This window comes from Neolamprologus multifasciatus, chromosome 22 (assembly GCF_963576455.1).
Source record: "Neolamprologus multifasciatus chromosome 22, fNeoMul1.2, whole genome shotgun sequence".
Classification (NCBI taxonomy): domain Eukaryota; kingdom Metazoa; phylum Chordata; class Actinopteri; order Cichliformes; family Cichlidae; genus Neolamprologus; species Neolamprologus multifasciatus.
The window spans coordinates 23,972,074-24,252,600 of NC_140459.1; the positions used below are offsets into that span (position 1 = coordinate 23,972,074).

Here is a 280,527-nt window from a genome sequence, read left to right on the forward strand (position 1 = left end):
AATGTGCTTATTTGCATCCATTTTGCATCACACGTCGGCATCAGACCTATGCAGATCGGTCTGGTTATCCACCTACATTTTCTGCTGAATATATTTGTTATCATTATGTATCATCAACCAACTTTTTGCATTATTTCTCTCTTTGCTGTGCTGCTATCTTTCTGCATCACGGTTTCCCTTCCATTTCTCTGACATTGTCTCTCTGTCACTTCTCGTTTTTCCTCAAAATACCCTGGGGCAGTTTTCTTCATGCCCAACATGCAAACTAAAACCGTCAGGTGAGAGAATGTAACTTTTTCTAAGCAAAGCTCCGCCTATCTCCTTCTGGTTCCTTGTGTTTACCAGCAAGGCCACGCCTCAAAGCCAGCCCCCCTCTAAAGGTCTAGATGTAACTAAGTCAGTGAGCATTGAGGCAACAGCAGCTGACACATCACATTCATACATTTATGGTGCTCCCTGTGTCCAGGGTAAGGTGCTTTATATGTCTATATTTGCACAAATTAATGGATCGAGGAAACAGGTGTTTTGTAGCCCAATTGCTGAGTTCTGTTTTAAATTCAGACTAATACAAGAAAGGATGAGGACATAAATATAGTAGTAGGAAAGCAGTGGCCTGGCGAAATAAAAAGGGCACAAGTCTCACTCATTCGGTTCTTGTTGTATCATGTGCCAAGAGAACCACGTTATAATAAAATCAATTGGAAAAGAGAAATTAAAAAAGAATATTAACAGAAAAATGGATTAAATAGATGTTTTTAACTGCTTTCTAAAGGAGTCCACAGAGTGAGCGCAACAGAGTTAGAGTGGTAAAGTGGCAACTTGCTCAACCTGTAGAGCAAGTTGTATTCAAACCTCTGTGGCGATGCCAGAATAGAGTCTGAATTACATTGGTTCATGCGTCACACTGCAGCCATAGTGTAATCTTTGTTATGTTTATGGATGTTAATTTATCCTAGTCTCTTTAAGACATTTAACTAAGAGAAAGCTATCTGCATTGTCACATGAAGTGAAAGAGAAACATATGCAAAAAGATAGATAAGAGAGAGGGCAACATTGCATCTAAAGCAAACAGAAGAACAAGTTGTGGTCACCTCCCTTTAGACAAGATATGCTCTTCTCTCTGAGGTTTTGTTTATTCACTGAGAATCACTGCAGTCTGTGTTTGCATTTTGTATGAACAAAAATCACATGCCTTTTACATTTGTGAATAGCAATGAATAGCAACTGCACGATGGTAGTAGGCTGTGTGTTTATAAATCCTTTAAGCATCTGTAGCTCTTCTTTTAAGATGATGCCAGAAGATTTCCTTTAAGAATCATCCTGATGGCGGCCAAACATCTGAGTCTCGAGGCCCCGGCTGAGGCACACTGTGAGATTAATGCTGCTGGTTGTATTGTCCATTAGAAGGAGAGGTAAAAGGTAGGCAACTTCGGCAGTAACTGAATGTGTCTTGCCTTCAGTAGCCCATGTTGTGATTCTGAAGTCAAGTCTTTTTATGCTGTGTAATTTAATAGTCAGGAATGCTGTATAACAGAGAAAATAGCAACTGATTTGACAGCTCAATATCTCTATAGCGATGCTGAGATGTTGAGGGAAAGTGTTTCTGAATTCAAATAGTCGGGATTAGACGTGACAGAACTGAAATGGAACAGTGGACAGTGAAGCTGTTATCCAACATGTTCCCTGTCAGGCTGTGTGCATTTACCAGAATGAGATGTAAATGTAAAAGAGAAGCTTTTGTTTCTTGTTGTTGAAACCCGTTTGTAGCACAGCAGAACTTCTTTATGTCTAAATCCTAAAAATCCTAAGATCAAAAAACCTTAGTCTGTACATGGGATTTCATGTGATAACAAAGATGTTGTTTCAAAGAGTTGGCTTATAATGCCCCAGGTGTGGGTTTGGTTCTTTCCATAAACGGAAAGTTTTGATCATGACTCACTCACTCACTCACTCGTGGGATGAGACATAGATTAAAAAAGAAAAGCAAAAGAATAATGAGCAATAACCATGACATATTTTACATAACAGCTGACATATTTGCAGTCGCAATGGCTTAATTCGTGCGACTTCATATTTAACTCATCAGTAGTTAAGAATAGCTTACATGTTTGTAATTGTATGCGTTAGTTTTGGGGAACATTACTAGAAAAAAACTGCAGTGGCTTCGTAGTTGCTGTTGTAGAAATACTCCAAGAAATGCACTCATACACAGTTTGGCACACACATGACAAACATCAGCCAGTAAATGTACAGGATCATCATAATGCTGTGAGTTGACAAGATAAAAAATTAATATACTGAAATCTTTAAAGGCACACTCCATGTCGAGTTTTTTGTTTGCTATGACTTCTGAGTCATTATGTCAGCTTGAACTCACTGCTAAGCTTAATACATCTATTATATTCATCCCGAAAAATCATTGAAATATGTATCTAACTAGATCTAACCAGATAAACTGGATGGCATTGCATTGGCCTCCAGTAACACTGTGAGGAATCTTGTAGCGGTGTTTGAGAAATCTTTCAATGCGCATATTAAATAATTAAGTTGGACTGCTTTCTTCCTTTTGCACAATATTTCCAAATTTAGAAATACCCTGTCTCAGAGTGAAACTGAAAGTTCATGCTGGACTACTGCAAATCGTTATTATCAGGATGTTCAAAGAATTCCATGAAGAGTCATCAGTTGATTCAAAATGCTACAACAAGAACACTGACAGGGACTAAATGATAGCATATTTCTCTAATTTCGGCTTCTATTCATTGGCTCCCTGTTAAATCCAGAATTAAATTTAAGATCCTTCTCTTCACATACTAGGTCTTGAAAAATCAGGCCACGTCTTATCTTAAAGATCTCATACTACCATATCACCTCAATAGAATAGAGAAGTTCACTCTCAGACTGCAGGCTTACTTCTGGTTCCTTGGGTATTTAAAAGTAAAATGGGAAGTAGAGCCTTTAGCTATCAGGGCTCTTCTTCCCCTCTTCTGTGGAACCAGTTCCAAAACTCACAGACACTGCTGAAGAACGTCCCATGATGCTCTGAATTTTACTTCTTCACTCATATACTTCACTCGCCATGTGTTTATACACCTCTCTGCATTTAATCATTAGTTATTATTAATCACTGGCTCCCTTCCACATTGCGCATTTTATTTCTGGAGGGTTCGTGTGAATGATCACCTCTTCATGTTAAATACAAGTGTTTCCTCCCCAGTGTCGCCTAAGTAGTTGTTCAAATGGGTCATATGATTGTAGGGGTTTCCTCTGTATTATTGTAGGGTCTTTACCTTACTGTGTACCTGTTGTTGTTATTTAGCACTAAATAAATAGAACAGAATTGTGTGTATGAGTGTGTGTTTGTGTGTGTGTGTGTGTGTGTGTGTGTGTGTGTGTGTGTGTGTGTGTGTGTGTGTGTGTGTAGGTGTGTGTGTGTGTGTGTGTGTGTGTGTGTGTGTGTCACGCATATGGTCTCATTGTATATAAATAAACACTGCAGTCTCAGTCAGTACTTGAAGTTAATATTTTCTTTCTATCTTTATTTAGGACATTAACTTAAATTAGAGGCTTTTATTATATTTAACTCATTGGACCAGGACTTTACAAACCACTGACTGGCATCATACTGCTTCAAGTATTTTAACTACAAAGATTCTTCTAACATATTTTCTTGTTTCATTGCTCAGGTTTAGATCAGGAACTTCATTCCACCTGATCTCTTCAGGAGATCAACCATACTCCTCAAATTTCTGTCCCGTTGTCCCTCTCCAAGGCAGCAGTCATGAACTGGAATTGGCTGGAGGACCTCATCAGTGGGGTCAACAATTACTCCACAGTGTTCGGTCGAGTCTGGCTCTCAATGGTCTTCATCTTTCGGGTAATGGTGTTTGTGGTGGCGGCTCAGCGAGTGTGGGGTGACGAGAGCAAAGATTTTGAATGCAACACTAAACAGCCAGGCTGCGTCAACGTGTGCTACGACCACATCTTCCCCATCTCCCACATCCGCCTGTGGGCCCTGCAGCTCATCTTCGTCACATGCCCGTCACTGATGGTTGTTGCCCATGTCAAATATCGAGAGATGAAGGACTTAAAGTACACCACAACCCATGAGGGTAAACACATCTATGCCCGCCCTGGGAAGAAACGTGGAGGGCTGTGGTGGACATACCTGGTAAGAATGAAGGGTGCTAACGTTTAATTCCACTGTTATTGTGTATGCCAGACATAGAAGGAGATTTGCAAATATAATTTATGAGCAAAAAGCTCCACCAAACTGATGTGAAGTTGCGTGACTTTGCAGGAGTGGTCTACGATAATGCAAATTTTGGTGTCTAACAATATCAAGTATTGCAAAGACATTCAGATATTTTTCACAGTGTATGTCTGATGTATTTTTTTATTTCTAAATATATATATGTACTGAACTTAGAGGATAGAAACAAAGTACAGATCATATCACCCTAGTATCGATCTGATACTGAAAGAAATTTTAAGTGGTTCTATTCCACCTACAGTGGAATGTGGGACTATTATGTCTGTAACATGGTGTCTTTTTTCTTGTCTTTAATTTCACTTTCATTTGCTGTTTAGAAACATCTCTACCAAGTGTTCACTTTTGTTTTGACTGATTTTGGTAAATATCAGGAATTTTCATTTTATAGTTTATAGAAAGTTGAAGAATCCTCATTTACGTTCCAATTTTTTCATAGGGTCACTTAGTTTTTTATTTTTTTAAACTAATTAATCGTCATAACAAGAGCTTAGACAAACGGGATAAGTTACAGCAATTATTGAACATTTAAAATTAATTCTGTCAAACACAGTCAATAGCAATGGAGAAATCCATGAGATTTTTCCTACTTTAACACTTATTTGTCTTCTTATAGGTGAGCCTGATCTTAAAGGCAAGCTTTGATGCTGGTTTCCTGTACATCCTTTACCACATCTACGAAGGGTTCGACTTACCACGTTTGTCCAAGTGTTCCCTGGCTCCTTGCCCGAACACGGTGGACTGTTACATATCCCGCCCCACAGAGAAGAAGATCTTCACTCTCTTCATGGTGGTGTCCTCTGCTCTCTGTATCTTGATGTGTATCTGTGAGATGTTTTACTTCATCGGCAAGAAAGTCAAGAAACGATTTAAGAGGAAAATAGATGCAGACAGGCAGGCGTTCGCAGAGACTCACGAGCTGAAGCCACTGTCAACAGCTTTTCCAAGGCACAAGTCTAGATCATCTTTGAGAGTGGATCCAACAGTGTCTAACCAGAACCTAAGTAACATCAAGACAGAGGAGACACCAACTATGAAATAAGAATCATCTTGCTCGGGTTACTCTGAAAAACTAATTGAATAACTCTAGGTGCTACTGGAAGCAAATGCATCCTTCCGACGGCTTGCAGAACTGTTACTCAACGGCAAAGAAATACCCAGTGATTTGTAAATAAAACTTTGTTAAACAATATTCTGCATGGAAATCAACACCAAAATTGCAGATGAAAAGGAAGCTATTTTTGAGTAATGATGCTTTATATGTGTATGATGTGTGTGTCTGTATTCACGTTTTTATGTAACCTGCGCATCACTGGCCAATAGTAAATTGTGATAAGCTGTTAGATAAGGTCCTTCTAATGGATTCAACTTTAAAAGGTTGAAGGTCCTAAACTCATGTAGATACCGAACAGATGGTGAACAACTTTACCTGAAAATACAGATTGACAAAGCAGAGCACCTTCCTGAACACAGTGATTGGTTTTTTTAAAGCATTTTACAATTATCAAATGGTTACTGCCTGTCAGTTAGGAAAAGTACATGCTGTAAGTAAACCCTTTATTCACCATAGCATTACACACTGAGTCACTCACAAGTACTTTACAGTAGAGATACCCATATGATCCCGCCATACTTGTTCTGGCATCATCCGTTTTTTCACGCTACCGTCCAATCAGAAGCAGAGGACACGGGTGCGGTTTTGATAGATAGGACAATGCACCAATGGTGAGCGGAAATCGGACGTCGCCGTATCAGCCCTTACGAACGCTGTCAAAAACTAACGGCTTTCAACTATGGACAAGTATTGAATTCCCGCATTTTATATTTTGTTTTTGTCTTCATAATGACATACTAATCTTGTTTATTGAGTTTGTTATTTCCTTTATTGGCTAATATGACAGAACTAACAGCACCACAACTAGTTTCGGTTATTCATTTGTCTGCTGTGGTTAGCTAAGTGTTACACTGTAAAATGTTGCTATTCTTTAGCAACATTTCGGTTGGAAATAGCAAGTTAGTCAGTGTTTATTATTTTAATGTGGTCTTGCGGCTCAGGAATCAGAAGTGGGACCAAGTCATTGTTTACGGAGTGTGGTTTGAATAAATGAATCAATGAATTGAATTAATGGTGCACACTTTCTATATAATATGTATGTTAAATTTTATATTTGGGGTGAAATATCAATTCTTTTCAAGTAAACCGGTTCAAGTCCAATTCAAGTCCCAGGTCATTGGTGTAAAAGTCCAAGTCAAGTCACAGTCTTAGAACATTTTTTCAAGTCAAGTCTAAAGTCATAAAATTAATGACTCGAGTCTGACTCGAGTCCAAGTCATGTGACTCGAGTCCACACCTCTGTCAGGAATACGTAAATAGTATAGTTCACCTCGTTTGAAGTGATAACAGTCATAGTGAGTTTCATCTGAAAGTAGAGGCAACTCATCACTGTTGCTAAAACACACAATTACGACCTAAGTAAATTTTAACCTTAATTACCTACCATATAAAAGAAGTTGAGCTGTTTTATGTCAACAAACGAGGCAACACATTGTGTTGATCAACACATTGGAATACAATCTGGCTTATTTTGCTTGAATTGTGGCATTGTGAAGCTGCTGTACGTCCAGTTTTTACTTAATTCGTGAATCTTTTTTCTTGTATTAATTGATTACATCATCAAAAGGCTGGAATAAGCCCTTAAACAGCCGGGTGAGGCAGAGAGTGGGGGGGATCCCACATGATTGTGAACTCTTTCTTTTGGGGAGACCAAAGGTGAAAAAACAGCTGTGTATTGTCTTTTGTCCTGTGGAAGGTATTTAAACCTAGGACTGTGCCGGGTTTGGGAGAGACTCTGCTGGTCATTTGCCCTGTGATGGCTGTTCTCACTAAGCTTGGTTTTGTCCTGTTCTTTATTAAAGGATGGTGGCTACCGCTCGCCATTTAGGATTTATTAAATGAAAACTTCCACAAGAGCTGGCAAAATCTTAATTTGCATACTAGAATTAAGATTAATTAAGATTAATTAACAAATTTCACACAATTTGTGTCTGGGCCAACACCTAAAGACCACACTCTAGACCTTGTCTTGGGTTATGGACTTAATGTATCAAAGACTGAAACTTGTGTTTTATCTATTTTAGACCATTTAGGAATTGCATTTGATATTTTAATTCCTAGATCTCCAGCAAAACTGGGAAATTTGGGCACATTACCCCATTACTGAAATCTCTTCACTGGTTGCCTTGTGAAGTTCGAGCAGGTTATAAGGTCCTGTTGCTCATCTGCAAGGCTTTAAATGGTTTGGCACCTTTGTATCTCTCTGACCTTTGGCACCTCTGTTCCATCCCAAGCTCTCTGATCTCAGGATACTGGCCTTCTAAAAGTTCCTAAAGCCAGAAAATAGACTATTGGGGAGCATGCTTTTTCTTTTCGTGCCCCATTTTGTGGAACAACCTCGCTCAAGATATTAGGTAGGCAGTATGCTCTGTGAAGGTTTTTAAAGTCAAATTAAAGACCCACTTGTTTACTCTATCTTATGTGTCTTAATTCTATGCCTATCAGTTTTTAAATGTTATCAGTTTTTAAGTTGTATTGTTTTTTCTGCATTACTTTTATTTATGTATTTGTCTTTTTATCTTCAAACAACTGTTCAGCACTTTGTTTGAAAGTGCTTTATAAATAAAGTTGTTATTACTATTACTATTATTAAGAGCCCAGTTGAGGGACTTTTGGGGGAGGAATGTTGTTCCTCTTCCAATGTTTTATTTCATGCATTCCCTAATGGGGCTTTGGCACTCATTTAGTAGCTTTGTCATTTTGAAAATATGCTTTCACATTCTCAGCCAATTACTCATAATCTTTCAGTGCAGGGACATTAAGACTTTTCCATGCATCTATTGCTAGATGTGTGCAGACTATCCAAGGTGTGAGGATGTAAACTAACATTTCAGGATATACATATAAATGGTGCTTTCCAGCAGTGTTCATCCAGTGATTTGCTCATTTGGCTCAACTGTCCCGTTTCTACAAGACTTTTTGCACTTTCTTGTGAGGAGTTAGGAAACAGGTTTCTCTTTAGCCTAAAATGTGTTCTGCCATGTGTTCAGGAAGAAAAACATTAGTGATATATTCATCTACTGTCTCAGTGAGATACATTTTCATTCTTGATACTCTTCTGGGTGTTCACCTGAATAATAACCTGGACTGAAGCCACAACACTGATGCTCTTTACAGGAAGGGTCAGAGCAGACTCTACCTGCTGAGGCGGCTGAGGTCATTTGGAGTACAGGGAGCGCTTTTAAAGATCTTCTATGACTCTGTGGTGGCATCTGTCATTTTTTACAGTGTTGTATGTTGGAGCAGCGGTTTATCGGCAGCTGAGGAGAAGAGGTTGGATAAACTCATCAGGAAGGCCAGCTCTGTTCTGGGATGCACCCTGGACCCAGTGCAGGTGGTGGGAGACAGAAGGACTCTGGCCAAAATAACATCTCTGATGGACAGACTCTCCCACCCCATGCATGTAAATGTTGCTGAACTGCAGAGCTCCTTCAGTGACAGACTGCTGCATCCTAGATGCATGAAGGAGCGTTTCCGCAGGTCCTTCCTTCCTGCAGCTGTCAGACTGTACAATCAGAACTGCTCCCAACAAACATAGATGTTTACATCTGCGCTGTAACTGCAATAATTTAATCAACCGATTCGCACTACAACCTGGTTTGCCTCTTATCTGTAGTTATTTTTATTTAATTTAATAACTGTACAGTACTCTGTTTATAGTAACCATTGTCCTTAATGTAAATATGTAAGAAAAATTGTGTATGTTTCTGTTCTGTGTCCTGTGTACTGTTTGTTTGTATATGTGTCTTTCTGGCTGCTGTTACAACCAAATTTCCCCTTGTGGGACAATTAAAGGATTATTATATTCTATTCTAAAACACTTGTGAGCCTGCATTTTTAGCAAAGCCTCTCTGAAATTGATGTCCACCCTGCTAAAATTTAAACTCCCTCTCCTAAACATTGAGAGTTTAGAAAACAGTTCTTTATGCATCTCTAATCAGACAAAACTGTTTTTAAGAGGTTTTTTTCATAGTGTTTAAATGAGCATAAAATGTCCTCTTTAGTTTTTACCAGGACGTCAGCAAGACAGAAAATGACTCTTTATGCTTTCCTTCTTCTTCTTTTTATACAGTAATAGCTCGTCATAGTTTCCTTGGTGACAAGTAACATGGTAACCTTGTATATTAGAATGAGTACTTGGTATTATGAGTAGTTGTGCATGGGCAGCATTAACATGCTCGTGTGCCATTAAAGGAGAAAACTGTCTTCAAATGTAAGGGAATTAGCTAAAATGGCACGTTTCAGACAGTGGAGGAAGTGAGGGGATGCACAATTGACTAGTGTAAGAGAGAAAGGATCAAGGAAAGCTACTTTATTAGAGTCCACAAATACAGAATATAGAACTACAAATAAGCACACCAGACCCGCACTGAAATTGGATGCCTGAAACTATCTAAATTTAAGTATTTACAGTTAAAGCTTATTTTGTAAAACAAAATTCATTTAGGCCAAAAATGTATTAGTCAGATGTCTTATGTAAAGAAATGGTGCATTTCCTCATACTGCATGGGTAGTTTATTTAATCCAAATCCAGGACCAGTTTTCCTAAAGGGTTTGTAAACGACAACCCACCGAGCACCCACCAAGAGTCCCAAGTGTCCAAGTTCAACGTTTTGCAGGGAGCATTTCTTTCTGAATTTTCAGAATTGCCTGTCATCACAGTGCAGAGTTAAACAGGCAAACTCTGATTGGCTGAGCACCCGCAACGTTGAACTGGGCGGCTCAGCAGCAAACCCAGCAGGGAAGAACTGCAAGTGACCACAGAGCTTTAATTGCAGTTTGACCAAAATGTGCACTTGTATTTTAAATGTTAAAATCTATAAGTCAGTACAATTACATCCCATAATAGCTTGTTTTTATGCGGTAATATCACTACTGACAACCACTTCTGTGGCTTCTTAAGTGCCGGCTGTAGATGATGTGGTTGCTAGGTTTTAACCCTTTAAAACTGGTTGGAGCGGGCACGCTCTGTTTTGCGTAACTATTTTTAAATCCTGGTAGCACTGCAACCACGTAAGCTAGCGCGAAAATTTTTTTTTGCATATGAAACCGGAGGAGTTGTATTTACATCTTATGCCATCAGCTTGTCCTAGGTCACGGTTTCCTTCAACATATAGCTTTGCAAAAACTGCATAAAAAGCGCTTGCAGGAACACAAACATAATATTCCAGAAACATGCTTTGCCGATCCGAACACGTAACACTTCCTATGTTGGAATAGATGTCAGAGCAAACTTTGACATGTCCGCCATTGCCTGCCCGAAACCGGAAGTGACGTCATTTTCGCGGAAATGTAGTTTTTTTTACCATCAGGGCCTCATGAACCTATACTGGTGTTTTTAAAAGTTATCTTTGACTTTATGACTTTCTGTGTCGTTTCTGGGATGCTTAGAACTCATATTGCACTGCTGGAAATAGTTTATTTTGATGCATATGCTGCTTTTTTGCAAATTTGCAGCATAATATTTATTTTCGTTTTTCCTGCAGTATATAAAAATTGGTGTATTTCAAAAATAAAACTATGAAGACACTTAAAATAAATTTCCTGTGGTGGGAAACTATTTTGTACAACTTTTTTGTATTTACAGTTTTGAGGGATAAGCCTCTTAAATTTCTCTAACTAGAAATATATGTTAAAAAAACCAAAACGATTTTAAATTTTTTTGTAGTTTATTGCACTTTTTTGCAATTTATGTAATTACTATGTACTTAATGCATACATATTATTAAAATCTGGGTTATAATGGTTGTATTGATGTATATCAACTTGAAATGCTCCCAAAAATGGCACTACAGCATGAAAAAATATAATATAAGCTCTGGTGGACTTGGTTCTATGGTAGGTCTTAAAGGGTTAATAAGAGAGATAAGAGTTGCGAACAGCTCATATGAATTTCAAAGCTGTTTTAACAGTCCAACACTGGTCTCTCAATCTCCCGTTGGAGAGCCGTGAGCTTCTCCATGATGTTATCAAACTTGCGCTCTGTGATGTTGTCATTCTTGTGCTCAAAGAGCCGATTCTGAGAACTTGGCTCTCTGAGTGCAAATGGAGATCTTATTCTGAGTATTCACGGCAGCCGTAAGCCTCTCCAAGATCTTATCCGTGCTGCACTCAATGAGCCCATTTTGAGGAACTCACGCCTCTTCCCATCATTTCCACCGGGCAGCCTTGTGGGGGTTTGAACAGCCCGTTCCGCTTTCTTAATTCTTCGATAAGTCAGGGCCAAGCCAGCTCCGATCAGCAAGAACCCTGTTACCATGGTTCTGAATAGGTAGATATCTTCAGCATTCAGGCTGAATGAAGCCCAAACGTCTCGTTGAGAAAGGGGTGTCAATTGCATTTAGGGACCAGTTGATCAAATCCATAATTCCTCTTTTAGGTTTTAGAGAACAGACTGTGAGAGAGTGTTCCAGGGAAAAGTAATACAAAAAACACAAGACTAGACAAGGTCATAAGAGGCTAAGCAGGGAAGCTAAGGGAGAGGAGGAGAGGAGAAAAGTGCGACCGCCTTCGTCAAGAGCAAGAGCAGCATGAGGGTGGGAATGGATGTCTGTATCTGTGTGTGCCTGTATGTCTGTATCTATATGTCAGGTTGGGTATCAGACGTCACCTCTCTAGGGACATCTCAGGTCCTCCAAAGTATGGAGGCCTATCTCCCCCCACCACTTCCCCTGCCAGTGGTAGACGCCCTCAGACATTGGTGCGTTGGTGGTTCCTTGGTGTCCGGGGTTGGGCATCCAGGTACACACCGGCTCACTCCTTGATGGCTGCTCGTCGGGGCCTGGAGCCTGGGGCTCGCTCGGGCCACTTCGGGGGTGCCCTCAGCCTCTCGGCCTGGGACTTGGTCACTCTGGCACAGCTGGCTGCTGGCGGAGCTCACGGGCACGTCACTGCAACCCCCCCTGGCTTCTGCGCCGCGGCTGCTGAGTGACCGCTCATCTCGGGCTCTCCTCAGCTCTTTCTGGGATAGTGGCGCGGCTGCCCCTGTGTTGGTCTTCCTTGGTCTCTTGTGTTCTGAGGGCCTCTGAATGTCTGGAGTTTTGATCTGCTCCATACCTGCTTCATGCCCTAGAGGACGGGGCTGTGGCTGGATCAAGGACGCATCTAAAACCTGCAGGACATCGGCCCTCGAGGCCTGGAGTTCGACACCTGTCGAACTCCAGGTCATGTAATGATCTGTGCAGATCATTACATGAAGGAACCTTTTAAAACAAGCACGTTCATGCTCACAGGTGTACACACGGGTGCTCACGCATACAAACTACACCCTTTTTGGCTCCTACCTTTTTCTTTCTCAACAGGTGATCCAGGTGATTGATATATGTATTTTTTGTCTGCTTATTTTGTTGGTTTTTGTTTTTTGCCCTTTATCCCCGTCCCTCTTCTCTGCTGTTTTTCTTTCCCTCTTTCTTTCTCCCCTTTCTTTTCCCCAGTCTTTTCCCAAAATAAACAATAAAAGGTGAATCAAATGGACCATTACGGCAAGGCTGGGATGGTCCATTTGGTAAAGTAAATCCGTTGGGTATCTTTCTTTGCCTTTAGACAATAATTCTGATGGCAAAAGAGCCAAACGGGACAGGCAAAACAAAAAAAACCAAAACAAAAAAAGAGAGTGTAACTGTGTAAACTTCAAATATCTGCTTGATATATCAAGACATCACATATTTGCAAAAGTGCTCTGATGTTTTCGGAGACGTCTGTTACCCACCAGCTCGATAGCTGACCGGGTGGTCAAGTCTCACTAGAGCGGGCGAGAACACCAAACTCCCGGCACATTGTTTTCAGACCCCGTGGTCTTTTGCTACACAGTTTAAATATGATATATAAGTCACTTAGATAACTTAAGAATGTTATTGTTTGGCTTTTTCAGTGTTTTATTTGTTCCTGAATAAATCCTCAGTTTAGCTGACATTAAAGTTATAGTTTTCACACAGCAGAATAAGCGTCAAACAGAAAACTAATTAAACAGAAGTGTGAAATGGTTGAGAATTTACTCCAATGTCCTGTTATATTTTTGATAGACGGTTGCGTTTATTACATTCCACCAAGACAATCTGCAAATTTCATTAAAAGTTTAATAAACTATTATCTTGCCTTTATTTTTAGTTAGCACATACCTTAAACCTTTCAAGCTGTAAGCTATTGATAGTTATATAAGAGCAGATGTATGCTGGTGCAATAAGCTGTCCGTTTTACGTCCTTTACTTTACTTTACTTTATTGATTTATATAGCACTTTTCACAGGATAAAAACCACAAAGTGCTTCACAATAATATAAAACAGATAAACATAAAAACAGCACAATCAAACATACAGCACAAACCTAGTTAAAAGCTAGTCTAAATAAATAAGACTTATTTAAAAAGACTAATTTAAAAGAATAAATAGAATCCAGGCAATGCAAAGATGGAGGGAAAGAATTCCACAACCTGGGGGCAAACGCTCTAAAAGAGCTATTACCTCTGATTTTAATATGTGTTTGGGGGATTACCTACAGCCTTTGATTAGACGACCCCAGGCTGCAAGAGGGAATATGAGGTTCTAAATGATCAGAAATATAAAGACAATCTTTATATACATTCAATGGGGCATGATCTGAAAATAATCGGTGACTAGTCGAATATCAGAATAATCGTTTCTGGCAGCCCTATCTGACTTTGTGCTGCTATCTGGTTTCGCTTCCATTTCTCTGAAATTGTCTCTCTGTCATTTCCCTGGAGCAGAGGGGTTTTTTCCATGACTAACACGCATACTATCTACATCATTCAGGTGAGCGATGCTCCACCTAGCTTTCTCTTGCTCTTCATGTTTACCAGCAAGGCCACACCTTAAAGCCAGGCCCCCTAAAAGATCAGGTGAGACAGAATCAGTGAGCATCGAGTCAAGAGCAGCTGATACATCACATTCACTCAGCACTCATGTAATGATGCTCCCTGCACCCAGGGTAAGTTGCTTTATACTTGTCTATCTTTGCACAAATTAATTAATCAAGGAAACAGGTGTGATGTAGACGAATTGCTGAGTTCTGTTTTAAGTTCAGACTAATACAGGAAAGGAAGAGGACTGGAAAGATGGGGGCTGGCAACAAAAAAAAGGGCACGGATGTCACTCAGTCTGTTCCTGTTGTATCATGTGCAAAGGGAAGAGCTCAGCCCTGATGCGTGCAAAAGAATAAGATTTGTAAAGAGAGATAACTGGAAGCAGTGCAAAAAAACTACACTAGGATTACTTGTGCTTTATTCATCCGAATGATTCATGCTATCTTGAAAAATGGAAGAAAGTCATGCTGAAAGTGAGTTTTTTAAAGGCAAGATTTGTGAATTTCAGGAAAACTAAAAAAGAGCTGTGGTGGAATGAAAAGGGGAAAAGAAAAGACAAAAGCCACACAATGTAGCCTCCACCTCACCTTGTTAGCTAGGAGCTTTGACTCATGCAGACAATATATTATTGATGTACTGAAACGTAATTTAAGCATGTTTATTTATATAGCTCCTTTATCAGAGACATAAAAGGGCTGTATGACAATTAAAACACAATTAATATCAGTAGAACACCACGTTAAAATAAAATCAATTGAAAAAGAGAAATTAAAAAAGAATATTAACAGAAAAATGGATTAAATAGATGTTTTTAACTGCTTTCTAAAGGAGTCCACAGAGTGAGCTCAACAGAGTTAGAGTGGTAAAGTGGCAACTTGCTCAACCTGTAGAGCAAGTTGTATTCAAACGTCTGTGGCAGTGCCAGAATAGAGTCTGAATTATATTGGTTCAACTGCAGCCATAGTGTAATCTTTGTTATGTTTATGGATGTTAGTTTATCCTAGTCTCTTTAAGACATTTAGTTACGACAGGGGCAAACTGAGAAAGCTGTCTGCATTGTCACAATGAAGTGACAACGCTGTGTGTTTATAAATCCTTTATGCATCTGTAGCTCTTCTTTTAAGATGATGCCAGAAGATTTCCTTTAAGAATCATCCTGATGGCGGCCGAACATCTGAGTCTCGAGGCCCCGGCTGAGGCACACTGTGAGATTAATGTTGCTGGTTGTATTGTCCATTAGAAGGAGAGGTAAAAGGTAGGCAACTTCGGCAGTAACTGAATGTGTCTTGCCTTCAGTAGCCCATGTTGTGATTCTGAAGGAATTCATTGAGTCAAGTATTTTTATGCTGTGTGATTTAATAGTCAGGAATGCTGGATAAGAGAGAAAATAGCAACTGATTTGACAGCTCAATATGTCTATAGCCATGCTGAGGGAAAGTGTTTCTGAACTCAAATAGTCGGGATTAGACGTGACAGAACTGAAATGGAAAAGTGGACAGCAAAGCTGTTATCCAACATGTTCCCTGTCAGGCTGTGTGCATTTACCAGAATGAGATGTAAATGTGAAAGAGAAGCTTTTGTTTCTTGTTGAAACCTGTTTGTAGCACAGCAGAACTTCTTTGTGTCTTGTATTAAAATGTTTCAAAACTTTCAAAAATCCTAAACTGTGTATGTTTCCCAGAACACATACAATTTTAAAGTTTGGACAGTTAAATGTACATGTTAATATTTTAACCAAAATTATGGGATAACAAAGATGTCCTTTCAAACAGCTCACTCATAATGTTGCAGGTGTGGGTTTGGTTCTTTCCGCAAAGAGGAGCTTTGATGGTGACTCGCTCACTCATGGCAGGTGGATTAAAAAGCAAAAGAAAAAGCAAAAGAAAAAGAAAAAGAAAAAGAAAAAGAAAAAGAAAAAGAAAAAGAAAAACAAGGAATAACAAAATCGCATTTGTGGTCACAACAGCTTGATTCCTCAAAATTCATATTTTGGCTTATCAGTCGTTCAAAACAGTTTTCTTGTTTGTGATTGTATACGTTACTTTTGGGAAACAATACCAGAGAAAAATTGCAGTGGCTTCATAGTTACTGTTGTTGAATTACTCAGACAAACACATTCATACACAGTGGTGCACCCACTGAAAGCATCACAAAAAGGACCTGAGGATTAAATTCAGCTTGAACTCAGAGACTACTAACCTTAATATGTCTATTGTATCAGCCCTAAAAACCTTTGAAATACATATCCAACTGGATACTTACTCTGGATGGCATTACCTTGATTTCCAGTAACACTGTGAGAAATCTTGGAGACGTTTTTGATAAGTTCTTCAGTGCACATGTTAATTAATTATGTAGGACTGGTTTCTTGCTTTTGAGCAATATCTCTAAATTTGGAAACATCCTTTCTCAGAGTGGAACTGAAAGTTCATGCATTTATTACTTCTAGGCTGGACTACTGTAATTCATTATTATCAGGATGTTTGAAAAACTCCATGAAAAGTCTTCAGTTGATTCAAAATGCAACAAGAATACTGACAGTGACTGAAAAGACTAGCATATTTCTCCCATATTGGCTTCTGTTCATTTGCTCATTGATAAATTCAAAAATAAATTTAAAATCTTTCTCTTAACGCACAAGGTCTCGAATAATCAGGCTACATCTTATCTTAAAGATCCCATAATACCACATCACCTCAATAGATCACTTTGTCTCAGACTGAAGGGTTACTTCTGGTTCCCAGAGTATTTAAAAGTAGAATGGGAATTAGAGCCTTTAGCTTTCAGGCCCCTCTTCTATGGAACCAGGACCAAAACTCAGGAGACAGACACTGCTGGAGGAAATGATGCACTGACTGTTTTTTTCCTCACTCACCTGCTTCACTCTCCATATGTTTATGTGGTGTAATCTGTGTATAACCTGTTTTATTGTGAAAGGGGTTGGGAAACAGGAAGTGGATAATAAAGGTCGGAGTTTGAGTGCTCTACAAGGTGTCGCTTGAATCCTTGCCTAAAACCACGACAGTTTATACACCTCTTTACATTTAATCATTGGGTATTATTAATCTCTAGCTTCCACAGCTGGTGTTTATCATGTCTTCCTCCTAGCACGCCCAACCAGTCATGGCAGATGGCTGCCCTTTCTAAGCCTGGTTCTGCTGAAGGTTTCTGCCTGTTAAAAGCAAGTTTTTCCTTCCCACTATCACCAAACCAGTCTCTCAAACAGGTCATACGATTGTTGGGGGTTTTCTCTGTCTTATTGTAGAGAATTGACCTTGCTGTTCAATTATTGTTGTGATTTGGCAGTAAATAAATAAAACAGATTGTAATTGAATATCATAGAATGATATATTCTGGCTATTTGGAGCTTGAAAAAATTTGAGTATTTGAAGAAGCCTTTAAATGACTCCTAGCAAGTGTGTGTGTTTGTGTGTGTGCTACAAATCCCTGACTGACACTGTTTCAATGTTTAAACCACAAAGATTCTTCTAACCTACTTTCTTGTTTGACTGGTCAGGTTTGGATCAAGAACTTCATTCCACCTGATCTCTTGAGGAGATCAATCATACCCCTCAGATTTCACTTCCCCTTCTAGGGCATCTGTCATGAACTGGAACTGGCTGCAGGCCCTTATCAGTGGGGTCAGCAATTACTCCACAGTGTTCGGTCGGGTCTGGCTCTCAGTGGTCTTCATCTTCCGGGTGATGGTGTTTGTGGTGGCGGCTCAGCGGGTGTGGGCTGACGAAAGGAAAGACTTTGAATGCAACACTAGACAGCCAGGCTGCACCAACGTGTGCTATGACCACTTCTTCCCCATCTCCCACATCAGTCTGTGGGCCCTGCAGCTCATCTTTGTCACATGCCCATCACTGATGGTTGTTGCCCATGTCAAATATCGACAGATGAAGGACTTAAAGTACACCACAACCAATGAGGGTAAACACATGTATGCCCGCCCTGGGAAGAAACGTGGAGGGCTGTGGTGGACATACCTGGTAAGAATGAAGGGTGCTAACGTTTAATTCCAGTTATGTTGTGTATGCCACTCATGGAAGGAGATTAGCAATTATAATGTATGAACAACAAGCTTCACCAAACTGAGGTGAAGTTGTATGTATTTGCAAGAGTGGTGGTATTTTGGTATCTGTCCAATATCAAGTATTGCAGATGCAGATACCAAGATACTAATACTACCTACCTAAACTAGACTTTAGAAAAATAGATGTAAGAGTCAGCACAAAAATGATCTAAACATTTCTACATATATACATATGTTGAACTTAGAGGACAGAAAAAAAGTACAGATCATATCATCCTAGTATCAATCTGATACTGAGACTAGCCTTAATTATCTATATTTGGAGAGATCTGTATCTCTATTTGCAGTCATTCGATTCTTTCATTCTTTAAACAGCCATATATACCAAAGGTTCAGTTTGTTTTGACTGATTTTGGTATATTTTGGTATTTGGTAATATCACGAACCTTCCTTTTCTAGATAATCAGGATGAAGAGTCCTCACTTAGGTTACAAATTTTACATGGGGTCACTTATCTTCTTTTTTTTTGTAACTGGCTAAACATCATAATAAGAGCTTGAACAAGTGGCTGATATAAGTTACAGTAATTACTGAACCTTTAAAATCAATCCTGCCAAACACAGCCATTATCAACTGAGAAATGACTTGGACTTTACTTTAACGCTCATTTGTTTTCTCATAGGTTAGCCTGATTTTAAAGGCAAGCTTTGACGCTGCTTTCCTCTACATCCTTTATTACATCTACGAAGGGTTCGACTTACCCCGTTTGTTAAAGTGTTCAATGGATCCTTGCCCGAACTTAGTGGACTGTTATGTATCACGCCCCACAGAGAAGAAAATCTTCACTCTCTTCATGGTGGTGTCCTCTTTTGTCTGCATCTTGATGTGTATCTGTGAGATGTTTTACTTCATCTGCAAGAAAGTCAAGAAACAAATCATTGAGAAAATAGATGAAGAGACTCGTGAGTTGAAGTCATCGTCAACACCTCATTCAAAGCACAAGTCTAGATCATCTTTGAGAGTGGATCCAACAGTGTCTAACCAGAACCTGAATAACATCAAGACTGAGGAGACACCAACTATGAAATAAGAACCATGTTGCTCGGGCTACTCTGAAAAACTAATTGAATAACTCTAGGTGCCACTGGAAGCAAATGAATCCTTCCGACTGCTTGCAGAACTGTTGCTCATGGAAAAGAAAAGAAGTACCCAGTGATTTGTAAATATTACCATGTTAAATGAAATTCAGCATGGAAATCGACAGCAAAATTGTGGGTCAAAGAGGAAGCTATTTTTTGTGCATGTATGTTCTGTGTGTGTATGAGTGTGTGTCTGTATTCATGCTTTTATGTAGCCAATAGTAAATTGTGACTGGCCAAGCACAGCACGTTCTTGAACACAGTAAGTGGAGATGAAGAGATTTGAAGAAAATCTCTTTTATTCTTGCACAAGAACCATTGTCAACCATAATGAAGTAAGACTACAGCTATTATAGTTTGTTTTAAATGATGAGGGGGTGGGGTTGTTGCAATATATAAAGTTGTTTCACTGTTAAATGTTTGTGTATGTGTCTTTTTTCATGCATTTCACAATTACCACGTCAGTTTGGAAGACTACATGCTGTAAGTGAACCTTATATTCACTTTAGGATTACACGCTGAGTCACTCACAAATTACTTCACAATCGGCTTCACACAAAGCTTTACTTTACAATAGAGATAGACATATGACCCCGCCTCACTTGTTCTGGCGTCATCCGAGTTTCCACACTACCGTCCAATCAGAAGCAGAGGACACGGGTGCGGTTTTGATAGATAGGACAATGCACCAATGGTGAGCGGAAACCGGACGTCGCCGTATCTGCCCTTACGGATGCTTCGTTGTAGGAAGTAAAGGCTGTCAAATATGAGTTTCCACTACGGACAGGTATTGAATTCCCGTATTTTATATTTTGTTTTTGTCTTCATAATAACATACTAATGTTGTTTATTGAGTTTATCTCTTTTATTGACCAATGTGACGTAACTAACAGCACCGCAAGTAGTTTCGGTTATTCATTTGTCTGCTGTGGTTAGCTAAGTGTTACACGGTAAACTGTTGCTATTCTTTAGCAACATTTCGGTAGGAAATAGCGGGTTACTCTGTTTATCTTTTAAATGTGGTCATGTGGTTCAGCAAAACGTAACTACTCTAGTTTTTCTCGTTTGAATTGATAGCAGTCATGGTGGGTTTCATCTGAAAGTAGAGGTAACTCATCGTTCTTGCTCAAACACATAATTATGGTGTAAGTAAATTTTAACCTTAATTACCTACCATATAAAAGAAGTTGAGCTGTTTTATGTCAGTAAACGAATCATTGATCAGCACAGTGGGATACAATCTAGTTTATTTTGCTTGAATTATGGCATCGTCCAGTTTTTTACTTAATTCGTGAATCTTTTTTCTTGTATTAATTGATTACATCATCGAAAGGCTAGAATAAGACTTTGTTTCACATGTTTAGTTATCTTTGCCTGAAAAGTATTTAAAACCACTAATACACTACCAAAATGCATCTGTATTTTTTGTTGTTTTGTTTTTGTCCTTTCACATAAAATTACCCACCTCTGTGTCTGTGTGGTAACTTCACATGAGCAGTCTCATGATTATAAACCAATTCCATGTTTTTCCGGGCAAAATCTTAATTTACATGCTGATTGTAGCTTTCAAATTAGTATGGAACATTTAACTTAATTAAACAAATACAATATTTTTCTCATATTGTGAAACGCTCATTGGTGCCAAATAAACTGCTGTCTGTGGCATGGCCATGGGAACTCTAGGGGTGTAGGCTCTATGGGTTCTGAATCCAGATCAAACCTTGATACTAAACCCACTTAAACATTGCTACAGACAACACAATCCTGCTTATGCCTTAAGGTATTACCAGTTAGTTGCATCCACCCTTAGAGGGGCAATGTACACTGCAAAAACTGCTGAATGAGAGGTACGAGAAAGAGTCCCCCAAATCAGTCTAGTTGATCATCCACTGGATGCTCCCAGGAACGACCAAAATCTGTGAAGGCCGCAGCGGACAATCTACAGGACTCCAGAGATCCTGTTTCCAATCCTCACTATGTCAGAGCTGTTTTGCAGGCAGGGGGGGGGGGGGGGCTATACAATATTGAGCAGCTGATTTTAGTATTGTGGCTAATGATTACATATTTTCCTCTGAAATGTTAAACAAGTGGAGTACAAAGTAGCAGGATCCAAGGCAACAGAAAATACATGACCTTAAAACTAAACTTAAGTACAGAATTTGAGAATATAGTCGAATAGCCATACCTGAAGTATCTTGTGTCTCTGTTGTCCTCAGACTCTGTTACTGCAGAAGCAGTAAGCCTGTTTATTATATGGTTTAGTGACCCTTGCTTTTTTGTCCCTCTGCAGGGCTATCCAGTTGGAGTCAACCCGCCACAGGGTGCGCCATACGGTGCAGGCAGAGGTTCCTATGGGCCTCCCCCATCAGCTCCTTACGGAGGTCCTGGAGGTCAACCAGGAGGCCCCTATGGTGGTTATGGAGTTCCAGGTCATGGAGGGCAATATGGGCCAGGGCCAGGTGGTGCCCCTGGTGGGCCTTATGGGGGTTATGGTGGACAACCGTATGGGAGACCTAATGCAAACTATGGTCCTGCAGGTAATTATGAGATGAGAGCATATCTTTGTAAGCATCTGTGGTAGCTCTGCCTGTAGGATTTAAGCAGGCATACACTGAACACAAGGAGACTGCAGATAGACTCTGATTCTGCTTCCACATTGCTTCCCCCCTCATCCCACCCTCTCCGCTGGGATGATGGATAGAAAATGACTTGCGTTCCCAGACAGTCTTGTAGAGACAGGGTTCAGTTTGTGCCCCTCAGCAGGATTACACGGCTGGAGTGATGACTCCGGTAATACTGAGTGAGGGCTAAACAGAGTAAGAGACAGATGGGCAAAGAGTGTGTTTGTGTGTGTGCGTGTGTGTGATTACAGTTTCCAGTAGTGGCTAAGCCTAAGTCAGAACCTGATAGCCTATGTTACGATCAGTCCCCACAGGGACAAAATCCATCAAGGGTCTGCCCTCAAGTGTCACCTGTCCCTCTCTCCCCATTTATTTTTCTGACAATCAGTCCCCCCTCTACTGCTTCCTTCTACTCACACCATATTTTTCTAACACCTCCTTTTTCCAGATAATGGCCTCTTCTCGAGACGGCTTTTTGTCAACCTTTGACCCTATCTGCACCTTCATTTTCACAGCCGCTACTTATGAAACCTGAACCTGTATAACTAAGGTTGGACATGTAGCCTTTAGAAGAATACAAACTGCCTTACTAACTGCAGGAAGAATATTTGGATCCCTTCTTTGTTTTTTCCATATTGTAAAACAAATATGTATTTGAAGGGGCCCTGTCTAACTGTCAGATGAAATGCAATTCCTGTTCTGTTGCTCACATTTGCATGCAGCTTGTGGAAGCAGAACATCAGGCAAAATGGCAATGAAACTTACATGAGCTGTGTACGAGACTGTGTTGCAGTATCATACATTCTGCATTCACAGATGTACAACAGCTGAAATACCAGGGTACATACTCAGTATCAGTTTAATTGACTCATTATAGTTGACTCTGGTTATCAATGCCAGATATATTTATTTATTTATAAATTAACTAATTTATACCTACTCATCTATCGGCCCCTATTATTGGTAATGACTACATTTATATAAAATATTATGTTAAAATAAATAAAAATTCTCAACACAAAGCCTGTTTAAACTGAAGTGTTTTTGTTTGCTGCTTTTTAAAAGAATGAACAAGGTCATCTAAAATCAGTTGTGGTAGTACACTGCTCCACAGCCGTAGTGTCACAGACTGAAAGGCTCTGTCCTTCCTATTCTGTTACTGTTCCTTCCTATTAATCAGCCAAAAAAAAATCACCCTCACCTAGCTGAACATGGACGCTTTAAAAAAGCTAAAGCTATCCAAACTTTAGAGCCAACCACAAGCTAGCAGCCTCGGTATGAGCAAAAGATCGAATCAGTTATAAAGAAAATTATGGAGATGAGTGAAAAAGAGAAAAGGATTGATGTCCTGTTATCTAGTTAATTTATAAACATACTGGAAAGTGATCCAAGTAACTGAACTTTATTTTGTTAAATAAATCTGTAGCACCAGTTTTTTTTGTTGTTGTTATTGTTTTTTGGGGGTGTTTTTTTTTTAGTAAAGAAAATGTATTAGGTAAAGGTACCTCATTTTTAGTTAATGATTTGCACCTCTTTCCAGTACCAGAGCACTTCATTTTCAACTGTTTAAGTCAGAGAAGATCTTGTAACGTACTGCAGTGTAGTTATTTATTTTATTATGAAAATAATATTTTGCAAAAGTTGAAAGAAAAAGTTGTTTTATTGATTGCATAGGCTTTTAATTAAACTTCTGTGAAAAAAATCCAAATCAAATTGCCAAATATTGGTATTAGCAGGTTACTCTTTAAAACAACAACAACTGGAATCAGCCAAGAAAATTCAATTTGGTGAATCTCTTGTTCTTTGGTGAAAATACATGAATTACAGTTTCATACAATTAACAATTGACAGCTCAATACATTAGTTTTCTACTTCAGAAAGTACGTCCACTACGTGAGTGTTAATAAGGACACTACTGTTAGTTAATATTAACCAGATAACCGTTCAAGTTTCAGTACAGACTTGATCCCAAAAACCAAGTGACCAGCAAACCAAATTTCTGTTTGGCCCGGCGGACTCCAGTGGGCTCCCCTTCTAAGCTAACAAAAGCTTTTGTTGCTCGCTGTTGATACTGGCAGTGGAAGATGGATATTTATTTAAGGCACTCAGGAGTGAGCATGTGTGTCACATAGTTGCAGATGTGTACAGAGAATTTACTGAATAGTTCACATAGAAATCAGTCCACAGGCTATTAGAGCAAACAGAGAGTCACAAAAGGCCTCATATTTTAAAAATGTCACACTACTATCCATTCAGACATTGGCGATAAAAAGCATCCGCTAGAGAAACAAATGTTGCATACTACATGTTTAATAAGTATAAATAATATCAAGCATAACTGTCATCACTAAGAGGTGTTATAGTTGGTATGCTCTCTTACCCACACAGCAAATAACATTTCAAAACTCAAAGTGCATATAGAATGTAATTAGCTGTAGGAGTTGTTTGGTGTGTCACTTGCATATGAAGTAGTTTTTTTCTAACTAGTCATTTTATACACTGCTCTTTTCTAAATTGGTGCTTCTAAACACCAAAAGACTGAGCCGAGCATAGATGTATTATTTTTTATGATCAATTTTCTTCTTGACAGACTCAGCACAGTTTCAACTGTCAGACAGCCGAAGCGCGTTTCTTCATCTCCTGGTAAATAAATGATTATTTGGCATTGGAGTGCGGTAGTCACTTCATTTCCAAGAATATTTCTTCTTCTTTCTTCTTTTCCTTTTTTTCCCCACACTTGTTCGCTACTCCTGAAAATCCTGAGAGGTTTAGTGAAATAATAACTGGTAGAAAATATGAGGAGGGGAAATAATAAAGAGAATAAATCATACTAGGTGGTTGAGACGGATTGACAAAAAAGAGATGAACGGCAGTGGAAACGGCTTGGAAAACAAATTTGAAGCCATGGGAATCTTTAAAATCAGTCAGAATGCATTTCTTTCCTTCTCTGTCTCATTAGCGCACTTATTTTTTTGTCTTTGTGTAGGTAACATCCCTCCTGGTGTTAACCCAGAGGCGTACCAGTGGTTCCAGAGTGTTGACACTGATCGCAGTGGCTTCATCAACCTAAAGGAGCTCAAGCAGGCACTTGTCAACTCTAACTGGTCTTCCTTTAATGACGAGACTTGCCTCATGATGATCAGTAAGTCATCCAGCAGCAGCTAAATAAAATGCTCAACAGGCCATGAGGTAGCGCTGTGTTGATGAATTGGTTGTGAATGCTCTTATAGTGTTGCTGAAGGCAGAATGACACACAATTTAACAATGTAAAATACTCTCAGTGACCTGAATGGCTACAGCAGACGGAGGCAAAAGTTTATTTAGACAAACAAATGCATAGAGAAGTAGTGGGAAAAAGGAAGTAGGCTGGATTTATATAGGAGTACTCTACTCCCCACTCACTATACTTAGATTGTTGCCCTCTGGGACCCAGACCCAGATAAGTGGTAGAAAATAAATGGATGGATGGAAGTACCTCCCTAAATCTATCAAGCTTGTAAACAGAAATGTCTTGAGTTTCTAAAACAGGGAGAAATTTATGCCGCCAGGAGTCAGCCTAAATAATGACTGAGTCATGTTTGTCGCTGTTCCCATTGTTGTTGCACAACTATCCCTACATTCCAGTTGTGCTTACCAGGCGGTGACTAATGTTTTCTATTACCATAATGAGAAGCGAGTGACTGCTTTGAAGTAGCACAAGGAGAAGATCCATGATGATGAAGGATGAGTTTAGTGGTTCTGCTTTACAAAAAAATAAAAAAGCCTCTTTGTCTTGCTTGGCTGAGCCTGTGTGTTTGTATTTCCTGTTAGACATGTTTGACAAGACGCGGTCTGGTCGAATGGACCTGTTTGGCTTCTCAGCACTGTGGGACTTTATGCAGCGATGGAGAGCAATGTTTCAGCAGTATGACAGAGATCGCTCAGGATGTATCAGTGGCATGGAGCTACAACAAGGTATCAGTGTTTGCACATTTGACAACATGTTGAGAAAAGTCTGTGACTTAAATCATTTCATCCAATCATATAAATGCAAATATGCACATATGTCACTTTCTCTTCTCAGCCCTCGCTCAGATGGGTTACAACCTCAGCCCCCAGTTTTCAGAGACGCTAGTCCAGCGCTTCAACGTGCGAGGTGCCCGACCCGGCATACAGCTGGACCGCTTCATCCACGTGTGCACGCAGCTTCAGAGCATGACTCAAGTGTTTCGGGAGAGAGACACGAGCATGACGGGCAACATCCGCCTCAGCTATGAGGACTTTCTGTCCGGTGCTGTCACCAGGCTCATGTGAGCCCCGTTCCACCGACTGCCCCTCTGCATAGCCTCACTCCATGTTCAGGTCACAGTCACTCCCTTTTTCGCCATAAGTGCCCCCACATGCAGCTATGTATACATCATGCCAGTCCATGTTGTTGCGTGGCATATTGCTGTAAATAGACAAAGCTCAGCAACATATACCTGAATAAAGTCCACTGGCTCTTTTAAATGGAGCTAAAGGTTTCACAGGTTAGCTTATAGGATGGCGCTTCATCATATTTATACTGTTAAAATGTTGGATGTTCATATTAAAAATGGCCAAAGCTAAAAAAACAAAAATAATAAAATAGGGTAACATATATGCAAGGAGACTCTGAGCCAAAGCCTCTGGCTTCAAAATGCTCTAATAACTTCATTTCAATCATTTCTTTAACATTTACCTGTGTGATGTCAATCAAAGTGAACACCCCTAACTAATATGGTCATGTCATGCACACAGAATGGTCACTGTAGCGTTTGACCTGATAAATACACGCTGGGCGATTATTTTGACAGCACAACGTTTTATTCAGAGACGTGGGTTTATTCGCAGCCACTCCCGCTCTCTGCAGCTGTCACGTCCGCTCCCCTCCGACTGTCACTGTCAACATAAGAAGACACACAATCAATGTCGGAACCCAGCACACCTGTCAACCCCGCCCCTGCGCCGCCCCGGGAGCTCACTGTGTCACCCCTCCTCTGCAGCTGGCCAGAGACCACACCCACGCCACAGTCACACACTCTGCCAATCAGAAGGAAGGTAGGAGTGAAGGGAGGTGAAGCAGCTTGTTTCAGCCAGCGTATGAAGCAAGTTTCATTATAAAATATATAAAGATTGGGTTACTTTGGAGTGACTGTGCATGAATCACACTTTAAAACAGAATCCAAATTGTACTGGGAAGTCAGCAGGATGCCAAAACAGTTTACCTTGGTTGCCTTGGTGACATGTGAAAAGTATTTACTTGTACTTTTCCCTGTGAATTTGCACACAAGCAGCATTAATGTGTTCTTGTGCCATAAAACTGTTCAAATGCCTTTTAAATTTATGCACATCAAGGGTATTTCCAGAAGGTACTCACTTTCAGTAAATGTACATGATATTGCATATTACTTCAATATAAGGTCTGTTAGGAAATCTGTATAAGAACTTCTACTGAAAAGTAAAATAGTTTGAATCTGTCACTATTTTTAACTGCTCGCAGTAAGATAAGATGGATAAAATTGTGCCTCACTGCATCCTTTGGTTTCTTCTTGTTTTTTTACTTCAGTACATTTATCTTTGATATATGAATAATACACTCCACTGAGGTATATATGCTCATTAAACATGTCATGATGGTTTGTAATGCCAAAAGCAAATAAACTTTCATATGTATGAATGAGTTCACCACCAGTTCTGAATGCATATTGCATGCATATTAATAGAATAATTAAGCACAGAGTGAATTCATTAATATTACAGTGAAATGCAGTCAATCAAGTACAGGTTGAGAGTTTATAATATTTCTGTTAGTGAGCCCTGAATGTTTTGAGGTTGGATTTTCTTTAAAAGCACTTCTGATTAGCTGAAATTCAAAACTGACTCAGAGTGTCTGTCTTTCCTTTCCACATTTGGCACTTCTATTTACTTACCATCTGTTCCTCTGACAGCCTGTGCCACGAGTCCCCCAGCTTCATCCCAAATCAGAGGCAATCTATCAAATTCTCTTGTGCATCTTTTTTGGTCATATTCTACACCCATCTCCTGCTTAGCAGTCTCCCTGCATCTTAATCCAGGGCTAAATGTAGCTGTCACTGATCCCTTAGGGCACTTTGTGTCATATGTGTCACATCCCTGCCACCGCCCCCTGCATTTGTTGACATATATTTAGCATCTGGACTGTTTTCAAAACACTGAGTTCGGCGGATTTGAAACCGTGGCCAAAAATGCACCGTGCTTGAGGAGCTGTGCCACACGCTTTTTCAGGCTTCCCTGATTCAGCAGTGATTTAACCAAAGTCTTGTCTGTCAATTTTTGGGTAATGAGAAAAATTTCCCACCGCTGACCATGCCTGACATCTGTAATTAACTTGGGGAGAGCAGGTCTACAGGGCTTCAGTCAGCCACTCTGTCAGTCTCGCTTTGTGATTTGGATTGATAAGGTGGTTGTATTTTTACATTGAAATTTTGGCTAGTGCAACTCTAAATCTCATTTGCTAATAAACAGGAACTGATGAAATAATCCTGTCACTGCCAAGTTTGCTATTAAAGCAGAACTGGCACTAGTGATGTTGTTTTCCTTCAGGCGATGAGCACATTTCACTTTATTTGACAGGACTGATCAAATTCCAATTCTGGCAACTACAAGATGGACAGCACAGAGGGAGGAACTGCTTAAGAGAATAATTTTGAAGCATGAAGCGTAATCACCCACACAGTTCTAAGCAGCATTGCAAGTAATGATAACAAATTTTGATTTAGCTTTATAATCCCCTCTCTTTGCCTCTGCACAAACAGCCATGGAGTCAGAGATGGTCATTCCTTTATGACAGGCTGCATTCCAACTGCTATGGATCAGCTTTGTGCCCAGCATTGGTAAAGCTGGCCCAGGAGCTGAAATATCAGTATCATCAATCATATACCCTTTTACTACCCAGAAACAACAGTAGCATAGAGGAATATTTTTGCCTCGTGTAGCCAAGTCTGAACTGTATGGTTTCCTACTCTGTGACTAAAATGTATTATTTTCTCTGCATTCCTCACAGGCAGCCAAAAAAACCCTAAACTTTAAATTGCGGTTTTATGCAACGCACTAAGCTTTTGAAAGTGCTTTTAAACTAAAAGAAAACTATCTTGTCACTTGATGGTTTTGTCATACAAGAGGGGGTAGCTCACGCCTTGTCAGTGTGTAGCACAATGCTGGTGACAGATCTGTCAGCCTTTTGTGAGGATTTCTTGAGAGTATCTGTGGGGAAAAATACCACCGAATTTTTAAACACAGAAAGAGGTGGCTGCTTTTTGTTTTTTGTTTTTTTTAACTAGTGCTAAGAACTGGACAAAAGTCTCGTGTATTTTAGGCTAGGTATGTTGATTAGATTATGAATTAATGGTGGTTTTTCATTGTTTGCTTGTTTTTTTCTATTTTTATTTATTTGTTATATTATTATGTACTTTATGGGATGTCAGCAGTAAATGGTACTGATCATTCATAATGCACTTTCTCTACTCGGTACAAATGTCAAAGTAGTGTAGCGTATTATCTTTACCGCTAAGAGGCGCTAAAACACCGCGAGATATTGTTACGTCTACGCGAAGTTCGCCAGCCAATGACGATAAACCAGGAAGGATGCAGACTTTGACACGGAAATTGCGTCACTACAGTACCAACGTGCTAGCGGTAAAGGTGAGTACTTACGACATTTGGGGCTTTTTTCCCCTAAATATTTGAGTGTTTGTAGGCAGGCACAGAAGCTCGGTGAATGTATGTTGTGCTCTGAATTATCATTCCTCGAGCTGTCTTTTTGAAGTAAACAGAAAGCACACTAGCCGGTAGCAGCTCTCAGTTTTCTTACATGACTTTCACACAGGTTTGGTAACACTACGTTAGCGTTAATTCTTTTCATTGTTATCGTTTTAGACTTATACGCTGTGCTAGATTTGGTCGAATCAAGTTCACAGTCATTCATATCGTATAGCGTGTAATGACTGGACTTATAATTTATAATGGCGTACTCCGTAGCGGATTTTATCATATAACTTTAAAGAGTCATGCAAGCTGGGAAACGCAATATGTTTGAATGTAAACTGGTGAATTGTTGAGAATACCTCTTGAGTTCGGCTCTCATGAAACACCCAAACGAGTAAAAATTACGGGGATATTTCAACTTGTATTGAAGGTTAATCAGGCAGTCGAAGGCTGTTACTGCTACTTGTGTTGCTGGTCGGGCTTAAGAGAAAGAGGGCATTGGAAGGACACGGACTTACTCATTATACTGTCTGGTGTTTGACGACGTCCTCATGTGCACATTGGCCTCAGTTATTTCGCACATTAAGAAAGTATTTCAGAAATGGGTAGACACATTAAGTCCAAAATAATTTCTCTTCAGTAAGCTAGCACATAGCAGTCTGTGAGTGAGTCATTGATTTATCTAAGCAAAAAAACAGGGTTTTTATGCTGATCTGGGTTTGTTGGTAATTAGTAGTTAGATAAATCCTATAAGTTACAAGATTTCTCCACTAATCATAATTGAATTAAAGCCACAAGGGGTCAGCAACTTAAACAAAAAGGGCAGCAATTTTGAAGTAGTAAAATCAGACCTAATAAGCTATAAATGTTCACGGCAAGTTACTAAAAGTGATCTATTATGTTTCTGTGCTATGAGCACAGATGCTCCATCCACATGCTGCTCAAATCAATCTAGGTATTGGCTTGTTTCTGACACTGAATGAAGTGAAGAGCTACACTAATAACACATATAGTGAATAAAAGTTACTTTGAGCTCAGAATTATGCAAACTTGTTCTAGTACACAGCAGGAAAATGCAGAGTTGGTCGTGAGCAAATTAAGCGATAGACAACCATGGGGCGATCGTGGCTCAAGAGTTGGGAGTTCGCCTTGTAATCGGAAGGTTGCCGGTTCGAGCCCCGGCTTGGACAGTCTCGGTCGTTGTGTCCTTGGGCAAGACACTTCACCCGTTGCCTACTGGTGGTGGTCAGAGGGCCCGGTGGCGCCAGTGTCCGGCAGCCTCGCCTCTGTCAGTGCGCCCCAGGGTGGCTGTGGCTACAATGTAGCTTGCCATCACCAGTGTGTGAATGTGTGTGTGAATGGGTGGATGACTGGATATGTAAAGCGCTTTGGGGTCCTTAGGGACTAGTAAAGCGCTATATAAATACAGGCCATTTACCATTTACCATAACCAATAACATACCTTTTTTCTCCTCCTCTCTTGAAGCACCTGGGATCCCAGAGCTGCATGCAGTCATGTGGCCTGTAGTGTGGACAGCGTTGCGGACCTATGCTCCTTATGTCACCTTCCCTGTGGCTTTTGTGGTTGGAGCAGTGGGCTATCACCTGGAATGGTTCATCAGGGGCACCCCCAAATCCAGAGAGGAAGAGAAAGGCATCCAGGAACTGAGGGAAGAAAGAAAGCTGCAGGAGCAAGTGGGCATGGACAGCACAAAGGTGCTGAGCCTCAAAGAGAAACTGGAGTTCACACCTAAAGCGGCTCTGAACAGGAACCGACCTGAAAAGAGCTAATCCCCTGTTTCTGTGATAGACTTGCGTTTGACCTTTTTTTTTCCACTGGAGGACTGTGCACTGAGAGCAGAAGAGAGGGCGATCATTGAATCATACATTCTTCCTTATTCAGCTCAGCTCCACTCTCATGGAAACCCGCAGCAAAAACTTGCCTGGGTGAACACTGGGAAACTTTTAGTAGCTGGAATATAATTATTTCTTCTCCATAATCAAACAAAGGTGTATGTATTAGACTGTACCAAATTCTCCAATCATCTACTTGATGGTGCATGTGCATGCTTTTTATCAATAACTTAAACCATCCACTGCCATTAGAACACCTTATTGTAGAACCTTTGAGTGTTCGGTCTTTAATCTGACAAAGTTTTATGTGATTTGGAACCGACTTGGATGGATTACATACATCTGGTTGTGCCAGTATGGTAAATGTATATAATTGCGACTTTGTTATTAAGTCACTCAAATGTCATTTGTCATTTCACGACCAATTTTCATGTTACAGACCTGTCTGGGTTTTGGGGTTTTTTTACTCCTTTTGATCTTTTCTGTTTATAGAGACAGGAAGTCTGGCTGTCATAAAAGAAGAGAAGAACGACAGGACTTTGCTGGAACCTTTGATGATATGTGACAGAACATAAGCCAGCATTGTGGGCGGTCTCCCAGGATGTTTAACCTGCTTAGTTGTATTGTCTGTAACCATGTGCTCAATACTTTCATTTTAGAAAGTCTGGATTTGCACACTTTAAAAAAATACAGTAATAATACGTGTCTTGCTGAAAAAAATGTGATAAATAAAGAAGTTTGTGTGATTCAGGTGTTTTCTTGAGTGATGTTTCAGTTAATTTTTACAGCTTCTATTTGGTAATTATCAAAAAGGATCTTTCATGAAGTTAATTCTTACTTTAATTAAAAAAAAGAAAAGAAAACACTTGAACTCTGTCTGTGTCAGCGCTGTTTCACGTTCAGTTCTGAGCAACTGTGTCGAATCTCTTTTTGTGAAACAATGCTTCTGCCAGTGGCGGAAAGTAACTTAAAAGTCAAAGGAAGGAAGTAATGACTCCACTCATTTAGCTTCAAGGGGGAAATTATTATGCTGGGAAACCATTAACTGATTCACCTTTGGAATTTAGCCCTATTTGGCCATCTTAAATCGATTAAAGGAAAGAGCGATCCACTTGAAGCAAGACTTTTTATTCTCTGGTTTAAAAACGTAAACTTTAACAAGTATAATGTTTCTAATACTGTAAATATATAAACAGCTTTTGGCAAATCTCTAGAGATAATTGCATGTAAAAATGTCAACTTCCCATTCATTAATTTTCTTCCACTTACCTGAATAAAGGTTGTGAAGGACATGGAGCCTATCCTGACTGTCACACGCTGAGAGGCTGGGTACACCCTGGAAAAATCACCACTTTCTCACATTTAATTGAACGCCAGTATTTGCTTTGCCATCTGAAGTTTTATGTATTTTGTAGCTTCATTTCTCTTTTTGCTCACAAATGTTTATTTTTGAGTCTTTTTGATTTCTCTAAGTGTGAAATTTGTGTGCAGCACACAAAAAATCACATCAGTAATCCAAAAGAACCCACAAATTGTTCCCTGGTTCCCTGTTGAGATGCTACCCAACACACCCAGCTCATTTAAATGCTTTCAGCCAGTCCTATGTGAGCTAATCATTGTTTCACTCTCCAGTCAAGCTCTTTATTTCAAAATAAGAGCACATCATTTTTCAAAAACCACATAAACAGCCAGACCTGTATTTGTGCTCCACCAGATGGGATTAATAGGGTCCTTAAAGCCTTATAACAGCCGTCTGTGATAAAGCTGCCATTAATAGTGTGCCAGCTAATAATGCAGCAGTAACTGAGGAGGTGTACACATAGGTTTTACTTGCAGGTTTAGATCATGATGGCAGTTTAGTGGCATGCTGTTATCTCTGACGTGTATCTTTGTAATGGCTACTGATATTTATGTGTAAACACTCCTCATGAGATATGCATCACTAAAAAAACACAAGGCAAAAATGGCCTTTAAAGAGCATTTTATTTCACACGCATGATGACTGTAAACATGTGACCAGGCGCTTGACCTCCCCTTTGTTGACTTGTTTACTCAGGTCCCTCAGCCATGAAACAGAGGAGCTTTCCTACTGGACGATAACCTTTTCAGTGCGCCAAGATAAGTTCTGCTATGTTGCCCTGCCAGTTAGTTAAATGGGAAAGATTATGGAGTCCTGATTTACATTGGCACCAGAGTGGTAGATACTGCTGTATCAGCAGCCATCTTTGAGCCCTGTACTCCCCTCTTAAGTTTGCCATCAGTGGAATGACCTGCTCCACTCCAGTGACACCGGTTGTGCGTGTTTAGAGTCGCAATTACTTCAAGCTGGTGGAAGTTTCCATTTGAAGCTAATGAAGATAGAGAGGTGGAGGTGAGGCTTGCAACTAAATGCATCAGAGTTAACAGAGAATTGTGTGTGTGTGTGTGTGTGTGTGTGTGTGTGTGTGTGTGTGTGTGTGTGTGTGTGTGTGTGTGTGTGTGTGTGTGTGTGTGTATCCTCATGGGAACAATCAGAGGACAGATCGGCCTGCTAACAATGCCCCGGCTCCTCAGAACTCGATAATACTGTGGGAACCAAGTGCTCGAGGCTCCTGGGAAAGGAGGAGGTTGTGGGGAGGTGTTCCATTGTTCTTGCTGGAAGATGGGGATAATGGGTGTGGGTGATGCTGGCTGGGCTTTTTTTTTAAAGGAGGTCCAAACCAACATCCTGAGTGGACAGGCTGGAGACATGCTCCCTCTGCTGCAGGAACAATAGAGCTGTCTGTCTGCTGGAAGGGCACTGCATCCCCCTATTAAACAACCACCACACAGACACACACACACATTTGTGCAGAGAATACAAATCCAGCAGCACAGGTAGCTGTGTACCTAATGCCGTGTATACATTCACAAAAGGCTGACCACAAACATACCAAGGGTCTTGTATTTGTGAAATCAGTGGAGCATCTTGGCTCACCTAAAAACACTGCTTTCATTTTAGTGCAACGTGTTCAGGTAAATTAATCTCATCTCCCTTCATGGTATTTATTTATTTTTTTGACATTTTGAGCACAGCAGGACAAACTTATCACACTGATTTATTATCATCTTAAAAACCTGTTATGAAAATCACATTGGGGAACACAAACAAACATTAATGTGCTCCAATTATTTTTCCTCACGCATCTGACAGACAGTAGTCAGTGCCAAGGCTTTTGCTGCGCAGTATCCACCTTGTATGTATTTGCATTGGAGATCATTTATCTGAATTTCAGGAGCAGAACCACACTTCATACACTACCTTCTGTTTCTCTTCCATTAACTACTAGAAATGCTGTCAAACCTAAAGGAGGCTGTTCCCCCAGCGAGCGAAATCTCTTTGATAAACAGAACAATGTGCAGATTTTAATGTGACACAATTAGAGAAGGAGTTTTTCTGTCATGATCAGTAGTGTTTATGGTCCCAGATATGATAATCACATTTTGAATGTTTGCATTCAGAATAATGAAAAGAAGTAACTGCTCACTTTTTGAAACTGTGGGTATGGTAAAGAAAAAACAAAACAAAACCTCAGTGGAAAACGTGAGGTCAAGGAAAAGTGTGAAGGAGAATGTTTAAGGAAAGAGAAGAGTGGTACACAGCGAGCGCACTTACACTGAACTCCTTAATAATGTTGCAGCTGAGGGCAGTGTACTTCCTCTGGTCTAGGAGGTGACTCATATTTCTATATTCAAAGGAAAATTCCCTGCATCCATCACTTATCTGAGACTGGCACCAGGTAAAAATTAATTCACAAAATTAATTCAAAATGATCTTAAAGGTTGGTTATTCAGTAATGGACATTACTAAAGCAAACTTAATTCAAGTGAACTTTAAACTCATTAACACCGGTTAATATAGCTCATAAGAAGTAATGCTGTTGTAAATTTCAAAACAAACCGTTGTTGATTATTGAAATGAAACATTGATCAGTGCAGATTTAAACACTGATGTGTAGCACAGCATAGCACGGCATACACATATACACAGCTCTCTGTAAGATGTTTGTGAGGTATTGGCTCTCTTAATTGACTCCAGCCACACACACAGCAGGCGCTTTGCCCACTTTCCTCATCCCACATAAACCCTTTGATGGGGCAGCAGTGGCATAAGGTCAGCAAACACAGGGGAGTCCATTTAAAACAATGTAACAATGCCCACAGCGGCTCCATTGTCAGGGTGAACAATCTTCAGCAACAAGTCCCCGGGGAGAAACAACACTGGAACGGGAAACAGATACAGGACCACTTCCTGTCGACAGTTTAAATTTAGGCACTGCTCAAAGTGTTTCTGTTGCATATTGTTGAGTAGCACAAATGCCCAAATTAAAGACGTGGTGCATGAACCGTGTGCATTGTTATGGATACTGAGCGATTCGTGTGTCCGTATTGTTTGCACAGATTTCAAGAGAAACAAAGGGGGTTGGCACATGTAAGCTTTGCCTTTTCCACATTTAGATGAACCCCAGTATTACTACTAAAATACTGCAGGAAACATTATTTCTAAACACATCCAGTTAAAGAAACATTGCACAGTTTTGGTGACCTCACCTAGCCTGTAGCTGCTGTTTTAAGGCCCGCTGTCTGAAAGCGTTTTGTGAGGTGAGGTAACGCCGGCCTTCTTAAGAGCGTGTTCGTGCATCTGAGTGCCTCGTTTGCCTTGTTCGGGGTCCTTTCCTTATAAACATGCAAGGCTTTCAGCAGTACAGCTGGCAGGAAGTATGACACTGGATCAGGCTGTTTTGGTCTAGCCTGGCACTCATTGCAGGTGAATCCTTTAAAGTCCCTCCAAAGGTTGGTGCTGGGCATGAGTGGTGGGCGGCACAACGGCTGACCTTTTATAATACCTGCAAGAGCTCGGCGGATATTTAAAGACCCTTCAAACTCCTTTATACTCCAAATGCTTCAGCATAGCTCTTTGCCCACGAGTATCCACGTACTGTATGCTCATTCACCAATCTAAAAGACTGTCTTTCTTTATGTGATTAGCACCAGCACTGTGTGTGGCTTCACCAGCAGACTGAGGAAACGCATCAGCAGAGAATTCAACAATGTCAGGAAACACAGTAAGAATGGCATCTGATCCCAGGAGCTGCCTTTCTAACTACAAGTATAAGCCTCTCTCACTGATACAGCTCTTCCCATCTTATGGACTCCCTTCATTTTAGTTTCATAGAGCAAGTATATTTAAACAAATGCAAATTCTATCAGATTATCTGGAAAGTGACTGGTTCCTCAGATCATTGGAAATAATCTAGACATGAATAATCTGTAATCAGTGTGTTTTATAAATGTTCAATTGCCCCATTAGAGAAACATGCGCTCGGATCACTTTCATTGTCGTCTAGGGAACTGAATTTCTCTGAAAAAAAAAAATGGCTGAAGCAAAATAACCTACACTGTCTGTTGTTTTCATCCTCCTAGGTTTACATTTGCCTCGCAACAGGAGGTGAGAGTTGAGTCTGCAGATAGAGTAGAGCAGGACATCGAGTCTCTCCACCTTGATGGGCTATTGAGGAAGACGGACGCAAAAGCTACTTCAGCTATTCGGTGTCTGGCTCCAGCAGGCGAGCGGAGGGCCGATACGGGTCGCCTTGCGCAATCTGTTCCTTGGCCTTTTGGCTTTTTTGTGGAAACACAGACACAAACAATTACACGGACACATACGCGCGAATGCAGACTGAGATTTAAAAAGAAACAGAATAAAAAAGGGCTGCACGGGAATGCCAGATGCTAGCCAAATTCTCGTCAACAGGCATTAAAGTGGGCAGCTTCAGCAGGCTGTTTGGATTGTTTTCTCAACAGTATCTGCCAATATATCCTTGACATGCTCCTGCAATAAAAACACATTCCACTTTAAGCACACAGAAACAGGCTTCCTACACAGCAAATTCAAAAGTGTTAAATGTTTTGGTGTTAGTAGTCTTAGAGTTAATTTTACTCTAAGTAGAGTCACATTCTTTTAATGTAACTCTGAGGTGTAAAATGATAGTAGTTAAAATCGAGTGTTAAAAATGAGTGTTTCTATTTCAAATCTGGAGGTGTTACAATGGAAACATTAACTCTTGACCTCTTAACTCTGAACTCCTACAGGGGCTATGACACCAATAGAGTAAATTCACAGACTCCGCCCCCAGCACGGCTCCAATCGAAGCTGAAGTGAAGCCGTTTCAGAACATTTTGCTCTACATATTTGAGTTGTTTGCCATGCTTGGTAAGTCATGTTTTCAAAGATTGTTTCAATTATTGTTATTAGCTTTTACTTCTGTGGCTCTTTGGAGTTGAGACAAAGCTGTGTGAAAGGCATTAGCCATGTTGCTCGCTGATAGCATAATATTCTGTTTTAGCTAGCTGAAAGGTATTGTTTGCGGGCAAATACCACAGCCTTGAAAAAAAGCTTGCATGTGAATTTTCAGTCAAATTTCTTGGTCAAATACACTTAAAACAATGTCTAGAATGTGAAATGTTGGTATAATGGTGCTAATTGAAGCCTGAAAACGATCTCCCATAAAAAACGAGCAAACAGCAGTAGCAGATGTCCCGACTGAGTTCTACGTTAGCACTTAGATTCCTCCAGTTTTGTGCACACGGTTTAGGTAAAAATGAAAAAGGTTGAGGTTTTACATTTAGTTCAGTATTACCTGTTGTCTGTGTCCTTGTCTTTTGGGAAAATACTTTACACAAGTAATGGCTCAAAAAGGATTCCTTTTTTTTTTTACTGTGCTGCAATTGATTTGTGCCATTAATTAGTGTCAACTAATTTTTATTCAATCTCCACATAGGATATGCTTGTGAAGATGGAATATGGGGGAGAGCAGAAGTGCGTTGAAGTTCCACAAAGTGATGAATGAAGGACATGCATATTGTATTGAAGAAATAAGTGATGAGAATGCTGTTATTTGCATTTACCAGCTCACCTATGTCAGACCTTTTGATAAACGAAATTCTAATGAAAGTGAGAACATGTACACTGTTACATCTTTCAGAAAATGTTTTGAAATTGTGGTGCACAGTTCAGAATAAATGTTTTTCAAAAACCATTGCGTCTTTTTAGTAAATGTTTATTTCCAAAAGAAATTTCTAGAAGTTCAGAACAGTAAAATTCCCGCTTTTTAGAATTAATTAGAAGATAACTCTTACGTAGTTAAACTAAAATACTCTTTGAGAGTTAATATATAAACTCTTAACACCAAGTGTTAAATTATCAACTCCAGAGAGATTTGGTGTTTAACACTAAATCAGAGTTAACATACCAACTCTCCAAAAAGAGTTAAATTAACACTCTCTGGTGTGGACCCATATAGACACTTTAAAAGTGTTGAAATCAAATCTGACAGTGTTAATTTGGACATGCTGGATTTGCTGTGTATTATTATTACACACTATAACATTTCTTCTTTTTTTTTGACAAACTGCTGTAAACTGAAAATAAATGTCAGATTCTTCAGCTGCTTGTTGCAGAGTTGACCTCTCAAACACACACGCGCACACACACACACACGCACACACACACACACACACAGTTCAGACAGCTTGTGGCTTAAGAGCCTGCCTCACTTGAATTTCCCAACGACCACCTTTCCTGCCATAGATAACTGCTTATCATCATATCGACAGTCCAGTAAATTGCTGGAAATGAATGCTGTATTGCTGCAGAGCTACAAATCTAAAAAAGACATATGAGTACATTCTTTCAGAGGCTGGGCGAGCACCTTTTGTCGAAGGTGCCGAGTTCTGTATTTTATCAATTGCTTTCCTCAAAAAGAAAAAGAAAAAAAAAGCAGCGTTGGCCATCAGTGCAGTGCACTCCAGGGGAAATTAAATAGAGCCTGAATAGAGTGCGATTCTTCCTCGTATGAACTTTTACTGGCATTTTGAGTGATGGCCTTGTTGCCTGTGCAGCCACAGTTACACATTTGAAAACAGCCATTAAGTCAAAAGTGTTTTCCCTCCATTTTTCCCCCGTTTTCTCCCCTCAGTTGGTTGTGCTCATAATAGCGTGTAAAACCCATCCTCTCCTCCACACCTCTCTCTTTCTATTATTTATTCTATTATCTTCCTCTTGAATGATTAATTTCCTGTAGCGGGGACAGTATTTGGATAGCAGCAAGTGAGCAGTCGCTTAAGAGAGATTTTCCCCCGTAGAAATCTCATCCCTGTGTTTGGGAAAGAAAGGGAATAAAACCATGATGAACACAAAGCAGCCTGAAAGGTTCTGAAAGTATATCTGTGAGGCAGTTATTGATTTTTTTCACATGTTCATTATACTTTAAACTTTATTTCTTCAAAAAAATAATAAATATTATCACTTTGCAATATCTCAAAAATAAACATTAAATACAGTTTTCACAGAACAACTCGTTTCCTTTCTTTGAATTTGTACATTCCTGTACCGCTTTCAGCCCCGGTCGTGGTGCAAGATCTACCTCTAACCGACTAAAGGTTTAGTTTTCATTCATTCAAATGGATGCCTGTCTTTGTGTTGTGCTTTCCTCTGTTTTCTTCGTAGATATAATGGTGCGGTTATTGGCGATAATAAGTCCCATAGTTTGGTTTCCCCTTTCCCTCTGCTCCTGCTCTCCAAGCCCGCATCCTCAACTTGAGCGGCAAAAACTCGTTGGGAAATTATATTGTGTGTGTGCATGCATGCATGCGTGCCTGCATCCACTCAGTCATTATCCTCCCGGGACCTGAGCGTGATCCAGAGACCAGTACATTCCACAGGGTGGACAGAGCCTTTCGGAGAGAACTGGCTTCAAAAAGAAGTTACAGTGCAAATCTCCAGGGAGTATATTTAAATTTAGCTCTCCAGTAAACTCTCACACAACACCCTCTCCAAAGCCCACTGTCACATTCAGCACTAAAAACCCATTAAATGTAACGTTAAGGCATCTTATGACTTTAATCTTCTCTCACTGTGGAGTCTCATTTTCTTTGCCTTGGGGAGTGCTCTTTAAATGTTTCATTTTGAATAGGTCCATTTATCTGATAAATCTCTGTTTGAATGTCTGTCAGCCTCTGAGGCATTACGTTCACAGTACAGTAGCTGTTCTTCTGTATCTTACTGTGCACTCCTGATAGTCAAGTGTGCAGGAAATATTTATAAAAAAAAATCTGAAGCCCAAAAAACACTTCCATAGAAACATCAGTCTGACTGACTGCATCATACATAATGCTTTTGTTTTGAGTGTCCCTTATGAGCACCCTTAGTAGTTTTTCCCGTGTGGTGTGCATGTTTCTTATAATGGACTCTAGGGGAATGTGTCTTTCTCATAGCACCCATACAGTTCACATAACTGGGAAGCGCGTCGCTCCCAGCATCTCCAGTTCCCCAATTCACCTCTATGGGCATGTCCCCGTAGCTTTCACAGGGGTTTGGACAGCGTGCAGCCTCACTCTGCACGGCGAGCTCAATATGGCTCCCTGCTTTATAAGCCTGTGATGCTGCCGTTTGGAGTTCTGGAGTCTTTTGTCGCACCGGTTCCCGCTCTGGCCGAGGTAGGTAGTCCTGTTTCTGGGCCGAGCGTTTCTCCAGGCGGTAGGCGATGGCAAGCTGGAGCAGATGGAGGAGCTCGATGAGGTTTAGTAACAGGGAGATGGCAGCAATCACCTGAGTATAGATGGTGAAAATAGTCTTTTCTGTGGGTCGAGACACAAAGCAGTCCACCGTGTGGGGACAAGGGTACTTTTTACACTCAAACTTTGGTGCAATGAAGAAGCCATCGTAAAGGAACCAAAGCCCAACAATAAAGCCGACCTCTAAGAGGACTTTCAATAAGATGCTGAATGCGTATGCTCCCAGCAGCCTGCCTTTCAGTTTGGGCACCTCGGGAGACTTCTCTAGCCTTCTGCCTTTCATGCCACTCTTTTCTTTCTCTGTCGCTTCATTTTTTGTGATATCGCCTCTTTCTGTGTGAACTTGCCCATTTTTTCTTCCACCAGCACCTCCTTCTTCAGCCTGCTTCTCATCATCTTTTCTCCTGTCCTTCCCAGCCCTTATAGCCACATATCCAAAGTAAAAGATGGTCGGCGTGGAGACAAAGATGACCTGGAGGACAAAGTAGCGGAAGTGGGATATAGGGAAGGCTTTATCGTAGCAAACAGCAGTGCAGCCAGGCTGGATGGTATTGCAAACAAAGTCTGCTTGCTCGTCATCCCAGGCAGACTCAGCAGCAGTTCCCAGTACCAGCATGCGAAACAGAAAGAGTACGGTAAGCCAGACCCGGCCAATAGCTGTTGAATACTCCTGGCCCTCCTCCAGCAGGTGCTCCAGGAAGGACCAGTCAGCTCTGGACATCCTCTGCTCCTAACATGGAGACAACAGGTCATTAAAGTTACCCACAAAAGGTGCATAGGTTTTGGTAGGATTTTGTAGCATATATAAGTAATAACCTATCATAATCTACACCTTTTTCCCCTCAAACTCTAATCTCAAGTGAAAGCTGTTCAGTCAGGTAGCGTGGACCCATTAAACTTGTCTACAGGTCTAGTTTTTAATATGGGTCATATGGCCTCGTTTTCTTGACTGCTCAATCGCTAAACAGGCTGAACCATTGTTACACTTAATCACCTACCTGGCACATTGTTATTACCATTACAAAATTGTTAGTGCTTTTCAAAACTCATAGCCAGAGCATAAACCTTTAATCACACCTATAAGCAGCAAATGAGCTAAGTTTCTCCAACCCTTTCAGCATAATGGTGTCTCTATTTGCTGAGGAACGTGTATCTGGCTGCAGCCCCCCTATTAGTTCTTCCATGAGCTCACACTCTTGTTAAGGTGGGGCCCCAACTCCTCATCATGGAGACGTGAAAAAGTGAGCCCCCCACTAAAATGAACTAAAACAAAAACATATGCTGCCAAAGTTAGCTTTTAGAATGAATGGGAAGGGGTGTACACTTTGTCTGTTCGCAGCAAACCGGGGTGAACAAGTCCAAATGAGGCAACGTTTACATAAAGCAGGCACAAAGAATATATTCTATTCTGGGCTGGATGAATCAGTTCATTTATGCACACTTTAATTATACAGTTTAATTGATTTTATTTAAAAAAAATAATAAAATGTCAGTAATGGAAATGGAAGCCGTGGAAATCGTTAACGATAAATGACACAGTCGGTGGCTTGTTGGGAAACTCAGCGCGCGCACACACACACACACACAACTGAATAAACATCCTGTGTGAGCGAGTTCAGGCTCTGCTGTGACACTTGTCTATTTGTTTATTCTATTAATATTTGTCTGTTATTTTCTCCCCCGTGAGAAGGAAAAACGTCTCCGACAGGGAAACTAAAAACTCTTCTGACAGCACGAGGAGTTTCAATGAACTGTCAGGGATACTGGCCCCAGCTGAACAGGCACTGAAATCACTAACTTGACTGATCCTCTTTCGGGGGTATTGTCTCGAGGATGGCTGTTATCTCTACAAAACATACCACAGAATATCAGCACACTAGTGGGAGGTCACTCTAGGAGATGGGAAAAGCATAGCATTGATTTGATAAAGCAGACCATTCATATTAAGTATCAAAGCAACAATACAAAAGAAAAAATAATCAACAAGTCAAATTAAGGTGAAGCAGGTCTCCCTTTTAAAGTAGTTTTAAAGCCGCCCGGCTTATTACTGTCCGACTTTAACAAGAAGGAAAAGAATAAGAAGCAGACTCGTTGTAAGATCTAACAAAGTTTAAGAACAACTTTAACAGGCCAGACATCAAAACCTCATCCAAGGCTAAAAGAATAAATTCTCCACTGAAAATAGATTTAATTCTAGGACTAGCCTATCATCCATCTCTGAAAAGAGGGTCTTAAGGTTTCAGCCCAAGTGTAAATCGCTTTAAAAATATTACTAAGTTAATATTAATTACAAAAAAAGGAATCCAATAAATAAAAATGTGTCAAACAACGTAAAGTATACTTCAGTCACTGACAACTAATCAGAACTGTATAGAGTGTATATGCCCGCCTTTTTTTTTTCTTTCTTGTTTTCTCACGGAAAACCTTCTCACCTTTCTCTCTCTAGAAGCCGGGTTTGTCTCCTTACAGCCTCACAGGTCCCAGCAAACAGCGCGTCTGTAATGTCACCTCCGCTCTATCCAGTGGTGGACTACACTGCTGCTCCGGTCGGGTTGTGTTTTGCCTTCTTTAAAAAGAATCGATGTAATCGGAAAAAGTGGGGAGAACTTTCCCATGCTTGCTCAAACCGGCCCTCCCTCAGGAACTTGGTCCAGGAAATGGGATGGATGAACTCACAGCGGTTCTGGTTAACTGCGCTCTGGTCTTAGCTTTGTTTAAAGACCGCAGATTTGCATTAATTGCATGGGAATGTCGCCTGCCGTCGGCAATTTAAAGGTTAGAGGGGCAAGAGTTTGGGGAAAAAAAGTAATAGTATGGCCTTTGTAGAGAAGGGAGTGACAAAAAATATTTTAATGCGTTGCTGTGGAGTGAGACGATTCGTACAAATGAACATAAATAAACGTATTTTGTAAGTCGATCACTTTGTGCACATTATTGGGGCAGACTGAGTTATAATTGTTTTTTCTAGCGTATAAAAACGAATAACCTTCAATTAATAAGCATTTTAAATACCAGTGAAGTTTATCTATAAGATTCCGCTCCTAAGAGTGCAGGATAAAACATCTATATCTGTCCATATCTGTGCAGCCTTATGAACCTTATATTCTCGCCTACAATGATTGTTGATAGTAGACTCCTGTAATTTTCCATCATGCCACATAATGGCGCCAGTCCCCTTATTTCCAAGAAGCGTGTCTCTTCAATAAAGCCCCGTAATTGGCTGTAATGTGAATATTGTTTAACTTACGTAAATCGGTTTTTGACTGAATTCCATCTTTATTTATAACTTCCTGGTTTTTCAATCGGTGTAACGCTGAAAACTGTACGTGGATTTAATTTGTTTTAATTCCTAAGGGCTTGTATTGTGTTATCATCATTCTATATTTTAATTTTTAAAAATAATTTACTTTGTATTGTGTTTATTTAGTGGGTATAGTTGTGTGTGTACACGTGACTTATTAAGGTACCATCTAATCTAAAATAAGTCGCATTGCTGTACTGCTTTGCTGCACAGCACACGAGGACAAACTCTTTTGCTTGTTGTGCTTCTTGGAAGTCTGCAGTCAGACCATGTATGTTTTTACTTCTTTTTTTTCATTCAAGGCCCAGACAATAGGTTAGTTGAGCACAGGCTTTGTTTGCAGATGTTTGGCTATAGTCAATGTATATGATATAAATCACATATTCTGTCCCTATTTAAGATAGGAATAATACAAAACCTTGAGGTCATAGACTGAATTAAGAAAAAAAACTTTCTTTTTTTAGACTACAAATACAGACTGCAAAAGAAGATGCTGAACGTTTAATTGAATATGTTAAACCACTTCTCTGAGAATTAAACCCTTTTCAAGTCACCAAGAATTTAAAATAGTGATTCCTTTTAAGTGAAATTTTTACTCACAATTACACAAAAAACAGCCTTGTTAGTAACAACGCTGTACAACACCAGATTGCGTGTCACAACATAGTCTGTCCCATTTGAGCCACTTATCACCAGTGCACTTATAACCGTCTGATGGCACACTCGGGCCAATTAAAGCTTTTCCTGAATAGTCATGTCCTCTCAACCGCTCCAAATCATCACTGTGCTATTATAAAGTGTCAGTATGTAGATTTTGAGAAGAATTAGGAGGCCGGGTTCATCTCACCGGCTGCTGCACAAAGCGGACCAGGATAGAAAGCCCAGTAAATTGACAGTGAATCATTCTGACAGATCAGCGTCTTGCTCTTTTCTTTGGTCATTACATCTGCAGATGAATGGCGAGGAGAGAAGTGAGGACACCCGACAGAGAGTAATAGAACTGTTTCCATTCAGGAGATGCACTATGTCTTCCTGTGTTCGGTGTGTTCTTCCCTACCGGTACAGTTATCAATGAAACTAATTGCCTGCCTCAACTTCAATCAATTCCTCACTGCTGGATACATTTTATCATTCGCTATTGTATTTTATGAGTGATTCGGTCCTGAGTGTGCATCGGCTAGCTCAATAATGCAGATATGAATATAGAGTGGGAGAAGTAATTCAAAGAGCATCCCATTATGAGTTTTGGTGGGGGAGGAGAGAGAAGGATTTTGAGGTTCTCTTTGTTGGCTTGCATCTGGTAAAACTACAAGGCTTAAACGATACAGACAGGTGTATTCCCGCAGGTTAAAATGAAGCAACAATGCCCTCATCCATTCACGTGACAGCTTCAGTCCCCTTAGAAAAAAAAGAAAGTAGTGACAGCAAACAAATCATGGCTATGTTTGTGTGCTTTTCTTCTTTAACATTAATAAATAAAGGACGGGGTGCTAAATCACCCTCACCTTGCTTTGCTAAATGATTAACTGCAAACACTGCCTGCAGTAAAACAAGCCACAACACCTCATATCTGATTGCTCTTTACCTTCTGACACAGTTTGCTGAGGTAAAAAACATTTTTTTTCAAAAACTAAAGACATGCTGATCTTTCCAGCGTTTTCATCTACACTGAAAAAGTCCTAGCAGTTATGTTGTGACATTACCGTGCAGATAATCCTTTTCTCTAATGGATATGAGACTTTGGTGGTCCCCGACTGTTTCTGCAATCAGCGGCAGGTCAGAATTTTCACTTATCCAGTAAAATATCTCGAAAGCAACCCTGAAACTTGCTGACATGCCAATTTTTAAGTTCACAGATAAAATATATCTGACATTTTGTCTGGTTCCATCATTATGTCAAAATTTCCATTTCTCCAATATACCCACCCCCACCCAACCCTGACTCCCCGGTATGTGTGGTGAGATTTGGCAATACTATGAGTTCTGGACTGCAGTTTCTCGATTGGCTGCTTGAGGCTGGTGAGTGAATGAATTGATCTCTACGAGTAATGAGATGCATTTAACAGATTTGTAGCCTGGTGCAAAAACCTTTGTGCAAAAACCTTTGTGCATAGTTTCTCCCTTTTGAAATAACTTTGTAATTTTGGATTCTTTGGGTTTTGTTAAGGTTTGACAAGGCTTTCGATACAGGCAGAGGTAACTGACAACCATCTGGTGAATCTCACAAAGTGTTTGCTCTGCAGGTGCCTTTTAAATAAATTATATGACAAATAGCATGACCTGCTGTGTGGTATGGCCTGTCTAAGGTTTTGCTCTGGTATTTGTGAATGAAATTCTAATATTTTGTTGGTCTTCCTTTTGCACCAGTAAACAGGTTGCTGTATCTATGCATTGCACCCATAAGGCTTATGGGCCAGTTTGCTGACCACCCGCTTGTCTAAATTTGGTCACATCTGGCTCCACAACTCCAAACTGTATATAGGCCACGTCTATATACAGTTTATAGTTAGTCCTAACTAGTAGATGAAAAACTGCTAAAAACTCTAAACTAACACAATGAGCATTTTAATTTATGTTATTGTAGCTGTGATGGTTTTTTTCATGCCAGTATTATCTCATTACATTCTCACGAAGATGCTAGGACAGCTGCTGAAAGCTTAGTCTTGTTCATTATGTTGTTTTCTCAGCACTATTTTTGCTCATGTGCCCACCTGCTTTCATCTTTTTTCAACACTGATTAATACATTTATGTTGGCCTTCATTTGCGGTGATTTACACTCTTGGATTTCTTGTATTTGTCTTAACACTTTAAAGCCTGAACTGTGAAAAAATTGCTAAAATAATTCTCCTTTAAAAAATTGGAGTGTTTATTGAACCATCTTACAATTAAAAAAAAGAAATTAAATAACAATTTGCGTAATTTTTGCTACATTAGGTATTTTTGTGCAATTTAATGTTTATTGTATACAAAGCAAACACTCAGAGATTGCACCTTCCCCCTGAAGGGCAAGGGCAATTCAAAAGATATTGATGTTTTATGGTGTTTTTATTAAATGATAATAATAATGGATTGCATTTATATAGCGCTTTTCAAGACCCTCAAAGTGCTTTACGATTCCACAATTCATTCACTCTCACATTCACACACTGGTGGAGGCAAGCTACAGTTGTAGCCACAGCTGCCCTGGGGCAGACTGAAAGAAGTGAGGCTGCCATATTGCACCATCGGCCCCTCTGGCCATCACCAGTAGGCGGTAGGTGAAGTGTCTTGCCCAAGAACACAACGACCGAGACTGTCCAAGCCGGGGGTCGAACCGGCAACCTTCCGATTACAAGATGAACTGACAACTCTTGAGCCACGATCGCCCCTAAAATGTGCTGTCAGCATTGTTAATGTGGAAATCTGGTGTAGTATAATCATTTTTATTTGTAAATTTGATGCTATATAATTTTGTACAAACAAAGAAAGTGCTTATGTCCCCCACTGACTAATACATTGCTTTAAAGTTAGGAAATACACCAATAGAAATTAAAGCTTTTTCCTGATTCATGTGACCCTGACCCTTGCCCTATGACCTTGAAGTATTACCTACTGAAATGGTGTATTTTATTATCTTTAAACATAGCTCTCTACATGACCTTTCATATATTGTTTGATACAGTTTCTCAAAAATTTTCTTCATGGTCAGTTTTGACCTTAGGCACTAACAGGGAAGTTGATGGTGCCAGCACTTAGCCTGCTCATGACTGCCAAGGCATGCTATAAAGTTGTGATGTTTGAAGATGATCTATAGAAAATTGTGGGTAATATTCGTTTTTAACTGATTTTCACATGTGCATGAGCTTGACCCAATTAGTCGCCAAAATGAAATTAGCTCAAGCTGTTACTGATATCTGTTATCACACAAAACTTTAACATGATATCTTGAAACCTGTGGATGCTAGGCTGCTAACAAACAGACACACACACACACAAATGGAACATACTCCCTCCTTTCATATAAGGGGACATATAAGGGGGTTAGGGTTAAAAATAACACTGATGTATCAAATATGACATGTATGATGTTACAATGTTACGATCAAAAACGGATGCAGCTGCATTTCCCTAACATCACTGTGTCGCAGCCGTCACACTCAGATAGAAATGCAAAGACCTTTTGCCATGTTTTATTGTGCAAAAATTAAGTTTCAAGTCTTAATGTGAAAATCTTATTTCTTCCACTGGATGTGTGTTTCCAGGGGATAGCACAAGATTGACTCTATCAGTTGTGTTAACAGTAAATTTCCCACACAGCAGGCACTGTGTGTCTATCACTGCTGTCTGGTTAGTAAAGATGTCAACACTACATGAGCTATGGATTCTGGGTTGCACAGCTTTGCGTGTTTTTTTGATGAAATATGCATGACACAGGCAGAGCTGTAGTTCTTCTGAAGCGATAAAGATATACATAGATACACCGGCTGCGGGGAGAAGGGTTGTGACAGGGATTTCAACAATACCATTGTGATAGCTGAAACTAAATACAGCTATATCCTGTATCTGGTTCTTTACGATTTATATTGTTTGATTATATCTTAAGAATTCAGAGTTCTCCTCTTTACTCTTACTCCCTCGTATGTCTCCCATGGGTCCCTGATGAAGTCAGGCTGCGTACCCATAGTGGTGTCTAGATCTCAGTGTGGTCCTCTTACAGTACACTGTGTCTCCCAGTCTTGTTACACCTATGGACAGACACTATTGATTGGAGCCAGCTTGGAGCATTGCCATGAAAGTGCACATTGGCAGCTGCTGACATCTTTATTAGAAAAGCCGGACAAGGAGGATCAGCAAGTTTCCCCTTATCAAAAGCCCGAAGGGCATGAACCAGCTACAGCGCACATCACATTTGTTTGGGGATCAATTGACTGGCCAGACTTTTGTAGGGGATCAATTAGTTCTGTCCACTGGGCATAATACACTCTGGCGACAAATAAATCAAAGTCATCATAGAAGGCAAGCCCTCTTACGAGTGATTATCTGATGCTTGGCATGAATTCAAAAACTGTTCTCACTGACTTAAATGTACACTATAGTAGTTTTACACATGCACTGCAGACCTGAACTTTTCTAGGTAGTATCTGATGGATGCATGTAAAACTGTAAGTATCTGACTAGGTCTAAATGGACATTAAACAGTATTTATATTGCCAGCTTGTCTCGCAGATGTCCACATCGACACAGCTTCAGCTGGTCAGCATCCTCACCTATACCAAATATTACCAAGTATTACCAGCAGTAGAACTAACTCCTGCCCACTACATTATATCTTAAAAGACTACAGCTGACTGTGTCCTGACCTGACTCTCCCATTTTCTGGATTTAATGAGGGAAAACAGCTTATGTAACTTGTGAGCTGGGGTCTCTCAGTAAAATTATAATAGAAGACTGAAGCTGCATTAACACTGTAAGCAATTCTCTCATCGCACGTTGCCTTAAAACCGGTGGTTGGTCATTTGCGAGATTATATGCTCCGGTTACTTAGGTAACGCTCTAATGTATTTTCTGTCAGGTCATATTGTCAATCAACTGTATCCTGCACTCTTATTGGTACTCCCTTCAATCGCTTGCCTCAAAGCTGACAGAAGGGTTTGTTTTCACCCATTTTACTTGAAGTCCCCAAATGTCATTGACTTTGTGTGGTCTCTGGTCTCCACATATATGGAAAATTAATCCATACTGGGCACACCTTAAGTCTGGTAGTTCATCATCATTGCAGATAAAATATATACAATATGGCTCAGCCAGTAATCATGCTTTTATAGATGAGGTACTGTACTCGAGTTTTATTCATATTGTTTCCTCATAACTTTAGCTAATGTTAGATTAGCTGTTAACTTACCAGAGTTTAGTTTATTTAGACTATCTACATAACAGCTGTAGCTAATGTTAGGTGTCAAATTCAGTAGTAGATGAGTACCATTATTCATGATTAAAACAACCATACATTCTTCTTCTTTTTCTTATCTAGTTCAGGATTGGAGTCATCGGGCAACAGGCTGGGTAACAGAGGGCAGGGCTAACACAGACAGACAACCATTCACAAAGACTTTCACACCTTTGGACAATTTAGAATCCCCAATAGACCTAACCCCACTAACTGCATGTCTTAACTCCGCCAAGTACCGTCTTAAGCCCAACTGCAAAAGGAGGAAGGTGGTCATCCTGCTGTAGCAACCAGAACCGGGAGACCAGGGAAAACCGGCATGAATCCAATGGACAGCTCTGAATTAAATTCTTCGTTTAATGTTACCGCATCCGGGGCAGCCGATGCACCAGTATTGGGGAGCCAGGATGCTGGTGAGAAGTGGGCTACTGGCTGAAGAAACACACCGAAAGTAGAAATACAAATTGCAAAAACTGGTCACCACGTCAGCCAAAAAGAAATAATTGCCAAAGAACTCCTGAGCAGCAAAATCGACATTCCAGCTTTATCCGAACTATGACTCACAGGATCGGGAAAGATGGTCGTCGAACCACGCTCACCGACAACCAGAGGGCACTCTACTATTCGGGTGGAGAAAAACGAAAGGCAGGAGTCGGCTTCATGGTTGCCCGTCGTGCAACCAAGAGTGTCGTCGCATTCCAGCCGATCTCCGATCGCCTTGCAGTGCTCACCATCAGCGGTACCATCAAAACACACCTCGACACCATCTATGCACCAACTGAGACAAGTCCAGACCCAGCCAAGGACGATTTCTATAACCAACTACAACACATGTTGGATTCAGTCTCGCAGACCGAATTGATCATACTGGCTGGAGACTTCAACGCCCACACAGGCACCGATCGGACTGGATGGGAAAGCACGATGAGCCGTTTTGGACATGGTGTAATGAATGACAATGGTTTGCGCCTTTTGTCCTTCACCAACACCTACAACTTCATCATCAGAAACACCACATTTCAACATCCAAAGAAACATCAACTCACATGGCAAAATCCAATGGGCGACGACTCGGCGATGTTGGACTACATCTTGATCAACTCCCGTTTCCAATCATCACTTAAAGATGTTCGTTCGATGCACAGCCCAGATTGTGTATCAGACCACTATCTTGTGCATGCAGTGATAAAACTTCGACTACAAAGAGCCAAACGCAAATAGCGCCATCTGCAAAGCTCGACTGGAAATGCCTGTTAGATCCCGCTCGCAAGGCGGAATTTCAAAAAGCATTATCCAACCGTTTTGCAACACTGGTGCCATCTCAAGGCGTCAACGTTGAAGAGCAACAAGTTTCGGACGCTATCATGGAAAGCGCCAAAGAACTGTGCCCTCCCACACACCGCTGAACACAGCCGTGGATATCCGATGAATGCCTTGATATGATAGATGAACGAAAATGTGTGAAGCTGGTCGACTGACACCGAATGAAGGAAGAACGTGAGGCTTACTGGAACCAAGTAGCGGCTGACTTGGAAGAAGCAGCCTCAAAGCACGAGTACCACACAATTTATCGAACGCTCCGACACCTGAGTGGAAAAACCAAATCAACAAACGACAACATCCGAAAGGCCAATGGCACCTTCGTATGATCACCGACTGAGCGGCTACAGCGTTGGAAGGAGTTCTTCGAGACACTGTACAATCACGCCCCGCCACAAGGACCACCAGCAGAACCGCCACCCATCGAGGCACCAGAGACTCCGATGTCCGATGATGAACTGACCCTGGCAGAGGTGAAGACGGCCATCCAGACTTTGAAGACTGGTAAAGCACCTGGTGTGGATGCAATCAGTGCGGAATCGATTAAGGCTGGCGGTGATGTTCTTATCCAATGAGTGCACCTTCTTCTGCAAAAGATCTGGCGCACGGAGACGATTCTGAGAACATGGAAGAAAGCCATCATTATCCCAATCTTCAAAAAAGGCGACAACCGAGAATGCCAAAACTATCGTGGCATCGGTCTGCTCTCGATTGTTGGAAAAGTCTTTATGAAAGTAATTCAATTACACCTGCAGAAACATCATGAACAAACGAGCCACAAGGAGCAAGCCGGCTTCAGACCTCACCGTGGGTGCTGTGACCAGATATTCAGCATTCGCCAGGTGATGGAGGAGCAAATTCGATATGGGAAATGGATGGTCATCATCTTTATTGACTTTCAATCCACATTGGACTGCATCGATTGGCCAGCACTTTGGATGGCGCTGGAGACCGAGCACATCCCACCAAAAGTCATTAAGCTCCTGCAGGAAAATTACAACGGATCATGGAGCCAAATACGCATCCGTAATGAGCTGTCAACTAAATTCACTAAATTCACCATCTGGGGTCTGCCAGGGAGAAGTCGCCTCACCGCTGCTCTTCAACATCGTAGTCAACACCATCATGAGAAAAGTCTTCAGGGGCAGACGTGGAGTCCAGTTTGATGAAAATACCACTGTGACAGATCTTATGTTTGCAAATGACAGCAGTGTGTTGGCCGAGGATGACGCCTAAGCCACGGACGTGCCGCCAAGTCATATGGCTTGAAGATAAACACTGACAAGATGAAGGTGTTGATAACAGATGGGTTGCCTGCCAACTTCTACCTCTACGGTATCCAAATAGAGCAAGTCCAGCAGTTCAAATACTTGGGCTCACTGATCGAGCAAAGGAAGGTCGCGTCCACGGCAGAGAGCCACAGTCGAATAGGTCAAGCAACTGCAGCATTCACTTCTCTAAAGTGGTGCTTGTGGAAGTGAACCAATATTTCCATCTCGACCAAAATCCATCTTTTCCGGATGCTGATCCTCCCGATACTACTTTATCGGATCCGAAACGTGGACTGTGCTCAAAGCGGACCTCAACAAACTCGAAGTTTTCCAGATGCACTGCCTTCGACAGATATTACAAGTATCACTTCGAGATCGCCTTCGAAACGAGGACATCCGACGGAGGTGCGACAACCAACTGCCAATCGAGGAGAAAATTAAAAAACGCAGATTGCGATGGTTTGGTCATGTGTGTCGAATGGATGCGAGCAGACTACCACATCAACTCCTCTGGTGTAAACAACCCACCCAGTGGATAATCCACTGAACGGCACAGAAGAGAACATGGCTAAAACAGGTCAAAGATGACATCAGGGGCAGAATAAATCTCGGCGAGGCCAGGACAATCGCCAACGATCGCCATGCATGGCAACGAGTTGTGAAGGAAATTCGACAACCATTGGCACCCACAGCAGCATATGGGCTTAGGAGTCGATCCAGACCCAACGCCAGCTAGGGAGAGAGAAGAGCTGAATGTCTTTGGACTGTGAGAGGAAGCCAGAGTACCCAGAGAGAACCCATGCAGACACGGGGAGAACATGTGAACTCCACACAGAAAGGCTGGATGGTGGATTTGAACCCAAGACCTTCTTGCTTTGAGGGAACTGCACTAACCATTGCACCCCTGACATAAAAGCACTAAAGACAACTTTTATGTTCAATTTTACCTTTAAATATTGACATTTAATTTTGCCTTCAAGCTTGGCTACTAGGGAAAGAATAATCACATATTTTTCCATCTTGGTCCCAGTTTTCCAACAAATGCGTAAAACCTCCTCTTGTTTTCTCCTACAATGGAAAATGCTTGATGCCTGCTGTTCTCTGTGATGCATAGACGTACACTTGAATGTTGCTGGGATATATGGGAATGGTTGTACAAAGCTAATTTTAACTTAATCTTTTGATCTTTAGAGAAGAAAGATTAGTATCTGCTTTTGCCGCTGACTTCCATTTCTTTTTTGCAGATGGCAGAAATGAAGAATACCTGCATTGTCTACTCTCAGGCCCTTGGAAATACTTAAAGAGGGGCTTGGGGTTTTTCAAATAACAATCCAGCTGATGTTTCTGTTGCAGAAAATCACATTTCCAATTTCTTCTGTAATCATGCAATCCAGGGTTTCAATCACAAGAACTTCTTAAAGCAGCTGGTTTGCAAGAGAAAAATAAAGAATTATTTTACAACGCCAACATGGAACCAGTTTGTTGCGAGCCAAGGTCAAGGTCTTCTGTCATCGGGCTTTAGCATAGTTCAGACAAGTGCTAATGAAGACACAAACAGATCTGCTGGGGGGCTGTGAAGCAGGTGGCGCAAGGCTGTGCTCTAAACGATTTTGCCCTGATGATGAATGCCCCGCCACATACATGAGTGGAAGAGGTGCATGTCGTGCCATGTTGAAAATGTAGATATTACTCCTTGACCCAATGAACCAATAAATATTCATTAGGCTGTCTTCCATTGAGACAGCAAGGCTACTGACTTCACTGGTATTGCTGTGCAGGAAAAACGGAAGTGCCATGACTGAGAATGCAACCGGCAAGAGAAGAAGCAGAGGTCGCAAATATGTAAACACATTGAAGGGTGGATTTCTATACATTTTACATGAGTGTTAAGGCATGCTTGTAGCAGAGCTTGGAGGCAAGTGCTGCGTGTTGAGTATTTGAGAATTTTTGCGACAGCTAGGCCCTTCTGTTGAAGCTGATATGTGTGGGAGCATATGTATGTATATTTAGAGAGTAATCAAAGGCAGATGTGAGGACATGTTTGGAGATTTAACATGAAGGTTTAACACCAAGCAGAATAACCATCTCTGATCTTTACCCATCCTGACGCTTTCATCCTGACAGCCAGCACATTTTCTGTTAAAAGCGCTCACATGCACATGCAGACAGTCTCACACAGTGGCCTGTATCAGCGTCACTGACCATGGTGCTGAAACCAAAAGGCTTTCGGATGGAGCCGAGCTGCTCCACAAATGTCACTGCTATGGAGAACAAAAAGGGGGGTGTTACACGTCACCCACACTTGTTACAAGTGCAGTTCTTCTGAAACAGTGTTTCCCCTGCTTGCTCCAAACGCTTAATTGTTGCTGAAAGTGCAGCAGCAGTAAAGTGCAATGTGGATATAGAACGCGTTGCTGATGCCTGTAGGTGAAAAGCAGCAGCAAGCTATGCAGTGAAACAGTTGACCTCAGTTCTTACTGTGTGCATCATAAATATTCATCAGGTAATAAAGAGAGAAAACTTTCTTATTCAAAAGAATGATGATGAGTAAAGAAGTTTGTCAGCATAAAACGGTAGTGAGTGTGCTGCCGGAAATGTAATAGTAATGTGTAATGTGTCTAAACTGTATTAAATGATGGCTGTAGAAGGGGGGGGGGACACAACTCACTGCTGTTAATGAACCCTGCAGGCGAGTTCTGATGAGCTTCTGCTCTCTCTTCATGTATGCAGGAGGAAGACTCTCTCCGACTTCTCTTTCCTAAACACACTGACAGGCCCGCGTGCACAGCCATTTCCAGCAGCTTAGCTAATATAACAGCACTTTACATGGACGAGATTTAACATGACATATTTCATCCCGTCACGTCACGTGTCCGATGAGGGCCCGATCCAGTGAAAACAATACGAGAAAGATACATTTAGGTCATTAAGTTTTCAGTCGTGCAATAAAACACTCGTGCAATCATGAAATGGCCCCGAGGCCTTTTTGAAAGTGAGTCTTTATTTCCACTGTTTTGCTCTCTCTCTCTCTCTTTCTCTCTCTCTCTCTCTGGCTCTGACCCATTTACAGTAGCTGCCGTCTAAGTTAAGTGCTCGGCGTGATGGCGTATCCAGAGTGGGTTTTTACACGCTGCTGGAAACGTCACAGGTGTGATCTTGGCCACAGATTGAAATAAAGAGTTTTCTTAAGCAATATTTCTTACACAGACTGTGTGAGCATGGGATTTTAACATTTTAACGTCGGCCCTTTTTGACATAACACTGTGTCTATTCGAAGAAATACAGCACTGTAAAGCCCCGCTATGCTTTTCGAATGACACCAAATTCAACGAAAGAAGTTGCCTGGAAAAAAGACGCGTATATGTTGTCTGAGTATATATATATATATATATATATATATATATATATATATATATATATATATGAGGAAAGAGGAAAGAGATCGGGGTGAACGGTTTGGGAGATTGATCAATCTGCAGTATTTTAGCCTAGTAGGATAGGCCGACAGTGGCTTTATTTGGCCCCTCCTAGAGCAGAGGAGAGGGGCCGCCAAGGCACCCTTGGACCAATCGGTTGCCGGTAACATTTCAGAGGGGAGAGAGAGGGACAGTGAGAGAAAGTGAGTGAGTGAGTGAGTGCGAGAGAGAGAGAGAAAGAGAGAGAGAGAGAGAGAGAGAGAGAGCTCTCGTCCTCCCTGCTGATTCTCCATCCTCTCTCTCTCCTCCACACAGCGATCGGCGAGCTGTGGAATAGGCGTGCATTTGTGTTACTCAAACGCAGAAAACATTCAGTGAAAACGTCCACAGAGAGCCCGCTTTAAGGTAAGGAGACTCCTGAAGCTGTTAGATGGGTTTTTTTAAAAGGACCTCAGATGGAGCAGGCGGTCCATTTTTATGTACTTTGAACGCTCACTATTAGTACACGCAGTGCAAGTAGGCTTTCATGTGGTTCTTGTGGTTGGACTGTACGATAGGGATAGCGGCTAAATGTTGGTTCCTACTGGCGCAGTCTTCCCTCAAACATCGGCCACTGGCCTGTTTGCTGTCAGCGGGGCGCCCAGCTGTGTCAACTTGACAGGAAAAATGAGAAGTTGCGCCATTTACGATCGCAGGACGAACCCCCACCCCCACCCCACTCTCTCTCTATCTCAAGCACACACACGCGCGCGCACCAGTACACAAAAGCATTTAATTGTCTTTGGCTGGAAATGCAAAAACACATATGGAAAACACTCGGAGATGTTGGCTATCACCGAGTTTCATCCGTGCGTAAACGTTCGCTGACCGTGAAAGCGCGCCTCGTTTCTACATCGTGTGTGTGTGTGTGTGTGTGTCCCGGAGAGGAATTCGCGCTTGGTGCAGAAGTGTTGCCTTTACAAAGCAGAGCATAGATGCACAACGGACTAATTAATCAAACGGGAGTCGCGTACAACGAATGTGGCTCTTGGGACAGCGAGGAGATGATTCCTCAGGACCACCCCGGTCCAGGAATCCCTCTGAGGGGAGGTGGGGGTCTGATGGCGAGGTGGGGTCGCTTAGGATGCTGTGCTGCACATTTATTATTCTACCTAAGTGCATTTGAATGATTAAAAGAGGAGATCTTTTACAGCGAAGGCTGGTCGCTGTGATACACATTTGGCTCTGATTTGAAAAATGGTGTTTCTAACATATAGTTTTCACATAAATAGTTCCAGTTACCGCCCCTTTTACCGCTGCAATACAGTCTCTCACTTTTGGGTTTGCTTCGCTAAATAGTGTAGTTAGTTGGGCTGGATAACTGTCAAAAGATCAGTTAGATGAGGCACAGACTGTGGGTTGCTTGTTACTCCTTCTTGAGGCATGTGATTTGAATTTAGATGCCCATATAAGCAAGCGCTTTATAAAAGAAGTCCATATGAAGCTGTTTATTTATTTTTTTCTTCTAGTTACTGGGTTCAGGCCTTTGGTGTTTCTGTATGACTGTGTGCTGGTCCTTTGCTGTATGCTGGGTTTATGGGGACTCAGTGTACATTGTAAATGTCTCTGCATCCAAAAAAGATCAATCCAGAATCTGATTACATGAAAGCAAATTTCTTTGGCTAACAAAGTGAAGCATTGACTCACTGACCCGACACTATGGATTTAATGTCAGTGTGATCAATTATTTAAGCTACAGCAGGGTATCAGACTCCCAGCCTTTTTTTTTTTTTTGATATGGCATACCATTTCATCCAGTTTTACAACAAAAGGTGCTGGTTTCCAGTGGCGGGTAAACCCTTGAGTCTATTGCACTTCTCTGCCTGGGATCTTTAAGATGTGAAAATGGTGTGTTAAAGCTTGTTGAGGTTTACAGCAAACTGTGTTCTCTGTAAATGACAAAAGACCCAGAGGTCATTTTGACAGTGCAGTGGGTAATTGCACAGAAAACAAACTTGATTCCTTTGCAGTGCAAGTGAAGGATATGTTTCTAGTTTGTTGCGAAATTAGTCACATAATAAAGCAGAAAGAAATTGCAGTATTCATTTCACATTACCACACTTGTAAAACTCTGAACAGCAAACAAAACAAAGGCACATTTTTAGAAGCTGATTTTGGAACAATCCCAATTCTGCTCTGCCTAATCACAGTGTCTCCTTCATTCAGCAGAATAGACAGCCATTAAGAAAGCGAGATGCAATTAAAAAGACGGTTACCGTGACTTGTTCAGCCTCAAAATTAATTTTCTTTTCTCAACATATACACACGCACACACTTACACAACCCACACACAAAAGACTGGTGGGATAAGTGTTTCTTGCTGTTAGAAGGGTTGAATTTAACACAATTCATTTTGGGGCATCAGCACACATTGCACAAAAATCCTATTCTTTTTTTTTTCACCGGCACAGAAGAGGCTCCATCTTGATGGACGCGCGAGGATTAACTGTTCATCGTGGCGTCTGTTTGAGGTTCTTGTGTACTCTTTTCTCAGGGGGAACAAGTGATCTCGGTAAAGTGGGAATAGCAACACAGCCACCGAGAGGGATCAGCTCGTTAGCTCGCTGATAGCTTCAGAAACAAACTATTTCTGGCACAAAGTTGTGCAGCGTGACGGGATGTTATGGTTTACCAGTGTCAAACACCTTCCCAGAGCATGCTCAGCACTGACTAGTATGTGCTCCTTTAACCCTTAATAACAAGCTAAGGCTTTGTTGTAACTTTGATGAGCTAGCATGATATAGTGACTGTGCTAACTAGTGCAGTGGGTGATATATTACAAAGTGGTGTTACATACTTTTGCAATTGAAGCGGCCAGTTATTAAGTTAATATTTCAAATACATCCATCCATTCGCTTCCACTTATCCTTTTCAGGGTCGAGGGGGGTGCTATCCCAGTTGTCATAGGGCAAGAGGCAGGGTACGCCCTGGACAGGTCGCCAATCTGTCGCAGGGCTAACACACAGGGACAGACAACCACTCACATTCACACCTATGGGCAATTTAGATTTTTCAATTAACCTATCCCCACATGTCTTTGGACTGTGGGAGGAAGCCGGAGCACTCGGGGAGAACCCACACAAACACGGGGAGAACATGCAAACTCCACACAGAAAGACCCTGGCCTGATGGTGGAATTGAACTGAGAACCTTCTTGCTGTGAGGCAACAGTGCTAACCACTGTGGTGCTCTAATTTCAAATACATGTCAGTTAAAATGTCACATTACCTGTTCCTTTAGTTGTGTTAAGAACAAAAAAAACCCAGCTGCATTTACTGCAGTTTTATCATATATATGTAAGTTAGCTCGTGAGTTCATGAAGAGGATAGCCCCTCACACTGTAGAAGTAATGCATTATCTTGTGCCTGCTTTCTATCAGCTGTTTTGCTGACTTCACATGTTGAAGAAACACATTACAAGCTAAGCTCAGCATTAACATTACTGGTGAGGCCCTGCTGAAGAGAAGAGTGTTGCTGGTGCTACAGCTCCAACACCTCAACAATTAGCTTTTATCAGTGATGTTAATGCAAGGGAGATTAACCAAAATGTTTGCTGTTTATGTGGTGGACGAGGGTGCTACCAATATCAACTTGCCATGCAAAGAGATAAAGTCAGTTCACTCAAAGGTTAATGTACAGTAGGCTACACAACCTCTGGACAATGTAACCAGCAAGCTAATTGCAAAGAAGTTTTCTTTTTTTGTTTGTTTTGATAATGTGAAAGTAGGCTATGGGGTTTTCCAATAGCAAATGCTTTAATGTAACAAGTTCCTTTTTATTGTTAGTAATCATGTAATGCAACAGGATACTTTTATAAGTTACATTAACCAACGCTAGTGCTGTGCAGTATGTTGGAAGAACCATTCCAGCATTTTAAATATGTTTTTATTTTTTTGCTATTGTTATCAGAATTTATAATGGCTGATAAATGAAAATGAAAAAAAGAAGACCCAGGAAAGACACCCTTCAACAAAGCTTTTAGTATTTATGTCCACTAGAGGGCACTCTGCAACTTCACAGCCGTTCAGAATGCAACAAAAGTCTCAACCAGCTAACGACAGAGTGGAAACAAGTAAATAAATAAATAAGCATAATAAATATTTATGGTTATTTGGCAGATGTTTTGTGTGTCTGACAAACTTCAATATCAAATTTTAAAATCACCAAATATCAGTATTGGTCTTAAAAATCCTGTATCCATCAGGCTTATGTTACTAGGTGTTACATTCAAGAACAGTAAAGACAGATGGAGGATGAAAGAGAGAGCTATGTCTACTGTTTGGAAATTTTTTTTTTTTTTTTAAGTAACTCATTTTTGCTTTCTTCCAGCTTGCACTGTGTTGGACCATGATTACAGGCAGGGCTCAGGAAGCCCCTAATGGACTCAAATAATTTGGACCACAAAGTTTGAAAGAATAGGCTCAAACAGTGTTTGTTTCAAGCTCCACTTCACAGCTCCACTGTGGAAATATTAATGCTAACGAACCATATGTCAGCTTTGTTTAAAAAACAGCTTTAACAAGAAGGTGATTTACATCAAAACCATGACAGGCAGTCTGGTGAGAACTGACTATAGGCGTTTGCCTTGTCAACACAGCCTAAATCTATATCCTTGCAAATTATATATATTATGTGTAGTAGCTGATCTCAAAAGGAATGGCAGCATTACATGTACGTTACGTGTACATACATGTCCGTTGTGACATAACGTGTACGTTATGTGTATGCTGTTGTTTCTAAATTAATTTGGCTTAAAAGGCTTTTAGTGCAGTGGCAATTGGATTGTGTTATTATGCATATCTGTAAATAATTGTTCATCAGTCAGTGATGCTAGCAATGCCTGTAATTTATTACTTTGTCTTACACAATGATTAGTTCACTTGCAAAGAAGAGGAAGAAGAAGTATATGTTTATGTATATGTGTGTCTACATACGAGTTAATATAAAGCAAGTGTGTATTTTTAGACCTATTATGATTACTGTCATAGCAACCAAGTCAACATTTTGGAATCAACAATAAGCACAAAATACAGATGAGGATGTGGATATTGTGGATATAGAGGAGGATGCACCTACACCATCAACTCCTGCACTAATTTGACATTTTAACTTGACTGTTGTGCAAGATGAAATACTGGAAATGTTAATTCATCTCGAGAGGAGTTTGAACATGCGTTGAAAATGTCACGACAGTCCATCCAGCAGCTGTCAAGGTGTTCCACCCAAAGCTACTAATATTAATCAACTAGAGACTGTGACTATGGAGTGGAGCTGACAGGCTTTTCTAGTTTTACTGGCTACTTAAAGTGCTGAGATTATAACACACATTTAACCATAGCATTAACCGCCTTTCATTCTATGCACTAAAAGTACTTTATTACATCAATGACCAATTTAGAATCATCTCACCTATCATCCATGTCTTTTCACTGTATATCTGAACCCAATTTTGCACCAATCCATTCAGAATATTACTATAATGATCCTAGCATATGTATGTATACATGTCTGTATGTACTCTCTCCTTAGCAGGTGAGCCGATTCTCATCATCGCCTCTGCAAACACCAAAACGTTTATTTCACATGTCACGTTCAGTGTACATCACTTATTTCTAACTTTACTGAATGAAAAATCGCTGCAAGCTAAAATCACTAATACAAAGAGAAGTCAGTGGTCCTTCATATTCATTAGGGTGCCTTTTTGGAAATGGTCACGGTCAAAGCAATTCATCCATTTGTTGTCCAATGGTGGTCCTACAACAAAAGCCAATTGATCACCAAGCCCAAGGATTTTTCACTGCACGGATTATGAATGCTCAACATTTCATTGCAAGCTATCTAATATTAATTGACACTTTATTCTGGACCAAAGATTTGAATGACTGTTCCTAAAGCTGTGTGGCTAACGGTTCAGTGAGATGTTTTTGGAAAATGGCCACCACTTCTAAACAAAAGGGAATCTGGGAAATAAATGAATACGTTTTTCTAATATCCCCTATAATATGTTTAAATAATTTCAGAATTTAATGGGATAACTTAATTTGTACTTGATACAAGGTTATCGCCTGTTAAATATGCTTAACATTAGTGAGTAATGTAATGGTTTGTGGACCTAGCATAAAATATTAATCAATTGTGCATATAATATTTCCTTGGCAGTAATAGCTGCTTAGAAATCAGACCTCCCCAGCTCCCCGTTTCCACAATATCAACTGGGACAAAAATATCACCGTTATCCACTCTACAGTATATCAAAGCTCAGAGCTTCAGTAGAGAAGCTATAGTGGTCTGCGTCACCATGACTGAGCGCAGAGTGTTTTCAAATTGTTTGAGATGCCTTAAAAAGATGAACCCTGCAATGAAAACTCAAATTATATTATTTGAATGAAAAGATGGGTCTTGATATAGTGCATTCATTTAGAAGATACTTTAATGGATGCTGTCATCATAACATTTTTACCTCTCCGCTTCTCTTAGTTTGCATTTACTGGTCATCTCTTTTCCAGTAAGCCTTACAGCCTTTGCTGAAGCCATTTTTGCATATTGCATATCAATATAAAGAATTCATCTCTAAAGTTGGAATTTTTTTACTGGGCTTCCATGGACACAATGGGCAGATTGGCAGGTGTAGTATAAGCACATCAGGTGGGATTATCTGTGTTTTACCTCCTCAGTAATTTTTACAACTACAGCACTAGTTATTTTGAACTTATCAAACCCCTAATGTTAACTGGTACTAAGTAATAACTGTGACATGGGGGGGTAAAGTGTTTACAGTTAGATCAGAAGTGAAGGGTAGTGACAAGAAGCACTGATGTGGGTCTTAAAGAATGTGGATACAAGATGCTGTCTTTCTCTAGTGTAAGACAGTATCATTTTGTGAAGAGGCTGCCGTCACTGATACATGGTCAAATTTGAACCACTGGCTAATACCCCCGTGGTAATTAACAGAATAACATTTACCTTTGAATTAATCAAAGGATGTAGTATTTGTCATTTAAAATGTCGCCCATCCCGCAGCTGCTTCTCACTCACAAAACCAAACAGAAGGAATACGTGAGATTACTGTCGCTGTGAAGTGCAGGCAGGCAGAGGTGAGGCAATTAGATGTTGAAGATATTACTGATGCTAAAATAATCATGTACACTCATGGCTTCTCTCAAACACCGTGGAAAACAGATTGGATAAAACGCCGTCGCACTGGATGAAAAATCTGTCATCCTCGTAGAAAAACATTAGTCATGAATAGAGCCTATGTTTTGACAAAGGCAACTGGACTGCTTAGGTTATACTGGGTGAATAATATGTCAGTTATGTCAGACTGAACTGAGTAACCCTCTTCTTAGTGGTGCTGTGATCTTCTTGGTTCCACTTTGGTTAGAAGAGAAAAGCTGAAAAAGGATATTTAAGATATTAATTTAGTTGACAAAGTGCAAATTGAAAAGGAAATCCACCAATGGTGCTCTTATTTTGTAACCTGGGTGCTTGGCAAGCTTTCTCATAGACTCTCTATGAAACAACAATGCCAAGTTCTTTAGGCTTGAAGATTTCATACATTTAAAAGGGGGGGAAAGCAGGTAAAGCCTAACAAAAATAGGCTTTAGATTCTGAGAAGTAAATTGCTCATTAAAAAAAAGTACTATTTTGACTGATAAAATCAATACCACATAGCTGGTGAAGAAATGAACAATATTGAGCTTTCCTGAAAATCTAAATGGACTTTATCTGGATAGATTATTATGTTTCTTCAGTGGAGAGCTGGGTCCTGTCAATCAGACATTAGAAGAATATCTGAAGAGGATCAAATCCTAAACTCAACAAGCAAGAAGAATGACTCACAGAAGTGTTGCAATATCTCATTGGTTAGTGCAAAAAATGAAAAGCCAGCTGTAATGCTGTAGAAATTATTTATGTTATTTTCCCTTTGAAATACACTTTTATATTTTCTGTTGCTTCTGTTTTTTTGTTGCTCTTCAACGCGGTATTCCCCTAGGAGATTATGCTGTGGTCGCAGATTTGTATTGTTTAAACATTGTTTCAGAAAAAATATATGCCTCCTGCCTTGTCTTTGTGAACCAGACAGTTGTATTGTAAGTATGTTGATCTTTTGTATTGTTGATGAGTTGAGTGGTTGTGAAGAGCAAAAACCTGGGATAGGCTTTACTCACTCCAGCTGATATCCTGTTTTAAAAGGCAGTTAAGAAAATGACTGACTGGCTGGATCCTCTTACTTTTAACTTACTTACTCTTTAGCAAAATAGCTAACCTTTCCGATTCATCGGCCTCATTAATATATCAGTAAAGCTGTAATGCGGATGGACCAAAGACTTGTCAACCCCAAGATTAGCAGTCAGAGCCACCCTTTTATCTGTACTTCCCGTTTTAAAACACCAAGATGTCTGCGGCTTCAAGAAGAGGCTTCACTAACCAATGAATGACATCACTATGACTATATTTATATTTCATTCCGTCTATGGGAAAACAACTCATAGTTTGAGAGTTAAATGTTACCACATTAGTCAGTGTAGCTAGCTAAGTCCATGTTTAAAAAGTGTTAGCTATCTTTGTAAGAAAAGATATAGCTATATAAGGCGATCGTGGCTCAAGAGTTGGCAGTTCGTCTTGTAATTGGAAGGTTGCTGGTTCGAACCCTGGCTCGGACAGTCTAAGTCGTTGTGTCCTTGGGCAAGACACTTCACCTACCCTACCACCTACTGGTGATGGCCAGGGGGGCCGATGGCGCGATATGGCAGCCTCGCTTCTGTCAGTCTGCCCCAGGGCAGCTGTGGCTACAACTGTTGCTTGCCTCCACGAGTGTATGAATGTGAGAGTGAATGAATAGTGGAATTGTAAAGCGCTTTGAGGGTCTCGAAAAGCGCTATATAAATGCATTATTATTATCCATTATTATCACTATAAAAGCTAGCTATCACTTGCTTATTTAAACAACTTAGAGCAATGAACCATAGAAAGTAAAGAGTCCAGAAGAAGATGAACTAGCTGCAGTCTGAAGAGCTTTGAGCGTTAAAAGTAATCAGGGTAGCTAGCTACGTGTACATGTTTTCAGAAGCTTGAAGACTGGCAAGATGCAGACTGTGGTTTTGCATCTTACATCTCAGACTAACCAAATTTGCACCTTCACCAAGTTAATTTGCCCCCTTGATAACAGCTTCTTGATATAATTTCCTAAATAACAAAAATTACGTAACAATATACATTTTATGATGGTTACAAGCTGCTCACGCATAGCACATTATGAGAGATAAAACACGAAAAGCACAGAGGCCTGAGAATAATTGCTCTAAGCCCCAGGCAGTTGATTGAGTTGGAAATGACAATGGGAGCACAAAAGCACAAACACACCATATAAAGAGCATAATAATGAAATATAGCCCGCCTAATTTAAATGTTGCTAAGCTTTATTACCTCTAAAACTAAAGCATGGCCTTAATAGAAACATTGCCTTTTAGTGATACTTGTGTAATCTACATACATAAGTGATTAAGAAATACAATTAATGCTAGTTTGGTCAATATACTGTAATATTCTTAAACTCATCGCACTGAGGTTAAAACAGTTCCAGCTGTGTTTAATTCCACTTTGACATTTTCTAAATGTGTTATAGTCATTTCAATGCAAATCTATACTCCTGTGTCAAAGGGGCTTTCTCCTCCTGTTATTGGCAGGCTCTCAGTGTTGGTGATGAATCAAACTGTGATAAAATAACAAAGCAGGTTACTGTTAATCTAGATTTTGTTGGGGAAGAGGCATGGAGGCTATTTCATATCCTTCAGTCTTTCCTTTCAATAGTAACTCAACCCCCACACTGTGCCTACTGTTACTGGAGTGTTAGCACCTTGTTTTGACACATTTCTCCCCAGATGATGAGCATTTAATCACACCCGCTGTTTGTTATTACGGGTCTACGGGGTCAAGCCAAACTCAGCGTTTTATCGTACAGTACGTACTTGCAGCAGATCTAGAGACCGCTCATTATGATGTAACGCAGAGAAACATACCAACCCCTCCACTCAAACCCTGCGTTTGAATCGTGTCGGGGATGGGACCGAGTAAAAGACCTCGCAGGCGAGCGGCAAGGTTAAAGAGGCGAGGGTAATTGCTGTAACCTATCTGGGTGGAAAAATGTTTGCTCGTGTTCACAGTGTACTCTTGACTGATGCATTTGGGCATGAAATTGTTCCCCTTTCCACCCTAGCAAGCCCCAAGCCCAAGTCCATTGCCCATTCGTAGCCAGGCCAGTTGGCCTTTCTGCGTCTGTGTATCTTTGCACGCCAGGGTTTTCTGTTTGTCTTCAGTTGCCTGTTTACTTGAGTGTTTACTTGAGTGTTTGTTGATCAGTGTGTTTGTGGGGGGTGGGTGTGTGGAGTGGAGGGTGGGTGGGTGAATACTGGGTGTCAGCTGGCCCTCTCCGTTCCTTGCAGACTGACAGAATAAGCGAGCAGTGCAGTGATTATGGGCTGCTCTGAGAACTGTAGCAGAATGATCACTGAGCATTTCACGCTAAAATCAAAGAGTATGGGAGAAGCTGATTTGAGGACTGTGGTTCAAGTGCATCTGGAGAGGCAAGATATTAGAATATGTTCACTCATATATGAATAGAGAGATGTGTGCTTCCGCGTATGTTTTCTCTCGTGACCTCTTTTATGTAATTGAATTTCATGACAGATGGCCACGATTTACAGCCCTTAATTATACGCTAAACATGAGTGTTATACAGGTTATAGTTAAAAACACAAACAAACATCTATGTGTCATGGCTTTTGGTTATGTTTGTGAAAATACCTACCTTGTGTTTTTTTCCCCTCTCTTCAATGTGTTGCTTGTCTGTGAGATCTTCTCATTTCTCTGTTTTGTGCCACCTTGTCTTCTACCTCCTCTGTCCTCCTGTTCATAACCCTGGAAATCAGTCTCAGTGCACCGTACTGTCCCAATTCCTCCAATTGATCTCACTAAGAGAGGAGGTTTTCCAGAGCAGCTATGAACAGGAATTCCCAAGTGTATAAAAGCAAAACACCAGTGGAATATACAAACCATAATAAGGGCAGGATGACAAGTGGAAAGGCAGCTGGTCTGGATGACATAGCTGTGGAGCTTTCGAGATGGGTAAGAAAGAGGGAGGTGGGCTTTTTAACCAGACTGTTTAACATAATCTTGGAGAGCGAGAGAATGCCTGAGAAATGGAGAAAAAGTGTGCTGGCACAGATTTTCAAGAATAAGGGTGATGCTCAGAAGGATACAGTTGAGTAATTGTTAAGCTATGGGAAGGAGTTGCTGAAGCTAGGTTAAGAAGAAAGGTGATGATCAGTGAGCAGCAGTATGGCTTCATGCTGTGAAAGAGCAAAACAGATCAATGTTTGTTTTGAGTGATTTGATGGAGCGGTGTAGAGAAGGTCAAAAAGAGCTGCACTGTGTCTTTGTGGATGCAGAAAAAGCATATGATGGGGAGCCAGGAGAGGAACTGTGATTCTGCATAAGGAAGTAAGGACTGTCAGAGAAGTATGTGAGGGTGGTGCTGGACATTTATGAGGACAGTGAGATAGTGATGAGAGTGGTAGGCGTGATAGATGGGTTCAAGGTGGGGTTGGGATTACATCAGGGATCGACTGTGAGCCCCTTCTTTTTTGCAGTGGCGATGGTGAGGTTGACGGATTAGGTTAGGCAGAAGTCTCTGTGGACTACGATGTTTGCAGATAAGATTATGACCAGCTGAGAGAGTAGAGAGCAGGTGGAAGAGAGCTCGGTGAGGTGGAGGTATGCTATGGAGAGAAGAGGAATGAAAGTTAGTAGGCACAAGACATAGTACGTGTGTGTGAATGAGAGCAGCCAGGTGGAAAGTTAAAGCTTCAAGGAGTAGAGGTAGTAAAGTTGGATGACTTTAAATACCTGGGGTGAAGCATCCAAAGCAACGGACAGAGCACAAGAAAGGGGAAGAAGAGAGTGCAGGCAGGGTGGGTGAAGACAAGTGGTAATTTGTGTCAGAAGGGTACCAGCAAGAGTGAAAGGGAAGATTCACAAGACGGTAGTCAGACCTGCTATCATATAAGGTTTGGGGGATGGTGTTGTTAAAAAAGGGGCCGGAGGGAGAGCTGGAGGTGGCAGAGCTAAGGATGTTAAGATTTTCATTGGAGGGACAGGATTAAAAATGAGAACATCAGAGGGATGGCTCATGTTGAGTGGTTCGGAGACAAAGTAGAGAAACAAGGCTGAGATGGCTTGGACATGTGCAGGGGAGGGATAGTGGATATATTGGACAAAGGATATTGAATATGGAGCTGTCAGGCGGGAGGAAAAGAGGAAGACCACAGAGAAGATTGATGGATGTAGAAAATTAGGTCATGCAGAGGGTTGGTGTGACAGAGGAGGGTACTTAACGTGAGATGGAGGAAGATAATCCGCTGTGGTGACCACTAAAGGGAGAAGCTGAAGGAAGAAGAAGCGAGAAATAGGAACCCACAAATGACAATTCCCTTTCTGCCGTTCACAGTTTGTATAATAATAGTGAAGGTAATTAAAAGTAAAGATATAAGTTGTCATTAACTCATTTGGAAGAGATTGTAAAATGCAGCAGTGGGCTATAATAAAAGAATGAACAGATGATGCATTTATGCCAAATGTCTTTTTTTTTTTTAAACTTGGCACTGCATTTAAATAACACGTCTAAATCGAGGGTGTGTGCTTTTATTAAACGCTCACTCCCTCGACTCCTCTCACATCCACCTTCCCTGATATCTCATATTGATTCCTCGCCTTGCCTCCTTTCCTTGCAATCTTATTCCCTTCCACCAGAGATGTGAGCTAAGGAGGTGAGGAGAGACACGAGGGGAGAAGAGACGAGGCGTTTAACAGCACAAGACATCGTCATTTCAGAGCCTCATTTTATAGCAGTATCAATAAAATATGACGTTTGGCACAGCTGCACCATTTGTCAATCGTTTTGTTAAGCTCTACTGTGTTTTATGATCTCAGATGTCAGTTAAGCTTATCAGTGATCATAACAGCTTTTTTATTTTGAGCTACTTTTAATTAAATTCACTGCTTTTCACAATCTGACAACGTGTCATGCCTTTTTTTGTAATCACACACACTCACAAACCTTGAAGGACAGAAAATAACCAACTTTTTATGAACACTCTGTAGAGTCTTTTTTAAGGGTAAAAATACCTCTGGAAATGAGACAAATGTCCTTGTTCTCACACTACAGGGACAAAAGTACCGGGCCGCCAACGCATCACATGTACAGGAGCATAGAAACCCATCATGGGAAGCTCCTGGTGCACAGCTTTCTGTGCTGATGTTAATGTGAGAGGAGGTCTGGAACTTTGCAGTTACTGAGTGCACTATGCACATCAGCACTCAGTGGCCTCGCTCAGTAACTTCACATGGCCTTAACACCTTCACTTTGCAATAATACCACTTACAGCTGATCATGGAATATTCAGGTGGGAAGAAATTTCACAAATTGACGTAGCAGTGGCATCCACACACTGTACCACCCTCAAATTCACTGAGCGCCTCAGACCAACCTATTCAATGAGACTAAGAACACCTGATTTCAAAGATTAACAGGTGCGACCCATTATTTTTTGTGCATGCAGTACACCTCCTCTGTCCTTGCTCACTCATTACAATACATTTCAGGAAGTGAAACATCCTTCAAGATGGTATTTTGAAACTGAATTTCAGGCCACAACCACGATTCCCCTTTGGTTTTCTCCTCTCGGGTTACATCTCAGATGGGATGGTCTAAGATGCAACGGCAGATAACTGATAAACGAGAACCAATAAAGTTGTCCTTGGTTGCCCTACCTGCATTATTCTGAGAATATATGTTTAAAGTGCTGAACAACAAAAGAAACATAACGAAAATATATCCGACATGCCCCCATTTGTTTTCACGGCAACTCCCCCCCCCCCCTCCCCCCCGTTATTATACAGTAATTGTCAAGGGGAGAAAAGAAACATTCTGTACGGTGCTTCCCGTGACAGTCGTGTGCCAGAGAAATAACAGAGACAGTTGGCACCAAGTTGTGAAAAACAAACTCTTTTTCTGCATGATTGCATTGATGGGGAGCATTGTTCCCATCAAAGTGCTACAAAATGGCTCTCATCCATCAGTACAGAAATTACACATCTTTATTGAGTTTGTGCCATTGATTAGCACAAAAAAACAGTTGTTATTAAAATAAGAACACGCATATCAATCCCACGAGGATATCCCAATATCTTCTTTCTGTATTAAACTGATAGATCAATGCACCATTAGCTGCACACTGCACAATTCTGCCCGACGTCTATGTGAGGTGCGCGTTTGTGGCTGAGACCAGCATCCGCAACAGTTCATGGGAAGACACACAGAAAAGCAGCAGCCCTATCGCGATATTGTACAAAAGAAGTACTGATTAAATGTGTAATCATAGACAGAAGCATTTGGGAATGGCCCTCATAAAGTGGGCATTAAAGTGAAAGTGTAGAATGTCCGTTGCTCTCTTTAATGCCACCGAGTAACATATGATACCAGGATGTTGTGCACCAGAAAGCTCGTGTACTAACATTGGGAGCTTACTTTACTGCAGGTAAACACACTTTATTAATCAGTTCCTTTCAATTTGCTGTTTTATCCCCTCTATTGGGAAAGCTCAAAAGCAAGGAAATTGGAACTGATGTCATAAAAAATAAAAGAATAAGACAGAACACTCACTCCGGAGCATGTAGCTTGGTTCATGGAAAATCCTTGAAACAAGTTGATTGATTGGATGTGAAATTATCTCTCCCCAGTGGCAAGGAAATGGAAATGACACTAGAAGACTTGACGCTAGATTAAATGACTTGTTCCACTGGATGTTTTCTGTGGTGCAGGCCTGGATTTGCCCTTAAGATGATCCCACGATGGAGAAGGGGATGGTGGGCGGAGAGATAGGTTGATAGCCTAATGGAGTGGATGAGCAATGGCGCAGATGACGCAGGATGAAGGGGTAGCAGTCATTTGATGAATAGGTGAGAGAGGAAGGGGTGCGGGGTGAAATGATAGAGAGGAGTAGTCTTTAAATGCTACATCATGGTGGATATTCATTTCATATAGCCCCTGTTCTCTTTCCAAGGTTCACATTTATTATTTGTCTTGTGCCCCCCCCCCCCCCCCACACCCCACCACCAGTTTATTCATCCCTTTCTTCGTCTCCCCTCTTCTTCTTTTTTCTGCTTTCAGCATCACCCTCCACATTTCCTGTCTTCTTTGGACTTTTAATTTTCACTTTCCGATTTCATGCCCCATCCTTCCTTCCTCATTCCTTCTCCTTCTCTCCTCTCACAACCCCATTTCTTCTACTCCTACCCGTCTCATCTTCTGCCTATTTCCCTAATGCCTTCTTAATATCGTTTCTTACCCTGCCTTCATTTTCTCGACTTTGTCTCCTATTTTTATTTCATACATTTGTCTAATCTCCCCGGTTACCAGCTGCCATGCTTAATTTCTCCTCCTCTCCTTGTGACCTCTATCTCTACCTCTTGCCGGCCCATCACCCCACCCTCACAACAATGTTTGCACCACCCCATTACTTTCCCTCCTGTTTGTTTTCCTACCTCTTTTACATGGAGCTGTCCCTTGCCTCCTCTCCACAGCCCTCGCTGTGTCTTGTAAGCGGGACAGGTGGCAGTGCAAGTACATGCTTTCAGTGGGACATGCCTGTGCTCAGATTTAAATAGATAATGGCAGAGCCTTAGTGCTTGTTGGGCCCTCTGAATAATGCAGGAGATCCTGAAGGCATTGTTGCCAGGCATCGCTCATGGTGACATGCATAGGCCAGCCCACAGGCTTGCAATATTGATACCGCGAGAGAGGAAGGGACTCGGTGGCAGTTATTTTATTTTTTTCCTCCTATAAGTCAGCTTTGCACCAAGGTTCACTCAGATACTTAAGCTGAAAGGAGTGTACTCACAAGAAAAAAACAGCAAATGGTCAATAATGTCACATCCTGGTCACAAGGACCTCTGGCAGCAGTGGAAAATATGATTTCTGGAGCAAAGGAGAAAGCAGCATGTTGCTGTTAAGAGAGCCACAAAGCCAAGAAAAGCGAGAAGCTGAGATTGTGTGACGGTTTCACAAAACAATAGATAACAGTTCATTTTCCTGTTTGTGCCATTTTGCTTTTTATAAGCAGGCATTTTTATTTTGAACCCAGATAACTTGAATAGTGAGTGGCTGCTAACCTTATAAAGTAAACTGTAACCCAGTTTTTAAACATTTTGTATTTCTTTTGAGATTTCTGATTCAAGTTACTCCAACTGGCCATTTTGATGAACCTGCTCTTAACAGCAGAAGCTCAACGTAAAAGATTAATTTCACAGTAAATCTCATTAATATTGTGTGATTACAGTTGTGGAAGCAACTTTGAATAATTACTTTAATACATCTGATGCCTTAATTTGTTCAATATTGACAACTATCAAACTCTTTTTCTTTGAATTCCTGAGCACAGTGCAGTTTTAAGGATATAACACTGATATTAAAACAGGTTTTCTCTATTAATCACAGGAGATGAGTCTTTCATTTTGGCAGGTTTTTACTCTGTAGCATGCACGGGGTGGACGTGCGCACTACTTACCTACCTATTAAATGACGGTGTCATTTGATCTCATGTCATGCTCTTATAAAACATAATTAGAGGGATGGCTGTTGAGCTGTGTCTCTTTCTCACAAGCCAGCACACTGATGGCTGGGAGTGTTATTCGTTCCGTCATGATCGTTAATTTTCTGGACTGTGACGCAGCTCATCTCATCTGAGCTTGGCTGGTCTATCAGAGCATTCACAGATGATTTGCAACGCCTCTTGTCAGTCAAGGAAATGAAAGGAACTCGACTTTAAAGGAAACAGAGGCTTTCCACTGTTAAAGGGTAGAGTTATGATCTCATTAGCTGCCAGTTTTGAACAAAATGGGACTTTTGGGGAGTTTTTTTGGCTGTTCAAGGTTTTAAGGTGGAGGGGAAAAAACAGGCAGGAACTGACAAGGTGAGGCAAATAATGAAGAGAGAAACAAGTGCAGCTGTCAAAAAAAAAAGGAGGAAAAAATATGTCCCATTGTCTCTTGGTATCCTTGCTGCCAGCAATGCACTGGTGCTTGAGGAAAGAAGGGGAAAAGAAGAGTGAGAGTGTTTGTGATCCTATCTTGTTATTTTCTCTCTGGCTTGTTATTCGCTACTTTTTGCTATAAAGCCTTCTCCTGGAGGCGCTTCTTACTTTTCAAGAATTACAGGGCTGGTCCCCCGGGAGTTGGGTGTGGGGGGCATTTTAGGGAGCTATTTGTTTGCGGCTGCCTCCGACTGTCTGTGAGAGAGAAAACGAGGAGGAAGGGGAGGTGCGAGGGAAAGGGAGATGGAAATGGAGGACTAGTCAGTGTTTGATCAGTGGGGTGCTGAGTCACACTGGGATGTGACCGAGAGATTAGGTGTTTTGTGGCGGGGGAGAGAAAACACAAAGAAAGACAAAGAGACTCTAAATGAGAGTTTTGAGAAGTAAAGTCTCAGTGGATGCCTTCTGCCTTCAAGGTGTCTTTCACCCTTGCAGACACGTACGCTCCAAATATTGAATCTTTTTGCTGTTCCCATCTCCTCTGTCTCTCCTCTCTCCGTGGGGGGCTCTGTCTTTGAGTCTGTGTGTAATCTGTGAGGTAGATGAAGAAAAAAAAGTCCAGTGATATATTTTGCCATCCATCAGAGGTGTGATACAGTTATTGCAACAGTGTCGGCTGTCAGCGGTGTTCTCGGCGGGAGCTGGCAAATGAGAGCCTTAAAAGCTTCACTTTTACACCTCTGACAAAGATGAGCCTCCTTTAGGATGATGCTGGGTAGGTATTGTAATGGGATTCATTACTATGTTGCAAGTACTTGCTGTGCATGTGACTAGAAATACATCACGTTTATGTTCCTCGTCTTGAAGTTGCCCCAAGTGGTTTTGTCATATAGTGGTATCAGAGTAAGTTAAGAAAGTAAAGGAGTCTGCCTAGGAATGTGCTAACTGTAAAATTCTAGACCTAAACCCATGTTTTAAAATCTTTGGCCAATGGCTGGTTTCTGGTTTCAGAAATAAACAAATTTTTTAACATTTTGCCCGTACAGCATTAATGAGACACAAAGGGCAAATTATAAGACACCAGCATTGGTGAAATGCATTTTACTTGCTCATTGCAATAGTCCAAAAAAGTAATTTCTTTATATTTGGCTAGCAAAATGGGAGAAATGGTGCAGCAATTTTGAAAAAATAAAATAAATCAGGCACAAGGAGTGGATTGATAATGACTGGGGAAAGCAACCAATGTCCAGAGAAAGAGAACTATTGACCAAGAGCACTTTAAAGATGACAGAAAATCTTGGGAGGAAATGAGGAAGTGATATGGGGTGGCTCAAAACTTTTGCACAGTACTGATGTAAGTCAGCAAAACCAATACTTACCAAATGCAGCTCCCGAAAAAAATGTAACATGAATTTTAGGAGAAGTATTATCACCTAAACAACAGGGTAATTTTGACATTTTACGCCACATGTTACCAAACACAGTCTCACGCTTTACTCTAAGCCATAGGCAAACATGGCCTTAGCTTACACTACATCACAACAGTCAATTAATTGCACTTAATTCACTTACCCACCATTATTCGATTTAGTTTCCAACTGTGAGAATCTATTTACGTTTCAATTAGAATTTAAAGGACAATTTGACAGTTGAATGGAGACAGTTTTTTTACAAACCCAGACAAAATTGCAGTTTTTTTTTTACTTATAACTTACCAAAAGTAAAAACTTCATGTCATTACCCTAACCACACTTGTGATTTCCACTAGAGGCCAGTTGGGTTTACATAGATCTCTTCTAGCTGAGGGACAGAGAGAGAAGCCAGAACCAACAGGAAAGCAAGAAGGCAGTCACACAGCCCTGACCTGTCTGCATAAAAGGGATCAAAAGGTCCAATGACCCGACATGATGCTGGAGGATCCCTGACCTCTGTCTTGAATGTGAAGGGCACAGCTAATGAGGCAACACACTGCTTATAAATTCAGTGAGACTGGATTAGAATTTATCACAGAAATTATTTTATTACTGGATGATTTAAGCATCAGCAGTGGCAATAGCATCACTTTTTACCAGCAATAAGCATCCACATTGTGGTTATTCAATATAGAACACACTAGTGCACACACACACACATACACACTCTTGCCAGTATGACAGGCAGTTGGAATGGCTGGATCACCGTAGGGTTGCGGGACTGAGCCCATTATGGAGACTGAGCATCAGCCAGAGTTCTGGAACCTACTATACCCACTAATGGAATACATTTCCCCATCCCTGTGAGTGTGTGTCTGCACGTTTTAGTGTCTATGTTGAGCTACAGGAGAGCAAAACATTCAGAGTATGTTTGTTTATATGAATGTGCAGTAAATTAACCCGGTACTTTTAACAGCATGAATACGCATCGTCTCCTCTTCCTGTCAGGCTGCTTGCCTCAAGCTCATCCGGTGGTTGCTTATCTAACTCACCGATTTACTCTTTTTACTGTCTTTCAGTGTTCAGTGTAGGAATGTTCACTCGACCTTCGGTGTTTCGCATATATAGACTTCACTTGGCCGTGGTGGTTTTATGTCTAAGAGAAATGCAGATATATTAATGCAGTTAATGCAGCAGCTCTTTTAATGAAAGTTCGCTGTAGGCGTTATATAAAAAATAAATGTAGCCACTGTGATTTTACCTATTGGTCTGTTACATACATTCTGTTAGGAAAACTCAAGCTGGATGATGTTATTAAACCAGACATGATAAGATAGAGATGGACAAGAGGTGGACAGTCTGACTCTGATAGAAATTTATGAAATGACCTTTAAATTGTATTCCGTAAGATTTCAGGATAGTGACTGAACCTTAAGACTTATGAAGAAAGTGTTCACTGGGGTCACAGACACAGGAGCTGAATGGCCCTTATCTTACAGACTGGAAGTCAACTGGAAGTCTTTTCGTAACTTGAGGAGTCACGCCCTTGCCAAAAGTATTCAGACATTCATCAGAAATTCATTGAATCAGGTGTTCCAATCACTGCCATGCCCACAGGTGTATAAAATCAATCACCCAGGATCACCTTCATGGAGATGTGCTCTCTGAGGCTCTTACCCTTCTCTGTCTCGCAATCCGATGAAGGAGTTTGGGTTTGGCGGGTGCACGAACAGTATTGTGCCAAATGTAAAGTTTGGGGATTATGGTGTGGGGTTGTTTTGCAGGAGTTGGGCTTAGTTCCAGTGAAAGAAACACTTAATGCTTCAGCATACCAAGACATTTTGGACAATTTCATGCTGTTTCAACTTTGTGGAAACAGTTTGGGGATATCCCCTTGCTGTTCCAACACGACTGCACACCAGTGCACAAAGCAAGGACCATAAAGACATGGATGCGTGAATTTGGTATGGAAAATTTACAGGCCAGTCCAAAGTGAGGTCACCAATGCTGAAGAGCAGAACAAGAACTACCTTGTATAGCTTGACATTTTATGGATTATGTAATCAATCACTAGTGTTTGAATAAGTGGATTATGCAAGAAAGTCCATCCTGTGGTGATAAGAAGTTCTTTTGATCCAATTTTCAGAGTATCTGGTTGCTGGAACACTGATTGTGCTTTGGGTGACACGCTGGGAACACTTCATTATTTCATATCTGTAGACAGATATGATTTATGCACAGGAAACATCAATGAAAACCTTTAATCATTAAGTTCAGTTTCAAAAAGCAATTAAAAGACCAGTCTTCGAATTGTCAGGTGTACAGAGGTTGAATGGTGTTTACTGTGCTCTGTGTTGGATTTAGTTTTGAGCGAAAGCAACCGAGGAATTAATAGAAAGATTGGACTGAGGTTTGCTTTGTAAGTGTGTGTATCTGTGTGCACATCTAAATTCACTGTGCTGCAACCTGGGCATCTAAGTGTGACCGTGGTATTTGACAGCTTTTGTGGAACAGTGTTCATGTTTGTGGGTGTGGGTGTATATCAGGAAGTGTTTAGATCCTTTGAGCTAAAATTTGTTTGGTTTTATTCCTCTCATACACTCAGTTACCTATAACCCTCTCAGGCTCAAATTAAGTTTTTGTTGCTAATGCACAAAAGAATACCTGCAGTGGTACTTCTGAGTAAAAAAACCTCATAAAATATGTATGTGGGGTAATCAGGTTGTTAGCTTTTACTTGTTGCAAATCTGCAACGCCTGCCTTGAGAGGGTAAACAAGAAATCGGAAACACAAATTACCTTGTTTTGTAAGGTTAATAAAAAGGAAAAAAATATATATCAGATTGATTGCAGCCTTTACGCTTTCAGATTTGGGGATTTTCTGCCATCTCTCCAAATCCTCGAAAGCGCTGTCAGATTGGATGGGGACCACCCGTGGACAGCCATTCTGGTCTCTCCAGGGATACTCAATTGGATTCAAGTCATGACTCTGGCGGGGCCTTTTAAGGAGACTGACAGAGTTTTCCCTAAGCTACTCTCACGTTGTCTTGCTTTGAATGTGTTCTTGGCAGGGATGCACAGATAAAATTCTCGACTGATATCTTTACCAGTGTTTAAAATAATACTTAGACTATTAGTCAGTATAACTTTTTGTTTGCATCTTTTTGCATCTCTAGTGCTAAGGTTGATTGTCCCTTTGTAAGGCAAACCTTTAACCCAGCTTTACGTTACACTTGAACCATGACTTCTTTCCTTAGTGTTTAAATGATTGCTAAGTTTAGCTAAGTGGCTAGCTCCAGGAAGAGTCCTGCTTGTTCCAATCTCTCACAAAGCTAGAACTGTGCTGTTGGGAACATTTAATGCAGGAGATTTTTAGCCTCCTCCAGATCTGTGCCTTATCTCTAAACTCTGCGGGCAGTTCTTTCGACCTCATGGGTTGGCCAAAAACACTGCCATGCAAAATCATATTGATTGGACACATAACTCAATCTGAAATCTAATCAAGGTGTAAAATCATCTAAAACATGGGTGGGCATTTTCCCAAGGGCCTACATGAAGAACTGGGACTGTTGTGGAGGTCAAGAAACTGGGGAGGCCAGTCCAAAACTGATGGGAGTCGCATTGTTTGTTTTTTATCCAGGTATGCTGTTACTGCATTGACAGTGTGTTTGGGATCATTGTCATGCTGAAAAATTAAGCTTTTGCTGATCAGATAATTTTCAAATAGTATTGCATAGAGGATTAAAATCTTATGCTACTTTTCTGCTTTCATAATTCCATCAATTTTGAAAAGATCACTGACCGACATGCATTCCAAGCCATGACAGAGCCTCCACCGTGTTTTACAAACGGCTGTAGACACTTACTATTGTAACTGTCTTCTGACCTCCCTCATACATTTTGATGATGATCTGAATCAAAAATCTGGAGTCATCATTTTGTCAGATCTGTTTACACTGATTTTCAGTTCTTGTGCAATTTGGCGTACCTCAGGCTTTTCTATTCAATTCAATTCAATTCAATTTTATTTATATAGCGCCAAATCACAACAAATGTCGCCTCAAGGCGCTTCATAGATACAGAGAAAAGCCCAACAATCATATGACCCCCTATGAGCAAGCACTTTGGCGACAGTGGGAAGGAAAAACTCCCTTTTAACAGGAAGAAACCTCCGGCAGAACCAGGCTCAGGGAGGGGCGGCCATCTGCTGCGACCGGTTGGGTTGAGAGAAGGAAGACAGGATAAAGACATGCTGTGGAAGAGAGACAGAGATTAATAACAGATACGATTCAATACAGAGAGGTCTGTTAATACATAGTGAGTGAGATAGGTGACTGGAAAGGAAAAACTCAATGCATCATGGGAATCCCCCGGCAGCCTACATCTATTGCAGCATAACTAAGGGAGGATTCAGGGTCACCTGGTCCAGCCCTAACTATATGCTTTAGCAAAAAGGAAGGTTTTAAGCCTAATCTTAAAAGTAGAGATAGTGTCTGTCTCCTGAATCCAAACTGGAAGCTGGTTCCACAGAAGAGGGGCCTGAAAACTGAAGGCTCTCCCTCCCATTCTACTTTTAAATACTCTAGGAACAACAAGTAGGCCTGCAGAGCGAGAGCGAAGTGCTCTAATAGGGTAATATGGTACTACAAGGTCATTAAGATAAGATGGGGCCTGATTATTTAAGACCTTGTATGTGAGGAGCAGGATTTTGAATTCAATTCTGGATTTAACAGGAAGCCAATGAAGGGAAGCCAAAACAGGAGAAATATGCTCTCTCTTTCTAGTCCCTGTCAGTACTCTTGCTGCAGCATTTTGGATTAACTGAAGGCTTTTCAGTGAGTTTTTTGGATATCCTGATAATAATGAATTGCAGTAGTCTAGCCTGGAAGTAATAAATGCATGAACTAGTTTTTCAGCGTCACTCTGAGACAGGATATTTCTAATTTTAGAGATGTTGCGCAAATGGAAGAACGCAGTCTTACATATTTGTTTAATATGTGCGTTGAAGGACATATCCTGGTCAAAAATGACTCCAAGGTTCCTCACAGTGTTACTGGAGGCCAAGGTAATGCCATCCAGAGTAGGAATCTGGTTAGATACCATATTTCTAAGCTTTTCAGCGCCGAGTACAATGACCTCAGTTTTATCTGAGTTAAGAAGCAGAAAGTTAGTGGCCATCCAAGTCTTTATGTCTTTAAGACATTCCTGCAGTTTAACTAATTGGTGTGTGTTATCTGGCTTCATGGACAGATAGAGCTGGGTGTCATCTGCATAGCAGTGAAAATGTATGCTATGTCTTCTAATGATGCTGCCTAGGGGAAGCATGTATAATGTAAACAGAATTGGTCCTAGCACCGAACCCTGTGGAACTCCATAATTAACCTCAGTGTGTGAAGAGGACTCTCCATTTACATGCACAAATTGGAGTCTATTAGATAGATATGATACAAACCACTGCAGTGCAATACCTGTAATACCTACAGCATGTTCTAATCGCTCTAATAGAATATTATGGTCAACAGTATCGAATGCTGCACTAAGGTCAAGAAGGACAAGCACAGAGATGAGTCCACTGTCAGAGGCCATAAGAAGATCATTTGTAACCTTCAATAAAGCTGTTTCTGTGCTGTGATGAACTCTGAAACCTGACTGAAACTCTTCAAATAAACCATTCCTCTGCAGATGATCTGTTAGCTGTTTGACAACTACTCTTTCAAGGATTTTTGATATGAAAGGAAGGTTGGAGATTGGCCTATAATTAGCTAAGACTGCTGGGTCTAGAGATGGCTTTTTGAGTAAAGGTTTAACTGCAGCCACCTTGAAGGCCTGTGGTACATAGCCGATTATTAGAGATAGGTTGATCATATATAAGATCGAAGAATTAATCAATGGCAGGACTTCTTTGAGCAGTTTTGTAGGAATGGGGTCTAAAAGACACGTTGATGGTTTGGAGGAAGTAATTATTGAAGTTAACTCAGAAAGATCGATTGGAAAAAAAAGAGTCTAACTTAACATCAATGGAACTAAGAGTAGCTGTAGATAATATTAGATCTGTGGAATGATTATTGGTAATTTTTTCTCTAATGATAAAAATTTTATTTGTGAAGAAGTTCATGAAGTCATCACTAGTTAACGTTAAAGGGATGGTTGGCTCAACAGAGCTCTGACTTTTTGTCAGCCTGGCTACAGTGCTGAAGAGAAACCTGGGGTTGTTCTTATTTTCTTCAATCAGTGATGAGTAGTAAGCTGTTCTGGCTTTGCGGAGGGCTTTCTTATAAAGCAACAAACTATTTCTCCAGGCTAAATGATGATCCTCTAAATTTGTGACACGCCATTTCCTCTCCAGATTACGAGTCATCTGCTTTAGGGTACGTGTTTGAGAATTATACCACGGGGTCAGGTACTTCTGATTAGAGACCTTAGTTTTCACTGGAGCTACAGTATCCAGAGTCGTACGTAGTGAGGAGGTGAAATTATTAACAAGATAATCGACCTCTGTTGGGGTAGCGTTCAGATAGCTGCTCTGCTCTATGTTGGTACAGGGCATTGACGATGATAACAGTGGCTGGATTATATTCTTAAACTTAGTTACAGCGCTTTCAGAAAGACATCTACTTTGATAAAGTCCACTCTCCACTGCTGCGTAATCAATTATTGTAAATGTAAATGTTATCAAGAAATGATCAGACAGGAGAGGGTTTTCAGGAAACACTGTTAAATGTTCAGTTTCTATGCCATATGTTAAAACAAGATCTAGAGTGTGATTAAAGTGGTGGGTGGGTTCTTTTACATTTTGAGAGAAACCAATTGAGTCTAACAACAGATTAAATGCCATGTTGAGGCTGTCATTTTTAGCATCTACATGGATGTTAAAATCACCCACAATAATTATTTTATCTGAGCTCAGAACTAAATTAGATATAAAGTCTGAGAAATCAGACAGAAACTCTGTGTAAGGCCCAGGTGGACGATAGATGAAAACAAGTAAGACTGGTTTCTGAGTTTCACAATGTTGGACAATGTTAAGCATCAGGCTTTCAAATGAATTAAAAGTCTGTCTTGGTCTTTCATTAATTAATAGACTGGTGTGAAAAATTGCTGCCACACCGCCCCCTCGACCTGTGCTTCGAGATTTCTGGTAGTTAGAATGACTCGGGGGTGTTGATTCATTTAAACTAACATAATCATCCTGCTGCAACCAGGTTTCTGTAAGGCAGAGTAAATCAATTTGTTGATCAATTATTAAGTCATGTACTAACAGAGACTTGGAGGAGAGAGACCTAATATTTAATAATCCACATTTCACTGTTTTACTCTTTGGTTCAGATGTGGATACTGTATTGTTCTTTCTTTGTGATTGTTTAAGTTGTTTGTTGCTGGTTTTTAGTTTGTTTTTTGTCTTTTTGGAAGCAGACACAGTCTCTATGGAGATGGGTTTTTGGGGGGGGTAGCAGGAGGAGAGAAGCTGCAGAGAGGCGTGTAAGACTGCAACTCTGCTTCCTGGTCCCAACTCTGGATAGTCATGTTTTGAGGGGTTTAATAAATTTGTCGATATTTCTAGAAATGAGAGCTGCTCCATCCAAAGTGGGATGGATGCCATCTCTCCTAACAAGACCAGGTTTCCTCCAGAAGGTTTGCCAATTATCTATGAAGCCCACATCGTTTCTGGGACACCACTCAGACAGCCAGCAATTTAAGGAGAACATGCGGCTAAACATGTCACTCCTGGTCTGATTGGGGAGGGGACCAGAGAAAACTACAGAGTCCGACATTGTTTTGGCAAAGTTACACACCGATTCAATATTGATTTTAGTGACCTCCGATTGGCGTAACCGGGTGTCATTACTGCCGACGTGAATTATGATTTATTGAATTTACGTTTACCCTTAGCCAGCAGTTTTAAATTTCCTTCAATGTCGCCTGCTCTGGCCCCTGGAAGACAATTGACTATGGTTGCCGGTGTCTCTAGCTTCACATGTCTGAGAACAGAATCACCAATTACCAGAGTTTGACCCCCGGCGGGTGTGTCACCGAGTGGGGAAAAACGGTTAGACACATGAACGGGTTGGTGGTGTACCTGGGGCTTCTGTTTAGGACTACGCTTCCTCCTCACCGTTACCCAGCCTTTCCCCAGCTGCTTGGGGTCTGCCGGGGAACAGCTAGCGGGGCCTACGCTATCTTCGGCTGCACCAGCTACAGGGGCCTGGCTAGCTAAGGGTGAGAGCAGGGTGCAAAGCCGAGTCTCCAATTCAGTAATCCTGGCCTCCAGAGCTGCAAATATGCTACATTTGTTACAGATATCATTACTGCTAAAGGAGGCCGAGGAGTAACTAAACATCTGACACAATGAGCAAGAAAGTGCAGAAGGGACAGGTGAAGTAGCCATGGTGCTAACGGGTCGGCTACGAGCTAAGCTAGCGAAACAGTACAGAGACAGTGAGTGAATACTATAAATTAGGTAGTGAGTACACAGAAAGTGTGCTTCGGATGAAGCACGTGAAGATTATACTGTGAAAAAAGAATGTATTTAAAAGTTGTTAATTAAACTGCTAAGCAAATAAGCTACTCAGAAACACCACTGTGTTTGAGCAGGAACAGGAAGCGATACTATACCACAGAGCGAGCGAGTGAACACCAAGTGGTGTTTTCTCCCTGTTTCCCTTTTTTAAGGATGGCTTCCTGACAGCCACTCGTCCTCTGAAACCATATCTGATGAGGCTTTAGCAAACATAAGCATCTTTCATGTCCTATGTCAGTTTTTCCCCTCCTATTTCTTAAAGACATGACTTTTCGATACTGTTTATCTGCTGGAGATGGATTTTTTTGTTTTTATTGTTTTTTATCAGGCCTGCATCTTCTTCTTTTTACTCATTTTTGATTGATTCGACGAAAGCAACCAAGTGTCTAAAGATACGATTAAAAATGACTTTTTGGAGAATTTTCTTTATTATGTATGGACTCAGCACTGGATCATCCCTTGAGTTACGCACCTTTTCTGTACTTTCTATTGTTAAGCGACTTAACAAACAGAAAAACACACAGAAATATTGCTCATGATCAGTTTAGAAGAAAGTCATATGAAAGTCTGGCTCCTTCGAATCAAAATACAAAGAAATGAGGGGTCACTCAAGACTTTTCTACAGTCTTACACTAATGAGATATTTTTGATGTTAGTTTTCAAATATACTTAAAAGATCAAAGATATTAATATCTTACATAAACAAAATAATTAAAAAATGACTATATTACAATTGAAAATGCTTAACTCTCTGACGTCTAAGTTATCACTGGTGACAACCATATTCTGTGCAATTAGAATATGCAAAAAACTAAATTCAAACAAACAAATAAAACAAAACATATTTTCCTTTCTCCACAATGTATTGATTAGGATTACTAATAATAGAGACCTCTTACAGTTATTATTGGTTACATAGGTTATTTTAAGCCTTTGTATATGAACATTAATAAATTGTTCATTTTTAAAATGTAGGTGCAAGCTGTTGTTCTAGTGTTATAAATAAACTCGGATACTTTAAAAATGCACTTTTCAGGTTTTCATCGTATCGTAACATCTATCTCACCATTTCTCTTAATCATACCAAGCGAGGAGTTTTTTGTGCCAGCCCAAGTCTGTGTTTCCTTGAAAATAAATCCCTCTGCTCATATCTATAGGTAGCTATCCTTCCAAGTAATGTGATTTCCCTTGTCACTCATTCTTGACATTTTCGTGACTCCTCTTCTCTCTAGCCCTTCAGCTCCTCTTCCGTTTTCTCATTTTCAGCCTCTGGTGTCAGGGTCAGTCTTTCAGTCCATCCGTCTTGGAGGGTCTGGAGGTAGATGGACAAGGTGACGGTCAATGTTAAACCAATGGGAGTTTAAAAGACTGTGAGGAGAGAAATGTATAGGACCACCAGTGATTGAAAGCTTTGAAGGGATGGGGGACAGGGTCAGCAGAAACAGGGCTGGATGAAGGAAGATAGGGAAAAGAGAAAATTTAACTTTAATTTGAGATAGTACGCTGTAGATCTCCAGCGTTGTACATGATGGGATCACGGCTCCGACCTCGCTGATCCCCACATATGACAACACTGAGCTTAATGCGGCACAGAGTGGTGATTCGAAAACCTTCCCTGTCTAGAGGAGGGCAGACGCAGGAGGGTGATGGAATAGAGAAGTAGCTTTTGAAATGCTATATGAACAGTAGTAACAGCGGCAATAACAACACTCTTTTCACATTTTACCTTCTCCTAACAGGAAGATCGTGGGTCTAGGTGAAATGTCTGACATGGATCTAGCCTACAAAAAATACACTATATTGCCTAAAGTATTCACACACCCATCCAAATCATTGGATTCAGATGTTCCAAATACTTCACAGGTGTATAAATTCCACTGCAGCCACTGCAGCCACTGCAGCCACTGCTGCCACTGCTGCCACTGCAGTCACTGCTGCCACTGCTGTCACTGCTGCCACTGCTGCCACTGCAGCCACTGCTGCCACTGCTGCCACTGCAGTCACTGCTACCACTGCTGTCACTGCTGCCATTGCTGCCACTGCTGCCACTGGACTCTAGGGCAGTGGCGTGTCCTCTGGAGTGACATTTGGGGCTGGCCACTTCCTGTTCCAACATGACTGCACACCAGGGCACAAAGCAAGGTCCATAAAGACATGGATGAGCAAGTTTGTTGTGGAAGAACCTGACTGGCCTGCACAGAGTCCTGACATCAACCTGACAGAACACCTTCGAATTAGAGCAGCGACTGCGAGCCGGGCCTTGTCGTCCAACATAAGTGTCTGACCTCACAAATGTGTTTCTGGAAGAATGGTAAAAAATTCCCATAAACACACTGCTAAACCTTGTGGAACGCCAACCCAGAACTGTTATAGCTGCAAAGGGTGGGCCAACGTCATATAAAATCTATGGATTAAGATAGCAATGCCACCTTAAGTTCATATACGTGTGCAGGCGAGGGAATACTTTTTGCAGTATAGTGTAGTTGCTAGTGTGGTAGTCCACAGTGGGTCCACTTTTTGCATTGGTCCACTGCATATTTATACTAAGCTTTGCCAGAGTGGGATTTATAAAATCGTATGCAAATTAAATATAACAGCTGCACAAATGTCACTCTGCTTTTATAAATGTGAAATGAACTGACAAAATCACTATACACATAAGTTAAGAGCTCTGCTGCAGAGTAGTAGTGTCCATAGATATTTTAATCGGTGCTTTTTGCATGCTAAACAGATCTGTTTGGTAAAATCTAGCACACTTGATTTGCGTGTTGATTCTAGTCTAGAACCCTACAGTGCACAGCTGGTTTTCCTCCCAATTTTGTGCTGTTTCTTTGAGAGTGGCAAGAATTCTGTAGAGTTTGACTGTCAGACATAATCATTTAGTTGTTATGACGAAAGTTAGATACCACAGGGTTGATTTATTCCCATCCCCTGATCTGTTACTTTTTGAGGTTCAGGTCATTTGTCCTTGTTTCCACTCTGCCCTTCTCCCTCGCACTCTGTATCTTTATTGCTCTCATTCCATATTCAGTGCAGCCATTCAGGTCAGTTCTAATTACTGGGTTCCAATTGGAACTGGCTTTTCAATTTTTGACGCTGCAGTGGTGGAAATTCCAAGGTGCCAGTTCCAGCTTTCCCTCCAGTCTGCTGCTCAGCGCCCTCCTAGTATGACTTAATATGCCTGATACATTCACCTCACTGCGCCAACGCTTTGCAATGCAGTGTGACTGTGTGAGTGGGAGCGAGAGAAAGAACGATGACGCTATTACTATAAGTCACTACAAGGCCAAATAGCATGTGTAGTGGGTGTTTACACAGCAAGCATTTGAATACTTTTGTGTGTGTGTGTGTGTGTGTGTGTGTTTTGATACGTGTACAGGTGAGAGAGCGAGAGAGAGAGCTAGAGAGAGAGAGGTAGAGAAAGTGCATGTATACGAAGAGAGAGAGAAAGAGGAAGAGGAAGAGGCATCTCTGGAAAGGATGGGAGTGGCACAGAGAGCCCGGTCTACTCTCTTCTGTCTTTCTTTGGGTCCGCAGTGCAGGAGAAGAGAAGATTAAAGTGAAGACGCAGCTTTTGAAGTTGGGCACTGTAGAAGAAGCAGCTACAGACAAGCATAGACACACATGCTCACACAGAAACACACACTCAGAGCTCTCCTTCCTTAAAGTGAGGGAATATCAATGCTACTCAGACTGCCTTTGATTTAAACTTGACGTTATGTGATCTCGCATGACGTTTTAACATTCTCTCGACTAAACACCACCACCAACAACAACAACCGGGGCCAAAATTAAATCCCATCAGCTATTTAAATGAGAACAAGGTGATAAAGAAGGAATCTCATTAAGTCCTGACTGTTGCTGTTGTGGCCTGAGTCCACTTAGATACGCCAGGAGTGCCTAAAGCCCGCTCACTATCAAAGACAGGGGCTGGAAATTACAGCTGTAAATGTTTGCAGTGATGGCAAATAACAGGATTAATCTGCCATTTTCAACACACAGACACCGGCACACACACTCACTGTGTCCAGAGAAACAGGCCTGAATATGAGCCTAAAGCAGAAATGTCAAGAGGTAATTGTAGGAGTAATACTGAGACTGGTGAAATGTCAGACTAACCTTCCTATTAGTGTGCAGGGTCCGACCTACACCCTAATGCCATTCATTAGAGGCATATGGATGCTACCTAAACCATTGGTAAACAATGATCATTGACCACTTCGTGCTAATGACTGTGTGCCTGCTTTAGCAAGCATTACACATCTCAGTGTGCCTCGCAAACAGACGGATGTTTGTTCAGCAATGCCTATGCACATTTCTGTGTCTGTGTTTTTTTTTGCTGCATCAACTTTCAGCTTTTAAATCCACATTTATGGACATCGACATGTGCTAAGCAGTCATGAAGAGTGATTACGCTTATACAGTCACTGAGATCGCAGTCAAGTGCCTGGAGTGACAAATTCCTAATAATATTACTGATAATAAAGAAGAGCTGCCTTTACAAAGTGATGTCTGTGTGCATGCATATGTATGTGTGTGTGTGTGTGTGTGTGTGTGTGTGTGTGTGTGTCTGTGTGTGTGTGTGTGTGTGTGTGTGTGTCGTAAAGGGAGGAACTTGGGAAACACACGTCTCATAAAGTCAATATATTGGATTTTAATGTACTTGTCAAGTCAAATGGTTTCCCATTTGAAATTCTCCTGAGGCTGCAAGCGCACTCTATAGCTACTTTTTACATGACCCCAAATTCCCTTTGGTTGCAGGGGGGAAAAGTACCGATAGCCTCTCTTCTCTGATGACTTCATCCTTTTGCGTCATCCACTTCTTTTTTTCTTCTCCTACTTAATCAGGGAACCTAAATTTATTAAATCTGCCAACATTATTCACACATCGGTTTAATCTGCTAAGTGCTCTAATGCTATTTCATTGTTTCAATTCTTATTTCTATGTCCAATAGTTTAGGGACTACAGAGCCACTTAAAAAGTTGAGCTGGATATACCAACTTTATAAGAATTTGCACCACTCCCATTTCTAAAGTAACTTCTTGCAGTAAACTCTAGCATGGCAATGAAAGTATTCTCCCCATATACTATCAATGTGAAATGTCTGTGAAAGAGTTTAGAAGATTCAGATTCAAAGATTCAGAAGAGTCACTTTTTGTTACCTCTTTTAAAAATGTTTAACCTGTATGGCCCATTTCTAACACTTTGCAGCTGCTTCTTAAAGTTTTATTTGAATTGATGTCATCCCAGTGTGAAGTCAGTGAACCGAGACACACTGAAGTACATGCGACACGCATGATGCTAACGCAAAGCTAAAATCTAGAAAAATCTTCAGTCTGATTGTTAAACAAATTAAAGTCAAGTGAGTGGTTGCTCATTTAAGTCCAGTTTCCAGCTTTCCTTAATAAAAGAGTGCTCTGTGGCCTGGTAGGTAATGTAAGCTCTTTGTAGCTAACTGAGTAAAAGCTAATGTTAGCTTAGCCTATTCAACCTATTCAAAGAAAGAATTAAACAGATCGGTTTGTCAAAATATTATCTCTTCATACTGAAAAACCTCAAGAAAAAGACACTCTTTTGGGTTTAAACATTGGGAAATTTTATATTGTTTAGGTTTTATGGATTTGGGGTTGTTTTTTAGCTAGCTATAACTATTCATTGAAAAACTATTTGTAAGTATATGAAAGACAGAGTTATTCCAACTACAGGAAGTAAAAGAAAATAAGTTGTTTAGTTGACCTGTCAAGCTATTTTCAAAATGAAGGTAGGTCAAATTATTCACACTGGTCACACACAGCAAATGCAAGCATATGACATGCAATCCATTTCTTCATGTTTAAATACTCTAAAATAAAAACCCATAAGCACACGCTTCCATCAGCAATGCTCCAAAGCTTGCTGTCTGTCGCTCTGGGGGGACTTCTGCTTCATACACTGTACACCAAGAGAAAGGCTGCTTGAATTATTGAAGGCCAAAGAAACAGGATGAAGATGGAGAGTGAACAGGGAACTTGTGCGTGAAGGAATGAAACACAAAGGGGATGAGTAGAAATAGACGGAGATAGGAAGTGAGAGGTAGAAGGGGGAAAGCATGAAGACTGATTGGGAAGGAGCAGACAGAACAAAGAAAAGCATGAGAGTGTGGAGATGCCTGAAGAAGCAGAGAAGAGACAGAGGCAGGAGAGTGGTGGAGGTAAGTAGAATGTGTAGTTTTCCCTGTGGCTTGTTTGCCTGCTGATGTAAAGAGGAAATGGCTAGATCAGCGGGCGCTTTTACCTAGTTTAACTAGTTGCGGAAGCATGCGTGCCACACACATAGTATATGGAAGCACATGCCCTTGAGGACAGAAGGAGATGAAGGAAGAGAAAAACAGACACTGTGCACTAATGACCTCTTCATGCTCAAGTTACACTGCTCAATAGAGCTGCAGAGGCTGTTGGGCTTTTTACGCTTTATTGCTCACATCAGTGTTTATGTGTGCAAACTTTGGAGTACATGTGTGCGTATAGTCTGTGCGAGTAGAGGGTATGTGTGTGTGTGGTGTATGTGGCACTCTGTGTGCTATAAACTGGCAAATCTAGTGGGGCTCTGACTTCCCTTGGTGCTGGCTTTGTAGCACCCAGCTGAACATGGCTGCGGATCAATGTTGTGAACAATACACACACACTTGCACTCACACATACACACTTGAGCTTGTTTACGGTTTAAACAGCAGGTGGCACAGATAGCAGCCACTTAATCTGTAACCATTTGGACAAATTAACACGACACTATCTGTCGATCCATCTATCTCTCGGTCTTAATTTTTTGTACAATACTTTTTATACTTTTAATACTTTTTCATACTAAAATAGTCTAGTTTGACAAATATGCAAAGTTATCTTTTTAAATTATGATGTTTTATTAAAGGGGAAAAAAAAGTCATCCAAACCTATTTGACCCTGGTGAAAAAGTAATTGCCCTCTAAGCCTGATGACTGGTTGTGCAAACCTTAGCAGCAGGAACCGCAATCAACCATTTGCAGTAACTGGCAATGAGTCTTTTTAATTTGATGTCTTTTCTTTGCAGAATTGTTTTGATTTGGCCCCACTGGAGTTTTTTTAAGCACAAACAGCCTGTTTTTAGCCAATCAGAGGTGGACTTGCTGGTGTGTTTTGAATCATTGTCCTGCTTCATAATCAAAAGTTTGCTTGAGCATGGCATGAACTGATGGTCAGATCTGTTATTGCAAGTCAAGCTTTGTGTTCTTTTTGGTCAGCAGTGGTTTGAAACTCTCCCATGGATACCATTTTTGCCCAGTCTCTTTCTTATTGTTGAATCATCAACACTGACCTTAACTGAGGCAAGTGAATGGTTTGCTGCAGTCCCAAATAACATTGTAATTGTTTCCAGGCTGATAGATGTCTATTTTGCTTTTTGGGATCTTTTAGCCTACTTCACTTTCTCATACAGGTTTAATTTAAGTGATTTCTTGATTTGACAGGCCTGGCAGTAATCAGGTCAAGGTGTGGTGAACAAAACTGTATTCAGCCTCTAATAAAGTCGGATTAATCAACGCTTTTTCGAAGTTTACAAGAAGGGGTAATTACTTTTTTGCAGAGGGCCAGGCTAGCAGGCACGTGCAGAGGGGGGGGGGGGCTAGAGGGGCTTGAGCACCCGCCCCTTTCCTGATGGGTGCCCAAAGTGCCCTTTTGTTGAGGCAACTTTTTAAAAACATTTTTTTCTTTTTTTATGTGTGTGTGCGTGCGGAGTCCTGTCTGTGCCCCTCAACAATAATATTTAACTATTAATCACAGTTTTGCTAAATAAAAGGATCTGCATTGCATCAGTCACATGATCACATTTAACCAATGATCGCCCTTGACGGCAGAACGCGCTGGTTACGAGCCGGGAACGAGCTCACAAAGAGCACGCGCATTTTTTGCGGTCCGGAGCTGTAGGAGAAACACAAATTAACTCAGAGACACAGACTGATGCGACAAAACCAGTAAGCAGGTGTACAGCGTACACTGTAGTGTATAGCACACAGGAGTATTAGCTTATTACAGACACGTTGGTAAGTTGAAACAAACGAGCGTGCTGTGTGTGCAACAGCGTGACATTATCTGTCCTTTTATTAACTGCACAAGTAGTGCTGGTCATAGCTGCTGGCTACCTGGCTGTCATGGGTCTGTAGCACTGTCACCGTTTTAGGGAACATATTTAGTTTTAAAGTATTTAGAACATATTTAGTTTTAAAGTAAGTTTCCGGGCTTTTCCTGCCTTTCTGGAGGGATTATATTTCACTAAAAAACGATCTAATATGCATGTCCACATAATTATGCATTATTATAATTATAATATATTAAAAAACACGCGCTGTATTTTAAAGAACATACATTAAGAAGCAGATTATATTAGATTTATATTTTAAATAAGACAAAATTTGGATTTCACAGCAGTAAAATGATTGTATCTCTACAGTTGTGTAATGTAATACACAACTGTATTACAGTTGTGTACACAATACACATACATGTAATAATAAAATGTAATAAGCTTTGCTCCTGCACAGAGTGGATAGTGAAACAAATGGAATCATCATAATGACATTATTTCATATTTATTACTTCCCCCTCCTCATCGCTTTATTATTGTAGCTCTAGTAATAAATAATAATGTAAGGATTCTGGAGCACGGTGGCACGGTGGTTAGCACTGTTGCCGCACAGCAAAAAGGTGCTGAGTTCAATTCCAACATCAGGCCGGGGTCTTTCTGTGTGGAGTTTGCATGTTATTTTGTGTGGGTTCCCTCCGGGTACTCCGGCTTCCTCCCACCGTCCAAAGACATGCAGCTTGTGGGGATAGGTTAATTGGATAATCCAAATTGCCACTAGGTGTGAATGTGCGAGTGAATGTGAGTGCGAATGGTTGTCTGTCTCTGTTCGTTGGCCCTGCGACAGACTGGCGACCTGTCCAGGGGGTACCCCGCCTCTCGCCCTATGACAGCTGGGATAGGCTCCAGCGCCCCCCGCGACCCTGAAAAGGAGAAGCGGAAGCGAATGGATGGATGGATGGATGGATTCTGGATCAGCACCATGATGCCCATAGTATATCCAGTATTCTGAAGAAGGTCTAAAATGTCACTGTGTGTGCGTGCATGTGTGTGTTTTATTTATATGGATTTTTTTTAATTATTACTCATGATATAACAATGTCCAGACATGGCTGGTAAGGACATGAGGAGGAAACAGTAGAGCTGTGTGAGGCTACTAAAGGCAGGGCTATAACATTTTTCTGTCATCATTTTATTATAGATTAAGTGCAAGAGTTGTTAGGTGTGGATAATAAGATTATAGTTTATTGCAATAGCAAGTTGTGCCTTGTTCTCACATAGACAGCAAGTGGAGAGTGATATATGAAATGATGGGATGGATGGAAGAAGAGAAGCAAAGAGTGATTCACAGACAGAGCCTAATTTATTTCTAACAGTTTTTTGTTGCCTTATGGTTCCAAGCGCTGTCACCAATCTTTGCATTTTGTTATTATCTCATGATACTTGTTTAATCAGCTACCATCTCTCCTATGGACTTTTTACTGTCTACAGTCTCAGATCAACACAGCCCTGCCCTTCCCATATTAGATTCTTGATGAATGTGTGTTGTTGTTATTCAGCCTGGTTCAATGTGCCCCTTTTTAACTTTGAGCACCCGCCCCATTAAACCTCTCTGCACGGCCCTGCAGGCTAGGTTTGGATAAATGAAATTATCATAAACAGCATTGCGTTGGCTTGTTTACTTACATTATCTTCATTTGATGTTAAAAAAAACTTGATGATTTGAAACATTTAAGTGTGACAAACATGCAAAAAATAGTAAGAAAAGGGGGCAAGGAATGCGGGAAAAGACCTTTTTACGGCACTGTAGCTGAACTGCAGTTTTTGAACCATCTTTTTTTTTTTTTTGAGGCTAGGCAGTACCATAAGGTGTGCCACATCAAGTGCTGTTTCAAGGTCTGTACCAATGCAGGTTTACTAACTATACTCTGTGAATGAATAGCACCTGTTTTGTGGCTGATATGGTTTAAACTCCATGCACTTATTATTGTAAAGTACCACATGGATATTTCTGGACTTGCTCAGTAATAGTTAAAATGGAATGGCTTTTAAGAAACTTTACACATATTTCATGATCTATTAATTATGTTAATTATTGTTTATAACAGACATACGACAGGGTAGCAAACACATTAGAGGGTTACCTAGGCAACCGGCGCTGGAATGTCTGAAAGCGACCAACCGTCAGCTTCAAAGTATCATACATGAGTGAAGCGCTCCCTGTGTGGAGGCAGCTTTAGTAGCTACTGTTACCTGTGTTGACATCTACCCATAAATTAATCTGTTTAGATTAAATTTAAGCTTTAATCTAAACAGATGAGAACAAAAACACTTGTTATCATAGTAGAAATTTGCTATGGTTTGAGCATTTCAACATGGGAATCACAGGGTCTTGCTCCCTTTTTTGAGACAAGCTGAAGTGGCCGTTTGAGGAACAGCAGGTTTGACTATTGGCTTGATTTTTTGGCCCCATGGGTTGCCACTTGACTAAAAGACATGACAGTACCAATGCCACTGTTTGATTGACAAGTGCCAAAACACCACAACAACCGCTGCTACTTAAAAAAAAAGGAAAAGAAACTGCATTGTTGGATATACCACTAGAAGGGAGTACTTGATTATCTGGCTATTATTTACTGCTCAGTTCCTGAGCACACTGTAATCACCCTCACCTTACTGATTAAAGTTGAAGTGTGGGAAAGTTTTCTGGCAGGTAATTTCTCTATGACTGACAACGTTGCCCTCTCATTGTGAAGGCTGTCAGCGGGCAACACATTTACTGCCGGCCAGCTGCAATGATGCACACACACAGAAAACACTGCCTGGGCTGCCTTTCAATCCATGCTGTGGCACCACTGGCCAACACAGCAGAATTACTTTCAAAGCAGGGTGTGTGTGTGTATGCGCACACATTGATAGATGTAAAGTGTTTACTGGCAAGGCATTCTCCTCCCACATCTGCAGATCACTCATCCTCTGGGAGGCCTCCCCTGCTTTCATCAGGCCACATGGAAAAGTGGGAAATAATTAAGGGGGGGGGGGGGGGGGGACATTGTGAAGTGGAAAAGTATAGATGAGGTAGGAAGTACAGTGGCACATGAAAGAGGAGGAGAGTGAGGAGATGGTGAACGATCGAGCTTTAGCGAAAGTCAGGAAAGCGAGCGAGGCATGTGGCGGTGAGGGCTCTACCGGTCACCATAGCAACCCTTTAAAGGCCGATCCCCAATGCAATTAGAGAGGCTTTGAGGCAGCAAGTCTGAAAATAATAATAAAAATAATGGCAAGAAAGAACAGGCAGATTTAAGGAAAACAACCCAGCTGCATGAATGAAAACCAGCTATTATGTGTCCGAGTGCGTCAGTAATTGCGCGAGCTAAATGCGGGGAAGGTGTCCATTCTTCTTCGCTAGTTGTGGGAATTTAATAATGAGGATGGAAATGGCAAGGCATGTGTATGGGTTTGATCGCGCAGGCATCTTTGATGGAGAGAAAGGACACAACTCTATGGGCTATTTTTTTCCCCCCAATAGCCCAGGCCACAAACTCCAAAATCAAAAGTAAACTTACACATGTTGGCAACACCTTGATGAGAGAAGACAGAAGAAAGAGGGAGAGAGAGGCAGCTGAGGTTTAATTCACAGCAGGCACAGGCTTAGGCTCAGGCCACCAAGGTGATATTATCAATGAAATTAAATCTTCAGAACTTGGAAGTATTATTGCTGGCAATCCTCTCCAGACCTGTCAAAGCCCATTAAACACAAAAGAGCACAACATATCCGGGGCACAATGTGTTTTTTTTTTCTTTTGTGAACACAAGCTCATTTATCATCCTTGCATAAGAGCATTGTTGTTCATAAACCGTGCATATGCAGCTTTTCCTATGCATAAAATTTATCGACTTATATTTGTTTTTGAAAACCGGTGTGCCTCTCCTGATCTGGCAAATTCCCAGATGTGAATTGGTTTGCATGTAGACAAGCTGTTTCCTACGTTTCAGCTAGAAAACCCCTACCGCTGCTGTTCACCATCCTGTTAACTGGAAGTCTGCATTTGTCTTTTTAGACTTAAAACAGTGCAGTCACTTTCTCTCAGAGCAAAGCGTATCAATGATGTTATTTTATCTTGTTTCTCCGGTCCGGTATCGCTTAGCTGATGTGCTAAGCGATATTGATATCCAGCATATCAACCAGTGGCACGTAGGGTAAAACATCTTGATTAAAAGTGAACAATTTTGCTTAGTAATTTAAAGTATATATGAAAAAAGTAATGTAAAAGCAGTTTATGTCTGAATTACAGAATATTGTCAGTTTAACAGATTGGTGGTTATTGCTTATTTCAGTACTTAATGATTTCAGTTCTTTGGCAGTTATTACAGCTTTGAGTCTTCTTTGGATAAGTCTCTACAGGTTTTTTAAAACCAAGATTAGGGCACTTTATCCCATTCTTTCTGGCACATCCTTTTAAGCTCCACTGCATGGAAAGCGCCAGCTTCAGGTCTCTCCACAGATGATGTATGAGGATTAAGCGCAACCTTTGGCTGAGTCACTCAAGGACTCACCTCCTGCATTGTAGAGGCTGTATGCTTAATAGGTGAAAAGTCAGCTGATATCTTCAAGGTATTTGGCTGCATTTATCTGATCCCCGTCTCTGCTGCTGAGAAGCACCCCCATAACACAATGCAGCCGCCACCACCAAACTTCACCACAGGGATAGAATTAGTCAGGTGATGAGCAGTGCTTGGTGTTCCCTAGATATGGTGCTTGGAGTTCTTCCCAGAGAGTTATGGATTTGTTTAATTAACAAGAGCATCTGTTTCTTTCTGCTGACGACTTTTAAATGCCATTAGGCGAACCCTATGCATACTCTGCTTTTTAATCAAGAGTCTTTTCCGTGCTTTAGAATGCAGGACGATCGATGAAATGCTGCTGGGATGGTCAGCCAGGTGACCAGAACCTGAAGCTCTTTTAGAATGACTGTCATGTTCTTGGTCACCTTTGTCCAAGCTTCAGTTTAGCCACTCAGCCAGCTTTATTGTGGTTTTGAACTGTTTACATTTCACATTTATAGAAACCTCTGTATGCCTGGAGATACTCAACTTTATAGAAACGGTTCATACCCTTGACCTTATCTGTGGCCATCACAACAGTAGATGGTGCATGTAACGGCCACCTAGTGGTCTCCTAGTAAAGACTTAAAAGCTATCTTAGACTTGTGAAATATTTGTATAGGCAGGTTTCTTGTCTTTCATGTCTTTCAGTTCAGATTGCCAAAAATAGACAAGTTTTGAACATAATTCAAGAGTGATGCCGGGACTAAATGTGAATGAAAATGGATTTTTGTCATGATCGGATACTGAGTGCATTTTTTAGGGGTAAAATGACAATTTCATCCTTTTAAGGTGAACCTTACATCAGCATAAAGAGCGAAGTGCTATCCCCTAATGTGTGATTCAGCTCCTCTGTTAAAGCAGTCTTTTCAGAGTAGTTCTGCCATCTGTTAGATGCAGTCAGATGACTCAAGTCTACCCTTATCTGTCTCTGCACATGTACAACATGACATGAACCAGAACAACAACAACAACAAAAAAAAACCCCACAACCACACCTTTTAGATGGATGAACCTTTCTGACGTAAAACTGGCTTTGTAGGCAATAATGGTAAAAATGTCTCAATATAAAAGGCACTGGAAATGTTCTGGATGAGACGCAGGATCTGCTGCCTGTGCGTGCGGTGACTCAACAGCAACTTTTTTCGTATTGGAAATACGAAGAGAAGCAGTGAAAGGATTTTTCATTGCCCATCCATGACAAATTGTGTTGGGGTCCTACTGAGTGTTTATATTGTAGCATTTGCATTTCTCTGCCCGTTCCTACAACCCCCAAAGAGAATCGATTTCTTGCGCTCGCTGCCCTTTCACGTCTGTCATTTTCACATTCTCTCCTATTCCATACTTATTTCTCCTGGTTTCTCCCATTTTGTGCTCTTTCTTCTCTTTGTACTTTCTTAAAGCCAGGATCTTTATAATTCTTCCCTCTCTTTATTTATTTATTTATTTATTTATTTATTTATTTATTTATTTTTGTCTTTCATTTCCTTCACTCTTTCCCCCACCCTTTGCTCCCCGTGGCTCTCTTGTCATGCCCGCTCGTTTTATTGCTTCTTGCAGTATCTCGAAGCCCATAGCAAGGCTTTTCTTCCCGGTTCCTTCCTGCACGATTTGGTGCCGGTTTCATCTTTGGCCACCTTTTTCTCCAACCTCTTTCCCTGTCTCGTGTGTTTACACCCTCCATCTGCCTGATGACTCGATCGTCTCCTTTCAGTCTCCGTGTTTGTCTTTCTCCACATCTTTTTTTTTTAAAATTTCTTATTTCCTACCACTTCTCTCTGTTTGCACCTCCACCGCCAAGTGTTATCCCTTCCTCCTCTTCTCCGTCTGTCTCTGTGTACTGGGTCCTGTCCTCAGCCCACAGCTTAGTTTACAAATGGATTTTCTCTCCAAAGAAACACATAACCATCTCCAGACGTCTTTATTTAACCAGCAACAGCAAATTTATAGCTGTCATTTTTGCAGATTATTACTGGCGGGGTGACACCACATTGCAAACATATAGTATATGCGCGTGTTTTACTGCATTTTATTGCATTACCATGTTTCTCATCAGCAGTCATTCATATCCTAAGTAATCAATGTGGTTCAGGGACATTTGTACCATTTTTTTTATACACAAGAGCATCACTGCAGTGACCCCTCTCTTAATCTTCCTCTAAATCCTCTGCCCAGATCCAAATATTTATGTGAAAGAGAACCCGGTTGAGCCTCTTTGTTATTAATGATACATTAGCTTTCATGTAGCATAAAATGAAAGTTTATTGTTCAGTGTGGGCTCGCACCTGACCCCCACCCCCATGCAATATTGGATAGGTTAGCTCAAGTGGTTAAGACTTTTCAAAACTGCCCTTTTGCGATGAATTATTTAGCATTTTCACAGTGGAAGAGTTCAGTAAAGGTTCAGGTCTGTCACACCTCGCCCGTATTTCTACTAAAAAAAAAAGAAAGTTGTATCACTGCCGTGAACTTTAATCACAACACAATTTGACCTGACATTTCTCACAAGCAACACAGGAAGGTACATTAAAAACCTTTTTCAAAGTAATGAAATTAGAGAGGCGACCTATTTTCTTTCTTTCTCTCTTTCTTTCTTTCTTTCTTTCTTTCTTTCCATACACAGTGTAAATTTCCATGATTGTAAAGCAGTGGTGCATAGATGAACCAACCCACTGACAAGCAATGAAGTAATTCAATGATTGATATAGAAATCAGATGCTCAGCAACATCTTGAACAACTAAAGAGTCTTTCCAGAATATCTGAATGAATTTTCAAAGATTTGGCCACCAAAAAATGTTCCAGCTTGCTTTTCTCTTCAGTGTGAGTGGCTCATTACACATCTGTTTAATGCTTTTCACGTGTGAAGAATATTCTGGTACCAATTTGTGGTTTGTTGCCAATTGTGAAGAGAAGATGGGCATGCTGTGGAGATAATTGAAATATCAAGACTTTGGCATGCTCTTGTGTATAATTATATGTGGAAAAAGTGGTTATTTGAGTTACTCTTGCCTTCCTATCAGCTGGCTATTGTACTCTACTCTCTGACATCAACAATGCACAGCTGCTCACTGGATATTTTCTGTCTTTCTGTACAGTAGTAACCCTAGAGGTGGCCGTGTGGGAAAATCCCAGAAGATCAACAGTTTCTGAAACACTTCTGGGACCAGCAACCAAGCCATGTTCAAACTCACTTAAAACGCCTTTCTTCCTCATTCTGATGATCGGTTTGAACATAAGGAATTCTTCTTGACCATTTTTGCATTCCCGAATAAATTATTAATGTAAAAATATTAATGAGCAGTTGAACCTGTTGTACCTAATGAAGTGGCTGGAGAGTGAATATCTGCATGTCTCTGATACACAATTGTAAGAGCTGCCCTGTAGGCTGTGACTGTCCCCTGCATTCTTCTGCTGTTGTGTCATCATAAGAAGCAGGTCACAAAGGCCACAAAGATTTTGAGGTTTGTGACACTTTCCACCCCGATACAGCTTCTCAATAGGATTCGAGAATGAGGCATACAGTGAATGAAACTCCATCAGCATTCTTGGAGTAGCCCCAAACCATTTAGCGATGACAATACTATAGTGGAAGCTGACATTTCCCAGACAATGATAAAACTCAGAAAACCTGTGTCAGTCACAGGGATAAGATTTTTGTAAAGGTTGTCCAGGGTTTAGATTTCCACCATGCTACCCTAGCATATTATGGTCAAATCTTCTGACTTGTGCCAGTTTGACATATATAAATATGAAATATTCCCTAGAGTGTCGGTAGGAAGTGCATCAACAAAAAGCACATAAGATATACAATATAACGTTTGGGCTGTTCTACAACTACTGCAAATATATAGACTGTAGTAAAAGGAAAATATATTGCACTACCAATATATAGTTGATAATGTGTGTAGTGATAAGCGTCCAAAAACACTTTACTTTCAAATCCTCACAAAGATCTTCCTTCACTCTGTCACATTTCCTCTCAAATGGTGCTTTGTAGGCTCGCTGCATTATCACCTTGTGACTTTTCAGCACTCACTCCAAACTGCAGTAAATCAATCTTAATTTTATAGTACTGTTTGTGATGATCATGTTGCAGATATCTTGTTACTGCTGGAGCCTACAGAATTCTCTTCTGCCACCACCGTTGTTGCGTATCCCTAAACAAAAATAACACAAAGACAATAAAGAGTTGCAGCTGAATGATTACGTACATACCCGTTTTACCTGTGTGGATGATTGATAATGCTGAAATGGCTTTGTCTTTGACTGTACCTGGAGACCACACTCTGCCAACATCAGGTCATGTTTGATTATATGGTCCACAAGTACAGAAATTGCCAATATATTTGTGTGTGTGTGTGTGTGTGTGTGTGTGTGTGTAGGTGTGTGTGTGTGTGTGTGCAAATAAAGCTTGTGCAGATTGTGCAGATCGCCTTGCAGCCTCTAAATGAATAATCGGGTAACACATGCTGATAAATGATCAGGGTTCACAGCTTGTGAACTGTGGCGGTGAAAAATTAGCATCATTCAGCTAGCTTACATAGCATTAGCTAGGGGATCATATGGTAGCTCAGATATTTCCAGACATAGAGGTGGAGACTTACAAACTGGTGCTTTGCTCTACGGTACTTAATACCAGCTATGAAATTCCAGGTCTCTATGCCCCTGCATGTGCTAGCTATACATCCCAGGAGTCTTTGTCACAGTCTTCCACCCTTCACTGTGGTTCAACACTACACAGAGGGAAAAGACGTGAGCTTTTGGTGCTTTAGAAGTTAATCATTTATCCATTTGAATTCTCAAGGACGCAGATCACAACAACTGCAAAGTATGGCTCCTTGGAAGCAAAATACAGTTAAATGACGGGTGGCTGAAGATTTTTGCACCGCAATATATTTTGAAGAGTAAAATTACGTGTAACTCCTGTATTCAGTCTCACTTGCTGCAAAAATATTGTTTAAATTAAACTGGAACGTTTCAGTCCTTACATTTAACATTTTTGCCAAATGTGTTGAGAGACTTTCAAGTAGTTAGTCAGCAGAGAGTAATCGAACCTATTTGATCACAGAGTTGTTTAAACTCCATACATCATTTTTTTCTAAAATATTTGAAAATTGTGACAAAACTGTCATTTTAGACCAGAGCAAAGCAACTGAGAAAAACTGTGAATGTTAAAGGGTTTAAGGTTAGGATTAAATGGATGTTTGAAAAGTAGTGGTAAGGTCAAAGGTTACAGTGATGAAACCATGACTTTGTGTTTTTGTGTGCTTCTGCAGTTTATTTAGATTTCTCTCAAGGTTAACAGCGCCAATAATCTCTCACCTTCTTACCTCAACATTTTGCATGGCAGTGATTTAATGAGCTTCGCCGACAAAGTTCTATTTAAAGAATGTTGTTGTGGGTTATTTTAATGCATTTCCCCAAACGTGTCTTCCAAAATGCATGAGTTTGTTTTCCACTTGATATACTTGATATATTTGATTGTTGCTCCATCTCTAGTATGCGCACAGTGCAATGCATATTAATACAGAAAACCAAATGTATAATTCAAAAGGAATATTTTCAAAGCTCTGAGACCTGGAGCCATAAACTTGCACCATGGATTTTTGATGTCGGGGTTGGGTTATCCATTCTGAGTGTACAGTATCTGTGAAAGTGCAATGTATACAAAACGTAGAGGGCTGAATTCTTACGTGGTGCAGCATCCACAAGTCCATGCAATCTGCATATCATTATGATTATTACTAAACAACACCTGCGCGGCTCGTGATTATTACATACTGCGTACATCAGAGGATGGATGACACGCAGGAGATTTACAGCTGAGGAAGCAGAAACCGCACAGAACGTGAGGAAGATGGATGGGGAAGTGTACTGACGGGACCAGGGTGGAACAGAGAGGGGTGGGGTGGAGTGGGGATAAAGATGTTACAATATTTTTGAAGGTGTGGGTGGGATACAGTTTGACAGAACATATAGCAAAGGCTAAACACACACATGTGGCCCAGGCAGGTGCTGTGGTCACAGCCGTAGCCTGAGTGAGAGAAAGAGGCAGTGTGAAAAATTGATGTGCCCTACTTACAGCAGCTGAGCAGAGACAGGAGCAGGAGGCAGGGGAGGCTGAAATGATGTTAGATTTTAGCAATTAAACCGTGTTTGGGTTGTGTTTTTTTTTCCCTTTTTTCTTTTTTTGTGCATTACATCATGCCAATTTGTTCTGGGCGTGGGTGTGCGCCTGTAACTCGTTTAACTAACTCGTAACTCGTGTAACTCGCCACACTGCATGTTCTGCTAACATGCAGTGTGGCTTTGTTCTTCTGTTTTTGTGTTCTTGTTTTTCTTTGTTTTGTCTTTTTTAAAACATGAACATGAGTGTTATTGGTTTTCAAGCTGAATGCTACTCCCCTATTAATTTAACATCCTCAGCTTCAATCTGGCAGAAATACAGAGACTTTCCTCCTTTTGCACACACCGTCCGCTCTGGAGGCCTGGGCCGCGCAGCTCTCATTAGCCCATCTCACGCTCTTCGGCACTGTTTGACCAAGTGAAGCCCTTTATCTGCTGTCCTCCTATTTAAACGAGGTGGGGAGAGTATCTGGTCCCTAAAGGAGTCAGCAGAATGGAAACCGCTGCACGTTAATCAACACACCCGAGCTCCACACAGGAACAACTAAGAAGCTGTGCTGCTTTAGCCCGTTTACTCCAAGGAATAACTTAATGACCGAAAAGGATTTATGAGGGTTTACGCTGCTGGCCACATAGAGTGTTGAGTATTTGAATTTATGCTGCTCTCAGCAGCCTGCTTAATGCACTGTAGTGACCATGACTCACCTGAGGGCTGAGATAACTATTAAAGACAGCTAGCTCACAGCACTAAACTCGGATCTTTTTACTTGTTAGACGGGAATAAACTGCTGGTGCAATTTCAGGTGCTTCAGGCAGACTGCAACACTGGATTTCGCTCGCAGAATACCTGTAAATCAGGCTTTCTTGTTTACATCTCCCAACTTTTATGTTTTTCTTGTCATCCACCACCATTCATGAGTGACAGCATTTGTATTGGATTGACAGGACATCCTGCATCTGTTACCGGTGTCCTAATCTCATAGAGACGGCAGCATTTTATTTTATTTTATTCTTTCTAAAAGTATATACATAACATCGCTGTGGAAGTGCTGTAGCACAGAGAGAGACACACAGACTCAACAATGCATTAAGTCTCAGGTGACAAAGTGGCTCAACCAAAACCTGCCGTCATAGAGAGTGACACATAATGAAAACACAGCGTTGATATAATGGGTAAGCATAGCTGTTTTGATGGAACTATTGTGTGAAATGACACAATACTTCTGCTAAGAGAACATGTTTTGATTATATTATTATTTTTTATGTATTCTTCCCTCCGACAGGCTCACCCATCCAAACAAACAGAATATTAATGATGAAAGTGAATCAAATCTAGAACATCCTACCTATGCCTCCTGCTCCCATCCTCCCGCTGTTCAAGATAGCAAAGGCCACATTTAAAGATTAGCCAGTTTAGCTAGCTTACCAGAGAATGCATGATACAGCTAACATCACTCAGACATCTGGTTTGGATTAACAAGGTCCCCATAAGTATGGAGGTCTTCATCATAAGTGCGGGGTAACGTAGAGCAGGAGACTGACAGATGGAAAATGCAGCATCAGCATTGATGTAGTTTCTGTACTTTTCTGTTGGGGTGACGAGAAAGCAGAGCCTGAAAGTGAAGCATTTGATTTACTGGTCAATGTACATCCCTACCTTTATCTATGGCCACAAGCTCTGTGTAGTGACCAGAACAAGGAGATCACGGATGCAAGCAGTGAAAATGAGCTTCCTCGAAGGGTGTCTGAGCTCTCCGTTTGAGATACAGTGACATCCTTTGTCATTTTGGATGGATTGAGAATAGAGCCACTACTCATCCTTATCGAAAAATGCCAGTTGAGGGGGTTTGGGAATCTGACTGAGATGCCTCGTGATTCTATCTTATGATGGAATATTTTACTTGTCGTTCAGTGGCACACCATGATGGTAAAAGATGGTTCAAGCCTGCTCCTGCTGAAATATGCACAGGCAAAATGCTGAATCCCTACTGGGATTGTGGCCAAAGATTTTGACAGTGGCTGCATGGCTAAAATTAAATGGCACTTATTTGCCAATAAAGGTATTTGAAACTAAGAAATACTTGTTATTGGTCTTCACTGTATCATAAAAACATGTAAAAAAAATCATCTAAATAAAATCTAAATCTGCAAAGTTTATGAAACAAAACATGTGCGAGAGAAAACCAAATGTCTGGTTGAGCAGTTTAAACATAGTCATATGAAAGTCCATCATTTGCAGCAACCTTACAGTTAATTTTATTTGAAGATAGGATTTAAGAGTGATGTAAGTCAATTTAAACGTGTTGTGTTGAGTTAAGCTGTGATGAACATAACACAGATTTCACTTCTTGACCAACAGCTGACTTTAACCTACGAGCAAAGTGAGTCCAAAATAGACAATACTATTGGCTACTGATATGATATAGGAATTTTTCCTTGGGAGGGCATTTTTCCAGCTGGATGGTGAGTTAGCACTCAGTTCAGCAATTGTAATGGTTCAGTAACCATGTCTCCAAATTCCTAGTGCCACCTTTTCTGTGGTGATAAACAGAATGCCTTCTGTTGCTACAGGACCTTTATTCTCTGCCATATGGGAAAAGTTTGTATTGTATATTTTATTATAAGACATTTTAGGCTCATTATGTGAAATTACTACCCAACAAATAAACAGTATTTTCAAAGTGACATTTCTTAGCTCCACGTATATAATTCCAGCACCTGTCGTCCCTTCCTAAAGTCTTTATCAGGATATTATGTTTGTCCATCTGCCTCTCCTTTAAAGCGTCCGTTGAACAGGCCTCGTTTCTCTGAGGATGCAAGACGTGCAGGGTAATTGAAAGGGGGCAAGTCAAGCAGATGGAGATGTGTGTATGTCTGTGTGTGTCTATGTGTGTGTGGTGAAGGGAGCAGTGTCTGGCAGGAGTTAAATGGCTGGATATGTTAACTCCCCAATGAAAGCCAAAAGGAACGCTTGCCAGATCCCACTCTCTCCTGCACACGCACTCACAAGCATGCGCACACCTTGTCACGTGCCTTTCATAATTCCCTTTCCATTTTGCCTGCCATTCATCTGCGTTGAATGCTGGAGGACTGGTGTGTAATTGTTTCGTTCCCCATTTATTCTCCTATCCCACTGGAGTTTCTTGTATGTTCTCTGCATACTACCTGTGATTCTCATTCTCTGTGGCATTCTCCTCTCTCTTTCCTATCTATTTAGTTAGGTATGAGACTATTCCTCATGACTTCAGGGCTTTGCTTATGTTCATGGTTCAGACAGGCACTCGCCACAGTGCTTGCAAGCACAGATTGTCACATTTTAACATCACAGTCAGCATGAATTAAAAATTAATATTCTTTTCATACAAAGAATTTTCTGTGTTCATGAGAGCTTCCAAAAAACATTCAGATTTCTATCGGTTGAGATTTATAGATTTATGCATCAGATTTATAAGCGGTTTAATTGCCTAAATGTAACCAAACAGCAAATGAAAAGCTCAACAGTAAAAATGAACTCGTCCATGTAGGACTGTGAAATGACTTACCATCCTTTGAGTCTTTGGAATAACATCATCTCATGTAGAGACACGAATCAACATGGTGATACAAAAAATAATAAAAACAGTTATGTCTGTGTAAACAAAACAGCAGAAGAGTATATTTGTTTCTACGAACATGAAGACCAGCAGAGGGGTTTATTATGAAGGATATGAGTTTCACAACGGTGCCTTTTTCTATTAAGCTGGGTTTTCTGCTTCAGGCTCTGTGTATGCTCACATAATGTCACTTTGACTCTCCTTCTGCACAAAACGATCCCTATGAGCGTCACCTACTCCAATCAGAGATGACGATAAAATAATGATTTAAAAAATGATTTTAATGATAATAATGTTATTATTAAAAAATATTTAACAGTGAAATGCAACACTGTTGCAAGTCAATGCTGTAGAAAATTGTCAGTATTGATAATTAGTACACAAAGTGGTAAAATAAACATTTTAATTTTAATTTAATTGTGAGTGCGCTTTCAGTGCAGTAAAAGTTACTGTCCCCAATAAATGGCCAATGGACGACTAGTACTTTTGTGGTGCGTTTCTATTCAGTTTGAGCACTCAAAGCCTCATTCACCCATTGATGCACTCATTCATACAAGTCAATGGCTAATCACTTTTAACCTATAACATTCACACACTAACACTCCAGTGGATGCATCCTGGATTTAAGGTATCTTGCCCAAGGATAGGTGCCACAGAGTGATTATTTAATTACTTAATTACCTGAACCATCATCTCAGTGACAATTTGTTTTTTTGCACAGTAAATTTAACCTCAGAATCTTATTCTAGAGAATGAAATAAGTCTGATCAAATTCAATCAAATAAAATAGCTGTGACAAGAAGAACAAAGGGCAACCTTAGTGTAGTGAGCAGGCTGTTAAACTACTGAGCAGTTTAATGTGTTCTTACTGTGCCCCCATTTAAGCACTGTTAACAGTAAGAATTAAGCTTAAGGGAGTCTTTTTTCGAAATCAGAACTTTAATATCTCCAGCAAAAATCTACCAAACTGTGAATTTTGTGTGCTGGTGCATTTCCACTCTCCATCTCTCTTCATCTTTTTGCTCTTTCAATTTTTCCATTGGCATTCTCAGTTAGTGGCAGCTACCGGGCCGAGAGGGAGATGGAAAGATGTTGAGAGAGAGGAAGAAGCGAGAGGGAGAGTCTTGATGTTTTGTTGCTCTTGTGTTCTAAAGGAAGGTTCCTCCTTTATCAACAGGCTGCTGTGCTCACTCATCTGGATTTTTCCTCGACTGTTTACTGCTGGGTGTCAGGGCCCACACAGTTGATGGCGCACACGCACACTTTCATATACGCACATCTTTCTTTTGTGCTTCAGCACGTGCACAAACCGACACTTTTACTCGACAAAAAAGCGCTGTCACCCAAAACAAATATTGACAAATATACCCAGTGGATTTGTGCATTTTTAACAGCTGATTGATTCCACAAAGCATCTCTTTTTTTGGAAAACTAGAGGCCAGTTTTGTTGCCTCAGCATTAATCGAAAATCTAGCTTGAGAACAATTCCAAGGAAACCACTTCATCTCCAATTCTTTGTGAGCTGCTGTCCTCTCCTTGACTGTTCATTTAAGGATTTAAAGGAGCTTCTTCAAGACTCACAGAAAATAATCCAGCATTTCTATAATCCTGCGTGAATGTGCGCACTCGAGCGGCCATTTTCACACGTGCACACACGCGTGCTCACATCACTGTAGCTGCAGACACGCTCACAGACACACACCTGCTGCAGATGCTCGGTGTGTTTCTGATAACCTACCGGAATGGTTTGCCAGTGCTTGTCAATCATTCGCCGTCTTTACTTCGATCTTTGTGTCTCCCCCGTTTGGCAGGATTTGTCACATGTGAACCGAATCTTTGATGGTTTCCGTATTTCTGAAATACTCCTGGATCTTCTGGCCTTTTCATCCCCCTTCTGCTGTTTTCATCTGAGATGAAAATGAATAGACCTGTCAATCAGCCTTAGCTAGCCACCTGGAAGTCATAGGATTTTGTTTGAAATACTTTGTACACCTGTACTTTGTAGTGCAAAATAATGATTACCATCATGAGTGTGTGCCCCCTGAAGGACGGACGGCATGTAAGAGCTAAAAATATATCCTTACATGATAATGGGGTGTCTGTGGCTCAAGAAGTCGAGGAGGGCATCTACAAATCAGAACGTTGGCAGCCTGATCTGGATATTCCAGTCTGCGTGGCATTCTAGGCCTCTCTACTTGTTGATCGGATGTTGGGTGCTTGTTTGAACACATGTTGAATGAAAAATATTGTATAGAGCACTTTGAGAGCTTGGGCAGAATAAAAAATACTAATGGCAGCCAGTGCCTCCTAATAAGGCACCCATGGTATAAATTTGAAAATCCTTTGAAAATAAGTTATCGCATGACCTTGACCTTGAGGTCGAGATCTCTGAGATATAAATTCATCAGAGATTTTTACCAGATGCAGCTATGATATTAATTTGAAAATCCTACTTAGCCTTATTCTAAAGTTATCATTTCGACAAACTTTGGTGTCAACGCCCACCCTTACAACTCAGAGGTGAAAGTACTTTGTAAGAATGTATCCTTTTACTAATGAATACTGTCTTAATAGTCTTACCCAGGTGTAAATTAGCATTAGCTACTTACTTTAAATACATCTAATTCTGTCATTAAGATTATTTCCTTCTGCTGAAATTTGTACAGTCTGTGGTGAGGCAGTTCTGTTCTGGGACCTCCCCATCCTTCCTCACGCATAGATGAAAAGCACACGCCTGGAGGTTTGTTACAAAGCAGCTTGTAGAAGCTTCCATAATGTGCCCTATATCAGCTGAGCCATCGTGGTTTGCCTTCACTCACTCTGCAATCAAATTTTTCAGGCAAATTAAAACCCTGGGACAGTTTCATGAGTGCAACATGTCTACTTATTCTCTTTAGAACAACAAATTTAGTGCATTACTTCAAAAAGCGCATTTGTGGCGTCAGACCCCAACACACGCACACACACACCGTGGTTATGGTGACACACACTTCTTTTATTATAACTGTGGTTTTGGCTTAAACGCACGGGACACAGACACTCCCGCTAAGTAGTCGCTCCGCTCGCTTCCTCGACTGTCACTGAAACATAAGAAAAGTCACAATCAGTCATTCGTCCCAAACACCTGTGCCACCCCTCCTCTGCAGTGGACCAGAGACCACACCCGCGCCACAGCATTACTTTAAATGCATGTACCATTATCCAATTAAAAAGAGAAAAATATAAAAGATTTGTAGCCAAAATGTCCCAAAATCTTTTCCTCTTATTTGATTGTATTTTTCCTAACCGATTTCACTGGCAACTTGGATTCATTCTCCTTACTTAGCTGAAGATGACTTTGCTTTTCTTTCCTCCAACTTGATTGTGAGTGAGGATGAGCCATTTGGAGTCACAACAACTGCTTTTATTTTCTCTCTGTAGATTGGCTGAGCTTCATGGATGGGGCTTGGTGCGCGGATAGCAAAAAGCTCAATATGTTTTAAAGTGACTCCAGAGAACACTGAAGAAAAAACAGGGGCTATGAAAAACCCTCTTTTAAGTCTCTCTTTTGCCACACTGCACAGGAATTAAGGGAGGGAAAGAAAAGTGTGCTGTCTTTTGCTGTCTCATACCTTTTAAGGAGTCTGCAGCTGTAGAGTCAAACAGGACTCCATCTACTGCCTGACAGAAATGCCAGGATGTTAAATCCTGTGTGCGTGACAAACGCTGAAAAATACCCTAGGTCCTCTTAAAAGCAGGTAGTTTGAGTGTCAGAGTTTGGAAGCTTAATTGGCCAATGTGTCAGTAGTGGAACAAGGCGCGAGAGAGGTGCGGACATCTGCAGAGCTCAAGTGCATCACCCTCCAAGGCCTCTCTGATTTACAAGGTGTTAAAGCTAAATGTGCGCTCCATTCTGATAGTCCCTGTGGTCAATTCTGCATCAAAACCCAAGTGTGAAAGGTGCGTGCTGTCCTCGTGTTCTTTTAATGTGTGCCCTGAGTCCTAACCCCTGTACTTTTGGGGTGGGGGGGTGGGGGGTTGGGGGAAGGTCAATTTCTAACTTCAGGATGTTACTGACCAATTAGAAATATGATTATCTGTAAATGTGATGTGGAGTTGGGCAGAACAGTGCTGTGGTGGTTTGCAGTGGTGAAACGCAGTAAGAAGGGCCTGGGTTGGAATCCAGATTTGAATGTAAGGTTGAATGGTTGTCTGTCCTTCTGTGTTAGCCCTGCTGTAGATGCATAAGTAGAAGAGAATGGCTGGATGGATTATTTGGAGTTGCAGCTAGGACTATACACAATTTTTGTAGTTTTGTCTCTGTGGATTTTTTAACCTTTTTGCAATAGCTGTTTAGGAATTACAGCCATTTTCATACACAGTTCCCCATTTTCAGAGGCTCAACATTAATTGGGCAAACTAAAATAATTTTAAATATAAGGATTAGTTTTAACACTTGGATGAAAATCCTTGGCAGTAAATGACTGCCTGGAGTCTAGAGCCCATGGACATCATCAAATACTGTTTCCTCCCTGCTAAGCCTCTAGCTGCTCCTTGTTTGTGTTTCTCTCTTTGCATTTCTGTCTTCAGTAACTGAAAAGCATAATCTGTTTGGTTGCCTTTTGAAACTCTTGGGTTGATTTTGCAGTATGCTTTGGATTATTATGCATTTCACATGTAAAGCACCGTTCGATCGGTTTTGCAGCATTTAGCTGAATATTAGCAGAGTATAGTGTCGTGCATTTCAGAATTAATTTCTGCTGCTTCTGTCAGTAGTCACTTCATCAGGAAACACTACTGATGATAAATATTAAGCACTGCGAGGATCAGACCTTTGGTCTTTAGTGTCACCTGATGCTTGTGGCTGTGGAAGGGTATATCGTGAGCCATGTGCGGAGGAGCGCAAGTGCAGCAAGAGGTCAGCTATGCCATTAATCTTCCACTTGCTTTGCTAAGAGCTTTGGCCATCTCCTTCCATAATTGCATTGAGTATTAGTTACATTGATTCAGGTATCTTGGGTTGGTTGCATTCAAGGGTATGGCACGCTAACATGCAACTTCAGTAAATATCTATACAGCTCAAAACATGCCTGTCAAGTCTTCACATATTGTTGACAGTTATTTTTTAAAATCTTTGAAACCATTTTTAAACTACTTTAACATCTGCTAACTTGGCCAGGTCTTTCTTGTAAAAGAGACTGTGATCTCAGTGGGATTTCCTGGTAAAATAAAGGTAACAGTAATTGCACCTTCTAGTTGTGCACATTGTGAAGCTGGATGGCAACAGTGGAAATGTCCAAACTATATTATTATAAGCCTTTTGTGTGGATGTGCTGATGTTTATTTTGTGTGTGAGCATTTTTGCACAGGCACAAAAGGGTATGAGAGTTCCCTGAAGGAAAGACCTCATTCCAAGGCCGTGGCTGTCGATATTACAGCTACAAATCAGACCTCCCACACCGCTGAGAGCAGCAAATAGTACACACTCCCATGCACAGGCACACTCTCGCAGACTCCATCGAGTACGAGAAAGTTTTATTACCAATCTCTGCCGATACAGCTCCCATGCTACAGTTTAGACTGTGCGAGAGTAGTTTCAGGTCTTTCGCCTTGTACATCTAGTTTGTGCATTATACGCTTATGCATGCATGTGTGTTGATGGCTATGTTTTTGTTTATCCGGCTCAATGTGTGTGGACATTTCTGGGCACATGTGTGTTTTACATGCACTGGTTTGGCCTGTTTGCTCAGTTGGGAAAACAGATTGTGCTCTATCTGGACAGAGATGTGCGATGTAGCAACGGTGGAAATTGCTTATCATTTGACATATTTTGTCTCTGTTGCCATTTGCAGAGCATTTACAGAGGATCGCAAAAACCCATGATGCATTTCTAATGCTTTGTGTGACCTTTTGCTTCAGATTCGAGTGGTTTGACATGCTCATTTCAGTATTACATCACGGATTATCGAGCATATGTGCAAAAACAGTCACATATTCTGTTAAATGTTTAGCGTGGTGTTTGAATTAAAAGAAAACTTCTGAAAAGATTTTCCCTGTTTGTTTACATTATGCTTAAAGGAAATTCAAGCAATGAGCTGTGACTAGTTGGTTAAGACTAATCTTAGTGACATCCCCATCCCACCAGTAGATCACACTGAATTAGCAAAATATCCTCTGACAAGCCTATGTGGCATAGAAGCTAACCATCTGTAATCATTATCCATCTCATGAAGATTTGCCATATCTATGCTTATAGATAGAATAAATAGAGAAATTAGGAAGTAAAAAAAGGGGGGTCATGGGTGGCTGAGGGAGAAAGACCACAGAGACATTTCCAACCTGTTAATGCCAGTAGATGGAGGAGGTGTGAGACAAACTCATATCACAGTTGTGTCCCTCACATGCACTTTCCTCAAAGTTGTGAAGTTGTGAGCTTGGACTCCCAACCTAACCTCAGACATGAGCTTTTCAATGTGAAAACACAAGCAGATGCAAACAAAAAAACTCCTGAATATGTTAATTATTATAGAGAAATAATATCAAAATATTTCATAATAACCTGAATCTTTTTTCTTTTAATAAAGTAATGCTCTAGAAAAATAGAAGTGTTACTTCTTATTTCTAGTAATGCAGTGTTAAACCCAATCCAGATCTAGTTTAGATCTTGGCTTTAGTTACTTGTATGTGTTGTTTATGTGCTAACATAGGTGTGCTACGTGATTTGGTACATGCCACTGATTAATTTATCTGAAGTGTCACTGAACACATCTTTAACAAATAAAGATATTTAGTATTGATGGGTATAATGAAGCTTATGCATCAGTTCAATAAGGAAAATCTGCAGTCACTCATCTGTCTGCTTCCCAGGTGCTGGCAGCTAATCTAAGCTTTACATCACTTCCACTTTCCCACACTGTCAAGCTGACTGTGACATCACAGGTGTAGTCCAATCAGCTTTCTGCTGGTCTTCTTCGGGCAAATCAGACTTCACTCTGCGTACTTTAAATCTTCCTGTGCATTTGTCATTCTTCCTTGCAGTCGCCTTCCTGCAACCCACCTCCTCCCCATCACTGCATCTCATCACTAAGGCTCCATTTAAGCCTCCATCTTAATCTCCACCTCCAGTGTCTAGACTCCAGGGGGTCCTGCCCTAATCCCTATTACCACTCAGATTCTGTTCTGATGTGCTGGGCCATCAGGGTCTAACCGCCAAATACCTCAAATTGAATTCTGTACATCAATAAATAATGTTGTCAGTCTAACCAAACCTGATCTTTAATCATTCACAAACTATCACAAACCTTTCATAATTTAACACTGTTTCAGTTTTTTCAAATTATATTAGTGGCCGCTGTCTTGTTGCAACATTCAGAAAAAACAGAACTCTCAAAACTAAACCACGACTCATCTTCGAGCAAGACATGAAACATTACTCTGAACAAGGCTTTGTTCACAACCTGTTCCACTTTGATTGGGAAAGAATTGATCGCATAGCTGATATGAGATCAGAGGTGCACAAATCCCTCATACCTTTAGATACTAGAAATTCAGCAGGCTCTGATTATTTGGAGTCTCTCTTTTTAAAACTAGCAGATGATAGTACTGCTTCTCCAGTTACTTATCTTTTTAATCTTTCCCTCGATACCAATGAAATTACAACCATATGGAAATGTGTTTTTCCTCATCCTCTGTTAAAAGGCCCCCCTCCAAATTATCTACTCTTCTTAACATCATAGAAACCCTTGTTATTGAACAACCGAAAGAGCTCCCTGTTTGTATAGACGATTTTAATTGACTTTTTGTCAGGTTTCAGGAAAAAATACAGGACAACTACTTTTATCGATTCAGTAGACATCAAACAAAACTGTATAGCCATTCTTTTTACTCTAGCCAAGGAATTTGACATAGTGGATCATCAATTTTTAAAGCAAAGGCTTGTTAATGCAGCAGGATGGTCCAAAAAACAGAAAAGGAGTCCCTCAGGGATTATTTCTAGGACCACTATAAAGTACTTTGTTTTTACATAAAACAATCTCGATCATAATACCATCACAGCAAACTTTCATTTTTATGCTTATTTTATGGTGACATACTGCTCTGTACCTACACATAACTCGGTTCTCTATCAGCTATAATCAACTTTCAATACCATACAATGCCTTTGTAACTGAAGACTTGTTTTGAATACCGACAAAACTAAACCACTGGGGCTCTCAAAGGCATAAACAAAATCTGCTTAGGAACTAATATTTATTTATTTTACACCTCACATCTAGCAAGTCATGAGAAAACTTCAATTGAGACTTTGTTTTTACTTTAGAATCAAGCCTTGTTTCTACCTTAATGTCTGTGCTGAATGATGATTATTTATCAACTCTTTTATATACCAGATTCTGGCTATGATGGAACACTGAGATTTATTACGAACCTTTAATCCCAAAAGGTTGATTCTGTTCATCAGGACGTAGCGTTTTCAGTCTGAGAAACACTTCGTCACTCATCCAAGTGACTTCTTCAGTCTCAGTCTCTCTTTATAAGATTGAGCTGACTGCAGGTTTCCCCAGACTGAAGAAGTCACTTGGATGAGTGACAAAACGTTTATTCCACTGAAAACGCTACATCCAGATGAACAGAATCAACCTTTTGGGATTTACATACCTGGATTATTAAGCATGCATCAAGACACGAACCTTAAAGCTCTTACCCACCACTGTACATGGCTTGCTCGAGTCTGTCATTGCATAGACATAACAATTAATATATTCTTATCTATAAAACTGCTCTTGATCTGCTGCTATCTGGGGAAAATGGTTCAGCAGTGATATCTCGAGGGTAGCCGAGGCAGCTTCTGACTGCCTGTCTACCTGCTGGGAGTGTTTGTTGCCTCATAGAGGCAACATTTGGTGCATCAGCCTTTCACTGAGTAACTCCGAGTAAGTCCAACTGACTACAGCTACATTGATTTTCTTCGTTTGTTAAATAGATTAATGACATTTACCTAGTAACAGCAAAGCATATCTGGATGTTTCAATCTAGTGAAAATTAGGCTCTTTTAAAGGTTATATACTATATCTGAAATTCTCACTGTTTTCATGTTTTACTCTTGGGTGTTAAATCATGTATCTGACTATTAGTTTGCATACTTCAAACATACACTTAAAAAAATTCAGCCAAAAACTACCTCGGCTCTGTCAGTGCGCCCCAGGGTGGCTGTGGCTACAATGTAGCTTGCCATCACCAGTGTGTGAATGTGTGTGTGAATGGGTGGATGACTGGATGTGTAAAGCGTTTTGGGGTCCTTAGGGACTAGTAAAGCACTATACAAATACTGGCCATTTACCATTTACCATATAATGATACTGTGACAATTAACTCCCACATTATGTATCAGCATCATCATCTTGATCTTGAGGGTTTGCCATCTTTTTTTTCTGAAAAATTTAGCGTTAAATGTACAATGAGCAATGGCATCCGATCTGAAATAATTCTATTTAATGTATTTCACATTTGTCTAACATACAATACAATGGGGAGTGTGAGTAACTTCCTGTTGATGCTGGTGAATATTATAAAAAAGGATTTCATCTGTACAGAGTACGGAGTAGATGTTTTGAATTGCTTTGCCTCATTGTTCACTGTTTATTTTTTCTGGTAGAGGTAATTCTAACACAGAAACCAAGCATGCTGCTTTTGTTCGGCATCTCTATTTTAAAACATATGTTTGAATTGAATGTTTTGTACTGCAACCTTGGTGTAGTTGAAACGCGCATATTTCCTTTCCATTGTCAGAGTATTGCAGTTTGTTTGCTGACAGAAGCCTGTGATACTGTTCCTACAGCAGCATGCAATATTTTTTGATGAATATATTATTGCTGTTTATGTGTGTGAGTGAGAGTGAGTCACCCACACAGTAATATCCAAGCCTTAGATCTCTGAATTAATAAATTTACATTAAAAAAAAATCAAAACAAAGTTCTCCAGGAATCAAAAGAAGACATACCCCGAATCGTCACATAGGGAGAAGTCTGCGTCCAGGCAGCTGCTCTGTCAGGCTCCTGCTCCACAATAAAGTGATCCATGGGGAGAGAGCTGGACTTTGGTGGAGCAGCAGTCTTTTTCGAATTGATTTGGCTAAGTGGCCATTTATTGTAATTAGCTAATGAATAGACTGGTTAAATGGGACAGACGCAGGGTTGTTTGACTTAATCCAGTTTGGAAAAGAGTTTACTGGAGAGCAGTTCCCCTGTTGCAATGAATCAAACAATGTGCTTCATTGGTTTTCTGTTATAGAGATACATAGTGCTCACTTTGTCTTAAAATCTGCATTCATAAATCTGGATTTGCAACAGCCTGGAAGCTACAGCTGTTTGCCCAAAGCAGCCAAAGGGTTTGATTATAAGAGATTTTTTTCCCATTAACATGCCTATACTGGGGGAAACTAGCATTTACTGTAAAAAAAAAGAAAGAAGAAGGCTAAGCAAACGTGAACAGATTTCATTATCTATTTACATTCATTACATTATCTGGAATTACCCATCATAACTGCAGAGTACAAGCACTCTTTAAATGATTGTATCTCAGTTACTGTTTGTTCTTGAGAAAAAGTTCAAGTGGTTTCGGAGAAGAATAGACGAGCTTTATGGGGATATCACAGTAGCACAACGCATTCATATTCAACACATTCGCATGGCGCTGCCCTCCGAACGCACAGAGAAAAATCAGCTCTGCCTAGATTTGACCATATGCGTGTCTCTTTACTTTAACTCCTCTACCATTTTGGGCTAGACAGAAAATTAAAATGGTTTCTGAAGGATGAGAATTGTTTTACAGCCAAAGTTACAAAATAAGTCTAAGTAGCAGGTATGATGCTCGGGTGATAAAGGGTTAATGGAAAATGCAAAAGGCATGACAGTCTTCACAGACCCAAATGTTACAATGGCCAATGACATATTTACAGCCTGACACAAAAATGGCTTATTTGGGCTCTATGTCAACACATTTTATATTGTTGGCCATGTAGACTCCACTTTGATCCTAGGTGGACCAATACACTTCAAATTCAGTTTAATTTAGCAGTAAATCACAACTATCAACTCTAGAGCCAAACAGTGTAAGAACTGCAGCATTAATACTGGCGATATCTTAATGTAATATATAAAAAAGATGGATAAAACAGGAACGTTGTGTCATTTTTTTTTGAACAGTTATCTGCAGTTGACCTCTCAGACATGTTTAGTTGGTTTTGGAGCATTTTCAGTGGAGTGGCATGTGAAATGGCTAGCTGTGAAGTACAGCCCATCCAAGAAGTTGGTGCTCCAGTTTTGGTGAGTGAAATTCTGAATTTTTTATTAGCTTGTTACTGAGCACTAATTAGCAGGTGTCTGTATCTGTGGGCTGTAGCAGTAAATAAGATTATAAATTATAATCTTATATTTGACTCAAAAAATAATAAATGGCAGCTGTGAAAATAGCTACAAGCCACTGGGTGACATCAAAGTGGCTACATCTATCTTATAGATGCATTTTAAGATAGCAGCTCTAAGCTGTCAGGTTTAACACCAAACACCTTGACTGGGGGTTGAGGCTGTTGGTCTGGAAATATAACAGGAAGCTGTCATGTAGCAGAGGCTGCTTGAGAAAGGTTTAAAAACACAGCAGGTGTAAAACCCAGACAGACCTCTGTTACTGTTAGCATGAACATTTAGCTAGCTTTTCTCTTTAGGCTGACAGAAGGTATGTGACATCAGAAGCTGGCAACATCTTGTGTGATTTCTTTCAGAAACTGATATTCAGATAACTGAGATCATTTAACGCAAGCCAGACTTTTGAGTTCACCGCTACTTGCTACTGTAAGCAAACGGCCAAGAAAACACAGGTTTGGCAGGGTTTGGGATGAATGATAACGGGACAACATTTATCCTGTGAAAAATCTCCTTCATTAGCACCAGCAAAGCTTCAAAGCTATTTATTAAATTGAAACGTAACACTCAGCTAACATATTTTAATTAGAGGAAATGTTAATATGGCTTAATTTTTCTGATGACAATGCTTGAATTTCCATTTGTATTCGTGGTTAAGACAAAGCACAATTAGGCATTAGTGTAGCAAAGGGCTTCATGAAAGGGAAAGGGAAAAGAAAGGTGAAAATACCGAAGAGAGAGAGAGAGACGGAGAAGCAAAAGCCGAGTGGAGATGCAGACTTAGCAGAGCAGATGGTTTCAGCGTTTTTTGCCCGGGGCGCTCCAAACTCCCAGAAATGACTACAAGGAAAAAGAGAGAGACAGGGAGCGATGATGAGCAGGGACACTAACTACACATCTGCCCTTCCCTTCCTCCAGTGCTTCAGAAGGGCAGAGGGAGTAGACAGAATACTGGAGGAGATTTGACAAGCATCAACAACACTGTGCCGCAGTGTTCACGGCAATCACAGTGGACACATGGCATCCATCATCCCACGATACGTTTAACTAACGCTCTTTGCAGAAAGACGTGATCTGCAACTATCGGCCGCGCTTATGTGTGTTTTGTAGGTGAGGCTGAGTGCTTACAGGAGCATTTTAAATAGGAAATGCAGCAGAGCTTCAGCTTGAGGACCCGTTTGACAGCCAGTAAACTCGATGTCACTTCACCTAAGAAATACAGTGTGGACAAACACAGACACACCTATGCACTGGCTGGCTAAGTGAACGGTGAATGATAGATGAGAGTGGGGCTTTGCGGTGTTGCCATCTGTTCAGACACGAGATAGAAAGAGTTGAGAGCTTGCAGTTCGTTGAGCTTTAAGCCCATCGCAGCATCCAGCTCATCTACTGTATACGCTCCACTGATACCTGGTGTGTGTGTCAGTGTGTGTCTGTGTGTGTGGACCGGAGCCTACTGTAGAGAAGACTCATTGCGTCTTGCTCTGTAGTACTCTTGCTTGATATGGTAATCATTTACAGTATGGTAATATCTGGCAGCATTAGTCCATCATCTCTATGCAGAAGTTGATCTAAAGTCAATTCACTCTGTTTCTTTCTCATTGAAAATCGCTCACCGTCGTACTGCCGCACAATCAATTTTCTCTGACTCTCCCCGGCCTCCTCGTCTACATGTGCATCCTAACTCCCTCTCCGTCTCCATTACACGCCTGCCATTCTCTCTCTTTACACACCAATGGACCCTTTTAGATGCAATTGCTCGTCTCATTTCTACATTTTTACCTCTGAGTTCAGCGCAGGTGAGAGGGAATGGTGGGATTTCGGTCAGGTGTCTCTGTCTGAAAGGGACAGAATTAAAGAAGGGGGAGGGGTTGCTTATAAGAGTGAAAAGTGCGATGAAAGTGCTTTGTGAAAAGCGAAGAGTACGATTTTTTTATTTGGCCCTGAATTGTCCGACGTGTCTGGATCCCCTCGCAGAGATGACTCACGCAATATGACATGATGACACAGTGTGAACAGCCACAGTAAGACCAGCCAGTGAACAATATGACACACAGGCGCAGATGCATAGAAAAACAGCCTCGCGAAGTCAAACACAGCAAAAAGCAACGCTATTTTGAGTGCTCCATTCACTGCTGCAGTGTTTGTGGGTGTGATGCAATCACTCCGTTCGTCACTCCCTCCCCCAACGCTGATGAATGGAAGGTTATCGGAGGCATGTAATACCCGAAAGCCAGCAGACAGCTTTGCCCTTTACAGCAGAGTATCGTAGCTAATTAGAGACTATGAGTATGTCACTGGACTTCAGTGCGTGTCTGTGGCCATCCAGCCATGGCTGCATGAGCCTCTTAAACACAGGAGTGCTTTCGTTCCACTCACCCTTTCAGTGGGACCTTTGAGGTTTTACTGTGAGGCCAGGCTGCCACACAGGGCCTGAGAAATCACAGCTTTATGTTTTGAAAGACGATATTTATTTTTGTGTGTGTGTATTTTCTAATCCTGCTATACCACTCTAACTGACACAAAGACATTTTTGCCCATTTACTTCAGAGTTTGTATCAGCTGCATAGCTGTAAAGCTCAATCAAACTGCTTTTCAAGGAATCACTACTGCAAGGAATTGGCAGATACTTGAATAGTTTTCTCAACGACCAACTAACTGTTCAGCTTCTTATACTGTTGCAACCACCTGTCAAGCTTTCCCTTTGCAAATGGCTTGTAGCCAGTGTGAGTGTGAGATATCAGTCACACGTTGACAGCTGAAAATCTGTAGTCATCTTTGACACATTGAGACCTTAATCTTTAGCGGATGAGTCAGATTGCTAGTTAAACTTGCAGCTGTAACTAGCATATTTTATTGCATCATCTAGTTAAAAACTGGCATGAGTTAGTTTTCATAAGCTGACTAATATTTTTAAAAGAAGAATATTATAATATATAGTATTCCTGCTCCTTTATTTACATGGGGTCACTATAGCAGGTTACTCCGTATGTTACGTTTACCAGAATTTTACACTAGATGCCCTTCCTGACACGACCCCAAAGGGATATGTGTCTCCTCCAATGATCATTCTGGGACTGGTTCATGTTTTTGCAGCTGTTGGATGTGTAAAACGCTGCATTATGGATTACTATACTACAGAGAGAGCGAGGTACACAGGGAGACAGTACGACAACCTGGACACAAAAGGAAAAGACCAAATAATTAAGTAAGCAAAAGAAACAGAAAACTAGATAATTAAACTAGGAAGCACAGAGGGAAATAACACTAAACATCAAAGAACTAGGCATAGAAGAACAAAAGTATAATCACATATTAATCCAGATATAAATAAAGACGCAATATAATATATTCCAAAAAAACCCCAAACACTGGTAGCAGACCCAAGTCCCTAAATAATACAGAGAAACCCCAACAATCAGACAACCTCCCTGCGTAAGCGATTTGGTGACAGTGGGAAGGAAAACCTCCCTTTTAACAGGAAGAAACCTCTGGCAGAACCAGGCTTAGTGAGGGGCAGCTACCAGTTGGGGGTCGTGGCAGATGCACGTTTAGTGAACTGGTGATTCGTAATTGACTGCGGGTGTGAAAGCAAAATAGACAAAACAACTAAAGGTCAAGTGCTTTATATGAGTGTGTATGAAACAGAGAGGTGTTGCTTTGAGTGATCAGTGAAACTATGAAAGCGGTATTTATCAGTGTCACCCCACCTATATAGTTTAGCGGGTTACAGTTCAGGCAGGCCACAAAGTCAAGTTTAGTTACAACCCTGGTAGGTTAGTTGAATGCCCACCCACATCAAATGGTGGGTTAAAAGTACACTTCTGTCCCTCCAATCTCATAAAAGGCACACACAATTTCAGCTTGCCGTACATCCCTGCAACCCACCCTCATCACAACACCAACATTTCATTTCGAGGCAGACTTAATCAGTTGTCTCGTTAATTTCTTTTGACTTTAAGTTCATCGACTGAAATATATGTTCAATTTTTCAAGCTGCAGGCTTTATCAACCATAAAACAGTCTCAGGTGGTGCCGGCTAGGCTGTAAAATCCACCAAATCCAGACATGCTACATTAAGCAAACGACTACAGCATGTGCTACTCATGAACACAACCTTTAACCTGAACAAATTAATGCTGCTAATGATGCATAAGCCTTTTAGTATTTGCTCTTTTTTAAAAAAAAATTTAAATATATTTTTTGCTCTTGGAGTCAGAATGTGCGCACTTCTCTGTAATTCCATTTACATCACCTAACTTATATATTAATCGCTTGAAATCCCCACTGTGTATTACAGGAGGCTGCATATTCGTTACCAAGCCTAATTCAAGGTTGAACAGATGAAAGTACACATGCACAGCACTTTAAACTTGAAAGTGCACCAATACAAAAGCCTGTAACACATTCAAAGTGTTGGAATGTACTTTGTGCTGCGCCCAATTTCACTGGAAGTGCATTCTCTATTTCAGCTTCACCTTTATTGAGTGATATGAGAGCTTTTCCAGCTTTGAGAGTCTCTAGACTCAAAACAAAAGAATCTCTTGCGGCTATATCATTGCATGCTGTTGTGCAGAGGTTCCAGCCAAACGTCTTTTTGTCTTTTGACTGTGCTTCAATATGCTCTAAACACAGGAAACTTTTTGGAGAGATGAAGGCACTAGACTAAACACTAAATGATATAAGCAGTTCAGAGTTGAATCATTTTGAGGTGAACTTCTTAAAGACTGGGCTTAATTGATCCCATTATGCCAGGATTGTATCTAGGCATACAGACATAACTTGAAGCGACAGCCAGGGGCACCTCAAGTCGAGAACCATCTCATTGGATTCCGGTTCATAGTGTCTGATAGCATTCGCAGTTTCCAGCAAATGCTTCCTGGCTAAATGGTAACAATTCCCCTGGAAACAGTGTGATACCACACCCCCAAGTGAGGACTTTGGATGGCATTGTCTCGTTACTTCTCGAGGTAAACAGACCGAGACTGCGGGATATGCTTACCGAAAGTGAGGCAGGTTCTCATCCCGTCGTCCTCCTGCTCTTTAAAGGCTACTGCTGGGAAATTTTGTGTGAAGCCATTTCATCAGGAGCAACTTTGTCTCAGCTTGAAACTTGCACTTGTGAAGTACAGTACAGGAAATCGCTGATGCCAAGCTAGGGAAAAAAATCAAGATAAAAAGGCTGCAGACAAGGATAAGGGAGGGGAGACGGAGTTCACAATCTGGTGAGTCCACAGCGAGCTCTGATCTCTGGCATCAGCTTTTATGGGTATAGATTTAAGAGATGGGACTAGATTAGATGAATGGCGCTCACGCTTGCTGCACTTTAATTCTTCTAGTTCTTCTAGTTCTAATCTTCTAGTTTATTTCAAAAGTCATTTCATGAACCTGTTCTCTGTCTGCAAAATCATATATGCTCAGGCTGACTGCATGCCATAAGCATATTTAACGGATTGTATTTTTTAAGGGTCAAGTATGCACACTCTGTTGGCACTCTGCCCATAACCTCAGGCCAGCAGAGAAGAGAAAATCGGCTGAAAGAAGCAGAAAGTGAAGAGAAGGTTAGCCCAAAGTGTGCAAGACAGAAATGTGGAGAAGTTTCATTTCTTTTTCTTTTTCTTTCTTTTTTTTTTAAACTACTGCCTGGGAAAATGTGTAAGGCGGTACATGCTGTTTTTCTAATCCTCTGCTAACAGCTCACTCTTTCCTCTTCAATAGCTGGTAATAATTTTTTCCTCCTTCATTTAACCTCCATCTTCTGATAAGTGATGAACATCAGAGGCGCGCTGAGTTTAGGCAGTTTCTCTCGCTCTCTTTAGCTCTCCAGCTCTCCTCTCATGTTTTCCCCAAAAAATGAAAAAAAGAAATCAAAAATAACTGAGCTGCAGGCTTTGCTGTTGTGAAGGACAGCAGGGAGATGTAACTCTATTCTAAGTTACGCTCCTGCTGCTAGCGCACTGCATAGCAAATTATGCTTTGTGCAGCTTGTGGAGCTCGCCTCCGATTCAATGAATTAATAAAACTACAAGAACAAAAGGATGCTCTCTTTGCAGCAGGCCTGAAATCATGAGCTCATACTTTATAATCAGTGCTGCTGCTTCAGTGCGTGCATTCTGTATCTGTTTTGGCTGCATTCATGACTGTGCATATGGATATATTCTTGTGTCAAGGGTTCCCACCCATATCCTCGTGCAAAATATATGTCACTTAGTGTTGTGAGTAGACTAGAAGCGAGTGTGTGGGGACGGGTATTTGTGCAAGGCGGCGTCTTGTGTGAAACTCTTTTATAGTAAATGATTGGGGGGGAAACACGGTCATTTTGAAAGTGAACAGCTCTGTAGGAGTTTGACCAGCGCATAAGAAATGCATGAATTTAAAAGAAGCAGCGACATGCTCCCATGCACACTGCGGGGTCTGGATGGAGATCAGGTCTGACAGCTTTCTCTGGCCAAACATACATATTGCATTTGTTTATGTTTTTTGGGGGTGAAATTCAAATTCGTATCCCAAACAGATTTTAAGCGGAACTAAAAACAGACTTTCATGAGCAGTGACTCAAAAACGTAACTGCACAGATACACACAAATACACAAGTGGTGACATGTCAGGCCAACATGAATCGCTGTGAAAATATTGGCCTTCGGCATGTTTATACAGACTGTCAAGTATGAAAAATTGATTAGCAAAATGCCACGTGCTATCATATTGGAAATCTGAGGCGTTTCAGCGTGTGATTAAAGATGAAATGAGTCCGAGGCGCGGGCGACACACGCGTGGAGAGGGAATGAGAAATGCTTTTTTGTGTATGTGTGGCGCGGCGTCTTTGCGTGTGAATGCTTCCCAGTGTGTCAGCACTTTGTTCCCGTGGAGCTGCTGACAGTGTGTGGATGTTCTTGCTCTGTTTAATGAGCAGATCTCGGGATTAACACAGGAAGATAACGAGAAACAGCATTGCGGGGAGAGAGTGAGAGTGCCAAAACAGTTGTTCGATTTTCCAGCGCCCTGCTAGTTTGGCTGCGCGTCACAGTGGCTTGTGTTTCCGTGGTCCAGAAGTCAAGGTGAGCTTATAGATTCGAGTCCAACTCGCTCCCTATACGTGTCGCCCATTTCAGCTGCTTATGGGAAAATCAAACCAACAGAAAAACCACAATTACTACTCATGGTCCACAAACACATACAGAGAAAGCAACAGCAACACTTCTATGTTACTAAGTAACAGGGTAGGAGCCAGCATTGCCGGACGGAGAATGTGCCCTCAGTCAGCTTCTCCATGATAACAGTAGATTATTATAGCTACAGGAAATGAATCAATATGAAATCATCCCCCTTATGGATACAGCCAGTTGTGTTTTCTTATCGAGTTGTCAGGCATCATGAAGGTAACAGGAACTTTTTCCACTAATCTATTCTCCAAAAACTGAGAGGGTTCTAATGCCACGTCCTCATAGCATGAAAACATGAATCCTGTAGCAACTGGGTTTTTTTTTTGTGTGTGTTTTTTAACAAAACACCTCAATTCTTTTTCTTTTTTTTTACCTGCTCCTTGCAGAGCTTTCCCTCGGGTCTTAATGCATTGAGATGGATTCCTTTAGATCACAGCCACGTAGTACAGCGGGAGCCTCACAGAACAAATTCTACTCTAATCCCTGTATTGCTTAGGGGCTACAAGCCAAGCAGTAAGGATGGCATAGCACATTTCCATGGTCCACAGATGAATCTCAGTGGGAGAGAAAAATTAGTTATCTCTCTTTTTACTTTGCTTCTTTTATCTCGGATCTGCCTCTGTGTGAAGCCGTGGTAACTTTCTGTTTTTGCCTTTTTGTGTCATCTAAACTTTACCGCTCGTATGAGTGGACGCAGAGGCATTTAGCTAATGCGCACAGACACTGGCATTTCTTCCTTTCATTATCGCTTGGGTGGCATTTTTCACATCCATCTACTTTTTGCAGTTTCACAACCCCTGTTGTGCATGTTCAAGCATGGGTATAATGTGCAGGCCGGCAAAGTTCAGAAAGAGCCAGGTCATTAAAGGTTCTCTTATTGGCTTTTTTTTTCTAAATCATCAATACACAAACAAATTGCAAAAAAATAAATAAACAAGAATGTCACCAAATCTTTCATTTTGCCTCTACCAGCCTGTGAAACTACACTGTATGTGGTTGCTGGATTGTGGGCTAATGTTACAAACTACCCAGTGGCAACTGGTGACTCAAAAACATGATGATGATGAGAGGAAAACAAACATATTGCTCATGTTATTTCAATAAGGAGAGTTTATGTGAACGAAATCAGTATGATTTATTGAAAAACAGACTTTAGGAATAAGCTTTTAAAAAACAGACTCCGGTGAAGCTACATAGCAGAGGCCAACAATGGAAGTGGGACAGGACCCCTGGAGATTTGGTTGAGGATCTCTAACTGGCCAGGATAAGATGGAAATGTGTTAAGGGGCGGGTCACACACATGCAAAAGTCAGAATGACAGAAGAGCACAGAGATTTAAAGCGTAACAGACGCTGATTTGCTCGCAGAAGAAGGAGATTTTGAGAGTGAGTTTGACAGCGTGGGAAAGCAGAAGCGATGTAAAGAATAGACTAGTAGCCCAAAAACCCGGGAATGAAGGCAGATGAGTGAACACAGATCTTCCTTATTAAACTTGCACAAAGGCTTTATTTAGCTACTTATTATTACATTCTATCATTACAAGCCTCATAGCATTCACATCGTAGTCAGCTTTGGTAATTTGGATAAACTGGCCTTTTAAATAACCCAGAGGGAGAGATATAAACACATATATTTCACTTCTATGAAGCTGGACATTCAACAAGAGTAACAATACCACGAATTATGAATTATCAGGCTGCCTGTTGGCATGTTTTCTTCATTACAATGACACCATAGCTACAGCAAATACTGACTTTGTATTTATTGGAGAGAAAGGGAAAAGCCAAACCAAACAATCAGTAGTTTTGCCTTTAATAAACAGATTAGATTGTTCAAATAAAAAGAACTCGAACAGCTGTCTAACTCAGTCTGAAATCTGCTGCTGGGCAACAGATGATTTAGCTGTAAAACTGTTACTGTGTGACAGCTCAGGTGTCTGAGGTGCTCCTGACTGATCCTGTCGGTGTCATAACTAACTGATCGTTATGAATAATAAATGAAATTGCTACTCTTGTACCACAGGTAAAGCTCATATAATCTGGATTTATTAAAAATGAAGTGTCATGAAGTGTTATGAGTTCTTTGTCATGAAAGAGCGTTAGATTCACTTTACATGCTTAAAGATTATCTTCATAACGGCTGTTAACGGCTGTCCTGATGAATCTGGTATTCTGAAAGCATTTCAGAATTAAAGGCTGTCTGTCTTTTTTGGATGTATAAATATAGAAAAACCCACTCAGTAAACTGTCCGCTCAAATAGAGACATCCTCCATGCTGGTAGCAGCACATTGTCCACACCAGGATACGATGCTAGGTGAGTAAAGCCATGGGTTTAGTCATGACAACTGATGCAGTGAGGACCAAAGCTGTGCCAGTAGGGCAGAGCCCTCCACCTGTTCCAAGTCCATTAGTTTAACTGTTAAACAGGCTGTCAGAAATCCTACATCAGGCTAACTGTTGCATTGGCCAGTCGCTAGATACTGCTTGGTTAAAAACATGAGACTTTAACTACAAAGAACTGTTTATGTGTCTTTGAAAGAGCACATTAAATTGACATTTGTAGCTATGAAAGTGCACTAAATTGATATAGAGGTACATAACTACCATGATGTCACCCGTTTGTGTGACAGATTTATTTTATAAGTTGTACAGAGATTTGGTAATTATTTTCTCTTGTTTCAAAAAGTAGACGAAGACCAAGATACCAGACCAGATAGGGTTAGCTGGCTAGCCTTAGCTTTCCTGCTAGTAGCATATGCTATCTATACTGTTTATAGTACATGCTATTTATAATCATATTGATTTGACCAAACAATAAATGATGTAACCTTACAAAGCAAATGAGTAAAGGTCTAAATAATGGTTGCCTTCATTAGTACTAGCTGACAGGGATACAAGGCAGGGTTGATTTAGCCTGATGTGACTTAGCTCAGCATATTTCAAAGGGTTGGTAGCTTTGGTCACTTTTTAGCCTTGTTGTCATTACAGAAATGCTTCGATATCACAGCATACATGGCACAAAGTAAAAACAAGTTGTTGTTAATAACAACAATTTTCTGGATGTTATTCAACAAATCATTAACAAAAGTCGCCATTCCATCTATTTCGATACTCCTGAGATGGATGGAAATGGATGTGGAAGAAACGGGTAAAGAAAATCTTGAAGAGAAAGCGAAATCTCTTCGTGCGTGTGCTCTGGTCACCCGTGTTGTCATCATCACAGGAAATAAAGTAATCACCTCCCTCTAATGATGCGGTTGCTCATCGCTGGGGGGGCAACCATGGCCCCATGGTGGTCTGATGTTGACAATCACCACACGCGCCTGCAGCAGACATACATCAAGATGCTCATGAGCATGACAGCCAATTAATGAGAGAGATGGGATGGAAGGATGAAGGGGAGAAAAGAACGAGAGTAAGATTCAAATCTGCAACATTCCTCATTGTCAGAACTCTTCGCGCCACTTTGCTCCCATCCGCTAATTAGTGTTTGGTTGTCCCTCACTTTCTCTCTCTCTCTCTCTCTCTGTGTCTCTCTCTCTCTCTGTCTCTCTGCGGGGTTTAGGTCTTTTTGACATTTACCTTGTGATTCTGCTGTTTCCAGCCTTTTTCTTGCTAACCGGTATAATCTGAATATACATGATATATAAATTCATGTATGGTTTCTAATTGGGATTTGTTGTGGTTCTGTGTTACATCAGAGGAAAAACACACTTATCCAGAAACAAGCACAATATGTTGTGTTTATTTTCAATATATACATATGTTTAAAAAATAAAACACAATCCTTGTTTCCATGACTTTATGCTTGCTGCAATTAATGTCCACACAAGTTATGTGTGGACGTGGGCGTATATATGTATGAAGCAAATAGGTGCAGCAGTTACCTAGAGACTGACGAAGCTGCTGTGACAGTGCTGGCCTTTAGCTGAGCACCATGTGATGGAGTATTTTACATCCTCCCCGATACGCCGTATCCATCTCCAAAAGCAATGCATTAACCCAATATGACACCAGGATGTGCGTACCTGGATTCCCCCTTTTTTTCTAATTCCACCTCTGCTTAAAGGTCACCGGATCACTTGTTTTTGCAAAGAAAACTCAGACACACAGTTATGGGCATCCTCCAAATGGCTGTCCCTGAGCAGGAGAGGCACGCGTGCAGCCAGTTTTGATGCTCGTTATACTGTAATTAGACACACAAACCTGTGCGCACAGTGCAAACAGAAATATGCAAATTGCAGCTGTGGCAGCCAGTGCATGACGAGTGTTACGCCCAGCGGTTCCGCTGAAGACAACAACAGGTTGATGACGATTTAAAGATAATCACTTCCTCTCTTCTTTATTTATCTTCCTGTTTTCTACTCTCTTATTTATTGCTCGTTTTAATGAAAAAGATTGAAATATCCAAAAAGGGCGAAAGAGGGAGGAATATGCCCTTACTCTGTTTTAATGCCCTTCCTCTCCATCTTACTCCCGTCTCCCTCGCCTGTAATGGGGCTGTTTGATGATACACTTTTTTTTCTTTTCTTTTTTTTTGGGTGGCGTGTCCTTTTACATGAACAAAATCCATCCATAAGTGCCGTGTGCCTCATCTTTGAACAGCTGCATTTTAAACTCAATTAGCGCCCGGCAGACCCAAACACAAACACACACAGGCACGCACGAGCACAGCAACACCTAATTCGCTCTTGCCACAAATTAGAGTGCAATACACACATGCATGCACACGCACCTGAGTGGTGAGGCTAATTTGCCCGAGCGGACCTGTGTGAAAGGAATAATGAGGCTTTGATGACTTCACTTGAAGAGCCTCGCTCCTCGCTGACATCATCCATGACCCTGGTGTGACCCCTCAGACTTTGCTCTGATTCATTCCCCACCTCACATCACTGCCACCCCCAGAGGAAATAGTCTCTCTCCTGATTGGCTGAAGTTTAGCTGTGCCAGATAGAGTGAAAGGTGGAAAACTACCAAAAGTTCTCAAAGGCTGTGAATTGGATATGATAGAGAAGAGGAAACACTTTTTTTTTTTGTAGCTGCTATTTGGATCCATTGAGAAGAAATCTTAAGCCACTGATGTTTTTCTTTTTTTTTTTATGTGAAATAAAAAATCCAAAGTGCACTCGAAAATTGGCTTGCTCACTGAAAAGTGAGCAGAAGAAGAAAAAAAAGGAAATCTAAATAGAGGAAAGAAGGCTGAAATAAATCAAACGTGATTCTGTGCACATGTCCTTTTTATCCAAGTGTTACAAATGCAGCCAACATCAACATCCCGCTTGTTCTCATGCAACAAGAAACCATTAGCGAAACATGAAAAAGGTTTTTGAAAAAACAAAAAATTCTGAAGAGAGCATCTCTTATGCTGAGAATCGCAGCGGGAGTCGGGCTGCAAAATCTTTCCATGTGAACATTTGAATGGGAGCGCTGGTTTTACCCTTGAGTCAAAGTGACTTCTGAGAGGCGAAAAAGGGCCGCAAGCAAATGAAATCAGTAAAAGCGCCATCATCGAACAAATTTCATCTTTTTAGCCTCGACTGTTGCTTATTGGTGTGAAAACGAGAGCAGTTTAACTTGCAATCGGACAGCGATCAGTAAAATCAATGATTTTAAGCCCCTGAGATTGTTTGAGTGTATAAAGCAAATAATTGAACTGTAAATGGTTAAAGCAGCTGACGCGTGGGTTTCAGCTGTGAGCCAAAAGTCACAAATTTGTCAGTAATTTCTCATCGCAGGGTGCAATTTAATCCTGCTTTGTCAGATGGAGCTGCATGCACAGTGACCTGTGGAGTTGATGCCTTGATGCACTGGAAATAACAGGTTGATGGGATGGCTAATTCAATCTTTACTCACTGGTGACGTTTGGGCATTACAAACTACGTGTTTAGGTTTATGAAAACTGTGTAGTTTTCATAAACTAAAACTCACCTTTCACAACAGTAACCCCGCTCGTTGACATATGTCAAGTTGGGAGGGCTAGATCCCCGTCTCTATTGCCATAACCTTTAACGTAAAGGGCACACACACCAAAGTACACCTTCTCCGTAATAGAGTCACGGCAGCTGCTCTGAGGAAACCGTGCTACTCGACACCCCGGAGACGAGAACTGAATTTGTTGAAGGCTCAGTCGATGAATGCAGTTAGGATTTCCTTTAAAGCTGAAGAGAAAACTGAAGAGAGAGTTCATATTTGTGCACTGTAAAGAGCTTTATGAACTTGACTCACCTCTTTTTTTGTGTCATCCTACTTTTCATTCATTTTCATTTCTAGCTCATTTTTATTTACTTGCGTTAGTTTTTTCTTTTTTTGCCTGTCATCAGTCATCATTTTTATTCTTGCTGTTTTTCCTGTTTCAGGTCATTTCCTCATGTATGATCTTGTTTTAGCCTGTCCTCTTTGGATTTTCAATTTGTTTAGCCTTTCGGTCTGGCCCTTGCTCATTTTGTCTCCCTCACTAACTCCCTTGAAGCGTTTGACCTAAAATTTATTTATTTATTTATTTATTTATTTTAAATTTTTTTGGAGCGGGGGGGGGGGGGGTCAACTATCTTTAAAAACCCTGTGACTGTACCTGTGCAAATACTGAGATTTTCTCTCAGCACGATGCGGTGACGCCCTCTTGCTGTAACCTGTGTATCATATTACCAGTACTCTGTCTGAGGCTAATGGACATGCTATGCTATGTCTTCAGACTTTTTGTTTCGAGGCAAGTAAATAAATTGACACATGCACAATGGAGCAAAACGGCATCATGCATCATTCATTTCTGTAATCAGCACGCTGTCAGTATATTTGTCTAATGATCCATGACGCATTAGCAAGCTTGGAATTGGGTCTCGGGTGAAGGGAAAATGACAAAAAAAAGCATTTACGAATCACACGTGTTTGTGCACATTTTAAAAGAGTTGCAGCAATCAAACGTACACAAACTCTTTTCCCGGTCTGACTGACAATAATGAATATGATTCGGATTGTTTGGGTGCTCTGGGGCATCATTGCCACCGATATACTCTCTAGCAGCGTTGAAATGAATTAATCATAACTTTAGCCATTCCCCAAACTGCTCACTTATGACTGGCAACAACAACAACAACAAAACGGAGGCAATATGGGGCCACTGTACTCAAACGCAAATCTGTTTTCTGGTTGTTTTATTTATTTATTTATTTATTTCAAAGATAGTTGTCTCGGTTTGCTCTGCTGTTACTCGTCTTCCTCTCCTCATGTCCTGTGAGAAATGAACAGTTTTACAGCGATAAATGAAGCGGCCAAGCTTTGGCGAGGAAAGAGGGAGAGAGGAAAGAGAGGTTTAAGATGTGCAAGTGGAAGGTAGTGAGAGGCTAAGAGGAAAGAATGGGAGAGGGTGAAAGATTGATTAAGGAAGTGTGAAGGAAGAAGAAACACTCACTGTATCCACCTGCTGCCAAGGAATCGCCTAATGAGAACTGAGGGATCCTTAAGAGCGAATGGAGAGCGAAGGAGGCACAAAGAGAGAGAGAGCGGTACAAAGGGTATGAAAAATGGTGAGCTGTCAGGTGAGTACTGGAGGGAGAACCGAGCTTTAAGCGTTTTGCCCTGACCACAGAGAATAGGTTTGTGTGAGTGCACCCATAAAGATACAAGACTGTGAAGCATTGCACAGCTGCATCTGCAGCTGCACCACAAGCATATTCAAAAATATTTGCAGTCCATGCGATCCTTAACAGACATACAAAGATGTAACAGTGGTGCACGGTTCACTTGCTTGAAACACTCTAGAGCAAGAAAAACAGACTTTTACCCCATCTTTTACTTCTGCTTCAGCATTTCATTTCCCACGTCTCCTTGCCCTCACCCCTCCTTTTACATTGTTTTCGGCCTTCCCTCGCCATTCTTTTCTCTTCTGCTCACCGACCTCTGATTCATACATACTTTCTTAAAAGCATCACTGATGCCTCTCTCTAATGTGCAGCATGTCCCCGGGCATGCCTTGAGCTGGCACATTCATTTGATTTGTGTATGGTCAGAATATAGTCTCAAATCCATTAAGACAAGAGATGAGGGTACTTTTTAGGATCCAGGTGTTAGTGCGTGCGCCTGCATATTAGAGGAAAATGCAGAAAGATTGCAGTCATGTTGATAAAGTAAGGTATTACACACAAACTGTGTGAAGGCTTTGTTATATATAGAAACATTTGAGCTGCTCTGATTTTTACAGTATCCATCAGCTCTGTATAGAGTTCACTTTTTATTCCAATATGTGCCTTTCTAGTGTCACAGTCACCTAAGAAATACGTTCTAACACTAACAAGGGCTTAACACATTCTCAGATGTTCCATGAACCCTCTGAGGTCAAAGTCATTATCAGCCATGACCTTAACCTTATCCTAATACATTCTAACTCACATCATTTGAAAACTATTCACAATTTCCCGAAAATATAATTGGCCTTTCTCCGAACATTAAGTTCATCACCAGTGACTCCTTAGACATCACTTATCAGTAATCACTCCCAATATGATGCAGACTCTCTGTCAAACTTTGCCCACTAAATATGCCAGAATGTATGCATTATCTATTTTGGTCAATGCTAAGCAGGTACTCAGCTTATAAAGGGGACTTATGTCTGTAATGTCATTGTACTAGGCTTATGTGTATTTTGAAGTGCTTCCATAAAGGGAAGAATGACCTTTTGGGTTAAATGGGACAGAAAAAATAAATCACCTAGCCATAGTGTGTAAGACTGAATGGTTTTCTGTCTCTCTGTCCAGGGTGTACTTTGGCTCTCGCTAGTATAGGCTCCAGCACTGTTACGCTGGAGCCTTTATAAGTGGTTAAGAGGATGGATGGATGATAGTCATAGAAGGTGATGAAAATAGATAGTACTTGCAGCTTGTGTGCATAATAACCCTTTTGTGGATGTTACATTTTCTGCACCCATGAGTATGCAAGTATCCAGTCCATGTGAGGGGAACTTCATTGTTACTGGATGATCACAGGGCATGTGTGTGACATCCTGTTTGTTCAAACTTGGTGGATTTGTCCTTGAGACACACACCAAATGTGTACTTTAAGTGGACTCGGAAATAGTATAAACTATTCTTATTTCTTGTATTTTCTACTGCACTGTGTCTAGCTCTCGGTCATCTCACTCACAGCCTGATAGAACAACTTTTAAACTGTGCATTAATGTATACCTGATTTCTGTTTGTGCAATCTCCATTTTGTGGTTATCACAAAACTTCACGGCGCTGTGGGATAAAGATGATGAATGGCATATACCATATGTAGAAAATAGATAGAACTGTTCAACTTTTTTCCTTCTTTTAAGCCAACAGAAATCCTCTATAGGGTATGTTTTCAGCACTGAAGCCAGTGTTCTGTTAATAGGATCTAATTGGAAATGGCTGGTGTTAAGGAAGTTGCTTGGGTTGTCTGAACTTAATCCTGTGGAAATCCCTAAGAAGTTATTAAAAATCTATGTGCAGTGTCCTAAATGTAGGACACTGATTCGCAAATGGAACTAAGCTTCTAGACTCTTTGGGTTTAGCAGTTGCCCCAAAGTTGAAAATACAGTAATGCAATGGTTTTGACAAAGGCTCCTATGTTAGGGGAAAAAATAGCTTAAATATTTTATAACAGCATATTTGTGTCCATCAGAGCCATCAAGCAGCTGTGACATTGCACTAAAGGGAAGTTTTTCCCTAATGTCATAATATTAGCTTTGCCCGTACTACTCTTTAGAAGGTGAAGATGCTGATTTCATTCTATAGTCAGACATGGGCCACGAGCCTCGGTCCTTAAACATCATATCAAACATGAAGCCACTGGCTGTGTATTGAAGACCTGTTTTCTTAGCTGAAACATTAAACTCACCTGGTTTGCCAACCATTCAATTGAGCCAGTGTGAATTTTTTTTATCTAGCAGGTAGCACTACAAAATCTTGGGCTCGAAATTAGACAAATGAAGAACAAGTGGTGAAAACAGTATAAAAAATAGTTATATACCTCTCTCGTTACTGCAAGAAAGGGAAACTTGTCCAGCTTAGTGTCCTTAACCACGTGTGTGGTGGTTAATTCACTCAGCTTACAAAACGCTGTTAAACTTAAACAAATGGAAAGCCTTATATCACCTATATAATGCTTTTACGCTCTTTACCTGCACCGTCTATAGAAGGTGGTTTATTAGAGCCATTAAAGCAAAGCAGGGCTGCTGTAGATTGTTCTGCAGCTGCTGCTGTCTCTGCAGTCTCTCGTTGCAGTGGCCAGACCAGACCTGTCCTCTGCTGACCCACTATGAACTGGCCGTGCTGCTCAGCCCTGTGGGAAATCCTTGGTGCATGTCTGGCCCTAATTAATGCCCCTGCTGCAGTCTCTTATTAGATGGAGAGATGGAGAGAGCAAGTGAGAGGGAGAAAGAGAAAGGGAGAGAGAGAGGGAGACAATTAAGTATTGATTATATTTGCATAAATAGCTCCAGTTGTTTAAAGCCCGGTATGACCCCACGTGTTAGCACAGCACTCTCTGGGCACGCATTGGGAGCAAAAATAAAGAGATGTAGAGTGAGGGTAAAAAAGAGTTGACCGGAGTCGAGAGAATGCATGGATCTCCTGCAATGCGACACAGCCAAGGCGCTTTAATCGAAGCATCCCAAAGGCTATGCCACTACGTGTTAACTTCGCAATTTGAACCAATTATTGGCCCATTAGCGAGTCCACTGTATTAGGCTGGCAGAAGATAATAATGTTTTTCTGTTGAGTTGGTCATCAATATAATAGCTCGGATAAAACACCTGAGGAGGTGCGCTAGTCACTTTAGTGGTACTCTCTATATCAGCGGTGGCACCTAATAAATGTGGCCTTTGTAATTGAGGGGAAACAGAGTGGAGTGCATGGAGAAAAGAAGAGAAAATAATTGCTGTTCTCCTCGCCCACGTTGCCCTTCTATCTCCCTGCTGCTCGCATCATGCACCCCCCCCCACTCGCGACCCTCAGCGAGGTCACTCCTGGTGACTAATTATTTAGGTGGAAGGACTACAAAAAGTTGTTGTGCAAGTACAAGTGCAGAGTCTGAGAGTGCAAACAGTGCGAGTGTGGATGCGGGTGAGTATATTATATGCCTCTTAAAAGCATGTATGAGGATGTTGACATCTATTATTAAATAGGCTGAAGCCCACTGTGCAGTTTTAGGGGTTATGTAGAGAACAGTTGTTACCAAAGAGAGCATGCTCCAAATGGCTCGTCCAGTTTATGCAGACAGATAAAAGGAAATTGCAAAGTTCACATTAATGTTAGGATTTTTATGCGTTTAGCTTTTTTTTTGTAACTCATGACAATAATAAGTTTTTTGTTTGGTTGGTTTTTTTGTTGTTTTTTGAATTTTCAATCAATCACTGTAATTTCATGCAACTATCCAGATGTTTTAAAACATTAACTGGAAAGTGTAATAAATCAGAATATATCTGAGAAAGTAACAACTCAACATCTTATAAGCATAATAGTGGCAGATGTTGTTTAGCTCCCAACATGTCTGTAACAGTGCCATATGCCATTTTGGCATATGGTTCAATGTGAAATAAAGGAGAAGGTGTAACCTTTGGGTTCCTACAAACACTAAGCTTAATGTCCAGGAATAATCCAGAATGGGCATGATATGATTGTGTGTATGTATTAGGCAGCAAAAACAGTAGCTAAGTACAGTGATCAGCTACAACCATGATGCCACCTGTCTAAATGCATTGCGTGGTTTGTCTTGTTCTGTGAGGCAGCAGCCATTGGGGAGTGCCATGTGTACTGAAAATTAAGCCTTTGGTTGTATATCCACATATATCCCAGGACATTAGTGCTCCTAGCAGAGCGCCGCGTTGTAATGAAATAATCAATGGTATTCACATCACCATCCACTGCCTATAAAGTTCAGGGCCCTGTTGAGTCAGTTACTCAGAACCAGATGCTCGTTTCTGTCGTATCTCCAATCTGTTACATACTTTTATCATTGTTTTTAAAAACACTGAAATATCTTTATATGCTGTTATGTTAATAAAGATCATGTCAGCAGGCTTGTCTCTTGCTGTGTGTAATTTTAATTTGATGTTTGTGCACTTGTGGGACACTATTATAACCTAGTACTATGAATAATTACTGCAGTTTGCGCATCACTCAGTGTTAGATACAAGCATGATCCGACAAAAAACAATTTCTAGTGTAGAATTCCTTTCAAAGCAAATGAATGAATTTGCATTGAATATGTCTGGCAATGTTTTCTTTTGCTGTGAGAGAGCTGACTTGAAGTTTCTCATTTGCGCTCTCCAGTGTATTTATGAATCAAGCAGTTTGTGTTACTGGAAAACGAGAACACAAAGCAGTGTGTGTGTGTGTGTGTGTGTGTTTCTTTCAGCACTGCTAGGAGTTTTACCTGCTACGTGTGCCATGGACGTGCTTGCGTGCGAGAGAGCATATCAGTCTGCGTGTTTGTGCATGAGTTTAACTTCATATTTTGCGTATGACAGTGCCAGCAGGGCTGATCAGTGTCCATGCTGAGGGCTTTGTCACAGCTGACCTATATTAGATGAAAGCAGCTGGATCAGTGGCCTACAGGGACAGCAAAAGAGTTGTGTTCTAATTATCTCTGCAGCTAGCTAGCGACACATCACACCCGCGCACACACCCATGTACAAACACACACACACACACACACACACACACACTTTTTGCAACAAAATCAATGGAGGCTCGTGAGAGCATCTGCCATGCTCTGCTTGACGAGTGACAGCAGCACATCCTCCATGTAGGATTGGCAAAAGTACACTGCCTCCTGTCACACAATGCATGTTAAAACCATTTTGTGATGACTTGGGTCTCTGAATGCAACACTGCATGACACTGCCATTCCACTGAGTAAAATATCATTACCAGGTGATCACAGCGAAAATCATTTCATACTGTTGCCGTGTCCTTTAGGGATTGTTAAAACACATCCAGTGCCTTGTTGATGATTTATCTTATGGATTTAACTGTGTAAATGTTGTGTGCATATTAGCTGCTGTTGCCATGGAGCACCAAAGTAACACATGCCGAGGGTGTGCATTAGCTATAATGAGGCACAGAATAACAGGAAGGGGGGAAGAAAGTCCCAGAGAGGTATTGCTAACAGCTAGCAGTACTCACTGTACTCATGCTAATGCTAATGAATGGGTAATAAAGCATGCCCAACCCTGTGGCATCCTGTAATACCACCACAGTTAGCTTGCTAGCATTTTATGTCACACAGACAAAGCATCCTATTTTCCTGTTCGGCGTGTTATCACACACACAGCTACACACACATGTTCTCCCATCAGGTGACACGGTGTTACTTTGTGTAAGCCTCGGTGTGTTTCTTTTCTGAAGTTCAATGATTTCACAGTTTCTGCTGTTTTTAGGAGGTAATTGGATGCAGCACACACTCAATTAAGCTGTTAGCCTCTGAGTCATCCCCTCCTCTTTCTTTCTCTCGTTATTGTCCGTATCTCTTTTCCATCCCTTTATTTCCATGGCTAATTTCACTCTCTCTGCTGTTATCTCGTTCTCCTCTTGTCATATCCTCCTATCATCCAACCATTCGTGGCTCCGGGGCCTGGCATTCCTAACAGGGGAGCTGAAGTGTTAGTTAGGCAGTCAGGGGAGGCTTCTTGTTTTGGGACCGGCAGGCACATCTTCCACCACATTGCAGGCACTGCCAGGGACTCATTTACAGGTCGGAGCTTATGGGGAGGGGGTGCTTTTCCCATAACGGAGAGAAGGATGTACTGTAGAGAAATGGAACTAAATGCTTCCATCCACATGTGATAAGTCTGGCGCAAATCTGCACGTGAGATTTTTATTTGAGCTTCCCTGATGTTGTTTTTGTCTCTCCCCCTGTCTGCAGAGTGACTGGGACCGAGTTATTTTTCCATCCTTTTCTGCCTATACGCATGGAGCACCATTTCCTGATGAGACTGTGGTAAGTAGAAGGCACAATCACACATGAATGTAACTCCTGCAGCTACACGTCACCTGTACCCACATACGAATTCCACTTCTGTCTTCTGCGTCCTTGAAATCCATCCCTCGGGGATTAACCCACGTCAGTGAAACAGCTCAGAGAAAGTGGGATTTTGAAGCATGCCGCTCACTCTCCTGCATGGCCTGCCTTGTGTTTGATCTCACATTTGAAGCAATATTGACTAAGTCGCGTTTCTGGAGATGTTTGCTGTTGTCGACTGTCATGGCTGAACACTACATACAACAGTTTAAGCTGTCACTACCCTGCGTGGGTTGGTTGAGAAACATCGACATGACAAAGTTGCCATACTGTTGGCCTTGCATTTTGGAAAGAGGCTAATGGCGAGAGGAAAATAGAAACAGTAGATGGAAAGATGTCAAGACAAGTACAGACTGGCACAGTAATAAAGTAAAAAATAGCTGGCATGACTGACCGATCGTGCTGGCCCGAGGATGTACTACTATTCTTAGCTTCAATCTCCTCCTTTTTCTCCATCTCCCCTCACTTTCTCCTCCCTCCTTTCTCTTGATTCGCTCTTGTGACGTCAGCACTCTACAGGATATCTGGTGTCTGGAGGTACCCTGGATCTATCTACTCATTCTCTGTAATTGGCTAAAACCATTCAACGGACTTCCATCTATCTACCTCCCAAACATTTGTCATTTTATTTATTTATCCTCTCTGTTCGCTTGTTTAGCCTTCGTCGCCTCAGCTAATACAGTTACACTCCTCTCTTTTTGTCCATTGTTGGATTTACCATGTTAATGAAATGGTGAAAAGCTTTCACCTAATTACAGCTACAGAGAGGGCCACTTAGAGGCCCACAGTGCCCTGTGTTTGTGCATTTTATCTGATGTAATACAAGGCCAGGATGTGATGGGATGTTCTATATAAGTAAAATTACAGATGCATCACATTGTTGCTGTCAGAACCGGAAACTCTCTGCAACATGCCTAAAATGGCCTATTTCTGTCGCCAAATAGCATTATCATTATTATCATTCCTGTCATTGTCATCAGGGTAAATATATATTCTGACAGATGTTGTGTGCTCTGCATGAAATAACACACATTAAAAAATAATACACAGGTTGGACACCAAAAGTAGTCTTCTCTGCTATGTCTAAGAATACAGATAGACTTCTATGGTCACTGAATGATCATTGTCATGGCATAGCCTCTTACCATAGGGTCTATTCAGGTAATTCAGGAAGTCCTAAGATGGTTAAGATGGTTAGTCAATCAATCATAATCAAGAACACCCATTATAATGATGACTCTCTTTTAATTCTTAGTCTCTGCACAGGCGTTTTTACTTACGTGGTTTAGATTTTAGGAAAGTTGACTCTACCTAAAAATTGATTTAGTCACCTTGACGTCCCCCTTTGGTTTGCTTTCAAATTTTAAAGTGCATTTGATGTCTTGGTTTTCAAAACAACCGTGATGGATCTTCTTATTAAGATCCCAAGGACTTTGATTGATACACTAGTGACTTGTCAAATATATCCACACCTCAGATCATACCCTGTTTATCATCTATCTAGGTGTTTACTTTGTCAGTTACAGTGGGTTCATCATGTAGATTATGTGTGCGCCTGAATTAGTCAACACATGGAGTGGAAATGCTTTATTGCTATACTGTATTGCTACATGGTTTGGCAACCTTTCTGTTAAGCTCAGATCCCAAGTTCAAAATTAAAAGGGCTGGAGAGATAGTTGACGTGCTCCTTTCATTTTCCCATCCAGAGTCAGTGATACAGCAGGGTCTGAAAGTTACTGAGGACAAAAATCTCATCTTTAATAAGTATCAGTTGACGCCGTCAGGAAAAAGCTTTAGGGCACCAAACTGTAAGTTAAATAGGTATAAATTTTATATTGCCAATATCGGCTAATTATTCAATTGTAATTAGGGTAAAAATGTAAATAAGTGTTTGTATGTGTGTTTTATGTTTCCCTCTGTTGTCCAGTTTAAATTTCTCAGAAGTGACCCAATAAAGGCTAATCTAATCTAATCTAATCTAATCTAATCTAATGTAATCTAATCTAATCTAATCTAATCTAATCTAATCTAATCTAATCTAATCTAATCTAATCTATTTCAGTCTAAAAGAGACCAAATAAAGGAACTTTAGGAGTCACCCCCCCTGCTGGTCGTTCAAAGGAATGCAGGTTTGCAGCCCTCGGCACTGACTACACTTTTCAGTATGAGAGGATACTTCCACCTTATAAATTTCTTAAAGTTCTATAAAGTTCCTTTCTGTGGCTTTACTAACACATCCATAACTGTCCTTGGAGTTTTCTTTCAACTTCTGTTGGATTCTCATTCAGGTGCCAACTGACAAAGTGGGGCTGGAATACATTAATAAAGCACAGCATCTGTGCTTTTCCTGCTGGTATAAGTCAAAATATCTACTGCAGAAAAAAGTCAAATTCACACAGTCAAAGTTAAATCGGAGACCATAAAGTACATTTAATAACACCAATTCCATGAATAGATAAGAGCACATTCGCAAAGTAGCATTTGAACGCACTGACAGAGTTTGTGGCCATGTGTAAAATGAATTTTGTGGTGTGAATGAAAAACTTTTTCAAAGTTCTCTTTTTGCGCCAGGGCACTTTTTAGTGGCTGCCTGATGGGAGTAGCTGTAAGGAGTGGTGAAGGAGGTCTACAGGGCCCTTAGTAATGGAAGCTGTGAGGGTCTGAGAGTTGGGTTTAAGTGGTGCTGGTGATTTTGGTTGCATGCTTGATTATTCCTGTGAGCTTTTCTTGATTTTCACTGTGATGAAGTTGCAGCAGGATGCTGTTTCTTGTGCTGTACCCTAGGGACTAGGCTGGCATTCAAGAACAGCTGGAAAAGCTGTTCCACCCCTACAGTTTATATAAAAGATGGATGTAGCCACTGTGATGTCAGCGATTGGTTAGTGAAGTCCCATTATGAGTCCTCGACCTGAGTGTTTTTGGCTTCCACATGTTGGTTTTGGGAAATGGGGAGTGACGAGTAAAGGCTCGACTTGGCTTTGGCAGAAATAAAAAATGCATGCTCATTGGCTACTAACTTGGGGTTGACAATTCATTAACCTTCAGTAGTGGTCAGAAATGGGAGGTTTGGGCATTCCTCTGTGTCAGCTGATGCAAACTCAAAACTTCTTGCATCTTTACTTCTTGTCTTTTAAATTTATGTGCATTTCAGCAGCAGTAATTCTATCAGAGTCACGTCGGGCTTTCCTCCCTTAGTAATGATATGTTTTTGTAATTTGAATGCTATAACTAAGGACTTCCTCTTGACTTTTCACATTAAAAGTCTTGCTGCCTTCCATTTATGGGCATATTTAATGGGCGAAAGTGTTGAGTTTTGCTGGTTATGCCTTGACATCAATTAGAATACAGCTTGTGACTACGTGTTTCACTGACTAGTCCACATGAAGCTTTTAACTGATGACTTGTGAGGAGTATTTTGCAGAGATGAGTCACTTTCCTCCATTTTTCTCCCCCACTCACGTCTCACTTCTTAATGGTTATAGGTGTGTGTGGCTACACAGGCTTTACTGCGTGCGTGTGCCTGTGCGGCTCGTGGATCTGTGCCCAGTCTTCCCGCTGTGAGCATATGGTTTCTGGGAGAGTAACTTCAAACAGCAGCTTTTTGTAGCACTGAAGGACAGCATCTCATTAGGACGTGTGCAGTTTGGTGTGTGTAGCTGCAGACAGAAGCGAGCCTGCATTAGAGCAGGTTATCAATTTAGTTTTTTGATTATCTGCAGTGGAGCTTATCGGAAGGAGATAAGAGAATTAAGGCGAAAATCATTTTCCCTGAGCACTCCTTCATCCTAACATTGTTCCCAGCAACAACATGCGAGAATAAAATCGTCCCATTTTATGTTCTACTTTCTATATTTCTCTCACAGGTGCATTTCTTCCTTTTATGTTCAGATAGGACTCTTTCTGCAGTTTTTGGATTATAAAAGTTTTTTATTATCGCTCTTCTTTATCCAACGTGCACAAGAAAGGGACATTCATCAAAGGCAAAATTTTCCGTTCAATGTTATTCAAGGAAAATAAAATATACAGAACAAAAATAGAGTCTAGTGCAGAGCAATACTGCAAATCTTGGTATCAATCTGATGCCAGGTAAATATTGCAGATACCCATACCAGAGTTTTTAACCTATAAAGGCAGTTTATGTACGAGAGAGCTGCGTGTTATGATTTATGAGCCAAATCATCATTAATTTGCAAATCTTGAACACATGCTAAATCATACCCTTCAGCTTTTCTTTTATTTTGAAACTGGGTGTTTTTGGAGACTGTAATGTAAATGTGCCTGTCTCTAAACATGCTGGGTCATCTTTTCTCATTTAAATGTACTAAAGACTATAAATAAAAGAGACACATTTAATTTCCAAAACAATTATTAATCTAACACAGGTCAGTGGGATACATATTAAACTTTAAGAATAAAAATAAAGCATCGATCAAAAGAATACCAATTCCAGCTTTGGTTTTGATATTATTGATATTTGGATCCAGGTCGAGATAAAAGACAACCAGAACCAGTGGCTGTATTCAGTCCAGAAATCAATGAAAATTATAAACTGAACTATTATTTTCCATGTCTCGATCTATCCATCTTTTTTTGCCTCCTGGTCTCATTCCCACCCTCATCACTCTCTTTATCTCCCGTCGGATGATTTATGGATATCTTTCATCAATGCTAAAAGCAGCGCTCATCTGTTCTGAACTACTGAAGACCTGTATCATAAGACGAAAGAAAAAACGGAGAGACTAGAGTTAAGGGCTTGCAGCCTATGTAATGCGTTTGTCTGCGTGCAAGTGTGTCACAGAAGAAGAAAAAGAGCGATGGAGTCGAGAGACGAGAGGCAAAGGGAGGCAGAGACTGTCTCAGCCGTCACATGATTTAATCAAAGCCATCCATCACATCAGGATAATTAGACAGCAGCATGGATCGCACGGCCAGAGCCCATCAGTTAGAACGCACGTACACACAAACGCGTTCACACCCATCTGTACTTCTATCCAGAAAACAAGAGAGGAGGGACCCGGCACAGTCAGCACTGGATCCATTCAGGACTGTCACAGCAAAAACATGTTGGCACAAAATTTAGACATAATAACTCAGCGACAGACAATGGGGTACGGTTTGAGCGAGTCGTCCTAAGTTGGTGTTCGTCAGTGGGGCTTTCAGTTCTTGATGGCTAATTAATTGCGCAGAATAAATGCTGGCAGTCAGAGAACTCAGCATAAAGCCAGATAATGACCAGAGTTTGCGGCCTGACTGCAGAAACAGTCAACAAAAAAAGTCAGAAAGTGTCATTTATGCCTTAAGACCTGTCTTGCAATGAGAGGAAAAAAACTGAACAAAACTCTGCTTACTCCTAATCTAGCTTTCCATTGTGTTTTAGATTTTATGATCAAATCTGTACACAAAAAAGGTTTAAAGCCGTACTAGTGGGAATTATATGATAACGTGTAATGCAAAGGGACTTGTATTAACTTGTTTTAACAAACCCTCACATATTAATCTCCTGAATCTGTTTCGGACCTATTGCCCTTAACATTATATGCCGTAGTCAAGCCTCTGCACTTTAATCACATAATTTCGAGCAGCAGTGGGTAGCTGTTTTCACTAAATGGGTCTAAAAAAATGAATCTACATTACAAAATATCAGGCAGACTAAACACAGAGGAGCCTTTGGCCTCTTAGAGATGTTTTTTTTTTTTCAGATGGCAGTGAAGACTAAAAGGAAAATACGAACTGGGCCCCAAACAATGCTGAATTGCCCACATCAGCTTCATAAATCACATGGCCTCTAGCCAAAAAAATGCCTCGTGGCTTAAATAATTTCCTCTTTGCTGTGCTTTGATATTTCCTTTTGTTAGTGACTTTTGGTTTGGTTTGATCCATGAAATACATTTCCTGAGCCTTGAAAATAGCCTTTGTGTTGCAAGGCAACATCTGCTGCTTAAATAGTGCTGGCCTCAAGGGTGTTTAAATTGTACCAAGTATAAGTATTGTAGTTGAGAGAGAAAGATTAGTGCTGCTGTTGTTAACTATAACAGCTATTACTATCACTTCAAAAGACTTTTCTTTCATCCTCCAAACATTGCAGTTGAGCTTAAGGTGGATTTGGACTTTGGACTTTTTATTCAAACTTAAAAGAACAAAGCAGAACATGTTTGTCGTAGTATGGTCACACCAAAAAAAAAAAAAAAACATACTTCAAAACTCTCTAGCTAAGCCTCGGTGGTCTTTACTTCCCGTTAAATGCTGCCACATTGATTTTGAACTGTGGACTTACCAAATGTGAATGTACACCTTACAGCCAGTTCACCTTTTTCATGTGACTTAACATCAGTATGGGAAAGGCAAAATGAGGCCTCACACAGTTATTTTTAGCAGTTTTGTTAAGCTGAAGGTCAGACAGTAGTCATATCGGATGGACTTGCGACTGTCCAATCAGGTTTTCGCAACTGCTAGCAAAAGGTAGAGGAAAGCACTGCTTGAAAATAAACTCAAATAAAAAAAATGGATCACCATTAAATGTGCTTATTAGCGCTTACCGTTGCTCTGGTGATGAATCCTTAATCTCCTAATGGCAGCGTTACTGACCCAGTCAAATCAAAACGCTTTCATTCTGGATTTTTGATACAGTTCATCACCATATGGAGCTCTGGCAGAAACATTAAGGCTTTCTGTATGTCTACTGCAAAATCCAAGAACTTGCAGTAGAAATGTATTAAGGGAAGCAGAGTGACCCTAGCTTCTAGGTTGGCAAGCCTCGGTGTACTCTGTAATTTGCCACTGTTAATTTTGAAGCTTGATGTGCCTTCAGTGTAACGCCCCCCCAAAAACCCTAAAGTAAATGAAATCCTGATGGGTTGTTAGTCCTGTGATGGACTGGCGACCTGTACAGAGTGTACCCAGCCTTTCAACCTATGACAGCTGGGATAGGCTCCAGCTCCATCATGATCCTAATTGGATAAGCAGAAGAAAATGGATGGATGGATCTTGATGGCCAATTAAATCTGTTGTTTGATACAATCAGTGGAAATTTGCATGAAGTTTTGAGTGTCTGTGTAACATCTATACATTTATCTATATGGTAATCTGTAGATACAGTCAATGCTATTGGAATCAACTTTCTAGTAATGCCCAAATGTGCATCAGACCAACAGATAAGACTTGGTGCTAATATGATTTCCCACTCACGTCCTTTGTTGCTGATGTGTTGCACCTTCACATCGCCTTTATTAAGCCTTGCTTCCTCCCTGTTTTCTGTCATGCCCTGATATTAAAATAATGTATAAGCGTTCCAATGAAAACTGTTGGAAGTGCTTTCTGTCTTTATGCAGATTGTTTAATGATGCTCTTACTAAAGTGCTTTTTTTACATTTGTTAATTGTTGATTTTAATAAATCAAACACAATAGGAGCACCGATGCCTTAATTCTCCTGTCGAAAGGAAAAAACATAATGATTTTGCCAATTACATGCAAGTCATGTGATAGGTATTGCAACTAGAGATTAGCACTAATCCCTTCAAGATGTATTTTTATTGTCTTAGCTCATAATCAACCAACAATGTGGCTTTAACGCTCTGAGTGATCCTGTTTTAATGGTAATTTTAGGTTTGCATTGATTTGTTGTGGGGGAGTGCAGTGGATTTATGGGCTCTCACAGGAATTTAAAAACAATATAGACTAATTAATGTGTGCTTACTCTAATAAATGCATGCCAGCGCCTGTAGAGTGGTGGCTTATCCTGCATGATGGCAGTAGGCTCTGCTCTTGCTGCGTGCACCGAGAGGTCGTGCCCTTTTTCTTTTTTCTCTCACATATTCTCATTGATCTCGCGACCAAGTTGCAAGAGTGCAGCACTCGGATTAGAGTTTTTCCTCTTGTTCTTTCTACCTCACCCCCCACCAAGCTGCGACAACCCTCATTTTCTCTCTCCCTTGTCTCTTCTCGAGCAAAAAGGCTGCGAAAAAATGAAAAGTATCACATCTTCATTTGCCATTATCACCCTATCTCTTCTTTGGATGCAGCCTTTCACGCTGCATTTCATTTTCGCTTGTGACCGAGTTGTCGGTGCTGGTAATAAGATGGTTTGAGCAGAAAACAGATTATAATTGTCACAGAAACCAGCTCGTAGCAACAAATAGATGCAAGGGGAACAATTGGGGGGTTCTAGCTTTTTCACACAGCTTGTCACATCTGTGTGTCCTCACATGCGCCTTGTGCAAGAGGGACATGAAGACAGGTCCAGCTTGTAGACGCTCACAGTGACCTGTCCTGTGAGTCACTGGTGAAGCAGCATACGCTTGCAATACACAGAGACACATGCAGAGCGTGAATGCTTCGTTGTGTGAGCATCAAGAGACTAAAGTGGGTGTTTTTATTTATCTATCTAAAAGAAGCTGAGGTCTGTTTCATTTCTGATTTTGGTTTTTATCCTCACACGCATAAAACTCACTTGATCACCGGTTTACTCGAGTAAAAGAGTGGGTGGATTCTTGGATATCATTGGCATCGCAGCAGTGAGCAAGTGACTGGATCAACTTATGAGCAACACACACCTCGGCTTTTGAGGGCTTTCTTTAAGCTGAACATAACAGTGTTTAATTTGGGTGTAACTCCTTGTTGCAACCTAGGTTTTAATATTTTTGTGTTTGCCACCACCACAAATGAAAGGCGGAGATGTGATATTGCAGCTGCACAGAAGAAACGTCCCAGAAGTTTCCAGGCAGAAAAAAATAAAGCTGAACAGCAAACTTATCATCTCTTTATCTCTTTTTTATCCGACTCAAATAAGGAGCTAACACGACTCTAAAATAGCTCTCACAAATCTCTGACGAATGTCTGTCTCCTTGGACCATGTTTGCGTTTGAAATTTGAAACGTATGTTAAAATAACATACGTGCTCTGTATCTGGAACAATACAGAGAGTGTGAATGATTGGCCGAGGTTAAAAATGGCACATTGCAGTTATGGTTACCATGGTGAAAGCAGCTTATAGCAGACAAGACCTGTCAAGAGAATGCAGAGAGAGCCCTGTGGTCATAGCCTTGAAAATGTCCAATGTACACTGCGCACGTAATCAGCGTGGCCGGAGTGCACGCAGAAAACTGACATAGATGAAACACACTGAGTTTGACGCACACACACATACACACTGAATGGTGGGTTTCAGCATTGGGCAGCATGTTGTATGTCACATTAACCCTCTCAAGGCAGGCGTCGCCGATTTGCAACAGTTAAAAACGAACAACCTGATTACCCCACATACATGTTTTATGAGTTTTTTTTACTCAGAAGTACCACTGCAGGACTTGGTTGTGCATTAGCAACAAAAAGTTTAATTTGAGCCTGAGAGGGTTAAACAGTTATGCAAATTTCAAAAGACAAGACCTGCGTTCAGGGATACTGTGTTAGCCAAAATTAAGTATCATACAGCCAGTCAGGTCCAGCCCACTGGATGGCTTTGAGTAGTGTGAAAATTGCTGAGAAGAGGAGCATGATTTTTGGACTTTTCACTGAAGTGTAAAGAATGGATCACATCATGAGAGTGGTTATCTGAGCTGTTAATTTCATCCGAGACAGAGGTCTGAATCACTGTCGCCCTTGCAGCCTTCTTACCCAAATCACATCTGAAGTAAGGTGGTCAAGCAAAGGGGACCGTATCCATGTGCGTTTATGATTTCTTTGTTTGCAGTCTCACTGAATATTGGAAAACTAAGACATATTGCTTAAATTGCACTTATTTTACTTGACATCGAATGAGCTGGTCATTATATAAGAATGTACTTTCAGTATGTGTCGTTTTACTTGTCTGGCCAACATGAGGTAATAATTCGATGTATAAAGCCCATTAACTATGCTGTAAACTATGAAAACAACAACCCACAGTCATGAAAAACTAAGTACACCACCGCACTCAGTATCTTATAGAACCACATTTAGCAACAATAACTTCATTTTCTGTCTGACTGTATCAGTCTCTTATATTGTTTGGCAGTCTTCGGTACAATGTTGTTTTAGTTCACTGAGGTTTCTGGGCATTCGTTCATACACGGCTCCTGTAAAGTTCATTTAGTTAAATTTTTCAATTCAGCTTTATTTATATAGCACCAAATCACAGAAAGAGTTCATTCAAGGCACTCCTTTCAATGAGGTTGTGAAATATTTTGTAGTTTTGCTGTCATGCTTGGGATCATTGTCCTGTTGCATGACCCAATTCTGGCCAAGATTCAGCTGTCCAACAGCTTCACATTTGACTCTAGATTCACAGTTGTCTTTAATGTTTTCCACTTGTGAATAATCTTTCTCACTGCAGAGATAACACTTATCTGGGATAACACTTCCCAGATTGATGGCCAGCAACTATTGCTTCTCTGATAATATTGCTGATGTTTTTCCTACATAGCAATTAGTTAGCACACACATGTTTACATGATCAAACGTACCTGCTCAGGTTCAAATTGAGCATCAGAATTAAGAGGAAAGGTGATTTTAAAGACTTTGAATGTGACATGGTTTTTGGTTGCTAATGTGCTGGTTGGAATATTTAAAAAAAAATCTGATCTGGTGGGATTTTTCCTCATAACCATCGCTAGATTTTACAGAAAATAGTCCAAAAAAGAGAAAATTAACAGGGAGAAGCAGTTCTCTGGTTGAAAATGCCTTGTTGATGCCAGAGGTCAGAGTTAGAAAAGTAAATAACCATCAATACAACCAAGGTATGCAGATGGGCATTTCTGAACCCACAACCCATCCAACTGCAAAGCTGATGGGCCACTCCTGTCAGTTAAAAACAAGAATCTGAAACCACAGTTCACAAAGGTTCCCCAAAATTGGACAATAGAAGATTGAAGAAACGTTGCCTTGTCTGATGAGTCTCGATTTCCTCTGCAGCATTCGGACGGTAGGGTCAGACTTTGCCATTAAAAAAATAAAAGCATGGATCCATCCTGCCTTGTATCTACAGTTGAGCTTGTTGTTGGTGTAATGGTGTGACGGACATTTTATTACCACAACCTACCTAAGGGCTGTTTGCCAACTGTGTATTTAGAAAAAGATTCTTTCTGTCTTCTGATGCCTTCTTCCAGCAGGATAAAAACGCCACTGTGAGTTCACTGTATTCGAATGACTTCCAGTGTTACCAGATCTCAACCTAATCGAGCACCTTTGTGCAGCATCATGAATGTTGCGCTGACAAAGCTGCAGAAAATGCATGATGCTGTCATGTCAGTATGGACCAAACTCTTTGAAGAATTTTGAATCTATTCCACGAAGAACTAAGACAGTTGTGAGGGCAAAATGCAGCGCCTCTCAGGCCTAGCAAGGTGAAACTAATAAAGTATCGATTGGGTGTATATAAGGTCTGTATAACTCTCTGTATATATACTGAATTGTATTTTATACAGGCATTTAGTAGCTTCTAAGAGGTGAAACTGTATAACTCAGTCTTCAATTCCTTTCAATGAAGAAAGAAATGAAGAGAATATCAAAAAAAAGGGTTAGCATTTCTGTAAAGTCAGGACACGTGACAGAGCACAGAGGGTAGGGTATGATACGCGAAATCCACGACTGAGCCACCTGCCAACCTGGCACTTGACTTTCACTTATTTTACATCCCATCCCTTTCCACCACTGCCACATTTGTCCTCCCATATCCTCTTCTCTCTATCCTCATTTTTTTGTGTGCTCTTTGTTCCCTTGACTATGCTTTGACACTCCAAAGCTCTGCTCCCCTCATTAACTCTCTTTCATGAGGATGCAGATGACAATAATTGGTTTGAAAACAGGAGACAATGGGATACAAGGATTATCCCCGGCTCACACCCACCACCTCTAGCACCCCACGAGGACAGTGCAGCTCTGCATCCTCCCTTCGACTTTCTGTCCATGTCTCTGTCCTGCAGCTCTTTCCTTTTGCACGTCTTTTGTTTCATCACTGTCCTAACTCCTTCCCCCTCGTCTCTGCTTAACCCTTTTCAAACGTTTTTTCTTCACTTTCGGGATCTTTCCCACATCCTAATGTTGCCCTCTGAGCAAAACAAATATATTATGTATAGGTAAGTCTGCGACACCTGAGTATTTGGATGTATGCTTGTATGTGAAGAAGTTCCTGCTTGTATTCCTCTGCGTCTGAATAGGGGCAGGAGGGGGTGGAAGAAAAGGAGGGAATGAAAGGTCAAACAAATCATACTGCTGTTATTACTACCGTCCTCACCACCTCCATTACGTCCACTGCCCACAGCCACGGATAACGACGAAGGGATGGGGCTCCTGAACCACAAAGACGGCAGGGTTAGCTATTCTCAGTGACTGACATTTTGGTATTACTTGTCTTCATCTTATCTTGAAGATGAGTATAATTCCTGCGCTGTTAGGACTGTATTTCAGTTTAATCATATTATTCTGTCTGATTTTTCTCTTCAGGACTGTTTCCAAACCCTGAGACTGAGGTCAGTTTATTTGGGATTGACAGACAGAATTTATTGGCTTTGTTAGGAGAATGAAATACCTTTGCACACCAGCCTGTCCACCCCGAAAAGTTCCATCAGAGTCCCCTTGGTGGTGGAGGAAAGAGGGCAAATGCTGCATATCTGACTTTGGACACCATAGTGTAAAGAAGGTGGTGATGGAAAGGTGAACAACATGATTAAAAGAGAATTAAGAAGGTTTGGGAGTGGGAATAGATGGGTTATTACTATTATTAATATTAAGACCATCACCACCTGCAGCACTCCCACTACAAAGTACCAGCAGCAGTGGTAGCTCAAATAAATAGCTGCATTAAAACAGATAATGAGTTGAGGAGTTATAATATTATAGTAAAATAATTACGCACCAGCAGTAATAAATATGAATAATAAATATGAGCGACATAAAGCCTGAATTAAATTAACATGGACTGGACTTGATTAATTTGAGAAGAAGCCTCCCTTTATTTTTCAAACTCCTTCTCCCCTCTTCCCTCTCTGTGTTTTCTCAGGGAAATAAATCATGCGTTCCTGCCAGAATTAGAAGTGACAATCACACAGCCATGCACACCAGCAAACAGAAAGAGAGTTCTGTGAAATGATAATGGCATCTGATTAAACACTGTGACTAATGCGATGTCATCTTTCCAAGGAAGCCATGAACCTGTGACAAAGTGTTGGAGGGTGTGTGTGGATGGGCGGGGTGCGGAGGGTGGGGGTAAGGCAAAGAAAGTGAGAACGAGGGTGGTTGGGTTAAGAATACAATGGCTGAGGAAAGTAAAATATAAGAAAAAAGTAAGTAAAGGCCCACCGTCATCCTCGACTCATGCAAAGTGGCAGAGAAATGTCAAGAGTGGTCGTCCCGCTCCTTCTCGACGCCCTCCATCTCTGTCTTTTCCCCTGTCGTTCCGTCCCTGCGTCTCCTTCTCCCCATCTGTTCTCTCCTCATTTCTGCATCCTAAAGTCACTCTCACCGTAGCCGTGGTTTATCCCTCGCTCCATTTCTCCTTCCTGTATTCTCTCCATCCTTCCCTTCCGGTGAGGGCTCTCGGGTTTCAGCTGTAACTGCTTTAGTGCACGGGATAATGGTCTGTAATTCACTTCCAGCTCCTCTTTGCTGGTCAGAGGCCCACTCATGTACAAGCAGAGAGAGGTAATCAGTAATCTGTGTGTGTGTGTGTTTATGTGTGTGAGAGAGTGTGCTTCTGATTGTGTATATGAGGAGAGGGTCCTGTAGCGTTTGTATTACCTTTTCAGCCACACTGCTGTGAGTATGTGTGTGCTTCTTCTCCTCGATTGCATTGCATTCATACATGCACATTTATACATTTTCTGGATGAATGAAGCTGTGTGGGGATATGTTACGTAACCCCATGTAAAAATTAAATGCCCCTAGTGTGTAAATAATGAATGCACACACACACACACAAACACGCGCATGTGCGTTCTCACAGTTACGAAGAAGTAACTAGGAAGCAACAGCCCCTCTGCCCCCCACATAACCCACTGTGGCACCACAGAGCGAGACTGCCCTGGACTATGAATAATAGAGGGATCCCATATGTAAAACTAGATCACCAACTGTGGGCCCAAGGAAGTTGGGTAGGCTCAGGGGTGCCCTAGGGCCTTTAGGGCCAGGGTTTAAGGCTAAGCAGGACCAGGCACAGTGTCCACTGTGTGTTGCCTGCCTCGGGGTGACACACAAAGTGGGGACTGAAACAGCCTGGATGAACATGGCAGTAGCATCTACAACTACACTTTTATCTTTGCTTTAACTGCACTCTCATGATTGCTTTTATACACTGGGACTACATGCGGGTTATATTGGGTGCATGTGCCTTGTATTTTGTTGCACACTTTCTGGAACTGAAAATAATTCAGTGAAGATTTTCCAACTTATTTTTATAGCTGCTATCAATAATATATTTGTATTAATGTGAAATATGACACTTGCAGAAATGAAGTTTTATGTAGTTTTTATGTCCCTTGCAGCTTTATGAGACTGCTAGATGGTTGAGAGAGACTGTGACATCCCAACCACAAATTATGTATAGCCATACTTGCCAACCTTGAGACCTCAGTATTAGGGAGACATTCAAAAGGCCTGTTGGGGGGGGGGGGGGGGGGGGGGGGTGTCGTCATGTACATATACACAGAAAAAAACTTGAATTCTACAGTGTTTATTTATCAGACAAAATAAGTTAAATTAGATAGCTGTCAAATCAAATTCTTTTTCCAATCATTTTGGAACTTGCATGCATATTTCCTTCTCTTACTGGTTGTTGCCATTTCTCTTCTGCTTCCTCTTCCTTTGTTCTGATTCCCACGCTTGACTCCGAGGTGTCACCGTTATTATTGTCCCGCCGGAAATGGCAGCCCAGTTAAGGATGGTTTAACAATTTTGTTGTCCAGGTGGAAATTGGGAGAAATTCGGGAGAATGGTGGCTCCGGGAGATTTTCGGGAGGGGCACTGAAATCCGGGATTCTTCCAGAAAAATCGGGAGGGTTGGCATGTATGTGTATAGCCCGAGTCACACAGGCCTAGAGACCGATCAGCAACACCCTGGCTAGCCGGTTACTGTGCGTTCATTGACTGGTTGGTGAATAGTCGCAGGAAGTTGCTCGTGGTTGCAAAGCAAAATTGGTTGCAAATAGGGATACAGTGCTGCACAGAAGAACTCCTTGGGATTGCATTGCATGCTAGCAAACTGATTTAACAGACGGACAGAAGCACAACAATTCATATGAATATTAACATTATTTGGGTAGGTTTGTATACTAATATGTTATGCTCATGGTTGTGCTTTAGCTACCTTTAAGTGGCCAAAACAAAAGACAAAAAACGGTAATAATACCATATGTAATCTTTTTTTTTATTTAAAACTTTTTCTACATAGTCTTGCTCTGTGGAGGTGCCAAGTAAAAGAAAAATGTCTAAAGGGACAAATTTGTGCTACCATCGCTATTTTTATGCTGCACTCATTAAAATCAAACCGGCATATGGTCAAAACAGGCTGTCTGATAGCAAAAGTCCAGTGTCACTCAGTTTCTTCTAAATGATTTCCACCGTACTGAAAAGGGTGCTGTCAGCCTGACAAAATTTAAATTCAGCTCATTTTTTTAAATGACTCTCACTCATGACGGAAAAGGGCAAAAGTTCAACAATGAAGCCATGAAATGTTTCCATTCTAATTAACAGAAGCACCTTTAAGGTATACAGGACTGATTTACCAAATGTAGGCAAAATATGGCCTACATAAAATAATCCCGACTTTTCACATTTATGAATCTGAATTCATTGATATTTATCTATAAGCAGCAACAGAAACACCAGAAACTGTGTCAGAGGACAGAGCCATGACCATTCATACAGTGTGTTGATAGCTTCCACCTAACTGGTGCATTTAGTTGCTCCAGTGCCTTTTTTTTATTAAAGCCTCCTTAGATTTGTTTTCTTTCCCACAGTTAGTAAACTTATCAGGTTTTGACATGGGTGTGTTGTCGCTGTCATGGCGCTGGTCCTTCCCTCCGTTGGCAGCAAGGTGTAGAGCTGCTTTGTTTGCCGAGATGTGCTCAGCAATTCAATTTCACAGCTCCGTCTCAGAGGAGAGCCGAAGAGCATAAGAGGAGAAGGGACAGTAATTGAAAGGCAGCAGAGCTCATCCTATGTCCCCTTCTTTGACATTTTCTTTCCTTTTTTGCGTAATTTTCTCTCATATGTATGCGCTTGCCATTGTTGGTCTGTTTTGGACAATTGACATCAAAATGAACTATCATGAGCTGACTTGGTGTTCTCTCTTCCTTTGTCCGCGCTTTTATAGGCTACAGAAAGCTGGCCTTGATTTGTCCTAAGAATGTGTTTTGATCTCTGCCTCGCTTTGAATCAAAGCCCTTTACTTTAATCAATAATTAAATTACCTGCTCGACAGCAGAAATAATAATTTTGGCCACATAAAAGAGTTGAATTTGAATGAAAAGGTACATTGTTACATTTTAATCTAGTGTTTTCTCCCGCTTCAGGTTAGATTTTTGAAAAAAGTTTTCTTGAAACTTTAAAAGCGCAGAGATTGGAGTCTCCAGTATTTCAATAGCAATATTTTTTATTACTAATTTAATTGCTAATCTAAATTGTCCTACCATTTATGTGACTTTGTAAATATGCTCCAAAACCTCATTTTGAGTAGGAATTGCATGAAAATAATCCAAAAAAAAAAAACAGATCCACTATGACAGACTTTGTACTGAGTTTCTTGGATGTCTGGTCATGGGCCCTTTCTTCCCTCGTTGTGACTCTCGGCTGCAAACAACGGGGTCTTTTACTCCAATGTAACTAGGTCTGAATGAATGTTTTGGCTGCGTTTTTGGCCAGAGAGGGAGAAACAGAGTCACGCTGCATAATTCACAGGGGGATGGGAGATTATGCGCCATCTGTGTCCATATCCCGGTGGCCCTGTCACAATTGATCCACAACCCTTGACCTTTTCGGAATATTTTCCACTCACCCTGTCATGCGCGCCATGTTGGTGTGTGTGTTTGTGTTTTTGGCGTGTTTAGAGCGTGAGTCAGCCTGCTGCTCGATAACCTTTCCGCTGGATCGCAAAGTGCAGGTCAGATGCGCACCAAGAGTTTTTCTCTCTTTATTTTGTTGTCGCTGCAATCAAAGGTCAAGGAGTTGTTTTTTCCGTAAAGTACGATCAGGGAACAGACTGACGTTTTTTTGGAAATATTCATCTTTTGCCAAGTTATAGTGAATGAAGACTGTGAGGATACCTGCAGGGCTGCAGGGCTGTCATCGTTTTCAATTTAGGCTGATTCATGAGCGCGGTGGTATTAGCTGCTCTCTACCCAGAAATCACCGTGAAATCATTTCTATGGTACTTGTTTTGCTTTTGTTTGAAACAGGTGTTGCAGACTACATGGTCCCTGTGTAAAGTTTGTTGTGTGAAGCTTAGCTTTTGGCTAAAACAGTGCCTCTCCTTTGCAGCGTGTTAGTAAACCTCATATCCATCGCAGTTTTATTTCAGGTCACAAAGTCATCAGCTGGTCTCTATGCCAGTCTACATTAGCTGTTTTATCAGATGATACCTTCCTAAGCATACAAATAGCAGATCTCATATAGCCTATCCATAGCTGGTGCTGAACTGCAGGCGTCCTCCTTACAGTCCAACTCTTCCTTTCATGTGTGTGTCTGACAGAAAAGACCAAACAGTCTAATTTTGTCTGTTGAAGCTACTGTGACAGAGAAGTGATTCTCTTATGTAACAAATGTGTCCCTTTATGACTGTTTAGATCAAATGATGACTCCAGAACGAAGTCTGTGGCATTAAAATATATATATTATTGTAAATAAATATAAAAGTACATCCACCTCTCTTCTTTGTCTTAACCAGTTCAGAGTTGTATCAAGGCCAAAGCCTTTCTCAAGTGTTTTAGGGTACGAGGCAGAACCGCACCCCCGTGCTGTGATAAAATATTCTGTTTTTGTATATGTAATTCGTCCAATGACCAGAATAAGATACTAACCCCTTTTCAATACAATATTCTTGTAAGTAATGTAAGTTGGGACCCAGCTTGATGATGACATACGCCAGTGTTGCAGTCTGAAACCCTTAAACATAACTTGAGGACTGTGAACTGAAATCCCTTAGCTTAAAGATTCACTGAAAATCCCTTCACTCCTTTGTAGATATAAAGAATTTTTTTTGTTGTGAATACCGGCAGCTATGGTGCACTCAGGGCACTGCAGTGGAGAATTAATAAACTGTAAAGTTATATGATACCTAATACTTTCCATCTGCATTTTGATCTTGATCTTCTTTGTTGAAGTGGTCCTAGCCTTAACACGGCAAAGCGGGAATGCCTTTGAAGGAGCAAATCGGCTATGTGATGAGCTTGAACTAAATGACTATCTTACTGTAATTCTTGCCAGGGGTGGGCTGCTCGAATACAAAGTATAACATGAAAGGGCCTAGAGTCTCGGCTCTCCCATAGAACACATCAAAGAGCAGACAGCCGAATGACATCAAGCTTCCCTCTGATCCTCAAGGAATCAAGAATGGGAACGAGTGGTTTACGGTGTTCCGTAAATCCAAACGCCGTCCTCGAGTGTCCCCACCCGAGCAGTTCTCTTGAATTTTCTCCAACGCTCACTCTCTCCTCTCCCTCATTCTTAGCTTCTGTGCTTGATTCACAACTCCTTTTCCCCCCACTCCTGTCACAGCTGGCTGAGAAGCTGAGGCCGTTAAGGGTTAGTATTGATTTGATGAACGAAATCGTTCCGCTTTCATGGCACCCTTGAAACTTAGTGAGGTCACACTCCAGATGCCTGCACACATACACAAGTACAGTGGGAGGAAGAGAAAAAAAAACTCTTGTGGCCAGCCAGACTGTTAGGTAAGGCTCTGTGTGTGTGTGTGTGTGTGTGTGTGTGTGTGAATTTGTGGGATGTCTAGGTAGCGCTAATATGTTGTAGATTCTTGTCTGATTGCGATTAATTAGATGATGAGAAGTGTGCGCTGACAAGCTGCTTATTCTGATTAGCGAGATCAGCTTCCTGTGAGATGCAGAACTAACGAGGCTCGTGAACTTCGACACCAAGCTTTCTTAGCGCATTTGCACCTTGTCTGCACTCCTCCTCCCACAGATTTACTTCAACCCTTTCGCTGCAGAACACTGTGGCTCTTTGCTATTCTACGTGCACGTCTGATGCTGTAAAACTAGTGTCCGGGCTATTTTGGAGGATCTTTTCCCTTGACGGGCATCACCACCTCTTGTTATCCCAACGTTGCAACTGTGCAGATTTGCATGGTAGATAAGGTAGAGACTTGCCAAACAGGCTTCATCTTGAAAACAGCTGGTATGCTCTACAACCCCAATAAATCCTGAAAGTAAAGCGCTATACAAATGCAGGCCATTTACCATTTAAATCCTGAAAGCAGCTAAACTGTCCCATAGACCTAAGGAGAACTATTGAGAACTAACTGACAGCAGTTCATTGGACCGCGAGAGTTGAGGCTCGGATCGGAAATTCATGGTTTTCAGGGTTTTTATCGTTTTTAGTGTTATTTTTTTATCATTTTTATCATTAATTCAGTTTCCCTGGGTCTATTCCTGTTTTTTATGAATAAATCTTCTTTTTTTGGGGGGGGACCGGTGCTGGTTTTATTTTGGTGTATTTATCCATGACACCTTAAAGGCTGGTCCGTGAAAATATTTTCGGACATAAACTGGTCCGTGGTGCAAAAAAGGTTGGGGACCACTGTTCTACATTACAGATTGGACCCATCACAGCTGATATGATTATCGATTAGTGCGGTTACACAGTTACAGATTTTTTTTTAATTTTAACTGAAATTTCACAACTTTACTGTGAGCCAAAGTTTCTCACCACTCCACCACCGTCTTGCCCTAGCATATGGGACTATTGAGTTTTGATTGCCCAGAAACACAGTTTATATGTAGATGGAGAAGTGATGTGTAGACAGATGTTGTGTCTTAATATTGCTGTACCTGGAGTCAGTGTGCAAACAAATTGTCGCTTAAATGTCACATTAAAAAAAATCATTTCCTCATCATCAGTTTGGAAGTGAAATGTAAAGGCTTTTTCCCAAGTGAAAATAAGCTGAATTTCTTCGTGAATATATCTGCAGCAGATGGGTAAACTCCTTTGCAAATGTGTAAATTTGAGTTAAGGTGGATTTACCCATGACTACCTCGCTGAATATAGCTTTTCCCTCTGTGTAGAAGGCTTTCTCAGCTATAGCTGTGTAGCTCATCTGTTTTCCACAGATGGCTTGTCAGTCACGCAGTCTCCAACTCACAAGAGAGACAAAATTCCTCAAAGTTTTACTAACCATATCCCTCTAAGTCATCACAAAGCATTGTTTCTCCCTGATTAAAGATATTCTCTGAGGGCTTATGGCCGTCTATTCCATTGTCTCCATTGATGAGTGATGGACAGATCAGTCTTGCTCTCTCAGGGACACATGCAAACACACCAAAACACATTAATGTGCAGGTCTGTAAGGCCGTCCGGGATTAAAAGAGTGGAAAGCCACTTTGCTACATCTAACACAGTAAGCAAAACAGTACGTATGTGCATTCACTCCCACATAGAATTCAATTTCACTGTTGGAAACACACAAATCACGGGCACATCATCTTCCACTACTGCAAGTCAGACAGCTAATCAAGTGGTTGTTTCCATGAGTTCTTCCCTCATTAGCATTCATTAGTGTTTTCCTCTTCACTACTTCCATGATCCTGATTATCTGTGGATCTGCAGTTGGCTCTATAAGAACAGAGGCTTCCTCAAAAAGCAGGACAGATGCAACAGACCTCGTTAATCAAGAGCGCACGCAGCCAGATTTCATTATTAAACCTAGCCTACTTTTAGAGATAATTAGTTATCAATTAATGTTTGATTCTAGATGAGGTATCCTCTGAAATAAAATCTGTGACCCCCATGACCTTGCAATCTGACTTCATTCCAGTCGAGAGACTCTCGGGCACATTTAAAGGCGAGCTGCGAGTACAGTTTTATCACACTCGATTTTTTTGGAAGACTGAGGGGGTTATCGCCTCTTGAGGCCTGTGATGTGAACTTCGACATGCAGTTTAAAAGTTTAAAAGTCACCACATGTAGGGGTTTAACAAAAGATTGAGTTGCCCTATAGAGGCTTAAGATCAAGTCCTATTGTCAGCTGTATAATGCATAAAAGTACACCCCAACACCACCAGCACCGAAAAAAAACCACACACTCTGCTTTATGTGTGTTTGTGCAACTTTCCAAACTCTTATTATTATTATTAGAAGACACTTAAATTCTTTAATGCATTCACTAACTTAACTTATAACTGAAAGCTAAGCATAAAGTACTGTGTTTTAACCCTAGAGAACCCATGTGGTCAAATTTGGCCACTGTTAATTGCTGCTGCTCAAAATGTACAAAGAAAAAAAAATGGTCAAATTTATCTTCTAAATCCCAAAGTGCCACTTCTGACCCCTGCATAGAGACATCTAGTGGATGCATATTGAACTGACATGAGCCAGAGTGGTAGTTAGAAGATGGCTGACCACATGCTGTTTTGTTGAGCTGGAAACTTTCCCCCCAAAAAATCGTCTTTGTAGCAAATCAAATGTTGGTAAAATTGTGTTTTATTTGTTAATCTACTTTGTAATAAGTTGCAGAATGCCTAGAAAAATGTTTTATGTTCTTTTTGTAAAAAATAGCCACTCTGAGCTAGTTAAAAAAAACGATGGGTCAAAAATTATGGAACGCCAGGACTGCCATAATGAATTAATTAAATACACCATTAAATAATTAATTAAATGTGTCAATAATTAATTAAAATTGGAATTAATTAATTAAATAAATAGTTATGACACATGTAATTAATTAATTATTGACACATTTAATTAATTATTTATGTATTTCACATTTTAATTAATTATTGACACATTTAATTAATTAATTATTGACACATTTAATTAATTATTTATGTATTTCACATTTTAATTGATTATTGACACATTTAATTAATTATTTAATGATATATTTATTTATTTCATTTTGGCAGTCCTGGCGCCTGGCTCTCATCTTGAATTAATTTTATCTGTCAACCTCACCCATCAAACGCAGGGGGCGGGGTTAACGCTGCCCATGCAGCTTCTCTAACATTTGATTGGTTGCCTGCAAAGTAAGTCAAAACAGGTCGATCCTAGATAATCGATTGCTTGTGTAGACTTGGGGCAGCCAGGTATCCCAGAATGCATTTCAAATCACAGGCAGCAATGTTGGTGGTGTAGTTTTAAAATACCCCGTTTTTCTGTCACCAACTACACTTTTAACAGTGTTTTAGCTGCGAATGTCGCGCTGTAATCTTCACGTGTCTGGTCAGGTTGTCAACATAGAACATGTTTGCAAAAGTGCTCAGATGTTTTCAGAGATTTCAGTAGCTCTGCTAACAGTCAGCATGCAGAGTGTACCGAGGGGGTTACGTTAACCGGTTTGTTTACATATTCCACTCTCCGTGTTCCACGTGTTGCATTCGCAGATTCTCATTTCGTCTCTTTCCACCTGGTCTTGTGTCTCTGTGCTTCTGTAACATAAAGAACGAGCTGACATTTTTCTCACGAAACCAGCGATCAGCTCAACAGACCCTCAGTTTACCTGCATGCATCCTCCTCCTCACCTGTCAGCTGTTTAACACCTGCTGCTAATTCAAGAAACACGCCCACGTTACCTGGTGATAGTCACAGTTTAACTGGGCAGCCGGTGCTCGATATTACGCAACGTCAGCACATTTTTCTGCACAAGATAAGTAAATATAGTTTTTCCCGAGCGCAGAGCTGCTGGAGCTTGTTTCCCAACAGAGCACTTTATTGGCGAACCCACTTCATCAGCGGCTGACGTCCAATCACCGGCACACAGCTTTGAAACCTCACCTGAGTTTTAGCTCTCAGTGGTTAAACGCTGGACTTAATTCACTCAGGTTTTGTCTGTCGGGTCACGTTTACTTCGCTGTTTTATTTACAACTGAACAAATCGGTTTGGCTGAGGTTAAAGTTACGTTACATAACTGCACAGTTTTACAGACGTTTAATGGTTCACTGGCACATGTGTTAGACTGAACTATTCGCTTTTCTTTATCTGGTATGTTTTGGATTTAACAGTAAATTTTGAGATTAAACTGACTTTTAAAATGTTTTTATACAAAGAGGAAAGAGAAGGCGCATTTCCACCGAGAGGAGCAGAGTTTCCAACTACATGTTCATAATGCAGACTGCAACCTGGACAGAAATATTATATCATCTGTTTTTTAATAGGTTTTCTAAGCACCAGCGATCTGTTAGAATTTTTATAGTTTACTTAACTTAAAATAAATGAGGTTAACATATAATTTGTGTGATTTTTTTCTCTCTCTCTCTCTTTTTATTCTTTTTTTTTTTTTTTTTTTTTTTTTTGCTTTTTCGGTCATGTTATGTTTAACTGCCAAAGGTTTGTTACAAACTATGAAACACATCGTGCAGCTGGATCGACGGAGGTCAGACAACAATTTTACATGTATGATCTTAAAACAGGACACAGCCATTATCCGTCCTGGCCTCATATCAAATGTGAACGCAGACTGAGTCTATGTTTGACGTTTGCTTTATATCTAATCTTCCTCTCAAACATTTAAACAGCAGCGAGTCTGCAGCTGAGGGAACACAAACTCAAATTGTCGGAACAGGTTTGCTCGTTTCTTGCGTTCATTTGGTAATTTATTAAATGTATAACTGTTATTCTAATCTGCTGCTGAGTCTCTTACGCTGATGAAAATGCAGAAAACACAGATCACGAACACCTGTTCAACCAATCGCTTTCATTCCACTTTGACAAACTGACGGTTCATCTCTGTTACAGTGTTGCGTTAGACTGCTATATTTTTGTGTTCTTTATGCTGTAGATTTTCACGTCTCTGGAATAGTTGGCAGTATTAAGGATGCTTTTCTGTAAAATCATATTGATATGACCCGTGAATTATTCGTAGATGACAGTTAGATTAGTCAGCTGGGAAACTCTGTGTTACCTCAGAGAGCTGAAGATATCGTGGATATGCTGATCTTGCTACGTGGTGTACAGGGCCGTTTACCCTCATGATTAATATTCACAATAAAAATATTAGCCGAACATCATGAAGTCTGTATGTGTGTCATAGTGTCGAACAACCTTTGTACAGTTAAAGCCAGCAGTTACTACATGACAGAAACACCAACGTTATCTCTTTTATGCGTTTATACACAGGTCACGCTGATTACTGAACAAAAACCCAAAGATCAGCTGTTAATTGAATTTATTTGCTCTCTCTCCTCCTTAAACATGTTTTTAATGTTAGTTATAATTCAGAATTGGCGAGTGAAACACGTAGGACACATACGAACATCAGGAAATAAAACCCTGATAAATATAACCTCAGTAAAAGAAGTCCGTGTCAGTGGGGATTATTACAGGTGTACCGGGGCCTGCGCTTTGTTGGCGGTAATAACAGCTCGATTGCTTGCGAGGCGAGCGGGTCTATCCCCCGCTTTGCCGTGAGACTGGGCAGACATCTCCGAAATCATCGAAGCACTTTTGCAAAGAGGCTGTATCTTGAGAAACCGACCAGACACATGAAGATTAAACCGCTACATTCTCGGCTAAAAAAATATTAAAACTGTATTTGGTGACACACACAAACAGGGTTTTTCAAAGTTCAGTTCTGTTAGTTTCCACATGCTGGTTGTTGTGTGCTAAAAACAATGGCCACCAGGCCAAAGCAATGGTTTTGAGTCGATCAGCGTTAACCCCGCCCCCTGAGTTTGATGGGTGAGGTTGACAGATAAAATTATTTCATGATGAGAGCCAGGCGCCAGGACTGCCAAAATGAAATAAATAAATATATCATTAAATAATGAATTAAATGTGTCAATAAATAATGAATTAAATGTGTCAATAATTAATTAAAATGTGAAATACATAAATAATTAATTAAATGTGTCAATAATTAATTAATTACATGTGTCATAACTATTTATTTAATTAATTATTTCCCATTTTAATTAATTATTGACACATTTAATTAATTATTTAATGGTGTATTTAATTAATTCATTATGGCAGTCCTGGCGTTCCATAAAAAATGACCCTCCGGGTGTATGGGTTAAAAATTGTCGGGTCAAAAATGACCCTTTGGTTCTTTGAGTGACATTGTAGATGGAGAATGGTTACAGTCCTGTATTTGACAAAAGCCTAGAAATAAATTAATTTGTATAATACATTTTACTAAGTTACCTAAGTAGTACAGGGTCAGAGACTAATAAAGTAAATATATCTTTTCAGGGAGTATGGCTGCTCCCTTTTCAGGGCAGGGAAAGCACCAGAGAAAGTTCACTGCACAACAAGTATTGGATCAACTCGAAGCTGATGATAGTGACTTTGGCCCTGAGCTGGACAGCGACAGCATTTCTGATGAATTGTATCAACCGCACGAAAGTGATGGTGGTGAATCCTCTGCTGAAGACAGTGACTCATCCAATCACTCATCCAGTGATGAAGATGTGCCATTTGCTGAGACTGCTAGCGTACAGATGGAGCCAAATTGTGCCGCAAAAACGTATAAATGGCAAAAGAAAGGCTTTGAGTTGCCTGATGTGAACTTTCTTGGTGAACAAGTTGAGTCGTACCAGGATGGCACAACAGACACGCCACTGGTTTACTTTCGGCGCTGTGTTTCCCTTGATATGTTGGAAAATGTTGTTGAGCACACCAATCAATACAGTATTCAAAAGCATGGGAAATGTGTTGACACTTCAGTAAAAGAGATAGAACAAGTTCTTGGACTGTATCTCAGGATGGGATTAGTTCAAATGTCTAGAGTATGTCAGTACTGGGAAAACGAAGTTCGTTATGGGCCTGTGGCAGACATAATGAGTCGCAACCGATTCAGCCAGCTACTCTCTGTCATTCACTTTGTAGACAGTGAAGAAGTAAAAAAGGATCGACTGTGGAAACAGGCCCATTGGCCTGTCAAGAAGGAACATTGCCATCATTGAACTGTGTGCAAGGACCTCAAAACTGATATGCAGTGACTGTGAAAACTGTGACTCGTGTTCTTTTGTTTCAAACTGAATCCAGTTCTGACATGCAACAAATAAAGAAAAAAAAACCTTGTTAAATGTAGCTGTGTGGTTGATTTATTTACCTAACTTTAAAATAGTTTACATTGACAGTGTTTGTTATTGTGATTTTTTAAAATGATATGCCTAAAGCCCAATGGGTCGAATTTGACCTAAATCAGGGAATAAAGGGTTAATATTGAAAAGGTGGATATTGTGGTGTTCAGTGAACTTATATAAGTCATTTAATGCGTAGTTCATAATTTTCCAAAGACGACAATGGTTCTTGGGTTCTCCAGGGTTAAATTCTTTTTTTTAAAATTCATTTTAAGTTTAATTTATTTGTAAAGTGCCAGTTCACAGTAAGTTATCCGTCCTTGTATTGTAACATAAAGTCCTTACGAATTTAGAGAGAGAATCCCAATCTCCGATCAAGCCATCCTCTATGAGCAGCACTTGGTGACAGTGGGAAGGAAGAACTCTCTTTTAACAGGAAGATAAGTGAATGATGTGAAAAACCATAGAGGAGTGTACAGAGAGACCAACAAGTGCCAAAAATAATAACAATAGCTGTGATTGTCATCATCGGATTGTTACGCCCCTCTGCAGCCCCTAACCTCTTTGCAGTGCCAGAGTGCTGTGCAGAGTGTTCAGCTATTGCTAACTGATCACACCTAGTGAGGTTTGGATAAAGGCATACCTGAGGCAGGCTTTCATGAAGGACTCACTAGTCTTTGTCTTAGAGGTACCAGCTATTTTAGCCAACTTGTTATGTAATTTAAAATAAAACCTCTTCTCTTTGAAATTCTGGTATTAGTCTCCATATTTATGTTGCTTTTGAGTCAGATCGTAACAGGATCATCTGATGTTTTTTGAACTTTATTTAATCCTGTGAGGGAAACACTGTTCGACAACGTTAGTCCAGACTGACTTCCAGCAGCTGTTTTTAAAGATATGTGTGATTCCCAGAAGATGAAGAAGTTTAATACATTTGGATCAGCTGTGTGTTTACTATAAGTTGATGAGTGTTTATCTGACAAAGCTCTAAAATCTGAAGTCCTGACCTCTTCTAAGCATCTTCTGGTTATAATAGTGATTTCCTAAACGTCCTGCAGTTTATGCTCATCATCTGTCCTACATCAGCATAGTTTTTTATTACAAAATACCTCTAATAACAGTAACAAGTTTGTTTCAATGTGCCACTTTCAGCTGAAATTCTATATCCATTGATTTGTGTATTTATGAACATTACTCAAAGGAATGCAGATACACTTCTACAGAGACTTTTTATTTTATTATTATTATTATTATTATTATTATTATTGTTATTATTATTATTGTTGTTGTTGTTGTTGTTGTTGTTGTTGTTGTTATCATCATCATGTATCTGTCAAAGAATTAGACCTCAGGTGTAGACCTCAAAATAGTTAAGCTATTATTTTATTATTACGTTATAATCATTATCAGATATCTGCAAACTAATTGGGTGGTTAAGCTGGACTTACATAATAACACAATTCTGGAATTATTATTGTTTCAGGCGTGATACTTATTGCTGGTGTTATATGTCAAAGTATGAGAAACAGTGGAGCAACAGGCATTTGTAAAAGTGTGGTTTGTGTGTTTTTAGCTTATGTAATTCTATCCGGTCTAAAAGAAATTACCAACCTTTTTAAGGTTACATAAACATTGACAGGAATCTTAGCATGCATAATTTAAGGGTAAGGTATTCCATGGAGGCCATAAATATATTTTTATATAACTACATGACTGCAGAAGAACATCTCAGACTCTCGCATCTTTTTTAGAAGCCCACCCAAAAACAAAATGAGCTTTCTTGCATTATTCATTCCAGATAAGCCGGCACAAACTCTACTGGTCTGTTTGATCTTTTCTTTGACAATTTTATTAGATCTGCAGACTCATTTTCATTTTATCTCACTAACATTTTATTGAACTGGCAGTTTTGATTGCTATAAAAAAAACAAAAAAAATCAAAGGCACAGTGAGCCACAAACAGCAGGGAGATCCTCTCATTCCTTTCACCCCTGCACTGAGATCATCCCATTCTACTCTACTGAACTGATTGCAAATCTTCTATTTATAACACCTGTAAATTTAGACTTTTTTCTTTTGATTGCTTATGAGAGTTTTATAGATTATTTCAGTGCTACAGCAGGTGGAAAAGTTTCCACAATCAGGCGTTTCTTAAGGACATCTCAGCAGTTACATTTGTATTGGTTACAACAATGGCGTGATAAACGAAGGCTTGTATCAGCTCTGATTAATGAAGTCTTCATTATCTCCTGTTTTCCCTCTTCTCTTCGTTCTCGCTCTCGCCTGCTCTCATTGTTTTTCCCGGTTAGATTGCGCTGATTTCCTGCTTCATAATGAGAATGCGAACAATAGCAGGACTTTTTATTTTTTGTCTCTTCACTTCTCCTCCTTTGCAGTACTTCTCCCTTTGTCTGTGTCGTCAATAAATGACTTCTGAATGTCACTCTCTGTCTTTTTAAATCTCTCTGAATGTGAGCATTTTCATTGATTTTTAACCATGAATGGTGACTGTATGAATGAGGAACCATTTCTATTTATACTCCTGGTGACTTTTCACTGTGTGTTGTTTGGGGAGGATGGCTATAAACTGAAACAGCAGTTTATGAAATTCAAAAGCTGACATGACTAAATGTCAGATTTTTCAAGCGCTGGGTAACAATCTATCTTTTTCTTTGTATTCTTACATGGCAATGTGTGTATCCCATTAGATGGTATCTATTAAAGAACTGAAATTACCCTCAGTTAATTTGATTTCGATAATATTCGGATAATAGAAATGCGCGCCTCTGTGAGAATTATACATTCATATGCACACAGCTGCAACCTCTGGATGTTAGATGGACTGGATTTCAAGGATTTTTTTCTTCCCCCTTCATGTGCTTCCTATCTCTCGCTCTCTCTTTTCTTTCTCTGATGCACACTTGACACAAAAGAGTACCGTAATAACAAGAAGCAGCCACGTTTCAACAGGAACAAATTCATCTCTAAGTGAAACAGATTACGATTGTCTGGCAACGCTGCATGTAAGCAGTGGTGGAATTACATAGATCACTCATCTCTACCAGAAGCAAAAGTCTCTAATGCTGGAATATATTGGCACCTTTGTAAATGAGACCATTCTCAGGACCGCTGTAATGTCCTAGAGGTGTTTTTATACCTGTGGATACCATTGTAGCTATTTTTCTCCACGCCTGATGCAGGCTAATAAATGCTCACATGTGTTGCATGTAAAAAGCAATCAGCCTTTGCTCTAATTGGCTGGTAGTTGCAAGCCTTTCAGATTTTTGAATGCCAACCCTTAAGACCTTTCAACACTTCTAATTACGTGTTTTACATAATTGAAACCAAGTCGTGCCAGTGCATGTTTCTGCAAACTAGATGTCCAATGGCCATAGCTATGTTAGGTCTTTCTGCCTTATTTCTTTTACCTTTTTTGTAGCCTGCACTACCTTCACAGCTCTTTGCTGGTTTGGGGGATTTCATCCACCTTTTCAGTTCAATTTTCAGTTTAGTTTTATTTATAAAAAAAACAAATTATAATGACAATCTCCTTAAGGTGGTTTATGTTGTAAGGTAAAAACCCCATAAAAATGCAGAGAAAACCCCAACAGTCAAATGACCTCCTATAAGCAAGCGCTTGGCAACAGTGGGAAAGAAAACTCCCACTCCGGCAGAACCAGGCTCAGAGAGTCTGTGAAGGTTCTCAGTCATCCAGGTCATCGTAGTCAAAGGAGCTTGCAAAGAAAAGCGTCTGGACTTCTTTAAGTTACTTGAAGACGTTTCACCTCTCATCCGAGAGGCTTCTTCAGTTCTAAGGTCAAATGGTGGAGAGTCCCAGATATAACCCTAGTGGGAGTGTCCCCCCACAGAGGGACAAAAGGACCCCCTGATGATCCTCTAATCGCCTGAGCCAAGGTGTGGAACTGGGTGTGGGTCCCAATCAGCCAGAGTTTCGGGTGATTTCATTGTGAAACCTGGCCCCACCTTATCATGCGAATTCCTGAGGTCAGATGGCCCAGGGTGTGAGTGGGCCTTAAGGCGTCTGGGAAGGGATCTCAAAACTGGATTATAGATGGCAGAGAGTTGGTGTCGTAAACCACCGCCTCTGTTCAAAGATGGTCGCTCACAGTGGACATAGATGGCTTCTTTCACTCCTCTTTCAAACCATCTGTCCTCTCTGTCCAAAATGTGAACATTGGCATCCTCGAAAGAGTGTCCTTTATCCTTAAGATGCAGATGGACAGCTGAATCTTGTCCTGTGGAGGTCGCTCTTCTGTGTTGTGCCATGCGCTTGTGAAGTGGCTGTTTGGTCTCTCCAATGTAGAGGTCTGGGCATTCCTCGCTGCACTGTGTATGCCGTACAGTGCAGCGAGGAATGCCCAGACCTCTACATTGGAGAGACCAAACAGCCACTTCACAAGCGCATGGCACAACACAGAAGAGCGACCTCCACAGGACAAGATTCAGCTGTCCATCTGCATCTTAAGGATAAAGGACACTCTTTCGAGGATGCCAATGTTCACATTTTGGACAGAGAGGACAGATGGTTTGAAAGAGGAGTGAAAGAAGCCATCTATGTCCACTGTGAGCGACCATCTTTGAACAGAGGCGGTGGTTTACGACACCAACTCTCTGCCATCTATAATCCAGTTTTGAGATCCCTTCCCAGACGCCTTAAGGCCCACTCACACCCTGGGCCATCTGACCTCAGGAATTCGCATGATAAGGTGGGGCCAGGTTTCACAATGAAATCACCCGAAACTCTGGCTGATTGGGACCCACACCCAGTTCCACACCTTGGCTCAGGCGATTAGAGGATCATCAGGGGGTCCTTTTGTCCCTCTGTGGGGGGACACTCCCACTAGGGTTATATCTGGGACTCTCCACCATTTGACCTTAGAACTGAAGAAGCCTCTCGGATGAGAGGTGAAACGTCTTCAAGTAACTTAAAGAAGTCCAGACGCTTTTCTTTGCAAGCTCCTTTGACCAGGCTCAGAGAGGTGTGGTTATCTGCAAGCACCAGTTGGGGGTTAGGGGAGGGAGACAAGACAAAAGACATACTGTGGCTATGTGGAGTCGTGTATAAACACATTAAAAAATGTTGAATGAAGATGAAACACTCAGCGGGAAGCTCCCAGCACCATAGGCCTATAGCAGGGCAACTCAAGGAGGATTGGGGGTTACCTGATCCAGCCCAAACTATAAGCCATATCAAAAAGAAAAGTTTTAAGCATAATCTTAAAAGTAGAGAGGGTGTCTGTCTCTCACGTTTGGGAGCTGGTTCCACAGAAGAGGGGTCTGAAAGCTGAAGGCTCTGCCTCCCATTCTACTTTTAAATACCCACAGTCTTAGAACAAAGTGCTCTATTGGGAGGATGATCTTGTCTTTAGGATACAATGGTGTCTGATTTTTCAAGACGTATGTAAGGATGGGTATTGTTTAGGTTTTATCCGATACCAGTACCAAACCGGTACTTTTGAAACGGTGCCGGTGCTTAAACGGTGCTCGAACCGGTGCTTAAAGAATGGAGAACACACACTTTGTCCAAAAACCTCTCATGTTTAGCTGTTTTTTGTAAAAAGATAACAATGTTAGCCTTTTCTGCAGCTATAGGGCATATATGGTATCACTCTTGGCTGGAAGCAGTGCTTAAACAATGGAAAAAACACAAACTTTGTCAAAAAACCTCTCATGTTTAACTGTTTTCCACTTTTTCTTTGGTCATTTTAGCCTTTTTGGCCAGGGTGAAGGGAGTATCTGCCATCAAACAAGAAGACAGCCGCATGTAACTACGACAGTGCTTGCTAGTTTACCTTACATGCATTAATTTAATAACGTGGTTAGCCTACTCAACGTAAATTAAACATGAACAACACTAAGCTACTCACCCAGAGAAGAACGGTGGCTGCTGCCATCATCATCCGTCATCATTTCTGCTACACTGGCAGGGCTAGGGGCCAGGACTCTACTCTTCGGGTTCTTGGGGGATGTTGCTAACTCCGGGTCCGACAACAGGCACCACACCCGCAGTAGATTTGCTCGGTGTGAGGTCTCGCAGCAAGCTATCAAATCTGGATACCGGTACCCATCCCTACTTGTATGTGAGGAGAAGTTTTTAAATTCAATTCTGGATTTAACAGAGAGCCAGTGAAGAGAAGCTAATATGGGAGAAACATGCTCTCTGTTTATACTCCCTTTCAGCACACTATTAATGGTAACAGTGATACTTTATTGCTAATGAGTAAATGACAGCATGCTCACTCGTGAATTAAGAAGCTCGACACAGTTAACCAAGACTATAAACATCAAATATCCACACTAAATTTTACATGCTTGATTTGCAAAGGCTCACAGACTTGTCCATCTGTAAGATGTTGTTAAGAGTCTCACGGATGAATTGTAACTGATCCGACAAAATATTAACGAGACCCAGCTTTGTTGCTTCCAGCTGTTTGAGTTTATTAAGTTACTGCAGCTTCACGGGGTCCAGGGGTGCATCCCCAAAGTGGGATAGTTCATTTACCCTTATGGAACAGCATCATTAATCTCATTAGGTAATTCAGTTAGTGACTAGTTATAACTGGCACGTAAAGAGGAATAGTAAATCCTATTCTGCTTTTTTTTTTACGACAAAGGCATTTTGTATTTTGTATATTTTGTAAATATAACTCCATCCATCCATCTTCTTCCGCTTTATCAGGGGGCCGGGGCGCGGGGGCAACAGCCTAAGCAGAGAAGCACAGACCTCCCTCTCCCCAGCCTCACTTCACCCAGGAGGCGCCCAGGAGGCATCCTTGTCAGATGCCCGAACCACCTCAGCTGGCTCCTTTCGATGTGGAGGAGCAGCGGCTCTACTCTGAGCCCCTCCTGGATGGATGAACTTCTCATCTCTAAGGCCAGCCACCTTTTGGAGGAAGCTCATTTCCGTCGCTTGTATCCGTGATCTCGTTCTTTTGGTCACTACCCACAGCTCGTGGCCATAGGTGAGGGTAGGGACGTAGATCGACCGGTAAATTGAGAGCTTCGCTTTTACACTCAGCTCCCTCTTCACCACGATGGATTAGTGCGGCCGCAGCACCAATCCATCTGTCGATCTCCGGCTCCCTTCTCCCATCACTCACGAACAAGACCCCGAGATACTTGAACTCCTCCACTTGGGGCAGGAACTCATCCCTGACCCAGAGTGGGCACTCCACCCTTTTCCGGCTGAGAACCATGGCCTTAGATTTGCTGATCCTCGTTTCTGCTGCTTCACACTCAGCTGTGAACCATTCCAGTGCGAGCTGGAGGCCATCACCCGATGAAGCCAACAGAACCACATCAGCTGCGAAAAGCAGAGATGAGATTCTGAGGCCACCAAAGTGAAAGCCCTCTGCCACTTGGCTGTGCCTAGAAATCCTGTCCATAAAAATTGTGAACAGAATCGGTGACAAAGGGCAGCCCTGGTGGAGCCCACTGGGAACGAGTCCGACTTATTCCCGGCAATGCGAACCAAGCTCTTGCAACGGTTGTATAGGGATCGAATGGCCTGTAGCAATGGGCCAGACACCCCGTACTCCCGCAGCACCTCCCACAGGACACCCCGAGGGACATGGTCGAATGCCTTCTCCAAGTCCACAAAACACATGTAGACTGGTTGGGCAAACTCCCATGCACCCTCAAGTATCCTTGAGAGGATAAAGAGCTGGTCCAGTGTTCCGCGACCAGGACGAAAACCGCATTGTTCCTCCTGTATCTGAGGTTTGACTAGCAGACGAACTCTCCTTTCCAGCACCCTGGCATAGATGCTGCTTCCTCCTCGGAAGACGTGTCAGTGGGATTAAGGAGGTCCTCGAAGTATTCCTTCCACCGCCCGACAATTTTCTCAGTCGAAGTCAGCAGCGCTTCGCCAGCACTATCAACAGTGCAGGTAGAGCACCGCTTTCCCCTCCTGAGATGCCTGATGGTTTGCCAGAATCTCTTCGAGGCAGTCCGAAAGTCATTTTCAATGGCTTCTCCAAACTCCTCCCACACCCAAATTTTTGTTTCAGCCCCTCTCTTTACCCGAGTGTCCAGAACACATGGTTGCAGGTCTGGTGATACGATTACAAAATCGATCATCAACTTGCGGCCTAGAGCGTCCTGGTGCCACGTGCACTTATGGACACTCTTATGTTCGAACAAGGTGTTCGTTATAGCCAAACTGTAATTTGCACCTGAGTCCGCTCAGGTTCAGATCAGGGAGGCCGTTCCCCCCAATCACGCCCCTCCAGGTCTCGCTGTCGTTACCCATATGAGCATTGAAGTCTCCCAGTAGGACAACAGAGTCTCCAGGTTGAGCACCTTCCAGCACCCCACCCAGGAATTGCCACTCGGCGCATAAGCGCAGATGACAGTCAGGACCCGTTCCCCGACCCTAAGGCGCAGGGAACAAACCCTCTCATCCACCGGGAAGAACCCCAACGTACCGGCAGCAAGCCGAGGGGATATTAGAATACCCACCCCAGCCCGCTGCCTCTCACCAGGGGCAACTCCAGATTGAGACAGAGTCCAGCCCCTCTCCAGGAGACTGGTTCCAGAGCCCAAGCCATGCTTAGTGGTGAGCCCGACTATATCTAGCCAGTACCTCTCAACCTCACGCATTAACTCAGGCTCCTTCCCCACCAGAGAGGTGACATTCCATGTCCCAATTGCCAGTCTTGGTAGCCGGGGATCAGTCCGCCAGGGCCTCCGCTCCTGGCCGCCGCCCGGAACACAATGCACCCAACCCCTAGGAGGATGGGCCCATGTCCCCCCGGTAACCCTATCCCGGGCATGGTAAACTGTTCCCTCAATGTTGTTCTCATAGGGGTCTTCTGAATCGCTCTTTGTCTGGTCCCTGAACCAGGACCAATTTGCCATGGGAGGCCCTACCAAGGGGCATAAGGTAGCGATTCACAGAGAGGTAAATATAACTCTCTATAAGTTTTTAAAATAAAAAAAAAAATAATAAAAATGACTAATTTAAATGTGATATTTAAATGTATATATAGGGACTGACTCAACACTATTAGTTACACTTTGCTAGTACAGGGTAGGACCTCCTTTTGCCTTCAGAACTGCTTTAGTTCTTTTTGGCAGAGATTCAATAAGGTGCTGGAAATTTTCCTCCGAGATTTTGGTCCACATTGACATGATAGTGTCAAAGAAATGCTACAGATTTGAGGGATACATATCTATAATATGTATCTCAAATTCCACCACATCCCAAAAGTTGGACTGTGCCAGCCAGTTGAGTACAGCAAACTCAGTGACATATTTGTGAAACCAGTTTGAGATGATCTGAGTTTTGTGATGTGAAGCACTATTCTGCTAAAAGCAACCAGCAGAAGATCGGTACACTGTGATCATATAAGTGGACAGACATGCTTGGCAAAAATACTCAGGTAGGCGTTTAAGTGATGTTCATTTGGTACTAAGGAGACCTAGGTGTGCCGAGAAAATATCCACCACACTATTACAACACCATCAGCAGCCTGAACCATCGATAAAGGATATGTGTATCCATGCTTTCATGTTGGTTATGGCAAATTCTGACTCCACCATCTGCCCACCACAACACTTTCATGGGACCACACAACTTTTTTCCAATCTTCTGTTGTCCAATTTTGTTGAACCCGTGTGAATAAAGCTTCAGTTTCGTGTTCTTAGCTCACAGGAGTGGCACCCTGTGAGCTCTTCTGCTTCTGTATCCCATCTGCCTCAAGGAACCTGCTGCTTACTGGATATTTTCTCCTTTTTAGACCATTCTCTGTAAACCCGAGAGATCGACCCAGTTTATGAAATGCTCACGGCAGACCTGAAATGCTCAGTTTGAACTTTACCAGGTTGTCTTGACCAATCCTGACCAATCATAAATAAACTGATAAACTATTATCCCCTTTCTTTTCTGGACTATTTAATGGGTCTTCTCATTGGTTTATTGCTCATGTCTAATCAAAGTGCTGAAAGAAGGGTTAGAAATGTTTGTATTACTGAGCATGCATGAAGACCAAAGAGCTCATTTAAAATTGGTCTTAATCCTGAGGAAAAGTTCTTTTTTTTGGTTTTGGTTTTGATTTTTTGTTTTTTGTTTTTTGTTTTTTGTTTTTTGTTTTTTCTTATTCTCTCTTTAGTCTAACTAGAAAGGCAAAGTAAGATATCCAGTCCTCTCTCCTAGTTGAAGCACCAGTGGTGTACACGTTGGTGTACATTTTTTAATTGTCAGCTTTCTTTGGAAAACCTACTAATCTACTCACTACGGCATGATTGGAACTGCTCACATTGTATTTATATCCCACTTCTGAGTCATATCTGGGATGAGGATCATACAATGTTTATAATATGGTCCACAACCTCATATTTGTATGCCAAATGTCAATGCAGTTAAAAGCTAAATACCCCACATCCTTAAGCTAACAGCTCTGCTCTCGTCTCACATCAAGCATTTATTGTGTCAAGATATGAACTCAAAGCAGAGAAGTTCAGCCTACTGCAGCACTTGTTTGGGTATTTTCTTTCAGTATTAGGATAAATGGCTAGATGTAAAACATGAGTGGGGCTTTTCAGTCACAAAAACCACTATAGTGTACACCCTGCAGAGCTCCACGTTCAGTCTTCCCTTTGTGTCGTAACCGTGTGTGTGTGTTGGTGGTAGTGGCTTGATGGGGTACAACTAAAGCCATTAGTAGAAGGTAGCAGACATGTACACACTATCTCTGCCTCAAAACACAATACTTTCACTGCCTACTATTTCTCACCTATTGCACAGCTGCGTCCCTATCGGCAGGAGTGACAGAACAACTCTCAACACAACACGGTTTTTATCTTTCTGTGTGTATCTGTACATTGTGTGCTGTGTGTGTGCGTGTGTGTGTTTTTTCCCACCTGTGTACGTGCACGTGTAAAAATCCATCTGACTACTGACACACGCAGCATGTGGCACAGCGGACACAGCCTGCCTTTTGACTAAATGATGTATACACATCCAATTTAGTGACCTCTAAACTATATCTTTTGCACCTTAATGACATTAAGTGTTAATAAGCATCCTCCGTATTTTCAATATTGGAACTCTTCAGACCGTGCACTACACTTTGAGCACTGATATTAGTTGGCTGTAATAAGGTAAGGGAGACTGGTGTGAAGGGAATGTGTGATGGGGATAATAAAGAATAAGAAAAAATGGAAGAGGGGAAGTAAAGGAGTGAAACAAATGAAAGGGAAGGAAAGCAGTGGAGTCAGCTCTGCCTCTGTATTAGCTTTACCCTCAAAGCTGCTGGTTGAATGGATGGAATTTATTGAGCCCTCAAAAGAAAATTACTATGTTACAGCAGCAGCAGCATAAAGAATAGAAATAGCATAATGCGCAAAATAAAAAATCTATTAATAGTAAAAGTACCATAGGCCAATAGGAAGGTCTTATGATGTGAAATTTTATATACAGAAAAAGTGATAAATAAATAAAATAATAAAAATTAAGTTGAAGAAAAATAGAAAGATAAGACTGAGATTATTTTAGCATACAGTATTTTAAATGCCATTAATAAATAATATTTGCACTATAAATAAATCAAGAAACAGCAAGAAAGTGTGATACAGAAATGTGTTATGTCCTGACAGGTGTGTTCATCTGTTACAAAAAGGAGGATTGTCACAGAGTTTTACAGAGAACGATATGAACGATTTCCTGTAGGGTTCTATATGGCAGCAGGGTTGGATAAGTCTGAGGGAGAATGAGCTCTGCTGTGCCTGCAGTGTAGAACGGAGCGGGTACGATGGATGGTCCATGATGGAGAGTAGTTATTTCAGTGACTCAAACACCTCCACTCCCCCCAACCGACAGCAGCAAAGTAAATGGGATTTGCTACTACAGACTGGCAGAAGATGTCCAGTATCTTGCTGAAACGAGTAACGGATCTGAGTCTCCTCAGAAAGTAGATTCTGCTGATATCCTTCTTGTACACAGCATCATTGTTGGTCCTCCAGTGTAGTCTGTCATTCAGGAGAGCACCCAAGTACCTGTGGCTGTCCAGTTTTTCAGTCTCTGGACTTAGTAGGTTTAAAATCAACCGCTCTCTCTTTGGTTTTGCTGACATTCAGGACTAGGTGTATCTGCTCCACAAAGCTCTTCACCAGCACCAAAGCACTGCAGTGCCATCAGAGAACTTCTGCAGATAGCATGATTTACTGTTTTACTTAAAATATGAGGTGCGTGAGTAAACAGGATCATCCCCTGTGGTGCCCCAAATTGAGGCCTCTCTGGCACATAGTCAGTAATCCAGGAGACAGAGGAAGTGGTGATGCACTGAGCAGCTTCTCAGTCTGCAGAAGTGGTTGGATGGCATTAAAGGCACTGGAGAAAGAAAACATGCTTCTCACAATGCCACCTTTACTGTTCAGGTGATAGTGAGCACATTGCACAATCCACCCCAGCATGAGGCAGGTAAGCAAACTGAAGAGGGTCGAGAACATATTTCATCTGCTAGCTAAACAACTAGTCTTTCTAGCACCTACATGATATGTAATATCTGAAGTTGTTAAGGCCAGAAGGGTCTTTTTTTTGATACAGGCACTCTCCTCGTCCTGCACTTTCCTGCAGCAGACTAAGGCCGAAGAGATGCTGGGTAGCACAGAACTTCAGGACCCTTGGACTTATGCAGTCAGAGCCAGGAGCTTTGCTTTGGTGTAGTCGCTCCACCTGTCTCCTCAACTGACTGGCTGTCACAGTCATATGTACAGCCAGAGGAATCTGAGAACAGATAGGGTTGGGGGTTGGGGGCACAGGGGATGACTGGTGGAATGTGGCGTGGTCAGGTGGCTGAGGAGGTGGTAAGATTCGTGCTGCGTGGAGAGGAGTGTTCAGTATTGAATCCATTGAAGAATGGCTTTAGCAGGAGGGCAACCCTGTCCAGGTTTCCCTGCTGCTGATGGTATCTTGAGTTGAGGTCAATGGTTGAGGCAACTGGTTCAGCTGGAGTTTGGTCTCCAGCTCCCACCAATCTTTACACTTAGACGGTCTTCTTTTCATTCATCTGGGTAATCCATGGCTTGTTATCAGGAAAATAGTTCACAGTCCTGGTTGGGATGGTGACATGTTTGCAAAACTGTATATAGTTTATATATTCTGTGATGTAGTCTATATAGTATGTTGATGTTGTCCTCAGTCTACAGTGTTGAAGCAGGCCTTGCAGTTTTCCTGACGCTACAGCTGGAAGTGTTTGAACCGCAGGGACAGGGATAGGTATTAACAGGACCAGGATGTGGTCTTATCTACCTAGTAGAATCAGAGCAGTGGTTCTGTATCTTTCTCTGGTGTTTGGACAGAAGGTCCAGAGATTTACTGGCCCATGTTTTACAGTATACATCCTGCCTAAAAGTTGGCAGAGTGGAGTCCAGATTAACACGATTACAATCACCAGGGATGGTGATTAAAGGCTCTGTGTGTGTTTATGCAGTAGGTCAGCAATAGTTGTGTATATGATGTCCCATGATGTAAACAAATCAAGATGGTGAAGTAGGATTACCATCATAACTAAAGCGTAAATTATGGTCCCACAAATCTGTCTGCAACAGCAAAGTTCACCAAGAACAGGACAAGTGCAAAAAATTAACCACAACAGAGCAGGAAAAGTGCACAGAGTAGCTGCAGTGGACACCTATAATAGAGAAACCTCTCAGTTTCTCTATTGTATGTTACAACTTTGCTCTTCTCTGTGGCTGACTGATAGACCAACAACAGCACCAGCAAGAATAGTCCACAGATCAGTTATATCACATGTTTGTGATACTGCCTCTATCTGACAACAAACACTCTGTAGGTAGACAGGCCGTCCGTGACTGTCCTTCGCACTGCACTGGCTCAAGCATAAAATATGAATAATATGAATGTATACTCACAGCTAAAAGTCTGGAGAGCAGACGTTCCTTCACTGCAACTAATGTGGCAGTCCTAGATCAAAGCACCAGCCTAAGCTGGCACACACATGCAGACATGCATGCATTATGCAAATACATGTAGACATTTTGCATGTATACTTTATTTGCATTTCAAACGTGCTCAAATTTGTACTTCAAATCAGTAAACACACACATATTTGATTCCTGATGACAGATTTACACTTGGAAAATGAAGTAAGGCTCATCACCACTACTCTTCAAAGCATACTCTGCTCCACTGTTTCATGGTATACCGACAATTGTGTGATATTTATGCAAATTTATTCTACATGTAGTAGTCTAGTTCACCAAGTAACCTAGCAACACTAGAGTCAGCTGGTTAGAAGGCTGTTTGAATGTATGGATGTATGTGTGTGTTTGTGTGTGTTCATCGCTCTTCTTGACCATCTTGGACATTGCTGCACTGAACATGCATGTGCAGCACATGGAGGATTTTAAAGTGTCTGGGAATCAAAACTACATTACTGTTAAAGTTGTAAATTGCCAGCAGAGTGACTATGTGATGATTATTTGTGAGTTACTACCTCTGATTTTGTCTTTACTCCTGTATGTCTTGCTGTGATTTTTTGCATCTCGGTGCTCACCTGTAGGGATGGGTACTGGTATCCGGTGCCATTATGGCATAAACGGACATAAACGGTAGTAACCAGACCGAAAAGCAGCGCACATTTCGGTGCTTTATTTCTGTGCTTTTCTTCCTGAGACGTCATACACTTTGGATTCTAGCCGATCATTTTACCTTTCCGAGGATAGTAGGCGAGCCCAGGTACGTACGTTCTTTTAGAGCAGAGCTACAGAATAAAACGTCTGGCTGTACTTCACAGCAAAAGATGCAAACTCAGCAGCCTGCAACAAGTGCTTTAAGGTGATACTGTGCAAAGGAGGTAACACCTCGAATCTGATGATACACCTGGCGGCGCATAGCGTTTTTTTAAAAGCCGAGAAATGCACAGTATTTCATAGCTTGCTTCGAGACCTCACACCGTGCACATCTACTGCGGGAGTGGTGCCTGTTATCGGACCCGGAGTTAGCAACATCCCCCAAGAACCCGAAGAGGAGAGTCCTGGCCCCTAGCCCTGCCAGTGTAGCAGAAATGATGACGGATGATGATGGTAGCAGCAGCCGTTCTTCTCTGGGCGAGTAGCTTAATGTTGTTTGTGTGTAATTTACGTTGAGTAGACTAACCACGTTATTACATTAATGCAGTAAGGTGAACCAGCAAACACCGTCGTAGTTACATGCGGCTGTCTTCTTGTTTGATGGCAGGTACTCCCTTCACCCTGGCCAAAAAGGCTAAAATGACCAAAGAAAAAGTGGGAAACAAAATTTTCCCACTTTTTCACACCAAAATTGGTGTTTTTTCCATTGATTAAGCACTGCTTCCAGCCAAGAGTGATAGCATATATCCCCTATAGCTGCAGAAAAGGCTAACATTGTTATCTTTTTACAAAAAAACAGCTAAACATGAGAGGTTTTTGGACAAAGTGTGTGTTCTCCATTCTTTAAGCACCGGTTTGAGCACCGGTTCAAGCACCGTTTAAGCACCGGCACTGTTTCAAAAGTACCGGTTTGGTACTGGTATCGGATAAAACCTAAACGATACCCATCCCTACTCACCTGTCAGTCAAATAAGCCCAGAACATCATAAGCAGTTGGATTTTTATGTGTATTTTTCATATAATAACTTACATTTCTTTTTTTCTATCTCAGAAAATGTAGAACAAAGTGAGTGCAAGTTGCATGTAGAAGAATTTCTGGAGCATTTTGATCAGATCACGCAATCATCCAGAGCAGATGTTATTTTTCTCATTAGTCAGGGAAAAGTAGATATTCAAAATTTGCATAAGAAGGACTTCTATGTGTCAGAAAACTGTGTTTATGTCTGTGCGTGTGAGATAAGAAGAGTGAGGAATGAAAGAGTTAATCTTTGTCAAAAAGCTGGGAAGAGCAAATTGTTCCTGCCAGTTTATAATGGCAGTTCAGAATTAAAGTTAATTCTTTACGTTGTTTCATAAGATGCTACAAAAGAGAAACATGGTGCTCCACAAATCCCAAATTTAGGGGGAAAAAACAACGAAAATGAGTCAAACTTAAAATCTATTTTGGAGAAAAATCAACAAACTTTTAAGAGTTTTTTTTTTATTTTTTTTATCAGATTTGACTGTTATAATTGTATGATTGTTCATTGTATCCCAATAAACAATTAAGTTTAAGTTAGTTCTGGTATTATTATAAAAAGTGCCCAAATATGTATTCTGAGGCAGTTCACAATGACTTGTGAAGCTAGCTTCTTGAAGGACTTTTTGCTACGAATGAAGTTAAATAACACACTCAAGTTAAAAAAACAAAACCGAAGATGTCTTTAAAAGGTTTAAAAAACAATTCAAAGGCTTTTGTTCTTTATGACGCTGTGAAAACATAAAAGCTGCCATTGGTGTGTGACTTAATTCTTTTCTAAGCTTCGGTCTGTGCATCTACCTTTGATTTTCTGTCAAGAGAGTGTGTAAAACAACACAAGCGGCTCAAGGTACTCATGGGGGAAAAGAAAGAGAAGCAATCCATAGAGAGAGTGGCAGAAACAAAAAGTGAGGTGGAGGTAAAAAGAAAGAAAGATATTTGTAAAGTGACGAGGTAACAGCTGAGAAAAGGAGATTAAAGACACAGAGGAGAAATAAGGAGGAAACAAAAAGGGGGGGGGGGGGGGTAATAAGTAGGTGGGGGTGAAATATGAAATCCAATGTGGGAGCCCCTCATGTGGTCTCATACCACACCCATCTTTCAACTTAAAAAAAATATTGATTTCAGGTACTCCCTCTTAATACCTTAAGGAAGAAGGGAGGGACACCTAAGCCTTGATTATACTCTGTTGTGGACAGATGGAGACACAATGGCCGACTAGACATTCCTGTTATCTTCTTTGAAGACCACCTGAAGTCCGTTGCCTGGGGCTCATGCTCAGTTCTTGCACTATGAATATAATATAAAAATCTGGCAAGCACATGGATGTCGGCACATTTTCTGTCTGATGACGAAATTTATATCACTCTGACCCAGGCAGGCTCGCGGACATGGAAAGTATAATCAAGGCCTTAGCCTCTAGCTACATCGCGTGCATGTCGGTATCGAAGGACTCACCATCAGAGGGTTACCCCTGATGTCTGACGGCGGATTGTTTGAACGAGCCTGTTACATTGTTCTTTCATCACCTGTGATCCCTGTTTATCCCCATCTAATACACCCATTCATGTCCTCACATGTTATCTGAGGCAGAGAGGGAAAATGAAGGCCAATTACAAGTGAGCAGCACTCTGCTAAGTGGTGTTGGTATTTTCCTTCTCATTAAGTCACAGTCAGAAGCTCTCTCAGGCTGTTTTCAGTAGCATAAACATACAGCTCAATGCTAAATGTGTGGGTTTTTTTTATCACGCTCACTGAATCAGACTAATAGATGTTAGACGAGATGGTCAGAGGAGAGGAGTTCATTTTGACATTATCAATTTGACGTTTTTATATTTAAGGTTGAAAGGGTGGCGAGAAGAAAATGAAGAACAAGTTAGCTGGTGTTCAAATTCTCCAAAAGTCTTGACAGTCACAGAAAATTCAGGAAGTCCAATTGCATTAGGTTTGTAAAATAATTTGTACGTAAACAGGCAACGGATTGTCTTAAAGATGCATTAAATCATGAAGGATGTCCTCTCACACATACAGTTTTCATGAAGATTAAAGTGTTCATTAAAGAAAAAAAAAATTACCATCAGGTAAATAAAAAACTAACTGTGTATTTATGAGAAGCACAGATGGAATTAGTGTGAAGTTATTTGTGTGCCCATCAGTCTTTCAGCACACCAGGAGCTCTGACACTATGGGCCACTTTGGGTTACAGACTTCTGTCAACAGTCAACACTGGTTGGATGCAAGTGCTTATCAAAAGCATTGTATTGAGTTCTACATATTCTTCTTGTCTGCTCTAGATTCCATTGGTATTAATGTTAAAGTTTAAAAACATTTCTAAGCGTAGAAGATGCATTACAGCTAATAGTGGGATTTTCGTTACAGTGGATTTCAAGAGGCTGTTAAAGTAAGTGGGAAGTTCATTGCCTTATAATAGACAATTAAGGGCTAAGTGGGGCTAATTAGCATAGCATTGCAATCAAAAATAGCACAGATAGGAATGGAAGTTTTCCAGGTGATGCACTAACAATGTGCAAATGTAAGTACACAGACAGGCAGTTAAATTTGCAAAAGACCAGCACGATCTGACCAAGAGCAAATTAGAGTGTCTAACTATGTAGATGGAATGAGGATATGAGTAACACACTGATAGAGAAATAGTACAGTGTAAGTGTCTCTTTCATGCATGTGTGTCTCTCAGGAAATCTTCAGATCGTGAAGAGGAAGGGGAAGCAGAATCGATATGTTCTCATGGGGGTCTGCGATATAAGTCGATATAAATGATCTGTCAGGTACTGAGACACTGAATTCCGAGGTCTCAGCTGGAGAGCAAGATACATGCAAGAAAAGGGCTGCTGAACTACATAAAAACTCCAGAGTATAAACTTAAAATCTGTGTCTAACTGCTGAACTGTCAGTTGAGGAAAAGAACACTGTTCACCGTCAGATCTGCACTGCACTGCTCTGCACAGTCTAAATTTTGTCTGCATTCTTTGTGATGCAGTGGGTGTTTATTAATATTAATAAGAAAAATCCAAACTGAACCAGCTTGCTCGCATGTTATGATACAGTGTTCCCCATTTTTCTTAGGTTAAGAACCAATTTGAACATGATATGAATCTCCTGTTCCTCCAAATCCAAAAGGTGGTTTTTAAGATTAAGATCTGGTGATTGTTGAGGTCACCAGATCTGGGGACCTCAAGCCACAGCACTCCTCTGGATTGTAAAAGCTTAATCAATCTTAATCACCAGTTTAAGATGATTTCATGTTTTTGATACCAAAAGCTATCCTGCTGGAAGCAGACATCAGAGGATGGATATGTTGTGGTCAGAAAGGGATGAATACGGTCAATAACAATGCTCTGGTGGTACTGAGGCGCCTAAAGCATGCCAAGAAAATCTCCCCCACACCATCACACCGCCACTCTCAGCCTGTACTATTAATATAAGGCAGGATGGAGCTATGCTTTCATTTTGGTTCAATCAAATGCTGCAGCAGAACTTGAGACTCATTAGACCAGGCTACATTTTTCTAAACTTCTATTTTCTAGTTTCGGTGAGCCTACACAAAGCCTGTTTCCTGCTGTTAGCTTACAGAGGTGCAACCTGGTGTGGTCTTCTGCTGCTGTAGCCCATATGCTTCAAGGCTCAATGTCCTGCACATTTACAGATGCTCTCCTGTATAATTTGGTTGTAATGAGTAGTTATGTGAGCCGCTATTGCCTTGGATATATTGATGAGGATACTTTCAACCTTCAATGAGAAGACCATTAAATATATAATAACTATTCAGCATGCTGTTCTTATATTTATTTGTAACTTGCTTAGTCATGGACAGAGTATCTCCTTGTACCAAACTGTTTTCGCGCCGTAAATTGACCAAAGTGGACAGATTCATGCATGCAAAATAGCTCAATCCTAATATGGGTAACTGGAGTGTGCAAAGGGCAATGAAAACTACCCATTGTGTCAGAACACTTGATGTTTTCATAGCACCATGTTGCATCCATGGAAAATTCAGATGATTGCATATCTCTTAGAATTGTCTTTGACTTCCAGAGATGTATATCTGTGATAATATATTCTAGACTTCCACCACAGACACATCCCCCAGGTAGCTTTAAAAGAAAAATCATGCTAACCCTGCACCTCCTTTAAACTAATGGTGTTGGTTTTGTTGAACGTTTTCTGCCAACCTATTCTGAGAGACCGGAGTAGAAGAATAAAAGGAGAACACAGGTTTGTGCAAGGGAATATGGGAAAGACGAGAGATGGGAAAACAGGGCAAGAGGAGGAGGAGACGGAGAGAGCGCAATAGAGGAATTGCCCCCTGGGCACTCTTCAATTTTGCCCTTATGATGGGAGCATATTTCCCCTGTGTTGTGGCCATCATCTCTCTGTCTTACACACACACATCCACTGTCATATTCCCTCTGCCTCTTATTCTAGCATTACCCTTCTGTTCTTCTTGCTATATTTCTTCTCCCTTCTCACTCTTTATTGTCCCTCATAGGCATTTCCAGCACCACTCAATTGTCCGCTGCCACCAACAACTATTTCAGCATTTAGAGTGTGTATGTGGGCACACATTCATGGGAATGTGCAACCTACCTTTCAGCACCGCCATGTTTATATATTAGCTTCTGCCACTTCCCACTGAAAAGTCTACAGCGCCTTGCAAACTTGCAAATACAGCCATTATATACACATTTTTTTCCTCATTTTTCTTAATGCTTCACACCCTTTTTACCCACCTGTGCCCTCCAGTCTGTATGCACAGAGATAATGAACTACAGTAGCTCAGCCTGGCTCTGTAGTTGTGTTTTTTATGGGTCCTCTTCTCCAGGTCATCCTTGAAATCTTCAATCTTTCCCATCATCCCTGATTCCTTCTGGATCATGATGGGTGAGCTACAGCAGTTACTCGGCTGCCAGAGAACAGTGTGTGTGTGTGTGTGAGTGAGTGTGTGGTGTGGTTGTGTGCATATCGGAGAAAGACAGTGGAAAAATGAAAATAGATCATTCATGGCTAAAAGCTGAGAAGAGCAAATCAGTCCTTCTGCCAGTTTCCCAGCATGCATGTCTCTGGCTTGAAAAAAAGGAAGTGCATGCCAACACATAGCTGAGCCAATCCTCTATTATTTCCTATTCCCATAGTCATACATTTCACTATTGTCTGTCCCACTTGCCATTATGGGCTTGCAGAGTGCCTGTGGTTAATAGTATCTTTGAAGTACCAGCACATATGGGCAGACACCAAACTAGCAAAAACTTTCCTATTGTTTGACTACAATTCTATAAGCATTCTATGCAAGTTCACCTCGTTTTCTTAAATGGGTCGACGTATCTGCCTCGGACCACGTCCTAGCTGGGTTCATTGTATCTGCATTCAAACAAAGCCAGTATTCAGGCACACAATACCCACTGCCTCGCAGCGTTAGCCCATTTTAGTGAAAGCCAAGGCTGTGCCTGCCTTGTCCAAATGATTGTCTGCTATTGTCCCCCATTAAGCTACTGTCTGTAGAAAAACATATGGGGAGAAATATATAAAACTGTTAATTCATGATATACGCAGATGAGACTAAATGACATTAAAATTTACATGTTTTTGCGTTATAACCAGTGTTGGGCAAGTTACTTTGAAAAAGTAATTAATTATAGTTACTAGTTACTTCTTCAAAAAGTAACTGAGATAGTAACTGAGTTACAAGATTCTAAAAGTAATTAATTACTTGAAAAGTAACTATTGCATTACTTAAAAAAAAAAAAAGTGTTTAACCCTCTGGGGTCCAGGGTATAATTGGCCATTTTTAACTACTTTTGATGTTTCCTCTACATTTCACCTTTAAAAACGATTTACTTTGCCTTGTTTGGTATCATTTTTTCAGCACCTCACGTGTCTGAATTTACAGATGTTTTCATTTTGACATGCTGTATTAACACAATTGATCTAAATCTTCAATTTTAAAATCATATGCACGAGTTTTGCAAACAAAGTTCTTTGCAGCCATTTACCTTTTACCCTTTGTTATAACCATTTCAAACTATTTACATAACAATCAGCTGTTCTGCGTTAAATAACATCCCGCACAAATTATTTGTGTCACTCCAAACATTTCTGTCCACTATAAAGGAGAATATCACAGCCTGATACCTGCAGGTCTGACAGCAGCAGGTGCACTCCTGTTCTCTACCTGGAGACAGCAGTCACCTCATTGTTCTGACACACAACACAAAACTATCCACAACACTACACACTAACTACACAAGAAAACACATTAACTACACACTCCAAACATGCTAAACGTCACAAATCTCTCACATCTCAAAACTCTCTCTCTCTCTCTCTCTCTCTCACCGCCACTTCTAAAACTTCCCCCTCTTCCTAAACAACCAAATGTCATGTTGCCAACCTGCAAAAAGTAGCATCCTGCACAATGGTAAACATGGCCCTGTCCCATTTTTTTTTAAATGCGTTGATGCCATTAAATTCAAAACTACTTTTTTTTTCCCAAGCTTAACTATTTCATTTCTGAATAATATATTGGTTCATGGGATTTGCAGTTCATTGCATTTTGTCTTTATTTACATTTTACACAGCAGCCCAACTTTTTGGGGGGATTTGTGATTGTACGTTGCTCAAGTTAAGTGTTTTCCTCTTGTTCTCTCCCCCAGTTCCTCTGTTCCTCTGTACTTTGTGCATCCTGATTTCATCTTTTTTCTTCTGTTTCCTCATGTGACACAGCCGTATTTTGCCATGGTAACTCACATACAGACTCACAAAGTGGAAACAATTCCAGCCACGCTGTAGATGCTGATGACTGATTAGAAGTGGGCACATATAATGCAGATATATTTTTTCCTGCCTACAACTGGTTTGCCATCTCAGTCTAAGGAAAGCCTTTTCTTTGTCTCCCTACTAATCTTGATGAAAATCTCTTATGATGTTTTTGAGCTACCTTGCCTTCAGACAGGCAATCAAAAATCATAGTAAAAAGAAAAAAAACATTTATCAATTAGACTTTTCCAGGTGTTAAATTTTACATTTCACTGATTTGAAACACCCTTTGACCTACTAGCTACAGACACAGTGGAGAGCGGGCAGACTCAGCTGTTAGCAAAGTGGGTCAGAGCAGCTGGCATGAGCGCATGAATATTTAAAATGAAACAGCTCCAGACTAAAGCCTCTGTAACAATCACTTCGATGCCAAGCAGTGTTAAACAATAGCAGCGTGTTGTACGGCTCCAACTGAGCAGTTACTGAATATTTCTGCCTACGCTGAAAGGAGGGGGAAGGTTACCAAACAGTAATAGAATTACTGAAGGAAAACACAAACTAGAAACCATCGCACCAGCTGCCCTGCCATCCGGTTCTACGATCCAATCCATCAGAGACTTAAAAAAACAAAAACAAAAAACAGCTATAGGTCAAATTTAAAGTTACAAGTGCGAGACAAAAAGTTGGGAAAGGGTGCAAAGGTCCCAGTGCCTGTCTCCATTTTCAAGTTCAACCTTTGTTTTCATCTGAAGTAGTCCCCTAAAAAGTTTTGGCGATCCTGCCCCAGTGACAAAAACAGTCCACAAACAGACAGAACTGCCGTCAAAAAAAAACCTTATTTGCAGCCCTGGGTTGAGTCACAACTGTATTGGCTTTGTTATTGTTTGCAATTCTGTGGTGTTGCTTTCAGTCCATCAGGAGTGAACCTGAGCTGATCATGTTCACTTTTACTTTTACTCAAAGACAGAAGATTTCATGTCAGACTGGAAACTATTCACTTGCTGTCAGAGATATAAAAACAAGAAACGTGGCATATTTCAACTCTGACAGAATAGTAGCTATAGCATTGGCATTGTGGGCAATGTAGATGCAATTAGAGCCTTTTACAGTTTGTTTCAGCTTGGCGTTTTCCCTCTGCTAATCAATATACTGTGTTTGCAAGGCGTGCTTCTGTGAAGCAGATCAATCACAGCTGTTTAGCTCTGCGTGCTCGCAACATGTAGTTACATTTCAGGTAAAGTGCACTCCAGGCTACACTGTAAGTTACAGCTATACTGTGGCTTAAACGTTGTGTCATCAAAACATACACGCATGCAAAAAAAGAAAATAAAAGCTATCATGATGTCTCAGCTGGTAAAGACGAACGGGGGGAAAGGGAAAGTGCATAGAATCACTTTAAATAGTGTTGAAAACACTCAGAAGACATGCACAGAAGAGAACACTGATGGATGGCAGAGGCCATGAGATGAAGAATGGAAACAAACTTTGTAATTAACTCAACATATAGTGGTGACATGCAGAGGGCCAGACATACTGACAAGTTAAAAAAAATGAAGAAGAAAAAACAAGGTGCTGGGGAGGGAGAGACATGACTGGAGGATGGATAGAAGTAGGTCAGAAAGAGAGACTGAGAAGAGAGAGAGAAGAAGTGAAAGGGAAATGAAGAGAAAGTGACAAGTTCAGATGTGTCTTTCATACCTTACTATCTTAGCGGTCTGTGTGTGCATATGTTTCCTTTTGGTGTGTGTGTGTGCACAGCCACATGTTCAGCGTGTGTGTGTGTCATTGTGATTGACAGCTCCCAGCCAGCAGCTTGCTCCAAAGCCAAAGACTTCATAATAAACAGAACATGGTTTAATTTACTCCTCCAGGCAGAGTGGTGGTGCTCACTTTGCAGTCTGCTAGTACAACACACTGCATAAAATATCTTTCTCAATCAGTTATTTGATATTGAATTCAGATTCAACGTTGAATCGCTGTTAAAACATGAAATATCAACATTTATTTTTATATGTAAAACAGAATACACAAGAGATCCTCGGTGTTATGTGACCTGTATACTTACGACAGAAGAAATTGATGTTTTTGTTCAAGCTCCAACAGCACTACCAATGCGTTTGTGTCTAAATGCTATGTTAGCCTCCATTTTATCACATAGTAGATAATGATGGCGATACCGTCTAGGGCTGGGCGATATGACCCAAAATTCATATCTCGATATTTTTTAGCGGGATGGCGATATAAGATATATATCTCGATATTTTCTTAAAGCCATAACGAAAGAACAAAAAGAGAGTTCTTAGTCAAAGCTGTGTCCCAGATGTCACACGGGCACTTTTATTAACATACAACATAGATGTACACGAAAAAAACTACTCAAAAATAAATTATGAGCATTTATTAAATAATAATGCTCCATAAATAAAAGAAAACAATGTTGTTTTGTGTATAACAAAGAGCTCACAATTGTGCAGTCAAAATGTAAACTAAAAGATGCTGAGCATAATAGCATAGACAGATTTCACAGCTGCTCTGTTCCCAAGTTCGTGACTGACAGCCTGGAGTTTGAAATCCGCTTCATAACCGTGTCTCTTAACAGGTGCCATTTATGGTCCTTATACACACACAATACGGTAATATTACATTGAAGCACAGTACGTATCACTCCGCGAGGCTCCTCGGTAGCCGTAATGCTCCGGCAATCCATCAAGCCGGTGCAGCTCCGTAGCTTAACTTAGCGTAACTAAAACATTTTTTGACAGATTGCTGAGCGCTGTGTTCCACATAAAATCGGTTCGCGGTCATCAAGTACAACCAGAATTCATACATAAGGCGCGCTGTCAACTTTTGAGAAAATGAAAGGATTTCAGGCCGTGCATGGCGTTAGCGTGGTTAGCGTGGTTAGCTCGTTAGCGTGGTTAGCTCATTAACACGTTGACGCCGTCCATGCGTTGCGCCCCCTGCGCAAGAGAGGCAAACTTGTGGCTCCACAACTATAATTATAACGTAACATAGACTATATCGATATAAAAGATATTGTCACATCTTATATCTCGTATAAAAATATATCGATATTTTTAAAAAAACTCGATATATCGCCCAGCCCTACTACCGTCATTATCAAGGTTTTCACGATGAGATCGTTGATTGGTCTTTAGGCCTGTGTGACAGCTTAGCAATCGATTTCACAGCAGCTCTCAGCAATCACTCACAGTGGGTTAGGGAGACCAATGGTTGCTAACGAGACTCCAAGCCTGTTTTACTGGGGCCTTACTAATACCCAATGCTAGCTGGTATATTATCCGAACATTGCTTCAATTGTTAATGTTCATTTAAACTTTTTGGTTTTCGGACCAGACCAAGAAGCTTAAGGTTAGTCTGCTTTCTGCATTTCAAACAAAAGGAGTATTGGCCAGTAGAGGTGCCCAATTATGTCCAAGTTTCAATCATCTAGCTGTTGACTTGAGGTGAGGTTGAAGAATTTGAAGAAGGAAGTCCTCTTTCTTCATTGTTCTTTTGTGCAATGTACAGGTACCACTGGCAGCTAAACAGCCCCAGCCCATGATCCTACTGCCACCATGCTTGACTGTTGGTACAGTGTTCTTAGGTCTGAAAGCCTCCAAACATGCAAACAATCAGGGTAAACAGCTCCTGGGTTGTTCTTGAACATCCTAACCAATTTCCTCTCATTTGAGGGTGACAGTTTAGGTCTTCTTCCAGTCCTTGGCAGACTGGGGATATATCTGAATAACTTGTACCTACATAGAATTGCTTGTAATGATAATCCTGGAATCTGCAGTTGTTTAGAAATCACTCCAAGAGACCTTACAAGCTTATGTGAGTCTATCATTCTCCTTCTTAAATGTTCACTGAGCTCCTTATTGTTCAACCAAGATGGATACTATCTTGACTGTATAGTAGTATTAGTAGTTCTCCTTCTCGATTAATCTTTTTAACTGTGGTTATATAATGTTGAATAATCCAAACTATATCGGTTTGGACTGAAATGTTTGTGTTAATAATGGGATCCAAAACACCACTTTTTTTTATTACTAGTATAGGTGAAAGACTAGAAATTAACATAACCAGAGTGTATTTTGTCAGCTCCATTACCTTGAGGTTAAATCTTGTGCTTCATCATTACTACTGTGTTGTTATAGGGCAGTCCCATCTTCTAATTCATGTTTATGGAGACACAAGATCTACCCACTATCAGAATTTTCAAGTATTTTTAAGGGGTCACCATTTGCCACCTGATTTTTAAAAAACATCAAAACACTCCTGCTGGAAGCAACACAAACACACAACCATGGAATGAGGGATAGAATGACAAAAGGAAGACGATAATAATTCATAATGTCACAGCTTCTGACTTTACTGTCATTATTAGCTTCTGGGCTTTTGTTGTTTTCACTGCAACATGCAGAGTATTGCACAGTAATGGCAGCATTGTTACATTTCCCCGTAGGAATTGTGCACTGCTTATACCTTGTAAAAAAGGAAAATGCTTACAGGTTTTATTTTTTGGCAGTGAAATGATCATAAAGCCACAGAGTTAATGAGAGGTGGCTCGGTCCGCCCAGGTGGCACAACTGTCTAAAATCTGTCCATGGTTGGACGCTGACTTGGAGAGGCCCGTCGTCACGGCCACACCAATGACACGGCTAGATGTGGGTGAGCTTTCTGGGTGGCAGCTCTCATTCAGCCAATCAAGGCAAACAGGCCACGCTCTATTTAATGATTATCCCAGCATCTGTCCCCTATCTCTCATCTCAGCGTGAAAGCCAGCAAACACAAGTGCAAATACACTCGCAGGAGCTCAGTGAATCCCATCCAGCCGAGCAGCTCGATATTGGCTCGCATCGAGTAATTCAATCTCAATTTAATCAAATTTAGAAATGATGGCAAAAGCTCGTGTGCATTATGAACAGGCTGTGTGCCCGTGATTCATTATATAGTTAGTGGAGAAGTGGTTAATAGAGGATGTGATTACACCAGCAGCAATTAATGCCAGTCCAATGAAATACATGATTACCACATTTGGAATGTAATCTCAGTTGTTATCCATGTCATGAGGAGAAAGGAAACCCAGAGATAGCCCTCATCCTGTTTACATTCTGTTTACTTTTACTTAGGTTTTACTGCTGCTTGAGAAGGTACACTAGTTTCAGGTCCTGCATTAGCTTTGTGGAGAGGATCCCATCATCCCACTACACTTTCATCCTCTCGAGGCAACAGTAGGGTTGGTTTTCACCTAGTCCCATGGATATCATGTTGCTGTTCATTTGGTAATCATCTGCCGAAATCCCTCTGCAGTATGCTTGGATGCCTGCAGCCACTCTCTAGCTCCTTTGCATTTGGATGCAGGTAATCAATATACAACCTGCTTTCCTCGGCTTTAAATCACAGGAATGCTCAAAGACTCCCTGCAGGCCTGGATGGAGAAAACGACAGACAACACGGAGCGCTGGGCAGATGAATAAAACGATAAATGTCAAAGAGGGGCAAAAGCTGTTAGATAGAGGGAGAAGAACAACTGAAGATACACGCTGAGAAAGAAAGAAAGGCTAATATTCGTGATTTATCCGCCCTGCAGTCTTAGAGATGAATAAGAAGAGGAAAGCTGTCTCCGGCCGCTTATTGCAGCCGCGGGATGAATGTTCGCGTTTGCTCTGTTTTGTCTTTGGTTAGGTAAAAAATGAAGTGTAACATCAATAAAAATGTTAATCAGAAAAAAAACAATGTATTGTTTTCACTTTCAATTTTTTTCACGCATTAAAAAGAAGAAAAGAAGAAAGAAAATAATCCTGACATCAATCATCAAAATCTACTTCCTACCACAAATGTCCCATCGCTACACCTCCCATATGTGAGCCTCTAATCTTACCTTATACCTGTACTCAAAGTTTTATAAAAAAAAAATCCCTTTGAGGTCTTAGTCCTCTCTCACAGGTATGAGAGGCCTAATTAGACAAAAAAATAACTCTCATCCAAACAGTCTACAACATTGCAATCGTTGTTCCTTTGCTACACTTAAATAAAATGTCTTCACATTATTTCTTGTTTTTCTCACCAGGTGAGTGAGGTGCAGCCCTGTCACGCCCACAGCGCCCCCTTTCGGCCCGGACGGCACACCATGCCCCGGCGCCTATGAAAGGGTACCATGTCAGCCGGAGCATGTCTCAGCATTCCTCGGGTGGTGGTGGAGGAGGTCCCTGCCACTGCACGCCTGATGACTGCGACGGTCCAGGCAGAGACTACTACCACGGTCACAGCGATGGCCACTTTTACCCTGGGGGAGGTCCGGTTGAGGCCCTGGCGCTGGAGAGGCACCACTCCCGCTCACACTCCCATAGTCACTCTGGAGGAGGCACCTTTCCCCGCTCCCACCCCAACCAGCACCCACCTCTCCAGTCATTTGACTCTTGTGAAGAGTGCCTATCCTCAGGCCACGGGGGGAAGATGCACCGCATGCCCTCAAACATGATGGACCAGTTCGAGAAGCAGGTGCCCTTCCATCATGATGGCTTCCACACACTGCAATACCAGCGCACTGCCAGTGGGGGTGCTGAGCAACGCAGTGAGAGCCCTTCGCGCATACGCCACTTGGTCAATTCGGTGCAGCGCCTCTTTGCCAAGTCCCATTCCCTGGAGGCGCCATCCAAACGGGAGTACAACGGCACGAGGGGAGGTGGGGACTACCGGAGCGAGAGAGGTGGGGGCCACAGGAGTGGAGGGGAGGAGGGCCACTACTCAGGCCACCAGTCTCGCTCCACCAGGAGGAACAAGTCTCGAGAACGTAGCAAGAGTGGAGACTCGCGGCATGAGTCAGGCAGACGCCATCGCAGCCGGACAGCGGGCTGGTGGAGCTCTGATGACAACCTCGACAGTGACAGCAGCTACTTGGTAGGTGGGGGTAGACCGGGGTATCCCAGAGGACATGAGAGCCTGGATGCTGCCATTCAGGAGCTCACCATGAAGAAGCCCAAGGAACGAGGCGGCGGACCGGGGTCTGGGGAGTGCATGGCCTGCACAACAATGGCTCTGGTGGGGAGTGAGGGAGGAGGAGGACAGCACGGGCATCACGGTCACTCCCTGAAGAGGAGCACCTGGTCAGCCATGACAGTGAGTCAGGCTAGAGAGGTGTATCCTTCTACCAGAGGAGGAGCCTATGACAAAGCCCTGGTGCCCATTGAGAGCAAGCTCAAGGAGAGGACCTTCCACTATCTCCAGGTGTGTCTGTCCCTACATATCAGCAAATGTGTAATCAAATATATAAGTGGTTTGGTGTTAAGCAAAAAAAACAAAACTTCTTTTTAAGGAATGAAAATATTGTCTTGAACTTTTGTTTTTCTGTTTCCACTGTCTCAGACCCTTGAAGATTAGGCTAATTAGTCCGCTGCCATAACGACAACTATCATTGTGTACGGGACTTTATAAAAACGTGTCGACCATCTCACATCTTCTGCCTCTGCTCTCAGTCTGTGTTGCATCTCCATGTGTATATTTGACAGCCAGTACAGACACACAGACGCAGGGCATCTAGACAAGATGAAGCCTGCTCTTCAGTTATAACACAAAATCTGTCAATGCAGTGCCTTCTCACAGGCTTGTGGGGAAGTACGGGCTTGTATAGCTGTTCTTTAGAACACAAGTGCTGTGAAACAATCAGAAAAAAACACATGTAGCACACACACATGTCAGTACTGGAAACACTTTGATTTAAGTGAGGTTGTTGCTTACCACTTACTCGCTGTGAATTCATCAAAACTGCATAAACTACCTCCAGCTTTTTTCACATCGTGTAAATTGTCTCAATTGGACGTCATACAGACAGCTGGCAGGTTAAAGATGATTTAGTGATCTGACAGCCTTGGACATTTACATTTTCCATGGATGGATTATCACGTCCACGAGATCAAGGCAACAATTTGCCACAGGCAAAGAATATACAGTACAAGTACACCCTGTATTCCTTTTGTTTTGTTTTTTTAATTACTGCTTTTATGTTATGTTCTGGACACCCCAATAGATATGATTTAAGGTATGAAACACATGATTTAATGTAAATAAATGGAAAACATGTTGCCATGATTGGCATCTCCCCCTGGCATTCTTTGGAGTATTTGATGTCTTTAAAGTTAAAACTCAGTCTGCCAGAAGGTTCCAAGGTTCAGTGGTGATAAGTGACAAACAATTTCGTTTTCTCTGCATTTCTCTGGCGAACATCAAATAGCCTTAACTATAGGAAATTGTTAAATATAATACACACGTTTCTTCCACAAACAATGTCAGAGAGTGAAGCCAACTTCCAGATTTCCCTGGTCTAATAGTGTTAGCACTGCTACACCACAACCAAGATCTTCCCCAGGAGGCAGGACTGTAGGCTCTGTCGGATGCTGACAGTTTATACTTGCCGACGTGCTAAGTTGACATTTCTCCTATAGGCAATCTGTCTTCTGTCTTTCTCCTTATTGACCACCAGACTGAAATTTGACCTATAGGCTATCCAGTTATAGCTTGTGCTTTAATGTGCTAATTGACTAAACGTTTAAAAAAAAATAGGAAAAAGTGCAGACACTACCTCACCACCGTGTGAGGAAGGTGCAGAGCTGAAAAAATATAACATAGAAATCTATTAGTGAGTGCACAGTGTATGTGTGAAAATAGTAACCAGCAATCTCTCTGGTACCCCTTAAAGTAAGATGTCTTTGTCATCTTTGTCTTTGTCATCTTTGTCTTTGTCAAAGACGACAAAGACAGACTGCTTTGTAGAGCTTTTCTGATTGCTCAAGTGGCCAATCAGAAAAGTTTAGGTCTACAAGCCCGTCCTTAAGTTTCTAAAGTTTTACCCACTGAGCGATGACTGCTGGGGAAGTAAAATACCCATTGATTTTAATTTAGGCTTTGTCCCTCCAAAGGTTAATTGTTTCAAGGAAAGAAAAGCAACCATTGTCCCTACAATTTTGGTTTAGACCCTGGTTTTTCCAGTTGAATACACAAGTAAAGGTATTCAGTTACTCAAAATTTCATCTTCCTGCTATAGAAACAAACCTTTAATAGCAACACAGACAATTTTTGTTTCAAAAGCTCAAGAAAGCAAATTAGAAGAAGAAAATACAAACAAAGATGGGTAAGATCCTTGTGGTAAAGTCTCTGGATTAATCGGGAAATTAACAAGAATTTTTCAAAAGCATAAAAAAACCCTTTTTCTTAAATAAAAGTTTCAAAAAAATCAAGTGAAAAGTATAGATTTTTCTTGGTTAAATGTCTGCCTGAGAGGCCAGATGGATTCTCCTGGCATTTTGCTGTGAGTCAGAAAACAATAATCATCTTCACCCACCGTGTTATTTACCTGTCCCTTACAAGAGTCGCTTACCTGCCTCCTGTCAACACGCTGTAGCTTGAATCTGCCGCATGCAATTTTCAGAGAACCCGTTCACTCATTTTATCTCCTAAAACGGCAGAAAAGGTTAATTAAAGACTGTTATTGGCTGTTACAGTGGCATCTCAGAGAGCACACGCACGCACACAGACACACAAAAACAAGCACGAGCTCAGAAACCTCCAGCTGTGTTGAGGTAGAGCTGCCATGCAGGCTGTGTTTCTACGGAAACAGCAGGTAGCCACAGGAGTCCCTGGTGTTTTTCCAACTCTCATCCTTTAGACACAGCTGAGGTCTGCTGATAGAGGAGACAGAGAGAGCAGGGTCGTCTGTGTGCTCGTGCTTTTCTGAGGACAAACCCCACACAATTTACCCCGTGCTTTAGGCTACCATCACATTCTCACCTTAGGACACGAAATGAACTTCCCCTGCTGCAGCTTTAATCGTATCTCCAGGTGTCACCGGTGGTTTGGGGAGGCGCGCAGAGACAGTATGTTGAGTGAATTTTGTGCCCGGCTTAGATGTGCCAGGACAGGCCAGATTGATCCACGGCTTCAGAGCAGACAGCTCACTGGAGCTGCAGATATAAAGCTGTTCAGGTCTGTTTCACCCGGATGAAATGTCAGGACTAACAGCCGCACAGGTGCAACAACTCCAAATTGAAACTGCCTGAGAAAGCAAGAGCAGATATCATACACCCAACAGCTGCCTTTAAACTCTATTACTTGTGTATTAAAGGTGGCACTTGTAATAAGAGACTGGCAAATAATTTATATTGTAAGGTAAAGACTCTGCAATATTAGTAAGAGAATAACAACCATCAGATGATCCCCTGTGAATGAGCACTTAGCCATGAAGAGGAGGAAGAACTGCTTTTTAACAGGAAGAGACCACCCACAGCTAAGGGAGGACCAGCCATCTGCGTCCTCTCCCTGTGGGAGTGAGGGGAAAGAAGAGAGTAGACACAAAGTTATTGAAAATTCAGATACAAGTGTTTCAGGATCAACCAATATAGTACCAACATTAAGTTTATCAAAATCGGAGAGTTTCAGGCCTAATCTTAAAAGTACCCAAAGTGGAAGCTGAATCAACAACAGAGGGGTCTGAGTCACTATATGCACAGAAGTGCTCTACTGAAGAAAGACATGCAGAGTGTTGGCATGAAGAAAGAGAGTGAAAGGGACAGGCCGAGATGGTGGGAGATGATCTGCTGTGGCGACATAAAAGAGAAGCCGAAAAAAGAAATCCCATTTCCACAGGTCTGGAAAACCAAGCACCCTGCCTTTACAAACATTTGTGAAAGAATCATTCATTCTAAAGTGCTAATTGAATTTGATTGTGGTGCTTCAACAGGATGCCAGCACTGTAATAAACCATTTTGTGAAATATTTTCCGTCCTAGGTATTCCACAATCAACTGTAATTAGTATATTTGTAGGTGGAAATGTTTAGGAACCACAGCAATTCAACCAAGTGAGTCAGACCAGAGCGCGGTCGACACAAAGTGTATAAAGTTTGCCAACGTTCTCCTGACTCACTAACTGCAGAGCTCCAGACTTCCTCTTACATGAACATCAGCACAAAAACAGTGTGTCGGGTGTTTCACAGCATGGGCTTCCATGGCTGAGCAGCTCCTATGGTGTGATATTTAGGTGGCACTGTACTTCTATCCATATAGTATAGCTGATAGCTCAGCTGCACATTTCTACCCCTAAGCCATAAAAGGCTGATGGGGATTGTCGTCACCCTGCCGTGCAGGCAAGTGGCGTGGACACCCAATTTTGTGAATGCGATAACTCAAGAATGAGCTGTCGTAGGATTATGAAATTCATATTATAGGTGCAACTACTAAAAATCTCTGACAAGTTTGATTCTCAATGACCTGATTTCTGAAAATCCCCCACGAGGCTGAGGAGTAGTACTATTTCATATTTTGGAAACTCTAGCAACCACAAGTAAGCTTGAACTGTGACAGCAAAGTCCTCAGTTGGGGTAATATTGTAATATGAGGTGTTTAAGATACGATGGGTGCTGATCTTTCAGAACTTTGGATGTGAAGAGAAGGATTTTAAATTCAGTTCTGCATTTAATTGCATTGAAATTGAGCAGCTACAATGTGAGAAACATGATCTTTCTTTCTTTTTTTTAATTCAATTTCTATTATACGTGAATAACAAGTTGGACTAGAAAGAAAGATCATTATAATGATTTTTCTTTCTAGTCCAACTTATTCTTTTGGTCACTACCTGTAGCTGTAGGTGAGGGTCAGGACCTAGGTCAGTCAATAAATCGACAGCCTCGCTTTCATCCTCCTCTCTCCTCCACACTAGATTAAACTTCGAATTTCTCCGTGTTATGACTGAATATAAATTGGATCTGCATCTGCTGGATTTATGCAAACAGTCAAAAGTGAAGAGCTAAATGTAGGTTGGTTCACATTAAGAAAAAAGCTCTACAAAGCGCTGACTAAGTAGTTTTTGTAGCACCTGGAAACATAAAACATATGGTCAGTTTTAAATCAGTTCAAGTATGCTACAGCAGTCCCTCTCTCGTTGCAGGGTCAGTCTACCTGCTGTATGTTATTTCCATGTGTAAAAAAATGCAAACATGTACATACAAGCTAATACTTACACAGGTTTCCTGCAAAGAGTCAGGACCGACTAGCAATAAATGTAAGTGAATCTTCGCAAGTCTACGGTCAGAGGCAAAGGGATGGCGTCAACACCAATCACGATGTGTGGCATCAGAACCTGATGCTCTCCGTTCCCTGAGCCTCTCACCTTCCCCTCAGCCTGTGTGTGATAGATATGAAATGATTAAAAAAGAAAAGAGGGCCGAGGGGAAAAAAAGCTGAATATGGAGTAAAAGGAATGAAAAGAAGAGCAAAGGGACAAAGAGTGTTAGAAAAGACGAATGCAGAGGGACCTAGAGACGGTAAAGCAAGCTCAGGGATAGAAAAGAGATAAAAGAGGTGATGGTAGCCAAGGGGCAAAGCAAGAAGAGGAGAGAAAGGGGCGTTTGAGGAAATGAGAGAGATAGTGGACGGCCACGGGGATCACGAGATTAGGCTGAATCATCTTTTAAGTGATGACCTTAAAAACACACACTCAGCTGGATGCCAGACCCCGGGGCCTTGGCTATGTGTGTGTCTGGGTGCAGGTGTTGGTCACATGCTCGTATATGAAGCTGCACCTGACAGCATTTACAAAAAAATGAAAACTAAAATGAAAGGCTGAGAGGTCCTTCAGCCAAAACAGCTGCTGTTAGTGTGTGGATGGTGGAAAACTCTCCTCATACTGGGAAAGAAGTGGTACGAGTGAACACACACATATATGAACACACATATCAAAGTGAGTGGTCCTCCACAATAGTAGCATGTTACGTGCAAGGTTAACAGCTATACTCAGGAGCTATGATGCTAATCAAAGCTGCGCTTGTCAACATAAGGGGTCACTCGTGGTGAGAAATACCCCTCATCACCTAATTCTGCATTTCTCATCAGCTGTACTGAGATTTTTCAGATCAGTTCTGGGTTTTGACTGTTACCGAACACTGGTCCTACGCTGTCTTCAGCACTGCAATCAGGAGTCCTGTAATTATATTTTTTATGTGTAAGGCAACATCAAGTTAGTCTTTAGACTTTCCTAACAAAGTAAATACATAATAGTCTATACATATAACGAGTTATTTATTAATTGGTATATTGAAGTATAACACTTGGACCGTAAATATAAACTTTACTACATTGTGCTGTCTTATATGGTCATGAAAATTTCTCCGAAGTGTTGAGCCGTTGTTGTTAGTTTCCTCCTTCAACCTGTGCACAGCTCCTGACGTGGCGCTGAAGGCTAAACAAAGATCAGCCCATTGTCACCAAAGCTCTCTCTGTACTAGATATTTGGATATCCAAATGTCTTATTATCTGGTTATTTATTTACTTTAATTTTATTTTATTTATATAGTGCCAAATCAAAACAGCAGTTGCTTCAAGAGGCTTTATATTGTAAGGTAAAGACACTACAGTAATACGGAGAAAACAATCAGATGACGCACTGTGATCAAGCACTTGGCGACAGTGGGAAGAAAAAACTTGCTTATAACAGCCTGGCAGTACCAGGCTTAGGCAGAAGCAGCCATTAGTGGCATTAGTGGGTGAGAGGAGGGAGATGGGACAAAAGACGTACTGTGGAATAATGAATAATTTAATGTAGAGTGGTGTCTAAGCATATAGTGCCATTATTAGCCTCCTGTAGTTCTTTGTTTTAGGTTGTTGATCCAAAGACTGGCCAAATGCTACTTTAGCATTTAGCATGTGCCTCATTTCAGCACAACACACATTTAGAAACTAGCTGAGAAAATACCAGTCAAGATATCGTTCATGCTTTGTGTAATTTGAGACCAATAAAGCAGCTCCAGACTGAATCTCAATGCTAATCAGTTAGCTGAGGTTGTTTGATTAGAATTTTTTTAATGTGTTGTTTTATGTTGTCTTATTTCTTCATAGTAAACAAAAGGTCCTTTTGCGAAGCGTTAAAGTAAAAAAAACTCTACTATGTGATGTGTTTCATGCTTGACTTCATTTCCCAACTTTGGAGTAGTTCCACATGATACCCACTCACTGAAGGGTTGCCTGTAATTGCTGAATTTGCAAAACTTCACTGACACTCTGTGATCTCTTCCTGGGTGTGCTAACGCCTTCGTGTATTTTACATTAGGGCCACTGTGAGAACATGTCAGCCTAATTCTTAGGGTTAATTTCATTGATTCTCTATATTTCTCTTTGTGTTGTCTTTAGTTTCTTGTCTTGACTGCACTGCTGTGTGTGTTGTTTTCCCATCAGAATCATTTGCTCGTCTGTTAAATTGCGTCTTCTGTTTCGTGTTTTTGCCACCACGTTCATGTCTTTCTCCCACTCCGTGTCGCCACTCCTGTCTGCTGCCCTCTCTCTCTTGTCTACCTGTTTTTCTCTGTTTTTATTTATTTGCTCTCCGTCTGTCGGCTTTTGGGCTTACGTTGTTTTTCCTTCTCTGCGTCAGTGTTTTTCCAGCTGTCAGACTTTCTCTCTCTCTGTAAGTCCCTTCATCCTATTCTCTCTTTCTCTTGCATCATTACTCGTGTATGCATACATGTGCATGTGAGCGTGTGTGCACGAGTGCTTTTCGGTTGTGTTTGCCCTCCAACCCAACGCTGTGTGCACGTGGGCCAGAACTGTGCTGCTAAATAAACCTTTTACCATTCGAGGTGTGAAATATTTTTCGATTAAGAAATATATTTCTGTTTTGAGAAGACTTCGGATCTTGACAGCAGATATTGAGAAGAAACTGCAAACAGTGCGGTGAAAAACATCTTCAATATCTCGGTGTTGATTAATTCACATCATGACTAATTCCTTTTCCCTTAACAGTGGGTGTACAGTGGGGCAAAAAAGTATTTAGTCAGCCACCGATTGTGCAAGTTCCCCCACTTAAAATGATGACAGAGGTCAGTAATTTGCACCAGAGGTACACTTCAACTGTGAGAGACAGAATGTGGAAAAAAAATCCATGAATTCACATGGTAGGATTTGTAAAGAATTTATTCGTAAATCAGGGTGGAAAATAAGTATTTGGTCACCTCAAACAAGGAAAATCCCTGGCTCTCACAGACCTGTAACGTCTTCTGTAAGAAGCTTTTCTGTCCCCCACTCGTTACCTGTATGAATGGCACCTGTTTGACCTCATCATCTGTATAAAAGACACCTGTCCACAGCCTCAACCAGTCAGACTCCAAACTCCGCCATGGCCAAGACCAAAGAGCTTTCGAAGGACACCAGGAAAAGAATTGTAGACCTGCACCAGACTGGGAAGAGTGAATCTACAATAGGCAAGCAGCTTGGTGTGAAAAAATCAACTGTGGGAGCAATCATCAGAAAATGGAAGACATACAAGACCACTGATAATCTCACTCGATCTGGGGCTCCACGCAAGATCTCATCCCGTGGGGTCAAAATGATCATGAGAACGGTGAGCAAAGATCCCAGAACCACACGGGGGGACCTGGTGAATGACCTGCAGAGAGCTGGGACCAAAGTAACAAAGGTCACCATCAGTAACACACTACAACGGCAGGGAATCAAATCCCGCAGTGCCAGACGTGTTCCGCTGCTGAAGCCAGTGCATGTCCAGGCCCGTCTGAAGTTTGCCAGAGAGCACATGGATGATACAGCAGAGGATTGGGAAAATGTCATGTGGTCAGATGAAACCAAAGTAGAACTTTTTGGTATAAACTCAACTCGTCGTGTTTGGAGGAAGAAGAATACTGAGTTGCATCCCAAGAACACCATACCTACTGTGAAGCATGGGGGTGGAAACATCATGCTATGGGGCTGTTTTTCTGCCAAGGGGACAGGACGACTGATCCGTGTTAAGGACAGAATGAATGGGGCCAAGTATCGTGAGATTTTGAGCCAAAACCTCCTTCCATCAGTGAGAACTTTGAAGATGAAACGAGGCTGGGTCTTCCAACATGACAATGATCCAAAACACACCGCCCGGGCAACAAAGGAGTGGCTCCGTAAGAAGCATTTGAAAGTCCTGGAGTGGCCTAGCCAGTCTCCAGACCTCAACCCCATAGAAAATCTGTGGCGGGAGTTGAAAGTCCGTGTTGCTCGGCGACAGCCCCAAAACATCACTGCTCTTGAGAAGATCTGCATGGAGGAATGGGCCAAAATACCAGCTACTGTGTGTGCAAACCTGGTAAAGACCTATAGTAAACGTTTGACCTCTGTTATTGCCAACAAAGGTTATGTTACAAAGTATTGAGTTGTATTTTTGTTATTGACCAAATACTTATTTTCCACCCTGATTTACAAATACATTCTTTACAAATCCTACCATGTGAATTCATGGATTTTTTTTTCACATTCTGTCTCTCACAGTTGAAGTGTACCTCTGGTGCAAATTACTGACCTCTGTCATCATTTTAAGTGGGGGAACTTGCACAATCGGTGGCTGACTAAATACTTTTTTGCCCCACTGTAGAAGAGGAATGCATACTTACGTTTAACGCATTTAACTGTTTAACCTACTAAAACCATGTTGGTCCCACATGGTTGTTACATTTTTACTCGCTACCTGTTGCAATTTCAGATCAGTACAAGTTGGTCAGTTATGGTGACCATGTGAATGTTTGGGTGGATGTGGATGTGCCTCAGGTCCCTTCAGAAGACTGGGGAGGTGGTTATAGCGGTGGCGGAGCAGCTGATAGCGGAGGGGAGATCCCTTGCCGTCGCATGCGGAGTGGCAGCTACATCAAAGCCATGGGCGACGATGACAGCGCCGACTCGGACACGAGTCCCAAAGCCTCGCCCAAGTCCACGCTGATTGCCCAGAGGGAAGCCTTCAGACGATCTATCAGCATGGATCAAAGGTCAGATGGCACAAATTCAGCTTTTATATTCATGCTGAAATACTTGTATTTACCCTTGACTCAACTCTCTGCTTTCAAAAACCGTAAAAAAAAAAAAAAAAACAAGTTTATTTGGTTTAGTTTGGTTGTCTTTTTTTTTAAGCAGTGCAAAAGCAGCATAGCATATCAAATAGGAATTGCACAGATGTCACAGAAGTAAACAATAAAATACAGAAACAGACAGCACTGGGATGACAAAGGGGAAAAAAACAACAACGTGGAACAAAATGCAGAAAAACAAAATAGCAAGTTAGTCCTAGTTTGGATGGTTGCTGTTTATGCGAACATTTCCCCACAGGAGGATTTCTGCATTATGTTACTTTACAGCTTTTTTTGGTTTGCCTTTAGAATTCATTCCTTTTCCATAACTTTATAAGAGGTTGCATCTTAAATACACAACACTGTTTGATTGTGCCTTTAAGGCTCACTCTTTAAATGCGGACAACATTATTTTCCACAGTGTGGGTGAAAATACAAAACCATTAGATAATTTCTTCTCATGGCTTCATAATATCTTTTAGACAGTCTAAGTCTCCCTCCTTAGAAAAACCCTGCTTTCCAAAATCTTTATTTTCAGTTTCTAACATGATAAAAATCTGATGTTTACAAACACATTTTGGGATAACTATTAATTTCAGACTTTAAAAAGATCCTTTCAGACTCAGAAAATTCATGTCTGTTTAGTTCAAGTAAATAAAGGAGGGTACGGCGAGGGAAGATTGATCCCTGTTCAATTTGTAAGTTTGTTCACGTACAAATAAACCAACAGTCTTTAATTTTATGGTGGTTTCATTTTAATGGAGAGAGACAGAATATCAGCCAAAAATCCAGAAAAAAAACACGTTACATAAACTTTATGAACTGAAATGCATGTTACTGAGTCAAATAAATATTTGAAGTCTGTGCGTATGCTTGTGTCGAATAGATTACGATTAATCAATCATTACCGATATGCCTGTTCTCAGCTTGTTATATGTCTAAAACAAACCTCTCCACAGAATCAATTTCTTAAATTCCAACTTCCCCACCACCATGGGGAAGACCAAGGAGCTGTCAAAGCACGTCAGAGACAAGATTTTAGACCTGCTACGGGACCATCCTCAATAAGCATGTCAGGATAGTGACAACTGCTGGTGCCATTATTTGGAAATGGAAGAAATATAAAATGACCATCAATCAGATTCTGTCTGAAGCTCCATGTAAGAGCTTGCCTCATGGGGTGAGGATGATCATGAGAAAGGTTGTGGATCAGAACAAAACCACACAGGTGGAGCATGTTAATGGCGTGAAGGCAGCTGAGACCACAGTCACAAGGTGCCCCTGCTCGAGAGGGCAAAGGAACAGGCCCGTCTTAAATTTGTAAGTGAACATGGCTCAGAGAAGACTTGGGAGAGAGTGCTGTGGTCAGCTGAAACCGAAATCAAACTCTTTGGCATCATCATCATTTGGCATCAGCTCATTGAGGGGGCAGTAGATTTTTTTTTTACTTTATTTGGCCTTTATTTATACAGGTAGTCCTATTGAGACTCAATGTATGGGGCCATGTACCATAAAATCTTGGACAAAAACCTCCTTTCTTCAGCCAGAACACTGACGATAGGTCATGGATGGGTCTTCAAGCATGACAATGACCCAAAACAAAGGAGTGGCTAAAGAAGAAGCACATTAATGCCATGGAGTGGTCTCGCGACTCTTCAGACCTCAGTCGTATAGAAAATCTGCAGAGCTTTGATTTGGAGTTTCTTTAAAGACGAGTGAACCAAAATCCTGAGCTGTGTGCAAACCTGGTGACCAACTACAACATCTCACTGCTGTGCTGGCCAACAAGAGTTTCTCCACCAAGTACTAAGTCATGTTTTGATTGGTGATCAAATACTTTTTGGTTGATGTTCTGTCTCTCTTCATTCAAACGAATCAACCATAAAAATGAGAGACTGTTCATTTCTTTGTAAGTGAGCAGACTTACAAATTTAACGGGTGATCAAATCATTGTTTCCGCCCGTGTAAATACTCTGGAAATTATAGATAGAAACTCAGTGACCCAGCAATGCCCTAATAGCAAGCACTTAACAAGTGGGTGAATCAAAGAACACAGAGGACAATAAACATCAGCTAGGACGAGGCACACTGTGTTCTGTACACATGATTTCACACTCTGTGTGAAACAGAGTGAGTAACCCTTTTAAGATATATATAAAGACGCATTTCAGTAACATTCAAGCACCATTTATTTAGACAAATGAAGATTTTAGACCATAAACTGAATTATTAAACTAAATTATTGCAGAGCTTGGTGGTAAACATCAGTAAAAAGATAACACCAGCGGATTTCAGTTTATAGGGAAAGAAACCGAAAAAGGACGTTAATGTTCTTGCATTATGCAGTAAATACTTTCACACAGGCAGCCTTGGGAACCTTTTCACATTTAACTGTAGCTCTGCTTGAACATCATAATAGCTGCTGCAATGTTTGGATTTTATTTTTCATATAAAATGAACAAAAATGATGGTTCCCTAATTGGCGTGGAAATGCACCTTCACAGCACGGAAAATGACTCCAGCTGGCTCAGTTATGACACATGATGCAGTGAATTGTTATTTGATGGCTCGCCAAATGGTGAGCTGTTTGTGTTGCAAACATATTTTTTGATAAAATAGCAACGCGAATGGCGGACGTGTTTACAGCCACAACAACGCATCAATACTAACATTTATGCTTGTGTTTATTCCAGGCACTCGTGTAAACAGTGTACAGATTCTTACCCTAACACCAGAACCACACCCAAGACCCACACCCGCTCCCGTAGCTACACCCGCTCTTTGACCAGCACACAGGTAACAAACAGCAGGGTGAGGCTTTGAAGTGTGTAAACCGCTCCTAGAATTGCCTGTTTTTCTACATAAATATGACCTAAGAGATCTGTTTTGAGACCTTCCTGTCCTTCCGGGTGCAAACATGAAATACGTAAGCCAGCGAGGCTGCAGTACAGAACAAAGCAGGCACAGATGACAATGGATTTGACGTTGATTACATCAGATACGGCATGAAAGGCATAGATGGGATGAAGGTGAATTGCAAGGCATCTTCAGATGTCTTCAACCGTGGGATGGCTGAAGGTGCATATTTTATGAGATGTTAATGTTCCGAATGGCATCAGTGGAGGCATTAGCTGATGTGGGCTGGCATTGTGGATGTCGCCTGAGCTGCACCGAGCTAACGATAAGCTCGATTTGATCTGGTCATTCGTTTATTGAGGAAAACGATCCAATAGTGCATGTTTGTGAGGGCGTAAAGAGCATAATTTGAAGCTGAAATTAGATGAGGGATTTTCAGTCAATGATATGAAAATGGGATCAATCATGAATGGGACAAAGGTGATTTCTGAGGAGCTTTGCACATTAATGAATCCAGTCCACAGTCTGACAGATTATGTATATAAACACCAATTCAAGACCACCGTTACCCTCCAAAGGAGAGGTCAACCTACAAGGTTAACTCGACTGTAAAGTATGTCACAGAAAAAATCGGACTTACATCAGGAAATTTATCATGAATGAAATTTCCTCAATGACTAGAATCTAAATTAAATTTCTTTACGACTTGTGTTAAGCTGCAATAACTTTATAGGTTATATTTGTGTAGAAAATGACAAAAATGGGTTCACAAGCTTTCAACAGACAGTTTCTTTGGGGATATAAATTGTGCATATGACATCTGTAAGACAAGTATTGATGTAGGAACTCTCATCCCCTGCACCTTCCCGCTCACCCTCCAGCTTGGAGAGACGTTAAACCGTCAGTTCGAAGCCGTGTGTGGGACCATGTTCGGGGAGGTGGAGTCTCAAGCTGTCGAAGCCCTGGATCTTCCAGGAGTGTTCCGCACTCGCAGCCACAGCTACGTTCGCGCCATCCAGGCCGGATGTTCCCAGGATGACGACTGTCTCTCCGTCTTCTCCATGTCTGGCCCCCAGGGAAGCATCAAGGGCGGGGCCGGTGAGTGTGCGGTTTGAGTCCACCAGTATGTAAAAGTCTGGGGTGTCTCTGTGGAGCGTTTGGATGCGCGGCTGCCTTTTATGTGGCGGCAGCGCGGCAGGAGACACAGTGGGAGATGAAACTTTATGACAGGCTGTGTGCATTTACGTCGACAAAAGCAAATTCACGCACACACCAGCACACACACTCGTTGCACAGCTGCATCCATTTTTAATATACAGCCTTTTCTTTTCTTCGCTACTCTTTCAACCTCTAATGAGCTCTGTTTTTTACCCCTCTCCTCTGTGTTTGTGCCTACATATGCATGCTATAGGCTCGGCTGTGTGTGTGTGTGTGTGTGTGTGTGTGTGTGTGTGTGTGTGTGTGTGTGTGTGTGTGTGTGTGTGTGTGTGTGTATTACATTTGTGCATGCTCTTTGTTCTCTGCCATCTCTGCCTTGCCTTTGTATCTCATCTCTCTCCAATCACCCTCCCCTGTCTGATTGCAGGTTTCGCAGGCTCAGAAATAGGTACAGGAACCCATGTGATTATGATGATAGCTCAGTGTCTCCAGCTGCCTTTTTGTCTCTGTCTTTTGGTTTCACTCTTGATGATGTTTGCTTTGACAAGTCTTCCCAATAATGCTTAAGCCTAATATTCGGCTGTTTTTATTTGCCACAAAATTCATCCAGTGTTTCCTAAAGCCTCTGTGAAGTGTTATCCACTTTCAGCACAGACCCCTCCCTGGTACACCAAGTCACACAACAACACTGATTATGCACACAGGGTGGGGTGCAGCTTTGGAGTGAGCATCTCTGCACTCTGAAAATAAACTCTGTTCAAATATATATTTAAAGAAACTGTGAGTGAGACAGATCGTGCATGTCTTTCTTAAATATTGCTCTCAGGGAAATGCTCTGTCTTCTTAAGAGTTAAATTAGCTGCGGGGAAGAGGTTTTTGCTTCACTATCATGTCTGTCTTTTCCACTGCCACTCACTGAAATTTATGCTAAAAGCTGTTTTTTAATGAAAAGAAGTTGCACTTTTGTGTCTTTCCTCTTCCATCTTACACTGGCTGTAATTCTTAATGGCTTTATCGTTGTTCTCTCCTCCTTTCCATGTTTGTTTGCCTCTTTATGTCAACCGCTTTCCTATTTTTTTCACTCCTTAACTTTCCTGTCACATTCTCCTTCCAGTCTGTCCCTTTTGTAAGTATCCACCTCCCCCGCTCCCTGTTGATATATTACCCATTTTGCTTTTAACAGCCCACTGTGCCTTTGTCTTCCTTTTCCCCTGCTCTTCTGACACTTCAGTCTTTCCTTATCGTAAAGGTGCTCCTCCTCCACTCCCACCCCGCATGTCAAAGTCTTCACTTTCGGTGCGAGCCCAGAGCAGCACAGAGTCCACCCAGGATGCCTACTTCCAGAGCAGCGGGCAGTTGGTCTCAAGCTCCGGTCCCGGACGCCCCAAGCAGCACAGCAACTCCGTGGACCTGGGTAACTCTGACGGGCCATCTGGCCGCACCTCCAGAGGAGGCTACTACACCGGCAGCGGACCCGGGCGTTCCCGACAGCACAGCAACTCCGCAGAGAGCCTGGACGGGGTTCGGGGCTCAAGAGAGCTGGTGCCCTATGGAGGGGGTCCTGGAGTCGGGGTGAGAGCCAAACACAGCAGCTCAGCTGACAGCCTTCTGGAGGGACCGCCAAGGCCAGCAAGAGAGAGGGATGGCAGAGTGGGAGGCAGTCTCGGGAAATCAGCCTCTCTGCCTCAGAACAGCATCATGCTGAGTAAAGCTGGAGGGCAGGACGAAGGGCGTGCTGTCAGAAAGTGGAGGCCATCCATAGCTGTGCAGGTGAGAGGAAAACAAAAAAATATGCCTTTACTGTCTTCTGCCAGTTTTTTATTTTCATTTATTTAGATTAGGCTCTCTAAAAGATGATAGAAAATAATGAAAACTGCAAGTCTTCAAACTGCTTGTTTTGGTTAAACTGTATCCTTTGTCCACAAATCCAAACTTGATTTGCAGTGATACGAACTTCAGAAAGCACCAAATCCTCACGTGTACCGAGCCCGAACAGGCAGATGCTTGGAATCTCTGATGAAGGCGCAGTAGTTTGCACAGTTAAAGGCTGTGAACTAATCACTGCACTCCAGCCCCCTCAGTTCTTCCCGAGGATGTTTGGTTTTTTGGCTTGGTGAATAACTTTACAGGCAAGCTTTACAGATGCTAATTTTCAACTCAGCTAAGCCAAGAGAAAAATGGTTTCAGCACCAATCGAAATACAGTCCATTTACACAAAGAACATGCATAATCCCTCAGCGTTAGTAGCTGCAAACCATTTTCTGCTCCATGTGAAGACTTTGTCGAGTTTTCTTGCGATCTAGGTGCAAAGCTTAGCTATTCAAAAGGCTATAGATCCATAATTAGCATACAAGCTTGGGAGTGGCATCAATATTCTGCTATAGAGCTACACTTTTATTAAATAGGGACATTCATCTCTGACATGTCTTCAGAGATGGTTAGTTATTTTTCCCCTCTAAATGAATGAACAGAGCCTCAACACTAGTTGTCATACAGTAGTCACATGGACATAAAAATGGCCTGAATAGAATCACCAGTCAAACCTAATTAAACTCAAAAGTTTAAACACTTTTACCAAAGTCAAATAGCTTAAGTACTATTTCTACTACACAGTAGTATCCCATTATTATGATGTCATTACTAGCTCAATCCAGGATTGTAACACGATCGGTGTGTCTGGTCATCCTGTCAGAGCTCTCAATAAATGCCGTTACAAACTCTCATGCGTGGAATTGTGTCCTCCTGAGAACCAGCCTATCTACCCTACTAAGTTGTGATGTACTAAATAAAGGACATCCTGGACTTTCCATTGATATCTCATGTGTTTGGTTTGCCTCTTTTAGCACCAAAGAGGAAGGAAATCACAAATAAAGTTCAATGGGAAGATTCTTTTTCTTGGTTCTTAGGAGGATATGAATGCAGATGAAACGGTTTTGAACCTCTGCTGTTCACATGCATCCACGCAACACAATGACTGCATTATATATTCCCTATATGTTTAGCAGGGCAGGGTGAGGTTTCCGATTTCATTCTCTCCACTCTGACTGTGGTGCTCGTGTCTTCCTCTGCTGCAGGTGGATAGCTCAGAGACCCTTTCAGATTCCGACACGGAGGGCAAAGCTCTGACCGAGGTCCACTCTGTAGGGGTCCAAGTGGAAGACGACAAAAGGTACCAGGAAAGTAAAAATCAAAGCGGCAGAAAAACTACTCATCTTTAAAATCCAGTCTAAACACGAGCTGTTTATTTTGCCTGACATTTAAGCTGCTTTCATTATAAAAAGAAACAAACTTGCAAAATAAGACGTGTTTGTTTATCTCGTTAATTTATCTTTGCTCCAAAATATGTAGCTTCATCAAGAACTTTTGGTCTTTGCACAGTAATTAATGTGAATAATTTTCATTTACAATTTGAAAAAAAAGCCTTCGTCTCCTGAGCGCCCAACAGAGCAGCCACCTATGGTTGATTTCTAGGCTAGATCCTATTATTTCATTTAACATTTCATCAGAGATCACAGCTTGAACTCGGCAACACTTTCTTCCAAGAATGTCTTGTTTTTCAGCCATTAGTGAGTGTAACCATGACTACTGCAAATCATACACTCTACATGACTTTCGCACGTGACTCAACCCATCTCCTAATTATATCCAGCTTTGCCTGCAGGTCAGATTTGCACGCATGCATGCAAACACTCATGGCATCGCATACTTCCAAACCCCCGAGCGGTTTGTGATCATGCATCCCTTAACAACGTCCCCCCCCCCTCCCCCCACGCCCGTCACACTTGCTTGTCGAGCGCGACAGCGTGACATCTCAGAAAACAGCGGACTGATAACGGAAATCTGAGTCACCCCTCATCAGACAGGAAAGTAGGGTGAGGAGGAGGAGGTGGGGTATAAACTTGTAATAGAGTTAACGATCATCGCCCAGTCCACCGACGTGACATTTTGCCCACACTGGTGCGTCATATGCCAGAGGATTTAGCAGGTCTTATCATAACCAAGTGAGTAGTAGTGAGTGCAGTGACATGGCAGCCTTACTCAAAGAAGAACGTGCAGTTAATAGAAGCCAAAAAAAATAACACTATAAGAAAGCATTTGCATATAGTTCTCTGTGTGACTCGATTTCTCTGGGACTGCATTGACTCCCTGTCCTACAGGAGAGCTCGTTTCAAGCGCTCCAACAGCGTTACGGCGAGCGTGCAGGCCGACCTGGACCCCGAGGGCTTCCCGGGATTGAGCATCGCTGTGCCGATGCAGGACAAAAGCCTCCAGTTTGGCTGCTCCTTCCAAAGGCACTCGTCTGAGCCCGAGTCCGCCAGCCAGTATACAGAGTGCCATCGCACCGTCCACACACAGGGACAGTGGGCCTACAAAGAGGTAGGAGTGAGCAATTCTCCTGTAGGATCACAGGCAGCTGTTGAAGTTTTACAGAAACAATCAAATACGTAACATTTTGGCTTCATTGATCTCTGAAGGAAAACTTTTGCCACTTTCACTTTAATGCTCCTCTGGGCTTCATTTAGACATAGTAAATGACAAAGTCCTTATATGTGCATGATTATTTTGATAGCGGCAACACTGACAGCAGGTTGTGGGGACACCCAACATGTTTGCATGTCCTTGGGTTAATGGATAGAAATTCATGGTGTATTCGGTGTTTAATTAACTTGCAATCTTACAATTAAAAGACATTTTCTTCCTTATACAACATCTGAAAATCAACATTTTTTCTGAATATTTTGCAATCTGAACTACTCATTTGCTGGGAGACCTGACAGATCAGCCTTGGGGCTGAGAGTAATATAGACGGAAACAGCTGAAGACACCTGGAGGCAGGTTTTCTCTAGTCTTGTTAGATTTTATCCTGTCAAGGCTGAAATGTAATTTGCTCAAATACTGTATTTAGGTACAGCACTGAGGTATCAGTACTGCACTTTCATCATTTTTCCCCCTGTATAACACTTTATAGTTCCACTCATTTCTGAGGAAAGAGTGACAGTTTTAATTACTATGATTTATACACACAAAACATTAACATTAGTATATTAACATTAGCTGTCAGGTAACTTTCTTGGTTATTAGCTTGGCTAAGGTTGCTGGAAGAGTACCCTGGGTCTTCTAGATTGCACTTGTCAGCTTCCCTGCCTTTAGGAGCACATATCTTTTTCTCACTGGTACTGTCTGTAAAGTAAAAGCTTTAAATAGCAATGGGAGTGGAGCTGGCCGTGAGTGTGTCCTTGTGTATTTGCATGGCAGAAGGATTTGCTTAAAAACTAATTATTCAGTAGTGCTATTCATGATTAAATATAAAAATCTCATTGGGTATATTTAAACTGGATCAAATTTTGAGTCCACACTGCACATTTGTGGCATTAATACTAGTATAAATAGTGGCTGAGGTTCAGCAGTGGTTCGAAAACAGGCTTTTTTGTTCTTATGTTATCCCAGGACTTTATCCAGACTGGCTACACCACTGAGGCCTGTCAAGCTGACACACGGCCCCACCAGCAACCGCACCTGCCTCCACGTTCCCACTCTCCTCTCCCCATTACCTCTGAGCGAGCTTGGGCGGGGACACCGTCCCTAGAGGGTCCCCGGAGCCTGCCTGACTCGGGCCGAGCCTCTCCCTGCATGAGAGATGGAGAGTTCTTCTTACGCCTCCTGCAGACAGAGGTGGAGAGGATGGAGGGCTGGTGCCAGAACATGGAGAGAGAAGCAGAGGAGAACGAACTTCCGGAGGAGAGTGAGTGCGAGAGGACGACTCCAGATGAAGATTAACAATGAATAATTCTTGGGTTTCTCAAACTATGTGTGTGCTCTTTCCCATCTAGTTCTTGAACTGATTCGAAACGCAGTTGGCAGTGCCCAGATGCTCATGTCTCAGAAAGTCCAGCAGTTCTTCCGCCTCTGCCAACAGAGTGTGGTGAGTATGTGTGATTGCATGCAAAATCATGACATTACATATGGCGCATGATTTTTGCTGTGATTCGCTAAAGGGCTAGATTTGCTCAGCTGCAAACACTTCACCGGTGAAATTAGTCTGTAAATCCCCATGTAATGCTTTGCCATCCGTAACTTGTTAAGTCCTGTCTCCCCCCGCACACCCAGGACCCATCAGCCTACCCTCAGCCCACGTCTCAGGACCTGGCTGCCTTCTGGGACCTGCTCCAGCTCAATATAGAGGACGTCAGGGTCAAGTTTCAGGATCTCCAGAGGCTCAAGGACTCTGGTTGGAGGCTCCCGCCTGAAAAGAAGGTGAGAGACCCGGGGGTCCAAACCACCCTGGTTTCCCTTCAGCACTCCCCCAGAGCTAAGATGGCAGTGTGCAGGCGAGTAGCGCAGATGGTTGTGCCCTCCAAGCCTTTGCAGGCTGTGAAAATACAGAACAGCAAGAGGAACTGAGCTGAGCTGAGCTGCCCACAAGACTGTGAAATCCAAAATGTGCTAGAAGTCTTTTGCATTTAATGCAGCGTATTACATTATTTTCTATATAGGTTTGGCTACTCACTGACCAACATTATTCAGTCAACAACAAACTAACAATTGTTTCTCTTTTCTTCTTTTTCTTTGTGCATTACCTCTGTTTACCTTCTCCCATTTCATTGCCTTTTACTTCACCCAACGCCAACGCATGCTGAGATGTTTTTTTGCTGATTTTATGTGCTTTGTCGTTATGTTTCGGTCCGTGATTCTTCCTCACTTGAATTTTTGCCCTTTATGTTGGATTTTCTTACCTTTTTGTTGGGTTTTCATCCTCCCTCAATCTCCCTCTTGTTTTTGCATGGGATTCCTTCTACACAACCACACAAAACCATATTTTTCCCCCCTCTCGGTTAATCCACTGCCTGTTCACCTGATCACCACGACTGGGCTAGGAGGACAAGAAGCTTCCTCCACCCTTACCAAAGAAGCCAGCAGGTGGGGTGAGTGGCAGCCTCCGGGCTGATAGCGTTGGGGATGGGGTTGCTGGAGGTGGAGGAGGAGGTGGGTCAGGGGGCCTGGTGGTGCCTCGCGTCGGTGGGCACACCCTGCCCATCAGGGAGAAGTCAATGGACCTCGGGGACCGTCAGAGGACAGAAGCGAGGAGGCGGCTGCTGCAGACCCGGCGCACTGCCTCCTTCAGGCAGAACTCGGCAACAGAGAGCGCCGACAGTATCGAGATCTACATCCCCGAAGCCCAGACTCGACTCTGAACACCGAGCTGAGGTGTTTCCCTCCCACCTTCTCACCCACCCTCACCCCCTGCAAAGCTGGCCCGCGCACCAATCTCAGTCTGTCTCCGAGCCCAGTTTTGGATCCGCACGCTGTTAATGCGCTACTCCCCTCTAGCATTTCCATCCAAATCAGTTATCATACTCATTAAACAAGCAATGACAGCCATCGTAGTGTCTTGAAATTTGGATATTTTACAGACACAGAGGCCTAAACCTGGAATGGTAGCTAGCTAGCAGACATTTTTAAGTCTTTTTTTTTTGTTTTTGTTTTTGATTAATATTATGGCTGAAGACAAACAGCAGTCCACTTTTATAACCAACCGAGGTTCACGCAGTAGTAGCATGCCTGTGCGTGTTTACCGAGCACATCTTCATCACTGAAAAATCAAGGGCTTAACAGATACAAGAACTCATACAGAATCTCCCTGTATGGATGCCGTGTGCAGTAAAACCTCATCCTTCTTTGTGAGATTTCTTAATCACATACAAGATGTGTCCATTCGCTTGACTGATGCTACTGGTGTGGATGAACAAACATGGATGAATTCAGCATCGCTTCTAATGCCCTTAAAGTCAGATGGCTGACAAACCCCAAAGAACATCCCTCCCAGTCGTTGTCAGCCAACTACAGCTTGCACCTTTCACCCAGGTGCCATCTGTCCCCGGCGGCACTCAGTCAGAGAGTATGAAATCACTTTAAGTTTCTCTCTTTCATTCCTCAAATCCCGTGTTTTTGTTTGACTACCCTCAGCATTCAGCAGTGAGGCTGTTTGAACGGGCAAGTGCTATTTGTACATAGAGTGCACAGTCATGTTTGCCAGAAGGAGCTTTTGCAGTGTAGCATCACAGCCTTGATGGCTAGAGAGCACTGCAGACATAAAATAAATAAAAAACTAGGGGAGAGAAGCCGTTTGCTTCTTATGTAGTCCTTCTGAAGTTTCAAGCGTTCAGGGGTGGGGTTTCTGTGAGCTTTTAGGGGAGAATATATTTTCCAAGGCTTTTCAGGACTCTGCTGAGAAAGCCCCCTTTTTCACTGTGAGACTATAGCACCACCAAGTGGTTAAATGAGGACCCAAACTAATAACAATGGTCTGTAGGAAGTTCACGCCACTTCAGTCAGGAATTAACAGACACCCCAATGAAACCGCCATGACAGAAGATGAGGGGTTTTTGGGTGGGGTGGGGCTCTTTTTGTTGTTGTTTTTTGTGCTTTTTTGCACTTAATCAGTGCTTTCCCTGGTGCGCAGTGCATTTTCTCTTCTCTTAGAAATTGTTTGAGTGGATTTCCCCCTACTGCTTAATTAAGAGGGCAGCGGATCGCAAAATAAAAGAACCGTCAAAGTCTTCAGCAGAATCTGCTTGCCTAACTCAAAGTGCCGTCCTCTCAATCTCACAGAGCCCTGATTACAAAGAAGGGATGATTTCTCTGAAGGGAAGTAAACAAAAAGGAGTGGTATTCAGTGAACAGCAGTGCCCTACGAAACCTCCCCCAAAGAGACATCAAACACAGGAAACCGCCGAGCTGCCAGACAGAGTCTGGCAACTGTGGTGAAATTAGCTAATACTTGATTGAGTGGACGTGTGCGTGCTTTGTTTCTCGTTATTGACTTCCTGAAATTCTCTTCTCTGTGGTCTCCGCTCTGAAAAGTGTAGCACGATTTGAAGAGTTTTTGAAGGGGGCCTCATTTGCAAATCTACTTCATAACAGATATTTCTGATACAAGTGTTTTGTATGGATGTTGCACAGAAAAATGGCATGTGTGTGTGTGAATGCACTGGAATTAATGCTTACAAAGGGCTGCGAGTCACAAGGGACATGTGACGAAGCCCAGCGAATACTAAAAAGTCCAAATCTGCCATTTTGACGATAGAAAAAAAAAAAACCCACACACACTTAAATTTGAAAAATCTTTTAGCATGACCTGTTTTTTCTTTTTTTCTAATATTTGGATGGAATGTGTTGGAAAAATGGGATATTTTATTGGGAGATGTATATTTTATAATATAATCCACATTTCTAGATTAGTAGAGATTATTGAGTACAGTATATGTACGAATTTAAAAAAAAAAAAGCATATATCAAATGTGAAATTCTACAGTATTATTATGATAGATTATAGCATTGTGTGATACTACAGTTGTGTGGCATATCCAGACTCAGTACATGTGAAAAAGAATCTCAAATGAATATTATTATCTTCAGTGTGTGAGTCAGGTTCACAGGGTATAACTGGCAAGAGTGTTAATTGCCAAGTGTGAGCCTCCTTAGGCCTACTGTATATCTTCTTCTGTGGTTCTAATGACATATACTGCTGTATCCCCTTCCTGTATTTCCTCTTTAGAGCCAACTACATGTGCCTAACCAGCTATATGTGGAGGTTTCCTTTGAACACAGTTTACAGTATATAAAGAAATGTAAATAGAAAAGTATAAAATATACAGAGAATATTGTTAAAGAAACTCTTTTTACTGTACTGACACGCCATCTTTGATCTCCCCCACTTTCACTTGCAATACCCACACAAGACTGGCAAATTCTATTGATGTTAATACTGCATGCTTTATTACAGCTTCCTTTAGCAGAATCTAATGGGGTTTGTTTTTTTTTTGACCGATAAAAGGAAAGCACTTTTTGTAGCCTTTTTTTGTGATTTCAAACAAAAACAAATTGGTAGGATTTTACACTGTCTTTGTACAACGATAACATCCTCGGAGGACACTGATGTCGATGTCCTTGAAAACCGCAATCGATGTTTCGGTTCGACTCCGAGGCGATGCGCTTAACAGCCTCCATGTGAAACGGCCGATTTTATGTTTAATTCGTTTGAAGGCGTGCGGTTCAGAGAGCGGCCTTTTTATCCCCGTGATCCTCTGTCCCTGAAACTTGACAACATTTCAGCTGCGTTTTTGACCCAGCCCTCATGAAACAAAGCACAAAGACCTGCTTTATTACTGTAACTCCACTGTGAAGGACTCTTGACTCCACCCTCGCAATCCTCAAAGCTACATTCAGAGGGATGGCAAGGTCTTTCCATTATGAGTTGGCCTCGAGGGGCTCCAGGAATCTTTAAAGGCTTTGTTGGATATTTATCCACAGTAGCAACAACTACTCCTACTACTTTGTCTTCAGTTCTCGCTGACATTCTCCTCCATTGTTTATCATAATTTGAGGTGTTAGCCAGCCACCTTGCCTTGTGATAACAGGTCCACTGAAAACACACTTCTGGTGGTTGTGATTTCCACGGTTTGCGTTCTTTACTGTATCTATTTGTTGTTCGATATCTGCACAGTACACTGGAGTTGTACAAACATGACCTGACCACTCACCGACACAACAGACAGACTGCTATATGAACCTTTTCACCTCTTTCTGTAAGTGCAAAAACCCCACGTGGACAGCCAGATGGATAAGCCAACTCTCAGTACCTCAGTTTCTAGCAGCAGTGTCTCCAATCCCCAACCCAGGCCTCTGTCCTCAGGGGATTCTCAACCAACAGACCCTGAACATACAGCGTCAGACCAGCCCTGCAGGATGTTGTTAATATTCTCTGAAAGTGTGGAAATCACACGTCTTTTGAGCCCAGATTCTCTTTCAGCCATTCACCGAGACTTGAAAGCGCAGCGCGGTAACGTGCAGGTGCTGGCGATGGAGGCGATCGTAGCCTATGTGCTACGTGTGTGCATTTGCTGTGTGCTGTGCATCTGCAACAGACTGAAGCTGGAGGGGTGTAGTAGCAGCAGATTTGAGTTTTAATTTTACATTTCTGTGAGACAGAGCTGCTCTGGAGGAAAAAGCTAAGTCACTGAATTAACCCTCATTACGAGAAGCAGAGGGGGCAATTTTCTAAAAACATTTCGTTTGTGTCATTATTCTCAGCAATATTTAAAGGTGATCAAATGTGTGGAAAAAAAGACATTTTCAGACAATTATCCGCATTTGAATACTTTTAACCAACAGCAATAGGAAATATTTGCTTAGCATTAGCAGTGCTAGGATACAGGCGAGCGAATTGGAAACCATTGGAAAATAAGATCAGTGTGGAGAGATATGGAGGCTGTAACATTATTCAAACTCATACATCAAACTTAGCTTATTTAAAGAGGTGGGGGTTAATATATGTTTCCATGTTTTGGTCCTATATAAACTGTTACAGTGGTAAAAAACTATACAAAACAAAAACTGAAATAAGCACTGGTTTCTGATGGTTTTTCTGTTCTTGGCTCCGTAGGATATAGAAGACATCAGGTATCCCTAATATGGCCATCTCAGGTGCACAGCTCATGGCTGTGAGCACAGAAGCCCCACCCACCTTCAGTTCAACCCTTCTGTTTGCGAGAAAAGGCCAGTCAGAGGAAAGTTGGTTTATAGGAATTTGAAGCTGAAACAAATGAGCAGACAGGTTGTATCAAGACCCAATATATCATCAAAAGATCAAAGCTATACTAGTAGAACTAAAATATACACATTTATTACATACAGAATTGTTTTTCAAATGTATATGTGGATTCAGCCTACTGAGACTGCTAGCAGTTACATATAAGTGTAACCGGTGTGATTCTGCGTTGTGTCTGATAAAAAAGGTAAAAGAAAGAAAGACCTCCAAGTAAATAATTTGCCTACTCCAGCTCCTCTCCCACAGGGGAATTGTAGAAAAGGGCGGCATTTATTTTTACATTATACATAAAGTATGCATTTACACGTAACATATTTGACATAAGATAAAACAAAAACAACAACATGAAATCCGACATACCTGATAAAAAAGGTAAAAGAAAGAAAGACCTCCAAGTAAATAATTTGCCCACTCCAGCTCCTACGACCAAGTACAAACAGTGGGGAAGAGGGTTAGCTCAACCCACCACAACTTCCAAGCTAGCAAGGAGTATATATTCATGGTAGCATTTATGGCGCCTAAAACACATTTATGATACACACATACTACACACTTATAACATCTAACAAAAACAGGCTTATTAATGACAATAATTGAACTAAAATCGCAATCAGAAACATCCAGGTGGCTAAATATGCATTATATGTGTGTTTTAAAGTGTTGGAAAGACATGACACCCACCTCTCCCACAGGGGAATTGTAGAAAAGGGGAGAGGCCAAAGGGGTACACTGTATTTATAGGGTTGCACCAAAGAAGAAGAAGAAAAGAATGAGGAGGGGCTCTAACTGATAATGAACATAACTACAGGCTTGGAGGTCCTAAAAGTCAGGTATAAAAGGAACGGTTTGGGGGTTTAGAACACATTTTGTGTAATTATAACAATGTGATTTATGACCCTGTTACATAAGCATGTTGGATTGCATCAATTCTTCTCACGTACTCGTGTTTAGCTGGAAATTTAAGTTCAGACTAAGGAATTAGCAGAGGTGATTACAGTCTTAATACACTGAGCAACTATTCCTGAAAAGCTGAGTCCATATCTAATATAAAAAAATGTTTGCATTATCAAAAGGTCCTAAATGTTAAGCACGCTTCCTTAAATGTTCTATGTTGCTTCCTTTCTGCCTCCAGAGCAGCTCAGCGCCAAGCAGATGTTTAACTGAAACTCCAATGTGCCTTTAGCACTGAGGTGTACTTCTGTATGTGTGCGTATTAGCACTGTAATGTCGCTTTACAGTAGACACGGTTAGCCATGCAGATCAGAGAAAACTGAGCAATTACTGTGTAATTAACAAAAATGATACCCTGCCACCGTCGTGTTTACAACAATGTAAATACCTGTTACCAACAGACGTTGCTCTTCTCAATATTACACATATTGTTATTACGTCATGATTATTAGTATGATTGCTGTCATTAAAATGGTTAATAATTGCCATCCCTTCCATTATTACAAACAGTGTTGTCAGTCACAGCCATGGGGTAAACATTGTTCTATATTCAAGGATGAGTCTTGTGTACAATAACAAAACAAAAACTAGAAGAAAAAGTTTAATATCTAACGAGAAAGTAAATAAATCGCTGCTACTAAGGAGATGGAGTAGAGGAAGAGGAAACTGACAATAACTCTGGGAAGATATTTTTCTATGGGATCACGGATGGACACTCCCGTGCGGGGTGAGATCACCGAGAGAAAAGTAAGCACTGAACAGGTGGGGCGAATAGAAGACCCAGACCTAAGACCTTCTTTCTCCGTGTGCTTTTACTCCACTCTGAACTCTTAGCGCTGCCACAACAGAGACGAAACACAGACTTCAAACTGATAAGACGCTCCACTCTCTGTGTTCTACTCTATAATGTAGCAAAAAAACACAATAGCCCCCTCTTCTCCTTCTCTTTCATGTCTCACCACGATTTCTAAATCAGACGGGTTTGACACATTAAGCTTTTCTGTCTTTAAGCTCAGCTTTATTGTCGTGCTTACTTGTTTTATACACGTTCGATTCAGTGCCAAGACAGTATATTGTACAGTTAAATCATTAAATGCTTTTGTTTTGCTTTATTTGGGGGTTTTTGGGTTTTTTTCATCCTATAAAGAAAAAGAATTGACTGGAGCATATAGCAATAGAGATGCCATAAAATATGGACTTTCACATTGCCACCAGTGAGTACACAACGTGCATGAACACAGCGATCCGAACACGTGCTGGACGGCGGTGGAGGACGATGCCCGGTGTACATCCTGATTCTGTTTGTTGTGTTGTGCTTCTCATTTTGTACATACAAATTGATTTTCTGGATTTCATAATGACTCATGGGTCTGGATGTGTCGAAAGGAGCACGCCTGACAGCGCTGAAAGCCCAGAGAGATGGCACACTGTGACGTGGTTTACCCCAACACAGAATGTAACACTGTCAACGTTGTCGAAACATTTTCTAATGGCTAATATTATTACTATTAATATGATTATTATAAAGCTATTTTAGCGAGGTAAATGAGTGGGTGCTGCGTCTTCTTTGTGTGTGTTGATTTTTCTGATTAATGACCAAATAAGTAGGTGAGAATATATAAAGTGCATGTCACCCTAATCATATTTCATCGGCCCCCGGCCTCACCTGCTTCAAGCCAGCAATGAAAGACAGGAAACAGTCTTCTGACTTAAATGGATCTGCTAGGATTACAGGATAAGATTGATGCAACTCATCCAAAAAATCGAAATGTGAAAATGACATTGTGCCTTACGGGCAATTATGACATGGTCTTGGCCTTCGCAGTTGCCATGCAACCAGGGGCGGATTGAGAGAAATTTTCTTAGGGTGGCAAAGAAATCAAATGGGGTGGCAAAATCAAAGCCTTTTGTTTTTCAAACACATATGCAGGTGGTTACATATGGTTAAAATAATTCAAATGCAGTAAGTATACACGTTTTTCATATAAATATAGTCTATACCTTAATTATTGTCTGTAGCCCACATAATTACACACTTTAGTTACATAAAACATGTGAGTTTTGATCTCATGTACTGTATAGCCTGTATAATAAATAAATATGTAGCCCAATAACTATAAAACCCAGAAAGCTACACAACATGGGGCGGTTCATTTACAAACACAAGTCTAACTTAAGTTTCACGCTGTTTTTTGTTAGAAATCAATCACATTGTTACATGCTTAAATTACAATTACACAAAATGTCAGAAATCTGTACTGTCATGAACAAAAATTTAAACCTAATTTTTCACGATTTGTTGGATTAACCCACTGAGGTCTGAAATACAACTGCCCATTTTTTATTCCTTTTGAGTTTACGTTTGTATTTCACCCTCAAATTGTTTCATTTTATTTTTTTCCCCCTTGCCTTGTCTGGTACCATTCTTTTCAGCTCAACTGAATTTAGTTGTTTTTTTCACTGACATACTGCATTAGTGTTACTGATCTGAAATCACACAAAGAACTTTTATTTTTTTACTGTAAAAAAAAAGACAGATATGTTGAGTAAATTTTTATAACTTGAAATGCAAATATAAAATGTACATTTTGTAAACATATAATTAGTTGTGTAAAGCGCTTTGAGTGCTCAGATGAGTAGAAAAGCGCTATATAAGAACCAGTCCATTTACCATTTACCATTTACCATATACAACTATTTATCTAAAAATGCAGCCAATACACCTGCCGTTTTTTCATTTTATGCACCATTTAAAAATATTACTAAAACTAAAATGAGAGAACAATCAGGTTTCGCAATAAGATGTCCCACAAATGATGTGTGCCAGTTAAAAAAAGACAGGAGAACAGCACAGGGATAAACCTGCAGGCCTGACAACAGGAGGTGTATCACTCCGCTGGTTTTCTACTTAGTGTTAACGTTGCAAATGTGCCTCAGTGACATTAATTAGTGCCCTCACTGACACACAACAAAACGACTACACAACAGAACAACTACACAAGACAACACAACACACTTATACACGCCACACTAAACGTCACAAATCTCCCACATCTAAAAACTCTCTCGCTCTCTCTCACTCGCTCGCTCTGTCTCGCTGCGTGGCTGCAGCCTGTTGCTATGTCAGCGTGGACCACAGAGGGTTAATAACACTCACCATCCTCCACTCACCATTTCCAGACTGTAACATCTAGCCACCCATGTTGTTGTTCAAAATGTGCTCTGGCACAATCATAACCATCGCTTGCTACTGAAAACAAGAAAAAAGCCGGTCCTGCTATGGGCTGAACCATTTGTTAATGGTGGAGGGGGGAAACACTATGCAATATATTCAGTTTTAGCATTTATATTCACTGTTGACTGTAACTACGCTCAAACTGTTAATGCTATCTTATTTTAATAAACAAAACTGTCATATGGAAAACTGGGGTGGCAAGGGATCATTTTAGGGTGGCACTTGCCACCCCATGCCACCCTTTTAGATCCGCCACTGCATGCAACCAGTGGAGACTCCAAGTCACAGGCTGGTTTTGACATAAATAGTCTTTGACTCTTGGGTTAATCTGAAAGTCAAATGTCAGGGAGAGATCTGAATTTTTTTGCTGAATAAATTTGTGCAGTTTGTGACTATTGTAAGCAGGGAACCAACCAACAAAACATGGGTGGGGGTGTCTAACTTCTCAAACTGTGTGTCTTATATGGGAAAACTCCCAAAGAACTTTAGCAACAAGTTTTAAAATAATCTGACATGAATACAAATGTGATAACAGGAAGATTAACCTCCTAGGATCTGGCGTCCACATATGTGGACATCACATTTTGGGTTATTTAGACCAAAATACTCAATTTTGCTCTACAAGGGCCTGATATCAACTTAGGAGGACATTATACTGCTACTGTTCTATCGAAATTTTAAACGAATATCCTCATATGTGGCTCTCGTTTTCTTAGAAACAAAAATTAGGTAAAAAATAAAATAAAATCTGGTCATTCTTTGTTTTTACATTCATTGGGTCCCAATATGCCCAAATATCAAAGAGAAATCAAAAATGCATGCCATGGAAGAGTTCGGGTCTTAGGAGGATTAATTGCCACTAATATATTTATATTTATATAAATGTATGTATGTATATTTATGTATGTAAACGACAAACGAAGCCGAGTAGCTCTTGGATCTGATGCCCATCTTCGAAGCAACCACTGCAAGAGGAAGTTTACAAGTTCATTACCAGTGTTGGTCAAGTTACTTGAAAATAGTAATTAATTATTAGTTAGAAGTAATTACTGATTAATTATCCAAGAAAGTAATCTAGTTACTTTACTGATTACTTATTTTCAGAAGTAATTAGTTACTTTATTACTTAGTTACATGATAGACAACCTGAATATGTAATAAACAATAGACCTTTCCGCCCAATTCTATTTTTTCTGCATATTTGCAACTGCAACTTTATTCATCAAGCAAAAATTAAATTATATGCAACATTCTCTGACTTGAAGAAATTTGTTTAGCATTTAAACCTATTATCTGTACATTCCAGCATATAAAATAAAATGTTTTGTTTTTACATTCACTCTTTCAAATAGATGCAAGTAAAACACATCAAAAAATAAATAAAATCAAAGATTCAGCGGCACTAAGTCCTATCGTTCTCAGCAGGAGTGGGGCCGGTGTAGGTTTGCCCGGTGCCACAGCAGTCATGTCAGTGGGAGGGATCCAGGGGTTTCTCTATGAATTTCACATTGCTGTGGTGGCTTGCTAGATGCTTGTTCAGATTTGAAGTTTAATTTTTTGCTGTAGAAAGAAGTGTACAGCGGACACTAATGTTTTTGTCACTTTTTATGGAATAAAACTCAAAGTAATGTCAGTACATCCACGCTCTATACGCTGCATGGTCGTACTCTTTCTCCCGCACTCCATATTATCCTTGTTGATCTGCATACGTCTGTTGCTGCCACGGGTGTCGCACGCTCTTACATCATTGTCATGAGACACTCTCACAAACAAAATCACGGTTTAGTAACGCAGTTACGCAGCGTGCTTATGGGAAAGTAACAGTAATCTAATTACTTTTTCGCAATATTAATCCCTTACTTCACTCATTCCTTGAAAAACTAATCTGATTACAGTAACACATTACTGCCCATCTCTGTTCATTACACACGGTCGCAATAGTCTCGGCAGTGATGTGATTTCCCTTTGTGGGACTAAGGTGAAGTGGAAATGGAATACATTTTCTGAGCTTTTTAGTAGTTTTAGATGTTTTAAAAAATATATATTTTTCATGATGAATATTTCAGATTAAACTCAAGGGTAAATCACTTTATAGATTCACATCTTTTTGCAGCATTGATGTATTAACCTCGACAGCACACAGCTAAAATGCAAAGTAGAGGTCAATGATAAGGATTCTCCAAACCTATTTTCCATTTTTCTCACGTCCGTCACCGCCTGGAAGGATTTACAATAGAAATTCTAAGTAGACCAGATAAACCTATTAAGAAAGCCTAAAGGAGAGGACAAAAACAATTTAACGCTGTCATTCTCTGTCAAATGCTCAGTCCCTGCGGTCATTCACTTCTCAGTTAAGTGCAAAGTCAGACTGACACATTCAGGGGACATTTTTGTCAATTCAGACAGCCTAGGAATTAAAAGCAGTCAGTGGTTACTTATATAGGAATAAGGACCTCCTGTGGCACTTCAGGGGTTAGAACATCAATGCAGTCATCCATTAGTACAGATGCTATAACAGTATCATGCGCCGCAGGTTTGTTACTGTCAACTGAGGCACTGATGTATTAAAAAGATTGAAGGAGGATAAAAGTACCATTTATGCTTTAGCAAATGCTAAAATACCTGCTTGCTGACTGACTGGATTGGAAGCTTAATAATAACAGAACAATTAGAAGATGAATCAAGTTATATTTTATTCCACCAATTTCAAAAGGAGGCAAGTAGAAAAAAATAAGCGCTTTGTATATAATCTGCTCATTTTCAAAACAAACCGCAGGCATAATGAATCATTTCTGAAACGGCACTTAGCCGAGAAACTGCCAGAAAAGCTCCCCAAGCTCAACAGCAGAATCCCGTTTTCATTCATAAACACACTCTCATGACAAAACAAACACAACTGAGACAGTGACAGTAAATCTTTAAGCCTTCAGAGCGTCAAAGCAAAATGATACAAACTCATTACACGGGTATTTTCCCTTCAAGACAGACTGTGAGTTTCCCCATTAATCTAAAATCATTAAAACCTGAGTTGAGTCACTTGAAATAATTCAACATTTTGGGCGTTCGTAGCGTACTGCAGCAGTCCCCAACCTTTTTTGCGCCATGGACCGGTTTATGCCCAACAATATTTTCACGGACCGGCCTTTAAGGTGTCGCAGATAAATACAACAAAATAAAACTAGTGCAGGTACCGAAAAAAAGAAGATTTATTCATAACACCCGTGAAAAGACCCAGGAAAACCAAATTAACGATAAAAACGATAACAAAATAACGCTGAAAACCGATAAAAACCCTGAAAACCATACATTTCACACCTGAGCCTCTACTCTCGCGGCCCGGTACCAAACGACTCACAGACCGGTACCGGTCGGGGACCGCTGGCTTACTGCACTAAGTCCAGTTCAAGCGTCCATGCCTGAGCAGGAGTGTAAGGCAGCTCTGGCAAAAGGACAACAAGGCCACCACCGGGGTTGACTGGGGCCCAAGATAAAGGTGTGGGATTCCCCACCAAGAACACCTGGGCAAGAGATAAAAACAGATCAATAAAAAGTTGTTCATGTTTTTCAACTCTGAGTACAACATGGACAGCATTGTTTCTTTACCTGTGTGATGGCTGAAGCTTTGGGTGCCAGCAGTTTCACTGTGCTCATCGGGGGTTTGGCTGTTAGGATGGCATAGACTGTCAACCCCTTAGATGTATACCTAGAACAGTGAAGACCGTTACAGAGTTTTTTTTTCTGCATACAAAAATACCAGCACCAAACAAAGGAAAAATCACCAGGACTGGTGGACCAAGAAAGGTAACATAGACTCATTGCCTAACTAGATCAATACAGGCGATCATAGCAAGCTTTATTATGCACTTTACTCTGAAAATTCTCAGCTTTCCCACATCGAAACAAACACCATGCTATTTAACATACGTGTTGCCAAGTACAACAGTACACATCCTGTCTGTATCTCCCCGTAACCTGCATTAGAGCCGATTAGCTCTCCCACTGCACTAAAAGTCTCATACAGTTGACAGACTGTCGATAGACTCATCTTGAGAGCCAAGAAAATACAGTGAAAAAGAATACATCTCCCTTTTTTCTTACCAAACTGGTACAGTGGTGTTTTCTGACTGCACCCTCCAGGGTTTGGAAGAGTAAATGGCCTTCCCGTTGACCTCCAGCCAGTCTCCAAGACCTCTTAGCCTCTCCTCAAACAAAGGGGGGATCATCCCGTCAGGTGTGGGACCCACATTCAGAAGGTAGTTACCCCCAAAAGCCACAGTGCGGACCAGATCCTGCAACAAAGCAACAGCAGACACAAGAGGAAACAGGCAATAAAACAGTGTTACAGTCCAGATGAGCAAAAGATTACCGATCCATTATGGCCTAACCATCAGAAATAAACAGAACAAAAGGACAACACACTTGGCTTGGATTAATTGATTAAATACAGTCATTATGATTACAAAAGTATTTCCTGAAGGCTGCATGCACAAGCAAAGGTTAAAGGTATTCTATAATAGCCATATACAAATAAAAGCAACCTCAACTTTAAATGTAGAAGCTAATATCTGTGCTACTATCACCTCGATAAGCGCAGCCAATGGCAAAAGTTCGTTCATCTTCATGTTTCGACGGTAACCCCAGGAAAGAGTATCCACAGATGTGCATTTCTCCCACTTGTGTGTGGGCAGCTGGCCCGGCGTGTACTTGTCCTCGCAGTTGTAGTAGCCGCCATGTTTACAGGCACAGCCAGCTCCCCATCGGTCATTAGTCACAACGGTATCCTAAGAAAAGGACAGACAGGCAATCATGAGGACTACTTTTGCTACCTGCAGTTCAATACACCACAGCTAAAATCCAGGAAGCACAGGGGATGTCTGGTTTGCAGCATCTGAACTTTCAAAATAAAAGTGAGTGCATCATCTATGACTACCTTGTCATAAAGACACTCACTTTAACCGGGCTCTCGTTGTAGAGCCAGGCCAAGAATTCGGTAGAGTTCCAGTAGGTGTCAGGTGCTTCCCAGTCTCCGTCAGACCAGATGACTTCAGGTCGATACCTCCAAGGCAACAGGAGAGCAAAGGTTTAAATATACTGCTGGCATACATGTATAAAGTGCGATCAGCTGACACAATATTTTAAGCACCACAGACCTTACAACCATGTTATAAAGCTCTGGAAGTAGTTTCTGCAGCACAAACTCCTGCGTTTTGAAGCCATTCTTCTTGTCAATGAGATAGAGAGGGTGGAACCACTCATACAAGGAATTGTAGAGTCCATAGTGCAGTGACCTAAGAGGAGAAATTACAGACATTTATTTAAAAAAGGCAATACGTGCAATTTAAATGACATCACTTGGGAACACATCTGATCTAACCAACTATTACAACTGATACACATGGCCGCAACATTATTAATGATTGATCTTAACCCAACAATCACCTGGTGGTAAAGAAGTTTACGACAAGCAAGTTCCACAAATATGAAGCTTTAAAGCTTTTCTGCACAGTTAATGACACTCGACTGACACGTGAAGAGCTCTGTACAGGCTGATCGATATGAAAATACAGCTCTGTAGGAGGAAGGCAGTGGGTTAAAACTGACTCGCCTTCTCTGCATATCAGTGTCAGCCCATCTGTCAACAATAACCACCTTTTTTTAGCATCGTAACTTAAGTTTTTCACCTGTTGCGCACTGCCTCTGCCAGGTCTCCCACCAGGTCCCTGTGAGGACCAGTATCAACAGAATTCCAGTTCCATGAGTTTGGAGACTCCCAGTTAGTAAACCCTTCGTGGTGTTTGGCAGTCAGGACCACATACCTGCATTGAGGAGGGTGTGCAAGTAACACAGGGTACATGTACTGTGCAATAATAATAATAATAATAATAATAATAATGTAATAATGTGTGTACTGAGAGAAGGTGAGGGTCAAAAAGACGATACAATATTACAGAGAAACACTCACTTTGCACCAGAAGCTTTGAAAATATCCGCCCACTCATCCGGATTGAAGAACTGCGCGTGAAACTGACGAGCAAACTCTGGGTAGGTGAAGCCTGGTGGGTAGTTCTGGGACATGTAGTTCACATATTTCTGGTCCGGGGGCTGCTGGCCCTGCCAGTGCCACCAGAACCACTCGCTGCCAAAGCCGGGCACAGAAAACACGCCCCAGTGGATGAAAATTCCCAGTTTGGCTTCGTCGTACCATGAGGGCAACGGCCTGGCGTCCAGGCTCGTCCAGTCCGGGGTGTAGCGAGCCGCAGTTTGAGAAACAAGAGCAACGACAACAACAAACACGGTTAGCATGATGACAGACAGGTGAGCTTCCCCGCAAACTGCAGCTGCTCGAATGAGGATGTTGAAGGAGCGTCACATTTACAGTTCCCCTGACTGTGTGTCCAGAAACGGAACAACACAAAGTATCACTGCACAAAGTCCAAATGTCCCACAGGCAGCTCGGTAATAAAACGACGTTTTAGGTCCTTTCCGCGAAACTGTGCCAGTTTTATTTCCGTCATATGACCCGGAGTCACTATCACGTGGTTGAGTTTTTCTTTTTCTTTTTTTGTTACAACTTTATTGAAACAGATGGCCAGAACAAAAAGACACCTGCACATGTAAAAATAAAGAAATACGTAATTATTATACTTTGTCTGCTTTATAATCAGATTACTGTTATTTTACTTGGGTATTTGTGCAGTATTTTTTCTTGGTAATATTAAATCTTTTTTTTTTAAATTAAAGAAATCTAAGAATATCTTGATTTATTCTTAATCAGGAAATTACAGAAAGGCAATTCTTTTATTTTTGTGTTATTTTTTTCAGTAATTTTGATTTAATGTAATGTGTGTATATGTATTCATGTATTAATTTATTTAATGTTTTCATAAAAATAACGTTCTGGGCGAAGAGTTTTCAGTGGTCACTCCTCCAAGTGACTTCGGTCTCTGTCTACAGCAACAATAATGGCTCATAACCATCATTAATTATCTTCAAATTGTTTTTGACCAGTGTGTACTGAAACCAGCAAAGTGAATCAGTCGTGATCCATCATTATTCCTGTGTTCTCGATATGAGTGGTGCTGTATTGATGGCTCTAGTTTGCAAAACACACACACACACACACACACAAACAACAAACAAACAAACAAACAAAAACAGGTCACGATCAAGATACCATTATAACCTGTATTTTATAGACAGAACACCTGACAGATGTTAAGGTAAGGGACAAATAAAAGTATCCAACATCTGGAGGCAGATTTCTTTTAATGGTTTTGAAGATGACTGGATTATCTGAGGAAGCTGTTCTCTGCACATCTGATTACAAAGAAATAAAAATCCTGATCTGGCCCCAAAACAAAGTGTGTCGTTTTGCAAGTCATAAAAACTCAATAATAAACTCGAGGAAACATATTTCTAAGGCATATTTTCTTTAACTTTCTTTAATTAATAACGAACTGCTCTATAGTGGACAGTTTTCTTTTGGAATACTGGGATGTCGAATGGGAATATTCCAGTTCTTTACTACTACATTCATGTCTCCAAGTCATTCTCGTTACTACGCACAAGCTCCGTCGTGGAGGACTCGATCTTTGGCTCCTGTTGCACCTCACACTTTATGTCCGTCGAGGGGTCCGTGTGTTCTTGGCCGGATGTGTACTCGGCTAAAGCTTCCAGCCCTGCCGCGATGAGGACGTCCTCTCCCTGCGTCTTGCGGCTGTAACCCAGCCTCTTCAGGGTCCGCCGGGCAGTTGCGAGTGAGATGGGCTTCTCCACCCCGCTGCTGTTGTACATGGCATGGATCTCCTCAATCGTAGCCTCGCTGTTGGCTTCCACCAGCCTTTCCAGTCTCTTCTCTCCGTTGTCATCCACGAGCCGCTTCCTTCCACACGGTCCCCGCTGACTGAAGGTTTTCTGCCTCTGGCACCATTCCCTGTAAACTCGAGACACCGCAGTCTTTGAAAAACCCAACAGGTTCACTGTTTGCGAGATGCTGAGCCCGCCGTCTCGGGCTCCCACTATCATACCCCGCTGAAACTCACTTAAATCCCGAGACTTGCCCATCATGGTGCACAAACGGTGAGAAGCGCTGCAGATAGAAATACTCATTCTACTTCGGTGGTTTTCGGTACATTAGGCTGGAATGAAGGCTTATTGTCGCCCTCCTGAGTTGCATTGGTGATTTTTCGATTTTTGCTCTTAAAATATGCATAAAGTCCCCTGAAAAATCAGCTGTGCAGCCATACTACGACCAGGCCCACCACTAAAACTAACTCATGTGTTCATACACACACACTTAAAAACTAAACTAAAATCAGCAGAACTTTAAAAGCTCATCATACTCGTCCTGAATTAATGAGAGACAGTGATCACAAATTAATCCACTAATTCACAAGATGATTTTGTGACAAATCATCTCTCCCATTCAACATTATTATCTTCATCAGAAAGGTGGTTTATACTAGCTGTGACCTAAAGGATTCTGCAAATCGTCATCATTTTATGTCTTTATGCATCACCCAGCAACTTTTGCTGTGTGAGAGTTATCTTTAAAAGTTATGTATTATTTCAGTTGCAACTCTGTATTTTTGTAGTTGTTTTGAGAACAAACTACACGTGGATACGTAAAAACAGATGGTAAATGGTAAATATTTGTATAGCGCTTTACTTAGTCCCTATGGACCCCAAAGTGCTTTACACTACATTCAGTCAGTGTGTGAATGGGTAAAAGTAATAAATAAAATCGTCATCCATACTTTTATTTTCCCTTCCAGTTTTTCCTAAATGAAGCCACGTAAAACACCCTGAAAACTTTCACATGCTTACTGGGTCTAATTCCCTGTTTACAGCCTGCCCTCCTATACTGTCACAGGTCATAACTACTGTCCCATTTCCAGCTTTCCATTTATCTCTGAGATTCTGGAGCATGCCTTGCAGCATCACAGGTCCAGGCTTACTTAATTAATAAAAACTTTAAGAGCCATTCAGACACAGCAAGAAAATAGCTTTTGGGTCACCAGGGACCTCGTCCTTGCATCACATGCATATCCTTGACCTCAGTTCTGCTTTCGATTCCATCTGTCATCTTCTGTTATTACGACTGGCCAGCACTGGAATCAAGGACACAGCACTAAAACGATTTACATCATACATGGCTGACAGAAAGCAATTTGTTCAAGGCTAGACTCCCCACTAAATATCGGACCTTTACAGATGGAGTCCAACAGGGATCAATGCTAGAACCCGCACTGTTTATAATTTAGCTTTTTCCTCTTAGATATATCCTCTGTCTTTCTGGTTAATCTGCTCCAAATAATTTAGAATTCAGCAGCACCAGGTCCATAAGTCTAGAAAACTATCACATGCCTGTAAAAACAATTCACTCATTTTACCCTGAATAATACAGACCTGTGTATTCTGGTTATTACAACCTTAATACTGCTATACAATTACATGCAAGGTGGTGGCTAAGGAAATGGTGACACAAACTAAAGAGACTGCAGTCTGAGAAGAATTTCTATGTTTCCTTAAGGAAGCCTCTACGTGCTTTTAACATTTATTGTCCAATATGTGGATCAAACGACTTTGTGCGAATCCACAAAATTCACATAGCTATCTACACCCCAAAGGGAACTTTCAGTCAGTGACCTGAGGAAGAGAGTGGGGTCCCAACAGATCCAGTTTGCTTTGTAATAAACTGCTCATCCAGGTCCCATCACAGGAATTATCCATATTTTACAGAGTAATGGCTAATTAGACTTTAGCCATTATATAATGTATTTTGTGCATTAAATACGTAACCAAATAGTCTGTAGAAAGAAAAAAAAAACAGTTGTTTACAGACAGCATGCTGGCACAGATTTGAGCTGACTAACCACTAGAGTGCACCACAGACTAGTTTTGCACTTGTTGCATATCTTTGTCAACTAGGTCAATTTATATCACAATATTAACAAGTGACTCCTGGACTGTGAAAAAAAACTACATGTAATCATAAATGAGATGAAGAGGCATCTGGGAAATGTCCAGTGTTACACCACATGTATTGCACTGATACCTCGAGTGGCCCCTTTATACCCAAAAAACTTTCAGTATGCAAATATGCTTTTTTCTTCCTTTTGGACAAAGCAAAATGTTTTAGTAAACACTGTCTGTCCTCTGCAAGCTCAGGAATCCCACGCTGACAGTCGTGTTTTTCTTATGTACAAAATACACAAAAAATCATTTTCCTTTTTTTCAGCTGTGCAATTATAGAAACTTCAGGAAAGAAAAGACTACAGTGATGATTTAAAGCAATCATTCCTAAAGTTAAGAGTGCTGCGGTCTAACTTAGAAAACAGAAGATCCCATGGGACCCACCTAATCTTAAATCTTCACTCTAATCAACATACAAGAGAAAGTGATGCATTTCCTTGAGAATTTTATTCCAAAAAGATAAATAACACAGGGGATTGGCTATAAATCTCTAATGCAACACAGTCATATGCAAACTTCAATACAAGAGCTGTAAATTTAGGTCAAAGTAATGAATAATATCACAAACTAACCACCTCCTACACCTCCTGTTTGAATTCATTTTTATATAAATAAATACATTTAGATAAAGATGTAACTGTACACACTTGTGTGTAATCACCCTGATGGGAACTGCAGCTGTAACACAAACAGATTTGTGACAGCATCTTGCATAACGGTGACGAAACTGTTCACAAACATGCAAACATACGCCAAAATACAACCCTAAGAGTGGATGACTCCAGATGGCAGGTTGGGGGAAAAAGTGTTTAATGTTAAACTCCAGGTTGATTAACTTTTGTTTTCAGTTCCAGGGACAGTAATCAGAGTTAGCTCGATCAGCTGTGTGTAAGGACGGATTGAAGAGGTGCTGTGGTTGAGTTCTGTAAATTGTTATGAATGAAAAACAAACAAACAAGAAAGACCACTTAAAATATTTTTATTATAGCAAACTTCCCTGATATGCTACTTCAGGGTGCTCACGTTACAGCTGCAGTGAACGAACTGGGTTGTGGATAACCTCAGTCCAAGTTTGATCTAAGTTAAGTAAGTTCAAATGCAATAAAGCACACAGCTCCTTCTGATTTAGTCCTTTGAAAGCTTTAAATAAACAGCACCACTTTAAATCATATTTGGCATTTGCAGAGACTTTTCCCATAAGCCACTGCTTATATTCATTTTTACAGTTGATTGAAATGGTGTTTGCTCTAGTAATGACAGTGCAAACCCTGACAGCGATCGCCTTATTTCAAATGTGAAAATGTCCATGGTTCAGGAGAGTTAACGTGCTTGGTTGAGACTGCAATAACAATGATTGATTAGAGCGATTGTTATAGTCTTCAAATTGTTTGTTGACCAGTGGGTACTTAAACAAGCAGAGTGAGTCATTTGTGATCCTTCCCTCATCCTGTACTCTCAGTATGAGTTGTTACCGACAGCCAGGTAGTTTAGACTTTAACAGCATGAATCAAAACTCCTTTGTTCCTCTGTGGAGACTTTTAAAGGTTAGCCTAAAATGAGCTGAGGCTACACGGCACCCTGAGCGATGCCTGCTGTTAATAAATGTGTCTGTACCTGCTGGTGCTGTGTTTATGGGTCTAGTTTTCTACAGTCCAGGTCAAATTTCACCATGAGGAAAATAAAACATCTATCTTTAATATACTGGTTATTTTGGCGTTTTGAATTTTAAAATTTTTATTATAACATCCACGTTTCTGTTCCGTATAGACAGAATATTTGTCTATATCTGTTTGAAAGTGACTAAATTGGCTGAGGAAGATGTTGTTGGCACATGATTACAATGAAATAAAACTCCTGATCTGGCGCGAAAAACAAAGGTGGATATTTTGTAAGACATCGGAATAAACTGGGGGAGGGGGCTTTTAAAGAACAGCTCTACAGTGGGCAACTCTGGAAATATCGCGACATCAGAATGGTTTAATCCAGTTCTTTACTACTACATTCATGTCTCCAAGTCATTCTCGTTACTGCGCACAAGCTCCGTCGTGGAGGACTCGATCTTTGGCTCCTGTTGCACCTCACATTTTATGTCCGTCGAGGGGTCCGTGTGTTCTTGGCCGGATGTGTACTCGGCTAAAGCTTCCAGCCCTGCCGCGATGAGGACGTCCTCTCCCTGCGTCTTGCGGCTGTAACCCAGCCTCTTCAGGGTCCGCTGGGCAGTCCTCAGTGAGATGGGTTTCTCCACCCCACTGCTGTTGTACAAGGCATGGATCTCCTCAATCGTAGCCTGATTGTTAGCCTCCACGATCCTTTCCAGTCTCTTCTCTCCGTTCTCGTCGACGAGCCGCTTCCTCCCGCTCGCTCCGCGGTCGCTGGAGGTTTTCTGCTTCTGACTCCATTCCCTGTGAACGCGGGACACCGCGGTCCTTGAACAGCCCAGCAGGTTCGCTGTCTGTGAGATGCTACGCCCGGCGTTTCGGGCTCCCACTATCATACCCCGCTCAAACTCACTTAAATCGCGCGACTTGCCCATGAATCCCCTCTTCTTCACACTACCCAGGGGTAAATATGTGAAACCATGGATATTTCCGATGCCAAAAACCAAAACATCCTTCTTCTTTTGTCGTATATCCAGCAAACTAGATGCATTACAGTTGCATTGCTGCCCCCAGAGGAAATTTGAAGAATTGCAACGAAAAAACCCCTGAATCAAATGAAAGACTTGTTACCAGGCCTTTGCCAAACTTCATGGCATGCTAAAGAGGTAATCAAACCATTTGATTCAGCTGTGTTGGAGTAGGAATGCATCTAAAAGCTGCAGGACAGTAGCTCTCGAGGACTGGGATCGGGCACCCCGTTGTACAGGTTGGGTACTCAGAGGGACTGGGGAGCCAGATTTAAACGCAAGCGTGATAAAGCAAAGAAATACAAAATGAGCAACATTTGAGAACCGTTTTTATTTTTAGGCGTTTTCCATTGTGGAGGACAAACGGTTTCAAACTTGTCTGGGCTATAAACCTCGTGTGTCCTTCCTAGTAGGGCTGGGTATCGTCACTGATTTCTAGAATCGATTCAATTCCGATTCACAAGGTCCCGAATCGATTTGATCCACGATTCGATTTAATTCGATTCGATTCAATTCGATTTGAATCTGGGAAATTTTGACAGTCAGAAATATTATAATTCAGATCAGTACATTTACATATTTTTGTATCTATAAAAAGGAAGCTGACACTTTCCAGACTTTATCAAAGGTGTGAGCATCACAGCAGAGGCCTTTGTGTCAAAGTAGCTGAAGATAAAACACAGAAAAACATGAAGGTGATTTTCCTGTTCTGGGATTTTATAAAAATATTCTGCAGTACATCAAAAACGAAAGAAAACCATTAATCAACACATGAATGTTACCTCTGAAGTTACAGCGGTTTTATTAGAGAGCCTTTTGCATTTTGCATAATTTTAAAAAGTTGAAATTTGTTCAATATTGGACGGCAGAAATTAGGTTTTCTTTTCGGAAGTATGTAAAACGGAAAAAAAAACGTCGGCCGACAGCGCTGTAAACAACGGTAGACTTGTGCGTAACAAGCAAGCAAATAATAAAGAAAACAGACAGACAGGGAGAGAGGGAGAGAGAGAGAGAGAGCTGTGCATGAAGTGTGATTTTATCCTGGTGGAAGCAAAACAGCAAAAGTCAGAGGGAATTCATGACGATGTTTATGTGAAGCGTAGTTTGGATCTTCTTTTGCTGCTGGTTCAGTCAATATTGTTTGGAGAGAGATAAAACTAACAGCTTTATGATCAGCGCAAAAAGGGCGTAAACACACAGCGCGGACCCGCGGATCAGAATCAGAATCTGTCGGCTTTCAGCCCCACCGTCAGCTGAGAAAGGCGACATCTCACTGATTCTGATCCGCGCTGTGTGTTTACGTCTTTGTGCAAAATCCGTGTACCTGCTCTCATTTACTGTCTTAGCTGTTTGGTGGTTGTTGAAATTTTGTGATCTTTCACCTGAGATTCTGGCATTTTGGGCAAAATAAATTTATATTAAAAAATCGATTCAGGATTTTAATGAATCGATTTTACGTTATCCAAGCCAGAATCGATTTTAATCGATAAATCGATTATAAAAACCCACCCCTACTTCCTAGTACTAGCAAATGCATAAAAATACTGAAAAAGACTGCATTTACGGTTCAGTATTGAATATTACATAAAATAAACTATATACAAACTGTCTTTGAATGGCAGAGATGCAGAAATGTGTGCATGTAGCACAGAGGCTCATGGCTTATTGTCTCAATGTCTAAATAAGTCTCACAGGCCTGAATGTATGCTTGAAGCCATTTATAATTCCTAAGTTGTTTGTCTTAAGTTGTCACCACAATGAAGCACAAGCAGAAATGTTGGATTTTTAGCTGATTTTTACAGGTGTTCCTACTGATAAAAACCTCCCTTATTGTCATTCATACTACACAAAGTAACTAAGCAATAAACAATTAACCCGTTGAACCCTAATGATCTTTGTGTCGGGGGCGAGAGGGAGAACATCTGATTTAATGGGATGTACCACCAGATCTGTTATTTAAATGCAGACGTGTTATGACATGAATCCCAACTAAAAAGCTCACAAAAAAATTCATCAACCAACAAACAGCTACAACAGCAAGCGATCAAAGAGCAGGTAAAAAGATTCCACAAAAAGATGTCTGCCTTATTCGCTTGCTTATTAAGCACCAGTCTACCATTGTGTGCAGTGTTGTCAGCTGCTGTTTTTTAATTAATTTTTTTTCCAAAATTACCTCTGACAAGAATGTCTCATTTGTGCAATTCAATGCTGAAGACTTTTAAGCTTTCACAAATTATTCCAAATTTCAAACCGCTTAGCCGTGTCTCTAATAAAACCTCTGTAACGTTGTGAAAATAGGACAAGTTTCTCTTTTTCACTTTCTACTATGGTAATTTCTGGAGGGGGGAGGGGGGTTACAGTTAAGCGGGGGGGAAAACTGGAGATTTCTGTAAAAGTGGAAGGGAAGTGGAGGTCAGCCAATGAGAAATCAGAAGACCAAGCGGTCTTCATCATGTCCACCATGGTGGATTCACAATCACAGAGCACAGAGAGCATGATAAGTTTCTTTCAAAGTTTTGTTTAGTACATTAGATTACATATGACATATGATTAATAAGGAAATCAACACAGACTGGGACTCATCATTCCCCAATTGGGACAGCAGCAAAAACCAGTGTGAACGACCATTTTAGCTAACGGTACTGATGCTAGCTAACTAGCAACCCAGCTTAAATAGCGGTAGAGTTGTCCCCTCCCTGTCTGGCACTGAGGGCTAGGAATGGAGTTCTCAAAATTATGGTTTCTTTGCTTCTGTGTTTTAAGTAGGTTTCGTTCTTTTCAAGTATCTTCTGACTAATACAATTTGGCATGTGGGGAATTGAGTCTACTTGCCAAATAGCATTATTGAATTCTGTTCATCAATAAATCATGTTTAGTCCCTTCTAAAGACCTCTCTGTAATAAAATATGCACCCTCTGTGCTCCCAGTTTCTGTTAAGTATATTATTAATAAATATATTATTAATAAATATATATTTCTCTTTAATCTGGGGAGTTGTACATTTTTTATGTTTTTGCAAATTAAGTTTTGCCTCTTTTCCTCGTTTCAGGAAAAGAGGCAACGATGAAAACCACAGTTTACTGTGTACTTATATTTCTACTTTGCTTATCATGTGTGTTCCCATGACTTGCCAACTTTTTGTCTATCTTCCATGTTGAGTCCTTTTGTCTCGTGTTTTCTATATTTAGTTTTTCTTCCTCTCTCTATTTTCCCCTTTTAAGTCTGTTTCCACTCCACCCATACCTTGTTGAGTATTTATTATCCTCCACCCTCTGTTCGTTGTCACTCCCTCCGTCACTGCTGTGTACTCAGCTGCTCCGTTTTAACAGAAGTTACTGTTAGTTTTCTGTGCTGTATGTCCCCTCGCTCTGTGCTTCCTGGGAGTTATTTTTACCCAGTCAGATTTTCAGTGGATTATTTAAAACTTGTCTCATCAGTCAGCACTAAAATTCCCAGCTAAACCTGTTTTGGTGATATGATTTTGGCAGTATTACACAGGAGTTAAAATGAATGGAATTGTAGTATTTTTAGATCTAATATCAAATACATGGGAGGGGGCCTACAATGGATCCCCTTTTATCTTTATTTTAATGTCAATTTAATTCAATGAGTGTGGAAAAACAGGGATAGTGCTGAAATTTAGCTTCTTCTTTTTAAGCCTGCTCACCTGTTTACAGAATGTACCACAATTTTAAAAAGCACCCGCCCAGGCAGAGGCAGTCCTCCTGCGTTATGGGAGTTGGGATAGTCGCCAGCACGGTTGGATCAATATAATGACGTTTAAAGGTATGATTACAATTATTTTTGAAATATCTGGAACTTCTCTTGCTTTGTTTTTCAATTGGTGAAACCGGGCAGCGAAAGGTTTGCCTATTAAAATACAAAAGCATATCTTTACAAATTCTTGGTACATTATTCACATGTAATTGGATTTCTAATTGTTATTTATTTAACCCTGTACAACAAAACAGTGCCCTTGGCAATGGAAAGTTTTCTTGCATAGTTTATAGGAGTAGTAAATTTGTATACCTCAGCCTTTTATGGCTTCTCAACTAAAAACCAACATAAATAAATATAATGTTTGTAAATGAAACACCCTATTTGTGTAGCTATCTAAATTTTATACTTATGGGGCTACATGCTTATTTATTACATTCCTTTACACTACATAAAATCAAAATTAAAATGTTTTATGAAACTGAAATGTTTAATTATGTTGGCCAAATAAAATAAGAAAGTTACAGACTATGTTTATATGAAATGCTTATACTTACTGCTTTTTATATATTTTAACCATATATAATGATTATTACAGAATGCAACACCTGCATATGTGTAAGAGAGAGAAAAAGGTTTTCATTTTGCCACCCCGTTTAATTTCCATGCCACCCTGAGAAAAGTTCTCTAGATCCGCCCCTGGATCCACCTGAGGGCGACCTGTGTTGAACGTGACGTACCAAGAACCATAGAAGAAGAATGATTACTAGCGGATATCCGCTGCTCTTCCCCATACACCTGTGTTAGTGTGAAGGAGGGGTGTTTGATGGGCAAGTCGCGGGATTTCAGTGAGTTTGAGCGGGGTATGATAGTGGGAGTCCGAAACGCCGGGTGCAGCCTGTCGCAGACAGCGAACCTGCTGGGCTGTTCAAGGACCGCGGTGTCCCGAGTTCACAGGGAATGGTGTCATAAACAGAAAACCTCCAGCGACCGAGGAGCTAGCGGGAGGAAGCGGCTCGTCGATGAGAACGGAGAGAAGAGGCTGGCAAGCATGTTGGAGGCTAACAGGGAGGCTACGGTCGAGGAGATCCATGCCATGTACAACAGCAGCGGGGTGGAGAAGCCCATCTCACTGAGGACTGCCCGGCGGACCCTGAAGAGGCTGGGTTACAGCCGCAGCAATAGGACCACCGCGGCGGGGATGGAGGCTTTACTCGAAAAGACATCAGGGCCAGAACAGCTGGACACCTCGGGGTTACAGTCCGAGACGCAAAATGACTCAGAGCAAAAGATCGAGTCCTCCACGACAGAGCTTGCGCGCAGTAACGAGAATAACCCGGAGACATGAATGTAGTTGGAAAGAACTGGATTATTCCAATTTGGCATCCCGGTATTCCCAAACATAGTTGTCTGTAGTAGAGGACACAAGCGTTTACATTTTTCTTTTCTTATTATTGTTATTCCAAATGGAGGCAGGTTTTCATTGAATGTAATCAGCTGTGCAGAGAATATCTTCCTAACTGAACTGAGTTGCCTTTAGTGTGGAAGGAGAGCTGCTGCTGTAATGCTTGCAGGGAAATTGTTCAACAGCCAGCTGAATAAGCACAACATAAACATTACAGTAAACATCGCACATTAAGCAGTGCAGTTTCAGGTGAATTCCTAGGAGTTTTGAAGCAGTGTTGTCCCTTTGTTTTGCGAAATAAAGCTTTGATTTTTTTTTTCCCCTCCCAAAAAGTTAAAAAGCACAGTTACGGCTTGTTAGAGCTGATAGTATTGTAATCCGGAGACAAAGTCAGGCAAATTTCAGAGTTGTTGAACTTGTTTCAAGACACCGAATCCAAAAGTGGCCCATCATATGCTGCTCCTGGACTTGTATGCCAGTGCTGCAAGGGTCTCTCTTTAACTTCTACCTCCCTGTCGAGTTTGCTCAGCATACGTGAAGCGAGTTTATATGAGCCTTGGTCTGACTCTGCATGTATTCACATCTGCCAGGAGGGGGCAGTAAAAGATCTGTATTTGCACTGCACACGATGAAGTTTCGAAGCCTTAAATGTTTACCGTGAGCGCTGAAGGTTTGTCTTCATGTGCATTAAACTCGTGGATGATGCTGTTCAAGTTACATTTGCAACAGTTTGATCACTTACTGTGAATAAAGCACAGGCTGTTTTGGATTTTTCTTAACGTTTAGTAAGACTGCTGTGTTCTTGCCCAACATGCACCTTCACTGTCTTTGCTAGATATTATTTTGACATGCCAAAATGTGATTCTGCAAGTGTGTTTTGACCGTTTTAAATCTCTCAGGAGTAGCTGATGTTGGGACTGCCTACTGCTACTTTAAAGAGCTTGCAATGCAAAGGCAGGGAGTGCTTAATATCCATTTAAGTTCTGTTTTGACCTCGGCCTTTTATCACATATGATCTCAATAATGTAATCAGCCCCTGCTGAATTTGTGTATTTAGAAGTGCATGTCAGGTTACAGCGTATGTCTCCAGTTACGATGTAGATTTCCCATAGAAGTATAAATCAGGCCTTACTATGCCAGGCTCATTAATCTGGTCAAAGGTTAAAAATCAAATGATTATTACAGCGACACAGCAAACTGTCTTGCAATGGTATAGATGCTGTATCCAGAAGCGCCTTTTGTCAGTTTTATTTGCACCAAAGCAGGTGAACTGATTTATGTTTAACTATCTTTGTGTTATTACTGTCGCAGTCAAATGTTTCCTAATTCCTATGGGTATTTTTTTTTTCACCTTTATTCGAGAGTGGAGCATTGAAGACAGGGAAGTGCCAGCACCTCAGTTATTGGAATATTTTTTTATCTTGATTGAAAAAAATATAAGAATAGTTTATTTGGAATTACAAAAAGTTAATCTAATTTCTGCTCTGTAAAAACACAATATGAGACAGGCATCAACTGGTATGGGAAAGTTAGGGACAAATAAAATAATACATCTAAACACATTTTTTAACAGTACTGCGCAAAAATCTAAAGGTACTTCTTTTTTATTTATATTCTACTTCCAAGGAGACAGACTTTCTTAAAATTTTCTTAGGTGGATTTGAAGAAAAAGTTTATCGGGTTTTCTGAGCCTTTTTTCAAGGTTTTTCCTTTGGAAATTGGCTGCTATATTTAACTTTTTTTGGCTCAAATCATCGTCAGTACATCTGGAAGATATCAGGAGAGAGGTACAAAGGTAAGCACTTACAGCCATCTAACACAGAGCGGAGGCTCTGCCATGATTTGGGCAGCAGCAGTGGTGTTGGGGATCTTTTCAAAATTGCTGGACCATCCGATTTTGAGCCACTATATATATATATACCATCTGGAAAGCATTTTCTCTGTAATAATGATCCCAAATGCACTGCTAACATGGTAAGAGCTGTCTGGATGGAAAAAAAAAACACTATTAGTCACGGACTGGCCTCCCCAGATCTCGGACATCAACATTATTGAAGCAGTGCGGGATCATCTTGACAGAGAACAGAACAAAATGCAGCCAAGAGCCAAAGAAGAGCTTTAAATCTCCCTCAAGAAGCCTAGAGAACTATTTCTGAAAACTACTTAAAGAAATAACAGGAAACCTTTCCTAATAGGGTTCAGGCTGCGTTGAAGAATAAAGGTAACAAATATTGACTTTCAAGCTTGTTAAAAATGTACAAACTCTGTTTTCACCTTACATTTCCATGCATGTGTGCACATTTCATTAAACTAATGCACTTATAGAGATGTTGTAAAAAATGGGAAATAAGATGAAAGAAAAATTAAAGATCATAAAGAATTACTCTACAATTGGCAAGTTATAAATACAGGGGTGCGATATTGGAATAATCCAGTTTTTAATTACTACATTCATGTTTCCAGGTTAATCTTGTTACTGGATGCAAGGTCCATCATGGAAGGCTCAGTGTTTGGCTTGGAGTCGTTTAGCTTCTGTTATTGTAAGTCACTTTTAGTGTCCAGCTGTTCTAGGTCTGCCGCCATGAGGATATCTTCCCCATTCCCCTTGCACCTGCGGATCCTACCTCACCGGACACCCTGCATTCTTCTTCTGAACGACACGTGTCGCCACTGAGAGCGAAAAAGAACCCGCCAGTAAAGAATTTGCTTCAAACCTATTTTCAGAATTTTCTCCAGAAAGTCAGATTTTTGTCAAGCCGTCGCAGCACCCCCTTCTGTATAACCTGGGAATCTCTTGAGTTCCTCAGCTGATTACATCACCGAAATGGCAGTAAAGTCCAACCTGGCCGCGGCACGCGAGCAAACTGTTGTCATGTCACTTGTTGCTGGCTCCGCCCTCTGTGAGGGGGTCATCGACTGGCAGTAGGCACGTGTAACCCAGCCTCTTTAGGGTCCGTCGGGCAGTTCGGAGTGAGATGGGCTTCTCCACCCCGCTGCTGTTGTACAGTGCATGGATCTCCTCAATCGTAACTTGGTTGTTAGCCTCCACCACACTCTCAATCCACTTCTCTCCGTTCTCGTCGACGAGCCGCTTCCTCCCGGTTGTAGCGCGGTCACTCGAGGTTTTCTTCTTCTCGCACCATTCATTGTAAACTCGAGACACCGCAGTCCTTGAACAGCCCAGCAGGTTCGCTGTCTGTGAGATACTGCAACCGGCTCTTCGGGCTCCTACTATCATACCCCGCTCAAACTCAGTTAAGTCCCGCGACTTGCCCATGTATCTCCACTTCGTCACACTTCTACGCGATACCTGCGGGAAACGTTGCGGATATATCGTTCTTCTTCTGTGGTGTTCGATACCTCGGTCTCAACGACGTGTCGCCCTCTTCAGCGGCCTTGTTGATTTTTTTTATGTAATTATACATAACATCCTGAAAAAAACTAAATTAAAACAAAAATTATGAACATAAGATACACTGCAGAGCAATAGCAACAAACTCGGTGCATTGAGTGCTACAGTTTCAAATTAAAAGATGGGAAACGAAAGACTTATAAAAAGTTGTGTCATTCTCCAGTGAACCTTCATCATGTAACATTACATGAGGGAGCCCTACTTTTGTCTTTATAGAAAACGACTTGAGTGCTTAGGTCCTATGGTTGGCCATAAAGTGTCTTGCTGTGCATATAATGTTTAGACATTCAAACCCTGTTGATAACTTCATTTACACCATTACTGAGCCCTGGATCTTAAACAGTGCGGCTTGTTAGTCTTATTATGACAAATAGCGTTCTCCCTCAAGTTTCACTGAGTGGTCATTTGAAGGCGGTATTTAAATAGTAGGCATAAAGTCACACATGACTGTGTATATTTGGTTAAGTAAAAGTGGATTTCATGATTATGATGACGATATTATGAATTAAACCTATAAACTTAACTGTTTTGTAATTTGAAAAGGTTGCTTAAATGACAGACACTCCATTATTTTTATCAGTATACCTATCACAGGATTAAACATTAGCTACTAGGCTACTGTGAGGACCCATGTCCACAATCATCCAGGTCCAAGAGCCTGGTAAGTGCCAGTTTGTAAAGTCTTCATGGTTTTTACATATTAAACCTGTATGGCATACCATAGTGTACAAGCATGTATGGAAGATGGCCAGGATTGGTTCTCAGTTTATCTTGAATAATATAAATATGTATTCAAGTAGTCAGAACCTAAGCAAGACTACAGTATACAACTGCATCCATATGAACTGAGTAACTACTAGTGTGCCACAGACTGATTTTAATTTGCAGAGTTGTACTGGAAGTCTGAGCTGTATCATGTGAACATTAACAGAGACAGCACACAACCCTGTGAAGCTTCTGTACTGCACATCATCAAACCAGACAAAATCCTGCCCAGTCTGTGATACTGTGGCCTATCCAGTAATAATGCATGAGATATTAGTTATGCTTTAGTGTCATTTCCTGTAGCTTTTCTCATTAACCTACGTGTGTTAAATGCACTTGAGAAATAAAATATAAAATATAGTGATCCTCACCTGCAGGTTCTATCCAGATCCAAGTAAGCTCACTGCAGAATGTTCTCTCTCTCTGTTACACACACACACCTGTTTGCACTCCTCTGGATCACTAAATAAATGACTATTCTGCAAAGGACAAATGCAGCTGCTTATTTAATGCAGAAACGTGAGAAAACAGTTGCTGGCACAGATTTGTACTGAATAACCACTAGAGCGCGCCGCAGGCTAGTTTTGTATATGATCCAAAACTACATCAAGTTTACTTATACTTCAATAATAAAGAAGAAGTGACTCTGGGACTATTGAAAGAAAAAGATTAAAACAAACAATGACAAAGCAATGACACAATGTCCACAGTGTGAGAACACATTTATTGCAGTGATAACTCCAGTGGCCCCTCTACATCAACAAGACTGTTTTTATACACAAAGTGTAATTTTCTGGACAAAGCAAAACATTTGAGAAGACGCTTTGTCTGTCCTCTGTATATTCAGAAATCCAGCTGGACGGGTGCACTCTTCTTACATACAAGACACACAGTCAGATAGACAGACACACAAACAAACACATTTGGTTTTATCAGTTGTGCAAATATAGGAAAGGAAAGACTACAGTAATAATTAAAAGAAAGAAAAACACATACACACGCATACACAATCACTGAACCTAGTTCCAGTCAAGCAAGTCACTGGAGTAAAATATCTGCAAAACTCAAAGATTTAAAATACAAATTAGTTAATAAATAAATCATCTTACAGTAAATAATACTAACTAGAGATCACCCTGATGGGAATCGCACCAGCCATGACACATAGCCTCTGACTAAAGATCTGTGACGCCATCTTGCACAAATGTGATGAAATCTGACAAACATACAGCCAAACTACAACCCCAACGTGTCCAGGACTACATTTTGGCATGACACGCTAGCTCAGACAGCAAGTTCAGAGAAAGACTTTCTTCCTGGGTATAACTGACTGAATTCACAACGCGTGAACTACATCACTGCAGACAGCCAGCTGTCTTTCAAGCATCTGTTTCTCCACTAAGTCTTCCACTCTGCCGACCTCCACCTCGTCCACCTCATCTATAAAGCTGGACCAATCCGTACTGCCGTCTACTCGTTCCACAGGCTCTGACTGGCTAGAAGGGTGAACAGGGGCTGTTTCATCATGAGTGGTGGTCACACAGTTGCAGCTATCACAGATGCCGAAGCGTCTGAGTCCGGGTGAAACGCTAGAACCAGTGAAGTTTCGTCTGCAGCTCTTACATGACACCGGCCAGTAGTGTCTGTGGACCTGTGGATGATCAAGACATGGACGATGTGAATTCATCTGTTTGGACAGTACCAACTTTTCCATCAGTGTAGATGAGAACAACAGCACAATATATATTTTTTAAATCCCAGCAGTGGATAGTGCTAAACCTCAGACTACTAGCAGATGCACTTATGGTGCCAATTTGAAACTCTACTCCACTATGACGCTTCATTCTCAAGTTATCACATTCACAAACGTGAGTGTCCACTCCAGCCACCTGCCTGCCCGGCAGGGTAACATCAGCTTTTTATGGCTGAGGGGTAAAAAATAAAAAAAATAAAAAAAAAATACTGCACTAATGAAACTTACGTCACACAATGGTGAACAGTGAATGCAATTTCACAGTTTTCACTGAATTTCTTTAAGTCACTTAATGAAATTTACTTCAAAACGTCATACTTGCACCTAATATTAAAACAATGTTTAGCATCAAATGTCCTTAAAGTACCTAAAGAAAAAAATACTCATTATGAATCTGATACATGAACATAATCTTATACAGTATCACTTTAATGTCGCAGTTGGAAACTATTTTTAATATTCATGTGACTTTAAAATATTACACTGCACAATGTATTAGTGTGGAATGATGTTTTAAAGTAGAAAAGCTTTAAAATGAGTACTATGGAGCACAATGTAAAATATTTTCATCCATAATAGAGTGCATTGTAAGTTGGAAGCAGCATGACACAGATACTTTAATGAAGTCTTAGCATACAGAAGCTGTATTCTAGTATTGTATCAGGTCTCTGTCATTGAGACTCCTGTAGTAATTACTGACACATGACCAGTGTTGCTGTAATTGTTCAGAGCAAGGGCCCACAGGAATGCAACAAAAACTGAGATGTGTCTCTTCTTAGATAATATAAATGTTGTTCACTTAAACAACTTGTTGTTCCTATTAACCTGTTCATGCTAATAGTTTGGGTTATTCGAAAATTTATGAACTAAAGTTGCATAAGGTTAACTCAGAATGAAGTCGACCTGCTTGCAGTGCATGAAATTCTTACACTAAGGGCGTGGCTGCGTAGGTGCTCCTGTCGTGTGAACCTCTTGCCACACATGGGGCAGGGGAATGGCCTCTCTCCTGTGTGGCAACGGATGTGCCTCTTCATGATCCCCTTCTGCTTGGCAGTGTATGGGCAGAAGGGGCACTTGTGGAGTTTCACTGGCACTACTAAGCCATCACCTGAAGGAGGAAAAACACAGCAACAATTCAAACCTACCCCTATCTATTCCGGTTGACAATTTACTAACATTGCTATATAGCTTTTTAATCGATTAAATGTCCTTGTATTTATTCTGCTAATTACCTGTGTCCTCCCCAAGCCAATCAGACTGGATCTCCATAATTGATGATCCTACAAATCCCAGACCTTCGTCCATTCTGCTTCCTCCAGTGCTGCTACCCAGCCCTTGGGTGAAGCGCTGCCCTACTCTGTCCCCCAAAGAGTTGGGACCTTCACCTCTGGCCAGCGCCTCCATCAGCTGCCTAGCATTAAAGGATGAGCTGTATCCCAAGGGGGAGCGTTCGTTAGATGGAGAGGGACTTGGGGGAAGCAGCCTGCTATGATGAGTATTGTGCAGAGGAGGCCCAGGATAGGATGTGATGACTTTGGTGTCTGGTGACTCCATAAGCTCTTCATCAGGGTCATATTCTATCTTAGGGTTCACCAACTCTGGAGTCAGAGCAGAAGATGAAGATGATGAGAGATTAGTCTGATCCATATGTCCCTTCTGCCCTTCACTCCCAGGTGCAAACTCTTCCCGAGAGGGATAGGAGGTGTCCATATCCCTGGTAGCGCCTGGAGGGGTGGTGACAACAATGGACAAAGGTGTTCTACCTGATGTAACAGACTCCTGACCTAAACCTGACCCCCTATCTGCCTCTGAGACCTGTGAATGAGGCTCTGGAACCCCAGCACCAGTGGAAATTGTTGCAGAAGGAGTGCCACTGTCTGCAGGACCCATTCCTCCATCCTCTGTCTGATTCTCTTTCTCTGTGTTCCTCTCCTTCTCCTTGCTGCAGATTTCCAAAGACGACCGGATGTACTCTTTGCAGAAGTTCACCAGATCCGTCATCTGCAGGTAGCTGGCTGCTGACATCACCTCGATGACATTGCTCCTGTTCAGAGCCAGGCGTCCAGAGTAGAGGAAGTCCAGAATAACAGAGAAGGCGTCAGCTGTCACAATGTCCAACGACGCTGTGCTGTAGCGCTGTCCGCTGTCCTGAAAAGAGATGTTTTCAAAAGATAGACAATATTGAGCCAAATGTATCAGAAAACAAATGCTGGAACAGAAAATATTTAGAAAGTGGAACAGGGCTCCAGAGAAATATCGGTACATTTCAAATCATAGTTTTTACAAAACAGCTGAAGGTTTTCAAGATCTCCATTTTCCTGACTTCAAAAATGCTGTTACGCTACTTTCTAGGTCATAGAGCTGCTCCCATATTACCCAACCAATGTCTCTTCACCGGCCCTCAGTAATGTTAAGTATCCAGTTAAAATTCTCATCCTTACCTATACAGCATTCACAGTCAGGCTCCCTTGTGGCCGACCTTCTTCATGTCATTCCCTTTAGTCAAAACAATTTAAAATTAATGTTTTTTGGGAGGTTTTTCCCCCACATCCACCGAAGGACACACTGTGACAGAGTACTTGAGGCTGTGACCTGACCTGTGTAACTCTGCCTGTATGCTGGGTGAGTTGTCATTTCTGTGGACTCTTAAAAATCTGTTTACATGGGCATATTGGTAATATATTTATATCAGTTCTTCTTTTATGAAATGCATAATTTGTCTTAATTTTTGTACTGCTTTTAACACAGATTTTTCTATTTGTAGCACTTAATGCATTGTTTCTGTTGTTTAAATATGACCTCCCTTCATTTTGGAATTTTTACCTTGCTTATGTTTGTTTTCTGTGAAGCACTCTCTGCCTCTCGTTTGAGAAAAGAACAATATAAAAAAATACTGCTTGTCTGCAGTTTTTAGTTGTGACCTTGGCGAAACACAGTGCTGTGAAAAAAGTATTTTCCCCCTTCCCCCTTCTCAAATAGATAAAAAGAGAGTGAATGCAAAATTTAGTTTTTTTTTTTAATTATGATTTAATTTATATAAAAAGGAAACAAAAAACTTTTCTGCAGGAATTTTAGCCCCCAGAATTGTTTTAATTCAGCCACATTGGAAGGTTTTCAAACCTGAACCACGTGGTGAAGGTCATGCCCTAGTGCCTCAATTGGATCCAGACTTTGGCTAGGCCACTCCAAAACCTTAAGTTGTTCATTTATTTTATTTATTTATTTGTGAGCCATTCAGGTTTGTTTTTGATCATTGTCCTGTGGCATAACTCAAAAGTGCTTGAGCTTTAGGCCATGAATTGATTGCTTAATGATTTTCTGATAGGGAGCAGGTTCCAGCTGACTGTTCCATAAACTGCAGCAAGTCATCCAAACATTCAAGCAGCAAAGTAGCAAAGCCCTAGACCATCAAAACACCAACATCTATGACTATTGGTATGATGATCTTTTCATGAAATATTGTGTATTAGTTTTATGCCAGATTTAACACAATTCAAACATTCCAAAAACGTTTACGTTTTTATCTCGTCCGGCCACAAACTAATTTCTTAAAAGTCATCAAGGTGTTTTTTTTGGAAAATGTGAGACAAAACTTTGTGTTCTTTTTGGTCAGCAATAGTTTTTTTCATTGGAATGCTCCCATTTTTGCCCAGTTTCTTTCTTACTGTTAAATAGTAAGTAAGTGAGCCAAGTGAGGCCTGCAGGTCTTTAGATGTTTTGTGACCTCCTGGATGAGTCTTTGATGCGCACTCTGAGTAATCTTGGTCGACTCCTGGGAAGGTTCACCGCTATTCCAAGCTTTCTTTATTTGTGGATAATGGCACTCACTGTGGTTCGTTGCGAGTCCCAAAGTCTTAGAAATGGCATCTGTTCTTGAGTTTCTCTAGATGATGTGTTGCTTTTTGAGAACTTTTAGCCTACTTCATTTTGTCAGACATCTTCTCTTTAAGTAATATTTCAACTGAACAGGTCTGGCAGTAATCAGGCCTGGGTGTGGGCTTAATTTAACAAGTGGGGGCAATTACTTTTGTTTTTTTAAACACAGGGACAGGTAGAATGGATATATAAAGTGTAGACACCCCTGTTGAAATGCCAGGTTTTCTATGATGTTAAAAAGAATTACTACAATACATCATTTTAAAATGTTCCCACCTTTAATGTTACCTAAACCTATATAATTTAATTGAAAAAAACAAATCTGAAAAATATTAAAAGTTAAAAACACATAATAAGCTGGTTGTATAAGTGAGCACACCCTTAAATCGCTACTTTGGTGAAGCAAATTTTGATTTAATCACAGCATTTAGTCTTCTACACACCTACTATCAATAAAAGAGACTCTGTAAGTCTTCCTCCTTTCCACTGCTGGAGGTTTCTTCCTGCTCATAGGGGATCATAAGATTGTTGGGGTTTTCTCTGTGTTGTTATTGTAGGGTCTACCTCACAATATAAAGCGCCTTGAGGTGACTGTTGTTGTGATTTGGCACTGTATAAATAAAACTGAATTGAACTGATTAAGCCCAAGTAAAGTTAAGCTGTCCTAGTAGGAGTTTCCTGGCAGATGGTGGTGGCAGTAACATGCTTTGGGGTTGCAGCTGGAACTGGGGCTTTAGTCAAGATGGAGGGCCCCAAATCTTCAGGCATCTACTAGAAAGCTGAAGATAAAGGGAATTTCACCTTTCAACATGACAATGATCCCAAGCCAATTCAAATTAACAAAAGAATGACCTCACCTGAAGAAAATTAAAGTCTGTAATGGCCCAGCCAGACATAAATCCAATGGAAAAATCTGTGGTGTGATCTGAAGAGGGCTGTTCACAAGAGATACCCTAGCAATCTGACATATTTGAGTACTTTTATAAAGAAAGGCGGGCAAATATTGCGAAGTAAAGATGTGCCATGCTGATAGTCTCCTACCCAAGGAGCCTGACTGTGTTCTTTAAAAAGTGCTTCACCTAAGTATTAGTGTAGGGGTATGCCCACTTATGCAAAAAGCTTTTTGTAAATTTTTTAATCATTATTATTTATATTTTCCTCCAACATTTTTTTTTTGCTTTTCAGTTGGATTATGCAAGTTTAGGAAAAAGTTTAGGGAAAAGTGTAAGTCATTTATATCCACTGCAGGTTTGGAAAGCCTTTTCCCCCTTTCGACAAGTGGTATGTGAAAGAACACCCTGGGAAACAGCTGTCACAATAACACAACACACTAGACCTTGAAACTAACGATGAAACTGACTGTAATATATGCCAGTCCGATAATAAATACATTATTCTTGACCAAATTGTTGCATTTACGTCCAAGAAGCCACCTTAGTTTAGCCAGCTCTACTTAACAAACACTCAGAGAAAACAATGGAATCCGTGCTTATGTCCTTACCTGTAGATAGTGAACGAGAAGAGCTCGAAAATAACCGCTTCCTGCAAACAAGACATTCCGATGCGCCTTGAAGACACGGCCTTCAACAAGGATGCTGCAGTCACAGAAGAAGTCACGCTTCCGTTGCTCATTGAGCTCGAACAGTAGTTTGGACAGATAGCAAGGCACTTCCATGGCTGAACTCCTGGCGGCTCTGCCAGGATGAAGGAACAGACGGGTAAACTGAGGTAAACAAGCACTTGTGATCGTTAACTGTTGGAGGTGTGTTATTTACAATCGTATTACCACTCAACAGTCAACTCCGACAGAGTTGTATTACAAGCTTGACTTATACATCGTTTAAAACCTCCAGGTAAACAAACGTTAATGATTATAGACTTTAGTCCTAACGGTGAACAGTTAACTCAGCTAACACACACTGGGTCTGACAAACTGTAACCACTGACGCTTGACACTTTAAAAACACAACAAGGATAACGGAGTTTAAACACACAAACATTGACTCAGACACACCTGAACTAACAAAAGTGGAATCACTTTTCTCTGCTTGCTTGCTAGCTAGTGTGTGTTGCTAACGCTGGGTAGCTAGTTGGCAGTACTTTTCCTAAAATAGCCGACTGACGAGACCAGCTGCTTTTTACAAAACCTGTGAAAAAAACTGAAATAAAAAGGCGTGAAATACCGACTCACTTGTTTAATTACGCTGACCGTAACAACTCTTTTACCGTAGCACCGCTAGAAGCGAGGCTCTTTTGTCCCATGTCCACGTTAGCCAACAACTTCCGCTTTCGGCCAAATGAAAAAAAAACAGTGACGTTTTTGTTTATCTGTCCAATCAGTGGCCAGTTCTGCGTCTGCTGTACTATTTTTCCAGGAGGAAGTTATGGTCAGATTGACAGATTTAAATCTTGTTCTGTACACATGCCTCTGACTTCTTTGTGCAAAGGAATAAAACAACATGACTTGCAAAAATACCAGGAATATGTAAAGTAGTGAGATCACCAACTATGGCAAGTTCGACCCCAAGAAAAGGGATTTCTGTCTTCCATGTGCTCTTAGTTCAGGATGCATATTTTACTTTATAGTAAATGATGATGCCATGCTTTTAACTATTAGAAAACGGATTTGTTAAGCTTCTGGACAAATACAGAAATAATCTAAAACGTTTTTGTAACATTGTCTGCACTGAATCTTTCTTTTCCTTACTATATGGCAGTATTCATTAAAAACCAAATCAGCTGATTAATGCTTTCAATTCAATTCTAGATGTCTCCAGGAGAGACTGTATATCAAAGATGGATGTGACCATCATGATCACACCGTTAGTGTCTGGATTCGGCATTTTGAAGTCTCAGTATATTTTGGCCACAGCTGGCTAAAATAGCTAAATGATCAGCTCACCATCAGGTTTGGCTAGAAAGCTGCACTCACAGATGGGTGCAAATAAGGTCCAGCTAAGTGATTTGAGTTAGAAGTCAGCTTTTGGCTACAGCTGCCTGTCAGTCAAAGTGGCCACACCCCTGACTTTAAGTTTTAACATAATCCATTGGAGAGACGTTTAACAAATTCATCCAGCACACAGCTGTTACAAAGCAGGAAACTATCCATAAAGAGTAAAACCGTTTTTTGTGATGATGATGATGATGATGGTAATGATGTTTTGGAGGAAGAACCTCCAAGTGTCACCCTCCATCTCTTACCAAGTCCAGCATGCCGCTGTACAACCACAGGCGGCTCGCGCTTGCCCACATTGTCTGCTCAAGAATACTTGTTTATTTGCCTCCCATTTCAGAGAGAAAATAGATCCTTTTTTTATTTTATTTTCAGACATAGCAAGAGTAAACAAGTAGTTCCTTTAGCGCTGCACCACACCCTCTCAGCACAATCCACAGCTCTTAGAAGTGTTTTTACACTGATGGGTGCCGACTGGGCAAGTTATTTGTTTCAGATATTTTCCCATGGCAAACAGAGTGAATACAAAGGCTTCGTGGTGGCCTGTGGAAACCACAGGGTAGGCGTACATGAGCCTAAGCACTCACCCCTTTTCTTTTTTTTTTTGAAAATGAAATTTATAGCACCTCATAAAAACTCTATTCATGCTTATAAGCACTAAATATAAACCAGTATAAAGCAGAAGGCTTTCACTCAGCTCTTGTAAACTTGACCTGATGGAGCGTTGTGTCCGGCTGCAGGCAAGTCCAGCTGTCAGTTGACCCGACAGGCACAGCCCTAACACGAGTCCATCCCAAAACAAAGCTAAAATGGGCCGAACACTGATGTAGCTCTGCTTATTGACCTTCTTCTGGCTGTGACTCAGGGAAACACAAGGCCTTTGTTTTTGTCATTTGTTGACTTCAGGGCAGGAAACTCCCTCTCTGCAGATCGCAGCCAAGCAATCACACTGGACTTTCTACAATACTGCCCTATCTGTGTGGCAGTTTAGCGCCGGTTTACACCCAGCAACTTCTTAGGAACAAATAACATTCATGATTCATGATTGGGTTTCTTGCCTGTCCCTGTGATTACAACGTCGTGTGATGATTTACTGATTGAAAACCCAGACAAAAAGTAAATAGATGAAGTGATGGCTGTTATGTAAGGTTACATCCAGACTTGGGACCTCACTCATTGTGTGTGTTAGCCACTCTGAGACCCACGGCTGGCACAGAGGGCTCCAGCAGCACCCCTCTGGGTCCCTGTGGTCTGCGCCTCAGCACATAACAGCCACTTAGGCCGGCATTTTCCCAGGCTGAGACAACACACCATGGTGGCAGCGTGAGCCACAGAGAGGGCCTGATTAAAGAGTAGGGACAATGGAGGGAGAGAGAGACAGGGACCGTGGTGGCATTTTCCATCTCTGCCGCTGTCTCCTGGGGGGACCAAGTATGTGCCGTGAAACGTTTGAATTATCCCAGAATCTCTGGAATTCAGACTGAGGCACCACGGAGAGGACCCTCGACCAGGGATCAAAGAGCTTTGAGAGGAGTGCGGTGGACTCGTGGTGAAGTCGAGTGCATAGCGGAGTATGAATGTGTGTGTGCACGCGTGCTTGTGTGTTTCAGGAAACTAACTTGAAAAAGATTAAGAAAATGTTTGAATTTGAATCCCATGTTCTTTTATGGCTTCATGTATAAAGAAAAAAAAACATGTTTGACTTCTGAGTGATCACTGAGCAATGAAATGCAGGCATGTGGTGTGTGTTTCATCCCTTATGAGATCAGATAATGCAATCATAGCCAATCATTCGAAGTCTAATAGAGTGGGCGCCCCTCTTAGTCTGTGGTGGCAGTAAAGGAGAAAGAGAAAAGCGAGAGGGGGAAACCTCGTCCCTTTCTTTCTATCTCTCTCTGTAATTATCACTTAATGTTCTTTGGTAATCTGGAGACGTCTGTCTCTTTGGTTCGTCCTTTCTTCCCTCGCTGGAGAGGAAATGTATAAGTCTGAAATAAATCTGCTAGCCTTTTTATTATTGTATATTTAGCACCAGAACAGAGTAGTAAATGGAGCCAGCCCAGACCACAAGCTTCCGGTATCGCAGGGCTGCAGCGCTGGCTGTCTTTGCCACAGCCAAGTCCAGAGACCAAAGCCTTCTACACCATATACAGCTAGCAAGGCGCTCTCAAGCAATGACCTCAAGCAAGTTTTCATGTCTGAGATAGACAGTGTTTGTTTGTGCCCAAGATACACGTGGAGTGTATAGAATGAGTCTACTGTACAAGTATGCCTTTCAACATTTGTATGAGCATCTGTTATGGGCAGTTTTATGAATGTGTGCCTGTCCTTTGAATCCACATGTCTGTGTGGATGAGGAATTGTCTTGTGTTTGTTTGATTTCAAAGCAGGCAGCATTGCATTTACTTACATATATGTATATATTTACATATATTTACATATATATATTTACACACACGCACACACACACACACACACACACACACACATACATATATATATATATATATATATATATATATATATTTATTTATTTATTTATTTTTTGGTAGGGGTGCAACGATACTCATATCGATATTGAACCGTCCGATACAGTGCTTTCGGTTCGGTACGCATATGTATCAAACAATACAAAATTTTTAATTTATTTGATCAACTTTCCTTCTGATGATGCTGTTTGTGTTGAGAGCTCAGTGGATCTGCGCTCGACAGTGCAGCCTAGACGGAGTAGTCGAACTGTAGTAGTAGATTCACTGACCGCAGGGCAAGCTAGCGAGACAGAAGTTAAGCTCATTGCAACATGGCAAATTGAACCTCCCCCATCCTCATTCAGATCTGGCGTTTGAAACTATCTTGGTCTTCATGTGAAGTATGACCCTGAAGGTAAGCGTGTCATGGACAAAAGTAAAATATTATGTCGGATGTGCCACACAATGCTCAATTACATGGGTGGGAACTACTGCGTTAGCACAGTTTGCTCGTTAACGGGGCTATCCGCGGTAGCTCGTTAACGGAAATTTGCCGTGTTGTGGCGTTAACGTCATTTCAGATTAACACTGACAGCACTAGTGGGAACACAACGAATATGACTGCACATTTACTCCGACATTATCCTCGTGCAAAGACAAGTGGAAGCAGACAAAAACAACAAGCACGCATGCTACAAACTTTACCCGAGTCATTTAGACAGCCGTTAGCACATGATTCTCCTTATGGGGACCTGATATGTTTAATATGCTGCTGAGAATATAGCCCAGAAGAAGCGTATAGTATAGCTTTTATTTTGGAAAGATCCATTTCTCTGTAATAAACTCTCTTTTCCAAAGATGAGTGATTTCTCGATCAGATAGATTTATTTTTTTTATTACTTTGTTGTTTCAGCAACGTTAAATTTAAAAACTGTACTTTTGAGTTAAAATATATATTTATAATTTTTAATAAATGACAAATTAAAAAGGCATGAACTGAGGCTGTTGAAAGAAGTGAAGCAATGCCTTGATGTAGCAGGATAAACCCTATTAATACATTAAGAAATCTATCTCTGTCTTTTTAGGCTATCGCCACAATCTTTTCCTCCAGACCACTTCCAGCTTGGCAACGGTTGCTGCTGGGATGAATGCGAATGGTATGAATGGTTTCCATATTTGGGCTGTAAATTGTTATTCATTACCATTTTAGCCAAACCCTAAACCCAATCCTAACTTTAAAACCAAGTTTTAAAAGGGACAAAAGAAGAAATATTTAGTTTAGAAAGAAGAGGAAATAATGCAAACATGTAAATGCATGCTAAACAAATGCAGTTTAGTAAACTGTATACAGAATATATTGAAATGATGCTTAAATGGTGTTTAAAAACCACTTATAACATGGCTATAAGTGGTGCTTGAGCTGCCAGAATTACAGGCGGTCACAACAGTTTTACTTGTGTTTATTTTTTAAAGTGAGATTATTTTTGTCTAATTTAGTAGTTTTGTGGAATGATGATTTGGCATCTGGGGAAAAAAGTGCTCAATCAAACCCACTTCAGTGTATCCTGTATTTCAGTTTTCTCAAAAAACAAAAAACAAAACACTACTGTACTGACACCAATAAAACCAACTCCCTCAAGGGGATGAGAATGATGGCTGTTATTGCCCACATCCTTCCTCCATCAGCGTCTTCTCTTCCTTTCGCGCACACTCACCGTAATCCCCCTCTAAAAATGACCCAGCAGTGTGGTGGCGGCGAGTTCTTATGCTGGTTTTTCAGGGGCTTACGCTCGCTCTCCTGAGCTGCCATCGGAACAAGGTGTCGGCAGGTCGCCCCCCAGATAAGGCTGTAATCTGAGGTGTAAAGTTAAACAAGGGATTTGGAAAAGTGAGAGGCTGTCAAAGAGCAGCAGCACAGGGGTGTCTAACAGGGACGGGAAAAAGCGTGGCCTGGGTTTGTCTGAGAATCCAGTTTATTTTCATCTCTGAGTGCAAAGCACAGCTTGGATCAATATACATATATGTAAATTCAATCAATCTCCTCCATAAATCTAAACGATGGGTAGCTTCCAAGTCAAAATGCTTCAGCAAAACTGAACTGAACTGAAGAAGCTTCTTGGATAAAAGTTTGAAACATCTCCAAGAAACTTAAAGAAGTCCAGTTGCTGTTCCTTCTAAGCTCCTTAGATTACCGTGACCTGGACATGACTGAGAACCTACGCAGATTTAGTCAAACTTGTTTTACAGTGGCTAATATTAGCTGAGTCTTAAACACCCCCCTCTCCACACACACACTCATCAAAATCAGGCACAGTCACATGCATGGCTGAGGGGCACTGCGGATTAGCCTCGAACTCTTTCATTTTTCACTCCCCGCCCCACACTCCTTGTTTTCTCTCTTCTCCTCCTCTTTCTCTGTGGCTCGTTAAAGATTGTGTCCTGTGTGTGATGTGGCAGAGGAGTGCAGTCAGAGTGAACTGATTACGGACGAGGGCCAACGTGCCTTTGAGTCATGGCACCGAGCAACATTCTTCACGTGCTTAAAAATAGTAACAGTCGAGCTTTTTCAGGTTTGTTTTTCCTCACTGGATGACTTTGGGGCATCCTCTGTCAGACTGTAATCATAGCCAGATTCTCTCGACCCCCCCCCCCCCCCCCCAATCCCCCGCCTTCAATTTTCTTTCACGTCGTTATTGGTGAGCTTGCTTAATCTTATGAAGAAAATTGGCTTAGCGTGGGAAAGGCGAGATTGTTTTGGGGGATAGGTTTTCTTGTTTTAGAGTTGTGCACATTTTTTCTTCTTCTTCTTTTTTTCAGTGCAGGAGGAAGAAAAAGTGCCAGCTTGTGCCAAACCCTCACGAAGCACAGATAAAAAGGAGCTGAGTGAGAGGGAGGCCGCAACACCACGACAAAGATATGGGCTGTCTAAGCAAAGAGCTTTACAAATGACGATCTCCAGGGGGAAACAGAGCGGGTGGGGTGGGGACAACATAAGGGAGAAGAGGAGGCGAAGAGGAGAAACAAATGTGGATGAATTGGTGGGAGGGGAAGAAAGATGGGTATGGGTGGTGGGGGTAGGGGGTGGTGCAACACAGTGCAGTGTGGAGGGATGGGGGGTGGGTGGAGGGTGGTAGATGAGAGGGGAAACATTCCCCTTGCCCACATTAAAGACATAAAAAAGAAAACAAACAGAAAAACATGTCTGACATAAAGAGGCTGGTTTCCGCGGCGACAGCACAATGGCTGCCTGTGGCTCTCGGGGCCCTCGCCGTCCCGTCTGGGGCCCGGCACCAGCGAAAGTCACCGCAGTCACAGGGCCCATCAGCGTGTGTGTGTGCTTGTGTGTGTGAAACATGGTGAATGTCATCACAGGCCCAGTGCTGTGGGAACCGTCATGAAAGGGACCCCACTCGGAAGCCACAAAAGCTCCTTTCTGCTTCTTCTCTTCGGCTTTTAGCCTCTTTATTTATCTTTGCAAAGGGGGAGCCAGATGAGGAGGGAGGACTCTCTCGCCCTCTCCCTGTTCTCTCTCTGTGTCTCTCGCTCTCCAATAGACGGCACGACCCGTAGCCGCAGCCATTTTGCCCCACTGACACCTTAAATCACGGCAGCTACTATTTCAGTCATCCGCTCTGGCTGCGTCTTGCTGCGTTCCTTTGGTAGTTTATTCACAGCTCATCTTAGCTCAATCAGATCATAAAAACACAATGGGTTTCTTTGGAGACACCCTGTGGGCACAAACCTGGCGTTCCCAGGAATGCCTCATATATTCAGGTTATTTGGAGTGAATTGTGAAGACAGCCAGACAGCAAGTGCATCAGGTCCCAGCATTCCTTATGTGTCTGAAAGGCAGATAAATCCCTCGTGGGTCCGGCCCAGAGAGTGCCAAGCCAGTCTGATGCCAGTTCCCATGCCAATCCATTCCTGATCCCTGCGACAGAGCAGCCAGGCACAGTCGGACTATTATAAAGGCCTCATACCAATACGGAATCAACTGATTTTGAGGGCATGTGTCAATAGCGCTTGCATGCAGCAGGGCACCATGCAGGGCCCCTTTGACCACATTTGGCCTTTCACAGACTCACTACGGGGCTTCAAGACAGTGAATAAATATTTAACTTGCTTGATGGTTTGATGCTATATTATCATTTTAAGGACCACCTTCAATTTAAATAACATATTTGCAAACACCACTGCTATTAATGAATATATGTTTGTTTTCTTGTTGTTTCTTTTCTACTTTCTGTGAATAAGATATTACATTATTATTATATTGTGAATGTGAAGGTGTCGTTTTTTTTAGCTTGTTCTATTTGCAAGATTTACATTTTATTATTAATATTTTACTGCTACTTTTTAACATAATAACACAGCACTCTTTTGATTTCCATACAGTTAATCAAATTTTCTAGAAAATCTGCATCGTTTCCAAATATTCACTTTTATTAGAAATTTAAAAAATGCATTAAAAAGACCCTCCTTCAGATTTATGATACATAGGATTTTACTTTCATGTCTCTTTTTTTCAGCAGGTTTAGCTCCCTTTGTTTGTTTTTAAACTGGTGCATGTACATTACATTTTGACAAAAAAAATAAATTGTTGGTGTACTGTTAATGAAAGCAAACCATGCAATGAGACGTATCAGTGATCAGTTATTTAGTTTCACTGAAAAATGCCCAAACAAAATACCCCGCTGAGCTTGTTCCATCTCACAGAGTTTCAAACAATAGCAGCAGTCATGCATCAGAAAGAATAATTGCAGCTGAGTGTTTGTGCCTTATAAATTGTGGGTATGTGCTGTCCACATTCGTGTGAGGGAGTTTCGTGTGTGCGCTAGCTTGTATGAATCAGTGCGTGGCCTCCCGCGCGTGCGTGCATGCGCGTCCTCATGTTCATATTTGAGTTGCGCATGTGTGCGTGTGTATGCAAATTGTAAAAGTATGAGCTTGTTAATTTCAATAAGGGACTTTGCCTTGTTGTGGTTTGGTGGGATGGGAGGGAGAGTACTTGAAGTGGCCGACCAAGATCGCCAGAAATCTCCCAGAATTCCATCCCACCATCCAGTGCCAGCTCTCGTCTCCCTCTTATGTTGGCTTTACCGTTCCTTCGCACACGCCCCCACCATGAAACCATTTTCATAATTAATATATCTATTTATTCATTTATCTGCTTAATTACTTTCCATTTCTTTCCCCTTTTTTTTTCTTTTCTTGTAACTTGCCTCATCTCGGAACAGCTGGGCGGTGTGGCCGGCAAACCAGAGCGATCTCTCTCTCTCTTGTTTTTAAAGAGACATGCGATACAAATGAGAAAGTAAACCTTTGAAGAGAAGTAAAGAGCGGGTGATAAAAATAGCAATACAGAACACTGAAGGCTGACTTCATAGATGTCTTTTTTATATTTTTTTCCCCCCAGTTTTCTGATGCTGAAATGAAATCCAGATCTGAATTAGAGAATGATTAGTAATGAAAGGATATGTGAACTGGGTAGTGGGGGTTGTTTGCTGGGAGAGAAAAGGGATTTCTCCACTCTGTTAGTCCTGACTCATATCCACCACACTGCGAGCCCCCTGGTGATGGTCACACTGATTACTCACACTTGCCTATTGCAAACACACTCACTTGCACATGTTTTAAGTTATTCCACTACTTTACACATGCGACATGACAAAAATGATTGTAGGCTCAATTGTCGTCACGCTGAGCAAGATGAAGCTGAAAAGAACATAAAGACTACTGGAAATCCATTTAAAAGATGACCAAATTAAAGTTTTAAAAACGACTTCACTTGCCCAACTAGTATACACAAAGACCTCGCACTCATTCATTGTCGCAGCCTATGTTTAAACTAACACACCCTTCCAGTCTGCCAGGCAGGAAGAGACACCCTCAGCTGGGCATTGTGTGCAAGAGGGCATGCCACTTGGCCTCTCTCAGTCTTTCACATACACATATGCACACACTGCTGGGTCACTTAGGCATCGCTCCTAACAACCGGCGCCTGGGTCTCATGTTTCCATGGCAATCTGCACCAGCAATCTTCCCACGGTGGCAGAGGAAACAAGTGCCGCGAGTGAGCTCTGTGTGTGTGAGTGTATAGAGAGTGCTATCTTGTCCAGTGAAGAGCCCAGATGTTCAGACACTCAGTGGGGTGACTTCTCTCCTTGACCCTTCAGTACCTGCCCTCATCTCTGCACACACAGGCTGAATAAAAACGATTTGAATAAGCTGGGTTTATCTGTGCCTCACTTCTTATCTTGAAATACTTGAAGCTGTAATTTCAAAAAGATAGTGACAAATCTACATCTTGACATAGAATGCATATGAAAGATAGATGTATATTTAGTTGGATATTTAAATATATAAATGGTTACATATCCCAATATTTCTGGATAACTGTTTTAAAGCCTGTTTATGCTGTTCGACTGTTGCCAGAACCAACCATATTTAGATGAGAAAGTGGAATGCTGTGTCCTCAGATAGCGCTAGCAGCATCAGTTGGCAAGATGGCATGTTTTTAGACTCACATATCTATATGTATAGTTTACATATACTGTATATAAATGATGGGCATAGCCTCTGGGTTCTGCAGTCTCTTTAATGGCCAGCAGGGGCAACTCTTTAAAAAGACTTCCAGTTCCTCAATAATAGTTTCCTGGTAATTTTTGGGGTCCATTGCTAGTTTCAAGTCAATGAAGGAAACATTATGTTTTTGGCATACATTACTGTCTTCATTAGAGTAAAAAGGGAAGATGGTACTCTGACCGTTGATTTCACAGTCAGATCCACCTAGTAACAGGATGGCAATACTAAAAAAAACTCAGCTAATGGGACACTAACTGATAGCTGATATCACAGTGGTTCTGTCTATCTTTTTTATACAGTCTATGGTGGATTTCCAAATTTTAAAAAAAATCACTTACTCTGAAATTTACAGCTTGTTACCAAAACCCTTTCCCACCAGATCCTTTCTGTAGCTTACTATTGCCTATTTTTATCATTTCATAGCAATTTTTCATAAACGTCAACTATCAGTGTTAACTGATAGCTTAGCACTGAGCTGTGTGGTCAGTTCTGGCTCCATAAAACAACCACAAAGCAATATGCCCATCTCTTCTACACAGTGAGATGATTTATTTTAAAGTTTTCTAAAACTTTGTTGACATTATTTGTCGCACTGGAGATTGATGCTTGATAAAAGTGTTATTTTCAAAGGTGAACATAAATTATTGGCATTGCTTGTAAATCCCTGTAGTATACTCTTGGAAGGATTTAGGTACTTTAGATGTCACCTTTTAAAACAAGAGCAAAAAACAGCCAACACTGTTAGTTAAACTGCTGACACGGCTTAATTATTCCCACAAAATCCTTCTATACAAGTATAAAACTTTTCTATTTGTATCATTTATGGAGCTCAAAGGTCGGCGCTGGCTGCGTTTCATCTCTGCAGGCGTGTTTTCACTCTGTGCCGTTTCCCTCTCACAACACAAAATTGCTCAAGAACTCGAGTCAAAAGTGACTCGTGAGACTGTGCAAGTATCAGATGTTGTGTATCGCCTCTGTATGATGGAGTGCTTTCACAGTTCATAATTCCCACACTCCTCACCTCGCTCTGCCTCCTGTTGCCATTGTTCTATGGAACAGCATAATTAAAGGAGCAGAATGAGAAAGAAAGCAGGACAGAAGGAAGGAAGGAAGGAAAGCAGGATGAAATTGGAGGCTAATTGACAGAGGATGATTGAGCAAAGGGGTGGAAAGATGAGGCCGAGGGGGGTGCGGGAGAGAGGGAAGGAGGGTGAAAAGCCAGAGAAGGGCAGATTAAAGGGAGAGAGGAGGGACACGGAAAGGAGGCGGGGGAGCCAAAACTGGCAACCCTGCCCAAACTGCCAAAGTCCTGTTTTGTCATTGGGTGGCTGTGACAGAGCGAGCGAGCCAAGAGAGAAATAACAGTGAAAGAGAGAGAGAGACTATGATTGGATGCCAGTGATAGAGTAAAAGACTAAAGCAGCTTGTGAATTTTCTTAGTTGTCATGGGCCCTTGGGGGTTGATCAAGTGGCACCACTGACTCACAGAGAGAAAGAGAAAAAAAGAAGACGCATGAAGAACTGACAACAGCGAAAACAACAAACACGAGTGACAAGAAGTAACTAAGGACAACAGAGCTCTTATAAGTAACCGTGCAAGAGAAGCAGAGAGTGACGGGCACGCAGGGTGAGTGCTTCATCCAGAGGGAGACTTCCTAAAGAGGCAGAGGCAGGAACCAACGAGATCATCCAGCCAGACCTGTCAGTCTCCTCGTCCTTCTGTCATCAGTCGTCATCGCTCCAGCCAGTGAGGAAGGGGCAGAGAAATGAAGAGACCTCACGATTACAGCTCTCCGGACTCGGACACCGACGAGTTCATTGACGTGGGCCAAGAAGATAGCTACTGGTGAGCCTCCTTCAGTCACACCTGAGATTGTAACACGTTCCCTCCAGTCACGTTTGAAAAGAAAATTACATGGCGCGCGGCTGTATTTAGCAGACAAAGTTAAAAGCAAATTTGCCCCGAGCATGTTTTCCAGTCTGCTGTGCAGTAACGAGTTTAAAAGACTGTGGGAAAAGTTCGAGGTCCCACAAGGTTGTGTTTATAAAGCAATTACAGCAAAATAGAACTTCTTATTATTTAAAGATTCCTGCATTCAGGTACAAAGGTTTTAATTTTTTTTTAAGTCTTGACACGGTTTAATTTGCATATTATAAATCTTTAAGCAAATTTAAAAACCACGTCAGTGATGTCAGTGTAAAAACTGACATGTCAACTAAGTTTGAGGCTCAAGTCAGTGAATTTCTCTTGTTCAGAAAAGCAGATATATTATAGATTTATGTTAGATAGATAGGTAAGATATACAGTGTTCACTTTCTGTGTAAAACAAAAGCTTTACGGCGGTTGTTGCACATGTAAGTGCAGGGGTTAGTCGAAAAAGCTGCGTGCATGACCATCCATGTAAAACAAAAAAGGCCCGTCAACGCTGAAGTGTCAACACAGGAGATGAAAACATGAGCAGGAAGTCATTCACTCAGGAATATTAATTTATATATGTATGTATATTTATAAAAAATCTATTGATTTGAACCACAATGAGTGATTATAGTACGACGTCTTAAAATTAAATGTCTGCAGTTGATGTAGAAAATTTCTTCACATGAGAAACACAAGTGAAAGCTCATGAGTTGGTTTTAATAAACAACTCTAAAATAGTTTAAATATTTTACGTCACATTAAATATGAAAAAAGTGCATTTTCCCATATGAGTTTAGTGCTATTATTCCATGCAAACAGTGTGTTATTTAATTAGCAACTTTATGAAAGATCTCCTCGTCTATGTCAGACACACATTTTTGCTGCATTTCTAAGACTGCATTTTCAGGCATCAAAAAACTGCTTTTTCACAAACAAATGAGTTTTTCTCAGCTTTTATTATTAAGGTATAATCCCAACACTGAAATCTTGCTTTTGCACTGGAAAAATCCGATAAAAAATGTGAACTACACAGTCAAAACGGCTGGTTAAACGCTAAAATACTTCTGGAAGAGGAAAAAAAAATCTTCTAACCTTTGAATGCAAACGCGGCCTGCAGCGCCAAGGTGATTAAGTGCAGTCCACTGCATGTAACTTGTTCCATTGTTGTGGAAAATGCCCGATAAACAGTAAAATTACTCTGAACGCTGCACACTCTATTTTAAAGTCATTAAAGCGTTTTGCTGCTTAGATAAATTTGTCAAATTCCTTGACTTAGCATTAAAAGACATTTGGATTCAAAGCGCCAGTCATTAAAGTGTATTTGTAACAGTATACAAAAACTCATTCCCAGCAGTGCTGCTTACATCACAGGCGCTGAGCGAGCCAGTAACGCTAAAGACGGTTTAGATAAATTAAATTGCCATGTGACATGCAAACAGAAGACAGCGCTGCTTTTTCAAGTCAACCCCATCAAAGATAAACCTAAACAAAAACACACAGCTAAACTGGCAGCCCTCATGTTAAAATCTAATAGAAATAAGTCTCTAGCGGGGCAGTTTGGAGGGAGCTGTGAGGCTCGGAGTCTCTTTCAGGCCTGTAAGATGAGAGTTCACAAACAAACACAATCCATATTGGATGACTGTACTCGGAGGAGCTCATGCTCCCATTGCAGCGTGCTGGAGCCCCATGTGAGCGCAAGCATCGCCTCGAGGCTATATAATCATCTTTTCTAAAAGTGCTTTTGCTCAGACGGAAAGGAGAACAGCATGTCATTTCACTGAGACTAATGTCCAGAAATGCATTAAAGTGAAAACAATCTCATCTTCCCTCCTCTCCCGGGCACTGCTCTGCTTTTCTGTGCCCAAAAAACAAATTAGATGAAGGGAGTTGGTGTGCCATCCTGCCTCTGTGTCATATTAAGGAGGGTAATAATAACAATATGCAGGAAAATCAAATGATTTTTTTTCTTTCTCCCTCTGTGTCCCTTCTTACTCATCTCGCTCTCTTGCTTCAACACTATCTTCGCGGTACAGCCCAGTCACTGGGTCCATGTCTCCAGGCAGCGCCTCGCAGATTCTGGCTCGAAAGAAGAGAAGAGGGGTGAGCGGATTAGGTTATTGGATGTTAGTCGGTTCTGTCTCTTTTTCAGTTGAGTCTGCAACTCAGTTTGCTTTTTTTTCTTTTCTTATGCAGATCATAGAGAAGAGGCGCAGAGACCGCATCAACCACAGCTTGTCAGAGCTCCGTAGACTGGTGCCCAGCGCTTTTGAAAAACAGGTAAGGAATGAATTTGAGATGATAATATTTTTTGTCATAGTTAGACAATAAAACTAAAAGACTAAGCAGCTTTCTGTCATCGTGCCACTGTTCAGAGTGTTGCTAATTTTCACTGCAGGGTTCATCAAAGTTAGAGAAAGCAGAGATTCTACAGATGACAGTGGACCACCTCAAACTGCTGCATGCCATGGGAGGAAAAGGTGACAATTTGGACTCTTGCTTGCTGCCCTATTCGGATTCTCCCAAACAGCCGTTCCACATAAAACAGTGATTCATAATTATTTATTATCCTCCTCTTTAGAAAAAAGATTTTTACTGCCTCCCCCTGCATTTATTCAGCAAAGACTAAACTGAACTGTTTTTCCACCTCAGGATACTTTGATGCGAGGGCTCTGGCAGTCGACTACAGGACCCTGGGCTTCAGGGAGTGCGTTGGAGAGGTGGTACGGTATCTCAGCTCACTTGAGGGGGACTCCCCAGACCCTATAGGAGCTCGTCTGGTCTCCCACCTCTCTCACTGCGCGAGTGAGCTAGACCCTCTTCTCCTGCAGTCACCCCCAGCTTCCGCCCTGCCCTTCGCTCCTTGGCCGTGGGCATCCTTCCCTCAAATCTCCCCTAACTCGCCAGCCTCCTCCTCACCTCCTTTCCCAAGCGGGCGAAGGGATCTGGCCCTGCTAGGGAGCTACCCATCGCCCGCCTCCCTACGCCTCACCCCCCTGGCCGGGTGCCAGCAGGGTGCACCACAGCTCCTTGCACCTACAGCTCTTGCCACCGTCCACAGGGTGCCCTCCCTCGCAGCGTCTCCAGTCCTAGCCCCCTCCAGACCGCCACAGCCGTCTCCTCACAGCTCCACCAGGGCCTCACCTCTACCTCTCTCAACCCCTTCCTCTTCCTCTCCTTCAACCTCCTCCTCTTCCACTTCCTCATCCTCCGCCCCTCCACAAGTGTCTTTCAGGCCCTTTGCACCTATGGGGTCTCCCACAGTCCAGCGCAGGGGCTTGAGCGGATCAGCCAAGGCGGCCCAAGGATGGGGGACTGAGATCGGTGCTTTTTGAGGGTCAGCTCTTTATTTGAGCGGACATGGACCTCCCATGTGCTCCATGTAGCAAATATTGGTTCCTTTGGAGAAAGAAGTATTCAACCTTTGATGATTGTTTCTGCTTCTAAAAAGCCATATCCGGTGATGGGTAAAGTTTCAGACGATCACAATCATATGTTACGGAACAAAGAGGGAATGTGAATGAGTAGCTCTGAATAAAGTCGTATTGTTGATTTTGCTTGACAAATACACACAAAGAAGAGTGTCCACCAGAGCCATAATCACAGTAAAACACTCAACAGAGAGTGTGGTTGAGATTTTACTGATCCCAGAACTGTGATGTTTCTGTTTTTCCAAAACATTTGTACTTTTGATCACGCTTTCTGAATGTTTGACAAAATTTCTATAAAGACCAAGTGCCTTTATCTCTTTGCTCAAGTTTTCTGTGTTTTTCTCCGATTATATCAGTAAATGCAAACATGTAACTGCAGATATGCCATCTGCTATCAATACAAATGGGAAAGGAATGGTTAAAAAAAAAAGAAAAGAAAAAAGACTGCATGTTAGGCGTTTATCCGTATATTAACTATGTCTGCAAACACTGCCTGCATGTTCCCCAGCCATAACCCACTTGGTATCTGAGCTGTTTCCAGTGACGGCTGATGGGAGCTGTGGTCTTGTGGCTGCAGAGGATAAACATGGTGGGAGATGGTGATGTTTTTGGGATGCCGCGGCGAGGCAAACAGGCCCATCACTTTGCCCTCTAATTGGCGGTCCCCTGTAATTAACTTTACCCTCCTATCAGTCTATGTATCTTCCTCTCCTCTGCTGTCTCTCTGCCATTCTTTCTCTCCAATCTTGCGGTACACCAGCGGATATCTTCTCTCCCTGTTTGTCTGCGCCACTGTCTCCTCAACAATGGAGAGACAGAAAAGACGAGGGCGAAAAGGGAGGGATGGAGAGAGAGGAGAGACAGAATGGGAGAGGGGAAAACAAAAGGAAAAGATCTGAAGGGCTGTGGTTGAGTGACTGATTTGGTGTAGACGTTCAATAACAGGGTGGGAGGGAGGCAGGAGACAGGGTTACGGGGACTGCGAGGGTTTAAAAGGACAGGAAAAGAAGCAGTGTGAATCACAGAGAGTGGGCCAGCGTGTACGGGGTGCATGAGAAGCCCCCGAAAGCTGATGAATGACACTTGCAACAAGCTTGTTTCTCAAAAACATCAGCATAATTGTGCCATGCTTCACCAAAACTGCTCTGCGGGGATGAGAGGGCAGAGAAGAGCCTTGTGTGTGTTTACTGCTGGGGAACGCTTTGATCTACTTCAGGATGCAATGTCTGTGGTCTGTGGTCCAAAAATGTGTGTGTTCCGCAAAGTGCATATTGTTTATTTGAGTGAGTGTGCTTTTGTGGGCTCGAGCCAGTCTCTTGCGCTTTCTTCTTTGTGTGTGTGTGTGTGCTTTGTTGAGTGTTTTGTTTATGCAGTGTGCATGGTCGTGTGTGTGTATGTGTTTGTGTAATGTGAGTATTCAGGGCTGGCGTCAGGACTGAACCGCGGTGACGGCGTGGCTCTCGTGCGATGCCGGCCGGCGGTCGGACCGACGGACAGTGTGGTGGTGGAATGTTTGTGGAGGGTGTACGCACACACATACACATATACACACACAGATACGCACTCAGGCATACAGACAACACACAACACAGATACACATAGGCTGGCTGGCACTATTCTAGCCCCTGCGTGGAGGAGCCAGAGTCACCACCACAGCTTCCAGGAAGGACAACCACAGTCACACTGTGCTGGGTTTCCCACGGGGGAGGGGAGAGAGTGAGGGTGGAGGGATGTGCAAGGAAGGAGGGAAGGAAACTTTGGAGAAAGAAGGAGGGAAATGCTGTGTGTATGTGAGTGTGCATGTAAGGCAACAGGACACGGTGCAAACTCAGTGAAGAAAAGAGGAGGGCTCAGCAAGCAGGAAGGATGGCCGAAACAAATCAGAGAGAGAACAAAGTAAACTCAGCCACATCAATGCATCACAGCTGATTTTTTTTAATTACATGTCTATAGATATAATTTTCCTAGAATAGGAACATGGTTCATTTTTTATCTGTCTGTGCCATAGACGGGGGAGTAAAAGCCAGCCTTTCTAATGGCCAGCCTGCAGATGACATGCATGCATCACTATTGATTTTTTAAAATTTTATATATAACTAAATATATGAGGCTAACATTAGCTTAGGCGACCCCAGCCCATTGTTACTTGTTAAGGATTTTGTGAGGCAGCTGTTGCACTCATTGAAATCACATAAACTTGATTATCATGAACTCCAAATGATAAATTCCTCCTGTCTCACCTCACATCTAATTTATCTGGGGTGAAAAACCGCCTGTCAGCTAATGACGGACAAATACTACAAACAAAAGGCCCCAAAAACTCAACTTTAAATGTATCTAATGAACAGAAAATGAAAAAAGCCATCAGTTCTTTATTTTTTGAAGGAAAATCAAACTGACAAGTGGACCGACTGCAAACCGGCTGATAATGTAATAGCCATGTCCATCCTTACTATACAGTCTTTTTTCCAGGCTAACCCTAACCCTCAAACCACTGCACCACCGTACTGTTCTCAGGCCCATGTTTTAAAGGTTTAAAGAAGCATTCAGATCCCCAGACGCTGTTTAACACTATTACCCAATAGGGTTTACTTATTAGATAATGGTAGTGCCAGCATATAAATCTAACGTTAAAAAGATCACTGACAATTAAAGTGATTAGCACATCCACTGGCAAGTAAATGTCCAAAGTCTATACCGAACACAGTATGAGCACCAGTGGTTTATGCAGTTAATTTAGTGACCTCTGCTGTCAAAACTACAAAGGTGCAAAAGCAAAGGAAGAACATGTAGGGACAAAGATTTATTTCCTTCTACCAAAACATAATAAAACAAATAAACTGTACAATGCAAAAATGGATAATATAACAACAAACATTTGTAAACAGTTAAAATTCATTAAAACAATGTTCATCCAGAATTGCCACCTTGCACGTATATTCTCTGTTCACGTCACTGTTTGTTCACGATAGTGGACGTTGTATTTGTTGCATAAACTTTAAAACCACAATTTTAGCTGATTTTATATGAACATAGTGCTGTAGCCCCGACAGCAGTTTCCATTACACCTCTCACTGCAAAGTGGTTGAACTCCTGATGTTTAGAAGAAAGTCTTCCAAATTTAAAACAAGATGGGTACATTTACTAGAACAGAGAGAAATGTGCGTATCTGGGAGTATTTGACTGTTAACGCTGAGTCCCGTTAACGCTGTTAACGCTGAGTCCCGTCTGGACTACAAATTTTCTCTTGAGATGTTGGGATGCCAGTAAACATGTTCTTTGGTTCTCGTGGTGTAAAGTATTCACTTGAGGTTACATACATCCACCACAAGGTGGAAGCATTGCAAAGAGGAGTGGTTATTCTTTACAAATTTTGCCAACTGCATCTTGGTCTATGGTTTTTGTCATGTTTATTTAAGCTGGAGTTGGGCTTGCTCTGCAATTATCAGGCAATATTTGAAAGAGGCCGGTGTATATGTTTATGTAGCTGTTGGTGTTAGAGATCATGTAGCTAGAGACTGCCATGCCCTCACATGTGTAGAGATATCCCATTATGATTTGGTGGTCTGGGCTTGGCATTAATTTGCTTTGTTTCTCATTTGTTTTCTCGTTTCTTTTGTAGCCAGAGCCACTGCCATGTACATGTGTGTTAATGCAAAACCATAATCCTCCCAGGAGCAGAGATTCCAGCAAATTCGCCCTAAACACAGAACGTGCAATCCTTTGAGAAAACCCAAACAAAACATAAAACCCAGGAGTTCATTTTTAGATTGCAAAGGCCTCAGTTAACATTTTAAATGTTAAAGTTCATGTCAGCACAATCACAAAAAACTGAACAAGTGGCTTGTTTGGAAAGTTTACAGAGAAAAACTCTCATCTGACTAAAAAGAACATAGCAGCACGTCTTAGGTTAGGTTAGCTGTGTTGCATCTAAACAAACAAAACTTTCTGGAACATTTTCCTTCCTTATATTTGTTTAATAAACATGTCAGACGGACAGCTCATGTTTGAAATGATTTATTTAGGTTCCACAAAAATCCCACTGAGAGCTGTGAAGTCTTCAAACTTAATTTCACATATGTTACAAGTAGATCCCTCTATGGCACAGGTGTCGAACTCCAGGCCTCGAGGGCCGGTGTCCTGCAGGTTTTAGATGTGTCCTTGATCCAACACAGCTGGTTTAAATGGCTAAATTACCTCCTCAACATGTCTTGAAGTTCTCCAGATGCCTGCTAATGAACTAACCATTTGATTCAGGTGTGTTGACCCAGGGTGAAATCTAACACCTGCAGGACACCGGCCCTCGAGGCCTGGAGTTCGACACCCCTGCAGTCTATGGGCAGTTTTTAAGGGAGAAACCCGACACAACATTGGTGACTTTGATGACTTTGGGAGGAGCAGGGATGGTGATGACACGCTTCAGGTAGCAGCGACGCCTACAGTACAAAATCCAACAGTTTAAATTAGAGACTGGAGATATAGTTGTCATCAGATTACAAAAAGTGTGAATACAACAGATTGATAAATGTGACGTGGTTTCTGGGTGCGACGTGAATTACTAGTTTAAAGTGTGCACAGAAGTATTCGTAATACTTCACCGATAACTGCGATCAAAGAAGGTTTCATCAACGTAGGTGTAGAACTGGCAGTGAGGGTCCTCAGTGCATGTCTTCTGGCATGTGTCTGCATCATCCATCAGCTCATAGCGAATGTCAGAACCGCTGAAATCTATTCCTTCATAAGCCACTCTAGCCCAGTCTGTTAGCAGAAACACATGTCACTATGCTGAAGAGATGGACAAATAAAATATTCCTGTGCATGATTACAGTGTCTTTAACAATATTACCTTTTTAGAACAAAGCCCAAAAGATGATTGTCTCACATCCACATGTTGTATTAGAGGAAAATGACATAGATTTGGTTTGTCATCATGTCTGAAATACTAAATTTTACATTAACCCTATGGAGGCAGGCGTTGCCGATTTGCAACAGTTAAAAACTAACAACCTGATTATCCCACATACATATTTTTGTTTGTTTTTTTTACTCAGAAGTACCAGGATTGTGCATTAGCAACTAAAACTTAATTTGAGCCTGAGAGGGTTAAAAGTTATTTTCTACTTTTTCTCTCTAGGTTATGACAAATTGATATCTGTAACTCTACACTGCTCAAAAATGAAGCTAAAGAAACACTTTCAAAACAAATCAGATTTCAGTGATGTCAGATCTATACTTGTATGAACTCAAAATCTTCCTTAGTAGTTTGTTTGGCCCCTAGACGTGCATGCCTAAGCCTGTTCTGAAGCAGCCTAACCACATCAGGGCATGCATGTCTAATCATACTTATAAGACAGTCGATGGTGTCCTGGGGGATCTCCTCCGGGATCTGGACCAGTGCAACCTGACAATGTGGGACTGAACCATAATGCCCTAGAGGTGGGGGAATCAATTACTTCATCCTCCAGGAACTGCCTGATTGAGTGTTTCTTAAGGTGGGCCCAAGGTTCCAGGTTCCAATAAATGAACATATATGTAACAGTGTTATAATTCAGTATTCACCCACATTTATTTGTCTACTTTTTAAATTTGTTTGATGATCTAAAACATGTAAGACTGTGAAATATTCAGAAAAATGAGAAATCAGGTAGGGGGCAAATACTTTTCACAACACTGTAAACTGTTCGCTCACAAACACGTTCATGCGGAGCATTACAGGTTGATTTGCGCTACTCACTGTCGTCGAGCTGACAGGAACGGTGTGGTAGCCCTGAAGTGCCTGTATCTGCCCTGGTGACTATTTCATGTGTGTTTTCCTTCAGGTAACAAACAAAGGTATTCCTAAAAAACAAACAAATAAAATCAAAAAGGCTTAAAATCAAAATGTGTAAGAGGGTCTAAATGTTTGCATATAATGTAGAGCTGTCGCGCTATAATTCTGCACTTAAGTATAGTTTTATTACACTGCCTGTTAGACATGAAAGAAAAAGAAAAACACATAAGATATTTGTTTCACTCTCAGATGAGACGTTGTCTGAAACACAGACAACTACCTGTTATAAGTGAAGTAGGTGCAGCGCGGATGAGTTGAGCACAGAGTCTGACAGTGTTCAGGAGAGGCAGCAGGCAGCGACTCAATGTCACTTCCTGGGATGTCAGTGTTTGGAAAAAGCTTTCTCTGACATGCTACATTTAACAGAGGAAAGACATTTGTTTTGTTTGATATGCTTTTATATTCCCATGTGAAGCACTTTGTAATAGATTCTAGTCTTAAAAGGCCTATATAAATACATTTTACTTACTTACATTAGGAAAACACACAGGCAACAAACAGGAAGTGGGCCGAAAGCTACAACTAGGTCTATGTACCTTTGTCAAAGTGCTGAGTTTGGTATGTTTTGTGGGAGAATCCAGATGTTACACCAGCTTTTCTTTCAATAACAGGAGTCCTTGGTACAGTCCAACTGAATTTAAGGTGACACTTATACCTTAAACAGAACAAGAAATCATATTCTCCTTTGATGTTAGAGTGCGAAATATCATGGACAAACATGGACATGGAGTTTAAAAAAACAAGATGTGACACAAGACTGCAATAAGATGAACTTTGGGAAATGCAGAGGTGTAGGACAAATCTTTTGTGGTTAAACAATAAATAAATATGGAAACATATGTACTATCCTAACTCAAATTTACCTGACTTTACTATTTGAGAAATTCTCTTTTGCAAAAGTGAAGAACTGACACGCAGGGTCCTGAGTGCACACTCGCTGGCACTCCTCGTTGTCACCTGTGAACAAGGCCCTGTAGTCTGCCCCGATGAAGTCCATGTTTTGGTACACCTCAGACAGGCAAGGTTCTGTTTCAAACAATAGAAACATGCATAAAGAAAGGTAAACTGGAGGTGAACATACTTCATGAATTGCTTAATTTTTAAAATGGTTTATTAGAGGTTGTACGCCTACGTGGGTCTGGGCTGCAGGATTTTAGAGAAAAACCAGAAGTGGCACCCTGTACTGGAGTCTGAGCACTGGGCTCTCCTGAGGGAGTGGACTTTAGGTAGCAGTGGAAGTGCCTGCAGAGACCGACAAGTAGAAGGAGCCATAGTACAACCAATATAACATATATATAACAGATCCTGAAATAACATGACATACAGTGCTTCCTATAGCTGGATATGGGTCTAGACTTTTGGCTGAACTCTGTGAAATCTTAAGTTGCCATCAGTGAGAGGCAGTAACCATGGGTGAGTATACTGGTATACAGTGTGGGACAGCTCTGTAACATCTCGTGGAAGTTGGGGAGAGTGCCTCTGGATTGGCAGACTGGAGGGATGGTGTGTTCAAACTTCAAGGGGATCAACCTCCTCACTCAAAAAAGTATATGCCATGGAACTGGAGAGCACAGTCTGTTGAATTTTGTGGTGAAAGATGAGATGAGATGAGATGAGATAGCCTTTATTTGTCAGTTGCAGGTCTTTTGCCCACAACCGAGATGACAGACCTTGCCAACCGTACATAAAATACACAAACATCACATTGGGGAGACAGGTCAGGCTAGGTAGCAAGGAAAAAAAATTGAAATGTGTAACACAAAAGGATAATACAGGAATGCACAGATATCAACACACCATAGCACAATAAACACAGACAAGCAACATGGGAAAGAGTTCCAGGAAAGAGAAACAAACACAAAGGTGATTTTGATTTTTGTCAATCTAACTTCTCACTCTCACCCAGGATCAGGAATAGATCACAGATACAAGAAGCAGAAATTAGTTCAGCTCAACTTTAGAGATACGGTGCAGAGAAAGGTCATTTGGAAGGAACTCATCGCCTTGTTTGGGAACACTTTGGTGGTGTTGCTTAGACTGCTGCACCTTACAACCTGCCACTGCAAGATGGACCTGGATAAGTACGTGTATATATTGCAACTCATTTGTGCCAGTCATACCTGTCATCATGGGTCCAATCAGCACGAACAAAGGTAAAGAAGAGGCAAGAGGGGTGCTGGGTGCACAGGAGCTGACAGTGGTTAACATCAGGGGAGTAGAGAAATGTTATGTCATTTCCCGGGAAATCCATGTTCTCCAGAATATTTGGATTACATGCTGAAGAACAGAAAAGGGAAATATTTAAGGAAACATTTACATGTACAAAGAAGTTGTTCATATATCACAAACATTTAACCACACAAAAGTGCTAAAAAAAAAAAAAAGAAGCATAATGGTACATGAACAGGTAGTTGCATACATTTAGCCCTGTCATAACAAGATATTGCATAGTGCATCATACCTTGACATAAAGAAGAGCTGAGGAGGGAGAGAAGACCAACGAAGATCAAATGTGTTATCATCTTTAACGTTTAACATCAGAGGAAATGAAACTCATCAAACACGACTACATTTAACGAAAAGGCTGTGCAAATAGAAAATGGTCCTTTGAGCCATCCAAAGGGCAATTTTGCAATCGGATCTATTTGCGCAGCCAATCTCTGGCACAGTCAATAACCTGCCCTACAACTAGAGTTTAGATAATTTTATGTTGGCATTTACCAAAGTGAAAATTTATCATATGCTTGGATTATTGTGTCTAGCTTTGGTTGTTGCCATATTCCATAAATGAAGCTGGCCTCCCATGTGTACAGGTTGATTTTGGGTTCATACTGAAAAACAACGTGTATGAATGTTTAAGTAGCAAACTGCAGAATTTAGTTTATTGCTCTTTACTTTCAGACATTGACTTTTCCAAATGCAAAGAACAAACAAGACACAAACTGAAATGCAATCACAGATACTAACAGGAGCAGTGCCCGATGAATGAAGCGAATCCATCAGCAGAGGGCAGTGATGTTGTACTCTTATCACTGTATCTTTCAACATGATTATATAAAGGACTCCAACTGTAGAAAGACAGACTGCTGTTATGTCTGGAGATTCCCACACAAAGAAATGTTAACATAGGTGGTTAATGTCATAGTCCTGCCCGCAAGAAACCTTGCATGTTTTGCTGTTATGTGTCTTGCACAGTTTAAGGTTTTTCTGCCTTTTTGTGTCAGAATTTAAACATCTTTATGTTTGATAACAGTTGATAACATTATCAGAAAGGAAACACTCAGGAAACAATCACATACAAGAGTATAACAGAATAACCAACACAGCACTAAAATGAATGTAAAAGAGTTTTGACTCAGTAGCTTGGAGCACCACAGTCTCACCTCCTTTCCTATTTCTCAGTTTGCACACACTTGATTTGTCTCCTTGGCTCTTAGTCCTTCCTACCCGACATGTGAAGGAAGGCCACTTGGGGAGCGTGGAACAGCTGCATCATAAATTGTTTCATTAAAGCCCAACTACTGCCGTGCTCATCAGTTTTTCTTTGACGTTCAGGGCTACATGTAATTACAATTGCAACATGGCTCATACAGTGATAAGATATTATTCCAATTTTGTTTTGTTTTGATTTTTGATCACCCACACACAGTGGGTCGAACATCTGGAATGAGTAAAACAGCTTGTGTACACAAAGGACTAGCTGCTTAGAAAAGCTAAAAAGAGAGGAAGGCTGCTTTGTGCAGAAGAATGCAGTGCAGTGAAACACGGCAAGTTATCAATGTGACCTCACAGCTAATCTGCAGCTGATTAGCTCTTCCTTTGATATTAATTTACCAACATTAATTTTTTTTTCCATTATTTTTTCCCCACTGTATTCGACATCTTAGAATAGATTTTTGAGCAGGTTTATGATTTAATCCTGTCACTGTCGGTTTTCTAGTGCTCCAGCTGGTAGTAGCTTTCAATCTCAGGTGTGGTCAGTGAAAGTTGCTCCCACTTACTTTACATGCCGATTTGATCCTTTGTTTGGTGTTTTGGTTTGTTGATGGTAATTGTTTGCCTTCTGTTGGTCCCATCTTTCTTTCTTGCCTTGGTTAGAATTTTGAAAACTCATATTTGCTTGCCACGGCTTTTTAGATAGAAATTGCCGCAGTGACATGTTAGAGGGAAACAATTGGATCATGTGTCCTTCCTTTATGTACAAATGATAACCCAATGGCGCCAGTGCCGACCTCTCAATGCATGTAGACATTAGGAGTTCTTGGGAGGGGCCATGCTGACACCTGCTGCTTTCTGGCAGGAAGCACCATGCCCCTTTTAAATGCACTCTAGAACAACACATGGCAACACTACACATGAGCGGACGGAGGGAGGTATGGGGTCTTCCAACACCCCCGTTTTCTGTTAGCCATCGGGGCAGAGGGGCTGGACGGAGGTGTTGGCCTCCAATTTGGATCTGGGATGCAGGGCCTCCCTGCTGCTGCAGGGCCGGGGGCGGTCTGCTTGTCTCCAACTCGGGGGAAAGGGTAGCATCTGGACCTGGACCTGAGGTAGAGAGTATGTTTGGGGAGCGTGATTGTGTGTACAATGTCCATTTGTGTCTGTCTTTACGTTGTGTGAGTGCTGAGTATTTGTATATGTGTGCATAAGGGTAGGAATGCACGTTTGTCTCTGCGTGTGCCTGTTTGTCTGTTTCTATATGTCAGGTCGGATCTCAGACTCCACCTCTCTGGCAACATCTCAGGACTATCTCCCCTCACCACACTCCCTGCTGGTGGCCGGTGGCCTCAGGCGTCAGTGCGTTGGTGGCGCCCGTGGCTCGGTCGGGCCTCTTCGGCCTCTGGGCCTGTGGCTTTGGCACAGCTCGCTGCGGGCAGAGCCTGCGGGCACACCACTGCAGCTCCTTCTGGCTTCTGCTCAGTGGCTGCTGGGTGACCTCTCGTTTGGGGCTCTCCTCAGCTCTTCCCAGGAGGGTGGCACAGTTGCCCCCCTGGTGGTCCTCCTTGGGCTCTCGCACTCTGGGGCCTCTGGATGTCTGGGGCCTGAGTCTCATCCATACCTGCTTCATGCCCTGGGGGACGGGGCTATGGCTCCCCAGACCATCTAGCAGATCGTTACGTGGAGAAACCTTTTGAATACAAGCACGCTGATACACACAGGTATGCACACAGTTGTACACAGACACAAACTACACCTTTCTTGGCTGCTACCTCAAAGCACATTGTGCACTGTCGGTCCTGCATGCTGCATAACAACATTCAATATTTAGTATTTACTGTTATTTACTGTTAGCTAGATTAATGTGATAGTACTGTGTTTATTATGTTGCTCCCTCTTTTTACTTGTTTTTTTCTTTTCTCTTTTCTTTCTTTCGACAGGTAATCTTTCTCACTGTCCCTCTTCCCCTCTGTGTTTTGTTCCTTCATCTTTCTTTCTCCCTTTCCTATCCCCCAGTCATGTCTGAAAATAAAATAAAATAAAATAAAATAAAATAAAATAAAAACAACTAAGGTCAGTCAAATGGACCAAAACGGCAAGGTCGTGATGATCCACTTGGCAAAGTAAATCCATTAGGTATCTTTGTTGGCTTTCAGACATCCATTCTGAAGGCTAAAAAACCATATGGGACAGGAAAAAAAAAAAAATATAAATAAAATAAATAAATAAATGATAACCCATGCTGACCGTATCTCAGTCATATATGTGCACACATATAGATACCTCCAAAAACAGTTTTTAACAGTGAAACTTGACACAGCATTGGTGGCTTTGGTAACTTTAGGATGAGCAGGCAATATAACAACACAAAATTAACAAGATTGCGAATTAGACACGGGAAGTACAGCTGTCATCAAATTACAAAAAGTGTGGCTTTAACAGATTAATAAACATAACATGTTTTCTGGATTTAACCTGAATTACTAGTTTTCTTTTAAAAATCAAAAATATATGTATTTAAACAATTGTGCATGTAAGCAACCACTTTTGAACATTATCTGTCCACACATTGCAAATTCTGAAATGTAATCCTTCACGAGCCACCGTAGCCTAGTCTGTTGTCAAACAGTTAAACTTACA

General features: G+C 41.3%; 10 protein-coding genes across 16 annotated transcripts; 6 read left to right on the plus strand and 4 right to left on the minus strand.

The window, feature by feature from the left end:
• The first annotated feature begins 365 nt into the window (after positions 1–365).
• On the plus strand, positions 366–9,226 carry LOC146493523 (gap junction beta-4 protein-like). Of its 4 annotated transcripts, none has more exons than XM_085149117.1 (4): positions 366–467; positions 1,289–1,419; positions 3,687–4,171; positions 4,887–9,226. In XM_085149117.1, the coding sequence occupies exons 3-4, from the start codon at positions 3,782–3,784 to the stop codon at positions 5,310–5,312; spliced, it is 816 nt and encodes a 271-aa protein (XP_085005243.1). In that variant the 5' UTR covers positions 366–467; positions 1,289–1,419; positions 3,687–3,781; the 3' UTR covers positions 5,313–9,226. The 4 variants fall into 4 exon arrangements, with proteins under 4 accessions (XP_085005243.1, XP_085005244.1, XP_085005242.1 ...); XM_085149118.1 differs by having other exon boundaries at positions 375–467; positions 1,276–1,419; XM_085149116.1 differs by having other exon boundaries at positions 397–1,419.
• A 4,191-nt stretch (positions 9,227–13,417) lies between these two features.
• On the plus strand, positions 13,418–19,922 carry LOC146493524 (gap junction beta-3 protein-like). Its single transcript, XM_085148748.1, has 3 exons — positions 13,418–15,458; positions 17,721–18,198; positions 18,925–19,922. Exons 2-3 carry the CDS (start codon positions 17,809–17,811, stop codon positions 19,330–19,332), a joined length of 798 nt encoding a protein of 265 aa, XP_085004874.1. The 5' UTR covers positions 13,418–15,458; positions 17,721–17,808; the 3' UTR covers positions 19,333–19,922.
• A 136-nt stretch (positions 19,923–20,058) lies between these two features.
• On the plus strand, positions 20,059–27,682 carry pef1 (penta-EF-hand domain containing 1). Its single transcript, XM_085148747.1, has 5 exons — positions 20,059–20,168; positions 21,672–21,918; positions 24,989–25,144; positions 25,813–25,956; positions 26,066–27,682. Exons 1-5 carry the CDS (start codon positions 20,148–20,150, stop codon positions 26,293–26,295), a joined length of 798 nt encoding a protein of 265 aa, XP_085004873.1. The 5' UTR covers positions 20,059–20,147; the 3' UTR covers positions 26,296–27,682.
• A 1,736-nt stretch (positions 27,683–29,418) lies between these two features.
• smim12 (small integral membrane protein 12) lies at positions 29,419–32,349 on the plus strand. The gene is made up of 2 exons (XM_085148749.1): positions 29,419–29,682; positions 31,232–32,349. Exon 2 carries the CDS (start codon positions 31,261–31,263, stop codon positions 31,534–31,536), a length of 276 nt encoding a protein of 91 aa, XP_085004875.1. The 5' UTR covers positions 29,419–29,682; positions 31,232–31,260; the 3' UTR covers positions 31,537–32,349.
• A 5,916-nt stretch (positions 32,350–38,265) lies between these two features.
• Positions 38,266–43,850, minus strand: gja4 (gap junction protein alpha 4). Of its 2 annotated transcripts, none has more exons than XM_085148746.1 (2): positions 43,626–43,850; positions 38,266–41,917 (listed from the first exon to the last, which is right to left on the minus strand). In XM_085148746.1, exon 2 carries the CDS (start codon positions 41,912–41,914, stop codon positions 40,781–40,783), a length of 1,134 nt encoding a protein of 377 aa, XP_085004872.1. In that variant the 5' UTR covers positions 41,915–41,917; positions 43,626–43,850; the 3' UTR covers positions 38,266–40,780. The 2 variants fall into 2 exon arrangements, with proteins under 2 accessions (XP_085004872.1, XP_085004871.1); XM_085148745.1 differs by having other exon boundaries at positions 38,266–41,923.
• A 12,613-nt stretch (positions 43,851–56,463) lies between these two features.
• Positions 56,464–219,753, plus strand: dlgap3 (discs, large (Drosophila) homolog-associated protein 3). Of its 2 annotated transcripts, none has more exons than XM_085149591.1 (13): positions 56,464–56,833; positions 138,346–138,420; positions 193,138–194,294; positions 203,638–203,852; positions 206,624–206,726; positions 207,668–207,884; positions 209,059–209,714; positions 211,019–211,113; positions 212,102–212,321; positions 213,393–213,687; positions 213,776–213,867; positions 214,053–214,199; positions 214,820–219,753. In XM_085149591.1, the coding sequence occupies exons 3-13, from the start codon at positions 193,212–193,214 to the stop codon at positions 215,135–215,137; spliced, it is 3,441 nt and encodes a 1,146-aa protein (XP_085005717.1). In that variant the 5' UTR covers positions 56,464–56,833; positions 138,346–138,420; positions 193,138–193,211; the 3' UTR covers positions 215,138–219,753. The 2 variants fall into 2 exon arrangements, with proteins under 2 accessions (XP_085005717.1, XP_085005718.1); XM_085149592.1 differs by having other exon boundaries at positions 56,465–56,833; positions 209,176–209,714.
• Positions 219,754–224,900: 5,147 nt separating this feature from the next.
• LOC146493529 (tissue alpha-L-fucosidase-like) lies at positions 224,901–230,103 on the minus strand. The gene is made up of 8 exons (XM_085149595.1): positions 229,701–230,103; positions 229,420–229,554; positions 228,889–229,026; positions 228,689–228,794; positions 228,319–228,519; positions 227,837–228,027; positions 227,342–227,441; positions 224,901–227,256 (listed from the first exon to the last, which is right to left on the minus strand). The coding sequence occupies exons 1-8, from the start codon at positions 230,039–230,041 to the stop codon at positions 227,122–227,124; spliced, it is 1,347 nt and encodes a 448-aa protein (XP_085005721.1). The 5' UTR covers positions 230,042–230,103; the 3' UTR covers positions 224,901–227,121.
• Positions 230,104–246,325: 16,222 nt separating this feature from the next.
• zbtb8b (zinc finger and BTB domain containing 8B) lies at positions 246,326–252,942 on the minus strand. Of its 2 annotated transcripts, none has more exons than XM_085149593.1 (4): positions 252,769–252,942; positions 248,624–249,539; positions 248,321–248,499; positions 246,326–247,289 (listed from the first exon to the last, which is right to left on the minus strand). In XM_085149593.1, exons 1-4 carry the CDS (start codon positions 252,940–252,942, stop codon positions 246,975–246,977), a joined length of 1,584 nt encoding a protein of 527 aa, XP_085005719.1. In that variant the 3' UTR covers positions 246,326–246,974. The 2 variants fall into 2 exon arrangements, with proteins under 2 accessions (XP_085005719.1, XP_085005720.1); XM_085149594.1 differs by lacking the exon at positions 252,769–252,942 and adding an exon at positions 249,833–249,874.
• Positions 252,943–259,809: 6,867 nt separating this feature from the next.
• Positions 259,810–268,932, plus strand: heyl (hes related family bHLH transcription factor with YRPW motif like). Its single transcript, XM_085149665.1, has 5 exons — positions 259,810–265,119; positions 267,225–267,291; positions 267,385–267,468; positions 267,587–267,668; positions 267,841–268,932. Exons 1-5 carry the CDS (start codon positions 265,040–265,042, stop codon positions 268,521–268,523), a joined length of 996 nt encoding a protein of 331 aa, XP_085005791.1. The 5' UTR covers positions 259,810–265,039; the 3' UTR covers positions 268,524–268,932.
• Positions 268,933–272,620: 3,688 nt separating this feature from the next.
• On the minus strand, positions 272,621–277,045 carry LOC146493532 (coagulation factor XI-like). Its single transcript, XM_085149804.1, has 9 exons — positions 276,911–277,045; positions 276,570–276,726; positions 275,582–275,691; positions 275,313–275,475; positions 274,986–275,104; positions 274,670–274,802; positions 274,354–274,457; positions 273,218–273,377; positions 272,621–273,055 (listed from the first exon to the last, which is right to left on the minus strand). Exons 1-9 carry the CDS (start codon positions 276,969–276,971, stop codon positions 272,953–272,955), a joined length of 1,110 nt encoding a protein of 369 aa, XP_085005930.1. The 5' UTR covers positions 276,972–277,045; the 3' UTR covers positions 272,621–272,952.
• Between the last annotated feature and the right edge of the window lie 3,482 nt (positions 277,046–280,527).

Coding starts and splice junctions, on each gene's coding strand:
- gja4 (XM_085148746.1), bottom strand. CDS start 41,914: ATGTCCAGAGCTGACTGGTCCTTCCTGGAGCACCTGCTGGAGGAGGGC.
- LOC146493524 (XM_085148748.1), top strand. CDS start 17,809: ATGAACTGGAACTGGCTGCAGGCCCTTATCAGTGGGGTCAGCAATTAC. Junction 18,199..18,924: donor GGCTGTGGTGGACATACCTG/GTAAGAATGAAG, acceptor GTTTTCTCATAG/GTTAGCCTGATTTTAAAGGC.
- LOC146493532 (XM_085149804.1), bottom strand. CDS start 276,971: ATGATAACACATTTGATCTTCGTTGGTCTTCTCTCCCTCCTCAGCTCT. Junction 275,476..275,581: donor ATCCTGCAGCCCAGACCCAC/GTAGGCGTACAA, acceptor TGTTTGAAACAG/AACCTTGCCTGTCTGAGGTG. Junction 274,803..274,985: donor AACTCAGCACTTTGACAAAG/GTACATAGACCT, acceptor TGTTAAATGTAG/CATGTCAGAGAAAGCTTTTT.
- dlgap3 (XM_085149591.1), top strand. CDS start 193,212: ATGAAAGGGTACCATGTCAGCCGGAGCATGTCTCAGCATTCCTCGGGT. Junction 206,727..207,667: donor GCTCTTTGACCAGCACACAG/GTAACAAACAGC, acceptor CTCACCCTCCAG/CTTGGAGAGACGTTAAACCG. Junction 212,322..213,392: donor GACAGTGGGCCTACAAAGAG/GTAGGAGTGAGC, acceptor ATGTTATCCCAG/GACTTTATCCAGACTGGCTA.
- LOC146493529 (XM_085149595.1), bottom strand. CDS start 230,041: ATGCTAACCGTGTTTGTTGTTGTCGTTGCTCTTGTTTCTCAAACTGCG. Junction 228,795..228,888: donor CTTTATAACATGGTTGTAAG/GTCTGTGGTGCT, acceptor GTTGCCTTGGAG/GTATCGACCTGAAGTCATCT. Junction 228,520..228,688: donor ACAACGAGAGCCCGGTTAAA/GTGAGTGTCTTT, acceptor TCCTTTTCTTAG/GATACCGTTGTGACTAATGA.
- smim12 (XM_085148749.1), top strand. CDS start 31,261: ATGTGGCCTGTAGTGTGGACAGCGTTGCGGACCTATGCTCCTTATGTC.
- pef1 (XM_085148747.1), top strand. CDS start 20,148: ATGAGTTTCCACTACGGACAG. Junction 21,919..24,988: donor TGCAAACTATGGTCCTGCAG/GTAATTATGAGA, acceptor GTCTTTGTGTAG/GTAACATCCCTCCTGGTGTT. Junction 25,957..26,065: donor TGGCATGGAGCTACAACAAG/GTATCAGTGTTT, acceptor TTCTCTTCTCAG/CCCTCGCTCAGATGGGTTAC.
- zbtb8b (XM_085149593.1), bottom strand. CDS start 252,942: ATGGAAGTGCCTTGCTATCTGTCCAAACTACTGTTCGAGCTCAATGAG. Junction 248,500..248,623: donor TTGGCTTGGGGAGGACACAG/GTAATTAGCAGA, acceptor TTCCTCCTTCAG/GTGATGGCTTAGTAGTGCCA. Junction 247,290..248,320: donor TACGCAGCCACGCCCTTAGT/GTAAGAATTTCA, acceptor GATCATCCACAG/GTCCACAGACACTACTGGCC.
- heyl (XM_085149665.1), top strand. CDS start 265,040: ATGAAGAGACCTCACGATTACAGCTCTCCGGACTCGGACACCGACGAG. Junction 267,292..267,384: donor CTCGAAAGAAGAGAAGAGGG/GTGAGCGGATTA, acceptor TTTCTTATGCAG/ATCATAGAGAAGAGGCGCAG. Junction 267,669..267,840: donor GCATGCCATGGGAGGAAAAG/GTGACAATTTGG, acceptor TTTCCACCTCAG/GATACTTTGATGCGAGGGCT.
- LOC146493523 (XM_085149117.1), top strand. CDS start 3,782: ATGAACTGGAATTGGCTGGAGGACCTCATCAGTGGGGTCAACAATTAC. Junction 4,172..4,886: donor GGCTGTGGTGGACATACCTG/GTAAGAATGAAG, acceptor GTCTTCTTATAG/GTGAGCCTGATCTTAAAGGC.